The sequence below is a fragment of the Schistocerca gregaria genome, chromosome 5 (genome assembly GCF_023897955.1).
Source record: "Schistocerca gregaria isolate iqSchGreg1 chromosome 5, iqSchGreg1.2, whole genome shotgun sequence".
NCBI classification, from domain to species: Eukaryota; Metazoa; Arthropoda; class Insecta; order Orthoptera; family Acrididae; genus Schistocerca; species Schistocerca gregaria.
Window position 1 is genome coordinate 176,531,452 of NC_064924.1, and position 288,358 is coordinate 176,819,809.

The 288,358-nt window shown below is 43.1% G+C and overlaps 1 protein-coding gene across 1 annotated transcript; it reads right to left on the reverse strand.

The window, feature by feature from the left end:
- Positions 1–3,821: 3,821 nt before the first annotated feature.
- LOC126273274 (uncharacterized) lies at positions 3,822–177,842 on the reverse strand. The gene is made up of 3 exons (XM_049976817.1): positions 177,607–177,842; positions 24,721–24,951; positions 3,822–3,948 (listed from the first exon to the last, which is right to left on the reverse strand). The coding sequence occupies exons 1-3, from the start codon at positions 177,840–177,842 to the stop codon at positions 3,822–3,824; spliced, it is 594 nt and encodes a 197-aa protein (XP_049832774.1).
- Positions 177,843–288,358: the final 110,516 nt, after the last annotated feature.

Here is a 288,358-nt window from a genome sequence, read left to right on the forward strand (position 1 = left end):
GTTCAGAAGGATGTACGCAGGGTGTTAAAAGAAGAGTATTCTATATTTTAACAGGTAACAGTATGAACGAAAGCAAGACAAAATAATCCAGTAAACATGGGCTCAAAAATCTTGTTTATTTCTGCTACTGTGAAACTCGTCTCTTCTACAGAAATCTCTTCGCTACTGCCAACTAACTATAAAATGCAGTAAACAAGTGAGGACACATTCCTCATAGATTCCATGGATACGGAATGCAGTAAGCATCTGCTTTTGTTGTTGCCGTAAACTGTATTAACAATTCAAGGTAAGTGAGAGAACACATTGAGTATAATGGAACCAATTTGTGTTTTGATAATTTTGTAAAATGCTTTCATTCCGTCGTTTTTCTTTGTACCTATTGTAACGTCCCCTTAGAAAAATTAATGAATTACTGTGCTGATAAACAACTTATGTTATTTGATTTTCAAAGAGCTGAGCAAAACTGAACGTACTCAGAATTCACTAAAGTGACACACAATATTTTTAGCGCAACGCAATCTGACTTTTAATAATACCTACAAAGAATGGCCCTGACTGACAATAACCTATACCTTTCATGAATTCTTACCTCACAAAAATCCTCGTTACTGAACTGCTGCAATACAGCGAGCGCCAATACTGCCAGCACTAACTACTGATAGGCATAGTTTTCAAATAAAAGATTTTGATAGAGAACAAACAATGTATTTACCTTAATGGTGTTCAAAAATGAGTTCATGACATCCACTCTTACAAATTTAATGTCTCTGTCCAGATCATCCGCTCTCAAAACTCCGCCATCTCACTCTCCACATCCACCACTGCTGGCGGCTCACCTCCAACTGCGCAACGCTACGCGCTGTTAACATTCAGCTGCCCAACACTACAATAGCAAACAACAATGCTAACCAGCCACAAACTCCACACAGTACAGCCAGTGATTTTCATACTGAGCGCTACGTGGCGTTAACAATAAAAGAACCTAAACAGCCTACTTACACTATAAGCCTAAGGAAAACACCGTTACCTACATGGAGTTTCTCAGAGAGCGCGTGATTCAGTAAGCCACCATATGAAGCACATCCTTTAGAAGTGATTCACGATTGCAGGTCATATGTTACAGCAAGCGGATTACGTTGTAAGTTCCGCTGTTTTACAGTAACAGAATAAAGTATTCTCATTAGTTACCTCATTTGTTTACTCCAGTCAGTAAATCGATCGCAGCAGCAAAGGGATTGCTGTAGAAGGGATGTGTTTTACAACAGCGAAGAAGAACATGTGCTCATAGCCGTTAAGACACGCATTTTATAGTCCATGTTTACTGGACAGTTTTCTCTTGCTTTGATCCGTACTGGCACCTCTCTGAATATTTAGTACTTTTTCAACAGGGTGCGTCTTCTCATGTAAGGATCGATATACACAAGGAAAGAGTAGTTTCCTGTAAATGAATCTTTCACGTTATAAATTAAGTAGCAGAGAAACGAGGCAATAGCCAGGTAGCCATTTTGCCAATTTCCTATTAAACGAACACAAGAAATGAGCAGTGTTTGTAGTATAATATCACGGACAGTTTCTGTACGCTGGTTGCAGCTGCTTCGCGTCTACAACACAATTTTGTGCACATCTCTATGGCAACTCTTCTAAATAGCTGTATACATGACGACTGTTCTCGCCTATAGCAGCTTGCGCTCCGCAGTTGGAAGCTGTCAAAATCGCTGCCAGGAGCCGGGGATCTCCTGAAGCCGACTCGACTCTAAGAGTGTCTTAGTAGTAAAGAATAAATGCATGATGCGACATTTTATCACGCATCCCAGTGTTTACGACGTCATATCTCTTGAACTGTGAGTCAAAAAGTATTGGGAATAGAGGCAGTATCAAAGAAATGATAATTCTCATGCAAAATGCGGCATTTTTCACGCATCTCATTGTTTATGAAGTGTTTACTGTACAATGTGTGATGTCATGATATAGTTTTGTAGATTCATATATGGAATTTGTTGCGGATGTAGGTAGTAGCACAGAAGCAATAAACTGAAATGTCACACATGATGCAATAGTTTCTCACGCATCTCATTGTTTATGGCGTCATATCTCTGGACTATGATACGTAAGTGGTTTCTAGCCTCACAGCGATTGTTGACAGTGTGTAACAATTTTGGTTGAAATCGGTCCAGTGGTTTAGGAGAAGGTATGGAAGACACAAACACACACACACACACACACACATATATATATATATATATATATATATATATATAAATCGACGGAAAAAGAACCAGCAGTATTGTATTTGAAGTATTTGAATGTGACTACGATACTTCCTGCTGAAAAGTTTATTTATCCATTAAAGAGCTTTCAAAATCCATCATGATCACATCAGATGATGACAGTTACATCACATTACTTCTTAACAAATGTGCACACTATCGCGAAAGCTATGTTGTTGGCATGAAATCAAGGCGGATTAATATATGGAAGACACAAACACACACACACACACACACACACACACACACACACACACACATATATATGTGTGTATATAGGCTGGCTTTAATTTCTATTTGTGTCTTCCATATATTAATCCGCCTTGATTTCATGCCAACAACATAGCTTTCGCGATAGTGTGCACATTTGTTAAGAAGTAATGTGATGTAACTGTCATCATCTGATGTGATCATGATGGATTTTGAAAGCTCTTTAATGGATAAATAAACTTTTCAGCAGGAAGTATCGTAGTCACATTCAAATACTTCAAATACAATACTGCTGGTTCTTTTTCCGTCGATTTATATAGGGAGAAACAAATGTCAGCGCTTTCCGTGTTGAGTATGAGCGTATGTTATTTTCAAGAATTTTTTCTTCGACAGCTTCACGCGTGCGATGTGATTTCAGGAAAGAACGCGATACACCTGCACAGTAGTGGGCGCGTTGTGTTGAGTGAGGTCACCATTCTGATGCTTGGGATGTGGCACATGACCTCTGCAACTCACCAGATGTGCCCGCAGGTTCTCCCTGTTGAAGGGAATACGTCATCACAGATACTGTCAAAGCAGTTTTACTTTCCAGAGGCTTGCAAAGATTCTCCGCTAAAAAGGCGAGCCTGTGGAAGAATTAAGAGAGAGGGGTGTGCGGAGAACGAGGTAAACCCGCACCCGACACGTTTTATTTATGCGCCACATCAAGCGGCGCTGCCTCGCCGACAGAACGACCTGCAGTTTAAACGGAATTTTTTTTTTTAAATTCCGCCTGTATTATTTCAGTATTAATTATGGAGCTGGTGGTTCCGTTTTCCGCCTGGCAGTCAGCTGCGGCAGCGCGGCGCTGGCGGGCAGTTATAATTCGGCGAACATCCGGCCGCCTTGTGTCCGGAGTGATAGCTGCGACATCAGGGGCCGTCGGTTGTTGTGAGCGACGCGGGCGCTGAAGACGGCGGCGGCGGCGGCGGCGGCGGCGGCGCCGGTTCGTTTTTCCCGGATCACAATGATTTCGCTCTAATTAACTGGGCGAGCTCCCGCACTGGCTAATGAGACCGCGACGCCGGCGCGCTCGCGGTCGGCCCTCCCCCCCCCCCCCCCTCCCCCGGTAGCTGGTGCCTCGCAAACTCACTACCCTCCCATCCTCCCAACCCTCCCCCTCTATACTCTCCCCTCCCATAAACTCCCGCCCCCACGTGGCAGCACCGTGCGTCCTTGCGGCCCCCCGCGCCGGTCCCAACCCATGCCTCGCTGTCTCTTCCTCCCCCACCCCTACCTCTCACCTCCCACCTCTGTCTCTTTGCCGTACTCGATTCGTTACACAATAAATGCTACTGCTGGATGCTACAGCTGGTGCTCGGGCGACGTCCCTTCCACTCCACTCGTCTTCAGTACCGGCGTCGACGCCACGGTCCTCGTGTACCAGACCCGCTGCCGGCTTCCACTCGTGTAGCCGCACTTGGGTGTTCGCCTGCAAATCAGCAAAATGCGGTGCATCATTTCGTTGCATTGACTGACATGTCTACTGCGGACGTATCCGCTGTTTCGAAAGCACCCTTTAAACGTTTAATTATTTCTCAAAAAAGACCTGCTGCCTGTTATTACATAGCAGGCTGTACAGTGTGTGATTTTACATGTTATATCATACAAATTTAGTTTGATTACTAGTACTTTTTTTGCTGGCGAAAAATTTACAAACGAATATAAGAAATTAAAAACAACAAATACATATACAGGGTGGTCCATTAACGATGACCGGGGCAAATATCTCACAAAATAAGCGTCAAACGAAAAAATTACAAAGAACTAAATATGTCTAGCCTGAAGGGGTAAACCAAATGGCGCTATGGTTGGCCCGCTAGATGGCGCTGTAATAGCTCAATCGGATATCGACTGCGTTCTTTTAAATAGGAATCCCTATTTTTTATTACATATTCGTGTAGTACGCAAAGAAATAAAATTTTTTGGTTGAACCACTTTTTTCACTTTGTGAATGATGGCGCTTTAGTAGTCACAAACATATGGCTCACAATTTTAGACAAACAGTTAATAAGAGGTAGTTGTTTTAAATTAAAATACAGAACTTAGGGAAGTATGAACGTTTTATTTCGGTTCTTCCAATATGATACATGCACATTTGTGTAAATACCACATTAATGCAATAAATGATCAAAATGATGTCCGACAACCTCAATGCATTTGGCAATACGCGTAACGACATTCCTCTCAAAACCGAGTAGTTCGCCTTCCGTAATGTTCGCACATCCATTGACAATGCGCTTACGCATGTTGTCAGGCGTTGTCGGTGGATCACGATACCAAATATCCTTCAACTTTCCCCACAGAAAGAAATCCGGGTACGTCAGATCCAGTGAATGTGCGGGCCATAGTATACTGCTTCGATGACCAACCCACGTGTCATGAAATATGCTATTCAATACCGCTTCAACCGCATTCGAGATAAGTGCCAGACATCCGTCATGTTGGAAGTACATCGCCATTCTGTCATGCAGTGAAACATCTTGTAGTAACATCGGTAGAACATTACGCTAGAAATCAGCATACATCGCACTATTTAGATTGCCATCGATAAAATGGGGGCCAATTATCCCTCCTCCCATAATGCCGCACCATACATTAACTCGCCAAGGTCGCTGATGTTCTACTTGTCGCAGCCTTCGTGGATTTTCCGTTGCCCAATAGCGCATATTGTGCCGCTTTACGTTACCGCTGTTGGTGAATGACGATTCGTCGCTAAATAGAACGCATGCAAAATATCTGTCATCGTCCCGTAATTTCTCTTGTGCCCAGTGGCAGAAATGTACACGACGTTCAAAGTCGTCGCCATGCGACTACAAACGTACATGAACAATTCTGTTTTAACATTTTGCTGACTTAGATGATGATAATAAATGAGATACATAATTGTTTGTGGATGTATTTTAAATTAAAATTAAAAGTGTATTTAATGGAAGAAACAACAGATGGCAATTTGACTTAGATATGATGTTACAGTTTTTCCTTTTATACCTTCTGCTTGAATGGTTTCATCGCTTATATATATGTTGTCTTGGCGGTGGTAATAGTTAATTTAATGTATCGATTAGTTAGGCTATCTTTCCGAACCTTAGGTAACAGTAGAGACTGCCGGCCGGTGTGGCCGGGTGGTTCTAGGCGCTTCAGTCTGGTACCGCGCCACCGCTACGGTCGCAGGTTCGAATCCTGCCTCGGGCATGGATCTGTGTGACGTAGTCTAGCGGACTGATGACCTCAGATGTTAAGTCCCATAGTGTTCACAGCCATTTGAACCATTTGAACCTTATGAACTGTTGAGACTCGGAGTTGATTTAAAATGGCATAGTCAGCTGCATCAGGTGCTAGGACTCGGTAAAACGTCGAGATGTCTGTATGTTTATCTTGTCTTCACTTCTCATGTATGGTAGAGCATCCGATTCCGTGTGTCTGCTTGTGTCTGGGTCGTTTACTGTGTACTGTTAATGTGTCCAATGTGGAGCCTGTCTTATTCTAACGTATGGTCTCTCTTTTTTGTGTGCTCCATGTAGTGCTCGCGATACTTCTTCTGCGATGTTGTTTATAGGGTTCTAGTCATCTTGTCTATCTATTAATTGTCCAATGTTCCTGTTTTCTAAAGCCGGTCTCACGTGTACTGGGACATCGCAGATGAGCACTAAGTGTTCATAGGCACAGACATGAGTCTGTTTTAGGCCAAATCTGTGGAAATCCATAGTATACGGCCCATGGCCCGTAAGAAAGTGCACCACGCCGCGTGTTGGATGTGTGTACTTAAAATTCATCTGCTCTTGTACTCGTCTTCCCTTGTCAGTTGTGTCCCATTCTGTCTGACATGTATCAATTGTCCACTTGTTTAATTTCCAAATAAATGGTTCAAATGGGTCTGAGCACTATGGGACTTGACATCTGAGGTCATCAGTCTCCTAGAACTTAGAACTACATAAACCTAACTCACCTAGGAACATCACACATCCATGCCCGAGGCAGGATTCGAACCTGCGATCGTAGCGGTCGTGCGGTTCCAGACTGAAGCGCCTAGAACCGCTCGGCCACACAGGCTGGCTTTAATTTCTATTTGTCGGTTATGTCTTGTCCAGGTATTTCTCTTATTTTGTCTCGCCTTCCCCTCTTCAGCCAGTAGGCAGTTGTTCTTCGACGAATTGTAATATCTGTAGGGAAAACTCCCAGTACCGTGCACAGTGCCTTAACATCGTGCCCAAAGCCCCCGCGTTCCTGAGTACAACATTCCACTGTGCGCGCCTCAAATGGTTTTATGCGTAACTAAACATAATCGATGTGCCCAAGCACCAGCCACGAAACAAGTTATTGGCTCAAAGAGTGCTGTGTAAAATATCTTTATTATCTGGAGGCGTAGTCTGCACCTTATATTGTTCAGTCTTGCAAGTTTATGCGTGAGTTTTGTCGCTTTGTTAACTGTCAGTCTAGCACGTTCGTTGAAGTGTAAATGTTCGTCAATATAACTGCTCAGTGATCTTGTCATAGCTTTCCTTTTTATAGATATACTGTTTGACTTTATAATAAGATTTCTTTTTAGTGTGCCTCTTAGAAGATGGTAATCAGTTTTGTTTGTTGCTATTATGAGTTAGTTGTTCGTGTAACATTCAACAATGAAAGTGAGGAGCCGCGTGGCTTTACGATCTAATTGGGATCTTTAGAAGTTACGGGAACTTGCAGCCCGGTACTATTAACAGGCAACAACACTGTAACGTCCTAAAACAGCGTTGCCTTGATTTTTTTTGTTACCCGATAGGTCACAGAGAAATAATACTTCGGTTAGCTAGTGAGCATATATTTAATCACACAGGATGAACAACCTAATACTTGCACAGAAATATTACAGAAATGGAAACTCCTATTCACGCAAGGTTTTCGCGGAGTTCATTGGTTGTAAGGGCCTCGTATTGTCAGCCAATAAACGGATTGTGCTAAAACTTAGGAAGTGTATTTTTTGTGCAAACTTAACTTCTTAAATGGAACAATGCGTGTTGATATTGATAAACTGAAAGTATGGTCCATTAGAATGTCAGTGGTGTTTGTTGCAGAATTCTACTGTGAGTGGTTTCCGAGACAACGTGTTTTGAAAAGTTTGCACACCGACGCTTGTTTGTGCCTTTCAACCTGCGTCGTTGCTAGGTGCGATTTTCTTACGTTGTGCTTACGGTGTAGTAGTGGGTCCCTTGAGTTCACTGCGAGTTGTTAAGAAACTAGTGTGTCACAATCTAAGCACTAGGTCGTGATGGACGATAGCATTTACCAATGCAGAAAACGCCGACATGCTGATGGTACTCATGGTGGACGCGCACAAACGCTAAAAGACAGTCCCTATCATTACGTTCATTCCTTTGCTAAGCAGAAGACAGCAAACTACCGCAGACACTAGAAGTAATCTCAGCACGAACTGTACGATACTGTGTTAAATATTGGGGGAAGCAGATGCAGTGATACGTACTTGGTAAAACAGTATAGAATGCCTCTCCCCAATATGACAGAAAGCTTAGTACACCTGGCTCAGCGTGAGAATGATATTATTATAGGGTGTAGAAAAATTACCGCTACCAGTCATAGTAAAAGATTATTTATTCGTCACACGACAGGTTTCTGGCTTGTGCCCATCCTGAGGTGTTAATACATTCATGTACATGTTTATATTCCCGGAGATCAATAAAGGTGAAGTACTCTTCTTATAATTATGTTGTGTCGACAGTTTTTCCACTCAGTTGCACATTTGCTATCATTTTCAAGTATATGTTTCATTTTTTTAACTTAGCTGCACATTTCACTACTGTGTCGTGCACTCGTGATATACACTGTGTTTACATACAAACATGTAAATTAAAAAAACTGAAACATGGACGTGAAAGTAATAGCAAATGAGCAGCTGAGTGGACAAACTGTCAACACAGCATAATTATAATAAGGATTCATCATCTATATTGATCTCCAACAATATAAACATGTACATGAAAGTATAAACACCTGAGAATGGGCACAAGACCGAAACCGGTGGTGGGACGAATAAATAATCTTTTACTATGACTGGTAGCGGTAATTTTGGATAAAATTCACTTAATATTAAAACCTCACTAGTGTCAGAGTTGTTAAAACGTAATAGAAAAGACTGTTGAGCGTCGTAATTCCTTAACGCTGATAGCACAGACAGTTTTGAAAAAATAGTGCAGTAGGTCTACATGTTTTCTCCGCCATGGTAATAACGGCTACCGCTACCGAGAAATGAAATGAAAAATAACAGAAAATAATAAAGGTGGTTAAAAAGGAGGCAGTACAAGGCGAGTGAAACAACACATATTGCAGAATTACCGCAGGTAATCATCTACCGTTCGTACCCTTGGCGAAGTACTGAAATGTTAAGCATTGCATGTCCCGCCCTTGCTGTGTATTTTTAAAAAGGGGAAAACGGCCGCCCCTGGTCAATAAGGTAGCCACCAGAGACACTGAATAATGCAGGTCGAGCATCACAACGTTTTCATGTCTTCAACAGCTCGTTTCAAACTGTCCATTTGCAAAATAAATGATTACTGAGTAGCAGCCCACTTTTATACCCACGTTCCCGCCTGAATTTCATAGTGTCGTTAACCAGGCCTGAAATGGTACCAGTACATAATGTATGGATCCAAAGCAGGTGGAATTATCGGCCAGATCGTGCGCTACGTTTTGTCAAAAACTTAGATGACGCAGCATTAGTCAGGATTGCTGCAGTATTCATCACAGCTTCGTGATTATTCGTAATGTGGTTTCAGTCTCGGTCTATTACTGCAGTAACGTGTGCTAGAATAACCAGAGCTAAGATCGCTTCAGATTGTGGAACAGAAGATATAGGACTCTTTTAAGCCACTTGTTAGAAGTGCTTTCATGCTATCAGTGCATTGGCAAGAAGCATGAGATATTCGGTGTATTTGGAAAACACTGAGAGACCGCCTTTTATCGCACAGATGTAATTCGAACAGCCTGCTCTGTCAACGCACATTTCTACTGCAAGGAACATTAATATTCCCTGCTCTGTTTATATCCAACTGGACAGTTTTCCGACACATCTCCGTATCACTGGACTGCGATGAAACTTTCTGAAAGTTGATGTTTCGTCTTAGAATAAAGGGCGAAGCCATGCTACTGAAAAACGTATATCCAAAAATTGCTTCTGGTGTTCGGAATTCACTTCGATTTTCTCCTTTTCTCATAGTGAAGTTGCGCATAGAATGGTAAAATCTGTGCTCATCACAACCCTCCCAGATATCCACGATGGAACATGGATTCTCAGTAAATTCAGTTCTGAAAAGAAAACAATTGAGATCCACGGAGAACTCACTGTGACAGAAGAAAGTAACTCCATAAATGAATCATAGTGGCTCTACACTAGATTTAAACAAACTACATACACCTTACGTACCACAGACCACCACTGACCAAATCCTGGCCGACACTCAACACGTAAGAAAAATACGACACAGCATACATGTTACCAGGGATTTGTTTGATTATCAGACATATGACGCGTTTCATATTCATCTTTTAAGGCTTTTTCATTCCTGTTGAATGGACTGTAGTCCATTTTGCACTCCTTCAGTCACCTCTCCAGACGGAACTTTTCTAGCAATATGACACTCTTTTCTTGTGTTTCGTTCTTAATCTTTTCGTCAGGCCAACGTATAAAGTGGAATGAACTCAAGAATTTAAAATGTATATATTTAATATTTGTAGCCAGCTCTGTGCGACACGTATTTTGTTCTGTCAGTTAGTCAAAGTTCTCACGTGCTTATGATAATGGGTATTATACTACATTACTGGCCATTAAAATTGCCACACCACAAAGATGGCGTGCTACAGACGCGAAATTTAACGACAGGAAGAAGATGCTGTGATATGCAAATGGTTAGCTTTCCAGAGAATTCACACATGGTTGGCGCCATTAGCGACACCTACAACGTGCTGACATGAGGAAAGTTTCCAACCGATTTCTCATACATAAACAGCATGTGACCGGAGTTGCTTGGTGAAAAGTTGTGTAAGGAGGAGAAATGCGTATCATCACGTTTCCGACTTTGATAAAGGTCGGATTGTAGACTATCGCGATTGCGGTTTATCGTATCGCGACATTGCTGCTCACGTTGGTCGAGATCCAATGCCTGTTAGCAGAATATGGAATCGGTGGGTTCAGGAGGGTAATAGGGAGCGCCGTGCTGGATCCCAACGGCCTCGTATCACTAGCAGTCGAGATGACAGGCATCTTTCCCGCATGGCTGTAAAGGAACGTGCAGCCACGTTTCGATCCCTGAGTCAACATATGGGGACGTTTGGAAGACAACAACCATCTGCACGAACTGTTCGACGTCTTTTGCAGCAGTGTGGACTATCAGCTCGGACACCATGGCTAAGGTTGTCCTTGACGCTGCATCACAGACAGGAGCGCTAGCGATGCTATACTCATCGACGAACCTCGGTGCACGAATGGCGAAACGTAATTTTTTCGGATGAATCCAGGTTCTGTTTACAGTATCATGATGGTCGCGTCTGTGTTTGGCGACATTGCGGTTAACACACATTGGAAACGTGTATTCGTCATCGCCGTACTGGCGTATCACCCGGCGTGATGGTATGGGGTGCCATTGTTTACACGTCTCGGTCACCTCTTGTTCGCATTGACGGCACTTTGAACAGTGGACGTTATATTTCAGATGTGTTACGACCCGTGGCTTTACCCTTCATTCGATCCCTGAGAAACCCTAAATTTCAGCAGAATAATGCAAACCGTATGTCTCAGGTCCTGTACGGGCCTTTCTGGATACATAAAATGTTCGACTGGTGCCCTGGCCAGCACATTCTCAAGATCTCTCACCAATCGAAAACCTCTGGTCAATGGTGGCCGAGCAACTGGCTCGTCACAATGCGCCAGTCACTTCTCTTCATGAAATGTGGTATCGTGTTGAAGCTGCAGCTGTACCTGTACACGCCATCCAAGCTCTGTTTGACTCAATGGCCAGGCGTATTAAGGCCGTTATTACGGCCAGAGGTGGTTGTTCTGGGTACTGATTTCTCAGGATCTATGCACCCAAATTGCGTGAAAATGTAATCACATGTCAGTTCTAGTATAATATATTTGTCCAATGATTACCAGTTTATCATCTGCTTTTCTTCTTGGTGTAGCAATTTTAATGGCCAGTAGTGTAGAACAATAAACTTCCATAAGTGTTTTTTGCTAATGTAAATAAAATAATAATATTATCGAACACCAAAACTCACAACATTTTACCATGTCTGATAGTGTGTAGGAAATCTGTTGGCATTCAAACCAGCTTCCAGTTGTCGCGGGATGGATTAATACAGATACTGTATGGTTTCCAAAGGAATTCTGTGTCACACTTGGTGCAAAATAGTGGTGAGTTCAGGTAACAATGATGGACGTGGATAGCGATCATGCACCATTTTCTCCAAAGTAGGCAACAAAGGGTCAATAATATTGACATCTTGTGACTGTGGTGGCCAGGAGACTTGCGACAATTCAACCTCTTGCTCACAAAACTAGTCCTGGACAATTCGATCTGTGTGAAAGGGGGCCCTGTCGGTCGGACCACTGGAAGAAATATTGTACCAAGGGATGGACATGGTCATCAAAAATGGGCACATAATCCTTGGTAGTAATGCGTCCTTCAGGGTAATCATGGGACGCGTACATGACTGCCCAAATCATCACCGAACCGCCGTCATGTTTGACTCTTGAGGCATAAATTCGACCAAAGTTAAAACAGTTTGCAACGAGACTCGTCTGAGCAAATGACTTTCTCCCATTGGTCTACTGTCCACGTTTAACGGCTTTAGGAGCACGTTTCCCTGATACGGGGATCTGCATCACGCTGTTCGGTAGTAGTCATTTCTTTACGATGCTGCTTGGACGAAATGACACGGTTTCAAAGCGTACGTTAACAGGCATTGTAAGGTGGTTGCTCTTTTTGTAAGTGAACCACTAGTGTCAATCAGACCACCAAACCCTGATTAGTGAAACTGAGCCTTGTTATAATCAAATTCACAATACAATAATCATTAATGAACGCTGTGTCACTACGATAATGAAAGAAAGTTAAATAAGCACCTGACGTTTACTTACTTAGAGGAACTTCATAAAAGGCAGGCTTAGTATGAATAATAGAGAACCACTGAACACGAAAATACTCATAAGATCCTATCAGAACCCACAAAGTGTGACAGCCAAATACTTATAGCCGAACAGTGTGAAACGGGGATGGGGGCCCGGTATTTTAATCTCCATATTCAAAAACAAAGAGAGAATAACTGGTAGCAATTGGACCTAGAGCCAGCTGAATGATGTGGTTGTTCGTAAGATTTGAATGAGCATAAGCTTCCAGTTAAAATGAGCCACACAAGACAGCTCTATGTTCTTTAGTTTGTGCAATATAACGCCTTCCAGAAAATCAATGAACACGAAAATACTTATAAGATCCTATCAGAACCAATAGTGTGATAGCCAAATACTTATAGCCGAACAGTGTGCAACTGGGATGGGGGCCCGGTAATTTAATCTCAATATTCAAAAATAAAGAGAGAATAACTGGTAACAATTCGACCTAGAGCCAGCTGAATGATGTGGCTGTTCGTAAGATTTGAATGAGCTGCAGCTTCCAGTTAAAATGAGCCACATCAAGACACAACTCTACGTTCTTTAGTTTGTGAAATATAAGGCCTGCTTTCTCACGCATGCAGAAGAGCGGGGTACGTATTGTCATAAATAACGGAAATTATTTGACAAGAAGAGGCCACGACGTTCGGATCACGGATTTACTTCAAACCTTATATATTTTTAGTAGTCCGTTAGAACAACATAACGTACCAGTAGTAACGTGTACCATTTAGAATATTCTGAGACAATCAAAATAGCAGTTTTACGTGTCAGTGATGTAACGATACGAAGAGCACGGGATGGCTGCGATCATGGAGCTAGCGTTCAACCTGCGTCATCGGTGGATCACTGGATTTAGTCCCACTTATATATTTTTTTTCAAAATTTATATTTTATGCAACACAGATCAAGTTATTACTACATTTAAAACGTAATGTGATGAAAAAGCACGTATATTTGCATGAAATTTTATTCAATTTCCAGTGGTAGTTGGTTGTTTGCTGATTTTCACAACAAATATTATATTTATAGCTCTCGACACGTAAACGACCTAACGCATAAAGTTTCCCTGAAGGTGTATGCTTGTCATGATTTCCGAAATCCCACATAACTGTAATCTGGTATGACACCGAGAACTGCTTTTGCTCCTCGACGCTTTGATCCGCGGACGCAGGTTTCAAGGACGAGGGACAGGCTTGGGAATCCACAGTCAAAGATCGATAAATGACGGTGTAAATAACTTTCTTCATCAATACAGTCAGTTTCAATATACCAGAATATGAGCGTAGTATACACTCATAGGTTTCAGGATGATGATTTTTCATAACAACATAGAAAACATCAATTAAAATGGCATCTGCTAAATTTAATGAATGCAGTTTTCCCGTATGCACATGGTATCTTCTGAGTTTTTAAGAGAAACATTTTGAAAATTTCTCTTTCTTCCGACAGTTTGGATGCCAACCATGTGTAACGCAACAACCAACGAGAACTCGAGGCAGGTAAATAAAAAATAAGTCTTACCTCAGTGTAAGCATATAATTGCCTGACGCAATGCCAAAACATATACCTGACAAACGCAAGACGTGAAACCTGCGCCTCCATGCTCAAGTCGAGCATTTAGTTCCAGAGCCACACCAATGTGAATACTTAATTTGAATTGGGACTATCAGGTATGACAGAACGATAGGGGGTCCACGCTGCTCATGCGGGGCGGTACGTCGTCTGGTGTCTATCTGTGTAATATTTTCATCCAACTCTCTGCGACACGCATTTTGTTCTGTCAGCTATCCAACGTTGCCACTTGCTCATGATGACGGATTGTATAATAAATAAAATAATACAATAAACGTGCCTTCAGTACTTCTAGTAACGGAAAAAGAAAAAAATGGGACACCGAAACCATAACACATTACCATGCCTAATACGGTGTAGAAAACCTGTTGGAATTCAAAACACTTTCCAGTCGTCCCGGAATGGATAAATACAGGTCCTGTATGGTTTTTAAAAGAATCTTCTATCATTCTTGCTGCAATATAGCAGCAAAAGATTATTTGTGATGTCATTAGTCCAATGGATTGAATTTAACTATCGAATAACGCGTTTCTCTTGTCCAGTATTACTTTTTAGATGCAGCACACCTTTTATACTCGCAAGTATAGTTACGCATAGGTATTTAAAGTAAGGACGACATTTACTACTAAAATTCGTAGCATCTACAGCATACTATTCGTCACCACCCACTACCATTTTTGTGTTTGTTTTTAAACCCTATTTATGGTGTTTTTATGTTTCCATAGTGTTGCTGAATAGACTCAGTCGAGATGGTGCTGGAATTCTTGAATTCTGTCTATTCCACGTGGCCAGAATGGAAACGTGTAGTCCACAACCTGCGAAGAGACTTCAAAATGTAAAATACACATCATGATGGGAAGGCAAGTAACTTTTATTCAGTGCTGTATTGGACTTGAAAGTAAAACAGATAAGTGGAATTATTTTTCAACGTATTCGCCAAGTCTCTGTAGAAAACGGTCGGAGCTTCCTAGCAATAGCTCAGTTTCTCGACTCTGCTCGTCGGTAAGGAGCCTTTCGGGAACCACTATGTGAGCACCTACACAGTTCGACCATTGGACTGAAGGAATACATCAAGGCAACTCAGAGACTGGCTGCTAAATTTGTTACCTGTGGATTCGAACAACTCGTACCTGTTACGGACATGATTCGGGAACTCACATGGGAATCCCTGCTGTGAAGGCGACATCCTTTTCGGGAAACGCTATTGAGAAAATTTAAGGAACCGTTATTTGAAGTTGACTGCCTAACCATTCTACTGCCGCCAACATACTCTGCGCGTAAGAACCACGAAGATAAGACACGAGAAATTAGGGCTCATCGGAGGCATATAGACTGTTGTTTTTCCCTCGCCCTACTTACGACTGAAACAGGAAAGAAAATGCCTCGTAGTGGTACAGGGTACCCTCTGCCACGCACTGTAATGTGAATTGTGGAGTGTCTATGTAGACGTAAAAGTAGGTGTAGATCTCTTTCTCCTCAGCCGTTCCTGCAACCTGCTGGAAGATGGAAATCGCGTCTGGCAAGATCTGGACTTCCTGATCAGCGTCACAAATCTCTTTGCGGCCTTGGTCAAATTGTTGGCACCGCTTCACAATGAATCGACGCGACATTTCTTTCGGTCCATATATCGTCAGAATTTGAAGCTGAATCTCTACGCCATTTAGACGGTTTTACTACCAGACTCGTGCTGTCCCGCGTACTGCAGCTTTAGACAACGTTTCTAGTTGCGGAACCGTTTCAGTCGCACGCTGTGACGAACCTGTTATCCAATAGCGCAGCAGAATTCTCTCTTCAAGGAACCCGTAACATGTACTCTCATCCGACAAAGCGCCACTGTTGTTGGCCAATAGTCGTAGCGTGGGAATACATACGTACTTTACTTTCTGAAATCCCTACGTAACGCTTGGTAGATTGTAATTGTTTTGACGCCGACTTTAGGACTACCGAACTATCATCAGCAAATCGGTTTACCGATACAAACGTACTTCAGCTTATTTAGCCGTTATTGGTTGCAGTATTGTTCTCATTACCTGGATGATATTTCTGCAGAGGAGCCATCGTCATTTACCGCTACGAAGAATGTTTGGTAGAGGGACCCGTCAGATGTCGCCAAGTGAGTAATCGAAGACTGACACTGCAATTTTGATATAAGGCCCGCACGTCGCTCTGTATGTGTTTCGTGTACGCAGTTCGTTTTTAATCATTTATTTACGGCAAACTGAAAGACCTGTTACCTGATATTATGAAACAGTTTCTACGTGTGACTGTTTTCGTTTGTCATCTCTTCGTTGTTGTTTTTATATGTAATATTTGACACGGAATAAATACGTCTTTAAAATAACAATAATTAGAAGTTGAAATATAAACAAAATTTTGTTGTTTTAAAAAGAATGTAGAAAGTGGTAGAGTAGGGGAGAGATTTGTTAGTTCTATCATGAATTGTGACCGGCGGTGAATTCCTTGGATTTGTTTCCTCGAGCTGTTGACCACGAGTCACAGAAAACAAAAAAATAAATAATAGTTTGTAGTTAGTAGTTGGAGAATAGTGTTGATAATCCTATGCGTTAACATTAGGTATTCATTCATGTACAGCATCTTGGCTAGACAGCTGGCACCTCACACTACATTTACTCTAGTATCACAATTTGTCAATGAATTTCAGCACTTTAAGTCTGATTCATAATTCTATGTGTCTTTTTCACTGTTACCTCCCGTTTTCTCCTCCTCTTCCTCATCCTCTTCAGCGTCACTGTTGTCGCTGTCTCTATGGGTGCCGCTGTCAACCCTCTAGAGCTTGTTGTTAACGTTGCCATAGACTTGTGTGTTACGTCGTGTCCAGCGGTTTTGCTTTTGTGTCCACTGTTCTTGGATTAGTACTATACTTCTGTTTTGGTTCAGTTTAAGTATAGCGTTTGTCTATTGTATGCTCGTTCCAAGCAAAAGAAGAAAGTGTGTCATGGGGAACTTTCTTCCCAGCATGTGCATGTACGTGTCTGTCTTACACTGTTGGGATTAAGTGCATGGAATGACCTATATGTCCAGTTAAAAAATGAAGCATACAGCGGCTGGGATCGATGTGTTTCATTCTCAACCGATCCCTTATGTCACAGAGGTCGTCGTACAGTATAAGTCCCTTATCACTTACCTTACCATATATCCAAAAGCCAACTTTTAAGTGACGAGTCTTCTTCACCGGTACAAGAGTTACCGTGTGTATCTTATCTAGCCTCCCCATTTTCAACCAGTACCATTCAGCTCTATATTTGATCAGGATCTCTGTCGGGCATATTACGAGCACTACGAGCACTACACACAGTACATGCAGTTAGATGGTGTCGAAGCCGGCCGCGGTGGTCTCGCGGTTCTAGGCGCGCAGTCCGGAACCGTGCCACTGCTACGGTCGCAGGTTCGAATCCTGCCTCGGGCAGCGATGTGTGTGATGTCTTTAGGTTAGTTAGGTTTAAGTAGTTCTACGTTCTAGGGGACTAATGACCACAGCAGTTGAGTCCCATAGTGCTCAGAGCCATTTGAACCATTTTTGAACCAGGTGGTGTCGAAGGCTTCTAATAGGCTATGTATCACACTTCTCTGTCCTCGTCTGACTGACGCCTTTTTGGTGATCAGGTTCAGTCTTTGTGCCCACGTGCTAGATTCGAAGTTGTGTACTGATTCGAAGAGCGCAGAATGGTATGTCCGTATAAGTGCCAGAGATGGTTTGAGTTGTTTTGAATGTAACCTCACCTATTTACGTAGTATATTTTCTGTCTGTAGTACTAAAACCAACGATACCTATAGAGGGCAGCGTCCACCATGTTCGAAATGTGACACTCTCTCTTTGATATCCGGTGCTTTAACACTCGCTGTGGCACTCGGCGTACTCTGTAGCCTATCTTGTGAGAAAATCGTGAAAATAGCGGAAATTCGTGGATTTCGCAACTGTCTCAGTTAGTAACGTTTTTTGACCCGTGTATCTGCACGGACTCTCTAATAAATGAGTCCCAAAAGAGAATTATTTTGTACCATTGTGTGTGTTACTCAGTAATGTCAGACTCCATGTGTTGCAAAAGTGGAATTCAATGTTGATGTAATTAAAGACTTCTTGGGAATATGCCTTGTAGAAACTTTATAAACCGGTACAGTAGCTATCACGATATGTTCTCAGCGACGACTTCAGAGCACGCAGAATGCTTCGGCGAGTGGCACCCCGCAGGACAACAGAATTCCACATCTCCGTATTGGACTACTCTGATCACTGACATAATCATGATGTTTGACCGAAACATACACTGCACGCTATTAAATTGTGCAACGTCGGTAATAAATATTCAAAAACGATGATCAGCCCAAAACGGCATTACTTCCCATGACGGTCATCTATGCATGTAAAATCCGCATCCACCCCATTTTGTCTTTTACTATGTCTTCCATGCCTATGCCAGCATAGACTTCCATACTTCAAGGATTTAATGTCTCCTTCCAGATCCTGGAGCAATATGTGCTACGCCATACAGTCCACCCTCTCCCATTTGTATTCTGCACCACCTTACAAAGATCCCACACCTCCTCAAACATGTAGAACATTTTCGTCTCTCCGACACCTCAAATGAACATGCGTTTCTAAGTGATTTACTATTTTCTACTAGTAATTGCCTATTCCCTTCCTACGATTCTGGGTCAGAGCACTATGGGACTTAACGTCTGAGATCATCAGTCCCCTAGAACTTAGAACTACTTAAACCTAACTAACCTAAGACATCACACACACGAACCTGCGACCGTAACGGTCACGCGGTTCCAGACTGTAGCGCCTAGAACCGCTCGGCCACCACGGTCGGCTCTACGATTTTCTATTTCCATCTTGTGTATCTTTAATTATCTAACGAATTGAGTCTAAAAAAGTTGTATTCGCGCAGTGTGTTTCAATACAATTCTTCACTGAAGATGATGTCTATGGTATTCGTTCAAAAGACGCTGACGCAAAACATGATCGTGATGTGTCTGTTACCAGCTATTGTGGCGACTTCAGTACTCTTTCTCTAGACTGTGGCGACTAATCGCCGACCGAATCAACTTCATAATCTGCGAGTTCATTCCTCATCGTTTGTTCTGTTTCGTCATTGTTCCCTAAACTTGTTAATAATTGTTGATCCGCGCAATTTCCTGCAGTCTCACGTAAGCTACTGGCATTTGATGATCGCTCAAGGTAGTTTATCTCATCCTGTACTTAATCGTTATTTTGTAACACCCTCTGTTGTCTTGTGCTACGACCAATTTTTCATATTGTATTCTGTTGTACCAAACATGATGAAGCACTATTTCTTGGAAATTGCTATAATGGCCAAACAGACCAAATTATGTACCACTCACGCAAATACTCAACAATGAAAGAAAACCACACAGAATCTGCACAATTACGCCAACTGCTTACGCAACAACGTAATCGATAATCGTCACTCGACACCAAATTTCACAAATTGCCTGAAAAGAATTACAACATTAGTAAAATTAGCGAAGCCGTATTTTTGCTTTCGAGAAATCCAACACTGTCTTACTACCAACGACCTGTCCTGGCAGAAAGTCTGATATATGTAACCTCCCAGCTATATTTGTTTCTATCTGAAATTCAGCCCCACTGTACCTCTATAAAAGTCTACGTTTTACCAAAACTATGTCCCCACAAACTTATACTCGTGTGCTAATCTTTGACCAAACAGAACCTAATTTGAACTGAACTGCAACTGATCTGGACTGTCTTTAAATCAAATGCACAAATGAAGTAAGACAATTACCTGACCCTAATAAACATTTGCATTTACCTTGCGTCTTGAGAGTTGTTGCAGACTTTTCCAAAGCACAACAGGAAACAACAAGCAGGCAGTTGCTAAGTTGTTTCTAAATACATATTTAAACTGTTGCATGTGGTAAGGCATAATGACAAACAGTGGGATGAGGACAATAACTGCTCCTTTGAAATGAGATTTCAAGACAACGATTTTTGAATGAAGTATATATTCAGAAAGACAGAGTAAACCATCACCTGATCTTCACTCATAACTTAGGTCTGAGCAAAACTATGCTTTACAAAGTGAACAACGATTTAAAGTTGGACAATGTTATCAGAGAATATCTGTAAAACTCAAACAGATTACTAAATTAATATGTTAAATGGTTCAAATGGCTCTGAGCACTATGGGACTCAACTGCTGTGGTCATTAGTCCCCTAGAACTTAGAACTACTTAAACCTAACTAACCTAAGGACATCACACACATCCATGCCCGAGGCAGGATTCGAACCTGCGACCGTAGCAGTCGCACGGTTCCGGACTGCGCGCCTAGAACCGCGAGACCACCGCGGCCGGCACTAAATTAATATGTTAATGCATGACTCATGTAAGTAGGGTGGTCTTTCTCTCAGCTCTGAGCAAGTTAAGTAGCTAACAATAATCATTCCTAGCAGTGCAGTGCTGCAGTCTTACTTCAGACTTCTTCTCTTCAAAAATAATAACATTATTAAAAATGAATATCCTTTTCGCCTTCAATGTATATCTCTTATTCATCTTTACTGTCCTTTACAACCAGTCTTTCTTCAGCTAAGAGATACAATCACAAGTTCACAGTGCTATACTGAATACATCCATCACCTACCACACTTCAACTAAGAGTGTATCACACTGCTCAGAGGAAAAGACTCTCTGACATGATGCACATTGATGACATATAAAAATCAAAATGACATGACCACTTTCAAATATCAACCTAACAACCTAAGTCACATTCACCTACTTTTAAGGAAAGTGAGAAAAACAATATAAGTCCTACATAAATTATTAGAATAAGGCGAAACTTAAGATTGTCCACATCTCACACCTACATGCTAAATCGTTTGTACTGAAAAAATCTTTATATGCAGTGGATTTAGTTTTCCTGCAATAAGTGCATTCGATGTTAAAGATTTCAAAAAATACAAAAACAAATTATCTATTTTTATTTAGAATACAGTGTACTTTTCTTGTGTTTATTGCAGAGCTGTAATACAACATATCTGAATGCTTTCGCTAATTGATACAGTTTGCAGAAAGAAAAACAAGTACCTCAACAAAATAGTAGTTACTGTTTACAGTAGAGAAGTCCACCCAACGTCTCTTGCATATTTGCTGTAGGCCAAATTAATATTTCATTCGAGAAAGATGACACACTTTCACTGTTACGAACAAATAGTACACATTGTTTAATGTCTTTCATTTTCTTCACCCCAAAAGCACTTTCGCATCCTTGTAACGCTCTTCATCTGGCAAACGTGATTTCTTCCTTTGGTCAAATTTCAAGAAGTTACTGGTCTGAAGCCCATTAATGAAGTCCATTGCTTCCACAACTCCTGGCATTGATGATTTGTAACGGAAATGATGAAATTTTGAAATATTTAGTGGTACCTTGACAGCCCTTGAAATACCTCGTTTCGACATTCCAATTGAAGAGCAAGTCTTCTTATAAGTTGATGGCCACCACTTCTTGAACTCTACTATTTCATCTCCATCCACCAAATGCACGATGAAATTACAGTTTTCAGTTACTATAAGATCCATTAATTCATAGATTGTGTATATTCTTTCTATTTTTTGAGAGCTCTCTCCAATACCCCAAATACCCTATCACATGGCAGGAATGAGTGACTGCAGATGGGGTAAATATGTTCAATCTTTTCAAATCGGTCTAGCTCCACAAGAGCTAAATGCAGGTGGATCATTGTGTTGTGTTTGTTATGTCCTGAGCACATATCGGAAAACAGAAGTACGTTTTTCACATCTTGGGCTATATATTCGTTGAAGTAGCTTAGTAGGAAAGTACAAACGTCATTGGGCCTTTCTTCGCATTCCCCTGGTGATAGAGATTAAAAAACAAATGACCGTTTATGTAGATTACATATACAAAATACTGCAACAGTCAACTGGCGCAAGTAGAGCAACTCTTGCACCAGGACACGAGGAAGTTGAACATTTTGCATGTAGTGGAAACATAAAGCAGCAGTTCTAGGATTAGTCTCCGACTGCCTTTTTCCATCATGCAAAGCATCATAAAACTTCTTAGATATTCGGATATGGAGAATCTTTTCAGCTACTGCTGCTCGTTTTGCTACCTCTTTGCGTTTTTTTGACTTAATCTTTAACGTCAACTCGTAGCAAGTGCAGCAAGCGTCTAATTTAAGTCTTCCGAAAGCAAGTGAAAAGTTTTCGATAAAAATCTTATTATAGTATTCGTATTTCACTGGCGAGTTATGATGTTTGGCAATAAAAAGTTGGTGCATTTTTTTTCAGAGACAGTTCACGTCAAGGTAGTGCATAGTGCGGCTACCATAATGACTTTCCTCAATGGGGAATGATCTTATGTGAACTGTAATTTTGACAATTTCCACTGATGCCATAGCATTAACACTCTTACATTTCCCTCTTCCGTCTTCAGGTGTCTGCCCACAACACAGCAGTTTGCGAATTCTTTTAACTCTCACATCAGTTACTGCAGAAATACTTAGAAAAGCGTTCTACATACAACCAATCGTTTGTCTCCAACGAGGGCACAGTAGCTAAAAGATTTTTCACGCCTGCACCCCTTCTCACTTCTTGGGCGGTGACTTTTAACATTCCTAGCTGTGAACAGTTCTTGCAGGAAAAGGTCCTGGTCATTCTTGCATTCCATGTTCAGAAAATGCGCTAAAGCTTCTGTTATCTTCTGCAACAATACTAAAACAATTTCTTCGACACTTGCACCCTTCTCCTCTCACCTTTTTCGGAATTGCGTTGTGTCTATAACTCACATGTTCCTCTCCATGAATTATAGCTTCCTTCGTAATATTTCTCTGATATGCCGAAGAATGTTTCATCCTTTACTTCTCATAACTGCTGGTACACGTCACTTCATCCATTTCCACAAGAATACTGAAATCAAAAATGCCAGTTTCTTCCGTACAGTTGTGCTGCACTTTACTATAGTGCCAACAGTTGAGAAGAAAAATAACCGAACTCCGGGACTTCTGACGTTTTTGTACTCAGCTCAAATTTCCTACCTCTGTTTGAACGGCAACAAACGATGACTTTGGCTGTTTTCATACACAGTCTGGTGGAGCTACATGCAAAGTATACATTTTTGCCTTTAACTCGGTTTCCACCAAAACTGAACTTGCGAGGTGTTGTATATCGAAAAGTTAGTATAAACTTGACAACCGAATAAACCACGGAATAATGTAGATAGAGAAAACAAAGTATTGCTAGACGCGTGAAAGATCTCTTGCGCGTCGTTTGGTGATGATCGTGTGCTCAGCCGCCACTTTCGTCATGCTTGGCCTCCCAGGTCCCAAGACCTCAGTCCGTACGATTGTTGGCTTTGGGGTTACCTGAAGTCGCAAGTGTATCGTGATCAACCGACATCTCTAGAGATGCTGAAAGACAACATCCGACGCCAATGCCTCACCATAACTCCGGACATACTTTACAGTGCTGTTCACAACATTATTCCTCGACTACAGCTATTGTTGAGGAATGATTGTGGACATATTAAGCAATTCCTATGAAGAACATCATCTTTGCTTTGTCTTACTTTGTTATGCTAATTATTGCTATTCTGATCGGATGAAGCGCCATCTGTCGGACATTTTTGGAAATTTTGTATTTTTTTGGTTCTAATAAAACCCCATGTCATTCCAAGCATGTATGTCAATTTATACCTCTCTATCGACATTATTTCATTATTTCGTGATTTATTCAGTTTTCAGATTTATACTTTTTGATACCCGGTATATCATCATCATCATCATTTAAGACTGATTATGCCTTTTAGCGTTCAGTCGGCAGCATAGTCCCCCTTATAAAATTCCTCCATGATCCCCTATTCGGTGCTAACATTGGTGCCTCTTCTGATGTTAACCCTGTTACTTCAAAATCATTCTTAACCGGATTCAGGTACCTTCTCCTTGGTCTACCCCGACTCCTCCTACCCTCTACTGCTGAACCCATGAGTCTCTTTTGTAACCTTGCTTACCCCATGCGAGTAACATGACCCCACCATTGAAGCCTGTTCGCCCTGACTGCTACATCTATATTCACATATATATATATATATATATATATATATATATATATATATATATATATATATATGTGTGTGTGTGTGTGTGTGTGTGTGTGTGTGTGTGTGTGTGTGTGCGTGGGAGGGGGGTGTTTGTTCTTTCGACATGTCCAAAAGAAAAGACACCACATATAGGATAAATCCAGTAAGAATGCCCCAGCACTGCACAACTAACTGGTGACCAAGCGCAACCACAGGTTACATTCAACATATACTCGTAGATCTTATCAACTACTCGTGCAGTGCACTTATGTACCTTTGTCCTAGAACAGTAAAGGTGAAATGGCAGAAAAAATGTGAAAACCGTACAGAATCAATGCCGCTAATGTACAGAAACGGATAGGCTGTACAGAGACGGTTGCCAGGCAACCGGTGGCAGGGCGGACGCCGTCGGTCTTGGGTCCCCCACACTCCGCCGTGTCCAGCAGGGTAGCAGCAGCGGGAGGGGCGGCGGGGGCGTGGCCGGCGCCTCCCACACCCCAGACCCGGCGCGTGGGTCCGTGCTGGCCGGCGGGCCGCACAATTTATTCATTAAACTCGGCGTGCAGGGAGCGGTGCCCGTGTTTTGGGAGGGAAGGGCTCTGCAAAACGAAAAAAAAAAGGAGTACGGAAAATAGCAGCGGGACCGGCCGGCGTTCGCCGGGCAGATTAAGCATCGCACGAGCGGTGACCCCACGCTGGGCCTCTCCGCTCAAAAATCTGGACCGCCAGGTAGAGCAGCACCAATGCAAATCGCGCCAGTAATCTTGCGGGCGCGTTCATTGATGGCGCGTGGAGGACGGCGCGTAGGGGCGGTAAAAGCGCCTGCCATCGGCTTCCTTTCGAGCCTCTGTTAATCCCGCCGGTGCTGACGGGTAAGCTGCTTGTGATCGCGCGCCAGACACAGAGGGAAGTACATATTTGCAGGTTTATCCGCCGGATCGTTTCCCCCGTCCGCCGTGCCACCCGTTGCCTACTCCGCCGAGTCGCAAAATGCAGTCCGCCTCTTAATTCTTTAAAAGAGAGGTAATCGGTCCCGCGGATTGTCACGGCAACCGCTGCCGGCGACACTTTGACGCTCGAACAGGCAATTTTTGCTAATTAATCGCCGCGAACGCCGCCACCGCTGCCGCCAACTGATACGCGTGTGCACGAGCTCGCAGCTTGCTAATCGGATAAAATTACAAAAGCTCGAGCACCCACAGGCTTCCGCCGTTCGGCACGACACGAGTGGCGTTTGATGTCCCTCGCGTTGGTTCGTTTGCGCAATCTGAGTGGGACTGCAAATCTCTCTGGGTACGATCGACGTGCGTCTGTGCTAATTTCGAAAGTTATCTGCAGAATGCGCTCTCTTGATGAGTCGTTCAAAGAACTCCACATACTACCGACCGTTCTAGATTCTACGTTGCTTATTGGCTCAAAGTCATACCGCGGAAATACGAGGCTATTATCATGAGGTACTAAGGGCGCTACCCATTCCCTCCAATGAGAGAATCATTTATGACACTATCGAGTTCTCTGCTGATATGCAGCAAACAAAAAACGACATCTTGTTTCAATCTAACTCTAAGACGATTCTGCAGGATACGCTGCAGTATGCCCGAACAAAGGTACCTCAAAATCAAGGAAAGTGGGCTGATGAGATTTAACGCAGAATTGACGACCATAACAATAAAGATGGATTACTTAGCAAACCGAAAGCAAGTAAATTTCTGTTAACTAAAACTATAGCAGTAAATGTAAATGTCTGAACACGACAAAAATTACACGAACTGGAGACACACACACACACACACACACACACACACACACACACACACACACAGAAGTATATACACTCCATATTTAAAAAAGAAAGAAAAAAGGAGGAAAAAGAAAAAGAATTTCGCATTGCGATGGAACTATCCAAATGAGGCGGAAATCGGTAGATGTGATGTGCAAACGAATGATTACAATTTCAGAAGAATTGGATGGTTTACTCAAGAGGAAGATTACGGTATATTGACAATTTTTACATTATGGACCGTCTGACAGCAACTGAATGAAACACAGTTTTAGTGCCATACGCATTTCACCTTTATTCTCTGCAAGAAATCTTCACACCAACTAGAAACTTTGTGTAAGTCATCTTGTATCCTCACTAAGCTTCGACACCTTCCCGTACACCACAGCCTCATCAGGAAATACGCCCCTGGGGCACTTCTGACGTGCCCATTATCTCTGATGAACACTCTTCGTCGAGGACAATATTCCACTCACACATTTAGGAACCGATACTAAATACTCGTACCTTCGTTAACAGGATGCAGTGGGACACCATGTCAAATGCTTTCCGGAAATGTAGAAAGCGTCGAGTAGAGTTGGCGACATCACAGCAGTAACACGCGTTTTGCGTTCTCGATTTAAGCTGGTGATAAGCGGACGCATCTCTCTGGAATAAGTAACCAAAGATTGATATTTGAGGACTCTGTGTGAAGCGATTACAGAGATCGGAATTGTTTTATGTTGGAGAGATTTTGCTACTGTTGTGGGACGCTGTTAAGCTCCATTGTGAATGTTTAATTGGTCAATGGCGCAATAAACAAATTCAACAAAATAATGCGCATTCAATGTGTATATTTATCAATTTATAAAAGATTTGACAAACATTCTTCAGATATAACGTGACGTAGATCTATCGGAGGTGTTGTGTGGAATGATAGTGCGAGCCTGCATCTTTTCACGGTCAATATTCTTCGACAGAATATCTCAGAAGCAATAAACTTTTCGTCGATAAAAAAAGTTAGACACATCAATCCATACGCATCATGCAACATAGCACCTCGTTGTGCCGAACGATCTTCGTAACTAAATAGACATTTTATAGATTTGAGGTGGAGGTGTTTCCACGAGGAGTATCAGCGAGAAAGACGCTGCGGGATATGTATCTAGCTCCCCTGTAGTATTCAAAAACCAAAGAATTATATTCTTTAGTTTTTAAAAGACTGAAGCTAAAACTTAAATAAAGCTACTAGAAATCATAAAATCATAACAAAAAATACAATAAATAAATAAAAAGCAGTGAATTTCTTAAATAAATAAATAATTTAATTAAAATATAATAAATATATTGTGTGTGTGTTTCATGTACAATATAACTGGTGGAGTCCGGTCGTGTGAGCTGAGCAGTCCCGACAACCAGCACAGAACTTCACATCGCTGCAAGCTGGATACGGCAAGCACTCACAGCTCAATCTGGTCATTTAACCTGAATTGTCTCAATCTTTATAGTGTAATATAATTCTATATTTTCACTTCATTTCCGTATTTTCTTCAGAAGTACATATAGGTATTTTGTGTTTTCTAATGTTGTTACGGTCATAACTAGTTCACAATTTAAAATGGATTAACAGAAAGTATTAGATGTTCAGGAAATTGGTGAAAATACGAGTATAGAGGAGACAGCAGCTTCGTCTCAACATGAGACAAATCCTATGGCTCAAATCGTAGAACAACTAAGACTTTTGTCAGTGTCGGTAACGGTTCTAGGCGCTACAGTCTGGAACCGCGCGACCGCTACGGTCGCAGCTTCGAATCCTGCCTCAAGCATGGATGTGAGTGATGTCCTTAGGATAGTTAGGTTTAAGTAGTTCTAAGTTCTAGGGGACTGATGAACTCAGAAGTTAAGTCCCATAGTGCTCAGAGCCATTTGAACCAAGTATCGGTAACGACTATGTCAGCTATGGTACAAGAAGTAGCACAAAAGCAGGAAGACATGTCACAGAGGCAAATTGATATGTCATTTGCTATACAAACATTATCACAAAAGCAAGCAGACTTGTGTAAAAAGCAGACAGACATGTCAGCTGCAATTCAGGTGTTAGTTAGTCAGCAACAACAAATCTCAAATGAGATAACCGAGTTGCGAGATGCGCAAAAGCAGTTTCCTTTGGAAATCAAAAGGATTACCGAAGAAATTCAAAACACGAAATCTAAGCAGGAGGAAGTAGAAACCTCCGTAGTGGAATTAACAGAAACTGTGACTACCATAGTTTCTGGATGTGACCAATTGATACGAGAGAATTTCAGTAAACATCAACAGGATTTCTCAAATAAATTAGATGAATGGGAATCCGCTAAGGAAACCCAAGTGATGCTATGTGCAAATGCAAGTATAAAAGAAGCGGTAAGCAAATTTCCTACTGACCCTTACCAATTGCAGAAAATATTAAAACGTCATTAAAGAGGTAAAAAAACAATTAGGGGAGATTTTTAAACAATGGAAGGACGAAATAGTCCATTCTGTCGGAAATATGTCCAGAGATACGGAATAGACGTGAGGGTAGTAAAAGACTGTAGAAACGAGCTGCGTGAAGTAGAACGAACGCGGGGCTCAAGCCATGAGTCACGTTATGGTAACGGACATGCTTCGCCAGAGGGAAATATAAATTTTAACGGAATGCATAAAGAGCTCCAAGCTAATAATGTGTACGCTGCAATGATAATGGAGGAAATAGTGCTGAAACATGGCAGTTTCAGACGTTCTCACCTGACCGAAAATCCATAAACCCAGTGGTATCTATACGAGGATTTGGTGGAGTACTACCAAGGGCATGGACTGAAGCGCAAAATATCAGTTACGTTTCAGGACATATGCAAGGTGATGGTGCGATATGGGCCACGGATATGATGGATACACGCGAAACGTACTAGGAATTTGAGAAGGCGTTTCTTGCTATGTAGATCTGCTTAAACCTAACTAAGCTAGGGACATCACACACAGCTATGCCCGAGGCAGGATTCGAACCTGCGACCGTAGCAGCAGCGCGGTTCCGGACTGAAGCGCATAGAACCGCTCGGCCACAGAGATCGGCTAACAGCTGGTATTCTTTTTTTTTATTAGCTACTAGTTTCGACATTTCACTAATAGCATACGCAGCACCCTTACATTAGAACATCAGCAATTATACGATGTAGTATATGTTGGACTGCGCCACCCTTTAAGATACCACTAACTCGTAGGAGATATAATGAATGAACAGGCTCTAACAGCCCTACAATATGTAGGTCAAAAGCAATGTCGAGTAATGTAGCTTCTCGTAAAACAACAATAAGTTGTTCTGACAAGACCTTGCCTACACTCAACGACGTAACCTGTGTGACTGACACAATCGTCTGTACTAACACGACGTCACATAAGATTTGATATTCAGTTTCTCACACTACAAATTGCATTACAGCTCTCTACATCACTGTATACAAAAGGATGGACACAATAACGCTTTTCGTGGTATAATGGGGCCAGTGACAGCTATCTGGATATTAATTACAGCAACGCATCTAGCTATGAGGGTTCACTAGGTTCGAAACATACCCTCCCACCAAAGCTCGTATCAGTCAACAGAAAAAAAAAAACTAAATGCGAGAGTCTAAGGTGAGAAGGGATGATGAATTTACTTTACCAATTACAGAACCTATAGTGAAGCTGTTAATTTCCAAGAATAATTGTCTATCGAAGTCACGGGGTCCAAACTATACATATCGAACATGCGATAGTAAATCGATCATGCAACTCCGATGGCGGGCGTCGTGACCAGTTGTTTGTGATCGTCAGTTTTATCTGTTTCCCGTTTTTCCCGTAGTTGCTCTAAATTGCATACCTCCGCGAATTATTTGTGGGTTGCTAGGGAAACCCAGACGACTTATGTCGTTAGTGAGTGGGATGTCTGATGTTCTTGATGTTTCTTCAGCGGATTCTCTCACATGGAAAAATCTAATTCCATGTTTATCCGGCGTAGAAAATTGTTTGACATTTTGTCGCAAAAATGGAGTACTACCAAACGAGGGAAGAAAGGACTGTGTAGACTGTGGTGGTGCGAAGTGTGTAAAACTTCGTAGGAACAGTTTCGATGCTGAAATACAGTACAGTTTTATCGCGGACAGTGCGGAAAACGAACGAGTAAATTATCCATTCAGACCACCGTAATGGACTTTAACATGACTACAACACTGCCGACGAGTAAGCTAACTCGTTTCCTTTGCTACTGCAAGTATTTTTGTAGCGCTCTTCTTTTGCCATTGCTGTAGTGACCACCGTAAACATATTCATAACGCCCGCCACCAGAGATGCATGACCGATTTACGATCGCACGTTCGATATGTATCGTTTAGACTCCGCGACTTCGATAGGCAATCATTCTTGAAAATTACCGTGAAGCTGACTCTCTGTACTTTGACAACACAATTAAACACTTCCTCAACAACGTAGGTACCAGAAACGATAACTTATGTATATAACTGTTGAATATGTCGTATAGATTAATTGCTTCGTGTAGTTACTACTCTTTTCAAGCTTCAACGACCATTCGTACATACACTCAATCAGTGTCAATGTTTAAATTTTTACGTGAGTTGGAGGACACGTTCACAAGGCATAGATATTATTTAATGTTGTTTATATCTCATTGCCAATCGACGGTAACATCTGTAAGTAGCGCCTTGATACAATGTGCTTGACTGTATTGAAATTTTAACGCAATAAACAATTTCCTTAATCTCAACCTTTCAGTATGAAATGGGATGCATTTTCATTCACAATTAATCACTTTTCAATAAAATGTAATCTTAGTTTTCCTATCTAAATAAAGATTAATTATCCTTCCATCTGTTGCAAGGTATTACCTGAAAACTTTTAAAAGATATATTTAAGATAGTAGCCTGCTTTTAAATAATCTTTTGATTATTTTTTTGTAATACACTATGTCATCAAAAGTATCCGTCCATCGCCAAAAACATACGTTTTTCATATTGCGTGCGTTGTGCTGCCACCTATTGCCAGGATTTCATTAGACTTCGTGAGAGAGCAGAATGGGGCGCTCCGCTCTACTCACGTGGTCAGGTGATTGGGTGTCACTTGTGTCATACGTCTGTACGCGAGATTTCCACATTCCTCAAAATCCCTAGACTCACTGTTTCCAATATGATAGGGAACTGGAAACGTGAAGGGATACGTAGAGCACAAAAGCTTACAGGCCCACCTCGTCTGCTGACTGATAGTGACCGCCGACAGTTGGAGAGAGACGTAATGTGTAATAGGCCGACATCTATCCAGAACATCACACAGGAATTCCTGACTGCATTAGGATCCACTGCAAGTACTTAGACATTTAGGCGGGAGGTGAAAAAAACTTGTATTTCATGGTCGAGTGGCTGCTCATAAGCCACACATCACGCCGGTAAATGCCAAACGACGCCTCGCTTGGTGTAAGGAGCGTAAACATTGGACAATTGAACATTGGAAAAATGTTGTGTGGAGTGACGAATCATGGTACACAATGTGGAGATCCACTGGTAGGGTGTGGATCTGGTGAATGCCAGGTAATGTCACCTGCCAGCGTATGTAGTGCCTACAGTAAAATTCGGAGGCGGTGGTATTATATTGTGGTGATGTTTCTCATGGAGCGAGCTTGCACCCCTTGTTGTTCTGCGTGGTACTATCACAGCACAGGCCTACACTGATATTTTAGACACCCTCTTGCTTCCTACTATTGAAGAGCAATGCGGGGACGGCGATTGCATCTTTCAACACGATCGAGCACCTGTTAATAATGCACAGCCTGTGGCCGAGTGGTTAGACTACAGTAATGTGCCTGTAATGGACTGGCCTGCACGGATTCCTGACCTGAATCCCATAGAACTCCGAGTTCGTGCTAGGTCTCACCGACCGGCATCGATACCTCTCCACAGGGCAGCACTCCGTGAAGAATTGGCTGCCATTCCACAAGAAACCTTCCACGACATGATAGAACTTATGCATGCGAGGGTGGAAGCTGTCATCAATGCTAAGGGTGGGCCAAGACCATACTGAATTCTAGCATTACCGATTGAGTTGTCACGAACTTGTATGTCATTATCAGCGAGGTGTCCGAATACTTTTGATCACATAGTGTAGTTTAGGGTTAAAGGACATGTCAGGTACTGACTTTTTCAGCTTACAACAGTTAAATCTCTATTTCCCGGATTAATTGTTTACAGTGCAAGTCAGCGTTCTACTTTAGGAGTGTTGGTGCTCCATTCACAACTCCAATAATCGGAAATGTAATGAAAAAATAAAACACAAAATCTAAATGTCACCGTCACTTACCAAGTATATACTCTCTAAATATTTTTTGAAAGTTTGTGGTAAGGTCTTATGGGACGAAACTGATGAGGTCATCGGTCCCAAAGATTACACACTACTTAATACAACTTATGCAAAGGACAACACACACACCCATGCACGAAGGAGGACTCGAATCTACGACGGGGGGAGCCGCGTGGACCGTGACAACACGCTTTAAATAATCAAACAACACGCTTTAAATAATAAAACAAAACTCAGCCACTTTAGGCGTTGACTTCTTCGACCCGCTAATATTTAAAACTAAAAACCTAGCACTCGATGATCTCTTTTAGAGAGAATTTGCGTGTTCTCTAATAAATGGAACTTGATTTTTCGTTAGGCACAAGGCCAAAAGCTTTCAAATTCTCAAAAAATTTCCTATTGTTTCTCAATAAATAGTTATTGCGTAGGACGACCGTTCTCTTCAATGCAGACTACACATTCAGTGCATCGTAAGAGATTTCCCGAATTTCCTATATTACGACGGTCACGTTGTAGACACGCAGTAAATCCCAACCAAATATTGTTAAGTCACTATTTCTCAGTATTTACGCACACCTACGCAACCCCAGTAGCACAATACAACACTGATATCCCTTAGTGCATAGTTTAATCTTCGACTACAAAATAACTAAACGACTTCGCGTGAACACGTCTCTTCACGTACACCATCCAACGGAAAATCTCACAACAATACTGAAACACGGTTCGCTACCATCTCGTGATTATTAAGCAGCACGACGTACCAATAATCACTCTCAGGAGAAATTAATCGCACACTTCAATGAATCGAAGCTTTTGCTATACCTGGCGACTCTACACTCTACGAAAATCGGCGAAATAGTCATTTTCGACACAAGCCGATAATCTCCACGAAATATTTTGCCAAGCGATTTAGAACTGCTTAGAACACACTTGAGTTCTATCCCCATTGCAGACTAATTCAAGTGTCGTACGTGTAAGCCGATCTCGTCACACTCTTGAGATAATATCTCTCGAAGCTCACTACTCGAACAATACTCGGATACTACTACTGACATTCTAAATGGACAAACCAAGAACCATTCTCTGCGTAGAAACCTATTAAGCTAGTTCTATTTTTAACATTAACTGTTTATTCGGAGCAGACGCCGACAAACGTTCGCAGTCGCCAACAGCATCGTAGTTGTCTTTGCCGCACGCCGCGATTCAGCTCTCGGCTGGGAGTAACAAACTCGCCGACTTCATAGGATACAGCTTTTGTCGACCATCAGGTGTCACAAAGCTATCGAACTTTAACACAAAACTATAAGAAAACTATACAACTTAACAAACTCTTTATTCTCCTAGAACATAAAAAATCGATAGTTAGTTGAGACGATACAAACAACTGATGCGCTTTTTTCGCGTTGAAGACGATTAGGCGCATTACAATGTCTGGTGTATAACACAAGATAATAATACAGATACCAAGCAAGACCGGTAACACTCGCTACACTGTACAAAACGTAACGTAAACGGATATAAAGAGTTAAATGCACACACAAACCGCACTAGAGCAGAACATATTCGCATACTGGTTGGCATGAGTAAACTAATAAATTACACATAGAAGACGTCTAATAGAAACTACAAAAAATTTGAGATGTGACATAACCAATCTAATGAATGGAATTATCTTACATCAAAACGCGCAATAGTAGAAGGATACATTTTTTTAAATATACAGAATGTAAGACACATTCAAGTCATACAGGTTGAAGCAATCCTAAATCTAAAAAAAGAGCCTTCTTCACGTAAAACGTAACGTTGCAGCTTATGATGTATGTCGTTTTGCTTCGTCACCTATCACTCATGTATTGTGCGCTACTCGTGAAAATAACGGAAATAGCAGTCATATCATCAAATAAGACACAATACTCCTCATATTGTTATGTGAGTGTCATTGTAGTCTGATAGTATGCATATACCTTTCATATTCTTTTTTTGTTCGTATATGCCCCTCCCCCCAACATTCCTTTACCCTTTTCCTCCCCCACATCTCCGTTCTGTTAAGCGCATATTCTATCCCATAAGTTTCCACTTGGATCCAATTTCATCGTTGTTTCTACAAAAGATTTCATTGGTATGACACTTAGAAACAGCAACTGTAATCACACAGTCATCTTACAGCACTATATGCTGTTTCCCTCTCTGGCTGGTACCAAGTCTGTATCTTCTAGTTAGCCCAAGCTTAGTGTTTGTGCTCTATTTAGCTCAGATTACTCGATTTTAAAGTTATGCTTAGCGTATATTTATTAGTCTGATATAGTTATGAGATCCTCTACGCTAGTTCCTTGTATGTCTGCATCTCGTGGTCGTGCGGTAGCCTGCTCGCTTCCCGCGCCTGGGTTCCCGGCTACGATTCCCGGCGGGGTCAGGGATTTTCTCTGCCTCGTGATGACTGGGTGTTGTGTGCTGTCCTTAGGTTAGTTAGGTTTAAGTAGTTCTAAGTTATAGGGGACTGATGACCATAGATGAAAAGTCCCATAGTGCTCAGAACCATTTGAACCATTTTTAAGTTCATTGTATACTGTCCTTCTCATAATAATATGAGGTCTATTGGGTTTATCAGTGAATACATTTTCTTTGACAGTATGATTGCTCTTTCGGCTATTTTGATGAGTGGCTATAATACATGGGTGATAGATAGGTAACTAGCACCACGATATGCTTCTTATAATGTAACTTTACGTTTTACGTAATGAGGGATAGGTTTTTTAGAAGGAGGATTGTTTTTACCTGTATGACTTGAATACGTCTTACATTTCGTAATTTAAAAAGAAACCTGCATCCTTCTGCAAATATGTGTTTTGATTTATGATCTTTTCATCATGAATTTGATTGACTATGTCACATTTCACATATTTTGTGGTATACATTAGAATTCTCTTATATATAACGTGTTAGTTTATTCATGCCAAGCAATATGTGAATGCGTTCTGTATTAGTGTAGTTTGTGTGCACATTTAACTTTATATCCTTTTCGTTACGTTTTGTATAGCGTAGCGAGCGTTGCCGGTCTTGCTTTGTATCTGAATTATTGTCTTGGTTAATACACCAGACATACTCTACTTACTTTCTGATATGTGCCTGAGGACGGAACAAGTAAAGTGTCACGAAACTGGTACCTTAAATAAATTAGAACTGACTGAAATATGACTGTTGTGTGGTTTACTCCCTAAGCAATGAATGAGTTTCTGGTGCGTCCAATGTAGGGCACATTAAAGATTTACTGAAGACTGATGAATGTCAGGGTCCTAAATGTAATTGTAAGAAATATTCGCAGTTTGTATGTGCATACATGTGAAGGATAGAGTAGCATGGAGAGCTACATCAAACCAGTCTCAGGACTGAAGACAACAACAACAACAACAACAACAACATGTGAAGGGTGCAATCTTTAAAAATAAAAACGTTATAGCTGTATGCGATAGTTAAAATTTTCCGCTATGTCCTATCTTCAGTCGTATAGAACATATAATCTAGTGCAATAGGGTGAATCTCTTTGAAACATCCTTGATGCTCTCATTATGTACAGGAAGAGAACAAACATATCTAGACAATTGTACGGTAAAACTTTTTCTACGTCCAGAACTTTAATCTACTGCAACTATTAGCTTAATTGTTTCGTTATGGATAGTGACATCCCGGATTATGATGTCAGAAATTCGTCTTGTATGTGGTTGCCTGATACACTACGGTAGTTATGCTCTCTTGATTGACACTGTCTTGCCATTGTCAAGTGCTAACCCCAAGGCCTATATTACTGTGATCACTAAGCAATAATTGGCTCTTTTTGCCACATTATTGTGTTCCTGGACTCGCTATCGTAGAAATACAGCACTGCTGCAAGGTTTGTCACACGCCTGTCGAATGACATCCTTGTTTGTTGACTGGTTTCCAGTACATAGTTCCTCATGTTCTTAACTCAGCTGCTGGCTTTAACAATGATCCTAATATGTGTTCCAATCACCCTGCCATCATCAGTGCTTATTTTTCCGTTGGAATAGTCCATTGTAACTGAATTGCACCAGTTGAAATGAGAACGCAAAGCGCCTGTTACCACTGTGATGTTCCCATATCTACTCGACGCTTTCTAGATTTCCAGAAAGCAGTTGGCACGGCGTCCCACTGCATCCTGCTAACGAAGGTATCATCAGTTGGAGTAGGTTCCCAGATATGTGAGTGGCACGAAGACTTCTTAACTAATAGAATCCAGAATGCTGTCCTCGATGAAGAGCGTTCATCAGAGACAAGGGTATTGCCAGAAGTGCGCCAGGGAAGTGTTTTCTGATGCTGCTGTATTGTATGGGAAGGTATCGAAGTTGAGTGAGGATACATGATGACTTAGATAAAATTTGCAGTTGGTGTGACGAATGACAGCTCGATCTAAATGTAGAAAAATGTAAATTAATGCGTAGACTAGAAAAAACGAACACGTAATGTTTGGATACAGCATGTATGCTTTCCCGGCGTATACTGGGATAGCGTCATTAAAGAATCAATAGAAGTACGGGTCCACGAGAATCTTATGAACAGGGACGAAGGTTACCAACTGAGCGTGGCCTGGGATCCACAATTAGCCGCAATACGCCAGGAACGCACCAAGAACCGTCCAGCTCACGAGACGCGACCGGAATGCTCTGACGGAGAGACGAACGGCGCACCCGCTTCCCCCTCCATCCTGCCCGCCGGCTGCTCTGGACCTAACCTCCCGCGGCCAGGTGGTGGGGGGCACGCCGCAGGTATAAAGGGACCGGCATTCACAAAGTCTCGGCACTTCGCCAAAAGATTACGAGTATCTCACTCGTCGAAACGTCGCAGTTTGAAGACTCCGCCACCCGGCTGGAAGCCCGAGAACTCTTCGCCAAATGCACAAATTCCTTCCTCTGAGATATCGAGACCAGTAGCTTCAACCTTCTCAACTTTAGCATGTAAAATATTACCTTTACCTCCCTTTAACAATAAATCACCCACATCACATTACATAGCGAAATTCATCACCGGTCGTCTTCAGCAATATCTTCACATACTTCCGTTGATACGTCATAAAATTCGTCTCCAGCTGACAAGGTTACAGCTTCGTCGCCTTCGCAGATAACTTCATCTGCTTCCTCAGATACAGAATTATCTACATTATTTTCAGCTACATTGCTGTAATTGTTGGTACGTATTACTGCCTCTTCAGAATTTGTCATATATTCCAAATCCACCAAACTGAGATGCACTTCAGCCTGACCTCTTAATTTTCCATCAAACATACATTCATTCTGTTGTTCATTTCCCTTTCACAAAAGAAATTTTTCAACCACATATCATCATTGTCAAATTTCTCTACACATTTTATAAACTTTCTGCTCACTCTTTACGGTTGTGCTGCTCAAAATTAGTACCTATTTTATTTCTGTTTCTTATAAACTACATCTCCCACATTTGTGACATCTTTGCCGAATTTGCGTAGTACAAACAATGCTAATTTATTCCGTGCACTAGAAAGTCTTTGATTCACTGAGCACAAAAATTAAAATAATAAAATTATAATTAGATTTTTAATATCCGTCAGTTCTTCTTTATATCATGAAAATAAGGTTTGACATCGTCGTAATATTATTTTTCATCGGTGTAGCACTATAGGCTCCTGCCCCTCAAATCTTTGTTCCTGGTTTTAGTTTTCATCTTGAGAGTCCGAAATTAGAGAAGGGTGATGTACTTGCGGGCTATTGAATGGAGTGGTTAAGGGAAATTCTGACAAATCTGAATTGTGAGATGGGGGTATTAGGTGCAGAGAAGGGTTCATTACATACGGAGATAGGTTCGGTAGGGATAAGTGTAGTGTCTAGGAATGTTACGTACTCGGTTCTCTAGACAAACAATTCGTGTTAATAAATTCTATTAAAACAAGACAAGTAGAAATACTTAACTCTGAATCAGTCTTCTTCAGAATAGACAAACACAAGTAACACTTTTGGTCGTAACGACCGCTACTAACAAAAGTCTATCAACTGAATCGCAGTAACTGCTGTTATCTAACTGTGCTATGTAGAGAGTGCTAATGTAGAGCCTACGAAGCGTCGGCTAACGAAGTGGCTAACGTAGGAGCTGCTATCGAAGTGGGCCTTCACCACTAGGGCGCGGGGCTTATGTCGTCTTCACCTACGGCCCGCTGCTGTTGCGTTGTCGTAGCAGAAATAGTAAAAGCTGAGTTGAAGAAAAATAAACCAAACATAGACGGGATAGCTGAGTCAGAATTAGAAGCTATAATGGCAGATGTAGGCAAAATTTCTGAGGAGGTTGGCCCAGTTAACACCAGAATCGACACTGCAGAAAGAGATTTAGGGGACAGATTGGACAAAGTACAGGATAAACTGGGCAGCGAGGTAAAGAATTGTGTACTGAAGCAAGATATACTTGAGGCAGTTACCAAACAACAGTTTGTCTACTTTAGTGGTAGAGTTTGAAAAAGAGATGGTGAAAAATAGACTTCAGTTGGAAGCGGAGATTAATAACGAAATTTTGTAGACAGAGCAGTAGTTAAGACTTGAGAGCAGAATTAAATTCTTTAACAGTTTATCAGGTTACTACTGTGGTAGGTGTGCCATCGGTTAATTCATAAACGACAAAGTGTTTTGCAAATGATGGAAAATACCATCCCGTTGATTTTCTACCAATACTACAAATACTGAGAGACCTTAACGCGCGTAACGTTACACAGTACATTCAGACCTGTAGGAAACATTTCTGTAAGCTATTTACCTATCTCACAATTAAAGGATAGTTTTGTGTAACTAATATATAAGCATCCTGTGTAGTGCAGTATGTCATAAAGGAATGTAAGTAAGCAACCAGACTGACTTTGGTGTTGGATTACGATTTACTTCATATTCTGTTCTATACGTAAATATAGCAGTATTTAATTTTTGAACAAGGTTCTGAATATGGGCTTCCCATGATTGCTTACCATATACCTGGACACCATGGAATGTTGGTCGTTGAGACTCAACAATTATATTCCCATACCGTGTCAACAAAATTTCAGTTTTATTCAATTTGTGCGTTATAAACTGTAAAAACTAGTTCTTACTGTGATTTAGCAACGAATTATTTTCTAAAGGTCACGAACTTAAGCCTTGAATATTGTTTGTGTCGCAAGAAGCAATGCATACAGTATTTCAAAGAAAATATTCAAAAAATGACGGTTAATTTTACAGATTAACATTTGTGGAAGTTTACCATCTTTAGATACACACAGGTTAAACTTAATATTGTGCGTAATAAAATTCACAACCACAGGCGAGTGACTTACATAAGTCAAGAATACAACTGTGCCCAAAACAACTAATTACTACAGTTCTGGAACCGAAGTAGCACATTAAAAAATAAAATACTGAACAGTATGCTGCACATTAACATAGTTAATAAGAGATATGAAGTGCTACCCATTAAAATCGCAATTACTTGAAGGTGAGTTGCAACTAACGTGAGATTATTATTAAATCTTCTAAATGCTTGCATACGGAACTGAACAAAGGAAGTAAAAGTAAAAATCAATTACATTCTGTACACAGTGTGGTTATTAAAAGTCTAAAAACCTTGTAAGCGTTTTGGCTGGGTAGATTGTGCTGCAAAATAATAGTTAAGAAATCAATTAGATACGTTGTGCAATTTCCGAGCTAATTAGCGTTAAAGTTAGCTAATCAGGCTGTTGTGCGGGTTAATTCAAGCAGCCCGCCAGAGACTGCCACCAAATGTGTTCTTCGTTTGGAAGGAACAAGAACGCGATATAAAACTTAGACATGGGACGGTAGTAAGGATCGAACACGAGCCAAATGTTGGGTGGTCTCGTGCTCTATCATCTACATTATGCAAAGAACTGACATAAATTGTATCTGGAATTCTTTTAGATAAGCTAAATCATTATGGTTTGAGGGGGGCAGTGCACAAATGGTTTAATTCATACTTAACTTGAAGAATGCAGAAAGTTGAAATAAGTGGTTCATGTAATGTTAAAACAACAGCTGATTCCTCAAACTGGGGGGCTATCAGGTATGGGGCCCCACAGGGTTCGGTCTTAGGTCCTTTACTGTTCTTGATATACATTAATGACTTACCATTCCACATTGATGAAGATGCAAAGTTAGTTCTTTTTGTTGATGATACAAGTATAGTAATAACATCCAAAAACCAAGAACTAAGTGATGTAATTGTAAATGATGTTTTTCACAAAATTATTAAGTGGTACTCAGCAAACGGACTCTCTTTAAATACTGATAAAACACAGTATATACAGTTCTGTACAGTAAGTGGCACAACTCCAGTAATAAATATAGACTTTGAACAGACGTCTGTAGCTAAGGTAGAATTTTCAAAACTTTTAGGTGTGTCCATTGATGAGAGGTTAAACTGGAAGCAACACATTGATGGTCTGCTGAAACGTCTGAGTTCAGCTACGTATGATATTAGGGTTATTGCAAATTTTAGTGATATGAATCTCAGTAAATTAGCTTACTATGCCTACTTTCATTCACTGCTTTCGTATGGCATCATATTCTGGGGTAATTCATCGTTGAGTAGAAAAGTATTCATTGGTCAAAAACGTGTAATCAGTATAATTGCTGGAGCCCACCCACGGTCATCCTGCAGAGATCTATTTAAGGATCTAGGGATCCTCACAGTAGCCTCACAGTATATATATTCACTTATGAAATTTGTTGTTAATAATCCAACCCAGTTCAAAGTTAATAGCAGTGTGCATAGCTATAACACCAAGAGAAAGGATGATCTTCACTATGCAGGGTTAAATCTGACTTTGGCACAGAAAGGGGTAAATTATGCTGCCACAAAAGTCTTTGGTCGTCTACCAAACAGCATCAAAAGCCTGACAGATAGCCAACCAACATTTAAAAAGTAAATTAAAAGAACCTCTAGATGAAAACTCCTTCTACTCATTGGCTGAATTTTTAGATATATATTAAGGGAGGGAAAAAACAATTTAAACATCAGTGTCACGCAATATTTTGTGTAATGTAATATCTTGTACAGACATCTTTTATTAACCTGACACATTCCATATCATTACGAAGTGTCGTATTCATGATCTATGGTACAAGCATTAATCTAATCTAATCTGGCTTGCCATGTGAATCTGCGCGCGCAACTACCTCATTGGCTAGCTTCAATGCTTATTAGCTCGGAAACGGAGCAGTGCATCGTATTTTTTTCTTAACAGTTAACCAGCACAACCTATCCTGCACAGGCTTTTCAGATTGCTTCTGACCACCCCATGTAAGATAAGGTTGATGATGATGATGAAGTCCCATAATTCTTTGCAGAGCGAAAGGGGACGACGCGGGAGACCCGCGCCGCCTTACTAGGCAAGGTCCTGGTGGAGGTTGTTTGCCATTCCCTTCCTCCGACCGAAATTGGGTTACAGACTGAAAGTAGTTTGTGGAAAGGGCGTCATATGCCCCGTATAAAATAGAGCAAGTGTCGGAATTCATAGTATCAGGATAGTGGGCTATCGAGTCGGTGGACAACTGTTCTGCTATATTGGTGCTACGCTTCTCGGGTATGCAGCCGGATAATGCAGTCATCTTGGACACAATGTATCAGTAGACCAACTGGCCGCCATCTTCATTTGTGTGTACTGATGCAAAATCTCGCCGGAGTTGGGTTTCCAACAGAATCGGTGGCTCCAGCGAGAGAAACCTGCAGTGGCAGAAACTGTCTTAATGAGGAACATATAATATTGTATAATGAGACGCAAATGCTCGCTCCGGCCTCGCGCTAGTGGTAATGTGCTCTAAAGGAGAAGGGTTTCCTTAAACAACGACTGTCTTCATTTCGACCAGAGGATTCGTTTACTTAATGTTCTGCCAGCGATATATCGTTTTGTCTGACTTCGACCGATACATTACTAGTTCACCTTCGCTTGACGATATCAGTGCTGCTGCTCGCACTGCGGGCTCGTTGCGGTACATAGAGCAGTCGTCACTTGCTTTGGAAACGCACAAGGCAACATTTCCAAGCGTTAATAAACGACCTTGATTAAACTTGGCTGGTGTGTGTAGGGAGCAAAATAATGCAGTACACACTTTATTGTTTGTCCTCAATTTCACTTTCAAGGTGTGGAACACACCACTAAAGGTGAGTCGACATTTTTGGTTTGGGAGTAATTTCCTTGAAACTTTGAAACACACAAAAAATTCCCATATAATAGTTCATATGTAATTAAAGTTGTATTATCGAATTTCGTAGTAATATATTTTGCGTAATACTCCTAAAATAAGTAATTAATTTTGAAAAATTAAAAACCTTTTTCTACGACATACATCTTTCTTGCAACCCAAATTAAAGAAATTTTGAAGCTACATAAATGTATGTCTTTAAAGCTGGCTTGTGTAATGCCATTTTTGGAAAATAATCTCTCCGAGGATTTTCGACGTACATAAATAAATTAACTAAACGTTCATTACTAGTCTAGTTACTTGTTTTACTTATATTTGTTTTGTGTTTAAATTGTTGTTTTAAGTTTTATATTATTTTTTATTTTTCCATTTCGCATACATGCGGTATGTTAATGGGAAATAGTAATTAAGTAATTATGATAAAATATCATTATGATAATGGTACTCTGTAAATAAAAACATAACGTTTTATTACACCATAGACAAAAATCGAACGAAAGACAGAGAAAAAAGCTGGAACGGAAAGGGTAGTGTTTTGAAAAGAGGTTGTAATATTAACAACAATAAAAATTAATGTAATTGTTTCACTGAGCTAAACTTCGCGATGTTATATTACCAAGTGCGACACTAAAAGTATTACATGAGTTTTGCTATCTGAAGAGGAAAACAACGGACGAAGGCCGAAGTAAGTAGCGTACACAGGGAGAGGTAGGTAACACAGGCCGCCTGAAAATCATCCGGAATGAATAAATGCATCGAGCTGCGGCTTTTGCCAAGTTTAGAGTTATAAATATGGCCAATTTTTGGACGTTGATAATTAACTCATTATGACAAAACATCGTTGCAGTAATGCTACTCTACAAATAATAACATAACGTTTTATTACACCATGCTCATAAATGGAACGAAAGGGCAGCGAAAATAGCTTGAATCGAAAGGGCAATGTTTTTAAAAGAGGTTGTAATATTAACAGCAATAACAATTAATGTAATTCTTTCATTGAGTTAAACTTCGCGACGGTATATTACGAAGAGCGACGCTAAAAGTATTACATGAGTTTTGCTATCTGAACAGGAAAAGAACTGACGAAGGCCGAAGTAATTAGCGTATACAGGGATAGGCAGGTAACACAGGCCGCCTGAAATTCATCCGGAATGAATAAATACATCGAGCTGCGTCTTTTGCTAAGTTTAGAGTTACCAATGTGGCCAATTTTTGGACGTTAATAATTAACTCATTATGACAAAACATCGTTACAGTCATGATATTCGGCAAATAAAAACATAACGTTTTATTACACCATTCACATCAATGGAACGAAAGGGCAGCGAAAATAGCTTGAATGGTAAGGGCAGTGTTTTGAAAAGAGGTTGTAATATTAACAACAATAAAAATTAATGTAGTTGTTTCATTTAGTTATACTTCACGATGTTATATTACCAAGTGTCACACTAAAAGTATAACATGTGTTTTGCTATCTGAAGAGGAAAACAATGGACGAAGGCCGAAGTAAGTAGCGTATACAGGAAGAGGTAGGTAACACAGGGCGCCTGAAATTCATCCGGAATGAATAAATACATCGAGCTGCGGCTCATGCCAAGGTTAGAGTTATCGATATGTCCAATATTTGGACGGTAATAATTAACTCATTATGACAAAATATCGTTACAGTAATGACACTCTACAAATAAAAACATAACGTTTTATTACACCATGCACATAAATCGAACGAAAGGGCAGCGAAAATAGCTTGAACGGAAAGGGTAGTGTTTTGAAAAAAGGTTGTAATATTAACAACAATAAAAATTAATGTAATTGTTTCATTGAGTTAAACTTCGCGATGTTACATTACCAAGTGCGACACTAAAAGTATTACATGAGTTTTGCTATCTAAAGTGGAAAACAATGGACGACGGCCCAAGTAAATAACGTATATAGGGAGAGGTAGGTAACACAGGCCGCCTGAAATTCATCCGGAATGAATAAATGCCTGGAGCTGTGGCTTTTGCTAAGTTCAGCGTTACCAACGTGGCCAATTTTTGGACGTTAATAATTAACTCACTATGACAAAACATCGTTATAGTCATGTTATACGGCAAATAAAAGCATAACGTTTTATTACACCATGCACATAAATGGAACGAAAGGGGAGCGAAAATAGCTTGAACGGTAAGGGCAGTGTTTTGAAAAGATGTTGTAATATTAACAATAATAAAAATTAATGTAATTGTTTCATTGAGTTAAACTTCGCGATGTTATATTACCAAGTGCGACACTAAAATTACTACATGAGTTTTGCTATCTGAAGGGGAAAAAACGGACGAAGGCCGAAGTAAGTAGCGTATACACGGAAAGATAGGTAAGACAGGCCGCCTGAAAGTCATCCGGAATGAATAAATACATCGAGCTGCGGCTTTTGCCAAGTTTAGAATTATCAATATGGCCGATTTTTAGACGTTCTCAATTCAGTTTCATCTTTTATTGTCGCCGAAATACTATACTGACTTTGTGTTTAATTTCTTCTCCTAATGTAACCGTGTTATTTTTTCTGTGGTATTTGAGAGAAGCTCCCAAGAGAACTCCAGCAACATACAATGTATGGGATTTGATCAAATAATATTAAAATAATGGCGCTGAAAACCAATGTCCCGTCCTTAGGAGAAGAGATTTCACAAATATGTACTTTATTGTACCAAATGTAAACAAACACCTAACTCGGGTATGATTCTTGTGTTTACCTGAAGCCCATCATCTATATTCTTCTGTTGCAGCAATGGGATAACTTATTCATAAAGCTACTGGGACATTCGCAATGTGTACGACAGTCGAAAAAGTGATTATCGTTCGTGGCGAATGTCGCCAAACTATTAGAGTAGCTTTGCTGTTGCACGCTGAAGTGTGTCCAGATCGTACCAAGCCCTCGCTATCTGTCTTTTAAAGCATTAAGCACTGGGACGGCAAAAGTCATGGCATACCTCCTAATAACGTGTCGGACCTCCCTTTGCCCTGCGTTGTGCAATAACTCGACGTGGCGCGGATTCAAAAAGCCGTCACAAGTTCCCCGCAGATGTGCTGAGCCATGCTGCCTCTATTGCCTTGCATAACGGCGAAACTGTTGCCGGTGCAGCATTTTGTACACGGATTGAGCTCTCGATCACGTCCGAAAAATATTCAGTGTAATTCATGTCGGGCGATCTGGGTGACCAAATCATTCGCTCGGATTGTCCAGTATATTCTTCAAACCAATCGCGAATAATTGTGGCATGACAATGTTGTTTGGGAACATGAATTCCTGGAGTGGTTGCAAATGGTTTCCAAGTAGCCGTAGGCAACAACTCAGTCAATGACCGGTCTAGCTGGACCAAAGTACTCAATTCGTTCCATGTAAACACAGCCCACACCTTCATAGAGCCACCACCAGATTTCAGAGCTGCTTCTTGTCAGCTTGGGTCAATGACTTCTCCGGGATTGTGGCATACTCGAACCCTACCATTAGCTCTTACCACCATAAATCCAGACACATAGTGACCACGGCACGGTTTTACAGGCCACTAGGGTCCGAAGGTATCGTTACGAGCACAGGAGAGGCGCTGCAGGCGATGTCGTGCTGTTAGGAAAGGTACTTGCGTCGGTCGTCTGCTGCCACAGCCCATTGACGCCAAACGTTCGCCGCGCTGTTCTAACAGATACGTTCGTCGTACATGCCAGTTTGTTTTCTGCGGTTACTTCACGCTTTGTTGCTTGTCTGTTAGCACTGACAACTCTATGCGAATGCCACTGCTGTCGATAGTCAAGTGAAGGCCATCGGCCACTGCGTTGTCCGTGGTTAGATGTAATGCCTAAAATTTACTCCCGGCACACTCCTGACACTATGGATCTTGAAATATTGAATTGCCTAAAGTATTTGTATGGAGTGTAGCCATGTATGGAAGTGAAACATGGACGATAACTAGTTTGGGCAAGAAGTGAATAGAAGCTTTCGAAATGTGATACTACAGAAGAATGCTGAAGATTAGATGGGTAGATCATATAACTAATGACGAGGTATTGAACAGGATTGGGAAGAAAACAAGTTTGTGGCACAACTTGACTAGAAGAAGGGACCGGTTGGTAGGACATGTTCTGAGATATCAAGGGATCACCAATTTAGTATTGGAGGGCAGAGTGGAGGGTAAAAATCCTACATCTACATCTACATGACTACTCTGCAATTCACATTTAAGTGCTTGGCAGAGGGTTCATCGAACCACAATCATACTATCTCTCTATTATTCCACTCCCGAACAGCGAGCGGGAAAAACGAACACCTAAACCTTTCTGTTCGAGCTCTGGTTTCTCTTATTTTATTTTGATGATCATTCCTACCTATGTAGGTTGGGCTCAACAAAATATTTTCGCATTCGGAAGAGAAAGTTGGTGACTGAAATTTCGTAAAAAGGTCTCGCCGCGACGAAAAACGTCTATGCTGTAATGACTTCCATCCCAACTCGTGTATCATATCTGCCACACTCTCTCCCCTATAACGTGATAATACAAAACGAGCTGCCCTTTTTTGCACCCTTTCGATGTCCTCCGCCAATCCCACCTGGTAAGGACCCCGCACCGCGCAGCAATATTCTAACAAGAGGACGAACGAGTGTAGTGTAAGCTGTCTCTTTAGTGGATTTGTTGCATCTGCTAAGCGTCCTGCCAATGAAACGCAACCTTTGGCTCGCCTTCCCGACAATATTATCTATGTGGTCCTTCCAACTGAAGTTGTTCGTAATTTTAACACCCAGGTACTTAGTTGAATTGACAGCCTTGAGAATTGTACTATTTATCGAGTAATCGAATTCCAACGGATTTCTTTTGGAACTCATGTGGATCATCTCACACTTTTCGTTATTTAGCGTCAACTGCCACCTGACACACCATACAGCAATCTTTTCTAAATCGCTTTGCAACTGATACTGGTCTTCGGATGACCTTACTAGACGGTAAATTACAGCATCATCTGCGAACAATCTAAGAGAACTGCTCAGATTGTCACCCAGGTCATTTATATAGATCAGGAACAGCAGAGGTCCCAGGACGCTTCCCTGGGGAACACCTGATATCACTTCAGTTTTACTCGATGATTTGCCGTCTATTACTACGAACTGCGACCTTCCTGACAGGAAATCACGAATCCAGTCGCACAACTGAGACGATACCCCATAGCTCCGCAACTTGATTAGAAGTCGCTTGTGAGGAACGGTGTCAAAAGCTTTCCGGAAATCCAGAAATACGGAATCAACTTGAGATCCCCTGTCGATAGCGGCCATTACTTCGTGCAAATAAAGAGCTAGCTGCGTTGCACAAGAGCGATGTTTTCTGAAGCCATGCTGATTACGTGTCAATAGATCGTTCCCTTCTAGGTAATTCATAATGTTTGAATACAGTATATGCTCCAAAACCCTAATGCAGACCGACGTCAATGATATAGGTCTGTAGTTAAATGGATTACTCCTACTACCCTTCTTGAACACTGGTGCGACATGCGCAATTTTCCAATCTGTAGGTACAGATCTATCGGTGAGCGAGCGGTTGTTTATGAGTCCTAAGTAGGGAGCTATAGTATCAGCGTAATCTGGACCTAAAGACTTGCCCGTATCAAGCGATTTGAGTTGCTTCGCAACCCCTAAGAAACTCATGCTAGCAGATGTTCGTGTTTCAAATTCTGGAATATTCCATTCGTCTTCCCTGGTGAAGGAATTTCGGAAAACTGCGTTCAATAACTCCGCTTTAGCGGCACAGTCGTCGATAACAGTACCATCGGCACTGCGCAGCGAAGGTATTGACTGCGTCTTGCCGCTCGTGTACTTTACATACGACCAGAATTTCTTCGGATTTTCTACCAAATTTCGAGAAAATGTTTCGTTGTGGAAACTATTAAAGGCATCTCGCATCGAAGTACGTGCCAAATTACGCACGTCTGTAAGTTTTAGCCCATCTTCGGGATTTCGCGTTCTTCTGAACTTCGCATGCTTTTTCCGTTGCCTCTGCAACAGCGTTGGGACCTTTTTTGTGTACTTGTGTACTTGCCAATTTATGAGGTATGAATATCTCAATTGCTATTGCTACTATATCTTTGAATTTGAGCCACATCTCGTCTACATTCGCATAGTCAGTTCGGAAGGAATGGAAATTGTCTTTTGGGAAGGCTTCTAGTGACACTTTATCCGCTTTTTTAAATAAAACTATTTTGCGTTTGTTTCTGATGGATTTGGAAGAAATGGTATTGAGCCTAGCTACAACGACCTTGTGATCACTAATCCCTGTATCAGTCATGATGCTCTCTATCAGCTCTGGATTGTTTGTGGCTAAGAGGTCAAGTGTATTTTCGCAACCATTTACAATTCGCGTCGGTTCGTGGACTAACTGCTCGAAATAATTTTCGAAGTAAGCATTTAGGACAATCTCGGAAGACGTTTTCTGCCTACCACCGGTTTTGAACAAGTATTTTTACCAACATACCGAGGGTAGGTTGAAGTCCCCACCAACTATAACCGTATGAGTGGGGTATTTATTTGTTACGAGACTCAGACTTTCTCTGAACTGTTCCGCAACTGTATCATCGGAGTCTGGGGGGCGGTAGAAGGAGCCAATTATTAACTTAATTCGGCTGTTAAGTATAACCTCCTCCCATACCAATTCGCACGGAGTATCTACTTCGACTTCACTACAAGATAAACCACTACTGACAGACACAAACACTCCACCACCAATTCTGCCTAATCTATCTTTCCTGAACACCGTCTGAGACTTCGTAGAGGGAGACCAAGAGATGAATACACAAAACAGATTCAGAAGGATGTAGGTTGCAGTAGGTACTGTGACATGAAGAAGCTTGCACAGGATAGAGTAGTATGGAAAGCTGCATCAAACCAGTCTCAGGACTGAAGACCACAACAGCAACAACAACAACTTCCGAAATGGAATGCTCCATTCAATTAACTCCAACTACCATTCCGCCTTCAAAGTGTAATAATTATCGTCGTGCAGCCTCAATCACATCGCACAACTTTTCGCATAAATCACGTGAGTACAGGTGACAGCTCAGCCAATGCACGGCCCTTTTATACCTTGTGTAGACGCTACTATCGCCAACTGTATATGTGTATCTCGCTATCCCATGACCTTTGACACCCCATTCTAAATAGAAATTCTAAAAAGAGTGAGTATGGAGTACAAAATGCTTCAACGAAAAAGAAGAGCATATGACGAAAGAAATGAAACTAACATTTTACAGTGGTAACACACAAAGCAGAAGTGAGAGACGTCTTATAAGTACGAGAGGAATCAAGTAAATACGTGTTCTGTGAATACTAAATCCATAGCATTTCATCCTCTTCACATTTCGCTGCATCTACAGGTTCATGAAAACGACTTCCGAAATTGGTTACAGTCCTCCAAATGTTACGTACGAAAAGTGCGAAGGGACGCGTCATATCAAGGCAAAATTTTGTTTATGGACTAAGTATCTTGTACAAACTGTTCACTAACTGTCATTGGAAAAACCACACTGGTTCAAGGAAGTCGATGAAAAAGCGCCCTTCGTCTGTCGACGTCTTCTGAATTTTTTCCAAGACCTGCATCATTGGTCCCTGTTTAATTACTGAAAATTTAAATACACTCAAGTAGATGTGCTGCCGCCTCAGGTATTGAAAGACATCCCACTGGATATAAGGCAATCAGCGTGATACCAACATGACGGGTGTTCCACCCATTCTGCATATGTAATGATAGAACCACTTAACAGAACATTGCAAAACCACTGAAACTGTCGTTCAGCAAAAGCAAAACGGTCTGCAGACTCACCAAACTAAACAATAATTGTTACGTTTCTTCTGTGGCAAAAATTAAAGCGACAGGTCTATTAGGAAACAGCGATGATTCCCGAAGGCATGAAATGCGTTATAACACGGGTTTCTGCTGCCGTTAACTTCAAATTAAAATCTACGTTCGGTATTATTACCCAGAATCACTTTATAGGATTTGGGAGTGCTCACATTTTGAGCAGTTAGTATAACAGCTACGATGATAAACATAGGAACCGTTCTGATTTACGAGTCAGTGCACATTTGATATAATAGGGCAGACCTTTGTTGAACCCCTTCTTCTGACGGCAGGAGGAGTTTTGCGGCGCTGTTACCTTGACACTATTTGATAAAGACCCATACACGTTTTGTCGTTGAAGTTATCTTAGACGCTTCTTTCAAATACCACAGAAAAGAAGTATACATCTACACCTACATTGTCACCCTGCAATTCACACTTGAGTGGCTGGCAGAAGGTTCATCAGACCATTTTCATACCACTTCTCTACCGTTCCACTCTCGAATGTCTCGTGGGAAAATCTTTCCGCTGAAGATGTGATTTCTCTTATTTTATTATGATGATAATTTCTCCCTGCGTAGGTGGGCGTCACAAAATATTTTCATATTCGGAAGAGAAAGTTGGTGACTGAAATTTGGTAAATAGATCTCGCCGCAAAGAAAACCCTCTTTTCTTCAGTGACTGCCGCCCCAACTCCCGTATCATATCAGTGACACTCTAATCCCTATTGCACGATGGCACGGAACAAGCTGCCCTTCTTTGCACTTTTTCGATGTCCTCCATCAATCCTACCTGGTAAGGATCCCACACCGCGCAGTAGTATTCCAGCAGCGGACGGACAAGTGTCATGTAGGCTATATCTTTAGGGGATTTGTTGCATCTTCTAAGTGCTCTGCCGACAATGCGCAGTCTTTATTTCACCTTCCCCACAATGTTATCTTTGTGGTCTTTCCAATTGTAATTGCAATTCCTAGGTATTTAGTGGAACTGACAGCCCTTAGATTTGTGCGATTTATCGTATACCCAAAATTTATCGGATTTCTTTTAGTACCCATGTGGATGACCTCGCACTTTTCTTTGTTTAGAGCCAATTGCCACTTTTCGCACCATACAGAAATTCTCTCAAGATCATTTTGTAATTGGAACTGATCGTCTTATGATTTTACCAGACGGTAAATTACAACGTCATTTGCAAACAATCTAAGGCGGATGCTCATATTATCACCTAGATCATTTATGTAAATCAGGAACAGCAGAGGGCCTATGACACTACATTGCGGAACGCCAGATGTCACTTCTGTTCTACTCGATGACCTACCGTCTATCACTACGAACTGTGAACTCTCTGAGAGGAATTCACGAAGCCAGTCACATAACTGAAACGTAAATCCACATGCACGCAATTTGATCAATAGTTGCTTGTGAGGAACGGTATCAAAAGCCTTATGGAAATATAGGAATGTAGGATCTACCTGATATCTCTTGTCAACAGCACTCTTACTTCATAGGAATAAAGAGCTAGCTGTGTTGCACAAGAACGGTATTTTCTGAATCCGTGTTGGTTATGTATCAATAAGTCATTTTCTTTAAGGCGATTCATAATGTTCGAGTATAGTATATGCTCGAAAATCCTACAGCAAATTGATGTCAGTGATATGGGTCTGCAATTCAATGGGTTAGTCCTATTTCTTTTTTTGAATATTGGTGTGGCCTGTGCTACTTCCCAGTCTTTAGGAACAGATCTTTCGTCAAATGAGCAGTTGTATATGATTGCTAAGAAAGGCGATATTGTATATAGTTCCATTAGAAAGACTCAAAGTCTGTATCGCAAAACGGCGACTGTGGATGACAAAAATTACTTATGAACGTCAGGTAATTCGCCATATTGTCCGTTATAACTTGGCGAAAACCACATCTCGATATCTTTAGTTATTCTGGATATAGCTGGGGCACTGTCTTCGCTGCCTCATCCTCTATAATTAAGACTGGAAAAAGCAAGAGAAGCGTTTCTGCAAAAGGTAAACATGCTAACATCAGCCTACGTGTTAAAAAGTATTTTCTGGAGGTATTAGTTTGGAGTTAGCCTCATACGGAAATGAAACGTAAACAGTGCGCTGTGAGACAGGAGGAGGATACAAGCTTTTGAAATGTGGTGTTGGACGAGAATGCTGAAATTTTAGGAGGAGATCGAGTCACTTATTAAACGTACTGATGGTGGGGAGGGGGGGGGTTGAAATTTATGGTACAACTTGGTTAAAGGAAGAGACAGGTTGATATTGCTCTTACTGAGACATCGAGGAATAGTTGATGCGGTAGTGCAGATAAGAGTGCAATAAAATCTTCGCGGCTTTCTTGGTGCAGATCGCCGTGTGAAAGTGACGTATTGGAAACTTTTCTCTCTCTCTCTCTCTCAAATGGTGCGCTTCTTGTACAGTTATCTCACAGCAGTTGAAGAGAGGCTTGCATGATGGTTTTACGTAGCTGGTAACTGACGTCTACCGGGCATCGTCCACCTACACGACGCCGACTGTCTTATCGCTTCAAAGCCTCACTGACAAGTGGCGATGAGGGCCAAAGCCTTACCTAGTTTAACGAGATTGATCGACACTCGTATGCTTGAATGCCTCTTAAATAGTATTTACCTGTAAATCAGCAACTGAGAAGACACAGCCATCCTTGCGAAATCGAACACGTGCTTCTCCGTTAAAGTGTGCTCATCAGTCCAGATTTACTTACCTGCACGAGTCTTACGTCGCATACGTGTTCCGTGTGGCATAGGGAGATACAACAATGCGCTTGTCCGCTGTTAAGATTTCTCAAAGTTGTGAGGAATGTGTACGAAGTCCGGCGTTATCTTTCAAGCCGGCCAGGAGGTTCCATCATTTAGCAGGTGGTCTAACCATGGGCCTGATACCATTCATAGATAGAGCTCTGCCGAATCTTGAGGAGGCTGTACACACCTATGGTAGGAATGCAATCTTCTTTGTTGTTTCATTATTTTCTCTTTCTTTATCTTTGTCACTGCGTCTCTGTGCCCCCAGGTAAGTTTTGCTTTTGTGAAAAGGGAGAAGGAGAAGGAGAGGGGGTAACATTTGTAGATGTAGATGTAGTAAGTAGGAAGGTTAAAGTGGACGTAGGTTGCAGTACGAACAGGTTTTTCTGAGACTTCTACCTGTCACAAAATTTGTTGACTGACTTAATTTATTTCATTACGAGGCATAAATATCATCTGCAAGCTACAATGGCAGTACAAAACCATGTAACCAAGGTACATCTACATCTACATTTATACTCCGCAAGCCACCCACCGGTGTGTGGCGGAGGGCACTTTACATGCCACAGTCATTACCTCCCATTCCTGTTCCAGTCACGTATGGTTCGCGGAAAGAACGACAGTCTGAAAGCCTCCGTGAGCGCTCGAATCTCTCTAATTTTACATTCGTGATCTCCTAGGGAAGTATAAGTAGGGGGAAGCAATATATTTGATACCTCATCCAGAAACGCACCCTCTCGAAACCTGGCAAGCAAGTTACACCGCGATGCAGAGCGCCTCTCTATCAGAGTCTGCCACTTGAGTTTGCTAAACATCTCCGTAACGCTATCACGGTTACCAAATAACCTGTGACCAAACGCGCCCCTCTTCTTTGGATCTTCTCTATCTCCTCAGTCAACCCGATCTGGTACGGATCCCACACTGATGAGCAATACTCAAGTATAGGTCGAACGAATGTTTTGTAAGCCACCTCCTTTGTTGATGGACTACATTTTCTAAGGACTCTCCCAATGAATCTCAGCCTGGTAACCGCCTAACCAACAATTAATTTTATATGAACTTTCCACTTCAAATCGTTCCGCACGCATACTCCCAGATATTTTACAGAAGTAACTGCTATCAGTGTTTGTTCTGCTATCATATAATCATACAATAAGGGATCCTTGTTTCTATGTATTCGCAATACATTAAATTTTCTATGTTAAGGGTCAGTTACCACTCCCTGCACCAAGTGCCTATCCGCTGCAGATCTTCCTGCAATGTGCTACAATTTTCTAATGCTGCAACTTTTCTGTATACTACAGCACCATCCGCGAAAAACCGCATGGAACTTCCGACGCTATCTACTAGATCATTTATATGTATTGTGAAAAGCAATGGTCCCATAACACTCTCCTGTGGCGCGCCAGAGGTTACTTTAACTATCTGTAGACGTCTTTTCATTGATAACAACATTCTGTGTTCTGTTTTGCTAAAAACTCTTCAATCCAGCCACACAGCTGGTCTGATATCCCGTAGGCTCTTACTTTGTTTATCAGGCGACAGTGCGGAACTGTATCGAACGCCCTCCGTAAGTCAAGGAAAATATCATCTACCTGGGAGCCTGTATCTAATATTTTCTGGGTCTCATGAACAAATAAAGCGAATAGGGTCTCACACGATCGCTGTTTCATCAACATGTTGATTCCTACAGAGTAGATTCTGGGTTTCCAAAAACGACATGATACTCGAGCAAAAAACATGTTCTAAAATTCTACAACAGATCGACGTCAGAGATATAGGTCTATAGTTTTGCGCATCTGCTCGACGACCCTTCTTGAAGACTGGGACTACCCGTGCTCTTTTCCAATCATTTGGAACCTTCCGTTCCTTTAGAGACTTGCGGTACACGGCTGTTAGAAGGGGGGCAGCTTCTTTTGCGTACTCTGTGTAGATACGAATTAGTATCCCGTCAGGTCCAGTGGACTTTCCTCTGTTGAGTGATACCGGTTGCTTTTCTATTCCTTGGACACTTATTTCGATGTCAGCCATTTTTTCGTTTGTGCGAGGATTTAGAGAAGGAACTGCAGTGCGGTCTTCCTCTGTGAAACAGCTTTGGAAAAAGATGTTTAGTATTTTAGCTTTACGTGCGTCATCCTCTGTTTCAATTCCATCATCAACCCGGAGTGTCTGGATATGCTGTTTCGAGCCACTTACTGATTTAACGTAAGACCAGAGCTTCGTAGGATTTTCTGTCAAGTCAGTACATAGAATTTTACTTTCGAATTCACTGAACGCTTCACGCATAGCCCTCCTTAAGCTAACTTTGACATCGTTTAGCTTCTGTTTGAGAGGTTTTGGCTGCGCTTAAACGTGGAGTGAAGCTCTCTTTGCTTTCGCAGTAGCTCTATAACTTTGTTGTTGAACCACGGTGGGTTTTTCCCATCCCTCACAGTTTTACTCAGAACGTACCTGTCCAAAACGCATTTTAGGATTGCCTTGAACTTTTTCCATAACACTCAACATTGTCAATGTCGGAACAGAAATTTTTGTTTTGATCTGTTAGGTAGTCTGAAGTCTGCCTTCTATTACTCTTGCTAAACAGATAAACCTTCCTATCTTTTTTTATATTCCTATTAACTTCCACATTCAGGGATGCTGCAACGGGCTTATGATCACTGATTCCTTGTTCTGCACTTACAGAGTCGAAAAGTTCAGGTCTGTTTGTTATCAGTAGGTCCAAGATGTTATCTCCACTAGTCAGTTCTCTGTTTAATTGCTTGACGTAATTTTCGGATAGTGCACTCACAATTATTTCACTCGATGCTCTGTCCCTACCACCCGTCCTAAACATCTGAGTGTCCCAGTCTATATCTGGTAAATTGAATTCTCCACCTAAGACTGTAACATGATGAGAAAATTTATGTGAAATGTATTCCAATTTTTTTAAAATTGTACTGCCACTAATGCTGCTGAGTCGGGAGGTCGGTAAAAGGAGCCAATTATTAACCTAGCTCGGTTGTCGAGTGAACCTCCAGCCATAATAATTCACAGGAACTATCCACTTCTACTTCACTACAGGATAAACTACTACTAATAGCGACAAACACGCCACCACCGGTTGGATGCAATCTATCCTTTCTAAACACCGTATGTGCCTTTGTAAAAACTTCGGCAGAATTTATCTCTGGCTTCAGCCAGCTTTCTGAACCTATAACGATTTCAGCTTCGGTACTTTCTATCAGCGCTTGAAGTTCCGGTACTTTATCAATGCAGCTTCGACAGTTTACAATTACATTACCGATTGCTGCTTGGGCTCCGCGTGTCCTGACTTTGCCCCGCACCCTTTGAAGCTGTTACCCTTTCTGTACTTGCCCGAGGCCATCTAACCTAAAAAACCGCCCAGTCCACGCCACACAACCCCTGCTAGCCGTGTAGCCGCTTGTTGCGTGTAGTGGACTCCTGACCTATCCAGCAGAACCCGAAACCTTACTACCCTATGGTGCAAGTCGAGGAATCTGCAGCCCACACGGTCGCTGAACCGTCTCAGCCTCTGATTCAGACCCTCCACTCGGCTCTGTACCAAAGGTCCTAAGTCAGTCCTGTCGACGATGCTGCAGATGGTGAGCTCTGCTTTCATCCCGCTAGCGAGACTGGCAGTCTTCACCAAATCAGATGGCCACCAGAAGCCAGAGATGATTTCCTCCGATCCATAGCGACACACATCATTGGTGCCGACATGAGCGACCATCTGCAGATGCGTGCACCCTGTACCCTTCATGGCATCTGGAAGGACCGTTTCCACACCTGGATGACTCCCCCCGCTATGCACACGGAGTGCACGTTGGTTTTCTTCCCCTCTCTTGCTCCCATATCCCCGAGGGGCCCCATTACGCGCCTGACGTTGGAGCTCCCAACTACCAGTAAGCCCACCCTCTGCGACCGCCCGGATCTTGCAGACTGAGGGGCAACCTCTGGAACAGGGCAAGCAGCCAAGTCCGGCCGAAGATCAGTATCAGAGACAGAGGCTGAAACCGGTTCGTCAGACAGCTAGAGAGGCCTTCCGTTTAGCCCTCCGGAATGTGATGCCCATTGGCAACAGCCTCAAGCTGTGTGACCGATGCCAACACTGCCTGAAGCTGGGAGCGAAGGGATGCCAACTCAGCCTGCATCCGGACACAGCAGTTGCAGTCCCCACCCATGCTAAAAACTGTCGCGCAAAGAACGTCTGAACTAATCTACAGAGATCACAAACAATTCGACACAAAATTTAAACTGTTATTAAAATACACTCCTGGAAATTGAAATAAGAACACCGTGAATTCATTGTCCCAGGAAGGGAAACTTTATTGACACATTCCTGGGGTCAGATACATCACATGATCACACTGACAGAACCACAGGCACATAGACACAGGCAACAGAGCATCCACAGTGTCGGCACTAGTACAGTGTATATACACCTTTCGCAGCAATGCAGGCTGCTATTCTCCCATGGAGACGATCGTAGAGATGCTGGATGTAGTCTTGTGGAACGGCTTGCCATTCCATTTCCACCTGGCGCCTGAGTTGGACCAGCGTTCGTGCTGGACGTGCAGACCGCGTGAGACGACGCTTCATCCAGTCCCAAATATGCTCAATGGGGGACAGATCCGGAGATCTTGCTGGCCAGTGTAGTTGACTTACACCTTCTAGAGCACGTTGGGTGGCACGGGATGCATGCGGACGTGCATTGTCCTGTTGGAACAGCAAGTTCCCTTGCCGGTCTAGGAATGGTAGAACGATGGGTTCGATGACGGTTTGGATGTACCGTGCACTATTCAGTGTCCCCTCGACGATCACCAGAGGTGTACGGCCAGTGTAGGAGATCGCTCCCCACACCATGATGCCGGGTGTTGGCCCTGTGTGCCTCGGTCGTATGCAGTCCTGATTGTGGCGCTCACCTGCACGGCGCCAAACACGCATACGACCATCATTGGCACCAAGGCAGAAGCGACTCTCATCGCTGAAGACGACACGTCTCCATTCGTCCCTCCATTCACACCTGTCGCGACACCACTGGAGGCGGGCTGCACGATGTTGGGGCGTGAGCGGAAGACGGCCTAACGGTGTGCGGGACCGTAGCCCAGCTTCATGGAGATGGTTGCGAATGGTCCTCGCCGATACCCCAGGAGCAACAGTGTCCCTAATTTGCTGGGAAGTGGCGGTGCGATCCCCTACGGCACTGCGTAGGATCCTACGGTCTTGGCGTGCATCCGTGCGTCGCTGCGGTCCGGTCCCAGGTCGACGGGCACGTGCACCTTCCGTCGACCACTGGCGACAACATCGATGTACTGTGGAGACCTCACGCCCCACGTGTTGAGCAATTCGGCGGTACGTCCACCCGGCCTCCCACATGCCCACTATACGCCCTCGCTCAAAGTCCGTCAACTGCACATACGGTTCACGTCCACGCTGTCGCGGCATGCTACCAGTGTTAAAGACTGCGATGGAGCTCCGTATGCCACGGCAAACTTGCTGACACTGACGGCGGCGGTGAACAAATGCTGCGCAGCTAGCGCCATTCGACGGCCAACACCGCGATTCCTGGTGTGTCCGCTGTGCCGTGCGTGTGATCATTGCTTGTACAGCCCTCTCGCAGTGTCCGGAGCAAGTATGGTGGGTCTGACACACCGGTGTCAATGTGTTCTTTTTTCCATTTCCAGGAGTGTACAAGATTGCCTAGTAAATGCAGTAATGCTGCTACTTGCGCACTGCTGACACACTGCTCGGAGACGGAAGGAGACTACGCGATTTTACAGTATTAATGTACTAAAACGCTATGCTACAACTCTCAAATACTGTAATACGGCCTCAATTTATGAATTGGGTTAGGTTAGTGTTTAACGTCCCGTCGACAACGAGGCCATTAGAGACGGAGCGCAAACTCGGGTTAGTGAAGGATTGGGAAGGATATCGGCCGTGCCCTTTCAAAGGAAACATCCCGGCATTTGCCTGAAACGATTAGGGAAATCACGGAAAACCTAAATCAGGATGGCTGGAGAGGGAATTGAACCGTCGTCCTCCCGAATGCTAGTCAATTTGTGAATTACACAATGCAAGTATCGAAAACACGCAAAGAAATTAAGAATTATACTATGCGACAAGTAAGTGAGCTATGAGTATACGACTTGCTGCTGGCAGCTGCTTATCCAACAGCGGCAGGGGTACACATGAATATTAAAGTTGTTGTGTAAAGTCTTGGCATGTGCTGTGCTCGTCCTGAAAAGAAACAGAAATGAAGCTAATACGAGAGAATATTGCCTTCATTTGTTGGTCTGCTATACACATAAAGAATTTTAATTAATTTCTCACTTGCTTCTTATTAAATGGCTGTCTTATCGTGGAGTATTCAATTGCTTCCATTACTATGGCTTCTTGAATATTTTGAACCACTGTTCATAGACTTGTAAAGGACATTTGAAATATGACATTTGGAACGTGACATCAGTATCAGCTCTACTGTGCAATAGAAACACGATTTCGGTCAAAAGCAAAACTTGTTTCGGCTTTAACTATTGAAGTGTCGATACACTTGCAACGTCTCCTACACATCTTGCTGTCGCATCTCTGATGTTGGTCGACGATGTAATACTGCAATAAGAGAGACTGTGACAGTTTGATGTTAAAAATCACAATATTACAATAATTTTACAAATTATGTAGATACTGCTTTTGGCATTCTGATAACTGGATTGTAAGAAAAAAGAAAAAGAAAACATACCTCGCATGAATTAACGAAATGGGATGGAAATCGGTAGATACGATGTATTTGTACAGACAAATAAATGACTACAATTTCAGAAAAATTTACTGGTTTATTCACAAATTTAGCATGTCAGTAACGTATTAAACCAACTCTGGCGCCTATGCAAGCACTTATTCGGTTTGGCATTGATTGATTCCATGTTACTTCCTTAAGTTGTCAAAGGTGAGAGAAGTGATGCTAATATCTGTGTTTTTAAACATTTTGGCTGTTTTGTCTGAAATGGCCACTATAGATGGTTTAGTTATATACTTACGTTTTCGTATGTTACTGTGGGTGATGACTGTGCCAGTTTCCTGTGCTTTTTGTTGCGTATTGTGAAAGTCCATCTATTTCTCGTTCATGATGGCCATTGTTCTGTGCGATGGATTTGATAGTACTCATTTCTGTTTATTTGCAAGAATAGCATTCCAAAAATGCACAGAACTTTAATATCCGTGTGCACTTGTGTGAAATGTTTTTGTTTCGCCGCTGCAGTCTGTAGACGAAGTTTATACCTGGAAATGTGTTGCTTCATTAAATAGTTCATGTAAATCAACAGGTTTCGTGACTGCTAGCAGTCTCTGATAAACTTTTTCATATTTTTGAAACAGTCGCAGTTGGCTGACAGTCAATAGGGATTTAAATAATTAGGTTGCAGTAGTTGCGCAGTGATGAGGAGAAGGAGGCTTTCACATTAATGAGTAGCACGGAGAACTACATGAAACCAGTCTCCAAACCGAAGACCTCAATAACGTTACGTACAGCTGACGTCACCTCGAAGGTTTATTTACTTGGATAATAACTGCAAAAGCTGCCGTGAGAAGGTTTATTGACCTCCTATTGGTTCACTGTTAGTTTAGTGACTATAAAGTGACGCCGGAAGTGACAAATAACTGATCTAAAGAGGACGCAGAAAAAGTAGGCACAACTATATGACACAATTTTAAATACATTGTAAACAACAAAAGACATACTACTGGCCTTTTTAGACACAGAAGTCCCTAAATAAAAACAAATGTCCCCTATCCTCACTCTGATCATAGCGTATAAACGCTACCGTCAAAAACTGAAAAGTAGACTACAAGGTTGGGTTAATAAAGGGATTTTACTGTAACTTTTTTTTTAAACCTTCGTTAGATCAGTTGTTTGGCACCCCAGGATGCAACATTATACCAGATATAGAAGTATGAAACCGGAATATGGTTACAATAATCACATGTTTGTGTTTTAAAACTGAAAAACAATTTTTATTCAAAATTGTCTCGTCTGCTATTTATACTTTTCTCCCACCTCTCCGGCAGGGCCGGACGTGCTGGCCGAGCGGTTCTAGGCCCTTCAGTCCGGAACCACGTTGCTACTACGGTCGCAGGTTAGAATCCTGCCTCGGGCATGGATGTGTGATTTTCTCTGCCTCGTGATGGCTGGGTGTTGTGTAATGTCCTTAGGTTAGTTAGGTTTAAGTAGTTCTAAGTCTTGGGCACTGATGACCCCAGATGCTTAGAGCCATTTGAACCATTTTACACCGGCAGCTTATGAACGCCACGCCAGTGCTTCTTTTGAAGCGAGCGAGTCAGCGAGCTATTTTCGTACATGTTCATACGAACTGAAGCGTTGTTGAGCGAGACCGTATCTCAGTGATGCAAACAGATCGTAATCGGACAGACCCAAGTATAGAGAATAAGTCGCATGCCCTAGTGTTTCCCAGCTGAACGCCTGAATCGTTTCCTTTACCCGTTTTGCTGTGTGTGATGGGGCGTTATCGTGGAGGAATATGACGTTTTGCCTTTTTATGTTCCTGCCGTTTTTCACGTAATGCTCGATTTAAATAGACCGTTTGCTGTTGGTAGCGATCAGTGTTTACGGTTTCCTCAGGTTTTAGCAGCTCGTAGGAGATGACGCCCTTCTGATGCCACCAAACACAGAGCATTGTCTTCTTTTCAAAGTGATTTCGTCTTGCAGTGGATGTCAATAGTCTGCCTGGACTCATCCATGATTTACGGCGCTTAGGATTCTCAAAATATATCCACTTTTCATCGCCTGTGACCTTTGAATCAACTTACCCAGCCAGTTAAAGGGAGACCTGGAGACCTACACGGTGTGTCCCAGTTTCGTTAGGACTTCTTGTGTGAACTATCAAACTGTAATGCTACCGCATCACGAGCTGTGGCATTACGATCATTGAAGTATTAACAACAGCTGCGTAGAAGGACATCTTGGTCTCGCCTGTAACGAGACATGTCCGACACAAGTCAGAAAATGACGGTGGAGCACCGAGGCGGCATCAGTTGTTTTGAGCCCTCCATTGCGAGAATCATTTAATTAGGACAGAGTATCGAGAGGGATGTTCCTGGTCAGTCCTCCACGACAATGACCCAGTCACAAAGTGGAGATTGTGTTTTAGTTTTGGGCCAGCAAGTGGTTCACGGAAACCGCCGTATTCGCCGGATTTAACTTTTGCCCACCTCTGGTTGTTCCCTAATTGTAGTTGGCAATGAAAGGACACAATTACGATGTAGTTGAGGACACCAAAGAAAACAGCGCAGCGATATTAAACGAGAATCTAAAAAATGAAGGACAGTACCTGCTTCAAAACACTTTTAACACGATTTCAGCTGTTTGTTGATTCAGGGGGAGACTATCTTGAACACGAACAGTGATTCTGTGAACATAATTCATGAGTTTTATTTTTCATAGCCACAGTCCTAACGAAACTGGGTCACACTGTGTACAGTTTCGCGTGTACTCGGAATCTCGATGTGAGACGGAAAGATTTACTTTATTAGACATTATAGTGGGAAAGGAAGGGTAAGTAACATATAAAATTCCCTGTACTGACCGGAGTAACAACATCAAACGACCTTTACCTGCAGCACTCAATTACGAGCCAATAAAGTTACCGGGACAGTAAATCGTGAAGAGCCTATTATTAAGACTCTAGACTTGAGTGGTGTTAGGAAGAATGATGCAGGAAACGCGCTAAATCTGGTGTGAAATACACTACTGGCCATTAAAATTGCTACACCAAGAAGAAATGCAGATGATAAACGGGTATTCATTGGACAAATATACTTCTCTAGAACTGACATGTGATTACATTTTCACACAATTTTCGTGCATAGATCCTGAGAAATCAGTACCCAGAACAACCACCTCTGGCCGTAATAACGGCCTTGATACGCCTGGGCATTGAGTCAAACAGAGCTTGGATGGCGTGTACAGGTTCAGCTGCCTATGCAGCTTCAACATGATACCACAGTTCAACCAGAGTAGTGACTGGCGTATTGTGACGAGCCAGTTGATCGGCCACCATTGACCACACGTTTTCAGTTGGTGAGAGATCTAGAGAATGTGCTGGCCAGGACAGCAATTGAACATTTTCTGTATCCAGAAAGGCCCGTACAGGACCTGCAACATGCGCTCGTGCATTATCCTGCTGAGAAGTACGGTTTTGCAGGGATCGAATGAAGGGTAGAGCCACGGGTCGTAACACATCTGAAATGTAACGTCCACTGTTCAAAGTGCCGTCAATGCGAACAAGAGGTGACCGAGACGTGTAACCAATGGCACCCCATACCACACGCCCGGTGATACGCCAGTACGGCGGTGACAAATACACGCTTCCAATGCGCGTTCACCGTGATGTAGGCAACCACGGATGCGTCCATCATGATGCTGTAAACAGAACCTGGATTCATCCGATAAAATGACGTTTTGCCATTCGTGCACCCAGGCTCGTCCTTGAGTACACCATCGCAGGCGCTCCTGTCTGTGATGCAGCGTCAAGGGTAACAGCAGCCATGGTGTCCCAGCTCATAGTCCATGCTGCTGCAAACGTCGCCGAACTGTACGTGCAGATGGTTGTTGTCTTGCAAACGTCCCCATCTGTTGAGTCAGGGATCGAGACGTGGCTGCACGATCCGTTACAGGTGCCTATAATCTCGACTGCTAGTGACACGTGGCTGTTGGAATCCAGCACGGCGTTCCATATTACCCTCCTGAACCCACCGACTCCATATTTTGTTAACAGCCATTGGATCTCGACCAATGCGAGCAGCAATGTCGCGATACGATAAATCTCAATCGCGATAGGCTACAATCCGACCTTTATCAAAGTCGGAAACGTGATGGTACGCATTTTTCCTCCTTACACGAGGCATCACATCAACGTTTCACCTGGCAACGCCGGTCAACTGCTGTTCGTGTATGAGGGGAAAAAAAAGTGTGTGAAATCTTATGAGACTTAACTGCTAAGGTCATTAGTCCCTAAGCTTACACACTACCTAACCTAAATTATCCTAAGGGCAAACACACACACCCATGCCCGACGGAGGACTCGAACCTCTGCCGGGACGAGCCGTACAGCCCATGACTACAGCGCCGTGGACCGCTCATCTAATCCCGCGCGGCTGTGTATGACAAATCGGTTGGAAACTTTCCTCGTGTCAGCACGTTGTACGTGTCGCCACTGGTGCCATCCTTGTGTGAATGCTCTGAAAAGCTAATCATTTGCGTATCACAGGATCTTCTTCCTGTCTGTTAAATTTCGCGTCTGTAGCACGTCGTCTTCGTGGTGTAGCAATTTTAATGGCCAGTAGTGTAGCGCTGTCGAATTTTCTTTCTGTTCAGAGACGTGAGATAAACATTGAGGAGCAGTGCTACAGTCGAGTGGATCCGATTGCCGTCGCTGTGACCCATGTGCGCCGGCCTCCGCATTAACAGAGGTGCAGCCGCAGGCGGAACGCAGAGAACAACAGCATCTGTGCAGCAGGCTGGAGGGGTGCCGTGCGGAGGCGGGCGTCGAGAAGGTGCTCTGAGGCGCTGCGCGGCGCGGCCCGGGCGTCGAGCTTCAGCTCTCGCGGGAAATTACGCAGACGCGCCGGCCACTAAGGCGTCGCGACGCTGCCGTCGGCTCGCCCATTTGACCGACCCGGCGCCGGAACCTCTTCCATAATTACTTCTGTTGCTGCGCCCACGTCCGTCTGACGGCGGAACTCAGCCAGCCCTCCCCTCCCCCCCCCCCCCCCTGCCACCATCCCCTACCTACACTCACACGCACACACACGCGAACACACACACAAACACACACACACTGCTACTCACTGCACCCCCTCCCCTACACGTCCACGGCAGAGAGGCACAAGAAGACAGCTCTGTCGTCGCCAGAGGTGGTTTGTTCTGCGCTGCCTGGTATTGAAAAAGAAAGCGAGGAGATACGAATCCACAGGGAAATTAATCCCGGCTATTAAGACGTGTCGCCCGTTGTATTCAGCACGTCCATTCAGGTCTGCGAAGGAAACAGGCTGCGCAACGCGTTTTGCAGCGGAACTGGAGTGGCAAAAATGCCCGGCATTCAAATGGTGACGGCAGGCAAGCGAGTTGCGACAGGAATTGTGGCAATGTAACTACCTGCGTGATTGAGGGGCTCCAGTAAATGAAAGTAACACTTAGTTCGCTCTTAATGAGCATTGGTGACATAAGCTAAAACTACAGAATACACTTTAGGCATTCACCTTTAAAACAAGTAAATTCTTATACAGAAAGTACTTCTGCGACGTTGAGTTTCAGGTTTAAGAATAATCAGTAAAAGACTACAACGCTCTTATAAAATTTACTTACTTACTGTTGCGTACGACTCTGTTCACAATGATAAGGGAAGGTGGGTCATAGTGTGGTGCGGCAACTGTCGTCGTAGGAAATCTCTGTAGGAGCAGAAATCATTAGTAAACAAGTTTATACTTATATTTCTCCAAGTGTACAAAGACTCCTTGCAAATGGTTCAAATGGCTCTGGGCACTATGGGACTTAACTTCTGAGGTCGCCAGTCCCCTAGAACGTAGAACAACTTAAACCTAACCGAAGGTTATCACACACATCCATGCCTGAGGCAGGATTCGAACCTGCGACCGTAGCTGTCGCCCAATTCCAGACTGTAGCGCCTAGAACCGCTCGGCCATCCCGGCCGGCCACTCCTTACAAATATTGGAGCGAGAAGTAGAGTCCAGCTCTCAGTGTCAACAAGGATTTGGCTCTCTTAAGTGAAGCATAAACGACGGTGTTGGATCTGTGACTAGTGTGAGGTAGCAAAGTGGCTCCAAGTGCAATTGGGGCCGTGTGGCTGCCATTGACTGTCATATACCTCAATGGCAGAGGGCGCTGTGATTCCAGAGCAGCTGGAGATGTGGCTCAGTGGACATGTCGCATTGGGTCCGCTGACCCCTGTCACTGCTTTTCATGTCAGACAGTGACTTGCAATTCCGATATGAATTTATACATGTCGGTAGGGTGTTATCCATACGTGATACCACATTTACTTACTTTATGGCATCAGGCCCAGAGGACTATGTAAAGTCACAGTTAAGACTCTCCAACTACTTCTCTCTTTTTCTATCTGTCTCCAGTTCTCCAAGACTCCCAAATAAAGAATGCCTTTTTTACGCCATCTGTGTATCCATCTTCTCCAAGGTTTTCCCACTGGTCTGCGGCCTGATGGGAGCCGTCCATTGCTGTTTTGGACCATCTCGTTTCTCCCATTATCACTGCATGTACAAGATATTGGAGTCTTTTGCATTTCATCAGCCCAACGATGTTAGGCTACTTGTATTTTTCTTCTAGTTCTGTATTCCGGTGTCTTCTCCATTCTCCAGTAGTTGCGTCCCAGACTGGCCCATATATATTTTCTTGAGGACCTTTCTCTAAAAATCCAGCGCTCACTTAATGTCTTGCTTTCGTGTGCTCCAGGATCGACAAACCTAACATTAACACAACTGGTATTATTAATATTTTATATAATGTTAGTTTTAGTTGTTATGAAGTGTTTCTATATTTCAGTACTGTGTTCAGTAGCACTAGTATCTGTTTCCTATTTGGGATCTTGCCTTAATCTTTGTTTCAGTAGGTGTAGCTTCATTAAAACTCGTTCCAGGGTACATGAATTCTTTCAGATGTTTATGCCTGTTACAGTTCACAGACGTTGTGAACTATAAAACCTTTTTGCTGTTGTCAGCTACTGAAGGGCTTCGGTGTTAATTTGCAACCCGAATTTTTATATCATTGCTTCCAGTTTTTAGTTCTTCTTCAGCGCGCACTATTAGGGATATGTCATCTGCACAAGCTAGATAGGTAATATTTTCGTAGTTGATTTTAACATCCGAAAAGTTCTCTTTGCTGATCTCTGCATTACCTTTTCAAGTGCTATATTGGGGACAGATGATATCCTTCGCCTAGGCATAATCCTATATCCAGTTCGAACGTCTGTGTCATTCTACTGTCCTTCTTAAAACTTTGTGTTCTTGTCATGGGGGTAGCCTCGTCAGAGAGGTCCACCGCTTGAGTGTCTAGGGAGGTGGTTCCAGTGGTGGTTTCCCGTTGCCTTCCACTGATGATGATGAAATGATAATGAGGACAACACAACACCCAGTCCCTGCGCGGAGAAAATTTCCGACCCAGCCAGGAATCGAACCCCGCCCCTTGGGCGTAACAGAGCGCCGCGCTGAGCACTCAGCTATCGGGCGGTCTGCTTGTTTTAACCTTTGTGTTATTTAAGCATATCTCTACAAGTATCACGAATATCCTTGGCATGCCAAATTCTGTCAAGGCTTTAATCACACTCGGTATAGGATGCTATCATAAGCCACACTGAAGTCTACAAAGAAAAAATGTAATCCTCACCCGTATGATCTTCCTTTTTGGAAACCTCAAGAACTCCTGGACATAAATCTGATATTACGCACTCATGATCTTCTTGGCGTAAAGCTTTTAAATATAAATGCACTGGATGCTTATCACTCATTACACCCCACTGCAGCCGGGCGGTATGGCCGAGACGTTCTAGGCGCTACAGTCTGGGACCGCGCGACCGCTACGGTCGCAGATTCGAATCCTGTCTCGAGCTTGGGTGTGTGTGGTGTCCTTTCGTTAGTTGGGTTTAAATAGTTCTACGTTCTATGCGACAGATGACCTCAGAAGTTAAGTCCCATAGTGCTCAGAACCATTTGAACCATTCGTGAACACCCCACTGCAGCCATTTAATGCCCGAGCGCTACGTAGCAGTGGAGTGCCAAGTTTGCGTTCATAATATCGGCTAACAGCAAGCTACGGTGCTCCCGAGTGTATGAAGAGCATGAGCAGAAGACACTGTCACTCCGTTTTAGTCAAAGTTAACCCGGACCAAACGACTTACCTGTGCAACTCTGCACGAAGCTTCGCAAGTCTCCTCTAGGAGATACGTTCGTCCGGCTATCAGCTAAAGAGAAACTTTAGACTAAAAGGTCTTGAGCTGAAATGGATCTCGGAGGATATTAGAAGATTCCAGGGGTAGAGCTCACTTGATAAATCAATTAAAGTTTAATATAGCATGTTCGAAAAGGTTACAGTAAAGTCCACATTATTATTCAAACCGAAACTAGAAGCTTTACTCGATAACGTGAACCTGAAAACAGGTGAATGTTGAAATAGAAATCTATAAGTAGTCCTATGACCATAAATCAGTTGATAAGTCTAACTTCTCACTCTTAACAAAGAGAACATCACGTCTCAACAATATAAATGTTACCTTCTCTAATAGAGAGCACCAAGTCTCAACATACGTGTTCCGAACTCTTCATGCAGACCACCAAGTCTTCATGCACAGATTTGCTAAAACTCTCAGCAGACACCAAATGCTGCAATTTTTACAAGTGTTACATTACGTTTTCATAATAGGGATATATAATCTTACCCGAGACTGCAGGTGAGGACTCTCCTGTCTGATGAAGTCAATTCGGATGTTGGACATTAGTGACTTTGAATGCTGCTTGGGACCCGTTATCAGTGTACCTTTACAGACGTACCAGAACTCTGACAGTTGCAGCCTCGTGTTCTGTATTGGCCTCGAGTTGTCACTCCACCTCGTAGAAGATGTCATGCAGGAAGTTAGATGTTAACTCCCGGGTGAATGGCCATAATCAGTGCGATGAGATGTCGACATTCATGTCCGCCTGCTGGCTAAAGAAACCTGACTTGTTACTGTGCGGCCTCTGTTTCCTTATTAAAGCCTTTTAGTTACCAAATAGCGACAATCGTGTTCCAAGTGTACGCATTTTAGTTGAAGTATGCGACGATAAAGCAGTTTTTGTATCGACGATATCACTAAGTGGAAGATGTTATTAACCTTTAGAAGGATTTGGCTTCCTGGTATTTAATGGTTTTGTCTGCAAGTTTAACGACGTGGCAAGACTTCTGGACGTTGATATTGACTTCGAGAAGCGCAAGAACATCTTTCAAACGCTGGCTCTTCTTCATTGGCAGTTACGTGCACCAATATTTTCAGCGGTATGTCCAGTATGCGCACTACCGAAACAGCTGTATCAGTAACTGGTCAGATAACTCTGAACTTTAAGTGAAATACACTTTTGACATTAGTAACACGCTTTTTTGACTGTGTCAAAGTGAGCTGTTTGTAATCTGTAGCTACCGCCAGAGATCACTTAGATTTCAAGATTTGTATGTTGCGATTTGTAAGTGCAGTGTATATTAATGAAATGAATGCAGCATACCGTTGTTTAGTTACTAACATCGCTGTTGAACGTAGTTTTCTTTGTATTGAAAATCAGACTCTGTTAAAATGAAGTATATTTTCCGAGGTTGCCCCATTATTTAACGTGAGTGGATGCGAAATCGCTGACTTCATTTCATAACAATTCTTCCGTCGCTTACATTTATGTGAGACTGTTGTTGATATAATATTGAACGTATTTGTGCATACGGTTGACGTATTACTGAGAGGAAAGCGTAGCAAATTGGTAAACATTTCATACTTTTCACTCTAAACAGCCGTCTTATAGGAGTTCAAATACATTTTCTGATTCCATTTTTAAATGATGGCTTTCAAATTTGAAGCGTGTCATCCTTTCTCTGAAATTGCAAAAAATTCTCCGGAAAAATGATGTTTCTTCCAAATATAAAAACATGTTTCAAGATACAACATGGTCATACACCTAACAACGAAATTAAGTGTTGTAATCCTGAAAGGTCTGTCACTATATTATTCGGAAGCTTACGTGTTACATTACTAATCTACTACAAGCCAATAATCAGTACGTGAAACCAAATTAAGCAGAAGTTTTATCAAATACCAGTTGCAAGTTAAATACATTTTGAAGTAGAAGCTATTAGAAACTAATAGTTCCATTTGCAAGAGAGGCAAAACTGTTAAGACATTAAAAAACTCAGATCATTTGCAAGCATCCCATGTTGGAAAATAAAGGACCTTCTTCTCTTTCAAAGTACAAGATGGTACGTGACCGACGAAACATGACTCAAATGTTCACGTGTTGTACACTGTCATGTCACGTTAATGTGACCATCTGTAAAAACTTGAATAACCAAATTTTACAACTCGAACTACTGCGAGGCACGGAGCCACGCCGTCTCCATTGCTGTGGTCATTGTGCTAGGTTTCTCGGTTGAGGACCCGTTCCCCGAACAATCCGATGGAGGCGGTCCCACAGACTCACAATTGGGCTTAAATCTGGGGAGTCTCGTGGCCAGAGCAGTGCTTTTTGAACTATACACGTGCACTTGCAGCTGTGTGACATATTACATTGTCCTGCTCATAGATGCCATCGTGCTGTTGAAAACCAACCACATACGGGTGTGGATGTGTAGTTGCGTTGATCCACTCTCTCTTTCCAAGCATTAGTACCGACTTGCAGCGTCTGCTGGTTAACCGGATGTGGCATGTTACTTTTAAGGGGTGGCAGGATGCCCTTCCTGTCGCCACCTCGTACCCCTCCCAGTGAAGAATTAGCATACCCCAACTGTCTGCGTCTAGTGTAGTCCATGGAATAGTAAGAATGTGCCCATATGTCTGCGAGCCGTGTGACTGAGGTGCGGAACGTGGGGACCAGCCCGGTATTCACCTGCCGGCATGTGGAAAACTGCCTAAAAACCATATTCAGACAGGCTGGCACACCGGCCCTCGTCGTTAATCCGCCGGGCAGATTCGATCCGAGGCCGGCGCGCCTACCCAGATCCAGGAAGCAGCGCGTTAGCGCTCTCGGCTACCCTGGCGGGTACTTGTGTTGATCCACTGCGCCTTCCACTCAGTGAAGAGTTCATCCAGGGAATGCCTCCAATTCTGGACCCTTTCGACCACTGTTGCAGCATTTTTGGTTTTAGACGCTTCACGCGTTCACGCCAATAGCCGTTTGCCTTGTAGAACACGAAACGTGATACATCTGAAAAGGTCACCTGTCGCCGGTGAGTGGATGTCCAAATTCCAGCTTTTGTCATCGATGAACACCAGTCAGTACTGTCGCTTGAAGGCCTATAGGGAACAAAGTTCACTGAACGGTTGTTGAGGAGGCTGTTGGTAGTCACTTGGTTCATCTTGGCGGTCATTTGATCAATAGTTGCACGTTTACCTCCCCATACGCATCTCCGCAGGCATCGTTCACCCTTGTGAAGTATGGGCCATGGTGCAGCCTCTGCGCTTGTTTTGGGTAGTGCAATTTTGCCATACTTGGTATACATCAACCACGGCAGTATATGAACAGTTTACAAACTTTGTCATTTCGGAAATGCTTCCACGATCATATCATTTCCGCATTTCCACGTCTGCTCAACACCCTTTGTATACCCTCCATTGCTAGAGCTGCCACCTGCCGTACGTGAGTGGTTATTGCACTCTGACGTCGAATGTAAGCGATGGTCACATTATTCTGACTGGGCCGTGTATGTGACGTGTATGCGGGTCTGCCACTTGCATATTTCGGCCATCACACTTACACATATATTTCGTGGAGATTGTCTTTAAGTATAAGAGGCAAGGTACAGTGTACACTTAAGTCATCAGCAGCACCTAAGCATCCCGGAGGTGCCACACAGTGCTGCAGACGCTGCTTTAATTTGCATCAGCATGGTCACGTCCTCACTTGATACTGCCCATATATCCTTTCGCAGGCATGTACGAGGGTAATCCCAAAACCAAAGTATCATATTTTCTATACGTACATAGACCTGTTTATATCTACAATGGTTTACATCAGTTAACAGCTTGATTATTTAGCTATTTTTCGACATAATCACCATTTCTGTAGATGCATTTTTGTAGTCGCTGTGGCAGTTTTTGCATGCCCATGTCATACCAATTAGCCGCCAGCTCTGCGGCTTTGGAGAAGAAGCATGCCACCACTGGCGTCATTGTTGCTTGGTCTCAGGTGTAAAGTGTATGCACAGGTTCTGTCACAGAACGTTGTCCTGTTCGGCTGCAAGGCGGTGAAGATATGCGCGGGAAACATCAACTGGTTGCCGCATGTGGTCCTCAGTCAGCATGCGCGGCATCCATCTTGCGCACACCTTCCGGTAATTCAATGTTTCCGATAAAATTCTGTGAGCGGTGCTTCGGGAAACCTCAGGAACCATCATGCAGAGATCATCCAGAATGATCCGCCTATCTTCAGGCATGCTTTGCTAAACCTTCAACGCTGTCTCCTCAGAAATTGATGGTCTCACGCTCCTTTGTTCGACGTGAATTTCGGTCCGACCAGCTGCACCCTCTCTACACCACTTACGAAAATTTTTGACATCCATGCGCGATTCACCATACACTTCCGTCAGTTGGCGATTTATTTCAATCGCCGCAGTGTCCTTTTCGTTCAAAAACCGAATAACTGCGCGCAATTCGCACTTGGCGGTAACATGCAACTGAAGCTCCATTCTCAATGGATGGCAAGCCAAGACTGAGCGCCTCAGTGCGGCGTGCACATATTTACACACACCGCGTGAAGCACTCCTCGTAGCAGTGTGACCAACTGCCTCACAACAGAGTTCTGCACTTATAAAAAAAATAGGAGATCCTACTTTGGGGATTACCCTCGTACTTAGACAGGCGCTCTGCCCAGGAAAGGCCAGTACATTCCGAGCTCTGAGCAATCAACGGCCGCCTCAAGTCTCCGCTAGGACTCGCTGCTATAGATCCTGCCTGCCGTTGCCGCTCACGCTACCCGCCAAGTTGCCGCTATCGTCCTTGACCCACGGCCGACACCTTAGTCCGCCGCTCAGAGGGCACCGCTGCGCAGTATTCGTTACGAATGCGCACGAGCTCATCGCACCGTGGCGTCGTGTCGACAGCCTACGGGCCCCCAGCGTTGTAGGACCGTGTCGTTACTAGTAGACTCCCTACCAGCTCCGAAACTTGTAGGACCGTTTCCTCACACCCTCTTCTGCTCATCAGGAGACTGCTTACGGGCTCCCAGCCTCGTAGGGGTGTATTCTCATAAATCTTTTCTGCTGCACAAGACATTGCTGTTCTCGACTTGCGTAGACCTCCCGTCTCAGATGATGGTTCAAATGGTTCAAATGGCTCTGAGCACTATGGGACTCAACTGCTGTAGTCATTAGTCCCCTAGAACTTAGAACTACTTAAACCTAACTAACCTAAGGACATCACACACATCCATGCCCGAGGCTGGATTCGAACCTGCGACCGTGGCAGTCGCACGGTTCCGGACTGCGCGCCTAGAACCGCGAGCCCACCGCGGCCGGCCGTCTCGGATGATACATTTGCTGAAAGGTTCAAAGGAAACATGATCTAAATTTAAATACGTACCTGATTCATAGAATTATAGTTGGTCATGACTTCAATTTACCCTCGATACGTTGGCGAAAATACATGTTTAATTCCGGAGGTATGCATATAACATCGTCCGAAATTGTGCTAAACGCACTGTCTGAAAATTATTTCGAGCTGTTAGTTCATGAGGCCACTTAAATAGTAAACACTTGACCTCTTAGCTACATTATAATTCTGAGCTAATAAAGAGCATCAAACAGGCTACAGAGATCAGTGAACACAGGGTATACGTTGCGAGACTGAATATTGTAACTCCCGGATCCTCCAAAAATAAAGGACAAATATTCCTATTCAACAAAAAATTAACTTGGCACCTTCCTGAGAGACAATCTCCACCCCTTCCAAGTTAACAATGTAAGTGTAGACCAGATGTGGCTTGAATTCACAGACACAGTGTCGACAGCAACTGAGAGATTTAAAAACAAACAAATTAACAAACGACGGAGCTGATCCCCTTTGGTATACAAAACGGGTCAGAACACTGCTGCAGAAATAACGAAAAAAACCTGCCAAATTTAAACGAACGCAAAATCTCCATGATTGGTGAATTTCTTCTTTACAGAAACTCGAAATTTAGCTTGGAATTCAGTGCGAGATGCCTATTATAGTTTCCACAACGGAACTTTGTCTCGAAACCAGGCCAAAAAATCAAAGAGATTCTGGGCGTATGTAAAGTATACCAGCGGCAAGGTACAATCAATGCCTCCTCTGCGCAACAGCAATGGTGATACTACAGATAACAGCACTGCTAAGGCAGAGGTACTGAATGCAGTCTCCCGAAATTCCCTCGCCAAAGAAAAGAAGGTAAATATTCCAGAAATCGAATCAATAACCGCTGCCAATCCTCAGAGAAGTGAAGCAAACTTAAATCACTTACTAAAAGAATATCGTCCGGTCCAGACATCAATTAGACTCCTTTCAGAGTATACTGAGACAATAGCCCCATTGTAACAGTTATATATAACCGCCCGCTAGACGACAGGTCCGTCTCCTAACACTGGAAACTTGCAGAGGTCATGCCAGTATTCAAGAAAGGCAGCAGGAGTAATCCACTAAAGTACAGGCTATATCATTAACATCGATGTGCAGGAGGATTTTGGAACATATATTGTTTTCGAACGTTATGAATTACCTCGAGGAGAAGGTGTATTGACACACAGTCAACACGGCATTAGAAAACTTGTTCTTGTGAAACACCACTAGCTCTTTAATCATACGAAATGTGGAGTGTTATTGACAAGGGATTCCAAATCGACTTCGTATTTCTAGATTTCCAGAAGGCTTTTGACACTGTACCTCACCAACGCCTTGTGATGGAATTGGATGCCTATGGAATATCGTCTCAGTTATGTGACTAGATTCGTGATTAGCTGTCAGTGGGGTCACAGTTTGTAGTAATTGACGGAAAGTCTTGGAGTAAAACAGAAGTGATTTCTGGTGTTCCTCAAGGTCGAGTTATACGCTCTTTGCTGTTCCTTAGTTGTATAAACAATTTAGTAGAATATCTGAGCAGCCGTCTAATGGTTTGCAGATGATACTGACGTACATCATCTAGTAAATTCATTAGAAGATCAAAACGATTTTGAAAAGATATTTGTATGGTGCGAAAATTGGCAACTTGCCTCAAGAAGTAAAAAGTGTGAGGTCATTCACATGAGAGCTAAAAGGAATCCGATGAACTTCAATTACATGGTAAATTTGTCAAATCTGAAGGTCTTAAATTCAACTAAGTACCTAGGAATTACATTTACGAGCAGTTTAAATTGAAAAGAACACATAGAAAATGTTGTGGAGAATGCGAATCGAAGAGTGCGTTTTACTGGCAGAACACTTAGAAGATTCTACAGATCTCCTAAAGAGACTGCCTACACTACGCTTTCCGTCCTCTTTTGGAGTACCGCTACATGATGTGAGATCCTTAGCAGATAGATTAACGGAGTGCAGCGAGAAAAGTTCAAATAAGAGCAGAGCGTTTTGCATTATCCAGAAATAGTGGAGAAAGTGTCATACGAAATTTCAGTCATCAACTTTCTCGTATGAATGTGTAAGTATCTTGCTGATGCCAACCTGCATAGGGAGAAACGGTCGTCTTGGCAAAAATAAGGGAAATCAGAGCTCGCACGGAAATATGTAGGTGTTCTCTTATTCCGCGCACTGTTCGAGCCTGAAATAATAGGTGATTCGATGAATCCTCTGTCAGGCAGTTAACTGTATCCATGCAGATGTAGATTTTATCCCCAGGAGTTGTTAGCATTGAACGGTTGTATTAGTACAGTGTAAAGTATGGAACACTGTGCAGACGGTCGTCAATGCGATTTAAACAATGTGCAGTCAATGAATTCTTGACAGCAGAAGACGTCTCCCCAAAGGAGATTTACCAGGTAATGAATTCAGTTTGTGGTGATTGTGTTAATGTAGGTACTGTGCGTCGTTGGGCGAGTAAGTTTAAAGATGTTGAGGCGGGAACACCTGGCCTGCGTGAGAAACAAAGAACTGGACGTCCTGTGACAGCAACCACCGAGTTTCACAAGCAGAATGTTCGACGGACTGATTCAGGACGACCGTCTTATCAGTCAGAAACAGCAAGCACAATCGGTGTTTCACAATAACGTGCGGGTCACATAACTGCTTTGTTTGGCTACCGGAAGATATGTGCACGATAGGCACAAAGCGCAAGGACTTCAAATTTGTCAGGAGCTCCTCTCGCCCAACGACGCAAAGTACTCACATCAACAGAATCACTATAAACTGCTTTCATTCTCTGATGAATCTCCCTTGCGGTGACATATTCTGCTGTCAAGAATTCCATGACTGCACGTTGCTTAAAACGCATTGATGACCGTCTGTGCAGAGTTCCATACTTTACTTTGTAACAAGACGACCGTTCAATGCTAAGGCTACCCGCCAACTGGAGCTGTATAGAAGAGGCTTCGGTACAAGCCAGCATCTGCCTCATACCAATGCTGCCTACTGTTGAAGAGCTACGCAGCTGGAGGCATTACTTTTCTGTCAACCATCGTATTAGATTTGGCTCATGCATTAACAGCTATATTTCAACGAGCGCATTTCACAACGTCCAGCCACACCACTCAGCAAAGATATCACACTATTATTAGTTCTTAACAAAAAAAAAAAAATGGCTCTGAGCACTATGGGACTTAACATGTGAGGTCATCAGTCCACTAGAACTAAGAACTACTTAAACATAACTAACCTAAGGGCATTACACACATCCGAGTCAGCGTTCGAAACTGCGACCGTAGCAGTTGCGCGGTTCCAGACTGTGGCGCCTAGAACCGCTCGGCCACACCGGCCGGCATAGTTCAAACAAATTTATTCGGCAGAAACTTTCAATCTTTAACAACTTCTTCCATTCTATCAGACTGTCAACACTTTGAGACATGGGTGACTCGTTGATATTGTAATTATGTAATTCGTTCGTGACTGTAGTACTACAAAATGAATAAGGTTTCGTTGGCTGATAACGACTAACAGCAACAGAAGCTAAATATAATTCTTGTAAAACGTTTGTACAACGCTGCTGGACTTCCAAAGTTCTCCGAAATGTGTTCGGATTAACTCTGAAGAAGGTTTATCCTATAAGATGGGATAGTTTCTCAATCCGACGTGCGTCTCTGAAGTTACACAGAGTTTTGAGATTGAAAAATTTCGTAAGAGACACTGGGTTTGAGTACATAAAAAGAGTCGATGTATTGCAGTGCACTGGCAACTTTCTTATTGTGAAAATGTCAAGAGACGATAGGACGCCTTTTTTTGCCTTTTCTAAGCTTACTGAAATTATTGCAGTAATCTCTTAACCGACGATTCAAAAAGAAATGCTTTACCTGTATCATGTATTGATATTAATAACCGAGAGAAGATTACATAAACGATAGACGTACAACAGTCAATGAATTTTGACCACAATGTAAACAATTGCTTTTTTCTAACGTGAGTTGTGAGTTAAAGCTAACGTGGATTCACAAGGAAGTTATTTGTCAAATAGTCTTCCGTATATATTGGTCCACGGCGACCACAAATTTCTTCAGGAAAGTCGTTATCCTAAGTAGGCTGTTTTTATTTTTCAAATAAATACCTTATTTCATCATTTTCGCCGTTAGATAAGAGAGCGAAATTAGCTGGTTGGGAAAAATCGTGAAATAAAGTATTTATTTCAAACATAAAAACAACCTACGGTGGACTACGACTACACTGAAACCACGGCATGAAAGACACTTAACGTGTATCCACAGGACATGTGGCCTGTAATTGAAGAAGTGTCATAATGACCTCTCCATTGGCAAAAGATTCTGGAATGGTCCCTCGTACGGGTCTCCGGGAAGGGACTGCCAAGGAGGAGGTTCCCATGAGAAAAAGAGTATTACTGTGAACAGGTCAGTCACAGGGTTGTTCTTATCAGAATCGACTGCAAACACCGACAAAGATAGTTCAGGTATACATGCCGACGTCTCAAGCTGAAGATGAAGACCTAGAGGAAGACTACGAGGATATTGAAAGAGTAATACACTACGTAAAGGGAGATGAAAATTTAATAGTAATGGGAGACTGGAATCCAGTAGCAGGGAAAGAAGTAGAACAAAAAGTTACTAGAGAATATGGCCTTTCGACAAGGAATGAGAGAGGAGAAAGACAAATTGAATACTGTAACAAGGTTCATTGAATACTCTATTCAAGAATCATAACAGGAGGAGGTATTCTTGGAAAAGGCAGGGTGATACGGCAAGATTTCAGTTAGATTACATCACGGTCATAATGGATTGTAAGGGGTACCCAGGAGAGGATATAGAATCAGATCACAATATAGTAGTGAACAAGAGTAGGATTAAGTTTAAGGTATCAGTCAGGAAGAATGAATACTCAAAGAACTGGGATAAGGAAGTACTAAGGAATGCCGACCTGCCCGCGCAGTTAGCCGTGTGGTCTAACGCACCGCTTTCCAGGCAGGAAGGCGTGCCGGTCCACGCCACGAAGCCGCCCGACGGATTAGTGTCGTGGTCCGGTGTGCCGGCCAGCATGTGGATGGTTTTCGGCGGTTTTCCATCTGCTTCGCCGAATGCGGGCTGATTCCTCTTATTCCAACTCAGTTAAGCTATGTCGGCGATTGCTGCGCAAACACTTTCTCCACGTACGAGTACACCATAATTACTGTACCTCGCAAACATTCGGGTTACACTAATCTGGTGTGAGACGTCCCCGGGGAGGGGGAGAGAGGGGGGTGGGGTCTCCACTGGGGGCCGAATAACCCTGGGTTCGGTGTGGGGTGGCTGAGGAATGACTGGACTGCTGTCGCCTGATTTGGGGTTGTGTACCACGGCAGCTACGGCGCGGACGGAGCCTCTCTGTCGTTTCTAGGTCCCCAGTTCAATACCACATTCAACATACAATAAATGACAACATACGCTTGAAGTTCTCTAAGGCTACAGATACAGCAGCAAGAAATAGCTCTGTAAGCAGTACAGTTGAAAAAGAATGGACATCTCTTAAAAGGGCCATCATAGAGGTTGGGAGGTAAAACATAGGTACAAAAAAGGTAACTGCGAGGAAACCAAGGGCAACAGTAGAAAGACTTCAATTGATCGATGAAATGAGGAAGTAAAAAAATGTTCTGGGAAACTCAGGAGTACAGAAATACAAGGTGCTGAGGAATGAAATAAATAGGAAGTGCAGGGAAGCTAAGACGATATGGCTGCAAGAAAAATGTGAAGACATTGGAAAACAAATGATTGTCAGAAGGACAGACTCAGCATGCAGGAAAGTCAAAACAGGCTTCGGTGCCATTAAAAGCAGGGGTGATAACATTAAGAGTGCAACGGGAATTCCACTGTTAAATGCAGAGGAAAGGGGAAAATTTGTTCAAAACAGGAGTCGATTTAGAAGCGATAGGGGATCCAGTATTAGAATCAGAATTTAAAAGAGCTTTGGACGACTTAAGATGAAATAAGACAGAAGGGATAGATAAAATTCCATCAGAATTTCTAAAATCTTTGAGGGAAGTGTCAACAAAACGACTATTGACGTTGGTGTGTAGAATGTAGGAGTATCGTTACACACCATCTGACTTTCGAAAAAGTATCATCCACACAATTCCGAAGACGGCAAGAGCTGACAAGTGCGAGAATTATCGCACAATCAGGTTAACAGCTCATGCATCCAAGTTGAGACCTATAGTAATATACAGCAGAATAGAAAGAAAATTGAGAATGCGCTATATGACGTTCAGTTGGGCATTAGGAAAGGTAAAAGCACTAGAGAGGAAATTCTGAGGTTTCGTGTAATAATGAAAAGACTAAAGAAAAATCAAGTCATGTTCATAGTGTAGTGTCACGGAATAGTAAAGAGTTGGAAACGTGGAATATTGTTAAAGTTTTGTTGCCTATGCCGAGAGCCAGAGGCAGTGGGTTAGCCAAGAGGTAAGAAGATGGCACATATGTTGGAATGTGTCGTCACACAGGGGCAGTGACCTGGTTACACACAATAGGCGAGAGAGAATTGCTTAGCACGCGGGTTTGTGTTAGACAGAGACTTTCGTAGAGTGTAAGACAGAGTTATAGCGTCAGCTGTACTGCATTTCACAACTTCACGTAAGTATGCCGTAACAACACCTAACTCTGTCGCAAGAACACCTGAGGGACGAATACGACAGATGAATCAGCAATATAAGTGGAACGAATGAGTTCATTACAAACGAGCAAGACGTCAGGACGTCGCTCATGCTTCCTTTAAAAACGCCAGTTTTGATAGCAACAAGACACTCGCAGTTAGACTTGCAGTTAGATGTGTACTGGGTCGCTGCATAGCGCTCAGCTCGGTGATCGACATGTTAATTTTCATTAAGGAGATGTTGCACTGAGGGCTGCCCATCCAGCAGCAGACATGAGGGGACAGTACCAGCTCTGGTCCTCTCTGCTGCCACTGTCAATCATCAACCCAGGGTTAGCAGACATCGCGGCAGACTCGCCACCAATGCTGACCACATCAGTGAGCCATCGTCGAGATCGTGCGGGGCCTAGGCCCTGTGCATCTGTCATCACAACCGGGTGAGCCGACGACGCTGGTGGACTGCAGCCCATTCCGCTCGACCACCGCGGACGGGCCACCAGGAGGAGCAAGGTAGAAGATGGGGTGGGGTAGAGTACACTCTGCACTACGAGAACGCTTCTCGCACTGACAGCGCCGGGACTCCAACCCGGAGCCTCCTACTGTCTACCGCCAAGTCGGTCGACCAGCTGGGCGCCGCCAGCCACGCGCGGCCAAAGTAAGGGCATTCCACCAGCTACATCACACCACGCGGCGCTGCTCTAGCAAGACTGGTGTGGCCTGGAGCTGGTGTCATCGCTATGAGTCAGTGAGGACTCGGGTAAGGTCATTGTATCACCAAGCTCAGCAAGCCTGTATTACACGGGCCACATTTTACTCAACAGGAATAAAAGGTGTTATGAATTAATAATGTTTCTTTGGCGTTTCTGACGCGTCCACAGTCATTTCCTAGCATCTTGACAACTGGACAGGGCACCGCTTGGCTTCCAGTTCACTGTAGGCGACCGGGACCACCGGGGCGCCTACAATAGGACTTGTAGCCCTGGAAAAAGCGTTCAACAATGTAAAATGGTGCAAGATGTTCGAAATTCTGAAACAAATAGGGGTAAGCTACAGGGAGACACAGGTCATATACAATACGTACAACAGCCATGAGGGAATAATAAGAGAGGACGACAAGGAACGAAGTGCTCGTATTAAAAAGAGTGTAAGACAAGGATGTAGTCTTTTACCCCTGCTGTTTAATCTGTACATCAAGGAAGCAATGATGGAAATAAAAGAAATTTTCAGGAGTGGAATCAAAACTCAAGGTGAAAGAATATCAATGATACGATTCACTGACAACATTGCTATCTTGAGTGAAAGTGAAGAAGAATTACATGATCTGCTGAACGGAATGAACAGTCTAATGAGGACAGAGTATGGATTCAGAGTATGTCAAGGAAAGACGATGGTAATGAGAAGTAGTAGAAATGAGAACAGCGAGAAACTTAACGTCAGGATTGATGGTCATGAAGTAGATGAAGTTAAGGAATTGTGTTACCTAGACAGCTAATGATGGATGGAGCAAGGAGGACATCAAAAGCAGACCAACAATGACAAAAAGGGCATTCCTCACCAAGAGAAGTCTACTAATATCAAATATCAGCACTAATTTGAGGAAGAAATTCCTGAGAATGTACGTCTGGAGTAAGCATTCTATAGTAGAAAAGCATTGACGGTGGGAAAACTGGAATGGAAAAGAAATGAGGCATTTTAGATGTGGTGCTACAGACAAATGTTGACAATTAGATGGACTGATAAGGTAAGGAATGAGGAGGTTCCGCACAGAATCGGAGAGAAAGGAACATGTGGAAAACACTGATAAGGACAAGGGACAGGATGATAGGACATCTGCTAAGACATGAAGGAATAATTTGTATGGTACTAGAGGGAGCTGTAGAGGGCAAAAACTGTGAAGGAAGACAGAGATAGGAAAACATCCAGCAAATAACTGAGGACGTAGGTAACAAGTGCTGAGATGAAGAGGTTAGCACAGGAGAGGAATTCGTTGTGGGCCACATCAAACCAGTCAGAAGGAGATGACAAAATAACTGTCATTCATTGCCATGCAGAGTGATAGTGTTAAGGCAAGCTATGTTATGGCATATTTTGTTCTTGCAGGTTGCCTACATCAGGGGCAGGTATGCACTCAGGGGCAAACTTATTGTACTCCTTTGATTGAGAGGTCATTAACCTATTGTTCTTCCTTGATTGACAGGTCCTTAACCTACTGTTCTGCTAAAAGGATCCTCCCTTTTGATTGACAGGGACTTAACCTAATGTTCCCCACCCCCTCCCATTCCCCTCCACCCTCAGGTAACCTCCCCTCTCACTGCTGCTGGTAAACTTTCAGGTCTGAGTTATAGAATAGCCCTTCTCACTCTCATTTATTTGATTGACTATTTTATTAAAATGATCAATTAATTAAATACTCCCTCTCTGGTAAACCCCCTCCCCTCTCACCCTCCCTCGCAGAAATTTGTGTGAAAAAGACAATAGTTGGTCAGTCATTTGGAGGGAATTCGATTGCAGTGTATGGAATATTGTTTAAACAATTTAGACAATGTCTGGAATATTGTTATGGCAGTGTATGGGATATAGTTTATTGATTTAGTTAAGGAATTTGTGTAGAAATCGATTGCTGTGTATGGAATATTATTTAACAAAATAAATAAACTTTATTCCATACACTGCTGTAAGTAACTAAACAACATTCTATACATTGTCTGAACTGTTTAAACAATATCCCATACATTGCAATCGAATTCTCTTCAAATGGCCAATCACTGAGTCTTTTTCCTGCCAATTTCTGGGAGGGAGGGTGGGAGGGGAGTGGGTTTATCAGAGGGGAGAGATAAATAAAGTAGTCAGTCATATTGATAAGAGTAATAGGGGCTATCCAATAACTTAAACCTGAAAGTGTACATATAGCATCGAGGGTGGAGGTTTCCTGAGGGGGGAATGGAGTGAGAAGGGGTGGGGAAGCAATAGGTTAAAGTGTCTGTCAATCAAAACGAAGGATCCCTTTAGCAGAGCAATGGGTTAAGGACCTATCAATCAAAGGAGAACAGTAGGTTAATGTTTTGTCAATCGAAGGAGAACAATAGGTTCGCCCATGAGTGCATACCTGCCCCTGATGTAAGCAACCCGCACTAACAAAATGTGCCACAACATAGTTTGCCTTACTAATTGTGATGCTGCTCTGTCCTGTTGAAAACAGGCTTCTTGAACGTTTGGAAAGTTGTTCAATGCAGGTGTAACTAAAGTTCATAACATCTCCACGTAACAATTGGCATTGACAGTTGTGATGTTTGCCAGTTCATTTGCAAAAAAAATACGGTCTGATAATCCCATGTGATGAAACACCACACCATACTGTCACTTCACTAGCACGCACAGGGCGCTCAGGAACGTCATTAGGATTTGTGTTTGCCCTGTTACGGTAGATATGGTTATTCACATAACCTGTGAGACGAAAATGTGCCTCATCTGATATTCACGAACCCACGACCTGTTTAGAAATTCATTGTCATTGATTATTTTTGTTAATCATTTGTTGACAGAATCCTATTCGTAACCGGTAATCGTTGTCCTTCAATTTTTGCACCATCTGTAGTTTATACGGATGAAATTTTAAATCAAGATTAAGAATTCTGTGAACACTCTCCCGGGACAGTCCAATCAATGGTGCTTGCTTACGAATTGAACGTCATGGGCTCCTTAAGACTCTGTAAGACTCGCGTACAACGTCAATGTTCGCTGGAGAACACACACTTCTTGGTCGTCGAGTTGGTGTCCTCTTGAGGACAGATCCCGTCTCTTCAAACCTATTAATCCAACATTTTATCACGTGTCTTGACGGAACGGCATCGCGACGTCCTAAATTATAAAAACGTCGAGACTCCCTCTGCGCAGCTACCAAACTTTCATTATTCTTATAAAACATTTTTATGGCTAACGCACGCTGTTGTCCATTCCACTGATTCATGGTTACTAAGATGGCGGACTGTTTACTCGCTGTCACGAACCCGCAGTGCTGCCACCTGCCGATTGCTGTCATTACTCATTTCAAACATTCCCATTATTCTGTATTATTTGAAGTCTCCTGAGTGAGAACGTCAAGTTTCCGTCACTTCCGACAGTTAGCGCAGCTGCAGAACAGTTTCAAAATGGCGTCTACAGCTAATGTACGTTACAAGCAACTTGACGTCCTTGAATTTTCACTGCAGAAAACGAAACGGTGGGGAATATTCACAAAGGCTTGTGCAAAGTCTGTGGAGCATCTGCCGTCGACAGAAGTACAGTTAATCGCTGTGTACGGAGGGTGAGATCACCCGAAGGCGGTTTGGTGGATCTCCACGGTTTGTAGCGGTCGGAGAGACCATCCTTGGCTGTCGCACCTGACACACCTGACCTATCGCCGTCGGACTTCCATTTGTTTGTGCCATTAAAGGATGCTCGTGGAAGAGATTTAGAGGATGATGAGGAGGTGATACACACAGTGAAACACTGGATGAACCACCAGGACAAGGATTGGTGGGTTGGTTCAAATGCCTGTGAGCACTATGGGACTTAACATCTGTGGTCATCAGTCCCCTAGAACTTAGAACTACTTAAACCTAACTAACCTAAAGACATCACACACATCCATGCCCGTGGCAGGATTCGAACCTGCGACCGTAGCAGTCGCGCGGTTCCGGGCTCAAGCCCCTAGAACCGCTAGACCACCGCGGACGGCCAAGGATTGGTACCAACAGTGCATACACGCCCTTGTTTCGCAATGGAGGAAGGCCAATGAACGGGATGGAAATTACATGGAAAAATAGGGCCTGTAGACAAAACACCATTCTTACGTGTGTAATTCTCATTACGCTCAACAAACAACTGTCGAAGAAAAGAAATGTGGTGCAATACTTTCTAGGCAACCCTCATATTATTCGTAGTAATTGATAAATGTTTCTATTCATGTAGATGAATAATGTGTCGGATAAATATTTTAATTTATTATTCACAAATAACAAATAGCGATTTTTATCTGTATTCATTATAACTCACTCAAACAAATTTTGCCAATTTCTGGGGGTAGGCGAAGCACATAGCGTGCTCACACACTGCAGATTTGCAACCTATGTGTTAGTGAGTGTGTCACGTAATATCCTCGTGTCTGTGGACAATCGTGTGAAATCTCTGTGGCCATGGACAAGAGCTCACTCTTTCGTGTTATTAGGCGTGGTGCCATCGGTCACCTTTGGCAACTTCCGCCAACCTATGCGAAGTGTATTTGCACTCTTTCTAGCACATTGCAGGTGTGTGAACACTACACGTATGGGTCACGTTATTGCAGGTTATCGTTAGTAAGATCCATTGCAATGCACATTACATTGAGCACAAGAATTAAAGGTTCACTTTCTCGAAATATCGTAATTGTCTCCCATTGCCACTCATAAGTCTACAGTGTGGCTCAAAGGTGCCTACAGCTTTCCTCTGTAATGACAGAGATGCTTAGTAGCCGGCCGCGGTGGTCTCGTGGTTCTAGGCGCTCAGTCTGGAACCGCGGGACTGCTACGGTCGCAGGTTCGAATCCTGCCTCGGGCATGGATGTGTATGATGTCCTTAGGTTAGTTAGGTTTAAGTAGTTCTAAGTTCTAGGGGACTGATGACCACAGATGTTAAGTCCCATAGTGCTCAGAGCCCTTTGACCTTGCGACGTCACCTTCGGGCTCGACACTTGAAGCAACAAAGCGTCGACAGAAGCGGAAAAAAGGCCAGAACTCAGAAGTTCGTGTGAGTTTCAAACTGGGTTAAAAATGTTCCTTGGCACCAAATTTTACGATGATTCTGCCCAACGCCACCGTAGACGTGTCACACAATGCGAACGTCGTAACATCCCGCCTCATCCACATTTCTCCATTGTCTTTGACGCCTTTGCGATGGAGGTCAGAAAAGGGACGCCTAGCGCTGAAATCATGCGGTTTGCTTACGAGTGGCCGAGGAAAATATTTCAGACACACCGGTACTCGGAATCTACACAAAAACGTCTCAGGGGGCGACAGAAAGGACGTCAACGCAACCACCCCCTGCAGTGCCATGAACAACAGGAAGCCTTGTTGACCACCTTTGACGTCTCCCTGACGCTTGAACATTTCACTAAGGACATTGTGGGCTACCGACTCCACTGAACGTGAGGGTACTCCTTTGGAGTGCAGTGCGACAGCAATTTTTGCTATGGTGTACATATTGGAACGACTAGCGATAGTTCAAAAACATTCGACGAAATTTGAACTTCATCCTAAGCAGCTAAGGGTTCTCATGCTACTTCAGTGCTGCTATTTGACGCCCTCCCGTGGCGCAGATTTTTATACCTCTCAACAGATTGGGGGGGGGGGGGGTGCCACCGAAGTTATGGATTAGACTGAATTCTCGCTATTGCAGTTCATCGAATCGCGACATTACTGCTCGCGTTGGTCGAGATCCAATGACTGTTAGCAGAATATGAAATCGGTGGGTTCAGGAGGGTAATACGGAACACCGTGCTGGATTCCAACGGCCTCGTATCACTAGCAGTCGAGATGACAGGCATCTTATCCACATGGCTGTAAAAGATCGTGCTGCCACGTCTCGAACGCCGAGTCAACATATGGGGACGTTTGAAAGACAACAACCATCTGCACGAACAGTTCGACGACGTTTGCAGCAGGTTGGGCTATCAGCTCGGAGACCATGGCTGCGGTTATCCTTGACGCTGCATCACAGACAGGAGCGCCTGCGATGGTGTACTCAACGACGAACCTGGGTGCTCGAACGGCAAAACGTCATTTTTCGGATAAATCCAGGTTGTGTTTACAGCACCAAGATGGTCGCATCCTTGTTTGGCTACATCGTGGTGAACGCTCATTGGAAGCGCGTATTCGTCATCGCCATACTGGCGTATCAACCGGCGTGATGGTATGGTGTACCATTGGTAACACATCTCGGTCACCTCTTGTTCGCATTGACAGCACTTTGAACAGTGGACGTTACATTTCAGCAGGATAATGCACGACCACATGTTGCAGGTCCTGTATGGGCCTTCGTGGATACAGAAAATGTTCCCTGCTGCTATGGCCAGCACATTCACCAGATATCTCACAAATTGATAACGTCTGGTCAATGGTGGCCGAGCAACTGGCTCTTCACAATACGCCAGTCTCTACTCTTGATGAACAGTGGCATTGTGTTGAAGCTGCATGGGCAGCTTTACCTGTACACGACATCCAAGTTCCGTTTGACTCAATGCCCAAGCGTATCAAGGCCGTTACTATGGCCAGAGGTGGTTGTTCTGGGTACTGATTTCTCGGGAACTATGCATCCAACTTGGGTGAAAATGTAATCACATGTCAGTTCTACTGTAAGTAGGCTGTTTAGGTTTTTTTATTGGTAACGCCGCAGCCACGTAGCGCTCTGTATAAAAATCACTGGCTGTACCGTGTGCTGTCTGTGGCTGGTTTGCATTGTTGTCTGCCATTGTAGTGTTGGGCAGCGGCAGCTGGATGCTAACAGCGCGTAGCGTTGTGCAGTTGGAGGTGGGCCGCCAGCGGTGGTGGACGTGGGGAGAGAGATGGCGGAGTTTTGAAATTTGTAAGAATTGGTGTCATGAACTGATATATATATTATGACTATAAAGGTAAATACATTGTTTGTTCTCTATTAAAATCTTTCATTTGCTAACTGTGCCTATCAGTAGTTAGTGACTTCCGTAGTTTGAATCTTTTAGTTAGCTGGTAGTAGTGGCGCTCACTGTATTGCAGTAGGTTGAGTAACGAAGATTTTTGTGAGGTAAGTGATTTGTGAAACGTATAGGTTAATGTTAGTCAGGGCCATTCTCTTGTAGGGATTATTGAAAGTCAGATTGCGTTGCGCTAAAAACTATTGTGTGTCAGTTTAAGCACAGTCGTATGCAATTGTTCTAAGGGGACGTTTTATATGTCCACCCTTAGCCAAGGATACCTCACTGGAATCTTCTGATTTTTTCTAGTAGTTTGTGTAATTAATGTAGATTTTGTTTATTGCTAGTGCGTAATTGTAGAGAGAATCTCCTTTGTAGTTGTAGTTTTTCATTGTTGTACAGTACAACAGTTGTGGCATGCATGTAGAGTTGCACCAAGTATTTCGCAGCTGCCCTTGCAATTAACTAGATATTATTTTCAGTGCTACGTTAATGTGTTCTCTTATTTTTGCTCTTCAAATTGTGCTTTTCTGTGTTGTCATGTGAAATATTGTGACAATAATGGCGTGTGAAAAACGTAATACTAGGCTCCAAAGTAAACTGAGAAGTGACAGCGAAGGCGAAAGCAGTGTGTTAGCGGCACCGAGTAATGAATTAACTAATGTTCAAAGTAGTAATTTGGTAATTGTACATAGGGAAATGGAGCGGGCTGCAAACAATGGTGTAGACAGTGAAACAGTTAGTGAACAGGGAAGCATTATCGATCGATCGATCGGCAACAGCTCCCGTCAGGAATCCGAAATGATAGGACACAATCTAGCAAATACTGTACATTCAGGTTTTGCGTCCTCACCGTTTTCTCAAATAAGTCAAGACACATTTTTTGCTTGTCAAAATGTGAATGTTGCCGGTGCAAATGCACTGCCGAAAAGCATAGAGGAATAGATTCCAGACACTAATACATTATTATTGCAATTAATGCAACAAATGAAACAAAATCAGAGACAAACACAGCAACAGTTAGACACAATAGAACAAAATCAGAGACAAACACAGCAAAATCTTCGATAGTTAGACACAATGGAACAACACCAGAGACAAACACAGCAACAGTTGGACACAATGGAAAATAATCTTCAAAAGTTAGACACAATGGAACAAAATTTTCGGAAGTTAGACACCACACTTGAACAAACACGTAAAGATTTAACTACTGAGTTACATAACATTGAATCGAAATGTAAAAAAGTCTCTAATGACATAAAAACACAAATTTGTGAGCATTTTCAACATATTTTTTCGCGGCATGAAAATGCATTACTGAATCATGAAGCAGCCATAAAAGAACTGCAAATTATTGTTCATGAAAATCACGACACCTTCCAAGCTAAAAATTCACTCAGTTGCATCTACCGATTACGCAACTTGCATAAACTTAGGAAATCATTAAAGGACACAGTAGATTCGATTTCAACACAAATGGACACTCTGAAACTTGGTTCAGAAAAACACACTGAGGAAATGTGTTCACTATCGGAGAAAGTAGCCGAACTTTCGGATCAGTTCACTAATATATCTGCAAAGGTAGATGATGATCTGAATGACACAAGACCTGTAGCCATCATTGAAACAGAAGAGTATGAACAAATTAAGAAATTCAAACAAAATCAGAATCAAATTAATACGCAATACAAAAGAGAAATCCGGAAAGTACAAGATCAGTTGACGCAGGTAATACAAAAATTACATATTTCAGACGACACTCGCGCTCCAACACGGGAAGAGGAACTTAGAAATACGAAAAAAGCCACAAAATAATAAGACAGGGCATTTCGAAAATCACGAAAGAAACTGGCAAGGTGCACCGAATTTTGAGATGGTACCGCCGACAAGACGTAACAATGACCGATATGCTACTCGCCGACACGATGTTTTGACTATAAGCTGTTCATTACTGCACGTAAATTAAAAACATTTAAGAATTCTGGCAACGACATTCATTCACAAGCGTGGCTTCATCAATTCTCTCATTGTTTTCCTCCCAACTGGTCATTAGAGCACAGATTAGAATTTATCTGTGGCTACTTGGAGAATGAGCCAGCGGTAAGAATGCGATCGGTCCTTCACGATTGTCACAGTGAAGGAGAATTTTATCATGCCTTCCTCTCAGCATATTGGTCTCAAGCTACAAAAGACCGAGTAAAACATAGCATCATGATGATGAAACACTTTGAACTATCTGAATTTTCCAGTCTCGTAAAATATTTTGGAGACATGTTGCATAAGAATCAATATCTTTCAAACCCATATAGCCCTTCAGAACTCATCCGCATTTGCATAATGAAATTGCCTGAACATTTAAGGAATATTATTTTGGCAGGGCGTTACAAAGACGACATTGAAGCTTTTCAGGGACTCTTACAAGAATTAGAAATTGACACTGACAATCGCGGAACGCGAAAACAGGAACACAACAATTACAGGTCACATCCGTCGCAATTCCGCGATGAAAGAAATAATAACTGGACACGACAAGGCTATTCTCACAACACAAATCGTGACCAAAACAGTCACCACCCATATGACAACCACTGGCGGAGTAGTAATAATTACAGGGAAAGATCACCTCTCAGCAGTAGTGATCATCACAGAGACAATCAGAGAAACAGACAATATGGGAACCAAAATAATTATTACCCAGAGAGACAGAATAACTTAAGACGCAACGGTCTAGCGCGCAGTTACGATTCAGAGAGAAATTCTCCACCATGTGACCGACAAGAAAGAAACTATGGAATCTACCGACATGACGACAGACGATATGATCGTAACGACAGACCTGAATTGCAGCAGAACTGCTGGGATTCAAACAGAGCAGGGCCCTCTCGACAAGGTGAATTTGTAGAAGTTAGGTCTCCAAATCCCAATAACGACGCGTGCCAAAAAAGACACAATAGGCAATGACTCATAGTGCTGACAGCCACAAAACGTACGCATGAAAATGACGACTCAGCTGCCGTAGCTAGTAATTACGTTAAAATGGAAGACATTAGGGACATATTACTCCAGGAACACGACGTAAAACATAACAACATTGCATATCCTGTGATTCACATTACTGTAAATGACGTAAAATTTACGGCAGTACTTGACTCATGCAGTCCCATTTCAGTAATTAGTGAAACAGCTTTTAGCAAATGCAACAAATCGAACGATTGCCCCACACTTCCGTCACGCAAGATTAAATTACAGGGTGCAGTCATTGGAAAAAGTGTAGATGTACGCCAACAAACCAACTTAGAATTCTTTTGTCAAAGCCACAGCTTCTCTATGAACTTTCTTATTGTTCCATTGTTGTCGACAGAAATTATACTGGGAGTAGATTTTTTGAATGAATATAAAGCAACCTTAAACTTTCACGATGCTGAAATAAGTTTAGAGAAAGAAGGTAAGTCAATAGCTTTGAAATTTGAAGATTGGCTCTCAAACCATGACGAGGAAATTAATCGGCTTTACCTTCTGTTAGACAACAGTTCGGAATTTTCTACGGAACTAGACACTAACAGTCGCTCTGCAAGTACTGACAGGGATGATATCGACGGCACAATTGAAACTAATGAGTTAATTCAGAATAAAATTCAAACAATTGAGAATTGTAATGACACTGATAGGCAGGACCTTTTTGAGATTTTACAAGCACATTCGTGTATAATTGTTCAAAGAGGACGTTTCACATAGACCAGTCTTGTATAAATTTTTCTAAGGGGACGTTTCATAATTTTGGTTTAGTTGAAAAGACATTCTGGATTTGAAGTACTTTCTGTGAGATTAAAGATGACTTAGCATTTGGTTTCTTTGATAGCTACACGATTATATCACGACGCTACTAACATGTGACACGATTTACATTGATGCTTTTGCGGTGTATCTGTTTTATATCTGCACAGTATTTCTGTTTTATTGTGGAAAGTAAAACATGTTTTAGTAATAATTTTTGTGGTATAGCTACAATGAGACAGCCTTTATCGTAGCACAACAATACGTTACATTATAGTACTTTCTTGATCACGGTAAGGTACGTAATAACTACGATATATACGGAAAGCATTTCACTTTCGGTTATGATGAGGTAAGTACATTGACTTCAGCAGAACTTTGCTTACAGAGAACGATATCTACGACAGTTCCACAGAATTATCTTATAGCAAAACGCATATTGAGCACTACAGGGCACGCATTTGAGTGATTAATTTGGTACTTAAACCATTTATTTTTCAAGATTGTTGAATTACAAAGAAAGGTTTTCGTGATACATTTCATTCCATTGCTGTAATCTGTAACACCTGTGGGTATAATTGCATTAATCCTCAGGGGGGTACACGCCTTCTTTGTGTACCATGTGTGTGGCAAGCACAAGGAGCCCTAGCTAATATGGTATTTGCTTATACAACTTTACACATCGGTACCATATTTCTCTAACACATAAATTACACAGCTATCTGATTATTTAACTGAGAGAAACAAACATTTATTATACTACATCAGTGACAGATGTTTACGTAATTACACAGTTGGATAACTTCATACTTACGAAATTGTATTTTGTCTGTACTTTTTTTTTTCAGAACCATTGTGATACTATGAGAGCTTTGAATGATGTATTTGGTATGGGATCACGATTTTTAAAGTACGTTTGAGGTAGATGACACTTTTGACATGAGCAGAGTATTTTTAGGTTTTGAAATTATTGGAGGAAGCTACGCCGATTTTGAGAATTTGACTGAGGTGTTATGATGTTATTATTACGACGCGGAGGTGAATTATGCTGCTGAGGTATGTTTAAGCTGATGCTATATGAGTTATTTGGTTATGCTACATATCTATTATGATGAAATATTGAAGAAGTGTCGACGAATAAGGTAAGGAATAATGAGTAGTGGTTAGGGACTCTGGTTTGTGAAAAAGGATGTTGGAAACCGAGAATCGTACTTTAAGAGTTATGAAATGTGTGTACATGCGTGAATGTATTACAATGCCGACGAAAATTTTTTGGACACTGTTATATTTATAGGATTTTATTTTCTACACATTTGAAACGCAGATTCTCAACCTGTGAAAATATTTTTATATGAGACTGTCACTGTAGCGGAAACTGCTGTCGTAAATATTTTGGTATGAAAGGTAAGTGACCGTGACGTAATGCCTTGTGAGCGTCCAGGTGTGCCAGCCGCCTTAAGAAAAAGTCATTAGTGTGTGCCTTTCAGAGGCACAGGTGGAGAAAAAAAAGAGGCCATTATCCTCGCTATTGACATTCCTTTGTAGAAAGCACCGCTAATACGACACGCTCATTACTTGGAAACATTCTTACATCTGCACACCTGATTATGACAAGTGTCTTTCTGCGAGAGTTGAGAGAACTTCTACTGACTTATGAAATGCCACATAGCTACTGAATGATGTTTTTATTCTTTACTTTGCATAATTGCTTATTTCATTTGATATCTGTTTTCCAGCTGTGTTACAGCATTGGTTTTATAAAATAAAATTAAATGCATTTGCTAATGTGAAAACTTTCTGTCAACAGATCTATTAAATAATCATTTTATGATCCACGTTCTTCGGAAAAGGAGCACTTGGAAAGGAAAGAACTATAAGAAGGGATTAATAACAGTTAATGCATACTTAATTTTCTTTTCAATTACTTGGTAATATCTTTTGTAAAATTAGTTTTTTTTGTGCACCACTTTAATTATATAGACATTAAGATGTGAATATACATTTCCCTTATCTGCGTTGTTGTCTTTAGTGTACTATTTTTTCTGCTTGTGGGTTTGTCATGTTTAGGTATAAGTTATTACATTTATTGCTGCTTCCTATGCTTGCTTGCATTTTTTTGTCATTGCTGTTTGTGTTAATTGTTTTGTGCTGCTGCATTGCGTCGTCCCTTAGTTTAGCATCTGAGCTCAGTAGGTTTAAGTTAGCTTAAGAGGGGGTAGACTATATAAGAAACTAACTGTAATGAATTGGAAGAAAAGCATTGAGAAGCTATAAGAAAATGGTTTGGCCAAAAAAGTAGTGTACAGTGGAGGAAAACTATTTTTGAAAGAGGATGAGAACAGAATTCAGAAAGCATGCTTGGATAGGATTTTTTTTTGGCTGGAGCAAATATTGAAATAAGAGGGGCGATCTATGGAATGAAGTTTTGGGTTGGACTGCAGTACCAAATGTTACAGTGAAAACAAACCCTGTCCTTTCCTTTTGTGGTATCCCACTATGTGTTTGTGTACCCTTGTGTATTTGTTTTCTTCCTGTCTCTGTGTACTGTTTCATAGAATTTTTTTCTTCTAATACTAAGCTACATTCACTATGATGAGGAATACTGTTATCCTCAAATATAGTTTGCATTAATAACATGTTATTTACTTCGTAAAGATGTTTACACATTATTTATTCTGTTTTGTTCTAGTGCTCATGTGTGAAGTTGATGTTTCAAAAGTTATTCTGATCTTTTTTGTATGTACTGATGTCATAATTTTTGTAACACTGATGTATTTGTTATTTCGATTCTTTTGTAAAGCCCCTATTACTACAAATGTTATCTGTATTGTTATGTTCTTTAATGATGTATTTTGTACCTTTTTTGTTGTATTCTTATGTTATAAAATTGTAATTGACACCAGTTCATCAAATTAAGTAACTTATAAGTTACATTTCACTGCACACATTTCTGTAGGTTATAGTATATGGACTATATCTGAGTAGAAGGGACTGATAGTGTTTGCACGTGTGTTAATAATTCAGTAAGGGACTGGATAACAGCATTGCTGGTTCTAAGGACATTTCATAAACAATTTTTGTGAGTGCACAAGTGGTGGTTATCGACTTGCTATATTATCCGCAAGACTCTTCAATGGTGATTGTGCGCCTGCACAGTCAAACAGATAGCTGCTGGCCATCTCTACAAGGACTACAGTGGGTCTACACATTTGATGACCCACCAATGCCACTATTTCTACAAGGACTGCAATGGGTCTGCACCTCTGGTAGCCCACCAATACCGTAATCTCTAACAAGACTACAGTGGTCTGCTCTGTGATGACCTACCTACCAATATTGTTTAAAACTTCGACTGACTCTGCTGTGGGTTTGCTCTGTTGTGGCCCATTACCTGTCTGCATGTCAAGAGTCAGCACTGTCTTTCCGTTGAAAGGACAACACTACTTCTTCAAGACAGCATGGAAATCCACTACTTCCGTGTGCATTTTCTTGTACTACTCAGACTTTGGGAAAAACACTGCTATTTTACTTTGATGAATGATCAGGACTGTCTTTATGGACTGTGAGAAAATTTTAGCTTTTGACCAACATTGTTTCGATAAGTGTGTGCATTTCTTTTCTTTGTTATTGTAATTATGAAAACATTTTTCAAATCTGTATTGGCCACTGCCCAAAACAATTTCTAAATTTTTTGTGGGGAGCATGGGGGCTATGTAAGTAAGCTGTTTAGGTTCTTTTATTGGTAACGCCGCAGCCACGTAGCGCTCTGTATAAAAATCACTGGCTGTGCCGTGTGCTGTCTGTGGCTGGTTTGCATTGTTGTCTGCCATTGTAGTGTTGGGCAGCGGCAGCTGGATGCTAACAGCGCGTAGCGCTGCGCAGTTGGAGGTGAGCCGCCAGCGGTGGTGGACATGTGCAGAGAGATGGCGGAGTTTTGAAATTTGTAAGAATTTGTGTCATGAACTGATATATATATTATGACTATAAAGGTAAATACATTGTTTGTTCTCTATTAAAATCTTTCATTTGCTAACTGTGCCTATCAGTAGTTAGTGACTTCCGTAGTTTGAATCTTTTAGTTAGCTGGTAGTAGTGGCGCTCACTGTATTGCAGTAGGTTGAGTAACGAAGATTTTTGTGAGGTAAGTGATTTGTGAAACGTATAGGTTAATGTTAGTCAGGGCCATTCTCTTGTAGGGATGATTGAAAGTCAGATTGCGTTGCGCTAAAAACTATTGTGTGTCAGTTTAAGCACAGTCGTGTGCAATTGTTCTGTTGAATGAATACCCATTTATCATCTGCATTTCTTCTTGGTGTAGGAATTTTAATGGCCAGTAGTGAAGAAGCAAGATAGTCACAAATAGTTTTTCTCACATACCTCACAGATCCAGTATCTTCCATTCGAACACTGAAGGATCCCGTTTCTCGTAGGCATCCCAGTACAGATACAAAAGTACTGTGGCATGATTGCCATCAGCGCAGGAACCTCTCAGCTGGCATCGCTGTGCACATTTACCATCGAATTTAATGAACGCATACACGAGATGCATATCGGCCAACTCTTCATCAATAAAGCTATGCCTATGACTGTGAATTATTGTTAAGGCACAACCAACACTGCCGGAAAACAAAATCCTAGGCTGAACCGAGCTGTATTGTATGAAAATTTTAGGGCATCGAGGAATGGAGGGAATTACTGTTGCCAAGAGCAGGTACCGTGAGTGAAGACACAGAGCAGGTACCGTCAACATCTGCACTGTTACGCACTACTTTCAGTGCAATATAGATGCAAAGCTAAATGGAGCAAGATATCTTACAAAATGTAATAACTCTGTAACAAGCTGGGCGGCAGTTGCGGCCGAGCGGTTCTAGGTGCTACAGTCTGGAACCTCCCGACCGCTATGGTCGCAGGTTCGAATTATGTTTCGGGCATGGATGTGTGTGGTGTCCAATTGAACCGCTCTTGAATTTAATCTAGAGAGATGAACGTTCAGACGGGGTCGTTTCGTTTGCTGACGATCTGTTAGTTGTGATATCAGCTAACATTAGAAAAAAGTTGGAAAACAAGGCCAGTAGTATGCTACATGCACTACAACAATGGTGCAACCAACACAAATTATCCATAGAAGCACAAAAAACAGCGTACATAATACTTGAGGGTTCACTACAAAGACACCCGCCAGTTAAATAAACAGCACAAACATAAAACGCGAAGTAGTAACTAGGTATCTTCGGGTACAAACGACGAACGACATAACTTCAACGAACACATACGACTAATAACAAACAAAAGCCGAAACTATACTTCACAAACTGTTGTTGTTGTTGTTGATTTGATGCAGCTCTCCATGCTACGCTACCCTGTGCAAGCTTCTTCATCTCCCAGTAACTACTGCAACCTACATCCTTCTGAATCTACTTAGTGTATTCATCTCTTGGTCTCCATCTACGATTTTTACCCTCCACACCGTCCTCCAATATTAAATTTTTGATGGCTTGATGTCTCAGAACATGCCCTACCAACCGATCCCTTCTTCTAGTCAAGGTGTGCCACAAATTCGTCTTCTCCTTAATTGTATTCAATAATCCCTCATTAGTTATGTGATATACCCATTAATCTTCAGCATTCTTAAGTAGCAACACATTTCACCTGTCTCATACATCTTGCTCAACAGACAGTAAAATTTTGTAAGGACTGGCTCTCCCAAGGGTGTCAGAAGTTCTAATGGAATGTGGTCCACTCCCAGCGCCTTGTTTTGCCTCAGGTCTTTCAGTGCTCTGTCAAAACTCTTCACACAGTTCCAAATCTCCCATTTCATCTTCATCTACATCCTCTTCCATTTAAGTAATATTGTCCTCAAGTACATCGCTTTTCTATAGACCCTCTATATACTCCTTTCACATTTCTGCTTTCCCTTCCTTGCTTAGAACTGGGTTTCCATCTGAGCTCTTGATATTCATACAAGTGGTTCTCTTTTCTCCAAAGATCTCTTTAATTTTCCTGTAGGCAGTAACTAACTTACCCCTTGTGGGATAAGAATCTACATCCTTACATTTATTCTCTAACCATCCCTGCTTAGCCATTTTGCACTTCCTGTCGATCTCGTTTTTGAGACGTTTGTATCCCTTTTTGCCTGCTTCATTTCCTGCATTTTCATATTTTCTCCTTTCATCAGTTAAATTCAATATATCTTCTGTTACCCAAGGATTTCTACTAGCCCTCGTCTTTTTACCTACTTGATCCTCTTCTGCCTTCACTACTTCATCCCTCAAAGCTATTCGTTCTTCTTCTACTGTACTTCTTTCCCCATTCCTGTCAATTGTTCCCTCATTCTCTCCCTGAAGCTCTGTACAACATCTGGTTCAGTCAGTTTATCCAGGTCACATCTACTCAAATTTCCACCTTTTTGCAGTTTCTTCAGTTTTACTCTGCAGATCATAACCAATAGATTGTGGTCAGAGTCCACATCTGCCCCTGGAAATGTCTTACAATCTTAAACCTTGTTCCTAAATATCTGTCTTACCATTATGTAATCTATCTGAAACCTGTCAGTATCTCCAGGCTTCTTCCATGTATACAGGCGTCTTTCATGATTCTTGAACCAAGTGTTAGCTATGATTAAGCTGTGCTCTGTGCAAAATTCAACCAGGCGGCTTCCTCTTTAATTTCTTAGCCACAATCCATATTCACTTACTACGTTTCCTTGTCTCCCCTTTCCTACTACCGAATTCCAGTCACCCATGACTATTAAATTTTCGTCTCTCTTCACTGTCTGAATAATTTGTTTGATTTCATCATACATGTAATAATAATATGTAATAATATGAATGTAATATAAATCTTATATAAGGAAGCAAGCAAAATCAAACATTATAAATACACAACAGAAACAGGTCATGCACATTACGCAATTATACAAAATTATTGGGTCTACTGCTTAAAGAAGTTCTACATTTATTATGCAGAACCTTTTTAAAAGGTTAATACTGGGTTAGTGGTGGCCTGTTATTTCTCTTACACCGACATAGGAACAGTACATAACTTTATTAAATTACATTGAGACAGGATGTAGTTCCAAAGCCACGCAGAATTTATTTACTAATTAACCCAGTAGTAGCATTGGTAGTTGTTGTTATGTAACCTAACAAACATCAACTAACACAGCTCTCCAACAACACCGACATAGATTAGATCAACATGGACTGTGGCCGGCCGGAGTGGCCGAGCGGTTCTAGGCGCTACAGTCTAGAACCGCGCGACCTCTACGGTCGCAGGTTCGAATCCTGCCTCGGGCATGGATGTGTGTGATGTCCTTAGGTTAGTTAGGTTTAAGTAGTTCTAAGTTCTAGGTGACTGATGACCTCAGAAGTTAAGTCCCATTGTGCTCAGAGGCATTTTAGCCACATGGACTGTACAAAACAAGTTTTTCCAAAGAGGAATGTTCATGTGAATAATTACTGAAATGGGTAGTACCACATTGGGACGCTCGACTTGACGTTCAACACCAAGTCCCCTTTGCAAGATGGTGTGGGTGAAGGTGTACTTATATATCTACTCATTCCTGTCTTCTTTTGTTCTCTTTCTTAATTATACAATAAATTTATAATTTCGTGCTTCTAAACTCTTGCATTTTTCGTTAAAAAATAAGCGTAAATGAAAGATAAAGCCAAAGTGCAGACAACAGAATCCCACACAGCCCCATTCCAATTGGTGCTGCATAGGCAACAATTCCCATGGCTTAAGCTACATATCACATTGCTGCGAGGTGGTGGCCGTGGACACTGGCTAAGAGGCCTGTGTGGAGCACTACGGCCAGCATAAAGTAATAAGATGGCTGGCCCTGGAAGTCATAATGCAGCTTGAAAAAAAGAAAAAAAAAGAAAATTTTGAAACCATACAGACTGACAATGGTACAGCACACTAGTTATGCAGATAAGGTGCTCGTGATGAATTCTGTGCGAAAATGTTTCCTCAGATAGCGTAAGGCGACACATTCCTAAACACAATAACCTTCAGCGATGAGTCGACATTTCCTATCGATGGAATGGTGAAAAACCACAGCTGCAGAATATGAGGCAGCGAAAATCCACATGCAACACAGAACACGGTCGTGACAGCCCCACAGTTAATGTATTTTGTGCCCTTACCAAATTGAAAGTGTACGGATCCTTCTTCACAGGGAAAACTGTAATTGGTCTTGCGTATCTGGATATGCTTGAAAACTTTTTTATTCCACAGATCGATGAAGATGATCGCCCAGCAAGACGGTGCACCACGTTATGTCCTCACGGAAGTTGGAGGTTTCTTCGACAGTCGCTTTCCCAGTGGGTGAACTGTTCATGAAAAGCCAAACGCATGACCACCACGCTCCCCAGACATGACACCACAGGATTTCCGTCTCTGGCGTTTCATTAAAGGTCATATGTATGTTCCTGCTGCACCAAACAATTTAGCCTACTGGAAAACTAGAATCTACGTTTCCGTTGCAAAAGTTAGGCCCGATTTGTTGCAACGAGTCTGGAATGTTTGCCACATCACAAATGGTAGTCCCCTATATCAAAATAACACTTGACACTTTATGTAAAACTTCAGGTTCTACACTACATAATGACACATCTACCAATTCTGTAAAATATCTCAATAAATTTCTATATCATTCCGAGCTGTGAAAATCTTATTGACTCACCTTGTATAACTTCCGGCATATTCCATGGGTTTTGTGAAGGATTGTATCTTAATTATTAAATTTCCAAAATATCCGTGCAATAATTCGCCACATATATAAATTTGAAAACTTAATAAACCACGGAATAATGTAAATAGAGAGGTAAAAATTGACACACATGCTTGGAATGACATGGGGTTTTATTGGAACAAAAAAAAAAAAAAAAAGTGTTGCTAGACGCGCGAAAGACCTCTTGCCCGCGTCGTGTGGCATTGATCCTGTGCTCAGCCGCCACTTTCGTCATACTTGGCCTCCCAGGTCCTCAGACCTCAATCCGTGAAATTATTGGCTTTGGGGTTACCTGAAGTCAGAAGTGTATCGTGATCGAGCGACATCTCTAGGGATGCTCAAAGACAACATCCTACGCCAATGCCTCACCATAACTCCGAACATGCTTTACAGTGCTGTTCACAACATTATTCTTCGAGTACACCTATTGTTGAGGAATGATGGTAGATATATTAAGCATTTACTGTAAGAACATCATCTTTACTTTGTCTTACTTCGTTATGCTAATTATTGCTATTGTGATCAGATGAAGCGCCATCTGTCGGACATTTTTTGAATTTTTTTTGTTCTAATAAAACTCCATGTCATTCCAAGCATGGGTGTCAATTTGTACCTCTCTATCTACATTATTCCGTGATTTTTTTCAGTTTTCAAATTTATACTGACTTTTTGATCACCCGGTAGTTGCCCGACGCATAATGATTGCAACGAAATGGAACCAGAAACAAGAGTGGCCAGCAAATTTAACCGTATTATAACAAAGTCAAGAAATATACTCTTTGAAAATAACAGTTCAATCTACTGTCTACAAAATAAATTCATATGATGTTTCCGAGATGTTTCCCTTACTTGTAATTCGAATACCAGGATTATAGCTTACTCCTCAAACCAGATGCACCAGGAAACTCAAAACATCCTTTCTCCTCATCTAAACATAAATATTGACAAAACTGGAGAATGAAATGACGCAACCATTTGTTTGAGGCCTTAATTAGACAGGTTTGAACAGGTGGATAAATGAAAAATGAAGCGGTTGCAGTCATTAGGTGGGGTACCCATGTAAGTGCAACATGATAATACACCGTGTCCAGCGAAAGAGTCCCTCACTTCAAAATAAAAAATTTCGAATACTAGGCCCAACAGACAACTGCAACAAAAGGTATGTTTATTGTAAAAGCTGTAATAATTTTACACAAAAGCTTCGAAATAGTTCTGAAAGCTGTTAACAGATGGAGCTGTACGCTGTGCCTAATTAAACTCGTCCCCTGCAGGCACTCTTTGTAATCCTATTGCAATCTTTCCGAAATGTCCACCACTCGCTGTAACGAGGTGGCGTAATCGAACAATGAAATGTGCCATCATATCGTATAGTGTCTCAATGGAAATGGACTGAGATGCCATACAGCCGCCGATTACATCTCGCCCAGCTTGGCGGTTGATTCTGGTAGACAGTGTATTTCAATGTTCCCTACAAAAGGTACACACAAGGAGTCAGATAGGGGGAATATGGAGGACAATCCATCCCTGCTCCAGCAAATTTGCAATAATCGAACACAATGACACTATTCCTGAAGCATTCATCGAGAAAGTGAAACAACTGCTCGCTGCGATGTGGTCTGGCCCATTCTTCCATGAGGCACTCGGGGACTGGACGAGCCTGCAACACCAGCTCTCTAGCGACAGCTGTACAGCGACATGCGAACTAGTTTCCTGGTGAAGTACCAGGTTCTAGTTCTTGCTGCACCCTCTTATGCTTGAATATAATCACAAGTGGAATTAAGTTTCCACCCTTACTTATAGCACAAATAGTTGTAGGTTGACCTGTGGTGTCATCGCCAGACACCACACTTGCTAGGTGGTAGCCTTTAAATCGGCCGCGGTCCGTTAGTATACGTCGGACCCGCGTGTCGCCACTATCAGTGATTGCAGACCGAGCACAGCCACAAGGCAGGTCTAGTCGAGAGAGACTCCCTAGCACTCGCCCCAGTTGTACAGCCGAATTTTCTAGCGATGGATCATTGACTACATACACTCTCATTTGCCGAGACGACAGCTTAGCCTAGCCTTCAGCTAAGCCATTTGCTACGACCTAGCAAGGCGCCATATTCAGTTACTATTCTGAACAGATAATATTGTGAATCATGTACCGTCAAGAGCGACGTTCATCATTAATGGATTAAAGTTAAGTATCAAACTAGCTACGTCCGCTTTCTGATTTCTAATTCCTTGGCATGTTCCAGACCTCACGTCAGTATAGTTCTTCCCTCCTCACGCCAGACTGCGTGAGCTAAAACGCGTACATTCAGGCCTCCTCTAGTAACACGGTGTTGGCTCTTCTGCCAACACAACATGACCCTTCCTCCTTCGTTTGTGATAGACCCCATTTGGTGCTTGCCTTTTAGTGCGATGACTTTTTATTGTTATATCTCAACAGTTGTTAAGTCCAGATGTGTAGACATTGAACTCCGGCCGCTGTGGTCGAGCGGTTCTAGGCGCTTGAGCCCGGAACCGAGCTGCTGCTACGGTCGCAGGTTCGAATCCTGCATCGGGCGTGGATCTGTATGATGTCCTTAGGTTAGTTAGGTTTAAGTAGTTCTAAGTCTAGGCGACTGATCACTTCAGATTTTAAGTCCCAATGTGCTTAGAGCCATGTAGACATTGAACACGTATTCTCACCGGGTTTTCTCAAGGTGCTCGAAGAATTTATTTACATTCCGTCTATTATAGCCCTTTAGCTCTAGGTATTGGTCTTCCTTTTGTATGATGGAGAGCAAACTGAGGATTTCGTTTTGTTGTTGTTGTGGTCTTCTGTCCTGAGACTGGTTTGATGCAGCTCTCCATGCTACTCTATCTTGTGCAGGCTTCTTCATCTCCCAGTACCTACTGCAACCCACGTCCTTCTGAATTTGCTTAGTGTATTCATCTCTTGGTCTCCCTCAACGATTTTTACCCTCCACGCTGCCCTCCAGCACTAAATTGGTGATCTCTTGATGTCTCAGAAGATGTCCTACCAACCGATCCCTTCTTCTAGTCAAATTGTGCCAAAAATTCCTCTTCTACCCTATTCTATTCAATACCCCGTCATTAGTTATGTGATTTATTCACCTAATCTTCAGCATTCTCTTGTAACACCACATTTCGAAATCTTCTATTCTCTTCTTGTCTAAGCTATTTATCGTCCACGTTTCACTTCCATACAAATACCTACAGAAACGATTTCCTCGCACTAAATCTATACTCGATGTTAACAAATTTCTCTTCTTCAGAGACGCCTGCCTAGCCATTGCCAGTCTACATTTTATATCGTCTCTACTTCGACCATCATCAGTTATTTTGCTCCCCAAATCGCAAAACTCATTTACTACCTTAAGTGTCTCATTTTCTAATCTAATTCCCTCAGTATCACCCGATTTAATTCGACTACATTCCATTGTCCTCGTTTTGCTTTTGTCGATGTATAAATGAGTAAAACCACTTTTCATCGCCATTTACTTCTCTATTTTGAAAAAAAAGTTGTAACCTGTATATCTGTGCTGCGCTGAATGCTAGTTTACGAACATCTTTTACGCTAAATCCGAAAAACTCTCTTCAAGTAAGAGGAGGTGATCTGCGAGAACTTTTTCCATCTCACGCGTCAGAATACATTGTCTTCCTAATACCCTAGCTTCACTTAATAAAGTATTTTTACTGTCGGCATGTCTCTTTATCGTAGCTTTGGATTCTCCATATACTCGAGCATACTCATAAAGTCCATAAACACCGTTTCTGTACGCTGCCATGACGATCTTCGGCTCTCTTTTGTCCATATTCCGTACGTTTCCCTATTTGCCATTTTGAAAACCTACAAACGTTACCTCTGCCTGTTACTTATTGTACACGGTCCACTCACATTAAAGTGACCACCTTCTATGTTGACGTCAACGTGCAGTACCCATTACTGACGGCAGGTGGCAATACTAGCAATGGATTGTATATCCCGCGTGTCGTTGGGTGTGGGAGGGAGGCGGGGGCGGAAAACAGTGCACTCGTTGTGGTAAATGGGAAATGGAGCGATTTATCTGACGTCCAAAAGAGCATGATCATTGAGCTTTGGGTCAAGGGTGGAAGCATTATAGGTCTGTGAACTGTTCGCGTGCCGCTGTAGTTAAACTATACAATGCGTGACAAAATGGAGCTATCCAAAACCTACACCGAATCACCTATGTGTACAACTACATACACATCTACATATATACTCCGCTAGCCACCAAGCGGTGTGTGACGGAGGGCACAGTTCGTTCCAAAGTCATATCCCCCCCTCCCCCCTCCCTCTCTCTCTCCCTCTCTCTCTCTCTCTCTCTCTCTCTCTCTCTCTCTCTCTCTCTTCCACTCGCGGATCGCGCGATGTAAAAACGACTGTCTGAACGCCTCAGTACGAGCTCTCATTTCCCTTATCTTTGAATGATGATCATTGCGCGATATGAAAGTTAGTGTTAATAATATATGCTTGACATCCTCGGCGAAGATCGAATTTCGGAATTTAGTGATCAGTCCCTTCCGTCTAGCGCGTCGTCTGTCAGCAAGTGTGTCCCACTCAAACTGTCTACGAGATTTGTAACGCTCTCGCGATTGCTAAATGTACCAGTCACGAATCTTACCGCTCTTCCTTGTACCTTCTCAATCTCTTGAATGAGACCCAACAGGTCCCATACAGACAAACAATACTCTAAGACTGGACTGACTAAGGTATTGTAAGCAATTTCCTTTGTTGAAGGACTTCACGGCTTCAGGATTCTACCAATAAACCGCAATCTAGAGTTCGCCTTACCCATTACTTGTGTAATCTGATCGTTCCATTTGAGATCATTTCGGATAGTCACACCCAGATACTTGACGGATGTTACCGCTTCCAAAGACCGGGCATTTATTTTGTACTCGTACATTAATGGGGATTCTCACCTTGTTATACACAGTAGGCTACACTTATTAATATTGAGAGATATCTGCCAGTCATTACACCACGCATTTAATTTCTGCAAATCCTCATTGATTTGTTCACAGCTTTCGTGTGATACTACTTTCCTGCAGACTACACCATCATCGACAAACAGTCTAATGACAAAGTCAGTACCATCAACCAGATCTTTTATGTAAATCGTAAAAAGCAGCCGACCTATTACGCTGCCCTGGGGCACGCATGAAGTTACGCCTGTTTCTGTTGAAGTCACCCCATTCAGGAGGACATACTGCTCTCTGTCTGTTAGAAAACTTTCAATCCAACAGCATATGTCATCGGATAGACCGCAAGCGCGTACTTTTTGGAGCAAGCGACAGTGGGGAACTGATTCTAACACCTTTCGAAAGTCGAGAAATATGGCATCAACCTGGGAGCCGGTATCTAGAGCCTGTTGTATATCATGCACAAAGAGGGCAAAAGAAGAGAGGGGTGAACGAAGTAGGTGGAGGTGTGTACGGGCGAACAGACGAGCAACTGTTGAGCTCCTGACCGCCTACATGAAGCAAAGGACTACCAATAGCGTATCCTCAACGGCGGTTCAGCGAACGTTGCTGTGTATGGCCCTCTGCAGCAGGTGCCTTGTTCATACAGCCACGCTGACTGCTGTAGGTGGTCGACGAAGCCTGCAATTTTCACTCCAGTATCGCAACTCTATGTCCACTAAGTGGTGACAGGTTGGCTTTTCGGATGCATAACGCTTTATGCTCAGTCGGAGAGATGCAGGCGGCGTATAAGGCCCTGCAACAATCGTCATAAGGGTCCAGTCCGGAGGAGGGAGCGTTTTGATCTGGGAAGTGTTTTTGTGGCATTTCCTGTGTGATCTTTTCATTCTGGAAGGCACTACGGAACAACACAAGAACGCATATGTCCTTGGGGGCTGCGTCCACCCGTACATGCAGTCTGTATTTCCTCGGCACGATGGCATCTACCAGCAGCGTACGTGTGTGAGTCGAAGAACAACAGGATGAGTTTATTGAATCCCCAGATGTAAGCCAAATCGACAGTCTGTTGGACCACCTCAATCGGGCTGTTTGCATCATGGATTGTCAACTGAGAAGCAGATGTTCAGGCATTGCAGTCAGCAAGGCTCCAATCCTCGGTAACGTCCAGAATCTCATTGATTCTCCTCGTGCAAGTCCGCGCTGCGAAATAAGGTTATTCAGACTTTTGACAGTTGGCCATATTAACATGACTTGACCGTGTAAAGGTGCTCTGAATTATAAATGTGTATTAAAATTGACCGATCCAAATAAGAAAACACGTAGTGATTGAACTTCGGCTACTGGAACTCATATAGGGAAAGATATTGCCGCAGGAACACTCAAAAATTAAACTACAGTTTTTTGATGTCTGGTTATAAACTAACGAAAGGCTCTTCTGTACTATGCTGCAGATTATCTATATTCTAAGACAAAAGAAAGTAAAAGAAACGACACACCACGAAGGAATTATCCGAATGGGGAAAAAAGGAGCTGACGTGATATAAAGTGCAGAGAAACAAATAATTACAATTTCAGAAAAATTGGATGATTTATGCAAGAGAATGAGCCTCACAAATTGAGCGAATCAATAGTACGTTGGTCCTCCTGTAGCCCTTATGCAAGCAGTTATTCAACTTGTCACTGATTGATAGCGTAATTCAATGTCGTACTTAAGGATATCTGGCGAATTTTTGTCCGATTGCTTCATTAGATCGTCAGATTCCCGAGATGGCTGGAGGGCCCTGACCGTAGTTCTCCAAATGGGAGAAGATCCAGCGACGTTGCTGACCAAGCTGTAAGGGTTCGACGAGCACCAAGACGAGCATTAGAAACTCTCGCCACGTGCAGGCGGGCATTATCTTGCTGAAATGTAAGCCCAGGACGGCTTGTTTTGAAGGGCAACAAGCGGGCGGGGGGGGGGGGGGGGGGGTAGAACATCATCGATGAACCTCTGAGGTGTAAGGATGATGTGGATGCCAGCCAGAGGGATCCTTCTATGAACAGCAATGACACCCCAGACCATTACTCCTGGTTGTAGTGCAGTTTGGTGGACGCCAATCAGGTTGGTACCCGACCGCCGTCTGGGGCATCTTCAGACACGTCTTGGCTGTTCATCGATGCTCAGTTCGAAGTTGACTCACCTCTTAAGACAATAATACTCCAGTAATTTAAATTCCAAGCCGAAAACGTGTCTGGAATCCCATGACAAGTGGAGGGATACTACTGGCGCGCACCATGAGGCCTGACAGCCAGGAGTGAAGTGAGAAAATGAAACACATACAGCGGTCCTTAAGATGATATTTATTGTGTGGCTACCAGTTTCGGTGCTTCAGTGCACCATGTTCAGGCCTTACCTGACGCTAAGGAGGTTAACACCATCCGTATACACGATGCATCAGTGGCCAACATAACTGGCTTATGCTGACTACGTGTAACTGTGTTGTCTCTCAACTGTAGTCAGTGCCAAACTGTACTTTGGCCAGCAACGTCGCCGGATCTCTCTCCTATTGATGACGTATGGAGCGTCCCTCCAACAATCTGGGGATTCTGACGATCTAACTCACCAATTGGGCAGCAATTGGCACGATATTCCTTGGGACGGCCTCCCAGTATTCTGTCAGTCAGCACCAAGATGAATAACTGCTTGCGTAAGGGCCACAGATGGAGCAATAACTTTCTGCCTTGTTCAGTTTTAGAAGCTCTTTGTCTTGAATATATCACAGAATTTTCCTGTAATTACAATCACTTGTTTGTGTGTACACGTACATCAAATCTACCGATTTCTGTCCCGTTCAGATCATTTCTTCGTGGAGTGCATTTTTTCCCTTAGAGTGTATTTACTTACTCGTACTGCATGCTGAAGTTTATGATTTGTGGCACAAACACATAGGCCTATATCCAAAACGAAAATAATACAATAATGGCAACTACTCTAACTTCGGTGGCTACCAACAACAGACAGCTGGGCCATTCGACCTTGACAACATTTCTCACAGTAGAGACAACTTGAAGGTTTACGTCATCGAGGCAGAGTGCAATGAGAATGTGGTTCGACTTAGGCAACGGTCTAACTTTGGGAACTCTCTCCTACATCAGTTCCTTATGCCCATTTATATGCAGGACGTATGAGCTTGCACGATTACCCACGATGCACCATTTCTGCCGGCGCCTACCGTGTAGGCGAGGCTACTTGCATGATATTCACGCGTACGATCACTAGACAGCGTAACAGAATGGATCCTATTCTCACGCATATGTAGGTGCTTCGAGCATGCGCAGACAACCAAGTGGGAAGCACAGCTGACAAACGGCGCGAAGTTCTACGTGAATTGTGTACCTCGCTCCTGCTCAGCGAAACGTTATACAGCAGGTTGTTCGTCTCACAAAAAGTTAACGTGTGAAATATCTACAATTTTCGGTAAGTATTATTTGAAGTTTTAGCTCGGCTACACAGCTTATCAAAAGCTGCTGCTATTGTAAGCCATTTCTCTTCAGTTGTGGGAGCCTGTAAAAAAGTAGAAATGAAGTGAAAGTTCTCACTTCTTTTTTTATTCAGTAATAAAGGAAACAAATACCTTCAAATACGTATCACTCAAAGAGTTACCGATTTCACACCTTACATCTATTATCGGTTTTGACAGACTCGAAACTGAAATACGATGTGCAGACGACAAGCTCTTGTAAGATTCACCAGTCGCCAGAAATCGCAATGTAACTGTTAACCTGGAAAGGAATAAAATATGACAATTTTCAGCTAATATAGATGAACAAACAATAGTATGAAAAAATATAGGCACAAAATTAAAGTCATGCTTTTTGCTTGGCGAAAATGCCTCGCTCAGGCAAATATTGGGCTCGATGAGAGATGAGAGCTTGTCGGAACAAGCAGCATCCCCAAAATTTTAAACTGTAATGGATCCTCCAGCCTCAACTCCTTCATCATTAAGGAACAACAGCCGTTTTCCTGGTCCCTGGTTTGAAGCCACGGTCGAACGCAGCAGCTTCTATTTTCCTTGCTTCTTTCTTCAGATTTTTTTCTTTCCGTCCTCCTGAGCCATGTATTCTGGAAGTATTTAAACGTCTTTTATGACGAAGGTGTTTACACATGTGAGCGACTTATACACACATGAAAAAAGGTTTTGCATCACCTCGGTGCAGAGTGTTATGGAAACTGTAGAGAAAATTGGAATAAAGATCAACATAAACATCATTTCCGCCCTTTCTATTGCTCATGAAAAGCACACATTGCATGTTGTACCACCATACAGCGAGACCTTCAGAGGTGGTGGTCCAGATTGCTGTACACTGGTATCTTTAATACCGAGTAGCACGTCCTCTTGCATTGATGCAGGCCTGTATTCGTCGTGGCAAACCATCCGCCAGTTCATCAAGGCACTATTGGTCCAGATTGCTGTACTCCTCAACGGCAATTCGGTGTAGATCCGTCAAGAAGTTGGTGGGTCACGTCGTCCATAAACAGCCCTTTTCAATGTTTCCCAGGCACGTTCGATAGGATTCATGTCTGGAGGACACGCTGGCGATGTCGCTGTCCTGAAGGAAGCCATTCGCAAGATGTGAACAATGGGGGCACTAATTGTCGTCCATGAAGACGAATGTCCCTCGCCAATATGCTGCCGATATGGTTGCACTAACGGTCGGAGGATGGCATTCACTAATCATACAGCGGTTACTGCGCCTTCCGTGACCACAAGCGGCGTTAATCGGCCCCACGTAACGCCACACCAAAACATCAGGGAACCTCCATCTTGCTGCACTCCCTGGACAGCGTGTGTGAGGTGTTCAGCCTGACCGGAATCCCTCCAAACACGTCTCCGACGATTGTCTGGTTCAAGGCAATATATGACACTCACTAGTGAAGCGAAAGTGATACCAGTCCTAAGCGGTCCATTCGGCTTGCTGTTGGGCCCATCTGTACCGCACTGCATGGTTTCGTGGTTGCAAAGATGGACCTCGCCATGGACGTCGGGAGTGAAGTTGCGCATCATGCAGCCTATTACGCACAGTTTGAGTCGTAACACGACGTCCTGTGGCTGAACGAAAAGCATTACTCGACATGGTTACGTGTTGGCGTTGCTATCAGGGTTCCTGCGAGGCATAATACATATGTAGCGGCCATCCACCGCAGTAGTAGCCCTTGGGCGGCCTGAGCGAGGCGTGTCATCGACAGTTCCTGTCTCTCTGTATCTCCTCCATGTCCGAACAACATCGCCCTGGTTCACCCCGAGACGTCTGGACACTTGAATTGTTGCGAGGCCTCCCTGGCACAAAGTAACAATGCGTACGTGATCGAACCGTAGTATTGACCATATAGGCATGACTGAACTACAGACAACACGAACCGTGTACCTCCTTCCTGGTGGAATTACTGGAACTGATCGGCTGTCAGACACCCTCCGTCTAATACGCGCTGCCAATGCATGGTTGTTTATATCTTTGGGCGGGTTTGGTTCAAATGGCTCCGAGCACTATGGGACTTAATATCTGAGGTCATCTGTCCCCTAGAACTTAGCACTACTTAAACCTCACTAACCTAATGACATCACACACATCCATGCCCTAGGCAGGATTGAAACCTGCGACCGTATGGGCAGGTTTAGTGACGTCTCTGAACAGTCAAAGGGACTGTGTCTGTGATACAATATGCACAGTCAACATCTGTCTTCAGGAGTTCGGGGAACCGGGGTGATAGAAAACGTGTTTTGATATGCGTAGTTTTATATAAACTGCACCGGAAACAATTAAATGCAGCATCATTGTCACCGCCTAAAGCACAAAAACATGTAGGCTATTGCCCTTAGAAATAGACATAAAATACTTCAAAGTCTCGAAAGTGAACCAAAGTCGTCGATTCACGTTCTGGAAGTTGTCAACAAACACAGCAAAAATGTAAAGTAGACGACGTGACAGAAACGTGCCGTATAAACGCTATTTTGTGGTTGGACATTCTACCGCATGGAATTCTGCAGTAGAGAAAGACTTTCTTGTGGGAGCCGCTCGTCTAATTTAAAAGATTAGATTAGATCATATTTACTTTCAATCCAATTGATCGGTAGTGAGGAGGTCCTCAAGGATCTTGAACATGTTAGAAAAACAACAATACATGACAAATATTTACAACTCAAACAAATAAGCTAATGTACCATTGCACAGGTCCCAAGTGGTATGGTCGTCATTTTTTAATGAACGCTATATGAAAGAATCATTTTAAAAAATATTAATGCACTGAATTTAAAATAAAAAAGATTTTTTATTTATTTATAAGGTCATAAACGTGTAATACAATTACTAAATACTTATTTACAATGAACACATTACTGCACTGAACTGGTGTTGAAGTCTGCACGGAATTTGTGCAGAATTTGTATATATATATATATATATATATATATATATATATATATATATATATATATAAAAGTTCGTTCTACTAAGAAATTCATGTATGGAGTTGGAATTGGCCACCAATAAATCCTTTAGGCTTCTCGTAAACTGAATTTCATTGGTTGTTAAGCTTTTTATGGCTGCTGGCAAGTTAATGAAAATGTGTGTTCCTGAATAATTCACACCTCTTTGTACAAGACTACTTACTTTAAATCCTTGTGAAGATAATTCTTATTTCTAGTATTGATTCCATGAATTGAGCTGTTGGGTTGAAAAAGTGCTATATTTGTAACGAAAAATTTCATCAAGGAGTAAATATAATGGGAAGCAGTAGTTAGTATACCTAGTTCCCTAAACAGGCTTCTGCAGGATATTCTTGAGTTCACACCACATATAACTCTTACTGCACGTTTTAACGCCCGGAAAACTTTAGCTTGGCTTGATGAATTGCCCCAAAAAATAATCCCATATGACATTATGGAATGAAAGTGTCCGCCCCCGGTAGCTGAGTGGACAGCGCGAGAGACCGTCAATCCTAAGGGCCCTGGTTCGATTCGCGGCTGGGTCGGAGATTTTCTCCGCTCAGGGACTCGGTGTTGTGTTGTCCTTATCATCGTCATTTCATCTCCATCGACGCGCAAGTCGCCGAAGTGGCGTCAAATCGAAAGACTTGCACCAGGCGAACGGTCTACTCGACGGGAGGCCCTCGTCACACGACATTTCATTTCATGGAATGAAAGTAAGCATAGTATGCGTTTTAGACAGCAGTATTAAGGTAAAAGGTGGACTGTGTGTAATGCAATAGTTGTACTGAGTGCCGCGACTTCCGATGTTCCACCGCGTGACGTGAGACAGTTAACAAATAGCCGAATAGTGGAGAGGCGGCCGCGGCGGTAGCGGTGGCGGTGGTTGGCGGTGCCGCGCGGTAGCGGCTGCGGCGGCGGCGACGGCGGCGGCGGCGGCGGCGGCAGCGACTGGGGTCCGGCGAGGCGCGGCGCGGCGCCTCACGCGTCATTAGCGTGATTGGCCGGCGGAAGGCACAGTGGCGTGGCGGGGCCGGGGAACCTCATAAGGAGATGGACGGCGCTGCGGCGACAGTTTCTGGGAATAATTTTCCAAAGTGCACGGCGCGGCGCAGCCAGCGGTGCGGCCGCCCTGACGGACAGCGGTAGGCGCGGGCGACATTTCATATCGCGCAAATGGTCTTACGGCTAATGGATGGACGCCCCGGGCAGCCGCGCCTCGCCGCGCCGGCGAGGTGGCCGAGCGGCGGCGAGTCGTCCTCCAGCCTCCTGGATCCGATTAGAGCGCCGGCTACATCGCTGCCCCGGCCGTAAGCGGTCGCTAATTTTACCGCCGTCGTACGCAGCAGACACCCCCCGTCGTTGCTAGCACCTGCGGCGCGTACGTGAGCCCCTGTCGCCCCTACCTCTGCGTCTCCCCGTGGTAACTCGATAATGTAAATGAAGCAGTCGCGTTCAGTTTGAGTGGAATTCTTGGATCATATCGCAGAACTCCGGAACTAGCCCACTGTATTTACATCTAGTCTGAGCAAACGTACGCAAACACACCTAAGTAACGTGGAAATCACGAGAGTGGCGGACCTGTTAACGTACAGTGAGGTGTCAGAAGTCGTGAAATGGCTATGTCCACATATGCAGATCACAGTATTATCGCGAACACAAGATATAAAAGGGCAGTGGTTTGATGGAGCCGTCATTTGTACTCACAAAGGAACCTCCTCATCGCACCCCTCTCAGATTTAGTTATAAGTTGGCACACTTGATAGGCCTCGAAAAACTGAACACAGATCAATGGAGAAAATAGGAAGAAGTTGTATGGAACTATGAAAAAAATAAGCAAAATATACAAACTGAGTAGTCCATGCGCAAGATCGGCCACATCAAGGATAAGGTCACCACACGACCGCCGTGGTCCCGTGGTTAGCGTGAGCAGCTGCGGAACGAGAGGTCCTTGGTTCAAGTCTTTATTTTCGCAAAGTTATGACCTGTCGTTCGTTCATTGACGTCTCTGTTCCCTGTAATAAGTTTACTGTCTGTGTTTTGCCACCGCACCGCAAAATCGTGCGACTAGTAGACGAAGGGTCGTGCCTCTCCAATAGGAACAGTAAACATTTGATCGCAAAATCATAGGTCAACTGGTTCCTCCACAAGAAAACACGTCTAATATATTCTATATGACACTCGTGACGTCATGTGCGTCACATGACAGAAATATGTTGTCGACCCACCTTGCCTGTACATTTGGCGAATGGCTAAAAAGTTTCTTCTACCTTGCCCGATTTAGGTTTTCTTCTGCAAGTGATAATCACTCCCCAAAAAGTGATGAGAACATAAGAGTTTGTCACATAAACTGAAAATAAAAAATTAAACTTTACGCTTTTTTAAAAATCTCATTTTGTTCGTGTTCATTCCTTGTATCTGCTCGGGGTGGACGTCGCATGACACCCGTCTCACTTCGTCGTTGATCCATTAACTCAGTTCTTTTGTTACAGAGGGCAGCTAACCCTCTGACCGAACACGCTGAGTTACCGATCCGGCTACACTCGAGGGAAGATTTGAACCAACGACCTCTCGTCCGCAGCTGCTCACGCTAACCACGGGACCACGGCGCTACCGAGCTCACACTACCCTTGATGTTACCTATCTGGTGCATGGACTACTCAGTTTGTATATTTTGCTTATTTTTTTCATAGTTCCACACAACTTCTTCCTGCTTTCTCGATCGATCTGTGTTCAGTTTTTCAAGGCCTATCCACTGTACCAACTTATAACTAAATCTGACGGGGGTGCGATGGGAAGGTTCCCTTATCAGGTGATTCCTGTGAAAAGTTTCCGACGTGATTGTTGCCGCACGTCCGAATTAACACACACTGAATGCGGATTGGTAGTTGCAGCTAAAGCATGGGACATTCCATTTCGGAAATCGTTAGGGAATTCAAAATTCCGAGACCTACAGTGTCAAGTGTGTGGCGAGAATACCAAATGTTAGACATTATATGTAGCCACAGACAACACAGTGGCCGACGGCTTCAACAATAACAACCGAGAGCAGCGGCATTTTCATAGAGATGTCAGTGCTAACAGACACGCAACACTGCGTGAAACAACCGCAGAAATATGGGACGTACGAAGAACGTGTCCGTTATGGGATTGCGGTGAAGTCTGGCGTTAATGGGGTATGGCAGCGGACGACTGACGCGAGCGCCTCTGCTAACAGCACAACATTGCCTGCAACGCCTCTCTTTGCCTCATGACCATATCGGTGGTTGGACCCTAGATGACTCAAAAACCAAGGGCAGGTCAGATGAGACTCTATTTAGTTGGTAAGACCTGATGGTGGGGTACGAGTATGGCACGATACCAGGAAGCCATGAACTCAAGTTGTCAACAAGGCACTGTGAAAACTGATGGTAGCTCCATTTGGTGTGGGGTATGTTTAGATGGAATGGTCTTTGTCATCTGGACTTCATGTTCACAAACAACGAGGGAATTTTTATGAACGTCGAGGCACAATGTCACAGGGCCGCAACTGTACACGACTGGTTTGAGGAACATTCTGGATAATGCGAGCGAATGATTTGGCCACCCAACGACATGAACCCCATCGAACATTTATGGAACATAATTGAGAGGTCAGTTCGTGCACAAAATTCTGCACCCGAAACACCTTCCCAATAACGGATGGCTATAGAGGCTACACGGCTCAGCGTTTCTGCAGGGGGCCTCCAACGACTTGTCGAGTCCATGCCACGTCGAATTGCTGCACTATGCCGGGAAAAAGGACTTCCGACAAGATATTAGGAGGTATCCCATGACTTCTGCCACCTCATTGTAAAAGGAGCCGGGAAGTACTTTGTTATATGTAGAGAAGCATTAACAGCAGAATGAGATATCCAGGAGAGCTCAGTGACTTCGAACGAGGACCAATGAATCTAAATCTACCCAAATGGACTTTTGATGACGTGACTGTGAGTTGGAAACGCAAAATAACAGCCATTGCTAAACTAAGACCATTCAGACCTCGTGCACTGACGAACAGGGACTGTACAACATTGTGGAAAATGGCTGTAAAGGACTGACGATAACAGTGGTATGAAGCACTCGTGTATTTCAATATGCCACCATCAGTGCAGCTAATACAACAATTGTGCTTAAGAAGTTAAGAGGAATAGAGTACTGTGGTGGAGCAGCTCCTCATAGGGCACAAAGTTCTCTGATCAGTATTAAGCGACGCTTCGCGTGGAGTGATCTACAGTAAAGAATCGCGCTATACTCTGTGGCAATCTGATGGAGCGCTTTGGGTTTGATGAACGGCTGAAGAACGTTACCTGCGAATATGTGTAGTGTCTACAGTGAAGTGTGGTGTCACCGCCAGACACCACACTCGCTAGGTGGTAGCCTTTAAATCGGCCGTGGTCCGTTAGTATACGTCGGACCCGTGTGTCGCCACTATCAGTGACTGCAGACCGAGCGCCGCCATACGGCAGGTCTAGAGAGACTTCCTAGCACTCGCCCCAGTTGTACAGCCGACTTTGCTAGCGATGGTTCACTGACAAAATACGCTCTCATTTGCTGAAACGATACTTAGCACAGTCTTCAGCTACGTTATTTGCTACGACCTAGCAAGGCGCCATATGCAGTTACCATTGATATTGTGAATCATGTACTGTCACGAGCGACGTTCATGTTTAATGGATTAAAGTTAAGTATTCCACCAGCTACGTCCGTTTTTATCAATTCTAATTCCCTTGTCATGTTCCAGACCTCACGCCAGCCTGCGTGAGCTAAAACGCGTGCATTTCGGCTCCTCTAGTAACACGGTGTTGGCTCTCCTGCCAACCACAACATGAAGTAAGGAGAGTTTGATGTTAATGTACGGGAGGTGCTTTCCGTGGTTAGGTTGTGATCGCCTGATTGCACGTAAGAAAATTCTAAACGCTAAACTATATATGAAGACATTTTACAGCGTTGTGTACTGTGTAGAGTAGAGGAACAGCTCGGAGAGAGAGACCGTTTGTATCAGCATGACAATGCATCCTGCCATACAGCAGCATGTGTGAGGCAATGGTTTGTGGGCAAAAGCATTGCTGAAGCACCCCTACCTGCCCAGACTCCTAACCTGAACCTAGCAGAACAATCTGGGATGAGTTAGAACGACCACTTAGCTCCAGACCGCAGTGTTCAACATCACTACTGGCCCGTCCAAGTGCATGGCTTCGATAAAGTATGTGTGACAGTGTATTTGCTACCCTCTCGAATACGTCTTTACCTTGCTTGCCCAGATGGGGCAACCGACGTATGCCGATTGAATCGGAGCGGTCAGCCTCGGCGGGATAGTCGTGTACTGAAGGAAGTACAGATAGTGTGTCCGCTCAGGGTTTAGGACATATCGCGCACTTTTGTGGTAGAGAGGCAGGGCTCTACTTGGGGCCTTTGTTCTGGTGTTTTGTTGCAGTCGTGGTCTGGCTGTTAACTTCGAGAAGCAGCTTAAGAATGAAGTGAGCACTAGTGCTTAGACACTGAGATGCACACAGAAACTTTATGTTAAACCTTGGCCTTCTTGATCTCACCCGAGGTCTTCTGACTCGTCTGATGCATCCTGGCACGAATTCCTCTCCTGTGCCAACCTCTTCATCTCAGAGTAGCACTTGCAACCTATGTCCTCAATTATTTGCTTTATGTATTCAAGTCTCTGTCTTCCTTTACAGTTTTTCAACCTCCCGACTCAGCAGCATTAGTGGCAGAACAACTGAGAGAAAATTTGGAATACATTTCACATAAATTTTCTCAGCATGTTATAGTCTTAGGTGAAGATTTCAATTTACCAGATATAGACTGGGACACTCAGATGTTTAGCACGGGTGGTAGGGACAGAGCATCGAGTGACATTATACTGAGTGCACTATCCAAAAATTACCTCGAGCAATTAAACAGAGAACCGACTCGTGGACATAACATCTTGGACCTACTGATAACAAACAAACCTGAACTTTCGACTCTGTAAGTGCAGAACAGGGAATCAGTGATCATAAGGCCGTAGCAGCATCCCTGAATAAGGAAGTTAATAGGAATATAAAAAAAGGGAGGAAGGTTTACCTGTTTAGCAAGAGTAACAGAAGGCAGATTTCAGACTACCTAACAGATAAAAACGAAAATTTCTGTCCCGACATTGACAATGTTGAGTGTTTATGGAAAAAGTTTAAGGCAATCGTAAAATGCGTTCTGGACAGGTACGTTCTGAGTAAAACTGTGAGGGATGGGAAAAAACCCACCGTGGTTTAACAACACAGTTAGGAAACTACTGCGAAAGCAAAGAGAGCTTCACTCCAAGTTTAAGCGCAGCCAAAACCTCTCAGACAAACAGAAGCTAAACGATATCAAAGTTAGCGTAAGGAGGGCTATGCGTGAAGCGTTCAGTAAATTCAAAAGTAAAATTCTATGTACCGACTTGACAGATTTATCCTAGGAAATTCTGGTCTTACGTTAAATCAGTAAGTGGCTCGAAACAGCATATCCAGACACTCCGGGATGATGATGGCATTGAAACAGAGGATGACACGCGTAAAGCTGAAATACTAAACACCTTTTTCAAAGCTGTTTCACAGAGGAAGACCGCACTGCAGTTCCTTCTCTAAATCCTCGCACAAACGAAAAAATGGCTGACATCGAAATAAGTGTCCAAGGAATAGAAAAGCAACTGGAATCACTAAACATAGGAAAGTCCACTGGTCCTGACGGGATACCAATTCGATTCTACACAGATTACGCGAAAGAACTTGCCCCCTTTCTAACGGCCTTGTACCGCAAGTCTCTAGAGAAACGGAAGGTTCCAAATGATTGGAAAAGAGCACAGGTATTCCCAGTCTTCAAGAAGAGTCGTCGAGCAGATGCGCAAAACTATAGACCTATATCTCTGACGTAGATCTGTTGTAGAATTTTAGAACATGTTTTTTGCTCGAGTACCATGTCGTTTTTGGAAACCCAGAATCTACTCTGTAGGAATCAACATGGATTCCGGAAACAGCGATCATGTCAGACCCAATTCGCTTTATTTGTTCATGAGAACCAGAAAATATTAGATACAGACTCCCAGGCAGATGCTATTTTCCTTGACTTCCGGAAGCCGTTCGATACAGTTCCGCACTGTCGCCTGATAAACAAAGTAAGAGCCTACGGAATATCAGACCAGCTGTGTGGCTGGATTGAAGAGTTTTTAGCAAAACAGAACACAGCATGTTGTTATCAACGGAGAGACGTGTACAGACGTTAAAGTAACCTCTGGCGTGCCACAGGGGAGTGTTATGGGACCATTGCTTTTCACAATATATATAAATGACCTAGTAGATAGTGCCGGTAGTTCCATGCGGCTTTTCGCGGATGATGCTGTGGTATACAGAGAAGTTGCAGCATTAGAAAATTGTAGCGAAATGCAGGAAGATCTGCAGCGGATAGGCACTTGGTGTAGGGAGTGGCAACTGACCCTTAACATAGACAAATGTAATGTATTGCGAATACATGGAAAGAAGGATCCTTTATTGTATGATTATATGATAACGGAACAAACACTGGTAGCAGTTACTTCTGTAAAATATCTGGGAGTATGCGTGAGAAACAATTTGAAGTGGAATGATCATATAAAATTAATTGTTGGTAAGGCGGATACCAGGTTGGGATTCATTGGGACAGTCCTTTGAAAATGCAGTCCATCAACAAAGGAGGTGGCCTAAAAAACACTCGTTCGACCTATACTTGAGTATTACTCATCAGTGCGGGATCCGTGCCAGATCGGGTTGACGGAGGTGATAGAGAAGATCCAAAGAAGAGCGGCGCGTTTCGTCACAGGGTTATTTGGTAACCGTGATAGCGTTACGGAGATGTTTAGCAAATTCAAGTGGCAGACTCTGCAAGAGAGGTGCTCTGCATCGCGGTGTAGCTTTCTGCCCAGGTTTCGAGAGGGAGCCTTTCAGGATGAGGTATCGAATATATTGCTTCCCCCTACTTATACCTCCCGAGCAGACCACGAATGTAAAATTAGAGAGATTCGAGCACCCACGTAGGTTTTCAGACAGTCGTTCTTCCCGCGAACAATACGCGACTGAAACAGAAAAGGGAGGTAATGACAGTGACACATAAAGTGCCCTCCGCCACACACCGTTGGGTGGCTTGCGGAGTATAAATGTAGATGTAGATGTACAGCTCCCTCTAGTAACATCGAAGTCATTCCCTCATGTCTTAACGGATGTCCTATCATTCTGTCCCTTCTCCTTATCAGTGTTCTCCACATATTCCTTTCCCCAAGGACTCTGCGCAGAAGCTCCTCATTCCGTACCTTCTCAGTCCACCTAATTTTCAACATTCGTCTGTAGCACCACATCTCAAGTGCTTCGATTCTCTTCCATTCCGAGTTTCACCCAGTCCGTGTTTCTTTACCGGATAGTGCTGTACTCCAGACGTACATTCTCAGAAATTTCTTCTTCAAATTAAGGCCTATGTTTGATATTAGTAGACTTCTCTTAGTCAGGATTGCTCGTTTTGCCATTGCCAGTCTGATTTTGATCTCCTTCTTGTTCCGTCCGTCACTGGTCATTATACTGTCTAGATAGCAGAATTCCTTAACCTCATCTACTTCGTGGCCATCAATCCTGATGTTAAGATTCTCTCTGTCATCGTTTCTGCTACTTCTCATTACATACGTATTTCTTCGATTTACTCTCATTCCATACTCTGTACTCCTCAGACTGTTCATTCCGTTCAACAGATCATGTAATAATTCTTGACTTTCACTCAAGATAACATTGTCATCAGCGAATCGTTTCATTGATATCATTTCACCTTGAATTTTAATTCCACTACTGAACCTTTGTTTTATTTCCATCATTGCTTCGTCGATGTACAGATTGAACAGTAGGGGCGAAAGGCTACATCCTTGTCTTACACCCTTTTTAATATGAGCACTTCGTTCTTGGTCGTCCACTCTTATTATTCCCTCTTCTTATAGCTTACTCCTATTTTTCTCAGAATTTCGAACATCTAGCACCATTCTTTACTGTCGAACGCTTTTTCCGGGTCTTCAAATTCTAGGAACGTGTCCTGATTTCTCTTTAATCTTGCTTCCATTATCAACCTTAGCGTCAGAATTGTCTCCGTCGTGTCTTTGCGTTTCCTAAAGCCACCCTCGTTGTCATCTAGGACATCCTCAATTTTCCATTCTTCTGTATTTTACTCTTGTCAGCAACTTGGATGCATGAGCTGTTAATCTGATTGTGCAATAATTCTCAAAGTAGTCAGCTCTTGCAGTCTTCGGAATCGTGTGGATGATATTTTTCCGAAAGTCAGATGGTATGTCGCCAGACCCACAGAATCGTCACACCAACGTGAATATTCGTCTTGTTGCCACTTCCCTAATAATTTTAGAAATTCTGATGGAATGTTATCTATTCCTTCTTCCTTATTTCATCTTAAGTCCTCCAAAGTTCTTTTAAATTATGATTCTAATACTGTATCCCCTATCTCTTCTAAATCGTCTCTTATTTCCTCTTCTATCACATCAGACGAATCTTCCCCCTCACAGAGGGTTTCAATGTATTCTTTCCTGCCCGCCCCTTGCTCTGCATTTAACAGTCGAATTCCCGTTGCGCTCTTAATGTCACCACCCTTACTTTTAATGTCACCGAAGGTTGTTTAGACTTTCCTGTATACTGAGTCAGTTCTTCCGACTGTCATACCTTTTTCGATTTCCTCACATTTTTCATGTAGCCATTTCGTCTTAGCTTTCATGCGCTTCGTAATTGTTTCATTCCTCAGCGACCTGCACTTCTGTATTCCTTCGTTTCCCGAAACATTTTTGTACTTCCTCCTTTCATCCATCAACTGAAGTATTTGTGTTACTTCTCTATTTACTAGTGCTATTCGTTCTGGGTGATAACACATACTGGCATTCCTCTGAGTCGCATGATGACAGTTGAATAATGTGTTTCCTTTTTTCTTATTATCTCAGCCATAACTATCTTGCTTTACATGCTGCTCAATTTTATATGTTTCAAAGTTTCAGCCAAGTATAGTTGTGCATCAGCCATGTTTTTGGTGGCTAGATACGACCCGCGTTTAAATTGACGTTTCAACGGCCTAAACTCTGTTTCTAATTCTGTTTCTTTCTGTCTGTTGTAGTAATCCTTAACTTTTACCCTTTCTATTTGTTATTACCGTTCCAAGTCGCCAGTCGGCTGGCTTTGTCATCACCAAAGAATTAGCAGTATACCTTACTTATTGTTTTGAAACAAGAATGATTAAATAATACGGTTAGGTAAAGTTTTTAGTGCTGTTGTGTTTAACAATCTAACTGATGTTTGTAATAAAAGATGTTAATCATTTCAGATAGCAGAAGTTTGTACTTGTTACGAAATTCAGAAATTTCCTTTTACTTTCAAATAATTGATGCATATTTTCCTTTACTTTTAAATTGAGGAAATGGTCTTTCATGTTTGGAAAAATTAATTTTTTATTTGTCATTTAGTAGAAGAATAAGTTAGTAAAAACTTTGTGCCAATACCCTGATTAAAATTATCTCCGGCACCTTACTAATGCCCCTACCCCCACCCACCCCACCCCACTCCCAATCAGTTACCTTCAGTGTTTTTGGCTCTTGAGAATAAATGGGCTGTCATTCCTTCTTAGACAGGCCTCATTGAAGGTACCCCCACAGAGTTCAAGCCCTCATTAACGCCAAGAGTGAAAACACACTGCATTAATGTCCACTAATAGGAGCTGATAGAGAGCATCATGACTGATACAGGGATTAGTGATCACAAGGTCGTTGTAGCTAGGTTCAATACAGTTTCTTCCAAATCCATCAGAAACAAACGCAAAATAATTTTATTTAAAAAATTTCGTCCTCTGTTAGAATATTGCTGCGCGGTGTGGGATCCTTACCAGGTGGGATTGACGGAGGACACCGAAAGGGTGCAAAAAAGGGCAGCTCGTTTTGTATTATCACGTTATAGGGGAGAGAGTGTGGCAGATATGGTACACGAGTTGGGATGGAAGTCATTACAGCAAAGACGTTTTTCGTCGTGGCGAGACCTTTTTACGAAATTTCAGTCACCAACTTTCTCTTCCGAATGCGAAAATATTTTGTTGAGCCCAACCTACATAGGTAGGAATGATCATCAAAATAAAATAAGAGAAATCAGGGCTCGAACAGAAAGGTTTAGGTGTTCGTTTTTGCCGCTCGCTGTTCGGGAGTGGAATAGTAGAGAGATAGTATGATTGTGGTTCGATGAACCCTCTGCCAAGCACTTAAATGTGAATTGCAGAGTAGTCATGTAGATGTAGATGTAAATGTAGATGTAGAGACTGCATCCGTTTGGTCAGAGTGTGGGCATCTCCTTTTTTTTACTACCTTGTAATTCGTATTCACACCAAAGGAATAGAATATCGCTATACGTTACTCTGTACAAACTTTATTTTGCATAATACTGGCTGCTAAATTCTATATGAACACTTATTTGCTGTTTAAAATATTATTGTTAATGTATGCTGCTGGATTTCTTCCATTGTTAACAGATGGTGCGACTTGTTTCGTGTCCACTATGTGGAAACTTCGGCATGTGAGCCCCTTAGTCTGAAGCCACCTCTGTGGCTGTTTCTTCTTACATCCCTTAGCTGTAGTGACAAGTACCAGAAGTTACGACATAGTCGCAGAGTAAAACAGTGATCCATGATATCTAGGACGAATTTCTTTTATTTCGGCCAATGATCACAAAACTTTTGATCCGTAGACTACCGGTTTCAGTCAGCAATGACCATAAGTTTGGTGACCAATGGCGGAAATTAAAGAAATGTATTCTACTGACAAGTGTCATTGTTATGTCAGTTTCAATACTCGTAACTTTTGTGCTGTTTTAAACATAATTATAAGAAGCTGTTTTGTATGACAAGAGCATTTCGCTCATAAATCTGTCACCAAATGTGAATATATTCACCTCATGAATTTATTAACCGTAATAACCATATATTCTTGGTTTTTCTCTATGTTGATAGTTTTTGTAATATTTTCAGGTAATTGTTTTGGATTTTCTGATAAAGAAATCTCTAGTCGGTGTCGAAATCAGGTTAACTTAAAACTGGTTGGCAGTATTAATCAGATTATATCTCTGACATGACGTGTAGACATTTGGTGACTGATGAGTGTTCTGAATCTTGGATTATTATGTACCCCGTTCCAAATTTGTTGAAATGTATGAAACGAAAGATAAATGTGAACTCTGTGATAGTTTCTGTCGGATAAGAGGTATCTTTATTACGTTAAAGTTACGTGCTGCGCACATGTGACATCCTTTTCACTCAGTAACCGATAACACCTGTCGTGCATATATCTCTGCTCCGACTATACGGTGATGTTTATACTGCAATGGACCCACTTCATCCTGGTTCCTTCCTGCGTCTAGCTGCTATCTGTGGTCGTTACTCTGATTTGCTATTGTGAGCAAAGGCACTCGTTTATATTTTTCTACCAGGCTGTATTTAGCTGACGTTCGGGACACGTGTTCACGATTTGTGGCGAACTTGAATTACAGTTTGATTTTGTTGACTGTTTGCCACATTACTGGGTAGTGCGGTGGGGTGGTCTGCGTATGAAAGGTCGGGCTTTCTGTCTAATCTTTCCGTGTTGTATTAGAATAGTGTTTCACTCACGGTTAAAGTTAATTGTACTACACCTGTATGGCATATTATCTATTTAATGCTCACTAGCCTTCTTTAACCCAGTGGTGTTCTGGTAGTTTATTCGAATACTGTTTAAGATTTTTAGTACTTGTCAAACTTGTTTTTTTTAGTTAGTGTTTGTATTTTATCAGAACAGTATTTAATTCTGCTTATACGTGTGTGTTGCAGGACAGATTATAGGTTATTTATCGACTCCACCAGGCAAACATGGAGAGTAGCCTCACTGTATACTTTGGTTGGTCTTGTGGCATCCACCAAATCATTTTGTAATGAAAACTCCTGATAGATCTGTGAAAAAGGTATCTCTTTCGTTAATATGGCTACTCAGATGATTCTAGTAAATCCACATTACTTCTCTTTAAATGTTTTCCGAACTAACCGTCTGTGTAATAACTATCTTATGATTTGTTTGACGTTCCTGCCCGCTGGGCTTGACTGTTCCCTTCTGTATATTTGGTCACCTATTGCCATTATTTGCTTACTTGTAAGCTCCGAGTTTAAGCGTTTCCCTTGCTTTGGTGGTCTACACTCAAGATCCAAAGAAAATGTTTTTTTTTTTTTTTTCATCAGTCTACTGACTGGTTTGACGCGGCCCGCCACGAATTCCTTTCCTGTGCTAACCTCTTCATCTCAGAGTAGCACTTGCAACTTACGTCCTCAATTATTTGCTTGATGTATTCTAATCTCTGTCTTCCTCTACAGTTTTTGCCCTCTACAACTCCCTCTAGTACCATGGAAGTCATTCCCTCATGTCTTAGCAGATGTCCTATCATCCTGTCCCTTCTCCTTATCAGTGTTTTCCACATATTCCTTTCCTCTCCGATTCTGCGTAGAACCTCCTCATTCCTTACCTTATCAGTCCACCTAATTTTCAACATTCGTCTATAGCACCACATCTCAAATGCTTCGATTCTCTTCTGTTCCGGTTTTCCCACGGTCCATGTTTCACTACGATACAATGCTGTACTCCAGACGTACATCCTCAGAAGTTTCTTCCTCAAATTAAGGTCGGTATTTGATATTAGTAGACTTCTCTTGGCCAGAAATGCCTTTTTTGCTATAGCGAGTCTGCTTTTGATGTCCTTCTTGCTCCGTCCGCCATTGGTTATTTTACTGCCTAGGTAGCGGAATTCCTTAACTTCATTGACTTCGTGACCATCAATCCTGATGTTAAGTTTCTCGCTGTTCTCATTTCTACTACTTCTCATTACCTTCGTCTTTCTCCGATTTTCTCTCAAACCATGCTGTGTACTCATTAGACCTTTCATTCCGTTCAGCAGATAATTTAATTCTTCTTCACTTTCACTCAGGATAGCAATGTCATCAGCGAATCGTATCATTGATATCCTTTCACCATGTATTTTAATTCCGCTCCTGAACTTTTTATTTCCATCATTGATTCCTCGACGTACAGATTGAAGAGTAGGGTCGAAAGGCTACAGCCTTGTCTTACTCCCTTCTTAATACGACCACTTCGTTCTTGATCGTCCACTCTTATTATTCCCTCTTGGTTGCTGTACATATTGTATATGACCCGTCTCTCCCTGTAGCTTACCCCTACTTTTTTCAGAATCTCGAACAGCTTCCACCGTTTTATATTGTCGAACCCTTTTTCCAGGTCGACAAATCCTATGAACGTGTCTTGATTTTTCTTTAGCCTTGCCTCCATTATTAGCCGTAACGTCAGAATTGCCTCTCTCGTGCCTTTACTTTTCCTATAGCCAAACTGATCGTCACCTAGCACATTCTCAATTTTCTTTTCCATTCTTCTGAATATTATTCTTGTAAGCAGCTTCGATGCATGAGCTTTTAAGCTGATTGTGCGATAATTCTCGCACTTGTCAGCTCTTGCCGTCTTCGGAATTGTGTGGATGATGCTTTTTCGAAAGTCAGATGGTATGTCGCCAGACTCATATATTTTACACACCTACGTGAATAGTCGTTTTGTTGCCACTTCCCCTAATGATTTTAGAAATTCTGATGGAATGTTATCTATCCCTTCTGCCTTATTTGACCGTAAGTCCTCCAAAGCTGTTTTAAATTCCGATTCTAATACTGGATCCCCTATCTCTTCTAAATCGACTCCTGTTTCTTCTTCTACCACATCAGACAAATTTTCACTCTCATAGAGGCTTTCAATGTATTCTTTCCACCTATCTGCTTTCTCCTCTGCATTTAACAGTGGAATTCCCGTTGCACTTTTAATGTTACCACCGTTGCTTTTAATGTCACCAAAGGTTGTTTTGACTTTCCTGTTTGCTGAGTCTGTCCTTCCGACAATCATATCTTTTTCGATGTCTTCACATTTTTCCTGCAGCCATTTCGTCTTAGCTTCCCTGCACTTCCTATTTATTTCATTCCTCAGCGACTTGTATTTCTGTATTCCTGATTTTCCCGGAACGTGTTTGTACTTCCTCCTTTCAGCAATCAACTGAAGTATTTCTTCTGTTACCCATGGTTTCTTCGCAGCTACCTTCTTTGTACCTATGTTTTCCTTCCCAACTTCTGTGATGGCCCTTTTTAGAAATGTCCATTCCTCTTCAACTGTGCTGCCTACTGCGCTATTCCTTATTGCTGTATCTATAGCGTTAGAGAACTTCAAATGTATCTCGTCATTCCTTAGAACTTCCATATCCCACTTCTTAGCGTATTGATTCTTCCTGACTAATGTCTTCAACTTCAGCCTAATCTTCATCACTACTATATTGTGATCTGAGTCTATATCTGCTCCTGGGTACGCCTTACAATCCAGTATCTGATTTCGGAATCTCTGTCTGACCATGATGTAATCTAATTGAAATCTTCCTGTATCTCTGGCCTTTTCCAAGTATATCTCCTCCTCTTGTGATTCTTGAATAGGGTATTCGCTATTACTAGCCGAAACTTGTTACAGAACTCAATTAGTCTTTATCCTCTTTCATTCCTTGTCCCAAGCCCATACTCTTCTGTAACCTTTTCTTCTACTCCATCCCCTACAACTGCATTACAATCTCCCATGACTATTAGATTTTCGTCCCCCTTTACATACTGCATTACCCTTTCAATATCCTCATACACTTTGTCTATCTGTTCATTTTCAGCTTGCGACGTCGGCATGTATACCTGAATTATCGTTGTCGGTGTTGGTCTGCTGTCGATTCTGGTTAGAACAACCCGGTCACTGAACTGTTCACAGTAACACACCCTCTGCCCTACCTTCCTATTCATAACGAATCCTACACCTGTTATACCATTTTCTGCTGCTGTTGATATTACCCGATACTCATCTGACCAGAAATCCTTGTCTTCCTTCCACTTCACTTCACTGACCCCTACTATATGTTGATTGAGCCTTTGCATTTCCCTTTTCAGATTTTCTAGTTTCCCTACCACGTTTAAGCTTCTGACATTCCACGCCCTGACTCGTAGAACATTATCCTTTCGTTGATTACTCAATCTTTTTCTCTTGGTAACCTCCCCCTTGGCAGTCCCCTCCCGAAGATCCGAATGGGGGACTATTACGGAATCTTTTGCCAATGGAGAGATCATCATGACACTTCTTCAACTACAGGCCACATGTCCTGTGGATACACGTTACGTGTCTTTAATGCAGTGGTTTCCATTGCCTTCTGCATCCTCATGTCGTTGATCATTGCTGATTCTTCCGCCTTTAGGGGCAATTTCCCACCCCTAGGACAAGAGAGTGCCCTGTACCTCTATCCGCTTCTCCGCCCTCTTTGACAAGGCCGTTGGCACAATGAGGCTGACTTCTTATGCCGGAAGTCTTCGGCCGCCAATGCTGATTATTTATCAAAATTTAGGCAGTGGCGGAGATCGAACCCGAGACCGAAGACGTTTTGATCATGAACCAAAGACGCTACCTCTAGACCACGGGTCTGCCTAAGAAACTGGTACACCTGCCTAATATCGTGTAGGGCCCCCGCGAGCACGCAGAAGCGCCGCAACACGACGTGACATGGACTCTACTAATGTCTGTATTAGTGCTGGAGGTAACTGACACCATGAATCCTGCAGGGCAGTCCATAGATCCGTACGAGTACTAGGGGCTGGAGATCTCTTCTGAACAGCACTTTGCAAGGCATCCCAGACGTGCTCAATAGAGTTCATGTCTGGGGAGTCTGGTGGGCAGCGGAAGTGTTCAAACTCAGAAGAGTGTTCCTGGATCCACTCTGTAGAATTTCGGCACGTGTGGAGTGTCGCATTATCGTGCTGGAATTCCCCATGTCCGTCGGAATGTACAATGGACATAAAAGGATTCAGGTGATCAGACAGAATGCTTACGTACGTGTCACCTTTCAGAGTTGTATCTACACGTATCAATAGTTCTCTTTCACTCCAACTGCACAGGCCCCACACCATTACAGAGCCTCCAGCCCCTTGAACAGTCCCCTGCTGACATGCAGCGTCCATGGATTCATGAGGTTGTCTCCATACTTATAACCGTCCATCCACTCGATACAACTGCAAATGAGACTCGTCCGACCAGGCAACATGTCTCTAGTCATCAACAGTCAAATGTCGATGTTGGCCTGTTTACATATCTCTGTATTTGAATACGCATGCCTATACTAGCTTCTTTGGTGCTTCAGTGCATATTTCATTGTATATTTTCCTCATGATTTAATGGAGCTGATTTCCTCCAAACCACGCTTAAGTTAATGTAAGCGCCATGTGGAGTGGCCCCGTGATTAAAGGCGCCATGTCACCGATTGCGCGGCCCCTCCCGCTAGTTTTTCGTGTCTTCCCTCGGACAAGGTTGTGTGTGCTATTCTTAGCATAAGCTAGTTTAAGTAGTGTGTCAGTCTAGGGACCGATGACCGCAACAGATGGTCCCTTAGGAATTCACACACATTTGAACATTTTTTTAAAAAAGCAACATTATCTAGAGACTGCCTTTAGTATAACATCAACGTAGTGTTTTGGTCGGCCATTGTGCCGTAAATATCATTGTGTTTATAATGCCGATAACCTGCATATCCGTGGAGGTGTGTACAGACGTAAGCTTAAGAGCCCTCAAAACAATCCTAATAGATTTCTTGTACTTTAACCAAATTTCATGTAAGTCCTACATCACGCTCACCAAGTGTAAAGCTTGTTTGCATGACTGCCGTCGTGTAATTCTGTTATTCTGTATTTGTCTTTGATGCTATTTAGATGGTGTGTAGTAAAATACTGCTCGCTTAATCCCCGCCGGTGTTGCAGTAAACTACTCTTTACGTCCGAGGCTTTGTGTTCCTTAATGAAATTTGTATGCAAAATCTGAGTGCTTGAAATTTTTTTGGATTCGTCGTGGTAGGCATTTGTCACTGGGTCTTCAGTCATGTGTGCAATTGCTAATTGTTCGAGAAGTAGGTTGTGTAGGAGCAACAGGGAGGGAAGTGCCCCCACCATCAAGGGGGCAGGTGGAGTCTGATGGCTGTGAGAGCAAACTGTACACAGCAAAATGGAAGACGGTAGAGCCGTTGTCGTAGCGGGGTTGTAGGTTGTCGTATGATCAGGATGTAAACTATCATATTTTCTCTTAGCCTCAGTGTTGGTCAGTAGTTCCAGGGTCTTGTATTCCATTAGTTTTCTTTCTTTCTAGAGAATCCTGCAGTCTGGCAAGCAAGGCGAATAGTCCTCTGCACAGCTGACACAGATGGAAGGCGGGGTACATGGAGTATTGGGATGTGAAGGACGTCTACAATCTCGACAGGCGACACTGAATGTACAGCGGGAAGACATATGGCCAAACTTCCAGCTCTTACAGTACTGCACTGGGGGACGTCACAGTGGTAGACCATCACCTTCACCTTCTTGGGTAATGTGTCACCCTCAAAGGCCAAGATGAAGGCACCAGTGGCAACGTGATTATCCCTAGGATTCTGGTGGACACGCCATACGAAATGGACATCTCTCCACTCTAAATTGGCGCGCAGTTCATCGTCAGGCTGCAAAAGAAGGTACCTGTAAAATATGATACCCTGGACCATATTTAAGTTCTTATGGGGCGTGATGGAAATAGAAACATCCCTCTGCTTGTCACAGGTGAGTAGTGCCCGTCTCGTACACACGAGGCACTGGGGTGAATAAGCTTCGCTCCAATCCTAAGTCTGGCATTCCTCCCATGGCGCAGCCAGTGTGGTGTGGGGGTGGGGGGAGGGCGATTAGGGGTCATATTTCTTAGCACTGAAGTTACACCTTGACCACTGAGAGACTGCTGGTGTTTGACTGCCAGCAAGAGATGACGTAGTACATTTCATGGAGTGTGATCCGCCCTGATGCCACCCACTCCAACCAGGGACCCTCTCCACAGGCGCCAGCCAGCCACAGCAAAGGCCACCTGGCAGGATGGCCATTGCTGAGAGTCCCGATGCCCTAGCGTGACAGGCATCTACGCTTTTACATAAGTGGGCAGTTAGCGGCGTAGGCATCAGCAGAGTAATCTCTGTGTGGTCAGGGGGCTACAACCAACAGTGTGCATGGCGGCCGCACCACAACGGACTGGCTACCGTGCTGGGCATCACACGCAAACGAGCTAAGAAGTCTATTATCCTCGACAGCGCAGAGAGCGATGCTGCACGGAGGATAGAGGGAAACGCACCCAGGAGGGTGACCTCGCTCAACAGCTGTAGAAGGAGCGGAAGTACAGGATGCGAGAGATCTCAGGGCGTGATTGACACTATGCACCCTGGCTCGCTGTTCTGGAAAGATTTTGAAAAACGGAGGTCATACTCTACAGGGAACCATAAGATAAAGGCCGAAATGTGTGAGGCTCCTTTTAGTCGCCTCTTACGACAGGCAGGAATACCTTGAGTCTATTCTAACCCCTGGACCCGCAGGGGGAACATTGAGTGGATTTGGATTTCAGGCAGGTTGACGAAAGCAATCGTTTGAATTTACTTTATTAATAGAATGTCTATCTGTTACCTTCCTCGCTTTACGGTGACGCACTCATGCCGAATTGCCGAATCTGAAATCAATGAGAACGTTCTAGCCCTAAAAATGTGACCTTTACTGAATAAAAAAAAAAAAAATCGGAAATGTGACTGATCTGACGACTTGCGGGGCACAAAAGTTTTAGCGACTTGTTTGTTACTGATCTGTTTCCATATCAGACTTCGAGCAATTCTAACATGTGGCTTTGTGTTTTGGAGACAGAATTCAAAATGGCTAACTAAATTCCATAGTGACAATCATCTTCAAGCTTCACTCAGCACTTAAGACAATTAACTTTCCTTAGGGACAATATTCAAACTAACTTTGGTTCCGCAAACAATAAGAAGATCATAATCAAATGGCAAACCAGCAAGGGTGACTCTCATAAAAGTGGGGGATTAAATAATCAATCATACTGCGAGGAAGGGTGGTAGAAGTTGATCATGACCTTAAAAATTTAGTTGTGTAGCTAATGGTTATAACAATAAAGAGACGACCACCCATCCACACGTTAGTTTTATTATCAATAGACTAGCTCACATAGGTCAGTGGGAAAGTACTAAAGTCCGCATCTCGTGGTCGTGCGGTAGCGTTCTCGCTTCCCGCCCCCGGGTTCCCAGGTTCGATTCCCGGCGGGGCCAGGGATTTTCTCTGCCTCGTGATGTCCTTAGGTTAGTTAGGTTTAAGTAGTTCTTAGTTCTAGGGGACTGATGACCATAGATATTAAGTCCCATAGTGCTCAGAGCCATTTTTTTTTTTTGAAAGTGCTAAAGGCTACCAGGGAGGAGATCGTTTCTCGGGGGGCAAAGTACTATAAATGTAGCAAAACTCTTCATAAAATATTCAGATTACGAAGTCAGCATTCATTGCACTTGGAAGATCGAGTTCTGTCTAGTGGAAGTGTTCGTAACTCGATAAGCACAAGTTCGTCTCCACGCTGCGCTCAGCTCTGCACAAAGAGAGCAACTAGATTGTAACAGACATTACGTTACTGGAAACAGGCAACGTCACATCCCTGATAGAATTACTATGATAAGAATTCACTGAAAGCGAGGGAGTCAAGGATGATAAACGGACACACGTGATGCTAGAAACAATGGAAGCTTCCAAGATTATTGTACTATTAAGTTTATTCTCCAATTAAGAGCTTCGTTTAGATTACACTCCTGTAAATGCAACACCATTGAATGATGAATGCAGGGCACGATGCGGGAAAATTATCACAAGTAAACACGAAGGCACCGCATGGACTGTTGCCGCCAACGTGCAAAGCCTGAACACACCCGATCTAACGCTTCTCACACGTTAATTAGTCTTCACGCCAAATATTATGAAGTGGTACGCAATTTAATAAATAACAAAACATGAGAGTGCAAATACAATTATGTCTAGCCAAAGTTAGCTTACTGAACGCACCTTAACATGTTGTTGCCAAGGAACTAGCATACATACCCACCACACTCTGCATCTAAACTCCCTCTAAAAATTGGCTTTTGCCTTACATTTACGACCTGCACTTGTCTACCCTGAGAGGAAGTGAAAAGCCGCGAAGGTGTTCCTTTCACTGGATGCTTTCTTTCCGGACGAGCAGAAAGATCTACAAAAGCACTTCGAGAGATTAAAAAAATACTCTTCCACGCTTTCAATTCAACGGACCAAGGCGGAAAGGAAACTAGCAATGGACACAGGGAAGAGGCTGGTGGCTTCAAGTAAAAATACGAGGGTCACTCCAAAAGAAATGCACGCCATTTTTTTAAACTCCATATTTTATTTTACATGTTGGAAAGTTTTACAGTGTGTAGATACATCCTTCGGGAACAATATTTTCATTTCTCCACTTAATTTCCATCTCTCTCACCTGCCTTACGCCATCTTGGAACCAGCGCCTGTATACACGCACGGTAAAATTCTGGACCAACCTTTTGGAGCCACTGTTTGGCAGTGTGCACAAGGGAGTCATCATCTTCAAACCTTGTTCCACGGAGAGAGTCTTTGAGTTTCCCAAAAGTTGATAGTCACATGGAGCCAGGTCAGGACAGTAAGGCGGATGTTTCAGTGTTGTCCATCCGAGATATGTGGCTGTGCTTTGTCGTACAAAAGCAAAACATCCTGCTTTTGCCGATGTGGTTGAACACGACTCCGTCGAGATTGAATTTTTCTTCAGTATCGTCACATATGCATCAGATTTTATGGTGGTTCCACTTGGCATCATGTGCACAAGCAAGAGTCCTTCGGAATCGAAAAACACCGTAGCCATAACTCTTCCAGCAGAAGATGTGGTTTTGAATTTTTTTGCGTTAATTTGCATAATACCACTCCATTGACTGCCTCTTCGTCTCCGGTGGTCCAAAACTTCGCTGCAATTTGTTTTTCTTGTTTCTTTGTGAGCCACTGTCAACATCCTGGAAACCTACCTGGCACAAACCTTTTTTTAACACCAGCACTTTCAGTATTCTGCAAACACTTCCTTCTCCTATCATAACGTAGCGTGACAATTCGTTCACAGTGATGCGTCTATTAGCAGGCACCAATTCGTTAACATTCTACATATTGTCTGGAGAGTGTGCAGTACGAGGCCTGCCGCTGCGAGGACAGTCCTCAAAATTGTAGTGCCCGCTTCCATCACGTAACCTGCTCTCCCACCGACTAACTGTACTGCGATCGACAGCAGAATCTCCATACACCTTTTTCAACCTCTTGTGGATGTTTGCCACTGCCTCGTTTCCACAGCACAGGAATTCTATGACAGCACGTTGCTTCTAACGAGCAGCCATCTTGAAGACGTGCTCTGATGGCGCCACTCACGGGAAAAGGTTGAACTAAATTTGAAAACAAGCGGGAAGGATGTATATACACGCTGTAAAACTTTTACACATGCAAAATATTTTTACAAAAATAGTGTGCATTTCGTTGAAGTGACGCTCGTAAAATAAAGTGACAATCCAACTGTGTCCTTCCCCTAATCACATATGTTTGAGACATTTGACATTAGAATATTGTTTTTATTTTAATTCAAATGTGGCCGGGGGATTATGCACTCCTGGAAATTGAAATAAGAACACCGTGAATTCATTGTCCCAGGAAGGGGAAACTTTATTGACACATTCCTGGGGTCAGATACATCACATGGTCACACTGACAGAACCACAGGCACATAGACACAGACAACAGAGCATGCACAATGTTGGCACTAGTACAGTGTATATCCACCTTTCGCAGCAATGCAGGCTGCTATTCTCCCATGGAGACGATCGTAGAGATGCTGGATGTAGTCCTGTGGAACGGCTTGCCATGCCATTTCCACTTGGCGCCTCAGTTGGACCAGCGTTCGTGCTGGACTTGCAGACCGCGTGAGAGGGGTACGGCCAGTGTAGGAGATCGCTCCCCACACCATGATGCCGGGTGTTGGCCCTGTGTGCCTTGGTCGTATGCAGTCCTGATTGTGGCACTCACCTGCACGGCGCCAAACACGCATACGACCATCATTGGCACCAAGGCAGAAGCGACTCTCATCACTGAAGACGACACGTCTCCATTCGTCCCTCCATTCACGCCTGTCGCGACACCACTGGAGGCGGGCTGCACGATGTTGGGGCGTGAGCGGAAGACGGCCTAACGGTGTGCGGGACCGTAGCCCAGCTTCATGGAGACGGTTGCGAATGGTCCTCGCCGATACCCCAGGAGCAACAGTGTCCCTAATTTGCTGGGAAGTGGCGGTGCGGGCCCCTACGGCACTGCGTAGGATCCTACGGTCTTGGCGTGCATCCGTGCGTCACTGCGGTCCGGTCCCATGTCGACGGGCACGTGCACCTTCCGCCGACCACTGGCGACAACATCGATGTACTGTGGAGACCTCACGCCCCACGTGTTGAGCAATTCGGCGGTACGTCTACCCGGCCTCCCGCATGCCCACTGTACGCCCTCGCTCAAAGTCCGTCAACTGCACATACGGTTCACGTCCACGCTGTCGCGGCATGCTACCAGTGTTAAAGACTGCGATGGAGCTCCGTATGCCACGGCAAACTGGCTGACACTGACGGCGGCGGTGCACAAATGCTGCGCAGTTAGCGCCATTTGACGGCCAACACCGCGGTTCCTGGTGTGTCCGCTGTGCTGTGCGTGTGATCATTGCTTGTACAGCCCTCTCGCAGTGTCCGGAGCAAGTATGGTGGGTCTGACACACCGGAGTCAATGTGCTCTTTTTTCCATTTCCAGGAGTGTATAAACAACTAACTGTTGTTATAGGCTTTATTACTCCTACACATGAAGGAAATAATCCACTGACGTAAGCAATTATGAAGTTAACTAATAAGCAAGCTCCTTGGAATTAAAGTATTTCGTGACTGTCAAGATTCTCATTAAAATTCAGTTGAGTTAATACCGTTCGTTGTTATCTATTCGGAGAAAATACAGATCGTCTTTACTGTCCTCAATACTCTTTATTAGGCTCGCTCCTGTATGACGTTGAAAATTCAATAGTCCATGACGAAAACAGTATGACAGTAATTAATGGCGCTCAACGTTCTCGTTATGTACGAGCAGCTGCACATCTCCTCCGTCGCCTCTAAATTACTGGTAGTATTTAAGACTTTTTTAAAAGCTTCGCAAACTGATCCAGTGCACTCCAGTTATCATTCAGACCGACGATGCGTAGCCAGACAGCATATCACTACAATCATTGGTAAAAACACCTGGCGATGTTTCTTAAGAACGTGATGCAGATTCGTTAGCAAACATCATGAACCAGATGCCTGAAGATCCTACAGAATCCTTGTACGTATGTTCACTCCTGAAAATGCACTGTTTGTAAAATGAAACATGTTTAAATATCTTTTCAAGACAGCAGTTTCTCCTTAAGCAAAACAACAGTCTCTTCTCTACAGCACTTGAAACACATTCATCACAACCGCACAACAAAATAAAATTATACAAAACTTTCTGGGACTTCTTGCCGCGTCAGTTCCGGGTAAAACCTCGTGTTTTCGACGATTTCCACCATCGTCATCGTCAGAAGCTACTGACTGTCTAAATCACTGCTCTGGTGGCCTTTTATAGGCCGAAGAGGCTTCTGGTTGGTCGGTAGCTACGTCATGCTATCGTAAATTGTGTCAACGTCTGCGCTGTTGGCGCCAGCGCCGTAGCGTAAAGATTGCGGCGAATATCTACGGCTCTTCTCTGCATCGAGAGCTCGCTTCAGTGCACCGCTAAGACTATATCCGCTATCACGATTGAAGGTTTCGTCAGGCATTCTAATTCCGACAACCTCTTTAATTATAGAATCTCAGTATGTGGGAGCCTGGGACTAAACGGTTGCTTCGTCAAACAGTACTTTATGTTTGTTTGTGAGGTTATGCTCAACACCTGCGGATATCTCCAGCTAGCGATTTTTATTGCGTCGTTGATATTCTGCACAACGGTCTAGAACGGCGCGGATGCGCTAACCGATGTAATTGCCTCAGCATTTACATGGAATGTTGTAAATTCCAGGGGTCCTGAGGCCGAGATGGCGGATGGGTTAACCGATGTAATTGCTTCAGCATTTACATGGAATGTTGTAAATTCCAGGGGTCCTGAGGCCGAGACTGTCCTCATCAGGGCGCAGCATCTTTATCTTCTTGGGAGATCAGAAAATAGATCTGATACCTCACCTTACGAGGACTCCGCCAATTTTGCTGAGTGTAGCGCCTGAGAAGGGAAGAAATGCCATCGATGGCTTATCACATGAATATTGTACATTCTCACGTTTCCTTTCTTGGTGGATGCTGACTTGATATCACGTGACCCATAGTCATTTTTGCTGAACACATACTTCAGATGACTGATTTCGGAATTCAAGCGCCGTCACGAAAGACTTCGTTATTATAAAATAAAATTGCCCTTAACTGCAGACAGCAATGAACTACAATTCTGTTCAGGATTTGTACAATTCTATTCTGGATCGCATACCGTAACAGTGTGTTATCTATCTCCGCTTAATGCTTTAGATTTAGGGTAGTGCTCGTTTCAGAACAATTCCTGTAGCCCTGACGTCATTTTGACGTCACGTGGAGTATCGGCGATCGCATGATCGATTATCGACTTTGTGGCAAGGAAAAATATGAATATTATTGCTCCTCGATTTACTTTCAGCGTTTAAACCACTACTCTTAGGTTCTAGCCTAACCACACACTCGAAAATCGCCATATATTTGGAAATAAAGAGCCAAATATTAGTGAAAAGGCAGAATACGAATTTTATTACTGCTAGTTTCAGTCGCAGCAATTAAAGCTGCTTCATTAGTTCTTGCCTACCAGCAAACTCGCAAGGCGGCACATATTCGGAAATTAATGAGCCAAAATGTGTGAGAAGAATATTGATTTTATTGTTGCTCCTTTCAGTCGCAGCAATTTAGACTGTCTCTTAGTTTCTCCTTGACCGCATACCCGGAAATCGCTAAATATTTATTTCATCCTTCGTTCTCAGATCAGACTGAATCTAATTGACATCCGTACATAAGTAACAGAACGTGTTAGCCACGCTGTGATGGGGAAAAAAACCTGCACGTTAGGGGATGGAAACCAACAGCTTTCGACTCCAGAAGCCACGACCTTATTCACTACCATGCGAAGTTTAACTCTGGTCGTAGATACCCTGTTCTATCTTGAAGGCTTATATAGTTTATGATTTAGTAAGTACCATTTGATGGTGATGTGTTAGTGATAAATTACCAATACTCCATTACATTGAAACGGCAAATTGCTAGTTAAGTGTGTTTCATTTTTAAACATTAAATTATCGATGAGAATAACTCACTCCTACAAGAGCACTTTTGTATGAACGCTTTAATGGTCAATAAATCATTTCATAACATTTTACTGTGGCAATAATCATAATAAATCATTCTAAAAATGACGTGTTTTTGTAAATCTGCGGTACAAGCGCGTGAAATCTTGTGGGAGGCAAGTATCAAATGCTAACGAAAGTCGATAGCCGATCATGCGCTCGTTGATATAGTATGCGACGTCAAAATGACGCCCTGTTAGCGGGAATTACTGTGAAACGAGCGTTACCCTTAGATTTACAGTAGCTCTCCAAAGAGCAACTACAGTCCAAAGAGATCCTCTCGCAGGTGGAATGTGGTACAAACGCGTATTTGAGATTTTATCTTTTAAAGAATTTGTAAGTTGATGGGTCGATCAAACATTCATGTTCGCAATCAGAAATTAAGTATCCATTATAAGGCGCTTAACGAGCGTCACACTGAAGAAGCTTGGCGAAGATTATTGATAGGTATTGTTTGGTGTCAAGCATATTGTAAGTAGTGGAGAGAACTCAGGAAGAGCATCTCCTCATTCGGAAGCGATTGTTAGGTCGCTGAAGTATATTCCTGATTTCGTCAATACCGGTTTCTGAAATTTTTTAACTAGACTTTAGCCTAATAATTGACCTCTGCCTTCTAGTACCTACTAGTTCAGATATTTTTTGCAGTTCCGTGGTGTTCCCCACGAGTGCAGCAAACCTGCCATCATGCTTTCGCTCGCTGCATGCGTCAGTATCGCCTTATAGTCCTATTTGGGTTCCACACGCTTCAGCTTTATTGTATGTAGGACAAGGGGACCCGCGCGGCACTCCCCGTGGTTTATAGTTCCAAATAATGAGAGTATTTGGAATAAGTATAGCTGTTGCGATAAGAGTTGCCGCGGGAATGAAAAATAAAAAAAAGCCCTTAATCTGCATTTCTATGCTGGTGATTCTGAACAAAATTCTTAGAGAGCAATACAATACCACAGTGTAAACGGTATTTCGCGTAAGAATGTAACCTTCGTGTAGGTTTTGTTTTCCGTTTTCTTCGAGGGATTTAAAAATGTTAATTAATTTATTTATCCTTGTAAAGGGTACAAACAGTCGTCTGTGTGTAAAGGCGAGATTTGTTCAATAAAATCCAGTTCCTCGAAGTGTTTACTCTGCGTCTTGTTTACAGTGATCGCAAGTGCAATACTAACAGGCAACTGTTTTCTTGTCAACTGAAAACCCGTGCCTGGATCAGATGGTGTTAAAAGTGTACCCATGGTATTACAACAATTTTCCCGGTGTCAGTCAGCTGAGCATTAATTGTAAGTAGTTGTTAATAATGTCACTAATTGGAATAAGTATAGTCGTTGGAATAAGGGCAATTAATGACAATGTCAAAAATCTTTGTGGTTGGGAAAGAATACTCGTTTAGAAAAATCAGCTTCTTTGACGGGCAGAGATAATGGACTACCGCATAAGTCACAGTTATTATCTGTGACAATGTTGTATACAAAGCACATTTTAACGAATAAAATGTTATTTGTTATATGATAATACGAAAAAGGAGCCTCTTATCCGTGATTAATAATTTATCTTCGGAACATATAGGTATGAAGCTGGGTGTCGGTTTTGCTTATGATACTTGAAAGTCTCTTTTATGCTAAAATTTTCCGCAAATAGTAAGTTTTAGCACAAAATCGTTGCGCAGTGTCCGAAGCTTATTAAAAAATCATTCTAACGGTACTTCATTCACTCCTTAACGATTACTATAAGTTTGAAGAAAAGATGTTGACTTGAGAAATAATGTATTTGATGGTTTGTGAGCAGTCTATTTTGAAATCGGTCGTGCGGTTCTAGTCACTGCAGTTTGGAACCGCGAGACCGCTAAGGTCACAGGTTCGAATGCTGCCTCTGGCATGGATGTGTGTGATGTCCTTAGGTTAGTTAGGTTTAACTAGTTCTACGTTCTAGGGGACTAATGACCTCAGATCTTAAGTCCCATAGTGCTCAGAGCCACTTGAACCATTTATTTTGAAATCTGTATTTCCCATCATACCAATGAACCTGTACTACGAATGACTGTGTGATCATTCCCTTTCATATTTCCACGAATTGCTACATTCAGGTACGTGATTGAGTTGACTGATTTGAAAGACATTTCAAGAAATCTTGCCCCCACCTCGTACTTTCATGGAGATCTGACGATACTTATATAGTATTTTTCTGATAGCATTCATACTACATTATATACAACTACAACCTATTGAAGCCAACACAGAGAAGGAAGCCAACAGTAGTGGCTTATGCGAACCAACTGCGAGTGGAACAAGGAAGAGGGAAGAGAGGGTGGATTGGGGAATGACATTACCGTACGACGCCTCACAGCTGCAAGAGGCCTGCGGGCTGTTAACGTAGCAAAAGTTGCCAAGCTTGAGGGTGTGTTGTAGTTTGTCCGATGTACTGCATTCACACAGTATTCAACAACCAGTGTGCAGCAAACACTTACTTCTACAGTTGATGTCAGCAAGCTGTCAACTTTCCTACAAGTGATTATTTAGTTGGTAAAGGCACAGAATGCTACCTCAAATGGTGTGAGTCTTTACATTGTCCTAGCTGCTACGAAGAGAACAAACCACGCCACAATATGAGAAATGGTGAGCCATCCTTGCTACCACATACTGTCCTGGTCATTCTACCAAAAAGGTTATCAGGGTTTCTGGAGCCAGCCTGTCGCCCTTCTCACACCCTTCTCACACAGTCCGCGAGATGTCATGCCAGGAGAATTTATTGTCCCAGACTGTCAAATTAATTAGTCGTGTTATGACTTCTTGCTGAGTGTGAAAGATTTTCTCTAAAGTCGTGGCGAACAGAATTTTTTGACATTGTATTGGGTGCTTATTAAAAAATGGGAAGTACAGGGGAAAGGGTACAGGACTTAAAAAGAGTACAAGTGTTTCAATGTACGTAACATTAATTTCTTTTATTTCCTTAGTAACAGACACTTTGTAACACCACAATCGATTGTGAGTAGTCGGTACAGTGCAACTACACTACTGGAAATGGAAAAAAGAACACATTGACACCGGTGTGTCAGACCCACCATACTTGCTCCGGATACTGCGAGAGGGCTGTACAAGCAATGATCATACGCACAGCACAGCGGACACACCAGGAACCGCGGTGTTGGCCGTCGAATGGCGCTAGCTGCGCAGCATTTGTGCTCCGCCGCCGTCAATGTCAACCAGTTTGCCGGGCATACGGAGCTCCATCGCAGTCTTTAACACTGGTAGCATGCCGCGACAGCGTGGACGTGAACCGTATGTGCAGTTGACGGACTTTGAGCGAGGGCGTATAGTGGGCATGCGGGAGGCCGGGTGGACGTACCGCCGAATTGCTCAACACGTGGGGCGTGAGGTCTCCACAGTACATCGATGTTGTCGCCAGTGGTCGGCGGAAGGTGCACGTGCCCGTCGACCTGGGATCGGACCGTAGCGACGCACGGATGCACGCCAAGACCGTAGGATCCTATGCAGTGCCATAGGGGACCGCACCGCCACTTCCCAGCAAATTAGGGACACTGTTGCTCCTGGGGTATCAGCGAGGACCATTCGCAACCGTCTCCATGAAGCTGGGCTACGGTCCCGCACACCGTTAGGCCGTCTTCCGCTCACGCCCCAACATCGTGCAGCCCGCCTCCAGTGGTGTCGCGACAAGCGTGAATGGAGGGACGAATAGAGACGTGTCGTATTCAGCGATGAGAGTCGCTTCTGCCTTGGTGCCAATGATGGTCGTATGCGTGTTTGGCGCCGTGCAGGTGAGCGCCACAATCAGGACTGTATACGACCGAGGCACACAGGGCCAACACCCGGCATCACGGTGTGGGGAGCGATCTCCTACACTGGCAGTACACCTCTGGTGATCGTCGAGGGGACACTGAATAGTGCACGGTACATCCAAACCGTCATCGAACCGATCGTTCTACCATTCCTAGACCGGCAAGGGAACTTGCTGTTCCAACAGGACAATGCACGTCCGCATGTATCCCGTGCCACCCAACGAGCTCTAGAAGGTGTAAGTCAACTACCCTGGCCAGCAAGATCTCCGGATCTGTCGCCCATTGTGCATGTTTGGTACTGGATGAAGCGTCGTCTCACGCGGTCTGCACGTCCAGCACGAACGCTGGTCCAACTGAGGCGCCAGGTGGAAATGGCATGGCAAGGCGTTCTACAGGACTACATCCAGCATCTCTAGGATCGTCTCCATGGGAGAATAGTAGCCTGCATTGCTGCGAAAAGTGGATATACACTGTACTAGTGCCGACATTGTGCATGCTCTGTTGCCTGTGTCTATGTGCCTGTGGTTCTGTCAGTGTGATCATGTGATGTATCTGACCCCAGGAATGTGTCAATAAAGTTTCCCCTTCCTGGGACAATGAATTCACGGTGTTCTTATTTCAATTTCCAGGAGTGTATATTTAAGAGGTGTTTACTCGTTACTAGTTAAGTTCTTTGCATCATTGGAGGGAGGTAGTATTTTATGATGTATTAATTGTGTAACGTAATTATGGAATTTTACTAAATATGTTTGTGTATGTATGAAAAATTGCAATGTAAGGACTGGTTCATACTTAGGAAGTTTGTATTGTATTATGTAAAATATATAGTGATTCCTCTCCGCTGCAGAAGTGGTTTGGCGCCCAAAGAAAAGGTGGAAGTGGCGGCCAGGCTGAGCCGGAAGCGAGAGAGCACAATAGGCAGTCAGGGACCAGCAGTTGTGGAGTCAACAACGCAAGTGCCCAGTTAGGCGTTCGGTATCCTCGTCCACGATGGAACGGCCTCGGCTGTGGTTACTGCTATAAAAGGGTGCTCTCGCATTGAGAATGGCTCTAAAATTAATATTTACGTCGCCAAGAAGAAATGAAATAAGAGCAATCATCCGCCAGATGAGAGACCATGTAGCCGCCACCCGCTCGCCACCGCTATTGCGCCACTGCTCCAACAACTTCAGGGGGTTAGAACTGTATGTCAGTATGAACCAGTGTGTTTGTGTGTGTTTTATTTTGCAATAGAAATTTTGCAAAAACTGATGTTTGAACCATGAAATTTTCCCCTTCAATCAACTATCAGGGTCCTTTTCTCAAAGTATTTAAGTCCGAGTATCCTGTTTGTGAAAGACTGATATTAATGAACTTTATTTTACGATGAATTTTATTTTACGATGAATTTATGAAAAACTCCAATTTACTTTTAATAGCTTCTAATTTACAAGTGTCATTGTTCAGTGTGCATGAACATTAAGATTGTCAGTGAATTTGCTTCACGAGTAATATAAGAGGCACACAATACTCTTCAGATGAAACGTTTTTAATTTACTTCGAAATATTTCAATAGGAAAATGCCAAATGGTTAGTACTAATGAATCTAAATGTGATTGGTTAAAATCAATTGCTTCACAAGTGATGAAAGAGACAGCAAAATTTTGAAACCTTTTCAATATTTGCTTTAATCTGAACTTACTCACCAATCCAGATAAAAATATTGCTAGTGTATATTGTTTTCAAGCTTTGAGGGCTAAATGATTTAAGTGGGGTTGTAGTTCAATATTTATTATAATGCGAGGGTTTTCTGTAAAGTGTGCTTATTTGTGGATAAAGAAGTGGTCAATTTGTAGGTTTCCACTATAATATTTAATAACAGAATATGTCAAACTGAGAGTAGGTTTCTGTGAATGAGCCTGAACCAATGACAAAGTGAAATGCTTATGAAATGTGAGTATTGTGAATTTTATTGCATTTGTGATATGTATAAGTGTGTCAACCTAAACTGAACTCTGGTCAGATGCTAGTTAGTATCGTTTTGGTCTTTGAGAAAGTTTTTTGTGCTGAATTATTTAAAAACTGAAGTAGTGATTGTACTCACTAGGGATAAGGTCTCTATTTTGTTTCTGTGAATGCTGTTGTTGTTGTAGTCTTCAGCCCAGAGATTAGTGTGATACAGCTCTCCATGCTACTCTATCCTGTGCAAGCTTCTTCATGTCCTAGTACCTACTGCAACCTACATCCTTCTGAGTCTGCTTAGTGTATTCATCTCTTGGTCTCCCACTACAATTTTTACCCTCCACGCTCCCCTCGAATACTAAATTGGTGATCCCTTGATGTCTCAGAACATGTCCTACCAACCGATCCCTTCTTCTAGTCAAGTTGAGCCATAAATTTCTCTTCTCCTCAGTTTTATTCAATACCTCCTCATTAGTTATGTGATCTACCCATCTATGTCTTCTTGTTGAAACTATTTATCATCCATGTTACACTTCCATACAAGGCTACACTCCATACAAATACTTTCATTGCTGACACTTAAATCTATACTCGATGTTAACAAATTTCTCTTCTTCAGAAACGCTTTCCTTGCCATTGCCAGCCTACATTTTATATCGTCTCTACTTCGACCATCATCAGTTATTTTGCTCCCCAAATGGCAAAACTCATTTACTACTTTAACTGTGAATGCTAGTCTTTGCAGTTGAGTGCTACTGTTACCCACTGTGTAGTTTTGTCTGTCATTGCAGCTGTTCATTTCACTTTTCTGAGAAAGGATCTATGAAAGTCACTTTTCCAAGAGTGTAAGCAAATCCGTTGGAAATAATTTTTTCACATTATTATGCCTAATTAGGCTGGCGACCGTTTCATTATTTATATTAAATCTGTTACTGTAACTTCTTACTAAATTTTTGTCTTTCTGTTGTATACCAACTGCCACTCTTACGAATTTCATGTTCGATACCCTCTTTCAGTTAGGTAACACACAGTTAAATTAAAAAATCATCCCAGTGTGTAACAAAATACTGTGCATGTTTTAAACCATATTTGGTAATTATTAATCCGCAGTAGTGTTATAACTTCTTTGTTATTACGTGATTACTTCGTTTCTGCCTTTTGAGTTCTAATTTTCAGCCTGGTTCTACAGCTATTTTTCTTTGCAAATGTTGTTTGTTTTGATTAGAGTTAAGTCAAAGCCTTCTTATGTTTATCTTCGTTGCCATGATATTAATAAAGAAAGAAATCCTTTTGTTGTTGGGAACCCAATCAGTAGTGAGAGGTTGCGCTATCGTTCTTATTGGACTAGCGTTTAGTGTATACTCAACATTCCTTCACCACCAGGAACCGAATCTACTATTTCCTAGAGGAGCGCCACGGTACGAGCGTGTGTTAGCGACCTGAGCTGGAGCGCGACGTGTTTTGTCTGACTTCCAGTCACTGGGGGACTCCTGCTGGGCCTCATTCTTATTCGACTAGTGTGTACTGTACATTTCTGGCCAAAATGTACTCTGAGCAGCACATGACGGACGTACACCTGAATTATGGACTTGCAACTTGCAATGCGTCTGAAGGCAGTCGTTTCTATGCTGAATGATTTTCTCATAAACGTTCATCGAACGATAACACCATTCTAGGAATATAAGAACGTATTGTGGAGACAGGGTCTTTTAAGAAGAGGTTGCGCAAGATCAAACAGTGTTAGAACACCTGATTTACTTCATCAAATTAATGACGGTAGCAGCAGCAGTACCAAATAAATAGCAGAAACGAAGAATGCGAGTCACGTGACAGTTTAGAATGGGGTACGAGAGAAACATCTTCAGAGAGTGCAAGGTCTTACTGAAACAGATTTTCAATACATAAATTTTTTTTGTACTTTGTTACTGGAAATGTGTACTCAGCACCAACACTTTCTGTCCACCATTCTATTCACTGATGAAGCAAAGTTTAGCAGCAACAGAGTGGAGAATTAGAACAGCACTCGTGTATAGGAGGATCAAAATATTTTGGAGTTTTGGAAATAATGTCATCAAGAACAGATTATTATTAATGTATGGGCTGACATAATTGGACGCAGATTAAGTGGGCCTTTCATTTTCCATGGAACACTACCTGGAGCATCATACAGTGAATTTTTAATGTAACATTTCAATGTTTTGCTGGAAAACGTTCATCCATTCGTATGTCAGAACACGTGGCTCATGCACGATTGCTCTCCAAGCAAAATCATTCTAAATCTGCGTTTCCCAAGCAAATGGATATGTCTTGAGGCAGCAGAATCTTTTCCTGCTCGATCATCTGATCTATCAGTGCATTAGTTTTTAAATATTTGGAGTATTTAAAGGAGGTATTGTAGTCAACATTATTATGAACGCTGACATTCGTCGCCAGCGCGTTCAAGAAGAATTTAGAAGACTCAGCAAACACTTGAAATATGGTAGCGGATAAGACTATCCATGATTGCTTGCGTTGGAACTAATGATAGACTTTTGAGCATTAAATGTAGCCATAGAAGACATTTGAAGAGAAAAGGAAATAGCAGTAGAACTGAGTTGAAAATATAAAACCAAAAGGCAGAAACGAAGGTAACATTTGACGGCAAAAAATTAAGAAAATAAAAGAGTCATATGCATATGTGAACTTCTTTGCTAGTTTTTAACTCCTCTATGCATTTCAGAGAGGCTTCCCTACACATTAGTTGACACCCTCTATGTTTTCAGTTACTGGTCCTCGTGTAACACGCGAGATAATAAACACAAATTTTGTATCCATAATTGACAATTCTAACGTACGGCCTTTATTATCCGCATCATAGTCCGATACTAACTAAAATTTTTCACAGTACTATTAAAGCAACATAATTATAAGCAGAAAAATGGAGATCTGTGATAAATAGTTTCAGAAAGGATAAAATACGGTTAACATAGCAGAAGAAAAATAGTGACATTTGTAGTTCCGTAGCAGTTATACAGTGACAGAAACACCTACATCGCTCTGTCACTGGGTACAAACCATTTAAAATCTGACGGGACATGACACCTTCGAAGTTGGACACAAGTCAGGATGTAGGATGGCATAAGTAGCGTTGTATGACGTATGCAGAGGATGATGCCCAGTAATACCTCCACATCCATTCGTGCAATACACTTTACTTAGTGAATCTTCCTTTGACTCATTTAGGACAGATTGTACAAATGTCGTTGACTGGAAGAAAATTTTGATCTTAATTCAGAAAAAGAATCCAGTTCGATAATTCGTTGTATTTTATACAACTGAATTTGGATCAACTGAACGAGATTCACAGATCAACTGAATTAACATGTGACATCCTTGGAAAACCCGTTACATCAGCTAACGACATGATTGAGTTTTGATCTCAGATTTCAACATATATAGTCGATATTCAGTATTTATTCTTAAATGTTTCATAGTGTACAGAAGGAGAAAAATAAGAGGAAGAAACTTCTCAGATATCTGTAAGAAACTTCTCGACAGCCAAAAGTACAGAAATAGATATCAATAAATAAGAGAAAGAAACAATATAGTTCTCAACTATCAAAGCCCTTGAACATGGAAGACCGCTCAATTAAAGCGATCCATAACGCTAGGAAAGCCGCGTGCATTGTATGCAGGAGGTCTGGTTTCAAAATGCAGTGCTGCCATTAATTATTTTTATAACCAATATCGTAAAGAGTAAATCGTTATTTTGCTCCCCAAATAGCAAAACTCCTTTACTACTTTACGTGTCTCATTTCCTAGTCGAATTCCCTCAGCATCACCTGACTAATTCGACTACATTCCATTATCCTCGTTTTGCTTTTGTTGATGTTCTTCCTATATCCTCCTTTCAAGACACTGTACATTCCGTTCAACTGTTCTTCCAAGTCTTTTGCGGTCTCTGACAGAATTACATTTTATTTATTCTCCATGGATTTTAATACCTACTCCGAATTTATATTTTGTTTCCTTTACTGCTTGCTCAATATACAGATTGAATAAGATCGGGGAGAGGCTACAACCTTGTCTCACTCCCTTCCCAACCACTGCTTCCCTTTCATGTCACTCGACTCTTATAACTGCCATCTTCTTTCAGTACAAATTGTAAATAGCCATTTGCTCCCTGTATTTTACCCCTGCAACCTTCAGAATTTGAAAGCGAGTATTCCAGTTAACATTGTAAAAAGCTTTCTCTAAGTCTACGAATGCTAGAAACGTAGGTTTGCCTTTTCCTTAATCAATTTCTGCCTAAGACTGTTAATGCCTGGCGTTCCCGGCAGGTGGCATGCGCAAATGAGTTATTCCAAAAGCCATCATGGAGTCATATAACGGTGCAGAGCGTGCCCGCTGTTGTTTGTGGTTTCATGAATCCAAATCCGCGACTACAGTTCAGAGACGATTCACTACTAAATATCGTAAACTACTACCTCAAAGACAAACTGTTCTTAATTGTTACAATCATTTCACCGAAACCAGCTGCCTCACGTAGGACGGTGGATCAGGATCGACCAGCAGTCTCTGACGCAGCAGTTGAACAAGTTTGGCAGTCTTACATTCGTAGTACGGCAAAATCAATGAGACGTGCCAGCTTAGAACTGAATATGCCTAGCGTAAGAGTGTAACGCCCCACAACTTTACCATCGTGAACTTGTTGCCTTGTATGGTGTCAGGCAAATCCAACACCTTCCATGAAAACCCTGACATGATAAGCAAATCTGGCAGTATGTCACATAGCAGCGAATAAATCCTGTCATTAAATTAACCAAAGTAATACGATCAACGAGTGAGCAAATGGAATACCACAGACTAACACAAGAATGCCTAAATGCATGTCATACTTTCCCACCGTGATACAGATGCAGTTCCGAGGGAAGAAACGAGGACAGAAGCCGAGAGCAGAACCGTGTTAAGCTAGAAGGCCATACGATAAGGACGGACATACAGCCAACCACCAGGACCACCCCCATCCCATGTTAAAAGATAGAGCCTTCCAGAAGAACAGTATAGATCTTACGATAACACTAAAAGGGCCACACCAGCTGCAAGTTTTAGCGTGAGACTTTTTCGCTTCTCTGTTACGTTGCAAACGTTAAAAACATTGCCCCACCACGAAAAGTATAACGTTTCTCACTGGATAGACAGAATTTTTGTAGGCGGAGCTTATGGTTAACATTGAGACTCTGATTGGCCAGGTGAAAACACAGCCAGATAGATTTTTTTAAACCAACTTCGGTAAATTGTAGTAAGGAGTAGTTAGGAGAGAGTTGCTTCCGAGACGGCGAGGTGCGTGGAGCTGTGCTGCCCGCCGCGCCCTGACTAATACCGACAAGGTAATGAACGCACGCGATGCCGCATAACACCGCATAAAGCTTCACTCAGAACTGCAGAAGTCTCATCTGTTACACCCCCTTTTTGCGTAATACTAGTGTCGATCGTCAATTGAAGCTCATGGTGTTGACATTTGCCACTTGAAGTAAAAATCTGAAACGTGATGATTTTTCTTTTATATAGTTATTGAGAAGCCACATCAGCCACTGTAATTTACGACAAGTTAAATAAGTAATTAAAGATAATTGAGGGTCACTGTAGACCATTTTGATAGTTTTCTCTTTTGTGAAACTTAAATTAAACCTAGATTATAGATGTGATATAGCATAGGTCATCCTTCGGTCCATTGTAGAACTTGGAAACCCATTCGTTCACATTTTTGTTGAACGCAGTTGGTTTTTATCACCCAGTTTTAAAATATTTCCTTTCATCAATAGTGCCATTTATAAACAATGTTTTGTGAATAGAAAAAATTTCCAGTGATAAATGTAACTGCTTTTCCGACGTTATTTTACCAGCTAACTAAAAATAGGAAAGCCTTGAACTCCTTCCACTAAATTTAGTTAGTATTAAGATTCTTTTACAGGGAGTGCAGTGGAGCTGACGCTGAAATCATTAAGTATTTCATTATAATATCGCTAGTCTCACTGAACTCTTATGTACTCTACATGTCATGTGTGGTCTGGCGTCTCCTTACCAGCAACATGTCCCAGGTTCAAACTAGTCAATTCCCTACAAAACACGCTCAGAGCGTCGTTGCGCGAAAGTGGTAGGGAGACACTACTTAGCACAAACAGACACCACGCCGAATGTTAGAGCCTATCTCTGTAGGAAAGTACCAGTTTGTATTGGGCGTGGTGGACCAATATCCTGGCCATAATGATCACCACCTTACCCCAGTGGACGTACATGTATGGGGTTACATTAAAGACAGAGTGTTTCTTCCTCCGCTTCCTGGAAACGTCGACGAGCTCCGACGACGGATAACACAATCAGTTGCCATCATACAACAAGATTTGCTTCATTGGATTTGGCAGGAAACTGCTTACAGATGGGACATTTCTCGTGTTACAAAAGGTAGCCACACTGAAAAATTTTCAAATAATACTTGAAAATATACTGCTTTCATTTCTGTATCAAACGTTTCTCACATTTTGCACAATTAAATATTACTTTTTTATAACTAATATATAAACATCCTATGGGGCCCTAAAATTTAAAGTGAACTTCGATCCACGATTTAACAAACATTGCCAGAGGCGAAAGCAGTGATAAGTGAAAAAAAAATTTCAAAATCTGACCTGGAATCGCACCACAGGATTTTGGAACCATAGTCGTTCACATAATAATGGAGCCTGCGAGACATATCATCATTTCGAAATTAGTCAATACACGTAACTGTAATCATTGACATACATATGTTTATTATTTCTAGTCATTAAGGCACGTGCTACAGTCATGGCAGTTGAAACATATATTCGAGAGTTAAGAACTTAATAAGGTTTGTGTAGTTACTGTTATCAAAGCCTAGAGAGCGTTCTTGCAAGAAATGTATGTTCACTCATTATTGGCTGCTGTTTAGCTGCACGTGTTTAACTGTCCACTGCAAATAGTTCAATTTTTCCTTTTTTACTCTGCCGCTAAGTGTCTACGAAATGCCTTTTCTTCTCTTTGGTTGTGATTCACTCCCCAAGAATTCTCATGAGACCGCTCTCTTGTTACATTTATGATATTCTCTTTCAGCTAAGCACACAGATCGAAAATAAATATCAAACTTGTGGAGTGTGGGAGTGTTAGTAGCTTATTTACTATTTACTTGTTTTCAGCATGAAATTACGCAAAACAACATCCATTCGTTTGCAGTGTCACTAGGTTGTGAACTGGTAACTGCTATTGTACTTGGCTTGATCCACGAAATTCTTGGCATAAAAATATGAAATTGATGTTTATACGATGCAGAGTTTTGAGTTCAGCTTTACCTGTTTCCATCTTTTGTGCTTTCTGTGCATTTTTGTGGTGGAGGGGCGGGGGAGCGTGGGAGTTGGGAACAAATAGTTAGGAATAAATCACGGTAGTGAAGGAAACGCAGACGAATTTGAAATAATATATCATGTAAAATTAAAACTACCTAAGCTGCACCTGAATACCTGTCTTGTACTAATAGCATAGTAAAGGCAAATATTTATCGAACTTGTGTTTTCAGCCAATCGTGATTAACGTTCTCTGTTTATATTGGTACGCTTTTCAATGCTTCCTGCAGTAAGAATGAATCTACACTTTTTTCAGAGTATACCATTATGGAAAAATATTCAAATTCGTCGGACAGAACAAGTGTTAAGGAATTTCGAAGGTTTACCGAAATAATTCAGTCCGCTTTGTTATCGAAACTTGAATAATACTATTTATTAATATGCGATGATAACACGAACAGGAAAAATTACTTTTCGCAGGACACTCCTCTTCTGCAGGATACGTTCTTTGCGACTTCAATGACGTTTATACATGTCACAACATTTGGTTTCGTTTATAATCAAATTTTGGAATAACCATCATCGACTGCATGATAACCTTTTCATACAATACGATTATTACAGAATATCGTTGTCAGATACTCCTATAGCAGCATTAAGCAATATCTTGGGAAAAATGGATTGACGTAAACGACTGTCTGCTTCATTGCAATTTGACAGTGCGTGTTTATTTTATAATATTAAGCCGAGTAGAATATCTGATGTCGCCCTGGGCTGTGCTCGACACAAAATACGCCACAAATTACCATTCGTAATGTACTCCAATAATCATACTGATAAACGGATTGTGTGAAGGACAATCAATAGTCCCGAACCGAGGGAAAGTCAAATATGCCCTGAGGCAGTCCTCTAGTCGAAGTCACTGGGTGCCCCTGTGTACTCCTCTACATATCCCTTCTCTCTCTCCGTAAACAATACAAGTTTTAAGTACAGTCTCACAAAGATTTTGCTTAGTATTCTGTTGCACTTAACAGTTAAAATCTATAGCTGAGGCATTCGTCGTCCGCTACGCAAACCGCAGTCTTTTACTAATGATGCCCGCCGTGCCTCGTTAAGCCACTTGTTACAGGCGCTGCTGGGAACATCGAAGCTGTTTCACAGAACGAGGAGAGGGCTGCAGCTCCGACAATTAGTAACATATATAAGACGGGTTAGTAAACGAGTCCCTCTAAATATACACTCCTGGAAATGGAAAAAAGAACACATTGACACCGGTGTGTCAGACCCACCATACTTGCTCCTGACACTGCGAGAGGGCTGTACAAGCAATGATCACACGCACGGCACAGCGGACACATCAGGAACCGCGGTGTTGGTCGTCGAATGGCGCTAGCTGCGCAGCATTTGTGCACCGCCGCCGTCAGTGTCAGCCAGTTTGCCGTGGCATACGGAGCTCCATCGCAGTCTTTAACACTGGTAGCATGCCGCGACAGCGTGGACGTGAACCGTATGTGCAGTTGACGGACTTTGAGCGAGGGCGTATAGTGGGCATGCGGGAGGCCGGGTGGACGTACCGCCGAATTGCTCAACACGTGGGGCGTGAGGTCTTCACAGTACATCGATGTTGTCGCCAGTGGTCGGCGGAAGGTGCACGTGCATGTATCCCGTGCCCGTCGACATGGGACCGGACCGCAGCGACGCACGGATGCACGCCAAGACCGTAGGATCCTACGCAGTGCCGCAGGGGACCGCACCGCCACTTCCCAGCAAATTAGGGACACTGTTGCTCCTGGGGTATCGGCGAGGACCATTCGCAACCGTCTCCATGAAGTTGGGCTACGGTCCCGCACACCGTTAGGCCGTCTTACGCTCACGCCCCAACATCGTGCAGCCCGCCTCCAGTGGTGTCGCGACAGGCGTGAATGGAGGGACGAATGGAGACGTGTCGTCTTCAGCGATGAGAGTCGCTTCTGCCTTGGTGCCAATGATGGTCGTATGCGTGTTTGGCGCCGTGCAGGTGAGCGCCACAATCAGGACTGCATACGACCGAGGCACACAGGGCCAACACCCGGCATCATGGTGTGGGGAGCGATCTCCTACACTGGCCGTACACTTCTGGTGATCGTCGAGGGGACACTGAATAGTGCACGGTACATCCAAACCGTCATCGAACCCATCGTTCTACCATTCCTAGACCGGCAAGGGAACTTGCTGTTCCAACAGGACAATGCACGTCCGCATGTATCCCGTGCCACCCAACGTGCTCTAGAAGGTGTAAGTCAACTACCCTGGCCAGCAAGATCTCCGGATCTGTCCCCCATTGAGCATGTTTGGGATTGGATGAAGCGTCGTCTCACGCGGTCTGCACGTCCAGCACGAACGCTGGACCAACTGAGGCGCCAGATGGAAATGGCATGGCAAGCCTTTCCACAGGACTACATCCAGCATCTGTACGGTCGTCTCCATGGGAGAATAGCAGCCTGCATTGCTGCGAAAGGTGGATATACACTGTACTAGTGCTGACATTGTGCATGCTCTGTTGCCTGTGTCTATGTGCCTGTGGTTCTGTCAGTGTGATCATGTGATGTATCTGACCCCAGGAATGTGTCAATAAAGTTTCTCCTTCCTGGGACAATGAATTCACGGTATTCTTATTTCAATTTCCAGGAGTGTAGAAATAAATTTGTTAACTGACTTTAAATTTTAGTCGCCGTCTGTGGACAGATCATAGCGCTGTTCAGTTTTTCATATATGTTCATAACAGCCACTCATACAGTTGCTAATGACATCCTGTATGCCAAATAAACGGCAACAAATACACAGAAAATATGCCGGACATATTGAAATAGGAGGTAAAAACCATGCTGTGACTTAAAATAAATAAGATATAATGAAACTATTCACAAAATACTATACTTGGAACGAAACAGTTCACACGTAATAATGTTTATAACGATGCTTTTCTCTGCATGTTTTAGAATAAAGAAAAACCCACTGATGATGGTGATATTGTCACTAAAGCTACTGTAGTTTGGGAAAGAGAACAGAATTAATGAAAATGAAAGTGTTTTGATAAAGGCATGTCCAAAATCCCATGTTATTGTTTTTATGCAAACACGGACTAATGGAAGATTTTCAAAATAAAACGATTGGCCAGAGTCTTTCAAATTCATTCACGTTCATAAGACTATATCTTCTACACGAATGAAGATAAATTTTGAATTAATTTTAACTAATTGAAAGGACTACAAAGTTTTTTTAAACTGAACTATCTAATTTTAGAAGGGTACATGTATCACATATGTGCACAATGTTGAGGTTCATTTAATAATTTTTCATTTACCTTCCACAAATTTTCAGTTTGGCCTTCATTGAACACACAACAAATACCCAAACTATTGTCAAATTCATTACGAAAGTTTGTAACCATGTATGGTGTCAAACCTTTTGCTGCAGTTGATGGTTGGTTTGTTCGGGTGGAAGGGGCCTAACAGTGAGGTTATCGGTCCCATAGGATTAGGAAATGATGATTATGATGTCAGCTCTTCTCAACATGATGCTACACAGTTGGCGAAACCCTTGTCATTGTGAAATCCAGCTCTCAATTTAAAAGTTTATACGTTGTTCTAACTACAAATGATTTTCTATGAAAACTGAATATATAACAGTAGAGTCCATGTCTCATACCTCTTGCTGGCAAAATGTACCTCCACCTCGTATCTAAAACTGGGCCTTCGCTTCGTTCACAGCTTTCAAAGCTCCCCAGGAACTTTAAAATTCTTCGTTAGTTTTATCGAAACACAAGAATCAACATTACATTACTTGAATCCAAACTGACACTTTTTTATTCAATAACACCGAAAACGTATTCGTCTCGATACTTCAATTACTCGAGATAATACAGAAGTAATTGCTAGGTAACGGAGTGCGACACTTCAGGCAACATAGTATTGTTGTTAAGACGGCCTGAGACCGTCTTTAAACGGCAGAACTGCTAGTAACTAAACAGCTCTTTACTGTCTAGCAACGTCGATAGCAATACTTAGACGAAGGCTGCAGTAAAACTGTAAATAATTTAAGTGTATGTACGACGAAATAAAAATGTTTTGCGACTAAAAGATATCTCATAGTATCTAAATGATGAAAATTCTCGAATCTATATAAATGATAATGCAGTTGTTCCTTTGTTCAAAACCGTGTATCTCCGAAAGTTCGTGACCGACTGCTTTGAAAATATTGACGTAACGCTGAATTCTAATACAGGCGCGTTCTGAAGTATCTATACATATATAACTATTCCAATTCAATGTTGTATCAAAACTTTAAGGCATTCATTCAAATCTTTCGGAGATTGGCGGTTAGGAACATTTAATAGTACAAACGTAGATGTCTGTTCTTTCAGAATCTCAAATCTCCGAAAGACCTTGATGGCCTGCTTTGAAATTTTGAGACAAAATTTCGTTCAAATAATAACGTGGTTTTATACAGTATACATACTGGAACGCCTGATATGTATGTACTAAAAGTGGAAACGTTATAAAAATGTAAATGTTGGTTTGTTCAAAAGCGTTAATCTAGGAAAGTTGTAGATCGATTATTTTGACATTTTGAGGCAACATTAAATTCTAAGACAGGTGTGTTTTTGGATTCGTTATTCTTAATATACACGCCTGGCGATGGCCGGAGCACAGAGTTGTTTGTTGAATATGTCACACGTCTCGGACACACGAGGACAAGCTGTGAATTTCCAGTGTCTTGAAACTCCTGGTGCAAGTATCGAATGCTGTCAGCTCTAGGATGTGCAATACCTTTTCGTCGAAAATCGGGCCTCAGAGCTGTAACGACTCAACTAGTTGCATCTGATAATCGGCTGTACCTTGCTCTTTGCACGCAGATTGTTTACTTAATGTACGGGAGTACAACTCGAACATTAGCTCCACTAAAACGCGTAATTCCTTCCATCACTATACGCTAATCATGTTTTCCTGTCGTAGTGGGCATAAATAACACCAAATCTGAGAGCATATTATGAGGCAAAAAGGAAAGTTCCACGCTCAGTCAGATAGGATATCAGCTTACAAAATCTGCATTACAAATAATGGGATACAAATTTACAATAATATTCCACATAACACAAAAATTATTTCATCACTCTCAAATTATACTAAAACCTTGAAGGATTTCTATTCAGTAGCAGGTTTTTCAGAATATGACAAACACAAAACTTGGAACTTGGCAATCAAGCAGATTATGGTGGCCTTGAAGCATTTCCAGATGCTAACATATTGGCTTGGAAGACGTGGAGTATTGCTAAGACTACAGGAATTTTGGCTAAACAGCCATATGCTACTCTTGTTCCAAGCATGCCATTTGTTTTAACTACGAGAAGGAAGAAAAAGTTAAATGCAGATGAGTACCTTTTTATATGGGCGAAAGTTGGTAATGGTAATCGTAAAATAAAAATCAACGGAGATTATATGATTTATTACAGAGAATAAACTTAGTTCTCTCCTTTCCTTATCTCTTTTCCTTGGAACTATTAGAAGTAGCGCAAGCTCTCTCGTTGATAAAACAAAATAATATATTTACTGCCATTTTACTGTTGCATTTTCTGTTCTTCATGGAAGTGTGTACATGTGCATGTGCTTGTGTGTGTGTCTGTGTATGTGTTTGTGTGTATGTATGTGCGTGTGTCTACATGTGTGACTGCATACGCAATCATAAACAATATTATACAGGAAGTCTTTATCCCAAAATCTACAATTTTGTTAGACAAATAAGTACGTAATGAATTGCAAGAGACTAAGGCAGTGCCGTAGAAAGCAGTTTTGTAGTTCACTGGCCCATGACCCCTATCATGTTTAAGAAACCGAACTGAATCACAACGTAGAGAGTGCGCTGTTATATTTATGTAACACCGAATATTAGTAACACCGAATATTACAGACTATAGTCCTATTAAGCTGGTAAAAAGATGTCAGAACCATTTAGAAAACGCTAAGTTGGAACAAATATGTTAGGAACTAGTAAGACGCGAACCAAACTTTGTGACTCAGTGCCTTTACCTACTACTCTACGCTGAACTTGTGTGATGTGGAATCAAGCCTTTTATTCGGATTTGTTTCCGTCAGAAACAGCGTGTTTCACGGCCGTATTAATGAGATCCAAGATAGGAAGAAAAGCAGCATCGGTCGTAAATTTTTAACCTGTTTATTGCAGATTGATTTCAGCTGTTGCATACCTATATTCAGTGCAATTATACCTAGTCATGATAATACGTTGTAAATAAAATCGGATATGGGTCCACATTATCGTTATTGATAACAAAAAGTTAAGCTTATCACATCAGTTTAAATTATTGTTATCTGTAAAAGCATTGCGGTACCATGTGTGATTTTATTTACGATGAATCATCATAATTTTGATATCACTGCACTGAAAATACCTGAAATCGATCCGCAACAAACAGATTAAAAATATATGACCGTCGATACGCTTCATTCTATCTTGGCTCTCAAACCTAATATGTTATGGTCTGTCTGAAGGTTTAATTACCAATATGTTATGAACTGACTCTTCATTATAATAAATCATACGAAGAAAAACGATTTTTATTTTATTTTATTTTTAAATCTCAAGTGCCTTCAAAGGATATACTTTCGTTTCACACAAGTTGCGAGGCGTGTTTTTTAAGTAAGTACCGTTTTGAAATAAAAAAAAGACGTGCTAAGATATCTCAATAATTTTATTTTGACATAAAAGCCTGTACCTTAATCTACTTTTCTACATAATTTCCGTCAATATTGAGGCACTTGTCATAACGTTGTACCAGTTTTTGAATACCGTCCTCATAGAAGCCTGCCGCCTGACTTGTTAACCACTGCATCACCACTGTTGTAAGTAGGCTGTTTAGGTTTTTTTTATTGGTAACGCCGCCGCCACGTAGCGCTCTGTATGAAAATCACTGGCTGTGCCGTGTGCAGTCTGTGCCTGGTTTGCATTGTTCTCTGCCATTGTAGTGTTCGGCAGCGGCAGCTGGATGCTAACAGCGCGTAGCGTTGCGCAGTTGGAGGGGAGCCGCCAGCAGTGGTGGACGTGGGGAGAGAGATGGCGGAGTTTTGAAATTTGTAAGACTGGATATCATGAACTGCTATATATATTATGACTAGTGAGGTAAATACATTGTTTGTTCTCTATTAAAATCTTTCATTGTTGTACAGTAAAACAGTTGTGGCATGCATGTAGAGTTGCACCAAGTGTTTCGCAGCTGCGCTTGCAATTAACTAGATATTATTTGCTATGTTAATGTGTTCTCTTATTTTTGCTCTTCAAATTGTATTTTTCTGTCTTGTCGTGTTAAATATTGTGACAATAATGGCGTGCGAAAGACGTAATACTAGGCTCCAAAGTAAACTGAGAAATGACAGTGAAGACGAAAGCAGTGTGTTAGCGCCGCCATGTAATGAATTAACTAATGTTCAAAGTAGTAATCTGGTAATAGTGCATAGGGAAATGGAGCGGGCTGCAAATAATGTTGTAGGCAGTGAAACAAGTAGTGAACAGGGAACAATTATCGATCGATCAGTCGGCAACAGCTCGCCTCAGGAATCCGAAATGACAGAACACAATATTGTAAATACTGTAGATTTAGGTTGTGGGTCCTCACCGTTTTCTCAAATGAGTCAAGACACATTTTCTGCCTGTCAAAATGTAAATGTTGCCGGTGAAAATGCACTGCCAAAAAGCATAGAAAAACAGATTCCAGACACTAATACACTATTATTGCAATTAATGCTACAAATGGAACAAAATCAGAGACAAACACAGCAAAAGCTTCAAAAGTTAGACACAATGGAACGTCCCCTTTGAAAAATTATACAAGACTGTGCTTAAACTGACACACAACAATTTTTAGCGCAACGCAATCTGACTTTCAAAAATCCCTACAAAAGAATGGCCCTGACTAACATTTACCTATACGTTTCACATATCACTTACCTCACAAAAATCTCGGTTACTCGAACTACTGCAATACAGCGAGCACCACTGCTGCCAGCTAAATAAAAGATTCAAACTACTGAAGGCACTAACTACTGATAGGGATAGTTAGCAAATGAAAGATTTTAATAGAGAACAAACAATGTATTTACCTTAATAGTCATAATATATATAGCAGTTCATGATATCCAGTCTTACAAATTTCAAAACTCCGCCATCTCTCTCCCCACGTCCACCACTGCTGGCGGCTCACCTCCCACTGCGCAACGCTACGCGCTGTTAGCATCCAGCTGCCGCTGCCCAACACTACAATGGCAGACAACAATGCAAACCAGCCACAGACTGCACACAGCACAGCCAGTGATTTTTATACAGAGCGCTACGTGGCGGCGGCGTTACCAATAAAAAAACCTAAACAGTCTACTTACACTGTTTTGACTGCGTCATCGTCTTGAAGACGCTAACCGCCCAGGAGTTCCTTCAAGTGCAGGAAGAGATGGTAGTCACTGGGCGCAAGGTCGGGGCTGTACGGAGGATGATCTAGAGTTTCCCATCGAAAAGATGTGATGAGATCTTTGGTCTGATTCGTGACATGCGGACAGGCATTCTCTTGCAGCAAAACGATGCCCTTGCTCAACTTCCATGGACTGTTGATTTGATTCTGGTGTGACGTAGGCTACCCATGTTCCATCGCCCGTAACAATTTGGCTGAAGAAATCGTGACCGTCGTTGTGGTACCGCTCAAGGAAAGTCAATGCACTGTCTAAACGTTGGATGTTGTGCACATCTGTCAACATTTTCGGTACCCAACGTGCGCACAATTTTCGGTAATTCAAGTGCTCGGTCACAATGCCATACAAAATACAACGAGAAACATTAGGAAAGTCATCACGCAAGGAGGAAATCGTTATTGTCCATTTCGTGCACCAAACTTTCATTAACAACCGAAGGACGCCCACTCCGTTGTTCATCATGCACATTTGTGCGGCTATCTTTAAATGTTCTCACTCCCATCACTCATAATGTTTTCTCCGTAAATTGCACAGATCTCACGATGAATATCCATCGCTTTTAGGCCCTTAGCACTAAGAAATCTTATAACAGCCCGTACTTCACAGTCGGCGGGACTCACGATTGTTGGAGGCATCTTAAACACTCAGTATACAACATAAAGAAGGAAGAATCAGACTGTAATGTCGTCAGTGCGTAGATCAAGATACAGGTTTTCATGCAAAAATAAAATTATTGAGACATCTTAGAATGTCTTTTTTTAATTTCAAAACAGTACTTACTTAAGAAAACACTCTTCGTATAATAGCAAAGCAACCAAATACGAAAATTCATTAACCACTAATACGACGATTTCCGTCCATTTATTACAGCCAAGCATACCAATAAGGAAGCAATGGATCCTCAATGTGCTCAGACTTTGACACTGCGTATATTCATGCGACGTAAGGCATAGAACTCACGAGATATGGGCTTCAGCTGAGAACAACTAAATCCAGTATGACTTCTAACAAGTTCTGCCTGCGACGTAGGACGTTATCTTGCATCTCATTATTCACGTTCCTTTCAACGAAACCAAAATCTGACGTGTCTTATTCAGTCTTTCACGCTACGGAACGGCGTGGATCGAAAACTTCGACTCTGTGACGTCATAGAACAGGACCAGTTTCTCGTCCAAGACCGCATTCTCGTCGCGTGTGAGGTTGGCTTTACAAGCAACCACACGAACCAGCAGCTTACATCTATCGCCAACGTAGGCTTTCAGTTTCAATCCGTACGTTAAAATTTACTTCAAGTGTCTATCTTATTTCGTGTTGAGGGATTAGTCTTGTGAAATTGAAGGAATCTTTTTGTACATACTGTGTATGATCTGTGTCTGCATGCTTTACCGATAACTCGCATACATTTTAACCGGGATGTCGTTTATAACAGACACAGAAATAACAAAATAGGGAAGTGTCTGAAGCATGAGCGGCCTCACAAATGTGTGTCCAAAAGTGGGTGAGGTTCTGAAAGTGCTATTATTTATTTAACTGATTGCTGGAGTTTCAGAACGAGTAGTACCTCAAGAAATAAATTTGACTCGAAGTAAATAGAGCTTATTGTATCTTAAACAATTGAGAGTTATCCAGTCAATACTTTTCCTACTGTTATGCCTTAAAGATAAGTAGTGGTATTAGTATGAGTAGCAGTAAAACGAAGATCGCCATAGCGAGACCAGAGAATGGTTCCATTGAAAAGTGGTCACCACACTCCTTAAGGCATTGACCCCACTGGGAGAGGAGACGATCAGTTCCTGTTTCACAGAACGCTGTCGGCCACTGACGAATCCATAATAGCATCCACTCCTGCACTTCATCGTCCGGCTCAAACTGACACCAACTCATGTCTTTCTTCAGGTCGCCAAAGATGAGGAAATCACACGGTGGAAGATGCGGGCTGTACGGAAGAACTTGCAGTGTTTTCTAATCAGACTGTTGATGTGTAGACATTGTCCGACTGGCAGTGTGGTGACAGGCGTTGTGCAACAGGATGATTCCGACCGACAGCATTCCGACAGGCCTAGGGCAATCGGCTAAGCCAGCAGTGAAAACATCTCACATCCCCCCTCCAAAGAAATCCAAAGCTGTTTACACACGTTGCGATAGGGTCATGATGACCTCCTTCATCGACAGCAGGGGCCCTCTGCTCGTCGAGTTCCTAGAGCCTGGAACCACAATGAGAAGTGCTGTGAAGATACCTAGCAGAAACTGTGACGCGACGTGAGGTCAAAACACCCGAGATGCTGTCGAACGAAAGCATCTTGTTGCACGGTAACGCCCGCCCCCACAATGCCTTTCGGACGAAGGCTTTGCTTCAGCGATTTGATTGGGAAACACTGCAGCATCCTTAGTGCAGACCGGATTTTTTACCGTTTTATTTTCACATCTGTGGCGACCTGAAGAAAGTCATGCATGAACTTCTGCTTAAGTCGGGCAGTGAAATACAAGAATGGGTGCAGTTGTGGATCTGCCACTGTCCGACCGCGTTCTACGAAACAAGAATCGATCGTTTCGTCTTCCAGTAGGATAAATGTCTTAAAATACATGGTGATTACTTTTGATTGGAACCATCCCACGGTCCCGTTGTCGTGGGTATTCTGTTTTCATTTGACTGTCCCTTATATACCCAAAGTGCATATTTTTATATTATTAATATGAATATAGATGGAGCCAACCACCGAAACCAGCCGTGAAATTGGTATGTAGAACCATCTGTTAATTCAAATGGTTCAAATGGCTCTGAGCACTATGGGACTCAACTTCTGAGGTCATTAGTCCCCTAGAACTTAGAACTAGTTCAACCTAACTAACCTAAGGTCATCAGACACATCCATGCCCGAGGCAGGATTCGAACCTGCGACCGTAGCAGTCGCGCGGTTCCGGACTGAGCGCCTAGAACCGCTAGACCACCGCGGCCGGCATCATCTGTTATTTGCCTAGGACTGAAAGAATATGGTTCTAGACTAGGTTAGAAGGCCCCGGGAAAGTACAAGCTGGGCTGCAATCTCAAAGGGTGCATGGCAAATACAGGACGTGCTTGGATCAAGGAACACTCGGAATTGTAGTTGTAAATTGCTGGAGTTGTGCTGGGAAAGTCCCTGAGCTACAAGCGCTAGTAGAAGGCACAGAAGCTAAAATCGTTATAGGTACAGAAAGCTGGCAAAAGCCTGAAATAAGTTCTGCAGAAATTTTACGCAGTCTCAGATGGTGTTCAGGAAAGATAGATAGGCAAAATTGGTGGTGGAGTGTTTGTGTCTGTCAGTAGTGGTTTATCTTGTAGTGAAGTCGAAGTAGATACTTAGTGCGAATTGGTATGGGTGGAGATTATACTTAACAGCCGAACTATGTTAATAATTGGCTCCTTCCACCGATCCTCAGACTCCGATGATATAGTTACTGAACAGTTCAGAGAAAATTTGAGTCTCGTAACAAATAAATACCCCACTCATTCGGTTATAGTTGGTGGGGATTTCAACCTTCCCTCGATATGTTGGCAAACCAACTTGTTCAAAACCGGTGGTAGGCAGAAAACATCTTCCGAGATTGTCCTAAATACTTTCTCCGAAAATTATTTCTAGCAGTTAGTCCACGAACACACGCGAATTGTAAATGGTTGCGAAAATCCAGAGCTAATAGAGAGCATCATGATTGATATAGGGATTAGTGATCACAAGGTCGTTGTAGCTAGGCTCAATACCGTTTCTTCCAAATCCACCAGAAAAAAACGCAATATAATTTTATTTTAAAAAGCGGATAAAGTGTCACTAGAGTCCTTCCTAAGAGACAATCTCCATTCCTTCCGAACTAACTCTGCAAATGTAGACGAGATGTGGCTCAAATTCAAAGAGGTAGTAGCAACAGCAATTGAGATTCATACCTCATAAATTGGTTACAGATGGAACTGATCTCCCATGGTACACAAAACAGGTCCGAACGCTGTTGCAGAGGCAACAGAAAAAGCATGCGAAGTTCAAAAGAACGCGAAATCCCGAAGATTGGCTAAAATTTACAGACGCGCGAAAATTGGCACGGACTTCAATGCGAGATGCCTTTAATAGGTTCCACAACGAAACGTTGTCTCGAAATCTGGTAGAAAATCCGAAGAAATTCTGGTCGTATGTAAAGCACACAAGCGGCAAGACGCAGTCAATACCTTCGCTGCGCAGTGCCGATGGTACTATTACCGACGACTGAACCGCTAAAGCGGAGTTATTGAACGCAGTTTTCCGAAATTCCTTCACCAGGTAAGACGAATGGAATATTCCAGAATTTGAAACACGAACAGCTGCTAGCATGAGTTTCTTAGAAGTACACACCTTAGGGGTTGCGAAGCAACTCAAATCGTTTGATACGGGCAAGTCTTCAGGTCCAAATTGTATACCGATTAGGTTCCTTTCCGATTACGCTGATACAATAGCTCCCTACTTAGCAATCATATACAACCGCTCTATCACCGATAGATCTGTACCTACAGATTGGAAAATTTCGCAGGTCGCACCAGTGTTTTACAAGGGTAGTAGCAGTAATCCATCGAACTACAGACCTATATCATTGACGTCGGTTTGCAGTAGGGTTTTGGAGCATATACTGTATTCAAACATTATGAATCACCTCGAAGGGAACGATCTATTGATACGTAATCAGCATGGTTTCAGAAAACATCGTTCTTGTGCAACGCAGCTAGCTCTTTATTCGCACGAATTAATGGCCGCTATCGACAGGGGATCTCAGGTTGATTCCGTATTTCTGGATTTCAGGAAAGCTTTTGACACCGTTCCTCACAAGCGACTTCTAATCAAGCCGCGGGCCTATGGGGTACCGTCTCAGTTGTGCGACTGGAATCGTGATTTCCTGTCAGGAAGGTCGCAGCTCGTAGTAATAGACGGCAAATCATCGAGTAAAACTGAAGTGATATCATGTGTTCCTCAGAGAAGTGTCCTGGGACCTCTGCTGTTCCTGATCTATATAAATGACCTGTGTGACAATCTGAGCAGTTCTCTTAGGTTGTTTGCAGATGATGATGTAATTTACCGTCTAGTAAGGTCATCCAAAGACCAGTATCAGTTACAAAGCGATTTAGAAAAGATTGCTGTATGGTGTGTCAGGTGGCAGTTGACGCTAAATAACGAAAAGTGTGAGGTGATCCACATGAGTTCCAAAAATTCTCAAGGCTGTCAATTCAACTAAGTACCTGGGTGTTAAAATTACGAACAACTTCAGTTGGAAAGACCACATTGATAATATTGTGGGGAAGGCGAGCCAAAGGTTGCGTTTGATTGGCAGGACACTTATAAGGTGCAACAAATCCTCTAAAGAGACAGCTTACACTGCACTCGCTCGCCCTCTGTTAGAATATTGCTGCGCGGTGTGGGATCCTTACCAGGTGTGATTGACAGTTCACATCGAAAGGATGCAAAAAAGGGCAGCTCGTTTTGTATTATCACGTAGTAGGGGAGAGAGTGTGGCAGATATGATACGCAAGTTGGGATGGAAGTCATTAAAGCAAAGACGTTTTTCGTCGTGGCGAGATCTATTTGCGATATTTCAGTCACCAACTTTCTCTTCCGAATGCAAAAATATTTTGTTGAGCCCAACCTACATAGGTAGCAATGAACATCAAAATAAAATAAGAGAAATCAGTGCTCGAACAGAAAGGTTTAGGTGTTCGTTTTTCCCGCGCGCTGTTCGGGAGTGGAATGGTAGAGAGATAGTATGATTGTGGTTCGATGAACCCTCAACCAAGCACTTAAATGTGAATTGCAGAGTAGTCATGTAGATGTAGAAGTAGATGTAGTCTCCTGTTCTGGTACATTGTTATGTAGCCATGGCCACTGTACATTAGAACTCATAACCCTGTTTGGATGCCTCAGTGTGTTGCTACCATTACGATTTAAGAACCATATACTTTAAGATGTTTTCCACACTTCTTCAACCTTGATATTTCACTATTTTTTCTTTCTTCAAACGTAAAAATTTTTGTTTCTACTGTAGGTCCACAGATGAAATGTACATCAATACCTTTACAAGACTCTGGCAAAATCTCTCTATGGTGAAAAAGCTGGATAAAGTCTCAGGAAGCCTTCGCGGGTCAAATGAAAACCTACTGTTGAAATTATGATGTTTAAGAAGATAAGGTGCTGTTGTTGTGGGAAATGGAGACGGTTATTTAGGAGGCATAGTCCAGCAATATATGTATTGGATTGGGTGTTGGAACTGCCCCTTTCTGTAGCTCTTTAAGAACCGTACAAGGTAACGATACAGAAAGGATCAGTGATATTCTCTAAAAGTTCACATCGTTCAAAATTGGAAGACAGGGCCGAAACCGCAGCCACGACAAGAAAGTGGTATAATTTCGCGAAAGTTTGGCAATGAAACAACGAAATGAGTGGTACAGCCGTAGTGGTTCCAGTCGCATTCAGTAATGATAAATCTACGGTCGAGTAGAAATAGAGACCATCACTGTTAAAAATAATGGAGAGACCAGGAAGTAATAATAAGTATATCCCAGATAACATGAGTGGGTAAGTGCACCCTTTACCCCCACTCCCACCCCCACCCCCTCCCCGATGGGATGCCAGTTATACCTGAAAGAAACGATTTTGGGTTGCTCTGGTTCTTTTCGTCTCCAGTTTATCCTGAAGATTAAAACCGCTCAAAATAACCGCTCCGAGAAACACCCGATTTTTAGTTTTTAATTGCTGTTACTTCCAGTAATAAATACTGAGTTCGAACAGAGATTTAAACATTGTAATGAATGTGGTGATGGAGTAGGAAACGATAGCCAACATGGGATTGAGGCTGAACAGAACTCCAGCAGATATTGCGAAGATAAGAAGGACGGACGTAGCGATAGCGGTAGTGAAGGGAGCCATTTGACGACTTCACTGTATGGTTACGTTTTCAACCAGAAGCAACCACAAAATTAAACATTCAGTTATTATAACAAATTTAGCACGTCAACAGAAATGTAGACGTAACAGTCAAGTTTACATTCAATTCTGAAAAACTTTTGTTATGCCTCCTCCCATTTTTAATCTTTTAAATCAAATGGAGCATTGTATTTCACGCTGGCCGGTGTGCCCGTGCGGTTCTAGGCGCTTCAGTCAGGAACCGCGTGACCGCTACGGTAGCAGGTTCGAATCCTGCCTCGGGCATGGATGTGTGTGATGTCCTTAGGTTAGTTAGCTTTAAGTAGTTCTAAGTTCTAGGGGACTGATGACCACAGATGTTGGGTCCCATAGTGCTCAGAGCCATTTGAACCATTGTACTTCACTGTTATCCCACTTCGCAAATGGGCACCGAGAAACTACGAGATACATTAGATGCTGATATGTCTTGCACACTATACGTACACATGTACCATCTAATAGGCCACACCAGACGGTAACAGATACATCACTGTCTCTGGAATGCTGGACCGTTTCTTACGAGTATACTATGTGTGTGTTGCCAGTTTGTAACTATGGGCGCTGTTATTAAAACGGTACTGATCGTTTTTCCCAATTTATGTAATAGTCTGATATTTCAAAACAATGGGAATATTGCGAATAAACATCACTCGTTTTATAAAAAGAAGTTTTATTTAGAAACAAAAACAATTTAGCAATGCTACTATGACAAATTGATATGCCAGTTTTTTATCCGGTTATTAGTAAAAATATGAAAAAGAGCCTGTTATAACCGACATCAAAAAATATTGGGTGATCAAAAAGTCAGTATAAATTTGAAAACTGAATAAATCACGGAATAATGTAGATAGAGAGGTACAAATTGACACACATGTTTGGAATGACATGGGGTTTTATTAGAACCAAAAAATATATGTCCGGCAGATGGCGCTTCATCTGATCAGAATAACAGTAATTAGCATAACAATGTAAGACAAAGCAAAGATGATGTTCTTTAGAGGAACTGCTCAATATGTCTGCCATCATTCCTCAACATTAGCTGTAGTCGAGGAATAATGTTGTGAACAACAGTGTAAAGCATGTCCGGAGTTATGGTGAGGCATTGGCGTCGGATGTTGTCTTTCAGCGACCCTAGAGATGTCGGTTGATCGCGATACACTTGCGACTGCAGGTAACCCCAAAGCCAAACATGGCACGGACTGAGGTCTGGGGACCTGGGAGACCAAGCATGGTGAAAGTGGCAGCTGAGCACACGATCATCACCAAAAGACGCGCGCAAGAGATCTTTCACGCGCCATCTGTCAGACATTTTCTGAACTTTTTTTTTGTTCTAATAAAACCCCATGACATTCTGTTGTGTACATAGTTCCGCGTAGTCAGCGCGTACACAACTTTCCCACAGAGTGCGCCCCGCTAAGCACAACAGCGCAGGCGCAGCGCTCGTCCGTCTCCGCACTACGAGATGGCGCTGCCATAGAGAGGAACCAAATTCTGCTTCCGCCGATCCGCGTATTAATATGTAATGCAGTCAATGAGATTGCTGCTAACGTAGAACTTTTTCTCCTCACGGATCACACTCGCGCAGTGATATATGAACGCGCGAGGTATTATAACGAGCGTACAGACCTCCGATTAGTCAGTCTGCATTTGTCTGCACCAGTCTGCACCAGTATGCATTAGTCTGTACCAGTCTGTACTAGTTCTGCATTTGTCTGTACCAGTCTATAGTCAAGTTTCAGTGTGCGCCTAAAAAGATTACCATATTCCGGTACATAGCCATGAAGATAAATGTATAGACACTTTTGGTCAAGTATCATAGATATATGTGAGAATAAGATTAACGCACCAATACCAAAGGAACATCAGATTGTCAATTGTATTTAGCATCCAGAACCAAGTTAAATAATTTTTATGCTAGTATTTATTTTAATAAATGTGTGTGAAAATTAATCATGTTCTGTTTAAAGTTGGTCACCGTCAATATGCTACTCTAAAAGTGCAAGTGGCATTTCTATCGTCCGACCTAACGGCAGAAGATAAACACACCACTATAAGACCACGAGAGATATTGCTGACACTCGCCTACTTCGTTAGAGCGACAAGTCTAATAATCTGATGGTGTGTGTACTGATGGTCTTACAGTACGCACACCACACATTCCAAGCACGTGTGTCAATTTTCACCTCTCTATCTACATTATTCCGTCGTTTATTAAGATTTCAAATTTATACTGAGTTTTGGTCACCCTATACTTAAAATACCGGTATCTGTTCTTTTACACGGTACCTTTTTCCCATGCCTACTCCCCGGCCCCTTTGTAGGCGCTAATGGTCTGTAACGTCAGCTTACTGTTGCTTTACCCGCGCAATAAAGTTCATCACGATAAAAAAAGAAAAAAAACTGTTATTTCTGTTTGAATTTGATTCTGCTTTGAAACAGCGATAAAATTTCGGGTTTCCAGTCGTGTTTCAAACAGTAAACGTCTCAGGTTATGCAGCAGTGTGTCGGGACGCGCCGGGAGCGCAAAACAAACGCTCCCGACATTAAAGACAACACACGCCATCGGCAGCAGCAGCAGCAGCAGGGTGTGTTAGCGCTGCCCGGGCCACGGCCGGGCTACAGCAGACTGCCGGCCGGCAGAGACGCGTTGTTGCCGGGGAGCCCGCACGGTACGTGTTGCGCTTTGTAGCGGCGGCCCCGCGGCGGCAGCGGCGGACTCATATTTCGCAGCGGCGGACAGCGCCCGTCCGCGCTCGCTGCTGACTGACTGCTGACTGAGGCTGTCTGCAGCCGGCTGACTGATGCCCGACCGGCCGCTCGATAATTGGCTGATTTATTGATTGGCTGTCCGCGGGGCGCGCTGACGCTCCTCCTGCTCACTGATTAATGTCGCGATTGACTCAGCTGATACCTAATTGACTTTCCGCTACCTGTCAGCGCTCTGCTAAGATACGGGCTAAACGCTGCCGCTGCTTCTGCTATTGCTGCTGAAGCCATCAACTCGATACGCAGCCCCGGGAAGGTTTGCTGCTTTGTGCATCTGAAATTTTCAAAACGCTGTTCTGTCATCAAACATATGCTGTAATTTACCGTCTAATAAGGTCATCCAAAGACCAGTATCAGTTGCAAAGCGATTTAGAAAATATTGCTGTATGGTGTGGCAGGTGGTAGTTGACGCTAAATAACGAAAAGTGTGAGGTGATCCACATGAGTTCCAAAAGAAATCCGTTGGAGTTCCATTACTCGATAAATAGTACAATTCTCAAGGCTGTCAATTCAACTAAGTACCTGGGTGTTAAAATCACGAACAACTTCAGTTGGACAGACCACATAGATAATATTGTGGGGAAGGCGTGCCAAAGGTTGCTTTTCATTGGCAGGACACTTAGAGGGTGTAACAAATCCACTAAAGAGACAGTTTGCACTACACTCGTTCGCCCTCTGTTAGAATATTGCTGCGCGGTGTGGGATCCTTACCAGGTGGGACTGACGGAGGACATAGAAAGGGTGCAAAAAAGGACAGCTCGTTTTGTATTATCACGTAATAGGGGAGAGAGTTTGGCAGATGTAATACTCGAGTTGGGGTGGAAGTCATTAAAGCAAAGACGTTTTTCGTCGCAGCGAGATCTATTTGCGAAATTTCAGTCACCAACTTTCTCTTCCGAATGCGAAAATATTTTGTTGAGCCCAATCTACATAGGTAGGAATGATCATCAAAATAAAATAAGAGAAATCAGAGCTCTAAAAGAAAGGCTTAGGTGTTCGTTTTTCCCGCGCGCTGTTCGGGAGTGGAATGGTAGAGAGATAGTACGATTTTGGTTCGATAAACCCTCAACCAAGCAGTTGAATGTGAAATGCAGAGTAATCATGTAGGTGTAGATGTAGAAATGCATATCGTGCGTGTCTCTGAGATTCCCTTCATAAACTGGCAGCCACTTCAGAAAAGTTCAGTAAAATTTTCGTGTAATTGCAACTTGATGACTGAAAAATCTTCGTCGAAACAATTTTTTAATACAGTTGTGCAGTAGCAATTCCTGCCCACCATCTCTCACATAACATAAAACTACTTAAATTTGAAACTTCCTTCCAGATTAAAACGGTGTGTCGGACCGAGACTCGAACTCGGGACCTCTGCTTTTCGTGGGCAAATGCTCTACCAACTTGTTTTTTTTAAACTCTCATTTTGTTCACTTTTGTTCATTGCATCTGCTCGGGGCGGACGTCGTAAGACATTCGTTTTTACGTTCGTTGTTGATCGATTAGCTCAGTTTTTTTATTACAAAGGGCTGCTAACCCTCTGACCGAACACGCTGAGCTACCGTGCCGGCGTCCAACTGAGCTACCCAAACACGACTCACGCCCCGTCCTCACAGCTTTGGTAGAGCACTTGCCCGCGAAAGGCAAAGGTCCCGAGTTCGAGTCTCGGTCCAGCACACCGTTTAAATCTGCAAGGAAGTTTCATATCAGCGAATACTCCTCGGTAGATTGAAAATTTCACCCTAGAAACATCCCCCAGGTTGTGACTAAGCCATGTCTCCGAAGTATCCTTTCTTCCAGGAGTGCTAGTTCTGCAACGTTCGCAGGAGAGCTTCTGTGAAGTTTGGAAGGTAGGAAACGAGATACTGGCGGAATTAAAGTTCTGAGGACGGGATGTGAGTCGTGCTTGGGTAGTTGTGTTGGTGAAGCACTTGCGTGCGAAAGGCAAAGGTCCCGAGTTCGAGTTTCGGTCCGTGACACCGTTTTAATCTGCTAGGAAGTTTTATATCAGTGCACACTCCGCTGTAGAGTGAAAATTTCGTACTTAAATTTATCCATCTTATACGGACGTTACTTTAAAGCTGCGGCTGTACTGTAGGTTGGTTACTTGATTTCGGGAAGGGGACCAAACATCGAGGTCATCGGTCCCATCGGATTAGAGAACGATGGGGAAGGATCGATTCCGCCATTTGCCTAAAGTGATTTAGGGAAATCATGGAAAACCTAAATGAGGATGGCTGGACGCGGGATTCAATCGTCGTCCTCCCGCATGCGAGTCCAGTGAGCTAACCATTGTGCCACCTCTCTGTGTGTACTGTTAGATTTTTATGAAGTATTTGTAATATATACTCCTACATTCAATTGTTACTATTACTTTATCAGCGCGACGCGTTTCGGCATCATGATGGCACATTAATTGCAATTACAGTTATTTTTACATTGTAATAAACATGAAGTGAATTTAGTTTCCTTTGCTGTGCGTGCCAGTGAGGTTACGTATTGAAAACGACAGGAAGATAAATATGTCATAGTGTCTACGTACACACTTTAATACGTTCGTATTCCTAAACAAACGTCTTTTCGACAAATGATCTCACTGGCAAACACATCAAAGAAAACTATCCTCCCTTCATTTACAATGTTAAAGAAACTGATGATGGCAGCATACTGCCGAAACGTGTCTTGTTGTAAAATATTAGTAACAAGTGACTGTTGTGGTATGTACTACTTCATAAAAACGGAAATTTTTCTATGGGGTTGAAGGAGTTGTGAGAGAGAAAATTTTTATGTTGTTTTCTAATTTAGCTTTCACTCGGCAAGCGACGAAAACCTGTGGCAACAGAACTGTGCACTTCACAGAAATCGATACTGGTTGCAAAATTTAAGAATTAAAAATGTATACGTACTCGTTTACCTTCAGTAAAGAGAAAAGTTTATCATGTATTTAGTCATTTTTCCAGCTTCAGTCTGTAGTTTTATCACATATAAACATTTCAATTGATGTACAGCTAGCTTACTTAATCCTCTTGGCCATCTTCCAGCAACATTACAGAAGCAAATATAATGTAATGGTCCATTTGTGTGGACTATGTCATGTTCCACACATCATTCCACGGACATTTAAGAATAAAGTGAGATGCTCATCCACACTCATCTTGTACACATCTGTTTAAAGAGTTAGGTAATTTGACTGCTTCTTCATAGTATGTTTATACTCCTCACGAAATATCTTGTAAATAACCCAGTATAGTGGCAGAAGGACAGTGATGTATGTAACTAAAATATCAAAGGTAAAATGTCTTTCCTTATTCTATGTTCACGTTGTGTTTATCACAAATACAGGTAAAGAATTCTGTCACCAAAATTATTAATCGCTTGCTCAATTTTATAAAACGAGTAGCAGGCAGAAAAGTTCAAGGCAACTTAAAATGTTTCTTCCTTACAACTCCTATAGTTCTGTTAAAAAAGAAAAAAATAACAATAGAGTAACTGTATTCTTCATCACTAATAAGTTAGGACACATGATAGTCCACAATATAAAAAAAGATAATCAAAAATTCAAAAACAGTGGGGCGTATAAAGTATAATACACAGGTGTCTTTTCTTAGCTACTATGTTGGGAAGACATGCACAAATTTCAAAACCTATCTCCAAGAACACATGAATACTTTCAGACTCAACGACGATGAAAAACCATTACACGGAGTATCCTGGAAACAAAACGCATTATCGTACAAAGCACTATCAATTTGGTAGAACTACACCGCGAAGCCCATGGTAAGACCCTAAATCTGTTGCAAAAACTGGAAATCTATCCTCACAAAATCAAAAAACCTCAATCCATGTTAAATGAGTATACAGATTTCGCTATCCACAGCAATTTTAGTAATTTTAAATGCTTATATTAAACTTGATCCATACAAATGTCACTTTATTTAAAACTTAGGTCTCTGAAATTACATGAAAAACTTCATCTTCGGTTTCTTCATTTAAAACTGCATCTGTAAAGTGTATTTAAATGTATAAACAAATGTGTGCCTTGAGTGACTTGATGTGTGATTACAGGATGGATAAACCGTCTGCTGGCACTATAACGTTTTCTTTTATTTTTCGATACGTTTTTCACTGTTTTTGACTGTTTCTCATCACATTGTCCGTCACTCGGTCCGTTAAATACAAAATCTGACATATAACTTTCTCATAACACGAATATGCATTGCGCATCACCTCACTCAACAGTAAAAGTAAATAACGTATTAAGACGATTTGTCAAAATGCATCGTGTGATTTAAGAAAACACGAAAAAATATTAACTGAAGGCGTTATATTTCATACTACCTGTTTAAAAACCATCTGCGTTTGTAATAAAAAGATTACAGTATGTAAAGATGATCAGGATCTGAGAAACTTAAAATATCTGTTGCTAATTTTCAACAAGTATTTTTAAATAATGAAGTGGTTTCTTTTTTCCGTAATTCCTTACAGCTAATTCTTCTTCTTTTACTGTTCAACCCTGAGGCTGGTTTGCAGCAGAGCACCGTTCCTCTCTTCTTCGTTTCCAGTTATATATTCAATCTAACGTCATTCATGATCTGCTACATGTATGATATCCCTGGTCTCCCCCACCGATTCCTTCTCTCAATAGCTCTTTCTACTATTGTTTCAATTATGCTGTTGTGTCGTAGGATGTGCCCTACAAGTTTGTCTCTTCTTGTTTGGATGTGCCCTCACAGAGATCTGGTTTCCTGTACTCTTCTAATCACCTCATTATTTATTACTTTGTCTCTCCAGCTCATCTTCATCAACCTTCTATAGCACCACATCTCCAGAGCCTCTAGCCGTCTTCTCTCTTCTCTTCCCTTGTCCAACTTTTACATCCGTAAAGCGCCACACTCCAAACGAAAGCTTTCATGATACGTGTCCTTATTTTCAGACTGATGTTCTTGCTGATGAGTAACTTCCTCCTCCGATTAAATGCATTTACTACGAACTGATTTTATATCGTCGATCTTGTACGGCTGACCAAACACTTCCTTCCCAACTGGCCATATGGTTTTAATTTTATCCTGTGAATTAGCTATTCTATTTGCGTATCACATATTCTTTGCCTTCTTAATTACATTTTTAAGCACCTTACAGTACTGTTTTTAATGTCCCACTAGTCAGCCATCCAGCCTGCCTTTTACTGCTAGTACCCCGTTTAGAAAGTTCTAATGGAAAGCAGCTCTCCTAGCGCATGAAAAATGCATTAAAGAGAACATTACATTTGTCACCTATGTTATAGGCACTGTAAACATCCTGCCACTCTTGTTCCTTGACGGAGTTTAAAAAAAATCTCTATTGCTGTTGGATTAACTTTCCTACATAGTTTGTAATTGTACGTGACAATTGCTGTACAAAAGCCTTTTAGTGTTAAAATTTGTGCATCATGGTCTGAAAGGCCATTCACCGCTTTACTAAAGAATTCCTATCTAGTAATGAAGAATGAGTAAAGATATTGTCTGTGGCTGTGCTACTGTTCCCCTGCACCCTAGCTGGAAAAAACACAGTCTGCATCAGATCATACGAATATAGGAGATCTACCAACATCCTTTCTCTTGCAGCATCATATACAAGATTTATATTGAAGTCACCACATATAACTAATTTCTGGTACTTCTTATAAATCCAATCAAGAACCCTCTCTAGCTTGAGCAGAAATGCTCTAAAGTCATAGTTAGGGGACCTATAAACAACAACAATTAGAAGTTTAGTTTCACTAAATTAAACTGCCCCTGCAGAACATTCAAATGTCTGTTCAGCGCAGTGCCGTGATACGTCTATGGACTCAAATGGAGTACTGTTTTTTACGTACATAGCCACTCCCCCACCCAGGAAGGAACTCCTTGAAAAACAGCCAGCTAATCAATATCATGGTAATGGGAGCCTATGAATTTTCAAATTATTTAAGTGGTGCCCCGATACTCCAACAATTTCAGAGTCAACATCTATAAGCAGTTCACGAAAAAAATGTTCAAATGTGTGTGAAATCTTATAGGACTTAACTGCTAAGGTCATCAGTCCCTAAGCTTACACACTACTTAACCTAAATTATTCTAAGGACAAATACACACACCCATGCCCGAGGGAGGACTCGAACCTCCGCCGGGACCAGCCGCACAGCCCTTGACTGCAGCGCCCTAGACCGCTCGGCTAATCCCACGGTCGGCAAGCAGTTCATGAACTTTATCTCTAATACCTCTTATATTTTGATGAAATATACTAATTCCTGCTCTTCTTGGAAACATGACGTCCCATGAAGATGATTCCTTAGTTAGAGGGACTTCCTTTAACCAGTTATACCTATCAGCTGACTTCAAACTGAAAAAGGTGCAGCCCTAAGTTGATCCTTGACAGTGATCACGAAATATCTGGCGCTCGAGGGCGCTTTTATCCTTGTCAGGACTGGTGACTATATTGAACACGAACAATAGTTAGTAACCCTCCAACCTCTCACAGAGAGTTGCAGCTCTAACCATTTACGTACCCAACGACTTTACACTGACATCCGACAGTATGTCACTCGGTTTTTGTTTTGTTTATTTATTTATTCTTTTTTGTAGGCAGTGTACTTTATTTTTGCTGCATTCCGAAAACCGGAATGACCCCATTTCAACGGGAAAACTCGCTTACGCTTACATACATCGATGTCAAATATAGTACCGAGCGGGAGATGCAGATGAGAAGTATTAATAAAATGAAAATCAGCAGGCTAATCAGGTTTATATTATTATGACGTTTTTCCAGTTAATAAAGAAGACACTTCGTAGCCGAGAATTGTAAGCCCCCAACTCTGAATGAACGTGAAGCTTAAAAGCGATAGGACTTGCACAATATTTACAAATTCTTGGACAATTGTCGTGGAGCCAGTCAAATATTAGTTCCATGATAGAAGTTTATAACCTCGGCAATACTTCTTTCATTGCCTAATCGAACAGGTAAAGTAGAAAGACTATATCTGAAATTAAACAAGTTGTCTCCTAAAGCCGAGCAGAGTGGCCGAGCGGTTCTAGGCACTACAGTCCAGAACGGCACGGCCGCTACAGTCAGAGGTTCGAATCCTGCCCCGGGCATCGATGTGTGTAATGTCCTTAGGTTAGTTAGGTTTAAGTAGTTCTAAGTTCTAGAAGACTGATGACCTCAGATGTTAAGTCCCATAGTGCTCAGAGCCATTTGAACCAATACTTCTTTCACTGCCTAATCGAGCACGTAAAGTAGAAAGACTACTTTTGAAACTAAACGCATTGCCTGATAAACTTGTAATGTAATATAATAATCAGTAGCTCGTACCTGAGGATGAAAGAGTATTCCAGAAATGCCTCAAGTTATTTTCTGTGGTAATGAAACTGTATGAATCAGAGTGTGTGTGCTAGTTAAGTCAAATAAAAAGGACCATTTACTTCTGTATCGGTATTTCACGCTTCGAGTGGCTTGAATTGAAGTGAAGCGGCGAAAGAATCGACTGCTGGGCGGCGACCGCTCTTCTGTAGACTCGCAGGAACGCCATCACTCGTCAGCCCTGTCTGAGTGCCCAATTATAAAGTAAACCTCCAATCTTAAACAATTACTTCGCGACTGTCGGCCGCTTCGCTCAAAACAAAGGAATCCGCGTGCAGTCGCATTATTTAAATTGCAGCCGGTCGCATCGACAGCCTGTCCAAAGTAGTGTCGGTGGAGCGAAATGCGAAAGAGAGGGCGGCGGGGGCCGACGATATAGACACGGAGGAAGACAGACAGGGCGGACGGGGGGGGGGGGGGGGTAGGTTAGGTGGGGGGGGGGGGGGTGGCGCTGGCGCTCGAGTCCGCATCGGAGAGGGCGAGAAGAGAGTCTTTGAGAGGTGCAGAATGTTTAAATAATTGATACGCTGGAGCGCGCCACTTAACATAATGGAAGCCCCATTACCGACATGAAGCCATTAGAGTCTATTAAAAGCCTCGCCGGCGGAAACGTCTTGCAGTTTCTTTCAGGCGGCGGCGGCGGCGGCGGCGGCGCTGTATGCAGCAGGCGGCTCGCAGGGCTGCCTGGCGCCCCGCGGGCCATCAGAGTAATAAGTTGGGCCTGGCTGGGCCCCGCCTGGGCGCGCGTCCCATTAGCAGGGCCCGATGCTTCAAAGCTAACCAGACTAAACTCCGCCGGCCGCATTTACAAATGACGCCGCACGCGCCCGCTGAACTTGCCGCTGCCTGCGGATTCCACACGTCCGCGTCTCGCCGCGGCCGGCGTCTTGGCGCCGGTAACTCTGCTCGGGCACGCGCCTTTCAGCCGACCCGGCCAGCTGCTTGCACCCCGGGCGTCGGCGGTCGGTCGCCGCACGCGCCTTTGACGTTCACGATCACCCGACCCTACTACATTCATCCTCCCTCTGCTCTGCTGCCCACCCTCACGCTCCCGCGGAAGTCATCCCACCTTAACGCCTGAAAAGGGTGATTTTATCTGCGTTTGAGCTTGAGTTTTGTTTGCTGGACTTCTACATCTACGTATATATTCCGCAAGTCACTGCAAGATGCATGGCGGAGGGTACCCTGCACTCCAACTAGTAATTTCCTTTCCTGTTTCATTCGCAAGTAGAGCGGGGTAAAAAGAATGTATACAGGGTGGTCCAGTGATAGTGTCCGGGCCAAATATCTCCCGAAATACGTTGTATACAGGGCTGCCACCAGCATATTTCGGTCATCACGTTTACATACAGGATGGTCCATTGATAGTGACCTGACCAAATACGTCACGAACTAATCATCAAACGAAAAAACTACAAGGAACTAAACTCATCTAGCTTGAAGGAGGAAACCAGATGGTGTTATGGTTGGCCTGCTAGATGGCGCTGCCATAGGTCAAACGGATATCAACAGCGTTTTTTTTTTTTTTAAATAGGAACCCCTTTTTTTATTACATATTCGTGTAATACGTAAAGAAATATGACAGTTTTAGTTGGAACACTTCTTTCGCTTTGTGATAGATGGCTCTGTAATAGTCACAAACGTATAAGTACGTGGTATCACGTAACATTTCGCCAGTGCGGACGGTATTTGCTTCGTGATACATTACCCGTGTTAAAATGGACCGTTTACCAATTGCCGAAAAGGTCGATATCGTGTTGATGTATGGCTATTGTGATCAAAATGCCAAACGGGCCTGTGCTATGTATGCTGCTCGGTATCCTGGACGGCATCATCCAAGTTTCCGGACCGTTCGCCGGATAGTTACGTTATTCAAGCAACAAGGAAGCGTTGAGCCACATGTGCAACGTCAACCACGACCTGCAACAAATGACGATGCCCAAGTAGGTGTTTCAGCTGCTGTCGCGGCTAATCCGCACATCAGGAGCAGACAAATTGCGCGAGAAACGGGAATCTCAAAAACGTCGGTGTTGAGAATGCTTCAGCAGCATCGATTGCACCCGTACCATATTTCTATGCACCACCAATTGCATGGCTACTACTTTGAACGTCGTGTACGGTTCTGCCACTGGGCACAAGAGAAATACGGGACGATGACAGATTTTTTTGCACGCGTTCTATTTAGCGACGAAGCGTCATTCACAAACAGCGGTAACTAAACCGGCATAAATTGCACTATTGGGCAACGGAGAATCCACGATGGCTGCGACAAGTGGAACATCAGCGACCTTGGCGGGTTAATGTATGGTGTGGCATTATGGGAGGAAGGATAATTGGTCCCCATTTTATCGGTGGCAATCTAAATGATGCAATGTATGCTGATTTCCTACGTCATGTCCTACCAATGTTACTGCAAGATGTTTCACTGCATGACAGAATGGCGATGTACTTCCAACATGATGGATGTCCGGCACGTATCTCGCGTGCGGTTGAAGCGGTATTTTATAGTATATTTCATGACAGGTGGATTGGTCGTCGAAGCACTATACCATGACCCGCATGTTCGCCGGATCTGACGTCCCCGGATTTCTTTCAGTAGGGAAAATCGAAGGATATTTCCTATCGTGATCCACCGACAACGTCTGACAACATGCGTCAGCGCATTGTCAATGTATGTGCGAACATTACGGAAGGCGAACTACTCGCTGTTGAGAGTAATGTCTTTATATCGCCAAACGTTTTGCGGTTGACGGACATCATCATGAGCATTTAATCCATTAATGTGGTATTTACAGGTAATTACGCTGTGACAGCATTTGTTCTCAGAAATGATAAGTTCATAAAGGTAGATGTATCACATTGGAACAACCGAAATAAAATATTCAAACGTACCGGCGTTCTGTATTTTAATTTAAAAATACCTACCTGTTACCAACTGATGCTGAATATTACAGCGCAATCTATTACAAAGCGAAACATTCATATTTATTTACGTACCGTACTACAAGAATATGTAATAAAAATGGGGGTTCCTTTTAAAACAATACGATACTGCGTGAAGAGTTTGACAGAGCACTGAAAGACCTGAGGCGAAACAAGGCCCCGGGAGTAGACAACATTCGTTCAGAACTTCTGACGGCCTTGGGAGAGCCAGTCCTGACAAAACTCTACCATCTAGTGAGCAAGATGTATGAGACAGGCAAAATACATACTTCAAGAAGAATATATTAATTCCAATCCCAAAGAAAGCAGGTGTTGACAGATGTGAAAATTACCGTACTATCAGTTCAATAAGCCACAGCTGCAAAATACTAACACGAATTCTTTACAGACGAATGGAAAAACTAGTAGAAGCCGACCTCGGGGAAGATCAGTTTGGATTCCGTAGAAATACTGGAACACGAGAGTCAATACTGACCTTACGACTTATCTTAGAAGAAAGATTAATGAAAGGCAAACCTACGTTTCTAACATTTGTAGACTTAGAGAAAGTTTTTGACAATGTTGACTGGAATATTCTCTTTCAAATTCTAAAGGTGGCACGGATAAAATACAGGGAGCAAAAAGCTATTTACAATTTGTACAGAAACCAGATGGCAGTTATAAGAGTCGAGGGACATGAAAGGGAAGCAGTGGTTGGCAAGGGAGTAAGACAGGGTTGTAGCCTCTCCCCGATGTTATTCAATCTGTATATTGAGCAAGTAGTAAAAAAAAACAAAAGAAAAATTCGGAGTAGGTATTAAAATCCATGGAGAAGAAATAAAAACTTTGAGGTTCGCCGATGACATTGTAATTCTGTCAGAGACAGCAAAGGACTTGGAAGAGCAATTGAATGGAATGGACAGTCTCTTGAAAGGAGGATATAAGATGAACATTAACAAAAGCAAAACGAGGATAATGGAATGTGGTCGAATGAAGTCATATGATGCTGAGGAAATTAGATTAGGAAATGAGACACTTAAAGTAGTAAATGGGTTTTGCTATTTGGGGAGCAAAGTAACTGTCGATGGTCGAAGTAGAGAGGATATAATATGTAGAATGGCAATGGCAAGGACAGCGTTTCTGAAGAAGATAAATTTGTTAACATCGAGTATAAATTTAAGTGTCAGGAAGTCGTTCCTGAAAGTATTTGTATGGAGTGTAGCCATGTATGGAAGTGAAACGTGGACGATAAATAGTTTGGACAAGAAGAGAATAGAAGCTTTCGAAATGTTGTGCTACAGAAGAATGCTGAAGATTAGATGGGTAGATCACATAACTAATGAGGAAGTATTGAATAGGATTGGGGAGAAGAGAAGTTTGTGGCACAACTTGACCAGAAGAAGGGATCGGTTGGTAGGACATGTTCTGAGGCATCAAGGGATCACCAATTTAGTATTAGAGGGGAGCATGGAGGGTAAAAATCGTAGAGGGAGACCAAGAGATGAATACACTAAGCAGATTCAGAAGGATGTAGGTTGCAGTAGGTACTGGGAGATGAAGAAGCTTGCACAGGATAGAGTAGCATGGAGAGCTGCATTAAACCAATCTCAAGACCGAAGACCACAACAACAACATTAAAAAAAACCGCTGTTGATACCCGTTTGACCTATGACAGCGCCATCTAGTGGGCCAACCACAGCGCTATCTGGTTCGCCCCTTCAAGCTATACAAGTTTCGTTCTTTGTAGTTTTTCCGTTAGACGCTTATTTCGTGAGATTTTTGGCCCGGTCACGATCAATGGACCACCCTGTATATATATGCCCCCTGTCGTGGTCTCTGAAAATTAAAAAAAAATTAAATTAACGGTCAGATAAAAAAAAACATCACTATAGGCATGGTGTTAGTGCCTTGCCTTGTCAAAGTACATGACAGCGAACGGAACATTTGGATAGATGTGTGCGTGAATTCCTAAGGGACGAATCTGCTGAGGTCATCGGTCCCTAGACATACACACTACTCAAAAAGTAACTTATGCTAAGGACCACACACACCCATGCCCGAGGGAGGACTCCAACCTCCGGTGGAAGGTGCCGCGCAATTCATGAGATGGCGCTTCTAAGCTTGCGGCAACTTCGAGCGGCTTTATATTGTAGGCCATTCGTCGTTTAGGAAACGAGCCAGACATACAGACACTTGTCAAGACGCCAAGACAATGAGAGGACAAGGTCAATCGAGACGCGCATAATGTACGACAGCAGCATTAATCTAACATTAAGGCACTCACATGCACATGGAATTCTGCGAAAGAGAGTGTCCAGCCAGGCAGTACTGCATCAATGAAAGTGACGGTAAACTTCTTATTGGATCAAAACAGGCAGTAGTAATGTCACACGCGAAGAGTTCCTTCGAGCCATGTGCAACCAGATAAATTATGACGGTTATAAAATGGACCGTTATCAGCAGAGAAAAGCTTCACTAATGAGTAGCAGTACGCAGAGTCAACATGCGGAACGGTGACGCCATGGCAGCACAGACGATGACTTGGTTTCTTCAGCCACAAGAACCCGGTGGAAAGACTCTAGGGACGAGTGACAACTGCGAGATAAGTAGTTATTGTGCATTTCTTGGAATAACAATGAACAGTGAATTCCTGTCTCTCTCTCTCTCTCAACGAGTAACTTTTCAGGTTTTCACTAAATGACAGGCCCAAGGTATAACTAACGCCTTGTGTCATGACCTGCAAAGCCAAGTGGCCGTACAGTAGTACTGAAACAGGCCCATGGGGCCAGTAATTAGCATAACGCAAAACTGAGGTTACTAGATTCAGAAGCAGCGGCTCCGGTCTCGTAAACTTACAAACGGCAGGGATGCGGTGTGCTGACCACATGCCACTCAATATCCGCATCTAGTGACGCCTGTGGACTGAGGATGACTCGGGGGCCGGTCGGTACGTTTGGGATTTCATCACCTGTTCGGGCGGAGCTTAGTTTAATTGTAATGTGTTTAAGAGCACTCGTCTCTGATTCATTTTGATAGTTCACTGACTGTATTGTAAAGGTAGTAGGTCCGACACCTCACCTACTGTTGTTCTCTATAATATCACTCGTATATAACAACTCAATAAAACTGTTACATCAGAGAAATAACTTACAACTTCAACGGAATCTGTCTGCAACAATACTGTTTCATACTCGACAACACTGACATTACGAAGCTCCCAATCAACAAAGGAGATTTTTCCCCCTTCATCTCCGTTGTAAAGGTTGCTTCAGAAAAGCACCCCGATGACGCCAACGTCCTGATTGCACCAGACAGGTAACACCAACACTGTACAGGTGAAAGGCACCACCTCTGCCCGGGAGCGACACGCCGTATGGGCCCTAAATTTGTTTCAGCTTATCTTCGTGGCCCTTACGCGGAATGTATATTGGCGGCAGTAAATTCGTTCTGCAGTTAGCTTCAAATGCCTTTTCTCTAGATTTCCTCAATAGCGTTCCTCGAAAAGAATGACCCCTCCCTGACAGTATTCCCATTTGAGTTCCCAAAGCATCTGCAGAACACTTGCGTGTTGTTCGAAACTACCAGTAACAAATCTAGCAGTCCGCCTCTGAACTGCCTCGAAGTCTACAATTAATCTGACCTGATGCGGATCCCAAATACTCGAGCGGTACTCAACTATATGTACTAGCCTTCTACATAAGGTGTCCTTTAAAGATGAAGCACACTTTTCCTAATATTCGCCCAAGAAATCACAGTCGAACATTCGCCTTCCCTACCACAGTACTCACATGCTCGTTCCATTTCATTTCGCTTTGCGGTTTCTTTTTCCTATTCATCCGCATTAACTTACATTTTTCTGCATTTAGAGCTACCTGCCATTCATTACATTAACTAGAAATTTTGTCTAAGTTATCTTGTATCCGCCTACAGTCACTCTTCGTGACACCTTCCCGTACACCACAGCGTCATCAACAAACAATCACGGCTTGCTGCCTACCCTGTCCGCAAGATCATTTGTGTATGTAGAGAATAATAACCGTCCCATCACGCTTCCCCGTGCCACTCCTAACAATAACTTTGTCTCTAACGAACACCTGCCGTCGGGGCTCTATTAGTTAAGAAATCTTCGAGCCATTCACATATCTGGGAATTTATTCCATATGCTCGTACCTTCGCTAACAGTCTGCAGTGCGGCACTGTGTCAAACGTTTTCAGGAAATCTAGAAATATCGAATCCACCTGTTAACCTTCATCCACAGTTCGCAGGATGTCACGTGAGATAAGGGAAAGCTGAGTTTCGGCACGAACTGTGCTCATTCGTAGACATAAGCTTGCTGCTGTAAGGAAAATTTATTATAGTCAGACTGAGGATATTTTCAAGGATTCTGCAGCGAAGCTATGTTAAGGATATTGGTGTGTAATTTTGCGGGTACGTTCTTCTACTGGCAAGCAGGAAGGACCATGCCGTTTACCCCGCATTATGAATGACCTCATGGTGGCTGGGGGTTGCCTTTTCAGATGACAGCATAAGCCGAAGCAACCACTGTAAGCAGGTATTAGATGGAAACCCAACTACTGTCAGGGCTGCCGATGGTAGAAGCCTGACTCCCGTTTTCACACAGCGATACGCAATTTGTGTGATGTGGGTCCACGACTGCATTCACTGAGATAGTTAACGTGGCTTATTGAACATCTGCCCTCTGGACAGTGTTGCAGTGTTGCTTGAGGAGAAATCATAGCAAAACGTAGTAACTTTGTCTAGCACTGAGAACTCGCCATCTGGGAACAGTATGCGAAGAGCAGAGTAAAGGCAGAGTGAAGGCCTGTTTCCCTGCCAGAGTTTTGTGTGAGGTGGACAATTTTTGGCCTAAAAAGTTGTAAGAGTCCTCCTCGTTGGCAGACGGAAGCAAATAGCAGAGTAATGGAAGAGAAGACGCCAATTTTCGAGAACTGTTTATTTGTAGGTGACCATACTGGCCAAAACGTCCAACTGACTGGAGAGTGGCAGAGAAATTCCGATTTGTTTAAGAACTGCAAGCCCAAGGATGTAATTATAATTTAATATTGCAAACCTTCTGCATGAAATGGAGAGTGTTCACTTGATATCAAATATATAACTGGTTAGTGCTTTTTGGAGCTGTTCTACTTGGTGCACGAGTGTTGCAGAGACTGCCAGTGAAGAAAATCATCTTAGTTTTCGATAGAGAGAACGCTTCTGCTCAAGGCATTGTTGACAGCAGACTTAAATTCTGTGGTATCGTTCTGAGATCGTGGTGCCACACCAAAGTCGATAACACGAATTAATGCCACAGACGTCAGCGAGTGCTCGATGCAATCTGCAACAGCCTATGGAGGCACTCCAGAAGACCATACTTCCCTTTCAGCGTAGCAACGCCCTCATACTGAGATCAGTATGGCGTCGATCAAGCACGAGCTCAGCCCCAATTTGTGACCTCATCTGGAGAAGTACACATCATTATACCTCAAGAGAAAATTTTGTTACTTGCCGCATCAACTAATGCATTCATAGTCTATGGCAGCTGTAAATTATCCAGTATTCCTGCGGCAAATAAGTGCATCAAAGTTAAGCAAATCTTTTATTCATTAATATAATAAATAGAACTAACATTTCATGAGTATGAGTTCCTATGTGCCATGTCATCGAGTAATCAAAGAACCCACAGATATTGCAAGGCGGAAGTAGTGTCGTCTGGTCACAGCAGATTCGAGGTAGGAAGGAGAAGGCTTGACTTAGAGCCTTCAGCTGCTGTCTCACAGTCCGTGGCAGATCTTGGTGCCCACTTAGCTTTCCGCATCAGAGAGCTGAATATGGTGAGAGATAACAGCACTGGTGAGCAGGGTCCTCGATCAGTGTACTTGTCGGCATGCTGTTAAGACCAGCCACATTTCAGAATCCCATACTTTCGTGACTGTCTGCAGATCTGGGGGCGGAGGAGGAAGGTGGAGGAATGTGGTATCGTCCATAGTGCGGTGCCACATCATAGTTAGCTGGAAATGTTAGTTAGATGTGCAGTTCTTTCATCTTTTTAGGCATATACTGGCAATCACTGTGCCATTATCACGGACTTACCTTCTCACAATCATGTTTAGATTAGATTCTTGGTCCATCCAGCTGAATTATCCAGTCTTTGCCGAGGTACTCACTCGTTAGATCTATATTGGTCTGTGTTATTTTTTTTAATTTTGCTGAACTAATCGTATAGTAATTGGCTATTCACGTATGTCAATAGATATCTCATTAATAATGAGAGATCAGTGTGGAACACGGTTTCATTTAATAGTTAGATGAACATCCCGTTTTTTTAACTTTTGTGAAGTACGGCACCCATCTCTCACGTTTGCTAAAGCCACCCTTTCCTGTTAGTTACATTTGTATGACACCCTCTTCACTGAATGCGTGTGAGCGCGAGGGGAGCTCTCTGACTATCGAACAGTCCAACCAATGCACCCCAGCCACACCCTCACAGTGAGTTAATTGTTTCTAATCAAATATTTCCCCAGAGAATAGAAAGAGGTAACCAGAAGGAACTTTCTTGTACTACTTTCCCAATTAGTCGTGCTATCTGTCAGGCAGTTCATATGCACTGATCGTCATTAAAATCGCCACAATAGGAACTATATTAAATAAGGGAATTATGCCTCTTGTGTGTATGAAATATAACAGCAATAACACACGATAAGTTTCTGGGTGATTTGAAGGTGTACAGGGTACAAAATTAGTTACACAGAGCTGTCACAGCTACCAGTAACAACAGGGCTCACCGATAGGTCATATCGTCGAAATGAGCTTAGATGAGAGATACAGTTACGTCATTTCAAGCTGCTTCAGCTCTGTGCTATAGTCCGTGCAGTGGTTGCATATCAGACTCTCACCAACCCATGACCAGATGTTTGCAATGTGTGAGAAACCTGGAGAAAGTGTAAGCCAGGCCTAAAGTCGAAATCCTGTGTGCAGGCAGGTCATCACAGCAAAGGGCAACATGCAGTCGTGCATTATATGGTAGAAAAGTAACGTCACGGAGACCCTGAAGTTAGGATACAGCCTTAACACACCATAAATACGTTTTGGATCAAATTGAAGGACGGGATAGTGTGTCCGCAACCGATTATATCGAGGTAGGTTCGGAAGTGCTTATTTAGTGTTTTATGGATGTGCACAGCGTATACCACATAACAACGACGTAGCTCATAGTAATTGTTGAAAGCGAATACCGCCACTCGCAATGAATGCATTGTAATGGTGTATGAAGTTCTGCTGAACTCTCTCAAAGTTCCGTGATGGAAAGGAAATTTATGGTAAGGTCTTATGGGACCGAACTGCTGAGGTCATCGGTCCCTAAGCTTACACAGTACTTAATCTAACTTAAACTAACTTACGCTATGGACAACACACACACCAATGCCCGAGGGAGGACTCGAACCTCCGGCGCGAGGAGCCGAGCGAACCGTTTCAAAGCGCCCAAGACAACGCGGCTATCCCGCGCGGCGTTCCGTGATGTCTGGTGTACCAGCAGACAGGCGGCTTGGATCCTATCAAGCAGGTCTTGTTTGGTTTCTGTGGAGGTTTCATACACTAACATTTTCCCATAACCCCAGTGGAAAAAGTGAGAGATGTGAGTTCAGGCGATGGCTCTGGCCGTGGAGCAGTGACTCCCATACCAATCCACTAATGAGGATACGTGATTCTCAGATGCTCACAGACATTAAAATCAAAGCGAGATGGTGCACTCTCTTGCTGAAACCACATTGCTTCGCAAAAAAAAAAAAAAAAAAAAAAAAAAATGTCCTCACTCCACACATGGCCATTGTGGCTATTGAAAACACCATCTCGGTCGAATGAGGGCTCATCCGTGAACAATTCAAACTATATGAAGTTCAGCGCTACAGTGGATGATTTATTGGCAGATGAGAGCGTGTGGCTCAAATTCTGTTGGTCCCAATGCTTCCACATGTTCTTTATGCAAATGGTTCCACCAGTATCGTCCACACTGTATCTTTCCAAATGTATTTCATAGGCAACGGGTGTTTAGTAATGGGTGGTTGGCCACACGATACAACACAATCTCCTCAAAGTCTGGTGTCTGACACCTAGTGGGAAAGCGTTCTCTGTACATTGGTGCTACTTTATGGGCACTACGTTCTGTGACACCATACATCGCAAGCATGTCTGTTCACTCTCTTGACAAGCAACGTTCATTCTTCGACTACGTACACGGTGACACACCTCACCATGAACACACCACTAGCTATATGACAACATAGATAGTGGTGTGCGTGCATCACCGGTTAAGATACAAGTTGCATGCATGTGGCTGTCAGTTTGAGCTAAGTTGTGTACAGTATGTCTGTTTGATGGTCAGTGACGTACGCTATATACGACTATCACTGCCTGTCCCAGTGTACTACAGAAACCTGTGATCTTTGCTAGAGGATGGCAGAACTGCATGCGTTATTGCAATACAAGCATTGAGACAGGTGGTCGTCGTTTTGAACAATTACTATGAGCTACATTACAGTTCTGTGGTGCACTCTGTGTATATCCATAACTGAACAAGTATGTATCTCTGACCATTGGTTCCCTAACTCAATATATTATACATGGTGTACATAGGGACTGGGAACACTTCCAATTATTTATAGCCCAAGAATAAAACATTGTACAGATATAGTTATGTCATTTTGAAGAGAAACCCTGGAAGTTTTCTTTTTCGTGTGTACGGCACAGTATAGTTTGGTAATTTACCGATAGTCAGCGCTAGTTGCAAGCATGGCGAGTTCAGGTGCGGAGTGGGCTTTCTGTGTGTTTGGAGTTCGAAAAAAAAAACTGTGCTACAGCTGTTCAACGGATGTTTAGAACCAAGTACGGCAAGAAGCCACCAACAAGGAGGGCCATTTATCACTGGCACAACAAATTCCTTACGATGGACTGATTGTGTCCGCAAAGAGAAGCGGACGTCCCTGTGTGGGTGACTTGAACGTGGAGTGAGTACGAGAGACATTCATAAAGAGTCTAAAGAAATCGGTGCGTCATGCATCCCGTGAACTCGAAATGGCTCCGATGACAGTGTGGAAAGTCCAGCGGCAGAAGCTGTCTATGAAACCATTCAGATTGAAGCTAGAGCAGAAGCTCAGTGACGACGACAAAGACAACCGTTTTGAGTTTTGTTCGCAGTGCCACAATTGAATGGGAATGGGAATGGCATTGTTGAGCACTTAGTTTTTAGCGACGAAGCCACTTTTGACACTAACGGGAATGTGAACAGGCATAATAGTCGAATGTGGGGTGCAGAGTATCCACAACGAATGCACTGAATTTCAGCGTGATTCCCGAAAAGTAAATGTTTTATGTGCCTTGTCGCCTCCAAAATTGTACGCGCCATTCTTCTTGGCCGAGAGTAGTCTCACTGGATATTCCTACTTGAACATGTTGCAGCAATGGCTGATGCCTCAAATAAAATCGGACTCTCCGTTGGTCCTTCAGCAGGATGGAGCTCCACCCCATTTTCATCGTGAAATTTGTGGGTATCTGAACATGGGCCTGCCGCATCGATGGATCGGCCGTGCTACAGAAGGAGACAGCTGTTTTATAAAATTGCCTCCCCGACAACCCGATCTCACTCCGTGTGACTTTATATTCTGTGAGGACACAGTAAAGATCTGGTGTACGTACAGCCTCTACCACGTGATGTAGTAGAGCTCCGGCAGAGGATACGGGAAGCGACTGCCACAGTCGATAATGACATGCTGGGACGGGTATGGCCATAACTGAGTTACCGTGTTGACGTTTGCTAGGTCAGTCATGGTTCGCAAATCGAATGTTTGTAAAGAAACTTTAAGAGTTTCTGTTCAAAATGCAATATGTATGACATCTGTACACTGTTTATTACTTGTGCAATAAATAATTGAAAAGGTTCCCGGACTTTATGTACATCCTGTATTGTGGACTCACCATCACGCATTTCAATTTGATCCCAAAGGATTGAGACATACTGTATAATGGATGCTGTCGAAATTACTCTCTATGGAAACAAATGGTGATCGTGTTGTGTATCCGACAGCATCCCATACCATCATGCTAGAGTACTGACCTGTGTGGAGTGGCATGTGCTGCTTGACAGTGCTTGTTTCCCTCCTCAGATGCTCTACACACGAATTTGTCCATTCAGGTTCTTTAAGTACAACTGACACTCCTCTGAGAAGATGACTTGGTGTCACTCCTGACGCCAATGTTGACGCTGGGTTCACCACTGTCGGCTTGCGTTTCTCTGATTGTCATCAAGGGAATCCTTAACAATGGTCTCTATCTCACAATGGTGCTACAGCAATCGTCGCCTAATGCTCTGAGTACTTATCTTGCTTCAAACTAGCCGTCTTCCCGACTGAAGGTGCGTAACACACAGAGAGGTGATGTACGTAATGGGATAGCTATACGCACATATACAAACAGATGGCGGTACTATCGCGTACACAAGGTGTAAAACGACAGTGCATTGGCGGAGCTGTCATTGGCAACACAGGTGACTTATTTGAAAAAGTCTCCGACGTTATGGTCACACGACAAGAATCAACAAGGTTTGTACCTGGCATGGTAGTTGGAGCTAGCTATTTCAGTATTCCAAGATTCAGTGTCAAGAGAATAGCAAATATCAGGTATTTCCTCTCTCCACGGACGAATGAGTGGCCGACGGCGTTCACTTAACGACCGAGAGCGGAGGTGTCGGTGCTAACAAATAAGTAACAGTGCGTGAAATAACCACAGAAATCAATGTGCGACGTACGTTGGACGTATTCGTTAGGACACTGCCCTGAAATCGGTATTGATGGGCTATGGCAGCAGAAAACCGACGTGAGAGCCCCTGCTAAAAGCACGAAATTTCTTTTAACAAGTTTCCTGTGGACGTTACCATGTTTGCTGGAGCTTAGACGGATGGCAAACCGTGGCCTGGTTACATGAGCCGCGACTTCACTTAATAAGAGCTATGGAAGGGTTCTAGCGTGGCGTTGACCCCACAAAACCATGGGCACAGACTGTCAACAAGAAACTGTGCAAGCTGGTGGGGGCGTCATAATGGTATGAACTGTGTTCACGTTGAGTAGACTGGGTCACAGACTGGAAAAGGTTACACTATGAAATCAAAGGTATTGGAGCACCTGGCTGTAAACTACTTAAAAGTTCGTAGCGTCCTCCATCGGTAATGCTGGAATTCAGTATGGTGTTGGCCCACCCTTAACCTTGATGACAGCTTCCACTCTCGCAGGTACACGTTCAATCAGGTGCTGGGAGGTTTCTTGGGGAATGGCAGCACATTCCTCCGGAGGGCTGCACTGAGGAGATTTATCGATGTCGGCCGGTGAATCCTGGCACGGAGTCGGCGTTCCAAAACATCCCAAAGATGTTATACAGTATTCAGGTCAGGACTCTATGCAGGTCAGTCCATTACAGGGATCTTATTGTCGTCTAACCATTCCACCACAGGCCGTGGATTATGAACAGGTACTCGATCGTGTTGATGAAAGATACAATCGCCGTCCCCGAATTGCTCCTCAATAGTGGGAAGCAAGAAGGTGCTTAAAAACATCAGTGTAGGCTTGTGCTGTGATAGTGTGTCGCAAAACAACACGGGGTGCAAGCCCCCTCCATGAGACACACGACGACACCATAACACCACCGCCTTCGAATTTTACTGTTGGCACTACACACATTGACAGATCACTTTCACCGTGCATTCGCCATACCCCACGCCACATTGTGTACCGTGATCCGTCACTCCACACAACGCTTTTCCACTATTCAATCGTCCAACGTTTTCGCTTCTTACGCCAAACGAGGCGTCGTTTGGCATTTACCGGCGTGATGTGTGGCTTATGAGCAGCCGCTCGACCATGAAATCTTAGTTTTCTCACCTCCCACCCAATTCTCATAGTACTTTCAGTGTACCCTGATGTAGTCTGGAATTCCTGTGTGATGATTTGGATAGCTGTTTGCCTATTACACATTACGACCCTCTTCAACTGTCTCTGTCAGTCAACAGACGAGATTGGCCTATACGCTTTTGTGCTGTATGTGTCCCTACACGTTTCCACTACACTATCACTTCAGAAACAGTAGATCTAAGGATGTTTAGGAGTGTGGAAATCTCGCGCACAGACGTATGACACAAGTGACACCCAATCAGCTGACCACGTTCGAAGCCCGTGAGATCGACGGAGCGCACCATTCTGCTCTCTCACAATGCCTAATGACCTAATGACTACTGAGGTCGCTGATATGTAGTACTTCGCAGTAAGTGGTAGCACAACGCACCTAATATGAAAAACCTATGTTTTGGGGGGTGTCCGGATACTTTTGATCACATAGTGTATGTTCGGCTACATGGTGACCATTTGAAGCAATTATGGACTTAACGTTCACAAAGAGTGATGGTACTTTTATGGATGACTACGCCGTATCACCAGGCCACAACTGATCGCGATTGGTTTGCATAACATTATGGACAATGTGATCGAATGATTTGGCCAGCCACATCGCCCGATATGAACCCCATCGAACATTCATGGTGCGTAATTGAGCGGTCGGATGGTGCGCAAAATCCTGCACCGGCAACACTTTCCCTGTTACGGGCGGCTATACAGGCAGTATTGTTCAATATTTCTGGAGGGAACTTCCAACGACTTGTCGTTGAGTCCATGTCAGATAGCGCTGCTGCACTACGGCGGGCAAAAGAAGGTCCGACACGATACTACGGGGTATCTAATGACTTTTGTCACCTGAGTGTATGGGCCGAGGGAAAACTACTTTCATCTACACGTGCATCCAAGTACATAATCCACAAGACACCGAGTGGTGCATGGCGGAGGGTACCTGGTACCACTAGCAGTCATTCCTTTTCCTGTTCCACTCGCAAACAGAGCGAGGGAAGAAAGACTATCTGCATGCCTCCACGTGAATCCTAATTACCCTCATCTTACCTTCGTGGTTCATATGTCAAACGGATGTTGGTGGCGTTAGCATTGCCCTTTAACCAATTTCAAACGCCCGTTCTCTAAATTTTCTCAACAGCGTTTCACGAAAAGAATTTCGTCTTGCATCTAAAGATTTACAGCTGATTTTACGAAGCTCATCCTTAATACTCTTGTGTTGATCGAACCTGCCGATAACAAATGTAAAAGCTCGCCTCTGAATCTCTTCGATGTCTTCTTTTAACCCGACGAGGTGGGGATCCGAAGCACTGGAACAGTACACACGAATGGGACACACTATTGTTTTATAAGCGGTATCCTTTGCAGGTGAGTTACACTTTACTAAAAGTCTACCAGTAAACCGAAGTCGCTCATTCACCTTCCCTGCTACCAATGCCGACCTGGGTGGGCGAGCGGTTGTAGTCGCTACAGTCCGGAACAGTGCGACTGGTACGGTCGCAGGTTCGAATCCTACCTCGGGCATGGATGTGTGTGATGTCCTTAGGTTAGTTAGGTTAAATAGTTCTAAGTTCTAGGGGACTGATGACTTCAGCACTTAAGTCCCATAGCGCTCAGAGACATTTTTTGAACCTGCTACCATTCTTACGAGCTTCTCCCATTTCATATTGCTTTGCAGAGTCTTTATATTAATAGACCTAATTTTGTTAAGCAGCACAGTATGATAACAGTATTGTAACATTACCTGATTGTTGTAACATTTCGTGATTGTTTTTCATACTTATCTGCATTAACCTAATTTTCTATAGTTTTAGAGCAAGCTGCCATTTATAACAGCGACTACAAGCTTTTTTGTAAGTCATCTGGCATAATCCTACAGTCACTCAACGACGATAGATTCTACACCTATATCCATACTCCGCAAGCCACCTGATGGTGTGTGGTGGAAGATACCTTGAGTACCTCTATGGGTTCTCCCTTCTATTCCATTCTCGTATTGTTGGTGGAAAGAAAGATTGTCAGTATGCCTCTGTGTGGGCTCTAATCTCTCTGAATTTATGCTCATGGTCTCCTCGCGAGATATACGTAGGATGGAGCAATATAGTGCTTGACTCCTCGGAGAAGGTATGTTCTCGAAACTTTAACAAAAGCCCGTACCGAGCTACTGAGCGTCTCTCTTGCAGAGTCTTCCACTGGAGTTTATCTATCATCTCCGTAAAACTTTCACTATTACTAAATGATCCTGTAACGAAGCGCGCTGCTCTCTGTTGGATCTTCTCTATCTCCTCTATCAACCCTATGTGGTACGGATCCCACACCGGTGAGCAGTATTCAAGCAGTGGGTGAACAAGTGTACTATAACCTACAGATTCCCGTACACCACACAGCGTCATCAGGAAATAGCCATAAACTGGAGCTCCGCCTGTGCTTCTGATTATAATATATGAGGGACGATCACAAAGTTTCCGTTAGAAGGCCACATTAAACCCTTGGGCACATGTCGGCTCTTCTAATATATCCGGAGTCGCTCGGCATTGCATATGCGCTGTAGCAACTCCCGCAAACGTAAACTTTTTGATCACCCCTTATATGTAGTCAACAAGAGTGATCCTGTTACATTTCACTGGAGCACTCCTGACCCTATCCTAGCCTCTGATGAATACTTACAGCCGCGCACCAGGTAATGGAACCTACACTCCTGGAAATGGAAAAAAGAACACATTGACACCGGTGTGTCAGACCCACCATACTTGCTCCGGACACTGCGAGAGGGCTGTACAAGCAATGATCACACGCACGGCACAGCGGACACACCAGGAACCGCGGTGTTGGCCGTCGAATGGCGCAAGCTGCACAGCATTTGTGCACCGCCGCCGTCAGTGTCAGCCAGTTTGCCGTGGCATACGGAGCTCCATCGCAGTCTTTAACACTGGTAGCATGCCGCGACAGCGTGGACGTGAACCGTATGTGCAGTTGACGGACTTTGAGCGAGGGCGTATAGTGGGCATGCGGGAGGCCGGGTGGACGTACCGCCGAATTGCTCAACACGTGGGGCGTGAGGTCTCCACAGTACATCGATGTTGTCGCCAGTGGTCGGCGGAAGGTGCACGTGCCCGTCGACCTGGGACCGGACCGCAGCGACGCACGGATGCACGCCAAGACCGTAGGATCCTACGCAGTGCCGTAGGGGACCGCACCACCACTTCCCAGCAAATTAGGGACACTGTTGCTCCTGGGGTATCGGCGAGGACCATTCTTAACCGTCTCCATGAAGCTGGGCTACGGTCCCGCACACCGTTAGGCCGTCTTCCGCTCACGCCCCAACATCGTGCAGCCCGCCTCCAGTGGTGTCGCGACAGGCGTGAATGGAGGGACGAATGGAGACGTGTCGTCTTCAGCGATGAGAGTCGCTTCTGCCTTGGTGCCAATGATGGTCGTATGCGTGTTTGGCGCCGTGCAGGTGAGCGCCACAATCAGGACTGCATACGACCGAGGCACACAGGGCCAACACCCGGCATCATGGTGTGTGGAGCGATCTCCTACACTGGCCGAACACCTCTGGTGATCGTCGAGGGGACACTGAATAGTGCACGGTACATCCAAACCGTCATCGAACCCATCGTTCTACCATTCCTAGACCGGCAAGGGAACTTGCTGTTCCAACAGGACAATGCACGTCCGCATGTATCCCGTGCCACCCAACGTGCTCTAGAAGGTGTAAGTTAACTACCCTGGCCAGCAAGATCTCCGGATCTGTCCCCCATTGAGCATGTTTGAGACTGGATGAAGCGTCGTCTCACGCGGTCTGCACGTCCAGCACGAACGCTGGTCTAACTGAGGCGCCAGGTGGAAATGGCATGGCAAGCCGTTCCACAGGACTACATCCAGCATCTCTACGATCGTCTGCATGGGAGAATAGCAGCCTGCATTGCTGCGAAAGTTGGATATACACTTTACTAGTGCCGACATTGTGCATGCTCTGTTGCCTGTGTCTATGTGCCTGTGGTTCTGTCAGTGTGATCATGTGATGTATCTGACCCCAGGAATGTGTCAATAAAGTTTCCCCTTCCTGGGACAACGAATTCACGGTGTTCTTATTTCAATTTCCAGAAGTGTATTACTTACGAAGTCTTCTAGCCATTCACATGTCCGGGAACCTAATCGGTATGCTCGAATCTTCCTTAACAGCCTGTAGCGTAGCAATATGAAACCTTACTGTTGGTCTTCATTCATGGTGCGCATGACATCGCATGGTAAAAAGACAAGGTGAGTTTCGCACAAGGATATTTTCTACATCAGTGTGGATCTGTGAACAGAAGATTTTCCCTCGCAAGGAAATATATTATATTCGGATTCAGAAAATGTTCAAGAATTCTGCAACAAACAGATGTCAAGCAAATTCGTCTGTAATTTTGCCCCTCCGTTCTTTTACCCCGCTTATATACACTGATGGCGCAAAACATTATTACCACTGGTCACTGCGAGGTTTTATGCTGCCTGGCGGCGCTGGGACTAGTGAATATGTAAAAGAAATATAATGGTTTAATTGGCTCTAGGCACTATGGGACTTAACATCTGAGGTCAGCCGCGCGGAGTGGCCGCTCGTTTAGAGGCGCCACGTCACTGGATGGGCGGCCCCTCCCTCAGCAGGTTCGAGTCCTGCCTCGGGCATGGGTGTGTGTGTGTATTGTTCTTAGCATAGGTTATTTTAAGTTAGTTTTAAGTAGTGTGGAAGTCTAGGGACTCTGATGACCTCTGCAGCTTGGCCCCTTAAGAACTCACTGAGAATTTTGGACATCTGAGGTCATCAGTCACCTACACTTACAACTACTGAAACCTAAGTAACCTAAGGACATCACATAGCCGGCCGCGGTGGTCAAGCGGTTCTAGGCGCGCAGTCTGGAACCGCGCGAGTGCTACGGTCGCAGGTTCGAATCCTGACTCGGGCATGGATGTGTGTGATGTCCTTATGTTAGTTAGGTTTAAGTAGTTCTAAGTTCTAGGGGACTGATGTCCACAGATATTAAGTCCCATAGTGCTCAGAGCCACTTTTTTTTGACATCACATACATCCATGCCCAAGGCAGGATTCGAATCTGCGACCGTAGCAGCAGCAGCCCGGTTCCGGATAAGAAAAGTATATGAGCGGAGCAGTGATGAATGGAGAACCATTCTAGCGACAATAACCCGCTGACTTAAGCAAGTTTGACAGAACGTCAGGCTGTCATGGCCCAGTGCCCGGGAGCGAGTGTCTCCGAAACGGCGAAGCTGATCGGCTGTTCGCGTGCTGCCGTCGTGAGCATCTATGGAAGGTGGTTGAAGAATGCTGAAACCACGAGTACGAGTCCAGAAGTTGGACGTTCGTACCTCATCACAGTACATCTACATCTACATCTACATGACTACTCTGCAATTCACATTTAAGTGCTTGGCAGAGGGTTCATCGAACCACAATCATACTATCTCTCTACTATTCCACTCCCGAGCAGCGAGCGGGAAAAACGAACACCTAAACCTTTCTGTTCGAGCTCTGATTTCTCTTATTTTATTCTGATGAACATTCCTACCTATGTAGGTTGGGCTCAACAAAATTCGGAAGAGAAAGTTGGTGACTGAAATTTCGTAAAAAGGTCTCGCCGCGACGAAAAACGTCTTTGCTGTAATGACTTCCATCCCAACTCGTGTATCATATCTGCCACACTCTCTCCCCTATAACGTGATAATACAAAACGAGCTGCCCTTTTTTGCACCCTTTCGATGTCCTCCGTCAATCCCACCTGGTAAGGATTCCACACCGCGCAGCAATATTCTAACAGAGGACGAACGAGTGTAGTGTAAGCTGTCTCTTTAGTGGACTTGTTGCATCTTCTAAGTGTCCTGCCAATGAAACGCAACCTTTGGCTCGCCTTCCCCACAATATTATCTATGTGGTCTTTCCAACTGAAGTTGTTCGTGATTTTAACACCCAGGTACTTAGTTGAAATGACAGCCTTGAGAATTGTACTATTTATCGAGTAATCGAACTCCAGCGGATTTCTTTTGGAACTCATGTGGATTACCTCACACTTTTCGTTATTTAGCGTCAACTGCCACCTGCCACACCATAGAGCAATATTTTCTAAATCGCTTTGAACTGATACTGGTCTTCGGATGACCTTACTAGACGGTAAATTACAGCATCATCTGCGAACAGTCTAAGAGAACTGCTCAGATTGTCACCCAGGTCATTTATATAGATCAGCAACAGTAGAGATCCCAGGACGCTTCCCTAGGGAACACCTGATATCACTTCAGTTTTACTCGATGATTTTCCGTCTATTACTACGAACTGCGACCTTCCTGACAGGAAATCACGAATCCACTCGCACAACTGAGACGATACCCCATAGCTCCGCAGCTTGATTAGAAGTCGCTTATGAGGAACGGTGTCAAAAGCTTTCCGGATATCTAGAAATACGGAATCAAAATGAGATCCCCTGTCGATAGCGGCCATTACTTCGTGCGAATAAAATGTTTTCTGAAGCCATGCTTATTACGTGTCAATAGATCGTTCCCTTCGAGGTGATTCATAATGTTTGAATACAGTATATGCTCCAAAACCCTACTACAAACCGACGTCAATGATATAGGTCTGTAGTTAAATGGATTATTCCTACTACCCTTCTTGAACACTGGTGCGACTTGCGCAATTTTCTAATCTGTAGGTACAGATCTATCGGTGAGCGAGCGGTTATATATGAGTGCTAAGTAGGGAGCTATAGTATCAGCGTAATCTGAAAGGAACCTAATCGGTATACAATCTGGACCTGAAGACTTGCCCGTATCAAGCGATTTGAGTTGCTTCGCAACCCCTAAGAAACTCATGCTAGCAGATGTTCGTGTTTCAAATTCTGGAATATTCCATTCGTCTTCCCTGGTGAAGGAATTTCGGAAAACTGCGTTCAATAACTCCGCTTTAGCGGCACAGTCGTCGATAACAGTACCATCGGCACTGCGCAGCGAAGGTATTGACTGCGTCTTGCCGCTTGTGTACTTTACATACGACCAGAATTTCTTCGGATTTTCTACCTAATTTCGAGACAATGTTTCGTTGTGGAACCTATTAAAGTCATCTCGCATCGAAGTACGCGCCAAATTTCGCGCGTCTGTAAATTTTAGCCCATCTTCGGACCTTTTTTTGTGTACCACGGGGGATCCGTTCCATCTCTAACCAATTTATGAGGTATGAATATCTCAATTGCTGTTGCTACTATATCTTTGAATTTGAGCCACATCTCGTCTACATTCGCATAGTCAGTTCGGAAGGAATGGAAATTGTCTTTTGGGAAGGCTTCTAGTGACACTTTATCCGCTTTTTTAAATAAAATTATTTTGCGTTTGTTTCTGATGGATTTGGAAGAAATGGTATTGAGCCTAGCTACAACGACCTTGTGATCACTAATCCCTGTATCAGTCATGATGCTTTCTATCAGCTCTGGATTGTTTGTGGCCAAGAGGTCAAGTGTGTTTTCGCAACCATTTACAATTCGCGTCGGTTCGTGGACTAACTGCTCGAAATAATTTTCGAAGTAAGCATTTAGGACAATCTCGGAAGACGTTTTCTGCCTACCACCGGTTTTGAACAAGTATTTTTGCCAACATACCGAGGGTAGGTTGAAGTCCCCACCAACTATAACCGTATGAGTGGGGTATTTATTTGTTACGAGACTCAGACTTTCTCTGAACTGTTCCGCAACTGTATCATCGGAGTCTGGGGGTCGGTAGAAGGAGCCAATTATTAACTTAATTCGGCTGTTAAGTATAACCTCCTCCCATACCAATTCGCACGGAGTATCTACTTCGACTTCACTACAAGATAAACCACTACTGACAGACACAAACACTCCACCACCAATTCTGCCTAATCTATCTTTCCTGAACACCGTCTGAGACTTCGTAAAAATTTCTGCAGAGCTTATTTCAGGCTTTAGCCAGCTTTCTGTACCTATAACGATATCAGCTTCTGTGCTTTCTATTAGCGCTTGAGGCTCAGGGACTTTTCCAGCCGGCCGCTGTGGTCTCGCGGTTCTAGGCGCGCAGTCTGGAACCATGCGACTGCTACGGCCGCAGGTTCGAATCCTGCCTCGGGCATGGACGTGTGTGCTGTCCTTAGGTTAGTTAGGTTTAAGTAGTTCTAAGTTCTAGGGGACTGATAACCACAGCAGTTGACTCCCATAGTGCTCAGAGCCATTTGAACCATTTTTTTGACTTTTCCAGCGCAACTACAACAATTTACAACTATAATTCCGACTGTTCCTTGATCCAAGCACGTCCTGTAATTTCCAAGCATTGACATTGCAGCCCATCCCGCACTTTCCCGAGGCCTTCTAACCTAAAAAACCGCCCAGTCCACGCCACACAGCCTCCGCTACCCGTGTAGCCGCCAGCTGAGTGAAGTGAACTCCTGACCTATTCAGCGGAACCCGGAACCCCACCACCCTATGGCGCAAGTCAAGGAATTTGCCCACATTATAAAGCAGGATAGGCGGTGATCTGTGGCAGATCTGGTGACAGAGTACAGTGTTGGCGCAGGCTCAAGTGTTTTGGAGCACACCGTAGAGCGTGCGGTGTTGAACATTGTGTTCCCCAACAGAAGACCTCAATGTTCCCACGTTGACCCAACAACATCGTCAATTATGATCACAGTGAGCACGGGATCGTCAACACTGGAGCAGGAATCAGTGAAATCTTATAATCTCGTCACATGAATCCCATTTACTGTTAAACCAGATCGATGGTCGTGTCCAGGAACGCCGTCATCTAAGCGAACGGCTGATTGAAACATGTAGTGCGCCACGGACGCAGGCCGATGGGAGCAGTATTATGTTGTGGGGGACATTCAACTGGGCTCCCATGGGACCTGTGGTAATAAACGAAAGCGTCATGGCAGCTGAGGACTATGTGGACGTCACTAGGGACCACGGGTAACCCCTTACACTTGACGTCTTCCTCAAAAGCGACCACATCTTCCAGGAGGATAACTGCCCGTGTAACAAGGCCAGAATCGTGCTGCAATGGTTTGAGGAGTGTGATAATGAACTTACATTGAAGTCTTGGACACTAGATTCGGCTTATCGAATCCGATGAAACCCAGCTGGGACGCTATCGGAAACCAGCTCCGCGCCCACCAACCAACCGTCCATAAATTACGGGAAGTGTGTGGCCTTTGCGTAGCCATCCGGTGCCACAGACCTCTGGAAAGCCTCTGGAGGTTCTTGTCGAATCCATGGCACGCAGAATTATTATTGAACTGTGTTCCAGAAGTAGACCAACACGCTTTTTAGTACTCGCAGGTGGTTGTTGTTCAAAATGTGTGTGAATTCTTATGGGATTTAACTGCTAAGGTCATCAGTCCCTAAGCTTACACCCTACTTAACCTAAATTATCCTAAGGACAAGAACACAAACTCATGCCCGAGGGAGGACTCGAACCTCCACCGGGATCAGGGGCACATACCATGACTGAAGCGCCTCAGACCGCTCGGCTAATCCTGCGTGGCGCTTGCAGGTGGCCATAATGTTGTGGCTCCTCAACCAACAGTGGTCAATGCTGCTTTTTTCCAGTTTCTAGCAATTTTGCACTGTAAGAGAGATTCACGATAAATGCAGCCTAAGTAAGGGGTCAATGTCACAGATGCTCTCCTTAAAAGTGAATTGCGGCTTATTTGACTAGTTCAGTTGCTTCTGTACGTCAGTTATGCTATTTCTATACCTCGTCTTCGATGTGGGATTCTGTGCGACGGTCAAACGACGGTATTACTGTAAGATCTTACTGCATGAATGATTTCTCAAACGAGAAATATAAAATTTCTATAACTTCCTCTTTCCCTTTGCTGTCTTCTGTCACCACATCAGACTGGTCAACTAGTGAGTCTATAGAAACCTTCAACCTGCTTATTGGTTTTAAGTAGAACCATGATTTTCTCAGATTCTCCATGAACTAAGGAAAGCTGGTGGAAGTTGTGTGCTTCGCTCATCGATCTTTTTACAGACACACGGACTACTTGTAACTTTTGCCAATTCAGTTTACGAGTTCTTTAGTGAACAGACAGGAGATAGTTGTATGGGCCGTTAAGATCCTGAGCCCATCGATACCGTATTCACGTAGAGTATTATGGGATCCTGGTCAAGGACAACCGAAGCAACGTGGAGTGGTGAACTGCAGCATCATTATTCTACGCTCACCGCGCTGCCAGTTTTTATGTTTGTCTCCCACCCCCCATGAACCATGGACCTAGCCGTTGGGGGGAAGGCTAGAGTGACTCAACGACACAGATAGCCATGCCATAGCTGCAACCACAACGGAGGGGTATCTGTTGAGAGGCCACACAAACGTGTGGTTCCTGAAGAGGAGCAGCAGCCTTTTCAGTAGTTGCAGGGGCAACAGTCTGGATGATTGACTGATCTGGCCTTATAACGTTAACCAAAATGGCCTTGCTGTTCTGGTACCTCGAACGGCTGAAAGCAATGGGAAACTACAGCCGTAATTTTTCCCGAGGAATGCAGCTTTATTGTGTGATTAAATGACGATGGCGTCCTCTTGGTTAAAACATTCCGCAGGTAAAATAGTCCCCCATTCGGATCTCCGGGCGGCGACAACTCACGAGGACGTCGTTATCAGGAGAAAGAAAACTGGCATTCTACGGATCGGAGAGTGGAATGTCAGATCCCTTAATCGGGCAAGTAGGTTAGAAAATTTAAAAAGAGAAATGGATAGATTAAACTTAAATATAGTGGGAATTAGTGAAATTCGGTGGCAGGAGGAGTAAGATTTTTGGTCACGTGAATACAGGGTTATAAATACAAAATCAAATAGGGGTAATGCTGGAGTAGGTTTAATAATGAATAAAAAAGGAGTACAGGTAAGCTACTACAAACAGCATAGTGAACGCATTATTGTGGCCAAGATAGACACGAAGCCCATGCCAACTACAGTAGTACAAATTTATACGTCAACTAGCTGTGCAGATGACGAAGAAAGTGATGAAATGTATGATGAGATACAAGAAATTATTCAGGTAGTGAAGGGAGACGAAAACTTAATAGTCGTGGGTGACTGGAGTAGGAAAAGGGAGAGAAGGAAACATAGTAGGTGAATATGGATTGGGGCTAAGAAATGAAAGAGGAAGCCGCCTGGTATAATTTTGCGCAGAGCATAACTTAATCATAGCTGACACTTGTTTCAAGAATCATAAAAGAAGGTTGTATACATGGAAGAACCCTGGAGATACTAAAAGGTGTCAGATACACTCCTGGAAATTGAAATAAGAACACCGTGAATTCATTGTCCCAGGAAGGGGAAACTGTATTGACACATTCCTGGGGTCAGATACATCACATGATCACACTGACAGAACCACAGGCACATAGACACAGGCAACAGAGCATGCACAATGTCGGCACTAGTACAGTGTATATCCACATTTCTCAGCAATGCAGGCTGCTATTCTCCCATGGAGACGATCGTAGAGATGCTGGATGTAGTCCTGTGGAACGGCTTGCCATGCTATTTCCACCTGGCGCCTCAGTTGGACCAGCGTTCGTGCTGGACGTGCAGACCGCGTGAGACGACGCTTCATCCAGTCCCAAACATGCTCAATGGGGGACAGATCCGGAGATCTTGCTGGCAAGGGTAGTTGACTTACACCTTCTAGAGCACGTTGGGTGGCACGGCATACATGCGGACGTGCATTGTCCTGTTGGAACAGCAAGTTCCCTTGCCGGTCTAGGAATGGTAGAACGATGGGTTCGATGACGGTTTGGATGTACCGTGCACTATTCAGTGTCCCCACGACGATCACCAGAGGTGTACGGCCAGTGTAGGAGATCGCTCCACACACCATGATGCCGGGTGTTGGCCCTGTGTGCCTCGGTCGTATGCAGTCCTGATTGGCGCCAAACACGCATACGACCATCATTGGCACCAAGGCAGAAGCGACTCTCATCGCTGAAGACGACACGTCTCCATTCGTCCCTCTATTCACGCCTGTCGCGACACCACTGGAGGCGGGCTGCACGATGTTGGGGCGTGAGCGGAAGACGGCCTAACGGTGTGCGGGACCGTAGCCCAGCTTCATGGAGACGGTTAAGAATGGTCCTCGCCGATACCCCAGGAGCAACAGTGTCCCTAATTTGGTGGGAAGTTGCGGTGCGTTCCCCTACGGCACTGCGTAGGATCCTACGTTCTTGGCGTGCATCCGTGCGCCGCTGCGGTCCGGTCCCAGGTCTACGGGCACGTGCACCTTCCGCCGACCACTGGGGACAACATCGATGTACTGTGGAGACCTCACGCCCCACGTGTTGAGCAATTCGGCCGTACGTCCACCCGGCCTCCCGCATGCCCACTATACGCCCTCGCTCAAAGTCCGTCAACTGCACATACGGTTCACGTCCACGCTGTCGCGGCATGCTACCAGTGTTAAAGACTGCGATGGAGCTCCGTATGCCACGGCAAACTGGCTGACACTGACGGCGGCGGTGCACAAATGCTGCGCAGCTAGCGCCATTCGACGGCCAACACCGCGGTTCCTGGTGTGTCCGCTGTGCCGTGTGTGTGATCATTGCTTGTACAGCCCTCTCGCAGTGTCCGGAGCAAGTACGGTGGGTCTGACACACCGGTGTCAATGTGTTCCTTTTTCCATTTCCAGGAGTGTAGATTACATAATGGTAAGACAGAGATGTAGGAACCAGGTTTTAAATTGCAAGACATTTCCAGGGGCAGTTGTGGACTCTGACCACTATCTATTGGTTATGATGGTGGTGGTAGTTAGTGTTTAACGTCCCGTCGACAACGAGGTCATTAGAGACGGAGCGCAAGCTCGGGTTATGGAAGGATTGGGAAGGAAATCGGCCGTGCCCTTTCAAAGGAACCATCCCGGCATTTGCCTGAAACGATTTAGGGAAATCACGGAAAACCTAAATCAGGATGGCCGGAGACGGGACTGAACCGTCGTCCTCCCGAATGCGAGTCCAGTGTGCTAAATACTGCGCCACATCGCTCGGTATTGATTATAAACTGTAGATTAAAACTGAATAACCTGCGAAAAGTTGGGAATTTAAGGAGATGGGACCTGGATAACGTGAAAGAACCAGAGGTTGTACAGAGTTTCAGAGCATAAGGGAACAATTGATAGGAATGGGGGCAAGAAATATAGTAGAAGAAGAATGGGTAGCTTTGAGGGATGAAATAGTGAAGGCAGCAGAGGATCAAATAGGTAAAAAGACGAGGGCTAGTAGAAAACCTTGGGTAACAGAAGAAATATTGCACTTAATTGATGAAAGGAGAAAATATAAAAATGCAGTAAATGAAGCAGACAAAAAGGAATAATAACGTCTCAAAAATGAGATTTCTAGGAAGTGCCAAATGGCTAAGCAGGGATGGCTAGAGGACAAATGTAAGGATGTAGAGGCTTATCTCATTAGAGGTAAGATAGATACTGCCTACAGGAAAATTAAAGAGACCTTTGGGGAAAAAGAGAACCACTAGCATGAACATCAAGAGCTCAGATGGAAACCCAGTTATAAGGAAAGAATGGAAAGTAGAAATGTGGAAGGAGTATATAGACGTTCTATACAAGGGCTATGTACTTGAGGAGAACATTATGGAATTGGAAGACGATGTAGATGAAGATGAAATGGGAGATATGATACTGCGTGAAGAGTTTGGCAGAGCACTGAAAGACCGTCGAAACAAGACCCCTGGAGTAGACAACATTCCATTACAACTGACAGCCTTGGGAGAACCAGTCCTGGCAAACCTCTACCATCTGGAGAGCAAGATGTATGAGACAGGCGAAATACCCTCAGACTTCAAGAATAATATAATAATTCCCATCCCAAAGAAAGCAGGTGTTGACAGATGTGAAAATTACCGAACTATCAGTTTAATAAGTCACAGCTGCAAAATAATAACGCGAATTCTTTACAGACGAATGGAAAAACTGATAGAAGCCGACCTCGTGGAAGATCAGTTTGGATTCCGTAGGAATGTCGGAACACGTGAGGCAATACTGACCTTAAGACTTATCTTAGAAGAAAGATTAAGGAAAGGCAAACCTACATTTCTAGCATTTGTAGACTTAGAGAAAGCTTTTGACAATATTGATTGGAATACTCTCTTTCAAATTCTAAAGGTGGCAGGGGTAAAATACAGGGAGCTAAAGGCTATTTACAAATTTTACAGAAACCAGATGGTAGCTACAAGAGTCGAGGGGTGTGAATGGGAAGCAGTGGTTGGGAAGGGAGTGAGACAGGGTTGTAGCCTATCCCCGATGTTACTCAATCTGTACATTGAACAAGTAATAAAGGAAACGAAAGAACAGTTCGGAGTAGGTAATAAAATCCATGGAGAAGAAATAAAAAGTTTGAGGTTCGCCGATGACATCGTAATTCTGTCAGAGACAGCAAAGGACTTGGGAGAGCAGTTGAACGGAATAGACAGTGTCTTGAAAATAGGGTATCAGATGAACATCAATAAAAGCAAAACGAGGATAATGGAATGTAGTCGAATTAAGTCGGGTGATGCTGAGGGAATTAGATTAGGAAATGATACACTTAAAGTAGTAAAGGAGTTTTGCTATTTGGGGAGCAAAATAACTGATGATGGTCGAAGTAGAGAGGATATAAAATGTAGAATGGCAATGGCAAGGAAAACTTTTCTGAAGAGGAAAAATTTGTGAACATCGAGAATAGATTTAAATGTCAGGAAGTCGTTTCTGAAAGTATTTGTATGGAGTGTAGCCATGTATGGAAATGAAATGTGTACGATAAATACTTTAGACAAGAAGAGAATAGAAGCTTTCGAAATGTGGTGCTACAGAAGAATGCTGAAGATTAGATGGTTAGATCACACAACTAATGAGGAGGTATTGAAGAGAATTGGGGAGAAGTGGTGCTTGTGGCACAACTTGACTAGAAGAAGGGATCGGTTGGTAGGACATGTTCTGAGACATCGAGGGCAGCGTGGAGGGTAAAAATCGTAGAGGGAGACCAAGAGATGAATACACTAAGCAGATTGAGAAGGATGTAGGCTGCAGTAGGTACTGGGAGATGAAGAATCTTGCACAGGATAGAGTAGCATGGAGAGCTGCATCAAACCAGTCTCAGGACTGATGACCACAACAACAACGACATGCTGCTCTCATGATGTTGGAATTTTAATGGCGGATAGATAAACAGCCCGATAATGTCATAACAGAGTAAAGGAAGACGAATACAGGAAATTTTTCGAAATTACCGTAAGTCGGATTGCAATATTATGGGTCTACAACCGCGAAACGACAGTCAGTGACGATCTCCTTTGAAGTCCTCATGCAAACCTTTTTGGGTTTTTGTAGCAGTTTGATTTTGTCCGCCCTAGCTGTTGTTTTGTTGTACTGTGGTTTACGTGCGAATGCGACAGAAATCTCTACTAATCTTGGAACTTGTAAATGACATCACATTGCATGTCGAGGGAGGTTGATGAGATGACAAGAACGGTTGAAACGTAATCATATAGAATTTTCGTTACAGAACTTCAAATGAGTTTAAAATTAGAACGTTTGTAGCCTGCTAATAATTTAAAATTCGCCCACGAATAATGAACAAGGAATTGGTTTTCCTACTGTTTATGTAACGCAAAAAAAAGAAAATGGTTCAAATGGCTCTGAGCACTATGGGACTTAACTTCCGAGGTCATCAGTCGCTTAGAACTTAGAACTACTTAAACCTAACTAACCTAAGGACATCACACACATCCATGCCCGAGGCAGGATTCGAACCTGCGACCTTAGCGGTCGCGCGGTTCCAGACAGTAGCGCCTAGAACCTCTCGGCCACTGCCGCCGGCTTTATGTAATGCAATCCATAGTTCAAAAAAGCAGACTCACCCCTAAAAACATACATTGTGAAACTGTTCTCTTGTTTAAAACAGTCAGACAAGACATTAGTGGCTTTAAAACACAAATAGCACGTGCTGAAATAAAATTAAGAGTGCTGTATTGGGAGCTGACCGAGGACATTGTACCATCAGGTAGTGTTGAGGTCCCTCTCACGGTCGTTAGTATACCCACATTAGGTCATTACTTTGCAAGAAAACCTCTTGGAACGCTGCCTCCAGCAACAAACCTTTCGTCGTTTCAAATTCGTCAAAGATAATATTTGCCACTTTCCTCAAGGACATATTCTCCGTACAGAACGGCGCAGGTATTTCGCACTCCTACCACGACCAATCGCTAACAGCATTTTACTCTGACGGAAACACATCGCAGCACCAAGGAGGAGTTGTGCTACATAAAAGAAAGTGGGTGGGCGTGTTTCTGCATCTGAAGGGCGATGTACACTCAAAATTTCATGCAAGTCGCCAAAGACTGCCGCCAGTAGAGCCACTATGAAGAGTAAAACCAGGTTTGCCTTAAATATCCGCAGTAGAGGTCGTGAGCGTTTGTTACCCTTGACATTGGGCGTGGTGAGTTGATGTTAGTCAAGAATGTCTTTAAGGCGACAAAACGGTATTATCAGCAGCTCACTGAGATTGAATGATGCTCGTAATGGTGCTGCAAGAAGTTGGATGTTCCTTATGTGATACTGCAGAAAGACATGGCAGGTATGTAGCCACTGTGCGTTATTGCTGGCAGTGGTGGTTACAAGATTGTATAGTCACGAGAAGTACGGGCTCCAGAAGGCTACGTGGCACTATAGAGAAGGACGATCATCGTGTTTGGCGTATGGCTCTGGCACATCTGACTGCATCTGTAGCAGCAGTGACACAACGAAATGTTACAAATTGCTTACTTCAAGGATAGCTCCGAGCCAGATGCCCTGTTACGTGCATTCTACTGATCTGAAACCACCGCCGTTTGTGACTTCAGTGGTGCCAAGCGACAGCTCATTGGAGGGCAGGGTGGATGTCTGTTGTGTTTACTGCTGAAAGCTACTGCTTCGGTGCCATTGATGGCCGTGTGTTGGTTAGAAGGAGGGCAGCTGCGGGCCATCAAGCAGCCTACCTGCATACTAGATACACAGGACCTACACCTGGAGTTATGGTCCGGCGTGTGACTTCGTATGACGGCAGGAGTTCACTCGTGGTTATACCATGCACCGTGACTATATAACTGTCTGCCAATCTGGTGAGTCGACCTGTAGTCATTCATGACAGCATTCCAGAGGGTGTTTTCCACCAGGATAACACTCGTCTATACATCGCTGTAATCCAACATACTCTACACTGTCGACACGTTGTCTTTGCCTTCTTGATCACCCAATCTGTCTCCGGTCGAGCATATATGGGACATCATCGGATGACAACTCCAGCGTCATCCATAAAAAGCATTAACCGTTCCTCCAACCGGAACAGACATGGAGCTCCACAGCACAAACTTACACTAGGCACTTGTACGACATAATGCATGTACCCTTACATGCTTGTATTCAACATTGTAGCGGTTGCATCGGTTGTTAATGTACCAGCATTTCACACCTGCAATGGCTTATCTCACGCTTACATTAATTTGCGATCTTGCAATGTTAAACATTTTAACATGTTACATAGACAAATTTATTTTCTAAATTTCAATACTCTCCATTACCTAGTTTTTGTTGTTGCTATTTTTTACCCTGTCAGTGTATATGCTTGCATAAAAAAATATTTATTCCATAAGCCCGGTTCCCAGAACTCCTGAAGACTGACGTTGACTGTGGATATTGTACCACAGACACAGTCACTTTGACTGCTCAGAGATGTCACTAAACCCGACCAAAGATGGAAAACAACCATGCATGAGCATCACTTATTAGGCGGAGGGGGTTCGATAGCCAATCAGTTCCCGCCATTTCACCAGGAACGAGTTACACGGCTCGTGTTGTCTGTAGGTCAACAATGCCTAGACTGTCAATAACGCGGTTCGATCGCGTCCGCATTGTTACTCTATGTCAGGAAGGGCTCTCAACAATAGAAGTGTCCAGGTGTCTCGGAGTGAACCAAAGCGATATTGTTCCGGCATGGAGGAGATATAGAGAGATACGAACTGTCGATGATATGCCTCGCTGAGACCGCCCAAGGCGGCAGTGGATGACCACTACCTAGGAATTATGGCTCAGAGGAACAATGACAGCAACGCCACCATTTTGATAATACTTTCCGTAAGGTAACAGGATGTCGTGTTACTATTCAAACAGTGCGAAATAGGCTGCTAGATGCACAACTTCACTCCCGACGTCCATGGCGAGCTCCATCTTTGCAACCACGACACCACCACGCATCACGGTACAGATGGGCCCAACAACATGCCGAATGGAGTGTTCAGGATTGGTACATGTTCTCCTCACCGATGAGTGACGCATAGACCTTTAACCAGATAACCGCCAGAGACGTGTTTGGAGGCAACCCGGTCAGGCTTAACGCCTTAGACACACTGTCGAGGGGGTGCAGCAAGGTGTAGATTTCCTAGTGTTTTGGGGTGGCATTAAGTGGGGCCGACTTACACCGCTGGTGGTCATGGAAGACGCTGTAACGGCTGTACGATACGTGAATGCCCTCCTCTGACCGATAGTGCAACCATATTGGCAGCGTATTGGCGAGGCATTCGTTTTCATGGAACACAATTCGCGACCTCCTCGTGCACATCTTGTGAATGCGTTCCTTCAGGATAACGACTTCGCTCGACTAGAGTGGTTAGCATGTTCTCCAGACATGAACATGCCTGGGATAAATTGAAAAGGGTTGTTTTTTGACGACGTGACCCACCAACCGCTCTGAGGGATCTACGCTGAATCGCCGTTGAGGAATGGTACAATCTGGATCAACAGTGCCTTGATGAACTTGTGGATAGTATGACACACAAATACAAGCTTGCATCAGTGCTGGAGGACGTGCTGTGTGTTCAGCAATCTTGACCACCACTTCTGAAGGTCTCGCTGTATGGTGGTACAACATACAATTTGTGGTCTTCATGAGCAATGAAAAGGGCGGAAATGGTGTTTTTGTTTATCTCTATTCCAATGTTCTGTAGAGGTTCCGGAACTTACGGAACCGAGGTCATGCAATTTTTTTTTTATGTGTGCGTGTTTCTATGGTAACCCCTCAGTGCTGCTGCAGTTGAAAGTGGTACTAACTTTTAGAACGTCACACATAGAAGTTGGCGACAACGCTACTAGATGTCACATCCCGGTACAGAGCATAGTGTTAGTTAAGAATCATATTACAAGGCGAAAAAAATACGGTTTCAGGTTGCATCTAATTTTTAATATTTGTGTGTTCAACAAATGCTTTTATTGCCTGATAAAAGAAGTGAGTCAGCCAGAAGAGATGGTGGTCGGATGTCAGCGTAACTCCGTTCAAGTATACAAAGCCGGTTGCTATGTTAATGATTAGAGCTGCAATTCTTTGTGCAAAGTAGAACGGCCCCTATAATGAATTATCGTTATTCGCATTTACTGTTGTTACAGGGCTGGTAAGTCGTATAATGGGAGTGAATAGCGTCAGATGTTCAGTGGTCACTGTGAAGGGCTTAGAAATGTCATGTGCTAGTGTGAGGCAGCATTATCAGTGCCTAGCAGAGTTTCAAAGCGGCCTCGTTGGGAATTCCCTTTTGGCCGGTTGGTAGAATATGCAACATCAAATTTGTTGGTCATTCAGATCAGCCAGTGGGCTCGATTTTGTGACTGCATAACAACATGAGGTCACTCACACGCGATGTAAAGGTTCTCGTCAACCACGTCTGATGACAAGAAGGGTCGATCGCCATTATGTGCATCAAGCACATCGTAACCCCTTTATATCCTCGCCTGCCATCAGAGAACAAGTAATGGACTTGTGGAGCATCTGTGTCATCCCGCACCATTGGTCGGAGACTAGCAGCAGCCGGACGCGTGAATTACCGTCCCACATGTATGCAGCCGTTAACATCTCAGCACATATGGCACGTCAGAATTTGTGCCGTGCCCTGTCGATGAAAGGTGGCGCACTTCATTCATTCATGAAATGAGGTTCTGCACTACTCCAGATGACCAATTTCGGCTTGTATATGCGGCGACCTGGGGAGAGGTTCGATTCTTCCAGTATTTTGGGAAGGCACAGCGATGTTAACCCTGGCGTCTAGAAGTGGGAAACCATAAAGTACAGCTTCACTTCTAAATAGGCTGTTTAGTTTTCTTATTGGTAACGCCACGTAAGGCTCTGTATGAAACATCACTGGCTGTGCTGCGTGCAGTCTGTGGCTAGTTTGCATTGTTGTCTGCCATTGTAGTGTTGGGCAGCTGGATGTGACCAGCGAGTATCGTTATGCAGTTCGAGGTGAGCCGCCAGCATTGGTGGATGTGGGGAGAGAGATGGCGGAGTTTTGAAATTTGTAAGACTGGATGTCATGAACTGCTATATACATTATGACTTTTGAACACTATTCAGGTAAATACATTGTTTGTTCTCTATCAAAATCTTTCATTTGCTAACTATGCCTATCAGTAGTTAGAGCCTTCAGTAGTTTGAATCTTTTATTTAGCTGGCAGTAGTGGCGCTCGCTGTATTGAAGTAGTTCGAGTAACAAAGATTTTTGTGAGGTAAGTGATTTGTGAAAGGTATAGGTTAAGTCAGATTGCGTTGCGCTAAAAAATATTGTGTGTCAGTTTAAACACAGTCATGTATAATTTTTCTAAGGGGACGTTTCATATGTCGACCCTTAGCCGAGGATACCTCACTGGAATCTTCTGATTTTTTCTTGTAGTTTGTGTAATTAGTGTAGATTTTGTTTATTGCTAGCGCGTAATTGTAGTGAGAATATCCTTTGTAGTTCCAGTCTTTCATTGTTGTACGGTAAAACAGGTGTGGCACGCACGTAAATTTGCACCAAGTATTTCGCAGCTGCGCTTGCTTTTAACTAGATATTATTTTCAGTGCTATGTTAATGTGTTCTGTTATTTTTGCTCTTCAAATTGTGTTTTTCTGTTTTGTCGTGTGAAATATTGTCGTGTGAAAAACGTAATACTAGGCACCAAAGTAAACTGAGAAATGACAGTGAAGACGAAAGCAATGTGTTAGCGCCACCATGTAATGAATAAACTAATGTTCAAAGTAGTAATTTGGTAATTATGCATAGGGAAATGTAGCGGGCTGCAAATAATGGTGTAGGCAGTGAAACAGTTAGTGAACAGGGAAGCATTATCGATCGATCGGTCGGCAACAGCTCGCCTCAGGAATCCGAAATGACAGGACACAATCTTGCAAATACTCACCGTTTTCTCAAATAAATAAAGACACATTTTCTGCTTTTCAAAACGCGAATATTGCCGGTTCAAATGCACTGCCGAATAGCACTGAGGAACATGTTTCAGACACCAGTGCACTGTTATTACAGTTAATGCTACAAATGGGACAAAGGCTACAAAAGTTAGACACCACGCTTGAACAAAATCAGAAACAAATGGGACAAAATCTTCAAAAGTTAGACACAATGGAACAACACCAGAGACAAACACAGCAACAGTTAGACACAATGGAACAAAATCATAAAAAGTTAGACACAATGGAACAAAATCTTCAAAAGTTACACACAATGGAACAAAATCTTCGGAAATTAGACACCACACTTGAACAAACACGTGAAGATTTAACTACTGAGTTACACAACATTGAATCGAAATATCAAAAAGTCTGTAATGACGTAAAAACACAAATTTGTGAGCATTTCCAACCTATTTTTTCGCGTCATGGGAATGCATTACAGAATCACGAAGCAGCCATAAAAGAACTGCAAACTATTGTTCATGAAAATTACGATACCTTGCCAGCTAAATTTGACTCAGTTGCATCTACCGATACGCTTACGCAACTTGCAAAAACTCAGGAAAACTTAAAGGACACAGTAGATACGATTTCAACACAAATGGACACTCTGAAACTTGGTTCAGAAAAATACACAGAAGAAATAATTTCACTATCGGATAAAGTAGCCGAACTTTCCGATCAGTTCACTTACTTATCAACAAAGGTAAAAGGCTGATCTGAATGACACAAGACCTGTAGCCTTCACGGACACTGAAGAGTATGAACAAATTAGAAAATTCAAAGAAAATCAAAATCAAATCTATACACAGTACAAAAGAGATATCCGTGAAGTCCAAAATCAGTTGGCACATGTAATACAAGAATTACATATTTCAGAGGACACTCGCGCTCCAGTACGGGAAGAGGGACATAGAAATACACAACAACCACAAAATAATAACACAGGACACATCGGAAATTATGAAAGAAATTGGCAAGGCGCATTGAATTTTGAGATGGAACCGCCGAAACGACGGAACAATGAGCGCTGTGCGACTCGACGATACGATGATTTTGACTATAAGCTGTTCATTACTACACGTAAATTTAAAACATTTAAGAATTCTGTCAACGACATTCATCCACGAGCATGGCTTCATCAATTCTCTCATTGTTTTCCTCTCAACTGGTCATTGCAACACAGATTGGAATTTATGTGTGGCTACTTAGAGAGTGAACCAGCTGTAAGAATGCGATCGGTCATTCACGGTTGTCACAGTGAAGGAGAATTTTATCATGCCTTCCTCTCAGCATATTGGTCTCAAGCTACACAAGACCGAGTAAAACATATCATCATAATGATGAAAGATTTCGAACAATCTGAATTCGCCAGTCTTGTGAAATATTTTGAAAACATGTTGCACAAGAATCAGTACCTGTCAAACCCATACAGCCCCTCAGAACTGATTCGCATTTGCTTAATCAAATTACCTGAGGATTTACGACATATTTTTTGGTAGGACGTTGCAAAGACGACATTGAAGCTTTTCAAGGACTCTCACAAAAATTACAAATTGACACTTAAAATCGCGGAACGCGAAAACAGGAACACAACAATTACAGGTCCCATCCGTCGCAATTCCGCGATGAAAGGAATAATAACTGGACACGACAAGGCTCTTCTTACAACGCAAATCATGACAACCGTTGGCAGAGTAGTAATAATTACAGAGAAAGATCGCATTTCGGTAGTAATGAATATGACATAGGTTATCGCAGAAACCGACAATATGGTAACCAAAACAATTATTATCATGGGAGACAGAATAACTTCAGACGCAACAGTTCAGAGCGCAGTTACGGTTCAGGGAGACATTCTAGACCATGTGACCAACAAGCAGGAAATTACGGGAACTACCGTTATGACGACAGACGATGTAATCGTAACAACAGACCAGAATTCCATCAGAACTGGTGAGCTTCAAACAGGGCAGGGAGTTCTCGCCAATGTGAATTTGTACAAGTTAGGCCTTGAAATCCTAATAACGACACGAGCCAACAAATAAACAGACAATGACTCACACCGCAGGCAGCCAAGAGCGCCGGCTGGCTCCCAGAAAAATAACGTAGACGCTAACCTTGAGAAAAAATTTAGCATTCCTTACTGACGTATACCACATGATAACTGCGTTGAAGTTGAAACTCTGCGTACTAGGAAGAGTAACGGTTTACACCACATTTCACATATAAAATCGTTCATTGAGAGATAATCTGCTTTTTAATTTAGACTTTACTATAAAATATTTCACTTTACAGCACTAATACTCTTTGTCACACTTAGAAACTGTTAACATGTAACTATGTTTTAAAATAAACTATCCAATCTATAACCTAGGGAACATATTTAGACAGTATTTACGAGTGCATTGTTATAGTGAACAGACGACACAGTGTTATTGTGTGTGTACATTCTTGCTTGTTAGTTGCACGATTACGTAACGACTATAAGGCTGACATACTTAGAACATGTAACGGTACTGATAATGAGATTTTAATGCAACATTTTGGTTTACTTGAAAATACATTCTAGATTTAAAGTACTTTCTGAGAGATACCAGATGACACAGTGGTTAGTTTATTTGACAGCTACACGATTATATCACGACGCTACAAGTATGTGACACAATTTACATTATTGCTTTTGCGGTGTATCTGATTCATGTCTGCACAGTTTTTCTGTATTATTCTGGAAAGTAAAACATGTTTTAGTAGTAACTTTTGTGGTAAAGCTACAATGAGATAGCCTTTTTCGTAGCACAACAATACGTTACATTATAGTACTTTCTTGATCACGGTAAGGTACGTAATAACTACGATATCTATACTCAAAGCATTTCACTTTCGTTTATGATGAGATAAGTACATTGACTTCAGCAGAACTTTGCTTACAGAGGACGATAACTACGACACTTCCACAGAATTATCTTACAGCAAGACACACATTTAGCGCTACATGACACGCATTTGAGAGATTAATTTTGTACTTCAACCATTTATTTTTCAAGATTCTTTATTTACAAAGAAAGTTTTCCATGATATATTTCATTCCATTGCTGTAATCTGTAATACCTGAGGGTAAAATGACATTAATCCTCAGGGGGGTTCAAGCCTACTTTGTGGACCATGTGTTTGGCAAGCACAAGGAGCCCTAGCTAATATGGTATTTGTTTATACAGCTTTACACATCGGAACCATATTTCTCTAACACATAAATTAGACAGCTATCTGATCATTTAATTGAAAGAGACGCACATTTACTTTACTACATCAGTGACAGATGTTTACGTAATTACACCGTTGGATAACTTCACACTTACCAAATAGTACTTTGTCTGTTCTTTGTGAACTGTTCATATTTTTTCGGAACCATTGTGATATTATGAGAGCCTTGAATGATGTATTTAGTATGGGATCATGATTTTTAAAGTACATTTGAGGTAGATGACACTATTGAAATGAGCAGAGAATTCTTTTTGGGTTTTGAAATTATTGCAGAAAGCTACGGCGACTTTGAGATTTGACTGAGGTGTTATGATGTTATTATTACGATGACTATGTGTATTATGCTGTTGAGGTATGTTTATGATCAATAAGCAGATGCTATATGAGGAATTTGATTATGCTATGTATTTATTATGATGAAATATTGAAGAAGTGTCAACGAATATGTATATGTGTAATAAGGTAAGGAATAATGAGTAGTGGTTAGGGACTCTGGTTTGTGAAAAAGGATGTTGGAAACCAAGAATCGTACTTTAAGAGTTATGAAATGTATGTAAAGGCGTGAATGTACCACAATGCCGGCGAAAATGTTTGGACACTGTTATATTTATAGGATTTTGTTTCTACACATTTGTAACGCAAATTCTCAACCTGTGAAATTTTTTTATATGAGAGTGCCACTGTAGCGGAAACTGCTGTCGTAAATATTTCAGTAAGAAAGGTAAGTGACCTTGACGTAATGCGTTTTGGCCGCCCAGCTGAGAGATAGTCGTCTGACAAAAGAAAGCCATTAGGTGGAGAAAAAGAGGCCATTATCCTCGCTATTGACATTCCTTTGTAGAAAGAATCGCAAATACGACACGCTCATTACTTAGAAAGATACTTACATCTGTACACCTGATTATGACAAGCGTCTTTCTACGAGAGTCGAGAGAATTTCTACTAACTTATGAAATGTCACATGACTATTGGATGATATTTTTATGCTTTGCTTTTCATAGTTGCTTATTTCATTTGATATCTGGTTTCCAACTGTGTTGCATCATTGGTTTTATAAACTAAAATTAAATGCATTTTTTAATGTGAACACTTTCTGTCAACAGATCTATTAAATAATTATTTTATGATCCACATTATTTGAAAAAGGATCTCTTGGAATGGAAAGAACAACAAGAAGGGACTAATAACAGTAACTGCATATATAATTTTCTTTTCAAGTACTTGGTAATTTTTTGCAGAATATTTTTTCGTGGTGCGCCACTTTTATTACATAGACATTATGATGTAAATATGCATTTCCCTTATCTACATTGTTGTCTATAGTGTACTATTTTTTCTGCTTGAGCTATGTCATGTTTAAATATAAGTTATAGCATGTGCTGCTGCTGTTTTCCAGGCATAGTGTTACTGAATTTGACTTTTTATTACTCTGTTAAGCCAGTTCTACTACGGATTTATTTTTCTTGTTTGCCGCACATTGCCTTATATTAGTTGTAATATTGCAATTGCTTTGATAAGTCTATAACGCTGCTTGCTTTGCCAATTTGCATTTTTTGTCATTGCTGTTTGTGTTAATTGTTTTGCACTGCTGCAGTGCATCGTCACTTTGTTTATGCATCTGAGCTCAGTAGATTTAAGTTAGCTGAAGGTGGGCTATATAAGAGAACGAGTTGTTATGAGTTGGAAGAAATGTATTGAGAAGCTATAAGAAAAATGGTTTGGCCAAAAAAGTATTTTGAAAAAGGATATGAACAAAAAAAATAGGTTTTAAAGACAACAAGTTTATGTAGGGTTTTCTTGGAAATAAATGATGAGGTAAGATAATGGAAAATAAGTAATGAGGTAAGAAATATGTGAACATATAAATACAGAAAGCATGCCTGGATAGGATGTTTTGGTGGAAACAGATGTTGAAATAAGAAGAAAGATCTATGGAATGAAGTTTTGGGTTGGACTGCAGTACCAGATGTCACACAGAAAACAAGCTCTGCCCTTTCCTCTTGTGTTATCCCACTATGTATTTGTGTACCCTTGGGTATTTGTGTTCTTCCTGTCTTTATGTGTTTTCTGATGAGAGTTACGTTGTAGAATTTTTCTGATAATATGTTATTTACTTTGTAAATATGTTTAGACATTATTTGTTCTGTTTTGTTTTAATGCTCATGTGTGAAGTTGATGTTTCAAAAGTTATTCTGATCTTTTATGTATTTACTTATGTCATAATTCCTGTAACACTGATGTATACTTTTATTTCTATTCTTTTGTAAAGCCTGTTTTACTACAAATGTTATCTGTATTGTTATGTTCTTTAATGGTGTATTTTGTACCTTTATTATTGTATTCTTATGTTATAAAATTGTAATTGACAACAGTTCATCAAATTAAGTAACTTGTAAGTTACATTTCACTGCACACGTTTCTGTTGGTCATAGTATATGGACAATATGTGAGTAGTAGGGGCTGATAGTGTTTGCACGTGTGTTAATAATTCAGCAAGGGACTGGTTAACAGCATTGCTGGTTCTAAAGACAATTAAAAAAATACTTTGTGAGTGCACAAATGGTGGTTTATGGACTTGCTGTATTTTCCGCAAGACTCTTCGATGGTGATCGTGCACCTGCACATTCGCAGCAGTTGGCTGCTGGCCATCTCTACAAGGACTACAGTGGGTCTACACCTTTGATGACTCATCAGTACCATTATTTCCACAAGGACTGCGGTGGGTCTGCACCTCTGGTGGTCCACCAATAACATATTCTCTACAAGGACAACAGTGGGTCTGCATCTTTGATGACCCACCAATACCATTATTTCTACAAGGACTACAGTGGGTCTACATCTTTGATGACTCACCAATACCATTATTTCTACAGGGACTGCAGTGGGTCTGCATCACTGGTGGCCCACCAATACCATAATCTGTACTAGGACTACAGTGAGTCAGCTCTCTGATGACCTACCTACCATTATTCTTCAAAACTTCGACTGACTCAGCTGTGGGTTTGCTCTGTTGTGGCCCATTACCTGTCTGCATGTCAAGAGTCAGCATTGTCTGTCCGTTGGAAGGACGACACTACTTCTTCAAGACTGCATTGAAATCCACTACTTCCATGTGCATTGTCTTTTACTGCTCAGACTCTGAGAAAACAAACGGCAGATTTACTGTTATGAATAATCAGGACTGCCTTTATGGACTATGAGAAAATTTTAGATTTTGACCAACATTGTATTAATAAGTGTGCACATTTGATATCTTTCTTACTGTAATTATGAAAAAAATTTTCAAATCTGTATTGGCCAGTGCCCAAAACAATTTGTAAAATTTTTTGTGGGGAGCAGGGGGGGCTATGTAAGTAGGCTGTTTAGGTTTTCTTATTGGTAACGCACGTAGCGCTCTGTAGTTAGTGCCTTCAGTAGTTTGTATCTTTTATTTAGCTGGCAGTAGTGGCGCTCGCTGTATTGCAGTAGTATGAGTAACGAAGATTTTTGTGAGGTAAGTGATTTGTGAAAGGTATAGGATAATGTTAGTCAGGGCCATTCTTTGTAGGGATTTTTGAAAGTCAGATTGCGTTGCGCTAAAAAATATTGTGTGTCAGTTTAAACACATCCATGTATAATTTTTCTAAGGGACGTTTCACACTTCACAGCAGGTAGTGACTGAGGAACTGTTACAATACAATGGTACGTGCAATGATAATTAAATGGAAACTCTAGCTGCAAAAAGGCGTTGATATACTTCATTGGGGACATGTTGAAAATTTGTTCCCCGACCGGGACTCGAACCCGCGATCTCCTGCTTACATGACAGACGCTCTGTCCTTCTTTTTAATCTCATTTTCTTCGTTTTTGTTCTTTTTTAATCTGATAGGAGCGGACGTCGTAAGACACCCATTTGAGTTCGTTGTTGATCTATTAACTCAGTTTTTTATTACGGAGGGCAGCTAACCCTCTGACCGAACACGCTGAGCTACCATGCCGGCTCCATTTGAGCAACCGAGGGCACAGAGCATAATGCACCTGCACGGACTTATCCCTTGCACGCTCCAAGTGTGACCCACATTCCCAACACATGTCCACACCACTACATTCATAGTGCGCCTAATAGACCTTTGTCGATCATACTCATTACTCGTGGCAGATTAATCTACCAAGTCCCGTAAGATTTTGGGCATAGCGTGTTCGTTTGCACAAGAAGATCAATGGCCGGGAAGTCATATTTTAACTATATATGAAGGTAGTATCTGTTCCCGAAAGAACAGTTACCATTGATGACCATGCAGCTTTCGTTAGAATGAAATTATAATTAAATGGACATCCTAGCTTCAAACAGGCGTTAATATACTTCATTGGGAACTTGTTGAAAATGTGTGCCCCGACCCGGAACTGATACTACCTTCATATATAGTTAAAATATGGCTACCCGGCCATTGACCTTCTTGTGCAAACGCACACGCTAAACCCAAACTCTTACGGGACTTGGTAGATTAATCTGCCACTAGTAATGAGTATGATGGGCAAACATCTATCAGGCGCACTAAGAATGTAGTGGTGTGGACATGTTGGGAATGTGGGTCTCACGGAGAGCCTGCAAGGGATAAGTCCCTGCAGGCGAAGTATACTCTGTGCCCTCGGTGACTCAGATGGATAGAGTGTCTACCATGTAAACAGGAGATCCCGGGTTCGAGTCGCGGTCGGAGCTCACATTGAAGTATATCAACGACTGTTTGCAGCTAGGGTGTCCATTTAATTATCATTTCATTCTAACGAATGCTGGATGGTCATCAACGGTAACTGTTCTTTCGGGAACAGATACTACCTTCATATAAAATGGTACGTCACAGACATCCTGCGTCCACACGTACTAGCGCCATTGTGACAGTACGCTTACTCCATTGTTCAACCCACAAGCGCCAGAACGTAGACGAAGAACGGAAAACCAGAGAAGGCGGTGAGGGAACGTCAGTCAATAACCGGCTGACGAGGACCGCCAGGGGCGACATCTTCGAGAACTGAATATAAGCACCGCTCCTGCCAGCCTCGCGAGCTCAGATCGGCTCAGTGTACTGACATTAGAGGAACGTATTTGCGGACCATGCTGCAAGAAGCAGCTTGTGATCCTTATCAGTTACTTATCTGGACTTTGTCTATAGCGAAGACTATTACTGTTTGCATGTCAGTTGTGACACCGATGTAGCTTCAAAGTTAAGTTTTGTTAATTTGCTTTATAAGAATAAAACTACTAATGTTATTTGTTTGAGTTGTTGTACAGCATTTTGAGAACGCAGTATCGCTTAGGAACCCTATGAGCGACGAGTGACCAAGATCCAACAGTGCACATGATACGCAACTTTCTGGACTCTATACATAATCTTGAGGTACTCTCATGGTTAGTCTGTTTCCCATGATGTCCCCAATAGAACAAGTGTGGGACCAGCTCAGATGTCAACTTTGTCCTATTGCCAGGGATCTGTTACAACAGATGTGAATAAGCTTGCCTATGGAGGGGGTGTGAGGTCGTTAGGACAATGTTTATAACCGAGCCATCCATGCATTCAGACCAGAGTGAGTGTGACGTTGCACTGCTAATTGGGCTCATACTGCCAAGTTGTTTGTAAATCGGGCTCCATTTTGAAACCACTCCAATAACATTACGTACCCGGTAACATTATACAGGGTAGTCCATTGACAGTGACTGGGTCAAATACCTCACGAAAGAAGCATCAAACAAGAAAGCTACAAAGAACAAAACTCGTCTATCTTGAAGGGGGAAACCAGATGGCGCTATGGTTGACCCACTAGATGGCGCTGCCATAGGTCAAACAGATATCAGCTGCGTTTTTTTAAAAATAGGAACCCCATTTTTCATTACATATTCGTGTACTACGTAAGGAAATCTGAATGTTTTAGTTGTACCACTTTTTCGCTTTGTGATAGATGGTGCTGTAATAGTCACAAACGTATAAGTACGTGGTATCACGTAACATTACGCCGGTGCGATCGGTATTTGCTACGTTTTATATTACCCGTGTTAAAATGCGCCGTTTACCAATTGCGGAATAGGTCTATATCGTGTTGATGTATGGCTATTGTGATCAAAATGCCCAATGGGCGTATGCTACGTATGCTGCTCGGTGTCCTGGACGACATCATCCAAGTGTCCGGACCGTTCGCCGCATAGTTACTTTATATAAGGAAACAGGAAGTGTTCGGCCACATGTGAAACGTCAACCACGACCTGCGACAAATGATGATTCCCAAGTAGGTGTTTTAGCTGCTGTCGCGGCTGATCCGCACATCAGTAGCAGGCAAATTGCGAGAGAATGGGAAATCTCAAAAACGTCGGTGTTGAGAATGCTACATCAACATCGACTGCACCCGTACTATATTTCTATGCACCAGGAATTGCATGGCGACGACTTTCAACGTCGTGTACAGTTCTGCCACTGGGCACAAGAGAAATTACGCGACGATTACAGATTTTTTTGCACGCGTTCTATTTAGCGACGAATCGTCTTTCACCAACAGCGGTAACGTAAACCAGCATAATATACTCTATTGGGCAACGGAAAATGCACGATGGCTGCGGCAAGTGGAACTTCAGCGACCTTGGCGGGTTAATGTATGGTGCGGCATTACGGGAGGAAGGATAATTGGCCCCCATTTTATCGATGGCAGTCTAAATGGTGCAATGTATGCTGATTTCCTACGTAATGTTCTACCGATGTTACTACAAGATGACAGAATGGCGATGTACTTCCAACATGATGGATGTCCGGCACATAGCTCGCGTGCGGCTGAAGCGGTATTGGATAGCATATTTCATGACAGGTCGATTGGTCGTCGCCGGCCGGCCAAGCGGGTCTAAGCGCTTCAGTCTGGAACCGCGTGACCGCTACGGTCGCAGGTTCGAATGCTGCCTCGGGCACGGATGTGTGTGATGTTCTTAGGTTAGTCAGGTTTAAGCAGTTCTAAGTTCTAGGGGACTGATGACCACAGATAATAAGTCCCATGGTGCTCAGAGTCATTTGAACCATTTTTGATTGGTCGTCGAAACACCATACCATGACCCGCACGGTCACTGGATCTGACGTCCCCGGATTTCTTTCTGTGGGGAAAGTTGAAGGATAGTTGCTACCGTGATCCAGCGACCAAAGCCTGACAACATGCGTCAGCGCATTGTCAATGCATGTTCGAACATTACGGAAGGCGAACTGCTCGCTGTTGAGAGGAATGTCGTTACACGTATTGCCAAATGCATTCAGGTTGACGTACATCATTTTGAGCATTTATTGCATTAATGTGACATGTACAGGTAATCATGCTGTAACAGCATGCGTTCTCAGAAATGATAAGTTCACAAAGGTACATGTATCACATTGGAACAACCGGAATCAAATGTTCAAACGTACCTACGTTCTCTATTTTAATTTAAAAAGCCTACCCGTTACCAACTGTTCGCCTAAAATTGTGAGCCAAATATTTGTTACTATTACAGTGCTATCTATCACAAAGCGAAAAAAGTGGTCCAACTACAACGTACTACACGAATATGTAATAAAAATGGGGGTTCCTATTTAAAAAAAAAAAAAAAAAAAACAGTTGATTTCCGTTTGACCTGTGGCAGTGCCATCTAGCGGGTCAACCATAGTGCCATCTGGTTTCCCCTTCAAGATAGACGAGTTTCGTTTTTTGTAGTTTTTTCGTTTTACGCTTATTTCGTGAGATATTTCCCTCGGTCAGAATCAATGGTTACAGTACGCTTGTTCGCCCAATGCTTGAATACTGCTCAGCAGTGTGGGATCCGCACCAGGTAGGGTTGATAAGAGAGAGAGAAGATCCAACGGAGAGCAGCGCGCTTCGTTACAGGATCATTTAGTAATTGCGAAAGCGTTACGGAGATGATAGATAAACTCCAGTGGAAGACTCTGCAGGAGAGACGCTCAGTAGCTCGGTACGGGCTTTTGTTAAAGTTTCGGCAACATACCTTCACCGAAGAGTCAAGCAGTATATTGCTCCCTCCTACGTATATCTCGCGAAGAGACCATGAGGATAAAATCAGAGAGATTAGAGCCCACACAGAAGCATACCGACAATCCTTCTTTCCACGTACAATACGAGACTGGAATAGAAGGGAGAACCGATAGAGGTACTCAGGGTACCCTCCTCCACACACCGTCAGGTGGCTTGCGGAGTATGGATGTAGATGTAGATGTAGATGTAGAATGGACCAACCTGTATACCCTCTCAACCAGTTAAGTCTCATTCTGTTTATTCCTCCCTTTACGGTTGCTTCATTTTTTTTTTGCGGTTTGATTTACGTATGGGGGACCGTGAGATAATCCACAGTTTCGCAGCAGCCTGTTCGATACCTTAAAATGTGTCCATTCCCGACTAGAGTAAGAGATGGTCAGACGGGAGTGGCTTGCGACTAATCCAACCTGGTCTGGGGATAGGCTTCTGTTGAGGAATAATAAGGAGAAAGCAGAGCGAAAGTAAGGGAGAGAGAGTGAGGGGAAGGCTCTGAGGGACGGAGGAGCGTAAGGGGAAGCAGCGTTTGAGGGGGGGGGGGGGGTTGGGGGTGCGGCTGGTGGCGACTGCACGCCAGGATGGAGCACTTTACCTGATGACCTGCACCTTTCAATGGCGCAGCATCTCGGGAACAGGGCGTGCTTAACTGTGCCAGCGACGCAGCCAGACCCGGCCCATGCCTTCATTCACTTCCTCCTCTTCCGCCGCTCCCCCCCCCCCCCCCCCACCCTCTCTCTCTCTGCCTCTCCACTCAGCACTCAGCATCTGTTTAGACCTTCTCTCTCTCCTCCTGTCTCGCCTCCCCTTACCTCTCCTTCTTCCTCTCTCTCTCACTCTCTCTGTCTTTTCGCCGTGCGCAGACGCTAAGTATAATTAAATGAATACACTCTGGGGGAATTCCAAAACATAGCTTAATTAGCCTTCTAATTTAGCCTTTACCCGGCATCAAGTTATGCGCTACACTAGTACGGAGTTGGCGAGAGGAAGAAAGTTTCTTTTTGCACTTGCTGGCTGCTTACAAAGAAAAGGGATTAATCGGCTGCTGGAGGTGGAGCGCGCGGGCGTTGGGAGACAAGGTGGTTAAAAAGGGAGACGCTAAATTTAGCGGTATGGCCTGTGTGTGGCTCGTCGGGGCGACCGGTTTGGCAACGCGAGACGTCTTGCTGTTCGCGGCTGGTGCCAAGGGGAGACACATGATCGGGCCAGCTGTCAACTAAGGGGGACGATTGCTTGTGATTTGCAAGAGATGTCACCATTTTTCAAAGGCAATTGCGGGGCCGTAATTCAGAAAACTTTTATCGCTATTGCAGGCGAAGTTAAAAAGTAAACAAAGGATCGAATTTTTTGTTCTGCCTTCTAACGAAAACCATAACACCATACTGACATCAAGTCTTGCTTTTAAGAAGACGTCCTCCCTCCTCCTATGATGAGGTTTGAATGAGTATACCCTCTGAAAGTCTTTTCACAGACGTCGAGCCTCCCACGTTAGCTACAAGCGCTCTTAAGACACAAAAATTGGTGTGATGACTGGCAGCACTTTTTAAATGTAGTTAAATGCAACAACTGAGGCAATCATTGACTGTAAATGTTTATGTTCGGCTACTTGCTACGACCATTTGCAGCGATTTACAGACTTCACGTTCCCAAACAACCGTATAATGTCACCGGGGCACAGCTGTTCGCGACTGGTTTGAACAACATGCTGAACAGTTCCAGAGGAAATCTGGCCGCCCTCATCGCCCGACATGAATCCCACTGAACATTTATAGGACATAATCGAGAGGCCAATTCATACAAAACGTCCTGCACCTGCAATACTTTCGCAGTTAAGGACGGCTATAGAGACAGCATGGCTCAATATATCTGCTAGGGACATCCAACGATTTGTTGAGCCTATGCTACGTCGACTTGCAGCACTACACCAGGCTAAAGGATGTCCGATACGAGGTATCCCATGACTTTTATCACTTCAGTTTCTACGGTGTTGGTATGATGCTATCATGTCCCTCATGCCAGATAGCTGTCTGTAGTGCATTCATGGCAGAACGAATGGTAACGAGATGGACTCAGAACAGCAGTTTGGTGAAAAGGATAAGGACTACATCAGGTGACCAGGCTAACGTTCTGTGAATGACTGCTATGAGTAGACTGATGACAACGGCTGAAATCTGGGCATAGTTTACAGGCCGATTTTCATGGCTCAACACTAGAAACAGATTCTTCGGAAGAGGGTTGAAATCTAGAGTTGTCGTACGTCTCTCTCTCTGTCTCTGCTGATACAAACCAGAGACAAAATAGACCTGTATTGTGTAGAGTCAGAGTTAACTTGTACATTGAATGGTAATATCTGGTGTTCAGCGATGAGTCGTGCTTTTGTTTCTGGCTTCAGGTCGACGCCAACGTGTTCGTGCGCTACCTAGTCAAATATCACAGGAAGCAGCGATTCTCGAAACCGATACAACTCATGCTAGTATCATGGTGTGGGGAGTTAATTGGTTATGACAACAGGACTGACCTGAGGGTGAATATTCACCAGTATAGCGTCAAAATGGTAAAGCCTGGCCGGCCGCGGTGGTCTCGCGGTTCTAGGCGCGCAGTCCGGAACCGTGCGACTGCTACGGTCGCAGGTTCGAATCCTGCCTCGGGCATGGATGTGTGTGATGTCCTTAGGTTAGTTAGGTTGAACTAGTTCTAAGTTCTAGGGGACTGATGACCACAGCAGTTGAGTCCCATAGTGCTCAGAGCCATTTGAACCATTTTTTGGTAAAGCCTGTTGTCATACCTTTGGTGGCAAGGACAGTAAATAGCGTGTTCCTTTGGAATAATATGATAACCCATAGAACAGTTCACACAACAGATGTCTTGAGGAACGAACGGGTTCTTGACTGGCCTGTCAAGTCCCCTGATTTGTAACTCCCAGAGAATGTCTAGTATGGAAAGACACAGACTTTCATACCATCCTCCAGCCAGCAATCAAATGACACGGACAGTGATACTGTTATGGCAAGTAATTCTTTTTCAAGTTGAGATACTGAGGCTCTTTCTTCCATGCCACAAGGATTACGAAAGTGCGTTAACGCCCGTTAGGGTCACACCTGATACTGATGATGGGCGTAAGCTACGAATGAAGTAAAGTTTAAAATATAAAATTTCTCGCTTGAACCCATGCACCAAGTGAAGAACATACGTTTAGATATTTTCATTCAGTAACAAACTCTCCGTCGGAAGAGGCCTTGTAAGGCCTAACGGTACCGACAGGCCGCCGTGTCATCATCTGCCCACAGGTGCCACTGGATGCGTATATGGAGGGGCATGTGGTCAGCACACCGCTCTCCTGGCCGTATGTCAGTTTACGAGACTGGAGCCGCTACTTCTCAAAGTAGTTCCTCAGTTTGCTTCGCATGGGCTGAGTGCACCCCGCTTGCCAACAGCGCTCAGCAGACCGGATGGTCACCCATCCTAGTGCTAGCCCAGCCCGACAGCACTTAACTTCGGTGATCTGACGAGAACCGGTGTTACCACTTCGGCAAGGCCGGTGGCACTTTCAGTAACAACTCTTTCTAAAATTGGTACTCAAATAACAGAAACATGTAAACTGTACAGGAACTTCGAATTGTGCCACGACTGAAATTGCTCGCAGTTTAAAGTAGAAAATCGTGAAATTCTGGGTCAGTTTCATCCTTAGATGCAGCTCACCACACTCGGATTTTTTTTCCTTATTGCTTTTTCTCCTTTCCTTACTTCTTATAGAAAAACTTGTTTCCTTAAGTCCCCTCAGTCCCTCCTAACGTTGTCACTCAACTTTTTCCTAACAGGGCCAATAATTCTTTTCCCAGCTGGAGATTTATTTCTTATGATTTTCGTAATCTTCCGTTCACCATCCTTTCTATGTACCCCACTCATTAATGGACTCCACTTTAGATCGTTTTGTAATACTTTCTCTTCTCTATCTTTCTGTACTTTCCCTCAAATTCTTCCCACAACTTTCATTTCTGTGGTTTCCAAAAGCCTTTCTATTTCTGGTGTTTCCGGTTTTTCTCAGCTGTGTACGTCGTAATTGGCCACACTATTTTTTGTACATTTTTGTCCTTGTATCTTTTCTGTGTGCTTGTTTTTCCTAACAGTATCGTTTATATGAATGCATGGTTTCTGTTCTTTCGGATATGTCCAGAAGAACCACGCATTTATATAACTGATTCGCCTGGATAGGAAATGGATCCACATCCTTCAGTGTGGGTGCACGTGTAATATCCGACCTCCTACAGGAATCGCAGAGTAGCGAGCATGGGGCAAATGGATAGGGACGGCGGTTAGATGGCGCTCGGTGGAAATGTGGATCGGCCTTGAGGCGTGCAGAGATAGTCCCCACTGTTGCTATAACACAGTGTACCAGATGTCGCAGTGGTTAACGTACTTTCCTAGTAATTAGAAGATACAGGGTCCGAGTCCTGGGCTGGTACACATTTTCACTCGTCGCCGCTGATTCCGCGTAACGTCTCGATGCAGCTGACATCAGTAACCCCTTCTCTGTCCTCTCCTTTCTGCCTCCTCCACCTTCAGTTTACATATAATAGTATCATTTAAACGCCCTGTCACTTTGTTTGCTATCGCTAATTGTTCCCTAACTTCATTGTCGATGTTTCCTATGCTGAAATGTTCAATACCCATTTATTTAAGTATCATTACTTGTCGTAGAAATTCCAGTTTGCATCTAATTATTTCCACAGATATGGTTATAATTTTTTTAAAATTTATATGACTATATCTAGTATATTTTTATTTATTTGTCCCACATTCTATAACCAGTGACAGCTCAAATTAAATTAAAAAGTAGCCTGCTCAAAGAGTCGTCTTGTCTATTACTACTATCAACTGCTGTGTAGTTCGTTAACCTGTAACCAAATTTCTTCCCGATGTAACTATTGCAAAAAAATTCTTCAATTATGTTTATAAAGTTGGAAGGAATCCACCGATTGTAGAGCAGGTTTAACACATCTTTTAACTGAATCCTATCGAAAGCCTTTCTTAAATCAATAAAACCAAGATAAGCTTGTCTGTTGTATTCAACGGACTTCTCTACGACGTCTCTAATAATGAAAACTGCATCTTCGGATGACCTACCAAATCTAAAACGATACTGCTCCTCTGCAGGGGTTTTAATGCTTTTTATTTTACTTGCTATTACTTCGGTTATGAGTTTAAGAACTGATAAATTTATAGCTCTGTAATTGGATGGGCTTTCCTATCTCCTGTTTCTTACATGACAACTACAGTACTAGCTCTCCATTCAGTTGGAATTTTAGAACCAATTATAACACTATTAACCAACTTGGTTGATTTTTCAGGTAGTGGATATACTCCATACGTCAGTGATTCATTGGAAATCCAGTCTTACCCTGGAGACTTCCTATTCCTAACAGACTTACAGTTTCTTCTACCTCTTCATGTGAAACAGATACATCATCGTTTACTTCTATACTGATCTCTGACCTCTCTTATTTTTTCCCTTTACACAACTCCTTAAATATTTAGCCCATCACTCCTTATTAATGTTGTTCACTTTCCAAATTTCATTTAATTCTTTCCTCCGCTATCGTATCATTCTGCAAATTCGTTAATGCAGAACATAGAAGTCATGTTCTAAACTTTGTAAAAAGATTTCCCAGTGTTCCAAATTAAGATGATTCACTAGCGACTTCATGCCATTACGAGTTCTCTTGTAATCCACATAAGACTCGTGTTTTGAGTGTTTCAATATTAGAAACAGTCATACCTCTTTTTTTTTACACATTTCTTTAACGTCTTTGGGAAGACATGGTTCTCTGTTTGTTTTCTTTCTTGGATGGTTGATTTGGGTTGGGGCCTCCAACAGGGAGGTCATCGATCCCATCGGATTAGGGAAGGATGGGGTAGGAAGTCAGCAGTGTCCTTTCAAAGGATCCAGGAACCATCATGGCATTTTCCTGAAGCGATTTAGGGAAATCACAGAAATCCTCAATCATGATGGCTGGATGCGGGTTTGAACCATCACCATCACGAATGCGAGCCCAGTGTGATAACCACTGCGCGACATCGTTCTGGTTCTTTTTTTACTCTCTTTCTCTGTAACCTGTGTCCCTTTTGCTTCTTCAGATGGTGCTTCAAAACTTTCTTTGATTTTCATCCACCCCTTAACTAACTTACCCTCTGCATTAATGAGATTCTCTTTTATTTTCTCTGCTAATCGATTGTGATATAGAAGTTCTGTAAATAGATTCATTCCATAATGATTCTACATTAAATTTTTTGGTTCTTTAGCAATCTTGTTCCTTCCCACATGCTGTCTGATTTTTGCCATGTGTAAGCTTTGAAAGCTCACTTGGTTGACAAAGTTTAAAGGGCTAACATCTAGCAGTGACTGAGCATGGATGTTCTTGCTTGTAGATTTATGACATTTTGTTTTGTGAAAAGTGTATTTATACTGCTTATAATTAATAAATGATAAAAGTAAACTGATCAAGTGGAATTAGAGATAGTGTTCTAAGAATTATCTTGAAACAGTGTGACATAGTGTGCTGCATTTTCTTCATATTAAGTACTGAGAACGTATAAATTATACACTGAGGAGAAAAAGTCGTGGGATACCTCTTAATATGCCCAGAATAGCACAGCAACTCAACATGACACGGACTCAACAAGTCGTTGTTAAGTCCCCTGCAGAAATATTGAGCCATGCTCCCTCTGTAGCTGTTTATAATTGCAAAAGTGTTGCCAGTGCAGGACTTTTTGCACGATCTGACCTATTGGCTATGTTCCATAAATGTTAGATGGGATACATGTCAGGTGATAATGGGTGGCCAAATCATTTGCTCGGTTTGTCCACACCAGCTACGAACAATTGTGGCCCCTTGACATGGAGCATTGTCATCCATAAAAATTCCACTGTTCTTTGGGAAAATGAAGTCCATAAATGGCTGTTCAGTTGGACCAGAGGACAGCCCACACCATTATGGAGCCACCGCGAGCTTGCTCAATGCCTTGTTGACAGATTGGGTCTATAGCTTGGTGGGGTCTGCGCCACACTTGAACCCTACCATCAGCTCTTACTGGACTCATCTGACCAGGCCACCGTTTTGCTGTCGTCTACGATCCAGCCGATATGGTTTAGAGCCTAGGAGAGGCACTGCAAGCGATGTCGTGTTATTAGCAAAGGCACTCGCGTCGGTCGTCCGCTGCCTTAGCCCATTAACACCCAGTTTCGCCGTACTGTCCTAACAGATACGTTCTACTGTTATTTCACGTAGTGTTGCTTATGTATTAGCACTGACAGTTCTATGGAAACGCCACTGCTCTCGGTCGTTACGTGGAGGCCATCAGCTACAGTGTTGTCCGTGGTGAGAGGTAATACGTGAAATATTATTCTCAGCATGCTGTTGACACTGTAGGTCTCGGAATATTAAATCCCCTTACGAATTTTAATGTGCTATGCGTCCATCTCCAACTACCATTCCACGTTGAAAGTTCGTTAACTGCCGCCGTGCGACGATCAACACGTTGGAAATATTTTCAGATGCGGCACCTGAGTACAAATGACGGCTCTGTAAATGCACTGCCGTTTTATATCTTATGTACCTGATACCACAGACATCTGTAAATCACAAAATTTTGGACATGGCTGCACGTTAAAAAACCGTGAATAGTTACAATTGAGAGAAAACACCCATCGGTCACTATTTTTAACGAATTAACCGGGTTTCAACACTGCTAGGAGTGTCTTCCTCAGAATTTAAATCAAAGAGTGGTCTGTAACATGGTCACATAATTATGACTAAAAACGTATGATACAGAGTATAAGTACAAAATCATCGTGAAAGACTGGCGGTACTTATATGTCATTTATAAAATAATAAATGTGCCAAAATAGCATTAGTCACAAAAATATTTAAGATAAAAAATTGTAATGGCGAGCCACTAAGGGCTCCTCGTTACTTACGCGATTACACGTTGCAAACGGACTCATCTGTAAATGTGCATATTGCTGCGCATGACTTTTGTCACCTTAGTGTAATACGACAATTAAAAAATTGATTCCTGTAATAAAGTATGAAGACACCTGTTGTTTGTTCTACAAAAAAACAACAAAGTGTGTGGTATTGCTAACTACACCAGAATTTTTCCCGTCCCAGTGATGTTGTACAACCAAAGTCTACTGATAGCGTCCAGAATCCTGTGCAACGTGATTTCCATCGTTTAAGTAAACATGTTCAATGATCTTCTACGCTGATTGTCATCCAGTCCTTAGCAATATCTTTTTCTCGTGTTTCTAAGTACTATATATTAACGTGGAAGATAACACACAAACTTAATAAAAAAAAGAAAGCCTGGGTGAATATTCCACATGAAATTAATCTTTTATACGTAAAGCACCATTCACGTATATAACTATTATGTTTGGGATCTCCTCATGAACACTTGGATCGATGTCAAGCAAATTAGATACAAATACACTATGCTTCACCATGCTGTGATTACAATATCATAGCTCGTATGCGAGCGGATTTAGTAGAAAAAACGTGTTTTCTGAGCCCTCTGCCATATAGGCTGTTCAGTGTGACAGGTGTGTAGTTTGGACACAGTATCCTTCGGATTTACTGACATGCTTTGCAGGGCAACTTGCACATCTAAGGCAAGAAATGTCTCAGACATGTAGGCTGTCCTGCAAGGCAAACATGTTGTGTTGAATTAGGATGGATAGGAAGTGAGGTGGGAAGAGGGGATGAATAGGCAGTTGAGGGGATGGGAAGAATGGACAAAGACAAGGAAGGAGCAGATGAATGGAGAGAGTGGACTGGAAAGGAATGGCCAGAATTGGGGGCAGAAGGGTTAAAAAGCAGAGAGGGGACAGGAAATTGATAGGGAGAGGGAGAATGAGGAGACTGATTAGGAGGGCGGTTGGAGGGAGGAACAGAAAGAAGAGGTGAAGAGTTGGGCAGGGTGAGAGTGGCAGGATGGAAGAGATAGGGACTTGGGGCCAGAGGAGATGAATAAGATGGTGTAGGGGAGAGGAGGTGTAGGATGAGGGTGTCAGGGGGAGGTGGATAGAATTATGGTGCAGAGAATTATGGGCAGAGTAATTGGGAAATGAGAATATGTGCAGTTAAAGAGTGAGAATAGAAGGACATGGATGGGGAGAGGGGCAGCAGGAGTTTGAGAGTTACAGATGAGACAGAAGAAGGTGAACAGACGTAATGGGGTAGGAAGGGAAAGGTGGAGAGAATGAGAGGAGGAGATGGGCAGAGATGATGAAAGGAAAAAGCAGCCAGAAATAAGGGACGAGAGAAAAAATGATCAGGGAGGGCGGTGAGCAGGAGATGGGAAGAAATGGGGTGAATAGGAGATGAGTAGTGAATATGGTGAAGAGGAATGGATTGGCAATCAGAGGCTCGTAATGTTAGCAAATAAATAGATTGTAATAATACTTAAAAAGAAGTGTACTTTTTTGCAAAAATGCACTTTTTAAATGGAATAATGCCTATTGACATTAACAAACTAAATTTGTGTGAATATTTGCCATATCGGCACTTATAGGTCGTTTCTGGTGCAGTGGTTAGCGGCGAGAGAGGAGGTTGTTGACTGGAGTGGGGCAAGCAGAATAGTGGGGGGTACGGCGTGGCTGCCGGGCCGAGGGAATTTGCCGGGAACAAATGGTGTTCTTGGAGCCCTCGTCAAAAACAGTGTTACTGCAGGAGTACCAGTGCTTGATGGGAAAACGTGATAACAACATTTTTATCCATATAAATTCGTACGAAACCGAAATTTGAGTTATGGTGTGATTGTATTGTGCCTGTGCTAAGAGTTTACTGAAGAAGTCTCTTGGAACTGTTCACTGCTGGAGACCAGGTGCTGAATTTAATAGTGGTGAGTCCTTGCAATGAGTCAGTGGTGTTTTAAAAAGGAACTCTAAACACATCCTTAGTGTTTTTCTAATAGTTTTCCTAGGAGTTTGACGCTGTTGACCTCACTACAGGTGCTGGCGTTTTATTTGTTATTTCCAATGTGTAACATGTACCTGTTGTAGGTTAATGAAGCCCGTGTCTAACTCCTGTGTATATGATGGCACGGTCCACGTAACGTTACTTCTGTAAAAGGAAAACACGCTATATACACGTTCTATCCAACTGAATTACTCGACAGAATAGCGGCAGCGGTTTTGGTGTGCTGCAAAACAAGGGAACGTCATTTTGTATACATTATTCATTGTAGATTTCTGCATTTCTGTAAAGCGTGTTCATCTACGTGGTTCTGTCTTGGATCGAAGGCCTGTGGGTTTCGTGATTATAGTTTGTTCGATAAAGGTATTAAATCAGGATGACTGTATTATGTACTTATAAATGTAATAATTTTCGATTTTGTATTTGTTGTTTTAAAATAATCTTCTCTCAACATTCAGGAGCTCCGGTCCGGAACCGCGCGACTGTAAGGTCGCAGGTTCGAATGCTGTCTAGGGGCATGGATGTCTGTGACGTCCTTGGGTTAGTTAGGTTTAAGTATTTCTAAGTTCTAGGGGACTGGTGACCTCAGATGTTGAGTCCCATAGTGCTCAGAGCCATTTGAACATCCTGTTGTTTTTTATAATCAGAAAATATATTAGGGAAATTAAAGATTTGAAAACTACTTTTTTGATGAGATTTTTCTGCAGTGATTCCGTTTTTAGTAGTTTTAGCCTGTTAGTCATTCTTACTTTAACTTACAGTCATTCAGGAGGAGGGAGGAGGAGATAAGTGTTTAACGTCCCCATTAGAGACGTTGCTCAAGCTGCGTTAAGAGAAGGATGGAGAAAGAAACCAGAAGTGAAATTCTCGGCGTAACTATCCCTGTATTTGCCTTAAGATATTTATGGAAATCACTGAAATGCAATCATTACGTTGCACTAAGTGTCCTATTTATACTTGAGATTACTATTGTGCAGTTTGATAAATAAATTTGACCTTGTGTTATACAATTAGTCAAACGACTCCACGCGCAATTATTTTGGCCCCTAACTGCATTCTTCAATAAAAAATGCGAACGGTGTTTATTGCAGGACTCTCGTGCGAGTCGTTTACGAGATGTCGTATTTTGAAAATTTCCCACAACGGCACATGTTTGTGCCATTCAACATGCGTAGTTACTAGGTACGATGTTATGTTGCTTACAATTTGCTTGTGTGTACCTTGAGTGCATTAAGACTTGCTACACAGTTATTATGTGACAGTCAAAGCTTTTAGGTCGTGAGTGGATTATGGGATTTACGAATACAGAAAAAGCCAACAACCTCTTGGTTCATGGAGAGCGTAGGAAGAAAGAGTTCCTTTTTGTATGGTGCGTAGGCAAGATATGCCATAGACGACTACCATTTCGCCAGTTATTTATGAACCGAAAGTGGCAGTGTAACACCTACACAACGTAACAGAAGGAACCAAGTGACGATAGAAGAAGGGGAAATTAATGTTCAGGCAGCTGTTGCAGTTGAACTGCACATTAACTTCTCGCAACCGCACGAGAAAGTGGCATGAGTTAGGCTAGAGTCCTTGGCATTCTCCATCGACATTGGTAGCACCCGCATCACATCCCTCTCCATCAAGAACTTCATGGAAACGATTATCAAAATCGTGCTAACTTCTGTACAGGGACATTAAGAGATGATTCTTCGGATGTATCACGTTTCTTGTTTAGTAATGAAGCCACATTTTCCTGCCGTGGCCAGGTAAGACTCCGAAACATGCGCTGGTGATCTGTTGACAATCCCCGTTGGCTTCGCCAAGTAGAGCGTCAGCGTCCATGGAGTATAAACGTGTGGTGTGTAATAGTGAACCGTCAGCTCATAGACTCGTTTTTCTTAGACAGAACACAGTGCGCGCATAAGTATCGCAGCTTCTAACAGACCATCTTTCATGGAAGCTAGAAGGTGTTCCTCTACGCACTAGCAGGAACCTATGGTACCAACTTGCTTGTCCGGACCATAGTACACGAAGTACTACAGCAGAATTTTTTCCAAATCGTTGGACTGGACGCAGAAGACATGTACCTTGGCCGGCCCATTCCCCGTATTTGACATCTCTAGTCGTTTTTCTGCAGTGGAAGCTGAAAGATGCTGCCTGCAAGGACATATCAAGTACACCAGATGATATGCAATGACAGATTACCGAGCCTGCTCGGACATATCCTCTGAAATATTAGCACATGTACAGCAGTCGTTCCATACCAGACCGGAAGTGGAATCCGTTGCTGCCGGTTATCATTTTGAACACAACATGTAATTGTCAGTTGTCTCGTAACTGAACAGAATCCACACAACTATTGTATGCACTTGTGTTGTTCTTTGGCTCAAATGGCTCTGAACACTATGAGACCTATCATCTGAAATCATCAATCCCCTAGAACTTAGAACTACTTTAACCTAACTAACCTAAGGACATCACATACACCCATGCCCGACGCAGGATTCGAACCTGCAACCGTAGCGGTCGCGCGGTTCCAGACAGTAGCGTCTAGAACCGCTCTGCCACCCCAGCCGGCTGTTGTTCTTTAGTTTCTGCTACGACAGATATTGCTCCTCTAGAGACGATATATCGTAAACGACTCACACTAGAATACTGCAACAAACACCACTGACATTCTAATTTACCCTACTTCTAGTTTGTTAATGTTGAAAGAAGAACATTGGTCTGCTTCCACAATTTTCTTTCACATTCTGACACCAACCCATGACTGACTGTATTTTAAGGTGGTACTAGATATTATGGAGAAGAAATGGGCGCTTTTGTCAATATTAATTTTTCTTATTGCACGTCCCAACCTGTTTCCCAGGTGTTTTCAATTTTTTTTATTTCTCATTTCAATTTGTTGGAAAAATTGCAGCCTGAGTGTATTGGGTTGATTGTAATTAACAATATTTGTGTGATAAGTCTCGTCTGCTACTTGGAGGAGGTGGCTGCCATAACACCGCAACTGCAAATTCCAGTTGTTGCCAACTTTGCCATCCACCCCTGGGTGGGCTTCAAAGGTGAGTGCGGAAGAGCAGATGCAAGGTGCTACGGTTGGCTAGCCTCACGAAGTGCAGCTCTCCTCTCCACTAACATGAAGGGAGGGAAGGTCTTCGTGGCGTGCCATGCAGGGCATTCTCGAGCCGACGACGAAAGGTTATGGTTTGAATATGGTCCGTTTGCTTGGTGCCGAATGGTTGATAGAGTACTGAGATATGTAAGGTAGTGCTAGGAACCAATCCCTTTTTCTTTCACAGGAATTATTTTTTAACTGTGTGTAGTAAAATTATTTTGGATAACTAGTTTTAATTATATAAACTATACTGGTTGATAAGGGGCTTTTTTCATGGAATGGGCATAGGTTCAGAAGTGTATGGAGAAATAAGGGGTAAATTATTAGCAGGATCTGTAGCATTAAGTTGAGATTAGGCTTAGGCGGTTTTGCTTCTTTGATCTGTGAGCACGAATAACAAATAGTTAATTAACTGTGTGGGAGACCTCGTGCCCTTCAGCCGTACCGCGACTGACTTGCTTGCGTGATCGTAACATAATTCTAAAATCAATTCTTCCGTAATATTATGCTACAGCTCGTGTGTTGTCGCCTAATACGCGGGGACGGGAAAGGTGGTGAGTAGAAACATAGAACTGAACTCAAGCCACATCTACATCTACATGACTTCTCTGCAATTCACATTTAAGTGCTTGGCAGAGGGTTCATCGAACCACAATCATACTATCTCTCTACCACTCCACTCCCGAACAGCGCGCGGGAAAAACGAAAATGGACATTGTACGAGCCAGTCTGAAGTGTCGTTCCCGACGTCTGAAAGATACAATAGGCTCTGTGCGTGTGTGAGTTAATGAAATCATGCGTGTGAAAACTGGTTAGCCGGGGTGTCAATTAAGGCGAGTCTCACAGAAAGTAGAGCCTGTCCTATTTCGCACTAAGTTCGTGCGAAAGAGGAGCCCTGACCTTATTGGCTAATACTTAAGAAACCTGTATCCGGTGAATGTGGTTCATCTTACCTAAAGTACTATTGCCTGCACTATTCTGCTTCAGATGAGTAAGTAAACTGTTCTTGTGAGGTGCTTGTAAATATCATTGTGTTTAGAGCTGTATTTTATCATGTCGTTAGCAATGTTTGAAAGTGTGGGGGCAAGTAAGTCCATGAAGTACGAAGTGAGTGAGAGTGTCGATGGGATACAAAAAAGCATGTTAGGACGAGGACACTATCCAAAGAAACCAATTCCGTGCACTCTTGGTTTAATTAGGACACCAATTAAAGTATTTTCCTGTACCATTTCGCTGTTAGTTAAAAAGTAAATATTTGAGTATTAAATTTCTGTTATTTAATGAATAAAATTTCTAGTAGTCACACAGTTTGGTGTAATACAAACCAGAATAATAGTGAGATTTAACGTCCATATTTATCTCCTCCTTAACGTAGACTGAGCCCGGGTTTTGTGCGGAGTACTGTATATTTTGGATGAATAAATGGAGCATGACTGCATTTCAAGAACTAGATATAAGAGCGGCCCATAGTGCATGAGCATCAGAGAATTATTAAATAATCCATTTCCGTTGAGCAATTGTTCAAATAAAGGATCAGTGCTTATTAACAGTTATAGTCTCTTTTTACTGGTAACAAGGTCTGTGCACGGACATCATCAGTTACAAGTATCTGCATCTCCTATCTAGGGGGCCGGCTCCTAGAAACAATAAAATAGGTGGCTGCAATTTATAGGAAGTCATCAAGCTAAACCAAATAGGTGGTCACCTTTCAGTGTGACTAAGCATTGTTTCATTTAAAAAACTGGATATTTGCATAAAAATTACATTTTATATGTATTATTACAATCTGTTCACTGGCTAACAGTACGAGCCCCTGACTACCAGTCCATTCTGTGAAAACCGCACCTCAATAGCGCATCCTATTTCAGCAAAATTTGCGGTGATAGTTTTAGAAGATTCTGCCAGTACACCCCAAATACGCTGTAGAGTGATTGGCAGAGGGCGGTTGTTGTTATCTTCACACTGAAACCTCATTTGAGGCAGCCGTCCACACTAATCAAGCTTGTGCAAATCTCTTCGTCTCTGGATAACTACTGCACTTCACATCCGATTTAACCTTGTTATTATAGTCGTGCCTTGGTGTCGCGCTGCAGTTTTAAGCTCCGCTCTTGCCTGTATTACCAAACTGACGATTCGTTGATGCCTCGGAATATGTCCTATCAACTGATCCCCTCTTGTAGTCAGATTGTGCCATAAATTTCTTTTTTCCCCAGTTCAGTCCAGTACCTTCTCAATAGTTTCGCAAGCATACAAGTTTAGCAAAGTCGAATGGGAAATCATTCCAGTGAAGATAGGGAGACAAAATGCAGAAGTCTGCCGACATAAGAGACTTTGACAGAGAGCAGATTGTTATGGTTCTGCCCCTGTGAAGGAGCATAATGGGAATGGCAAAGCCGGTCGGCTGTTGATGTGCTACTGTCGTGAACGTCTGTGGAAAGTCTATGAGGAATTATGAGACCACAAGTAGGTGACAAGGTGTTGGACACTTAGATCTCATACCATAAGTTGGATGCCAGAGGCTCACCCCTTCTGTAAAGCAGGATAGACAGATATTACAATGAGTATGGTATCATCGGCATCGAGTGTATCACCTAGTGAAGTGCTCACCTAGTGAAGTGGTCTTCACTAATCCTGTGCTGCTCAAAACGTACTACACGATGGACGTATGTTGGTGGAGGCAGCATTATGCTATAGAGGACGTTAAACTGGGCTTCCATGGGACCTGGGGTACGAATCGAAGGCACCTCGACAGCTATGCTATGGACTATGAGTACAATAATGCGAACCATCTCCATCCACTCAGGTGACCTACAGTGATGGCTACTACCAGAGGAGTAACTAGCAGTGTCAGAAGACCACCATCATGCTTCAGTTGTTTGAGGAGCATAATCGTGATCGCACGTTGATTTCTTCGTCACCAAATGCACCAGGCTTGAACCCAATGGAACACATTTGTCACGCTGTAGGACACCAGATCCAGGCCCATAAACCAAAGGCCCATAACTTAAAACTGCTTTACCTGTGTGTCTCGTACATCTGGTGCCACATATCTCTAAAAACATTAGAAACTTACCAATGACTTGTCGAATCCATGCACGCAGAATCGTTGTTGTTATCATTTCAGAGGTCCACCAACCCACTACTACGCAAGTATTACTAATATTTCAGCTCGTAAAAGCACACAGAAGGACAAAAAATACCGGAAAACTGTCAGAAGAGCATGACTCAACTTAATTGCAGATGCTATTCGAGCCTGCAGGTTGCCCTGTTGTATGTGATCAAGAATGGAACCTGTGCAGTGTCTTCAGTAGGTTAGAAGTGTCAATCACGGTCAAACGACTGTTCTACGTAGTTATGAGTGCGTTATGTTGGAGCTAAGTGAAGCCCTAACCAAGATAGTGGAAGCACGTGTAGTTTCAAGAGGCACCGTTTCGAAGATTTATGAAGATTACAGGAAAGCGGAGAACATGACCCTCCAAGTCACAACGAGGACGAAAGTGTGTGTTGAGTCATCGTAACGGGTGGTCATTGAAGAGCATTCTGACGGAAAATAAGAGGACGACCCCTCCAGAGCTCACTGCAGAACTGAATGGCGCCCTCGCAAACGCCGTCTGCACCAAAACAACACTAGAAGAGCTCCATCAGGTAGAAATCAAAGGCGAACAGCAACTCTGGAACCATAAAGCTATGATGCAAATGTCCGTAACATGTAAATGTTATGCTAAAGCCACAAAACATGGACTACACGGCATGGGAGAAAGTCATTTGATCGAATGAGCCATTATTCACATTGTTTGCAACTTCTCGCCGAGTCTACATCCCAAGACAGAAACCTGGCGGGGCGGCTCCCCCCGTCGTAGGTTCGAGTCCTCGCACGGGCATCGGTGTGTGTTATGTCCTTAGCGTAAGTCAGTTTAAATTACACTCCTGGAAATTCAAATAAGAACACCGTGAATTCATTGTCCCAGGAAGGGGAAACTTTATTGACACATTCCTGGGGTCAGATACATCACATGATCACACTGACAGAACCACAGGCACATAGACACAGGCAACAGAGCATGCACAATGTCGGCACTAGTACAGTGCATATCCACCTTTCGCAGCAATGCAGGCTGATATTCTCCCATGGAGACGATAGTAGAGATGCTAGATGTAGTCCTGTGGAACGGCTTGCCATGCCATTTCCACCTGGCGCCTCAGTTGGACCAGCGTTCATGCTGGACGTGCAGACCGCGTGAGACGACGCTTCATCCAGTCCCAAACATGCTCAATGGGGGACAGATCCGGGGATCTTCCTGGCCAGGGTAGTTGACTTACACCTTCTAGAGCACGTTGGGTGGCACGGGATACATGCGGACGTGCATTGTCCTGTTGGAACAGCGAGTTCCCTTGCCGGTCTAGGAATGGTAGAACGATGGATTCGATGACGGTTTGGATGTACCGTGCACTATTCAGTGTCCCCTCGACGATCACCAGAGGTGTACGGCCAGTGTAGGAGATCGCTCCCCACACCATGATGCCGGGTGTTGGCCCTGTGTGCCTCGGTCGTATGCAGTCCTGATTGTGGCGCTCACCTGCACGGCGCCAAACACGCATACGACCATCATTGGCACCAAGGCAGAAGCGACTCTCATCGCTGAAGACGATACGTCTCCATTCGTCCCTCCATTCACGCCTGTCACGACACCACTGGAGGCGGGCTGCACGATATTGGGGCGTGAGCGGAAGACGGCCTAACGGTGTCCGGGACCGTAGCCCAGCTTCATGGAGACGGTTGCGAATGGTCCTCGCCGATACCCCAGGAGCAACAGTGTCCCTAATTTGCTGGGAAGTGGCGGTGCGGTCCCCTACGGCACTGCGTAGGATCCTACAGTATGGCGTGCATCCGTGCATCCGTGCATCGCTGCGGTCCGGTCCCAGGTCGACGGGCACGTGTACCTTCCGCCGACCACTGGCGACAACATCGATGTACTGTGGAGACCTCACGCCCCACGTGTTGAGCAATTCGGCGGTACGTCCAACCGGCCTCCCGCATGCCCACTATACGCCCTCGCTCAAAGTCCGTCAACTGCACATACAGTTCACGTCCACGCTGTCGCGGCATGCTACCAGTGTTAAAGACTGCGATGGAGCTCAGTATGCCACGGCAAACTAGCTGATACCGACGGCGCGATGCACAAATGCTGCGCAGCTAGCGCCATTCGACAGCCAACACCGCGGTTCCTGGTGTGTCCGCTGTGCCGTGCGTGTGATCATTGCTTGTACAGCCCTCTCGCAGTGTCCGGAGCAAGTATGGTGGGTCTGACACACCGGTGTCAATGTGTTCTTTTTTCCATTTCCAGGAGTGTATATCGTAGGGTCAAACCAATCGTCATCTAATTGATCTTCAGTTCTTTTTCTGTTCTTTTGTGTATTATTCTGATCAGAAACTTGGAAACATTAGCTTTTTAGCGGATTGTGAGATGGTTCTCATGTTTATATGGCTCTGCTATGTTCGAGATTGTGTGTCAAATATTCTTCAACAAGACAGATGGCATGTGTCCAATGTCGTAGATTCTACACACCAACTTGTTTTTTAGTCTTCACTTTTCTCCATGATTTGTGAAATTCAGAAGGAATGTTATCCACCCTACACGCCTCATGTGATATCAAGTCTTCCAAAGCGCTGTCACACTCTGGCTCTAACACTGTACCCACTAGGCCTTCCAAACTATTTCCCATTTCTTTTTCTGTAACGCCAGTAGACTGTTTCTCTCCTCACAGAGAAAATTAGATTACTTTTCCCCCTGTCGGCGCTCTCCGCTCAGCCTTTAACAGCGGAATTGTCATTGCTCTGTGATGCCACCATTGCTTTCAATTTCACTAAAGGTCTAATGTAGTTCGTTAAACCGTCAGTTTTCGAATTATTGTCCTTCTGCTAGTTCTGAGACGCATAGAACTTCCGTACCAGATGATCGATTGCTTGATGTATTACAGTTACAGTCTTTGCCTAGTCGAAGGCATGTTTCTAGAATGTACACTGGTATGCAAGACGTGAGGACGAAAAACATAACTCGATGAAACTTGTACCTTACATAGAAACAACTAAGGCATAGTGGGGAAGGTAGTGACACTTTTAAGGGGGACGCTCACGAAATCGACCAAAAATGTCAGTTTTCGATATTTTTTTTATTTGTTAGTACAACTCATGGATAATAAGTTCTCAAAGTTTCATGATAAAATCGTATTCGAAGTGCCTGAAAATTAATTAAAAGCATGGCGCACCCTCCCTGCCAAGCCCACGTTCTGAATCAGCACTTCAATACCAGCTCAGTGAACAACTATTCTGTGTATTACTTGCAACCAAACGTGTGCGGGATTTATGTAGAAGGCCTTGATACATACTCTTTGGTTTTATACACTCCTGGAAATGGAAAAAAGAACACATTGACACCGGTGTGTCAGACCCACCATACTTGCTCCGGACACTGCGAGAGGGCTGTACAAGCAATGATCACACTCACGGCACAGCGGACACATCAGGAACCGCGGTGTTGGCCGTTGAATAGCGCTAGCTGCGCAGCATTTGTGCACCGCCGCCGTCAGTGTCAGCCAGTTTGCCGTGGCATACGGAGCTCCATCGCAGTCTTTAACACTGGTAGCATGCCGCGACAGCGTGGACGTGAACCGTATGTGCACTTGACGGACTTTGAGCGAGGGCGTATAGTGGGCATGCGGGAGGCCGGGTGGACGTACCGCCGAATTGCTCAACACGTGGGGCGTGAGGTCTCCACAGTACATCGATGTTGTCGCCAGTGGTCGGCGGAAGGTGCACGTGCCCGTCGACCTGGGACCGGACCGCAGCGACGCACGGATGCACGCCAAGACCGTAGGATCCTACGCAGTGCCGTAGGGGACCGCACCGCCACTTCCCAGCAAATTAGGGACACTGTTGCTCCTGGGGTATCGGCGAGGACCATTCGCAACCGTCTCCATGAAGCTGGGCTACGGTCCCGCACACCGTTAGGCCGTCTTCCGCTCACGCCCCAGCATCGTGCAGCCCGCCTCCAGTGGTGTCGCGACAGGCGTGAATGGAGGGTCGAATGGAGACGTGTCGTCTTCAGCGATGAGAGTCGCTTCTGCCTTGGTGCCAATGATGGTCGTATGCGTGTTTGGCGCCGTGCAGGTGAGCGCCACAATCAGGACTGCATACGACCGAGGCACACAGGGCCAACACCCGGCATCATGGTGTGGGGAGCGATCTCCTACACTGGCCGTACACCTCTGGTGATCGTCGAGGGGACACTGAATAGTGCGCGGTACATCCAAACCGTCATCGAACCCATTGTTCTACCATTCCTAGACCGGCAAGGGAACTTGCTGTTCCAACAGGACAATGCACGTCCGCATGTATCCCGTGCCACCCAACGTGCTCTAGAAGGTGTAAGTCAACTACCCTGGCGAGCAAGATCTCCGGATCTGTCCCCCATTGAGCATGTTTGGGACTGGATGAAGCGTCGTCTCACGCGGTCTGCACGTCCAGCACGAACGCTGGTCCAACTGAGACGCCAGGTGGAAATGGCATGGCAAGCCGTTCCACAGGACTACATCCAGCATCTCTACGATAGTCTCCATGGGAGAATAGCAGCCTGAATTGCTGCGAAAGGTGGATGAACACTGTACTAGTGCCGACATTGTGCATGCTCTGTTGCCTGTGTCTATGTGCCTGTGGTTCTGTCAGTGTGATCATGTGATGTATCTGACCCCAGGAATGTGTCAATAAAGTTTCCCCTTCCTGGGACAATGAATTCACGGTGTTCTTATTTCAATTTCCAGGAGTGTATGTCATGTTTGGCCTATCCTGCACTTCTCATTAGGTTGTTCATGGCAAAAGCCAAAATCCAAATGAGTCTCTAAATTCACTCATATGGAAACGATGACCTAAAAATACATTTGCATCTGATAGAGTTGACAGAATTGCAACTTATAATGCAGTTATTGTATTTAATGATGGGATCGTTGGGAGGATGAAGGTATTAGAAACAATGGGCTTAAAATTAGGAAATTTTAATCAAAACATCCTGAGAAAAATAGATTTACAGCGCGTCTCTGCAGCTGAAAAGTCAGTTGAAGACCTGGTAAAGGAAAGAATACGGCAACAAGAAACCAGAAGAGAAGCCTTGAAGAAAAAAAAAGAAGGACCAGAGTACAAATGTGGTGACTTCTGAAGACGTGACATCTGGAAAAAAGTTCAGTTGAACTTTAAAATGCGTTTCCTGAAAAGTTTGTTTTTTAAAGTTTATGTACATTTTCCTCAGATTCTGTGAGATGCTAGAATTATGAAATTTTGTACACATATTTCTGTAAACCATGTAAACGTTGTCTCAAGAGCAAATTTTGAAATTCTGATTGCAAGCTGAGATATGGGGCAAAGTTCTTGAAATTTTGCATGCATTTAAAATTGTTCTTGTTCAATTATAATTAAAAATTATGAAAATTCTCCTATTTTACCTAATCTAAAAACCTCATGAGAGAAGCCTACAACATATAAAAAGATGACACATATAATTTTTTGTAGAATTCTCTTGAATACTTTCTGAGAAAAAAGAGCATACATTATTTTTTTTAAATACAACTTCAAATTTAATTCAATTAAAAGCTGAATACACATAATCAATGGGTTTTATATGTAAATGTGTTACTTTCATGTAAAGCGTGGTACAAAATTTCATTCACATATCTCCAAAATTGTGGATTTGGTGCATTTTTGGAATAGTGTGTGTTTTTCATCAAGGACCCCCCTTAAATCAAACACTAAAATTAAACTAAAATCAGAGCGATTTGAGATGGTCCCCTGGACATTACAAAAGGCGGGACATGGGTTTAATAGGGTTTGTGATGACCAGAGAGGCCAATGCATGCTTTGCAATGTCTGTCCATGCTAGTACAAAGCTATTAAAGGAGATTTTGTGGCAGAGTGTTAGAGTCCTTCACCAGCGCTGTTGACAAGAACTGGATGGCCATTGGTTCATGTGAACGTGTCGCAACACATCTCCCCAGTTCATTTCATATGTGCTCAATGGGATGTAAATAGGGGAGTGTGGAACAGACAGACCAGTCTCTTCGCCGAATATCCTCTTGTTGCGAGAGCTTCTGCACCTGTGCTGTCCAATGCACTCATAAATGCTGTCCGTAGCCTCATATGGCGAGAGGTAGGAAGACGTGATGCTCCCAGGAATATTGTCGAATATGGTAGTGTTTGTTGTTTAGGTGTTATAATTGTTGGGAGGCACATTGTTGCATGGGTGCACTGCTCTCCTAATCAGCGAACACATTATCTTCACTTGTCAGCGTTTTTGTGACACTGTACTCCTTCCCAAGTTCGGCTTTTCAGGGGTGCATTCTGCCGTCCCTTCATTTTTATCTACCAAAATGCGCGAACGCTTTGAACAGTGTACGTCTTGAAACTAAAGTGTGTTCGGTGAATGGACTGGCCTCCCGTCCTCACCACTTAAATTTCATAGATCAGGTATGGTACGCGTTAGGAAGTCGTTTTTCAGCACATATGGGGACGACTAGCTTGATTGTGAGCTCCGAAGATGGTGAGACAATGTAATTCCTATTCTGTTGTCCATTGGGAGTTACGCCTGGTGATTCTGTTTGAGACGGTATATCTTCATACTCGCTCGTGTTGCTAGGGATGGCTGGTGAGGTAGCTTTCTTTCAGGTTGTTTTCTCATGAATGGCCATTCTCGTGCAGCAAGCTACAAGAAGTATGTCGAGACTGAGACATGCGTTTTGTAGCTTGGCATAGAATCTGTGGGCAGCATTTTCTGATCTTTTAAAGTAAGCTCCACATCTCTTCAAACTTAGCTCCCGTTGTTAAAAATGGTGGATAGCTGTCGATGCACATGGAACAGTTTCGGTTTTTCATTCGTTTATCCATACGATAGGTGCATTGGTTTCGTCACACACTCGTTAATTTAAATGTGTTGAGGATATGGCGATGAGACTTTTCTTTCTGTTGAGTATGTCATACACCGTGACATTTTATTCCATGTGCTCGATCCTCATGAGTCAAGTGTAATGTTTCATGTGTTCCTGCTTTTGAAATGAATCTCAGTGATCAGGAATTTAACTAAAATTTCTATGGTTTATATTCCTCCCCAGTCACTTACTGATATACTGGTCCGCCACTGGTAGCTGAGTGGTCAGCGGGACAGAATGTCAAAACTAAGGGCCCGGGTTCGATTTCCAACTGGGTCGGAGATTTTCTCCGCTAGGGTAGTGGGTTTTGTGTTGTTATCATCATCATCATTTCATCCCCACCTACGCGCAAGACGCCGAAGTGGCGTCAAATCGAAAGTCTTGCACCCGGCGAACGGTCTACCTGACGGGAGGCCCTAGTCACAAGACATTTTAATGATATACTTGTTAAAAATCGATTTCATACATGTTTGTGTTTTTCACTTAGTTTGAGTTCGAACATTACTGATAAAAGCGGCCTTCGGCCAAAATATTAATCAGTGCGAAGCAGACTGCAATTAGTGGAATCCTTTTCCAATTTCTTTATATGCCATTACGTCTCAAAATGCAGCTACTGCTGCCTTGATTACGCGATTACTTGCTGTTCACCCGGTTAGTATAAGAGGCGTTCAATAAGTAATGCAACACACTTTTTATGAAAGCAGTATCCGAATACATCACATTATTCCCTGTTATTTTGGCTAGAAAACCATACTTTTTTTTTCAACATAATATCCGTTCAATGCGACTACCTTGCTCCACCTTACCGATAGGGCCTATAGGCTTTCATGGTACCATTCTACAGGTCGACAACTGAGCCAACTTCTAGCTTCCCGCAGAGTACATTATTCATTGAGTCAGGCAGGTGGAAGTCGGAAGGTGAGAGATCTGGGCTGTGGGGTGGATGAACAAGAACAGCTAAGGGCAGTTTTGTGAACTCCTCTCGGGTGTACAGCCTTGTGTGAGGCTTTGCATTGTTATGGCGAAGGGAAAGTTCGTTTGTACTTTTTTGTCGATGAACAATCTGAAATTGGAACTTCAGTTTCCTGAGATTAACACAGTACACTTCCAATTTGATAGTTGCACCATGAGGGCGGACATCATACAGCATAATTCCTTCCCCCTAGACCCGTGGAGGATACGGCATTGTCATTTTTCTTTGGAGGAGAGGTGGTTTGGCTCCACTCAATCGACTACCAATTTGTTTCCGAGTCGAAGTGATGAACTCATGTTTCATCGCCTGTGACGATTCTTGACAAAAAGTTATGACGATTGGCCTCTTAACTCGCAAGCATTTCCTCACAGATGGGACTTTGTTGCTCTTCAAGATCTTCTGTTAGGCTGCGAGGAACATAGCGGGATGCACCTTTGAGTACCCCAACTCATGGACGCGTGTGTCACCACTACCAACAGAGAAGTCCTGCCGTGTAGCGGGGTGTTTGGTTGTGATCAGTGGAGCACCTTGAATGAGAGTGTCCGCATGTTCCAACATTGCAGGAGTCACAGCTGTGTGCCGCCAGCCATCACGTGCGATATCGTATACGACTTTGGTGCGATGTGACAGGTGCCTCACCTAACGACTCACCGTGCTTTTGTTCGCTGCCAGGTCTCCGTAGACATTCTGCAAACGCCAGGTTTCCGTAGGCATGCTGCAAACACCTATGAATATCTGCGACGCTCTGGTTTCCCCCCAAAAACTACTCGCTGACATATTTCTACTTGGAACGCACCTCCATTACAGACGCCATTCTTAAGGGTACGCAGAGTGCCGTCATCTATCGGAATGTAATGAAACGATAGGGGGCCGAATCAGCAATATTCGGTGCCGCACCACAACAAATTCTGCATTTTTTAAGCGAAATCGATCGAGAAAAAATGTTCTGCAATACTTGTTGCACGCCCCTAGTGTATTACATGTTTAGTGTGAGCCGGTGTGAGGATTTCAGACTGGGGCTCTCATCCTCATCGCACTTCGTCTGCTTACAAGGAGCCGGCCGGTGTGGCCGAGCGGTTCTAGGCGCTTCAGTGTGGAACCGCGCTACAGCTACTGTCGCAGGTTCGAATCCTGCCGCGGGCATGGTTGTGTGTGATGTCCTTAGGTTTAAGTAGTTCTACTTTCTAGGGGACTGATGACCTCCGCTGTCAAGTCCCATAGTGCTCAGAGCCATTTGAACCATTTTTCTGCTTACAAGGAGGATCAATAACACGCTCACCGAATCTGGATATGAAACTTCTTGAATTAAATGTAGTCTTAAATCTGTTCAAAAGGTCATACGTGCCCCCAATTCTTCCCGTTGTGTATTGTAAGTACTTATCTGCTAATCTTGAATACCATTATAAAAAGTGATCAGATAGCGTTATAAATCCCTTTTTGGGTCAGGATTTTGTAGAAAAGGAAGTTATACTTCCTTACTGGCATCACATGTTCTCTTGTGCTCAGTTCAATTACAAAAAACGTAAGACGCTTACAAGGTTCTGTTCACTTTTCTACCTGCTAAAGCAGACCTTAGGACTACCATTTCTTCTTCTGTTTCTTCAAATCTTTCCTGCAACAGTTTATCCTTTGCTTGACTCCACTTCTTATTTATTGATTTCTTATGTTAGTTATATTCCTGTATTTCTGTCTTTTCTTGGCGTTCTTATTCTTCCTTCAATAGTTGACCATTGAAGTATTTTCCTGTTACCTGTGGATTTTGCGCAGCGATGTTCCTCTTGAACATCTTCAAATGCATTTTTTGGTGATATCCATTCCTCTTCAACTGACCTACCTACTGTGATATTCATTATCACAGTATACAGAGATTCAAAAATCTCTAACGCACACCATCATTCTCTAGTGCTTCAGTGCCCCACTTCCTTACACATTGATTCTTCCTGACAGTCCTCTTAAACTCTAGCAAACTCTTCATCACTACCAAATTCTGACCTGAGTCTGCCTGCTCTTGGCTGAGTCTGTCTCCTCTCGAGTACCTACACTACTGGCCATTAAAATTGCTACACAAAGAAGAAATGCAGATGACAAACGGGTATACATTGGAGAAATATATTATACTAGAACTGACATGTGATTACATTTTCACGCAGTTTGGGTGCAAAGATCCTGAGAAATCAGTACCCAGAACAACCACCTCTGGCCGTAATAACGGCCTTGATACGCCTGGGCATTGACCCAAAAAGAGCTTGGATGGCGTGTACAGGTACAGCTGCCCATGCAGCTTGAACACGATACCACAGTTCATCAAGAGTAGTGACTGGCGTATTGTGACGAGCCCGTGGCCCGGCCACCATTGAGCAGACGTTTTCAATTGTTAAGAGATCTGGAGAATGTGCTGGCCAGGGCAGCAGTCGAACATTTTCTGTATCCAGATAGGCCCGTACAAGACCTGCAACATGCGGTCGTGCATTATCCTGCTGAAATGTAGGGTTTCGCAGGGATCGAATGAAGGGTAGAGCCACGGGTCGCAACACATCTGAAATGAAACGTTCACTGTTCAAAGTGCCGTCAATGCGAACTAGAAATGACCGAGACGTGTACCCAGTGGCACCCCATACCATCACGCCGGGTGATACACTAGTATGGCGATGACGAATACACGCTTCCATTGTGCGTTCACCACAATGTCGCCAAACACGGATGCGACCATCACGATGCTGTAAACAGAACCTGGATTCATCTGAAAAAAGTGACGTTTTGCCATTCGTGCACCCAGGTTCATCGGTGAGTACACTATTGCAGGCGCTCCTGTCTGTGATGCAGCGTCAAGGGTAACCGCAGCTACGGTCTCCGAGCTGATAGTCCATGCTGCTGCAAACTCCGTCGAACTGTTCGTGCAGATGGTTGTTGTCTTGCAAACGTCCCCATCTGTTGACTCAGGGATCGAGACGTGGCTGCACGATCCGTTACAGCCATGCGGATAAGATGCCAGTCACGTCGATTGCTAGTGATACGAGGCCGTTGGGATGCAGCACGACGTTCCGTATTATCCTCCTGAACCCACCGATTCCATATTCTGCTAACAGTCATTGGATGTCGACCAACGCGAGCAGCAGTGTCGCGATACGATAAACCGCAATCGCGATAGGTTACAATCCAACCCTTATCAAAGTCGGAAACGTGATGGTACCCATTTCTCCCCCTTACACGAGGCATCGCAACAACGTTTCACCAGGCAACGCCGGTCAACTGCTGTTTGTGTATGAGAAATCGGTTGGAAACGTCCCTCATGTCAGCACGTTGTAGGTGTCGCCACCGGCGCCAACCTTGGGTGAATGCTCTGAAAAGCACGTCATCTTCATGGTGTAGCAATTTTAATAGACGGTAGTGTATTATAGTCTGATGTCTGATTTCAGAATCTCTATCTTTCGATGATATAATCCAGCTGATAGAGAGTACTCCTGTCTCCAGACCTCTTCAAAATAAGTGTCCTCATCCTATCATCTTTAACAGTGTATTTGCTATTACTACATGTAACCTGTTGCAGAACTTACGGATTCTCGTTCCTCTCTCATTCCCATAATCGAGTCCGAATTCCTTCTTCGACGCCTCTCCCCAACACAGCGTTTCAGTCCCCCCGGTTCATTGTCCCAGTACACCCTCTATATCTCTTGACCTTCTGCATGTGGCGTCTGTATATCTTAACAACTGTTATGATGTTTGTTTTCTGTTGATTCTGAAGAGAATTATTCTAGCCTTGAACTGTTCACAGTAAGTAACTCGCTTCCCTACCTTCTTAGTCAAAACAAATATTACCCTCATTATACCGTTACACTAGTTGCACTGCTGTTAATTTTACCTTAACTTAGCCTGACCACAAATCATTTTCTCTGCATTTCGCTTCACTGTCTCCTGTTACATCTATGATGAGATTCTGCATTCCTTCTTCACATTTTGTACCGCAGTCAGACTTCCGGTAAGCCACACTCCACTCGTAGAACATCACTGTTCCACTGATTATTCCGGTTTTTTTTTCTTTTTGGTCATCTCTTCATAGGTAATGCCTCCCAGACGTCCATGGGTGACCGATACGAAGTTTTTTGACAAACTCATTATTGTAATTTTTCAGATAGGTCACATTTCCTATGTATACACATTATGTGTCTTTAATTCAATGGTTTCCACTGTCTTGAGCGTGATCGTGCCGTATATCACTGCTGAGTCTTGCACCTTTAAGGGTAGATTCCCATCACAGGAGTAAGATGGTACCCCAACCCTCTGTCCGCCTCTCAGTGCTCATTGACAAGACCGTTGATAGAATGAGGTTGGCACCTAGTAGCGGGCCATCATTCACGATAATTTTATTCAAAATTCAGGCAGTGGCTATGATCGAAACCACGGTTAGTACAAAGTAGGAAATAGTCACACAGCATACGCTTTCAGAAACACAACGCAACGGAAAGAGAGGGCCTGCATATCTAATATGGGCAATTCCGTGAGAATAGTCCTTGCAAGGCCCAACGGTACCGACCGGCCGCCGTGTCATCCTCAACACACAGCCGTCACAGGATGTGGATATGGAGGGGCATGTGGTCAGCACACCGCTCTCTTGGCCGTATGTCAGTCTACGAGACCGGAGCCGCTGCCTCCTCAATCAGGTAGCTCCTCAGTTTGCCTCACAAGAGCTGAGTGCACCCCTCTTGCCAACAGCTCTCGGCAGACCGGATGGTCACCCATCCGAGTTTTAGGCCAGCCCGACGGCGCTTAACTTCGATTGTCTGACGGGAACCGGTGTTATCAATGCGGCAAGGCCATTGGCTTAATATGTGTAAGCAGCACCCAAACGAAATTTTGTCGTGAAAACAACAGATTACTTGGAGCATGAGTTAGCGTTTCACTAACAGCGTCCAGCTGAGCAATTGGACTTACCTTTAGTGCGTGAACAAATTCAGAATTAAGAAAATAGTTGGTTAGCAGAATGATCAACCGCATTTCTAACTTTCATCGTACATTACATTTCATAAGATAAGGGACTAAGTACAACACGACGTTTTATGGCAGAAGTCAGCAAATCAGCGCACAATCACCTATCTTTTATCAGCACACGAAACCTAATTTGCATGAACAGAAATTCTACATATTATTGTTTATAAATCTCAGTGTTCGCTCTGCAGTTGACTGGCGTTTTGTCAGAGCGACTGTTGCTTGTATTTAACTCGCGTAACAACACAAGATGGCGGCCCATTAGTGTGAGGTATTCTAACAGATCAAATAGGAAAATTGATATGGCTGTGTAAATGAATTCATTACACGTGAGTTTAAAGAGGAATATAGTGACTTTAAAGGAAGCAGAAAAACTTTACAACCCATCATAAATATTGCATGCTATATTCCTCTTTTAAAACAAGGGCAACATTATTTCGGATAATCAATACTGATTCCTTGAAAAACTAATCTTACGCTCCACTGACTAAAGCAGTCATTCATGCAATAACCATCTTATGTATTTAATGATAGCAACTTTCAGCACGTATTACACTGTATGAAAATAAGTGATCGAACACATACGTACGTGCAAACGTAACAGAAAATACAGCACAAAGTCTCTCTTCGTCTATACTACACCAATTCCAGACCAGCAGCGCCCACGAATAAAAAAACGAGGAGCTCTTTTCCAAACGAGAGCAGGCTTTATGTTCCAACCCAGGTACGAACACCTGATCGAGAGCAAACCGACGAGCCAAAGACACAAGTATCACGCAGTGATTGAGGAGAGAGGTTACTGAAGTCCTCGCGTCCATATACCGAATCTGATTAGAGTAAGATCTGATAGAATACAGCAAACATAGGTTCCGCGGTAACCAAAAGGACAAAACATAATGTGAGAAAATTAAAAGTGCAGAGCAACAGGCACCTTTCAGTTGTTCATCCACAAAATATCCTATGACTTCCCTAGTTAGGATATTACTACTTTCGTGTATGTTTTCACAATAAAGCCTCATCAACATCAGAAGCTAAATGAGTCTCATTTCTCAATCCAAAAACCTATAAGAACACGAACTTTTTACCGTCATTACTGATACAATTCGCTTCTCAGTTCAACAAAAACTCTGGGTACGGATATGGGGGGAGGAGGGGGAGGGCATGTGGTCAGCACACTGCAATCCGACTTTGATAAAGGTTGGATTGTAACCTATCGCGATTGCGGTTTATCGTATCGCAACACTGCTGCTCGCGTTGGTCGACATCCAATGACTGTTAGCAGAATATGGAATCGGTGGGTTCAGGAGGATAATACGGAACGCCGTGCTGCATCCCAACAGCCTCGTATCACTAGCAGTCGAGGGGACTGGCATCTTATCCGCATGGCTGTAACGGATCGTGTCAGTTTACGACACCGGAGCCGCTGCTTCTCGATCAAATAGCTCCTCAGTTTGCCTCGCAAGGGCTGAGTGCACCCCGCTTGCCAACAGCGCTCGGCAGATCGGAAGGTCACCCATGCAAGTGGTAGCCCATCCCGACAGTCTTAACTTCGGTGATCTGACGAGAACCGGTGCTACAACTGCGGCATGGCCATTGGCATTCAACAAAAACTTACCACGTCCATTTAAAACCACTGAACATTGCATTCTGCTACTAAATGATCATACCTACTTTGACTGACAAGCAGTAGTGACATTTCTTATAATTACTTCTACGAGGGAAATTCAGTAAGTAATGCAACACTTCTTTTCTCGGCCAATTTCAACAACAGATGGCGCTGCAAGTGATGTGAAAGATATAGAAGACAACGCAGTCTGTGGGTGCGCCATTCTGTACGTCGTCTTTCTGCTGTAAACGTGTGCTGTTCACAACGTGCAAGTGTGCAGTGGACAACATGGTTTATTCCTTAGAACAGAGGATTTTTCTGGTGTTGGAATTCCACCGCCTAGAACACAGTGTTGTTGCAACCAGACGAAGTTTTCAACAGAGGTTTAATGTAACCAAAGGACCGAAAAGCGATACAATAAAGGATCTGTGTGAAAAATTTCAACAGACTGGGAACGTGACGGATGAACGTGCTGGAAAGGTAGGGCGACTGCGTGTGGCAACCACAGAGGGCAACGCGCAGCTAGTGCAGCAGGTGATCCAACAGCGGCCTCGGGTTTCCGTTCGCCGTGTTGCAGCTGCGGTCCAAATGACGCTAACGTCCACGTATCGTCTCATGCGCCAGAGTTTACACCTCTATCCACACAAAATTCAAATGCGGCAACCCCTCAGCGCCGCTACCATTGCTGCACGAGAGACATTGGCTAACGATATAGTGCACAGGATTGATGACGGCGATATGCATGTGGCCAGCATTTGGTTTACTGACGAAGCTTATTTTTACCTGGACGGCTTCGTCAATAAACAGAACTGGCGCATATGGGGAACCGAAAAGCCCCATGTTGCAGTCCCATCGTCCCTGCATCCTCAAAAAGTACTGGTCTGGGCCGCCATTTCTTCGAAAGGAATCATTGGCCCATTTTTCAGATACGAAACGATTACTGCATCACGCTATCTGGACATTCTTCGTGAATTTGTGGCGGTACAAACTGCCTTAGACGACATTGCGAACACCTCGTGGTTTATGCAAGTTGGTGCCCGGCCACATCGCACGGCTGACATCTTTAATTTCCTGAATGAATATTTCGATGATCGTGTGATTGCTTTGGGCTATCCGAAACATACAGGAGGCGGCGTGGATTGGCCTCCCTATTCGCCAGACATGAACCCCTGTGACTTCTTTCTGTGGGGACACTTGAAAGACCAGGTGTACCGCCAGAATCCAGAAACAATTGAACACCTGAAGCAGTACATCTCATCTGCATGTGAAGCCATTCCGCCAGACACGTTGTCAAAGGTTTCGGGTAATTTCATTCAGAGACTACGCCATATTATTGTTACGCATGGTGGATATGTGGAAAATATCGTACTATAGAGTTTCCTGACCGCAGTGCCATCTGTTGTTCACAATTGTAACTACTGTAATTTCGAAAGTTTGTCTGCCTGAAAATGTACTGTTGTCCCAAGCATATTGCAACAAACGGTGTATTTCTATCGCTGCTCGTTTAGTTTGTATTGCCGTTTCAAATATACCGGTCATTTTTGAAACACCCTGTATATCCATTCCCGAAGCGGGATTTGAACCTGCGACCATAGCAGCTGCGTAGTTCCGGACTGAAGCGCCTAGAACCGCTCTGTCACAGCGGCAGGCCAAGTTCCAATCTTTGACGTCGTACTACGTAGGCTTGAAAATGGCGTTTGTAACAGAGGTGCGTTCCAAGAAAAGAGACATCGTCGCAGAATGGCTACAGAGACCTGGTAATGAACAAAAGCACTGTGACTCCTTAGGCGAGTCGTCTGTCAACATCGCAACAAGGTCGCGCATAGCTGTCCCATATCCCACGTGCCCGGCCGACCGCACATAGATGTGACTCTTGCAGTGTTGAGACTTGCGAACTCTCTCATCTAGAATGATGGACGGATACAATCAAATACCTCGCTACACAACTCAAGGTCTCAGTTCATAGTGCTGACTCAATCGTCCACCAGTGTGGAGTATTCAAACATGTGTGCCCACTAGGATCCTTGCCGTCTAATAGAAAACCATGAACAGTAAAGAAGGACTATCTGTGACGAGTTGCGTGCAAGTTATGATGCTGATCGTGACAACTTTTGGTAGAACAGTCGGAAAGTAAACGGCAATTCATGGAGTGGCGCCTCATCACCTCTCCCCGGAAGAAAAAAGTTCAAAGCCGCATCCTCAGCCGCAGGAATGACGTGGAGGGTAATGCTGCAGCAAGACGTTCGCTCCGACATCGACCAGTTCAGTGGTACCATGTAGGCATATAGCCCTTCCCAGTGAGGTGGCATTAGACCATCGCACTGAACAGAAATAATGTAGAAATATAGGGTTTTGTAGAGAAAAGTGCGGGGAAAAATATAATGTATTAGAATCCTGAGTAAAACCAACCTACTTTCTTAAAAATGTGTTGCTTCACTTATTGAACGCACCTTGTAATTACTGTGGTACGTGTTTTTACACTGAAGAGCGAAAGAAATTGCTACACGTGCCTTATACGGTGTAAGGCCCACGCGAGCAGGCAGAAGTGCAGCAACACATCGTGGCAAGGACTCGACTTATGTCTGAAGTAGTTCTGGAGGGAACTGACGCCACTAATACTGCAAGGCTGTCCGTAAATCCGTCAGAGTACGAAGTCGTGAAGATCTCTCATGTACAGGACGCTGCAAGGCATCCCAGATAGGATCAAAAATGTTCATGTCTGGGGTGTTTGGTGGCCAGCGGAGGTGTTGGAACGAGAAGAGTACTCCTGGAGCCACTCTGCAGCAATTCTGGACTTAAGGGGTGTCGCATTGTTCTGCTGAAAGTTATCGAAGTCCGTCGGAATGCACCATGGATATTAATGCAAGCCACGCGGGATAGCCGCTCGGTCTTGGGCGCCTTGCCACGGTAGGCGCGGTTCCACCCGTCGGAGGTTCGAGTTCTCCATCGGGCATGAGTGTGTGTGTTGTCCTTAGCGTCAGTTAGTTTAAATTAGATTAAGTGGTGTGTAAGCCTAGGGACCGATGACCTCAGCAGTTTGGCCCCATAGGAACTTACCAAAAATTTCCAATTTCCAGGAAAGGATGCAGGTGATCAGACAGGATATTCCGTACGTGTCGCTCTTCAGAGTCCTATCTAGAACTGAGTCTCATATCACTCCAATTACACACGCCCTCCCAACCTTCACCAGCTTGAACAGCCCCTACTGACATGCATGCTCAATGGATTTATTAGGTTGTCTCCATACCTGTACACGTCCATCGGCTGGATACCATTTGCAACGAGACTCATACGACAAGACAACATGTTTCCAGTGATCAACAGTCCAATGTCGGTGTTGAAGGGCCCAGGCGAGGCATAAAGCTTTCTGTCGTGCTGTCTTCAAGTATACACGAGTGGGTCTTTGGCCCCGAAAGACCGTATGGATGACCTTTCGTTGAATGGTTCGCACGCTGACACTTGTTGATGGTACAGCATGGAAATCTGCAGCAATTTGCGGAAGGGTTGCACTTCTGTGACGTTGAACTGTTTTCTTCAGTCGTCGTTGGTCCCGTTCTTGCAGGACCTTTTTCCGGCCTCAGCGATGTCGCAGATTTGATGTACCACATTCATGATATTCACGGAACACTCGTGAAATGGTCGTACGGGATAATTCCCATTTCATCACTACCCCGGAGATGCTATTTCTTATCTCTCGTGCGCCGACTATAACATCACATTCTAACTCACTTAAAGCCTGATAACCTACCATTGTAGCCGCAGTAAAGATGTAACAAGTAAGCCCGACAGTTGCTGTCTTATATCTGCCGGCCGGTGTGACTGAGCGGTTCTAGGCGCTTCAGTCTGGAACCGCGCGACCGCTACGGCCGCAGGTTCGAATCCTGCCTCGGGCATAGATGTGTGTGATGTCCTTAGGATAATTAGGTTTAAGTAGTTCTAAGTTCTAGGTGACTTATGACGTTAGGTGTTAAGTCCCATAGTGCTCAGAGCCATTTGAACCATTTTACAAATCTCTGTAATTGAATACGTTTGTCTATACCAGTTTCTTTGGCACTTGAGTGTATAAAAGTATAAAACGCTATTAACACTTTTAGTTTTACAATCAGTGATGTATTTGCTGTTAAAAATCGTTTTGTAATAAAATTTGATTTTTGTAGCTTTTATTATCCCACACTTCTACTTCCTGATCTGGATTGGTTCAAATTCTGAAAGCGTATTCGTGTAAGCATTCCAATGTTTTCATTGCAGACTAATTTTATATGTGCTTGTCTGTGTTTTTAGTTAAAGTACAAGCCACATGTAAGTGAAGCAGACATTAAAGCGATTCCCTAATGTACACGTGTCCACTGCCAGTCCTTTCCATTAAATGGCCACGAAAACGCTGGGTCCACCGATTTTCAGAATCAAATCACTCGTTACACGTTGATGGCACACACGTCAGCTCTGTTCATTATGGTATTTGGATAATACATGCAACGCGGTCGCTGCTAATCCTTACCGCGAAATGGCCATTAATACGCTGGATACAACTATTTCCAGTAACAAACTATTCGGTGTTTCTTGACCGCACACACATCATTTGTATTCCTCATTGTATAACACACAAAACTTTTACTTTTTCAATTAAAACTGTAATTTGGGCTAATTTCAGAACAAATTGTACAGTTGTGGACAAAACGAGTGAGACTCCTCGCCTTTTCGTTATGCTGATCCGCACAGCTTTAGAGTCTGCTACACAGCATAACTGGCAAGGCGACGAAGTGCTACCAACATACTATGCACAGGCGTGAAATTGAAGAACTATCCGAACTTTGTCAGACTGATTTCAGTCATGTGTAATGCTGATTAGTGTGTTAAATACAACACGTAAATATAAGACATAAATGAAAGAAGAAACGCTAATTACTACGAACGGTACTAGTAAAAATGAAATTCAGCTTATCGAGGTAACATAGCTGCTTTAGTAAGACAAAGTACCCCATAGCGTTACGAATTAGCAAAATATTATGTGCATTCGGCCCCGAAACGGTCTGTGTCAACGTTCAGACCAGTCATAATGGATTATCGTTGCTTGACTACCGCAAAAGTGTGCAAATTTAGCAATGCGTGAAGATTCATAACGAAATTGAGTTAAAAATCACACTTAAGTCAATTCAATTATTGACAGAAGCCAAAAGTAGGCAGTAACAAGTATAAAATTCTACAAGGGTTTCATATGGACATCCACAGGCAGCCGGTATAGAATAAAACTAGCAATAAAACGTATTGGGGCGCGATAATTTCTTAAAATTTCGTTACTGACGGTCTACTTACCTCCATCGAGATTAGAACCGAAAACAAACCAGACCTCCTGTAAGTAGGCTGTTTAGGTTTTTTTATTGGTAACGCCGCAGCCACGTAGCGCTCTGTATAAAAATCACTGGCTGTGCCGTGTGCAGTCTGTGGCTGGTTTGCATTGTTGTCTGCCATTGTAGTGTTGGGCAGCGGCAGCTGGATGCTAACAGCGCGTAGCGTTGCAGTTGGAGGTGAGCCGCCAGCAGTGGTGGACGTGGGGAGAGAGATGGCGGAGTTTTGAAATTTGTAAGAATTGTTGTCATGAACAGATATATATATTATGACTATTAAGGTAAATACATTGTTTGTACTCTATTAAAATCTTTCATTCGCTAACTATGCCTATCAGTAGTTAGTGCCTTCAGTAGTTGAATCTTTTATTTAGCTGGCAGTAGTGGTGCTCGCTGTATTGCAGTAGTTCGAGTAACGAAGATTTTTGGTGAGGTAAGTGATTTGTGAAAGGTATGGGTTAATGTTAGTCAGGGCCATTCTTTTGTAGGGATTATTGAAAGTCAGATTGCGTTGCGCTAAAACTATTGTGTGTCAGTTTAAGCACAGTCGTGTACAATTTTTCTAAGGGGACGTTTCACTCCCTTGCGGTAACAAACACCTTTCACTACGCTAGCAGACAACTCAGGCAAGCAGCCCTCTATTACTACCCCAGACATGAATAAGCTGGCAATTTCGCAAATAAAATGGAAAAAATGATATGCTGTTTCTGTTGCGTAGAGCTTTGTGGACTGAAAAATATGAATTTTCTACCTTATTGTCACCGCTCATGTGACAATCATTCGGGGTGTTTATCGAAATAACGAAATATTGTTATTAGCGAGTAAATTTAGTAGGATAATTCTGCACCACCCCAGGAAATAAAGGGCCACATAGCTGCCAAAGGTATTCTACAATGTTTCGCATTCTGCATTAGACTCGCCACAGCCAGAAAACGCTCATTACCCAAAGTGTTTCTTAAGTTAGCTAGCAATGGGAATGCTCGCACTTCTAAAACGCGGTTGCATTCATACCGGGATCTGAATTACCACGTGTATAGGCAAATGGATTTTACTTGCATTCATGTTAACGTGATTTGGATCGAAAGCTTAGGTACGATTAATATGCTGATGTATCTACTGCAACTAGAACATTTAGAATAACGAGTAGGGGGAATTATTTATGTGGTTCTCATCTTCAGTAACGGTCGTAGCTATTTTTGTTGTTAGGATTACGTCACCTAAATCGGTAAAAATGGAACCCTACTGTTTTCACTTTCTTGACCGTCTATCTGTCTACCCAAACCTTAAACCCTGTTTACCTCAAGTACGGGGAGACATAATTAACGGAAATATGTCGCACTTCCTGTGGTATACGGTCCCTTGGTGGTGTAAAAAAGTGAGCTTCTTTTATTTATATCTTATATTTACGTGTTGTATTTAACGCACTAATCAGCTTTACACATGACTGAAATCAGTCTGACAAAGTTCGGATAGTTCTTCAATTTCACGCCTGTGCATAGTATGTTGATAGCACTTCGTCGCCTTGCCAGTTATGCTGTGTAGCACACTTTAAAGCTGTGCGTATCAGCATAACGAAAACGCGAGGGGTCTCGTTCGTTTTGTCCACGACTCTACATATTCGTTATATTTTACATATTTTTTTTTCAAATTGTTGTTCGTTAATAATAAATATAATATTCCACTGACTGAGTGATGAATATACAAATCTCAGTGCCGAATGAACCTATTTACTAGACTTCGTACACTAGCTCATTGGTCAAAGAATGAGGAACAATTTCTCAATGGTTGTATTTGAAGGAATCTAGAGTATAACAACTCTGGACTTCAAGAAGAACACGGCAAGTGCCATAACCCCACTTGCCTGAAATTTTGCTCAGTGGAAGAGCAGTCGAAATCAGCGAACATGTGTCTCAGCTTAGTCGTAGATACTCGACCGTTTCTGAGAAAATGTCGGTACAGGTTTCAACGTAATTTAGACGACCTTTAGCGCCGAAACTCTACGCCGAAATGGAGGCACAGTGGCAAGCCTCCAGACTTCCCTCATTTGCGCTCTGTGTTGAAGACCGATTATACCTCTGGCGTGCCACAGGGGAGTGTTATGGGACCATTTCTTTTCACAATATATATAAATGACCTAGTAGATAGTGTCGAAAGTTCCATGCGGCTTTACACGATGATGCTGTAGTATATAGAGAAGTTGCAGCATTAGGAAATTGTAGGGAAATGCAGGAAGATCTACAGCGGATAGGCACTTGGTGCAGGGAGTGGCAACTGACCCTTAACATACGCAAATGTAATGTATTACGAATATATAGAAAGAAGGATCCTTTATTGTATGATTATACGTATGATATCGGAACAAACACTGCTAGCAGATACTTCTGCAAGATATCTGGGAGTATGCGTACGGAACGATTTGAAGTGGAATGAGCATATAAAATAAATTGTTGGTAAGGCGGGTGCCAGGTTGAGATTCATTGAGAGAGTCCTTAGAAAATGCAGTCCATCAACAAAGGAGGTGGCTTATAAAACACTCGTTCGACCTATACTTGAGTGTTGCTCATCAGTGTGGGATCCGGACCAGGTCGGGTTGACAGAGGAGATGGAGAAGATCCAAAGAAGAGCGGCGCGTTTCGTCACAGGGTTATTTGGTAAGCGTGATAGCGTTGCGGAGATGTTTAGCAAACTCAAGTGGCAGACTCTGCAAGAGAAGCGCTCTGAATCGCGGTGTAGCTTACTGTCCAGGTTTCGAGAGGGTGCGTTTCTGGATGAGGTATCGAATATATTACTTCCCTCTACTTATACCTCCCGAGGAGAACACGAATGTAACATTAGAGAGATTCGAGCGCGCACGGAGGCTTTCAGACAGTCGTTCTTCCCGCGAACAATACGCGACTGGAATGGGAAAGAGAGGTAATGACAGTGGCACGTAGAGTACCCTCCACCACACACAGTTGGTGGCTTGCGGAGTATAAATGTAGATGTAAGTGTAGATGGTTTCTATTCACTGTATTATATTTTATTTTTTCATTTATCTACTCATGTATGTAGAAGGGTTCCACATTAATGTTCCTTATCCAAGTAGGGGATACGAGGGCGTTTTAGTACCTGCAAAATTACAACTGGGTTTCATAGTAAGTGTTATACATGTGTTATATTTGCGTGTATTGTGTCTCCGGTATTGTCAAATATGGGGTGTCTAGTTCTCCTTTGTACTCGCTTCAACAAAACAATTAAATCAAATACGTCGGATTAATGAGTTTTATTACAAGAAGTAAATGACAATACTAACTTTGACAATTACAGAGATGTGTCGCAAGCACACATGTTTTTGTTGTTGTCATCAGTCCAGAGACTGGATTGATGCAGCTCTCTATGCTACTGTATCCTATGCAAGATTCTTTATCTCCAGGACCTACTGCAACCTACATCCTTCTGAATCTGTTTAGTGTATTCATCTTTTGGTATTCCTCCCCGATTTTTACACTCCACGCAGCCCTCCAATACTAAATTAGTGATACCCAGATGCCTCACAATATGCCCTACCAACCGATCCCTTCTTCTAGTCAAGTTGAGCCACAAATTTCTCTTCTCCCCATTTCTGTTCAATACCTCCTCATTCTTTAGGTGATCTATCCTTCAAATCTTCAGCATTCTTCTGTAGCACCACATTTCGAAAGCTTCTATTCTCTTCATGTCTAAAGTATTTATCGTCTACATTCCACTTCCACACATGGCTACATTCCATACAAACACTTTCAGAAAAGAGTTCCTTACAAATCTATACTCGATGTTAACAAATTTTCTCATCTCCAGAAACGCTTTTCTTGCCATTGCCAATCTACATTTTATATCTTCTCTAGTTCTGCCATCATCAGTTATTTTGCTCCCCAAATAGCAATACTGATTTAGTACTTTAAGCGTCTCATTTCCTAATCTAATTTCTTCAGCATCATCCGATTTAATTCGACTACATTCCATTATCCTCGTTTTAATTTTGTTGATGTTCATCTTATATCTTCTTTTTAAGTCACTTTCCATTCCGTTCAACTGCTCTTCCAAGTCGTTTGCTGTCTCTGACAGAATTACAATGTCATCGACGAACCTCAAAGTTATTATCTCTTCTCCATGGATTTTAATTCTGACTCCGAATTTTCTTTTGTTTCCAGTACTACTTGCTCAATATGCAGATTGAATAACATTGGGGAGAGGCTACAACCCTATCACACTATCTTCCCAACCACTGCTTCCATTTTATGCCTCTCGCCTCTTATAACTGCCTTCTGGTTTCTGCACAAATTGTAAATAGCCTTACGCTCCATGTATTTTACCCCTGCCATCTCCAGAATTTGAAAGAGAGTATTGCAGCCAACACTGTCGAAAGCGTTTTCAAGTCTACGATTGCTATGGTTCAAATGTCTCTGAGCACTATGGGATTTAACATCTCAGGTCATCTGACCCCTAGAACTTAGAACTACTTAAACCTAACTAACCTAAGGACATCACACACATCCATGCCCGAGGCAGGATTCGAACCTGCGAATGTAGCTGTCGCGCGATTCCTGACTGAAGCGCCTAGAACCGCTCGGCCACCAGCGGCCGCCTACAAATGCTAGAAACGTAGTTTTTCCTTTCCTTAATCTATTCTCTAAGATAAGTTGTAGGGTCAGTATTACCTTACGTGTTCCAACATTTCTACGGAATCCTAACTGGTTTTTCCCGAGATCAACTTCTACCAGTATTTCCAACCGTCTGTAAAGAATTCGTGTTAGTATTTTCCAGCCGTGGCCTATTAACCATACAAAATAATGAATTTTCTTCGGTGTAAGCAATTCCAAGTCTGTGCTGCATAGAGTGTTCAAAGCGCAGTAACTAAAGTTCACTCTGTTGGACAAGTGCCTAATCTTGAAGCTGCTATTCAGCCGGGCCGCGACCAGTCGGGTGCAGCGCTTATGTGCTCTTCACATAGGAGCCGCTGCTGTTGCGTTGTCATCCTGGAGGGAAGTCCGGTCAGAGTGTGATTGGCTGACTTTTTCTTACAGCCTTTCCTTCTCTGTCGTTTCCGACTGGCGCCCTGGCTCTTGACTTGACGCCGTAACATTGTTTTTGGCATTTTTAGGGGCCACAGTCTTTTTAAATTGCCATATTATTATATTTCATTCTTATATCAATTCTTACATTAACTCTTATATTTTGTTCTTGTGTTTATTCTTCAGGAAGATGTGATGTATTCTCCGAACATGGTGCTCAAGAGCTTGAAGCTGCGGCGCTAGCCATTCCGCCAGTGATTCATATGAACTGAAAGACACATATACTACCCCGAAAACTTTGACCGTCGTTTTCTCAGAAACGGTAGAGTGTACAAGGAAAGTCGATACACATGTTCGCTTCGCTTATTTTAACCTCTCCGCCAAGTCCCAACTTTATGGGAAATCGATTTATGGCGCTTGTCGTGTCCTCTTCGTTATTAATGGTGTTTTCATTTCATCTAAAAACGTAAAATTTTGGCATCCAAGTTGCTATTTGGCTCCCTCGTTCCTCTAAAACCTATACAGCAGATGTGGTGAAATCCTAGGTAAAGCATACTTTGCTGGTCTTCTGATACCAGTGGACTCATCTAGAAGTCGTAATCAGAGTTAACCTGTACACTTAACAGTGAAATTCGAAGAAGATTCTACTTTCAAAGACAGTCGAAAAAATTATCTCATTCTCATCGGTTAGAAACATGCAACGCAATTTTAAATTTAGAGTCAGAAAACTGCTACTGCGTTCATCGCGATATTTCATAGCAAGGAATTATTAACAGTCTGGTGTGCTTCAGGCAACATGAAAACTAGATGAAAGAAGTAGATGTCGTTGAGTTCTGACTCAGATATTCTTGGGTGACTGGGAGAGTTTCGTGAAATCGGTATCACAGTGTGCTTGGTCAAATCAACAGTGAATTAGAATGAAGATCACATTTGCCCAGTTTTCTCGGTAACTGCTTGTAGGGGAGAACTGGTTAATCGTATTCATAACTGCGTTTAGCTGAGAGTATTATTCATACGCACGACATTCTAAAGTCTAATGCCCATGCACTGAGGTGGCAAAAGTCATGGGATAGCGATATGCACATAACACAGATGGAGATGGCGGTAGTATGAAAGGGCACAGTGTTATGGATGAGGCGGAACTATGGGCCTCATTGAAAAAGGGTGACCCGGCTGAGTCATGCAATTTGACTCTTAGTCTGATCACGAGGTGTGGCCATTAATTGCACGCGTTGATCACGTAGGCTGACAAGAGCATCAATGAACTATACTTGACGGGATGTATCTGGAACATCTTAGGTGATTAGAAAGTTAATAGACAGGAATACTTAGCTTTAATTCAGCATCAGCGGTGAACGTCGATCTTGACTTTCTACAATAATATTTACAAGTGCAGTTATAGAATGAACTGCGAATACTGCTTTACAATTCTGATTGCTTCACACATATAGATCAATTGTCAATGCATAAACTGTATGTGGCGCCTGGCTAGGGTCGTGGCCACTGACTTAGCTGAAAGACATGCTAACTAGCGTCTCTCCACATGATATCTCTGAAGCTATAACGAGTGAACTTTTCCCATTAAAGTCGGCTGCAGAACTGTCCAGTGCACTAGATTGTCTCGTAAGACCAGCAGAGTGACGACGCTCGGTCTGCTAGCGTCTACAGTGGCGACTCGCGGGTCCGATGTGTACTGACGGACCGCGGCCGATCTGAAGCCTACAACCTAGCAAGTGTGGTGGCTTGCGGTGACACCACACAGAGCATTGGCCGAGTTCTCATTTATAGCTCAGGTGACGCTTGTGGAAAAGTCTCCGACTTGATTATGGTCGCGCTATGGGAATTAAAAGGCTTTGAACGCGGTATAGAAGTTGGTGGGGCATTTCATTTCGGAAATCGTAAGCGATTTCAGTATTTCGATATCCACAGAGCCAAGAGTGTGCTAAGAATAGAAAATTTCCGGCATCACCTCTCACCACGGACAATGCAGTGGCCAACGACTTCCGCTTAACGACCGAAGGCAGAATTGTCACTGCTAAAAGACAAGCAACACTATGTGGAATAACCACAGAAATCAATGCGCGACGTACGACACGAACATATCCGTTATTACACTGCGACGAAATTTGCAGTTAGTGGCCTATGGCAGCAGACGATAGATTCTAGTGTCCTTACCAACAAAAACTACATCGCCTGCAGCGCCTCCTCTCCTGGACTCCTGACCACATCAGTTTGGATCCTATATGACTGGAAAACCATGACTTCGTCAGTTGGTAAGCGCTGATGGTAGAGTTCGATTGTATCGCGGACCCCACGAAGCCACTTACCCAAGTTCTCAACAAGGTACTGTGAAGCTGGTGGCAACTCCATGATAGTGTGGGCAGTGTTTACTGGAATGGACCGGATCCTCTGGTCAAACTTAACCAGTTGATTGGAACTGGTTGTATTCGGTTACTTGGAGGCCATTTGCAGCCTTTCATGGACTTTATGTTCCCAAACAACGATGGAATCTTTGTGGATGACAGTGCACCATGTCGCCGGGCCACAATTGTTCGAGATTGGTTTGAAGAACATTCTGGAAAATTCTAGCAAATAATTTGCCACAAATTTCGGTCGACATGAATGCCGTTAAACACTTACGTTATATAATCTAGAGGTTAGTCCGTGCACGAAATCATTCACTGGAAACACTTTTACAATTAAGGACGGCTGTAGAGACAGCATTGGTTCAGGGTTAGTTCTGTTAACCGATCCCTTATTTTACTCGAGTTGTACCACACAGCTATTTCCTGTCCTGTTCTATTCAGTACCTCATCATTAACTGTTGGATGTCCCTATCTATTCTTCACATTCTTTCGTGGCACTACATTCCAAAACTTTCCTTCTCGTCTCAACTCTTTACCATGGAGGCGAACAGACTACTACCTTCCATAAAAGCTTTACTAAAATTTAAATTTATACTCTACCAGTTTAGAGCGCACCCAGCTAGACTGTGAATTCTACACTTTTTTATATTCTTGTCTCTTAATCGAATTTTTACATTGTTCAAAATCTGTAACACCTTCCAAACTTTTCACACTAATTAAGACCACAGAAGCATCGTTATTACCGAATGTAATTCTGACTAAACAGTGATCGTGGTAGCTGGAGTCAATGGTCTTTGTTAAGTGTGTTTTCTGCGTTCCTGTGGTGATATTCCCATAGAAATAAAGTCATCCCCTAACACATATTTTTTCATATGTAACCGAAAATGAAATATCATTTTTCATATATTTAGCTTAAATTTTTTTTTATGTAACGAAATATTTTCAAATGGTTCAAATGGCTCTAAGCACTATGGGACTTAACATCTGGGGTCATCAGTCCTCTAGGCTTACAACTACTTAAACCTAACTAACCTAAGGACATCACATACATCCATGCCCGAGGCAGAATTCGAACCTGCGACCGTAGTAGCAGCGTGGTTCTGGACTGAAGCGCCTAGAACCGCACGGCCACAACGGACGGCGAAATATTTTCATAATAATTTTCACCCCCCATTTCGCCATCTTATGGACTGAGTTTCAAAAAATAGTGAAACGTTTAGCTTTGCAGATTGTTTCATAATGAAATAAATTCATAAAGTTTTCATTCTCTGTTTCACTCAATTAGGGGAACTGAATTTCTAAAAACACCGAAACACGTATTGTTCTTCTATTTCCAACCGAGAAGTCAACTAGCAGATTTCATAAATATAGCTTTAAAAATGCTTTAGTGTTTATTTAACACTGATTTATTTTTCAAAAACTGTTACACACTATTTTACCCCCTTAGTTGATGAACTTCCCAAAAAGTTTTTTATTTGTGACTGGGAAACCAGATGCCAATTTTTGTAGTTTTAGCTACCACATTACCTTAATAGCCACTCTAAAACGCCTTTGATCCGCTATTTCACACCTCCAGGGGTGAAACTACGAAAATCCCTTATTGGACGACCCTACAGTATAAGATCAATACCCTCATCCAACTTTCAAGTTTCTATTCTTATAAGTTTGGGCTGGGCGATGATGAGTCAGTCATGAGGTTGCCTTTTGTGTACACAGATGTTAACTAATTTCTCTTCTCCTGAATGCTTTTGCTCCTACGGCCGGTCTCCATTTTACATCGTCTCTAACTGTGCCATCGTCTGTCATTTTCCTGCCCAAACAGCAAACGTCGTGCACTACTTTTAGCGTCTGACACATTAATCTAATTATCTCAGCATGTGACGCCCTCCATTTTCGCCCAAGTGATGTATCAAGTACTGTGTCGCGCCTGTGTGGATTACAATATTATCGGCAAAAGATAAAATTTTTATTTTTTCTGAAGTTTAATTCTGGTTCCGAATTTGTTTTTTGTTCCTTTTACTATTTTCTCAATGTGTGACATGGAGAATAGGATGCAATTGTTTCATACTCCCTTCTCAATCACTGTCTTTCTTTCATTTCCTACTCCTGCATATGCAGTCTGTTTTCTGTTCGGGTTGTAGATCGTCTTTTGCTCTCTGGGTTTTATCGCTAATAAGTTCATAAATTCAGAACTTGTATTCTGGTCATCATTTTTAAATCTTATTTTCCACTTCTAAGTACGAGTTTCCTTATATTCTATATCGTAGAGTGAGTACTGACTCACGTGTTCCCATATTTCTCCGCAACCTAAACTAATTTCGACCAAATGTTCCGTTCTTATGTAAATAGGAAAGCATACAAATAGAAATCTAACTCATACTATCGATAATGTATTATTTATTTATTTAAATGTATTGTTGAGCTTGCGCTGGGTCAATGTGTATGACTGTGTGTAGGTTCGTGTTACTGTCAGATACATTTTTAACTTCTCAGAAACAGTGTAGGTCACTTACTAACTAGCCCTCGGAAGATAATCAATGAGAGAAACCCAGTTGCGCCCCTGTAAGCTTTGGCCTTAATCTATCTAGACAAATTCGATTTTACCTCTTTGCATCCACACTCTCCTCTGACTGCAGTATCACGGCGAGTGGCGGACTGATTATTGTTCCATGACAGCATGTCGATGGACAAAATTAGCTGCCTTGCTTTAAAATGTTTGCCGGCCGCGGTGGTCTAGCGGTTCTAGGCGCTCAGTGTGGAACCTCGCTACTGCTACGGTCACAGGTTCGAATCCTGCCTCGGGCATGGATGTGTGTGATGTCCTTAGGTTAGTTAGGTTTAAGTAGTTCTAAGTTCTAGGGGACTGATGACCACAGATGTTAAGTCCCATTGTGCTCAGAGCCATTTGAACCATTTTAAAATGTTTGTTTTGGCATATGCGTTTGGTCATTATTCAATATAGGCAGCACTCATCTTGCACAAAGCTTTCCCGTCATCAATTACTCATGTAAAATAGCGTGTAATTTTTGTGCTGGCATCAGCTGTTTCATATGCTATAAACCCCCTGATTGACCTATAACATATAGGATGTTCGATAATTCCCGTTACAAACTTCATGCATTTGAACTTATTCGATGTTGTCATAGATACAAAGTTAATTGTGTAGTTCACTTTTAAAAACCAACGTTAGTGTCAAGCGCACATTTTTCCTTACACATCTTCACCAAATTTTGGTATAATACCATGAGCCTTAGGCCTACCTTAACTACGATTTTATAGCACCACAGTGTGTTAGATTACACTTTTGTTGCAACAGACATAATGTGGAACCGAGTTCCCAGCTCCTCAGCTTAACATCCCTCCACTCTCTTTTGATCGAGCCTAACGTATAGAATGAATTTCTTGCCACAGGAATAATTCAACAATGTCTATTTGATCGTCCAGAGATCGCGGTGCCACACAAAGGCGGCAACGCAGATACATACCATAGACATTAGCGAGGGCTAGCTGCAATCCGCTACAATTAATGGGCCCTCGCAGTGATGTCAATACAGCGTCGAGCATGCAAGAGCTCAGCTCCAGTTCGTGACATCATCTGAAGCAGTCAGCGCCATTGTGCAGCACCAACGTGTTGTCAAAGTTGTCCGTGATAGGTTAAGAAGGTACATCCCGAAAATGGTTGTGAAAAATTTCAACAACAGACACTCCCATGAGAGGGCGTCGTGTCACAACAGTGGCAGCCGAGTCCGCGGGTGTTGTGACAGCCAGAAGAGCATGGTTTGGCAGTTGCAGGCCCGCCAGGCTGAACGAGCTTTGCGGCGTTCGATATTTATTAGTCACATAACGACACAAAGTAACGCCAATGTAAGCAAACATTCTTGTGAAAACCGTTAAAACTACATAAAAAATAAGATAAGCGGAAACAATTTACGTCAAAATTCATGTGCCGTATGTCGGTATAACCCTACATTTATAGTTTATACGTATTTCCGAATATCAGAAATACTTGAGATAACTCATGACAGCGCGAGCCTATAAGTGTTGGCGGCCATTTTCGCTCATAACACTTAGATTTCGGTGGGTAGTTGGAGCGGAGGTCGTGTTTGGACAGGTAGTACGTGCTACTGGAATTCGGCCCGTGTGTAAAAGAAATGTGGTCGATGTATTGTTCCGAGAGCTGTAAAAGTTTTACCTATGACGATCGCTAGGAACTCTGAAATAATGTTTGTTTGTTTGTTTGTAACTTAGGAGAAATTCACGTCGTGTGAATAGCTTGCTGGGACTCGTTAATCATTTCGCGAGTCCCCATCGAAAAGAGTTTGAAAACATTGTTGAGTGTTTAGTCTCTGAATAATACTGGGTTAGGCGACTACTTCTAAATATACTTGAACTGTTCTGCAGGTAACTTCGATGACTATCTGCAATTAAAAATATCGTTACTTCCCAATCACAAAACTTCAGCTTAGATGTGTGCTGAATCACTTTAAATAATATTTGTGGCTTTTCTTAAGCTAAAGTGAATATGCGATGGTATTCGACCTACTTGGATTCTCGCACTGACGAATGTCACTTTAATAATAAACTATATTGAGTAGTGTTCGTTTCTTCTGGAATAGTTTCAGCTCTGTGAAAAGGGAAAAGTGAATATAATTCACCGCAAATGCCTGCTTGCAAATTTGATAAACTATTGACTGCTTCAATTTATGGTTGGTCGGCCCATGCGCAATGGTTAAAAAAAGAAGCACTCCGTCTTCCGGCCACAATTGGCCCATCGGGATCGTCCGACCGCCATGTCATCCTCAGCTGAGGATGCAGATAGGAGGGACGAGTGGTTAGCACACCGCTCTCCCAGTCGTTATGATGGTTTTCGTTTACCGGAGCCGCAGCTATTCCGTCGAGTAGCTCCTCAGTGGTCATCAAGAAGCTGACTGCAACCCTACACAAGGCATGGCGGCCCGAATGGTCACCCATCCACGTGCTGGCCACGCGCGACAGCGCTTAACTTCTGTGATCTGACGGGAACCGGTGTATCCACTGCGGCAAGGCCGTTGCTGTCGACATTGATTAAGCCAATGCTTTAAAATCCGACCATGCACTGTGCAGCCCTATGACCAGTTTTCTTGCTTTAACTAACTTTTTATTCGTGCTGAAGCTCGTGAGAACTCACAAGTCGGACTTTGGTAGATACTGCGGTTAGTGACTTCATCATCAATCACTCACTTTTTCATCAAGCATGCAGCAAGAAACAAAGAACATTCGTAAAACAAACTTCCCTCCCCCACCCCCACCCTCAAATATTACCTCTGATTACGTCGCATACGGTTGGTCTCATCCAGAATCACGCAAATATTTTTTGTTCCTCTAATGTTACCAGTAATTGCGTCGCAAGATATAAAGACTGCATCAGTGTTACAGCGTTTAGTGCTGTTACCAGCCTGAGGTGGGGAGGAGGAAGCGGGGGTTGCGTAGGGGCGTGAAGTGCATCAGATTTAAATGGATCACTGTGAAGGACACGGTTATACTGCGAGCTCGTATGATACAGCGTTACCAGCACCTGACAGACTACGCAAGAGATCTCACTGTGGGTGACAGCAGATATATCATAACCCCTTCATATCTGCGCCTGCCATCTTACATGAAGTGGTAAACACCGTACAGCATATCTTGTCATTCGACACGATTGGTCCCTGACCGGTAGCAGCCCGACTACGGAGTAGCCACGCCAGTCATAGGCTGCCGTGACAGTGAAGCGTGGGCTTCTGGCTGCTGATGACGGACGTCAAACTGCGTTCAGCGACGAATCGTGGTTCAGCACTGCTCGATGAGTATCTTTGACCCCCACGGCGAGAACCTGGGAAGAGGCCACATTCTTCTAGTATTCTAGAGACGCACAGCCGTGTTACTCCTGGTATCATGTAGCTGGGAGCCAGCGGATATCCTTGCAGGTTACCGCTGGTGGTGACTGAGGGAAACTGACGAAACAACAATACCTCGCGGACAGCTTGGGACCTCAGGTACTTCTGATGTCAAAATATCATGGGGCCATTTTTTAACAGGACAATGCTGTTCCACTTCCGGCACGTGTCTCTATGAACTGTGGAGGGTAAGATCCCGAAATCTGTCCCTAATAGAGCCTGTGAGTGGCCAGCTCTGAAATCAACTCAGCCCAAGTGCCAGTATCCGGGATATAAAGGACACATTTTAACAGCTGAGGGCCAGCACGCCTCAGAAGAGTAAACGACTTTATTCCAGCCTTTCAGCCGAATCAGCGTATCGATACAGGTCACAGAGGTTAAATTCTCACACTGATAAGTGGGCTCCCACTACAAAGTTCTTTGTTAATGTGACTCAAATTTTTAATGACAGAAGAAACGTCACATACCGCCTCAACCCGTAAGGCTTCATCTTGTTTCCTCCTCCCCTTTTGGTTGCTTCACTTTTTCAGAGTATCTTTACCTTGTCCCCGCCAGAGAATCTGGCATCACAACACGAATACTTTAAAAGTCTGCAAACGATAGCCTTCCAGAGAATAAGTGAATAAGTCACTTACGTCTCCGCATAAAACGACCTACCGTAACAAAACAATTTCTCATGAAAGTGAACGCAGTCTACCTACATGTCCGAGAAGTTTCCAGCATCCTTCAGAAAATATTGCAAATTTCAAAGACTGCCTGAGGACTATAATTCGGCAGAAGAGGGTCATACAATGAAACCAATGCACAACACGGAAGGACGAAAGTGACTTTCGCAGGGTGTGTCAGTGCTAAGTAACGTAGCTCGATGAAACTTAGACCATAAACAGAAATAACTGCTACACTATAACACAAAAGGTAATTATAAGAAATATGGTGTAACACGAAAGGACAGTAATTACACTGAAGGCACCGAGACTTATGAAAGCGGGGCATGGAGTGAGCGATATCCACGGACAGCAATGCATAATGTGCAACGAGCTACCGCGCAGGCCATATCTGCTAAGGAGCTCTTGTGGTAGAGCTTACCATCCCTCCATCAGCGAGGTTGAAATCTGCTGGATGGTCGCTGGTGCATGTGTACGTGCTGGAACACGTCCCCGCAACGCATCCCACACGTGTTCGAAGGGGCTTAAGTTGGGCGAACGAGCAGGCTGTTCGCCGTATATCCTCTCGTTCCAAGAGATGCTCGACCTGCGCAGTTCGATGCGTTCGGGCATTGTCAGCTATACAAATGAAGTCAGGGTGGAGTGTGCCCCTGAGAAGACGCACGTGGAGGAGCAGTACAGTGTCGCAGTAACGTTTGAAATCCCTGGGCTAGCAGGACAGAGCGGATGCGGTTATGTTTGTGGAAAGCGGCCAAAATAAGTTACTGTCAGTTGCACTCAACATATAAACTTTATTTCTTAAAACACACAATCACACAAGCAAGAATCAAAACTCTCAAGGTTTTAGCGAACGACCTCCTTTGATTTAATTTAGATCGGCTGAAGACCACATCGAGAATCCAAGGAAAAAGGCCTAAGCAAGGAATTGAGGTATAGAAGTTCTTCTGGAGGTTTCACTTCTTTAGAAAAATTTTTTATCTTCAATATAAACAGTCTGAAAGCCTTAGCTTGAATTTTTCCCATACAAGTTGGCTAAAGGCCCCACATTAATCAAGAAAAATGCCACGGCTTAAGGCCAAGACAAAAATTTTCAAAGTTTAATCCAAATAGGCTGAAAACTCGGCTGAAGGCCGCATATCAACAAAACAATTTAACAGCTTAAGGCCTAGGAAGAGAGCTTTCAATTTGAAAAGGCTGAAGGACTTATCTTAAAATATTTCGTTTAAAACTCGGCTGAAGGGCTCATACTAAAGAATAACTATCTTATGACTTAAGGGCAAGACAAGGATTTTGAATTTTTAATTTAAGAGAGATTAAAACTCTGCTGAAAGCCACACACCATGCAGAAAACAATTTTACAGCTTAAAGTCTAAAGGGAAGAGCTTCTAAATTTCAACTCAAATAGGCTGAAGGCTTTATCCTAATATGCTTCACATAACTCTCGGCTGAAGGCCATATACGAAACCCAAACAATATCACCGCTTAAAGCCGAGACAAAGAAATTATCAATTTTTAATTTCAGTTGGGAAATTCTGCTAAAGGCCACATAAAAACTAGAAAATATTTATTACATCTTAAGGCCTAGACAAAATTTTTTAACTTTTGATTTGAAAAGGCTGAAAACTCGGCTGAAGGCCACATACCAACTTGAAACCAATGTACGGCTTAAGGCCTAGGCACAATGAATTTTCAATTTTAATTTTGAAACTCTGAAACTAAGCTGAAGGCCACATACCAGACAAGAAACTTTTTTTTTTTTTTTTACGGCTTAAGGCCTGGGAAGAAAAGCGTTGCAATTTTGATAAGCTAAAACTCGGCTCAAGGCCACGTAGAGTACTTAAGACTAAAAAGGAAAGCATTATGTAAAACACAAGGAGCGGCGCTCAGATGGTTCCAAGGATCGGCCTGGGTAGGTAACAACATTAACGCACATTTAGGTGAGATAGGCAGCCAGACCGACAACCTCTTAAACATCCACTTAGAAAAACTGTACATGACTGTGCTTAAACTGGTACACAATAATTTTCGCGCAACGCAATCTGACTTTCAAAAATCCCTACAAAGAATGGCCCTGACTAACATTAACCTATTCGTTTCACAAATCACTTGTTGTTGTTGTTGTGCTCTTCAGTCGTGAGACTGGTTTGATGCACCTCTCCATGCTACTCTATCTTGTGCAAGCTTCTTCATCTCCCAATACCTACTGCAACCTACATCCTTCTGAATCTCCTTAGTGTAGTCATCTCTTGGTCTCCCTCTACGATTTTTACCCTCCACGCTGCTCTCCAATACTAATTTGGTGATCCCTTGATGCCTCAGAACATGTCCTACCAACCGATCCCTTCTTCTAGTCAAGTTGTGCCACAAACTTCTCTTCTCCCCAATCCTATTCAATACTTCCTCATTAGTTATGTGATCTACCCATCTAATCTTCAGAATTCTTCTGTAGCACCACATTTCGAAAGCTTCTATTCTCTTCTTGTCCAAACTATTTATCGTCCATGTTTCACTTCCATACATGGCTACACTCCAAACAAATACTTTCAGAAATGACTTCCTGACACTTAAATCTATACTCGATGATAACAAATTTCTCTTCTTCAGAAACGCTTTCCTTTCCATTGCCAGTCTACATTTTATATCGTCTCTACTTCGACCATCATCAGTTATTTTGCTCCCCAAATATCAAAACTCCTTTACTACTTTAAGTGTCTCATTTCCTAATCTAATACCCTCAGCATTACCCGACTTAATTCGACTACATTCCATTATCCTCCTTTTGCATTTGTTGATGTTCATCTTATATCCTCCTTTCAAGGGACTATCCATTCCGTTCAACTGCACTTCCAAGTCCTTTGCTGTCGCAGACAGAATTACGATGTCATCGGCGAACCTCAACATTTTTATTTCTTCTCCCTGGATTTTAATACCTACTCCGAATTTTTCTTTTGTTTCCTTCACTGCTTGCTCAATATACAGATTGAATAACATCGGGGAGCGGCTACAACCCTGTCTCACTCCCTTCCCAACCACTGCTTCCCTTTCATGTCCCTCGACTCTTATAACTGCCATCTGGTTTCTGTACAAATTGTAAATAGCCTTTAGCTCCCTGTATTTTACCCCTGCTACCTTCGGAATCCCACCCCCCCCCCCTCCCCCATGAACCATGGACCTTGCCGTTGGTGGGGAGGCTTGCGTGCCTCAGCGATACAGATGGCCGTACCGTAGGTGCAACCACAACGGAGGGGTATCTGTTGAGAGGCCAGACAAACGTGTGGTTCCTGAAGAGGGGCAGCAGCCTTTTCAGTAGTTGCAGGGGCAACAGTCTGGATGATTGACTGATCTGGCCTTGCAACATTAACGAAAACGGCCTTGCTGTGCTGGTACTGCGAACGGCTGAAAGCAAGGGGAAACTACAGCCGTAATTTTTCTCGAGGACATGCAGCTTTACTGTATGATTAAATGATGATGGCATCCTCTTGGGTAAAATATTCCGCAGGTAAAATAGTCCCCCATTCGGATCTCCGGGCGGGGACTACTCAGGAGTATGTCGTTATCAGGAGAAAGAAAACTGGCGTTCTACGGATCGGAGCGTGGAATGTCAGATCCCTTAATCGGGCAGGTAGGTTAGAAAATTTAAAAAGGGAAATGGATAGGTTAAAGTTAGATATAGTTGGAATTAGTGAAGTTCGGTGGCAGGAGGAACAAGACTTCTGGTCAGGTGACTACAGGTTTATAAACAAAAAATCAAATAGGGGTAGTGCAGGAGTAGGTTTAATAATGAATAGGAAAATAGGAATGTGGGTAAGCTACTACAAACAGCATAGTGAACGCATTATTGTGGCCAAGATAGATACGAAGCCCACACCTACTACAGTAGTACAAGTTTATATGCCAACTAGCTCTGCAGATGATGAAGAAATTGAAGAAATGTACGATGAAATAAAAGAAATTATTCAGATAGTGAAGGGAGACGAAAATTTAATAGTAATGGGTGACTGGAATTCGAGTGTAGGAAAAGGGAGAGAAGGAAACATAGTAGGTGAATATGGATTGGGGCTGAGAAATGAAAGAGGAAGCCGCCTAGTAGAATTTTGCACAGAGCACAACTTAATCATAGGTAACACTTGGTTCAAGAATCATGAAAGAAGGTTGTATACGTGGAAGAACCCTGGAGATACTAAAAGGTATCAGATAGATTATATAATGGTAAGACAGAGATTTAGGAACCAGGTTTTAAGTTGTAAGACATTTCCAGGGGCAGATGTGGACCCTGACCACAATCTATTGGTTATGACCTGTAGATTAAAACTGTAGAAACTGCAAAAATGTGGGAAATTTAGGAGATGGGACCTGGATAAACTGAAAGAACCAGAGGTTGTACAGAGTTTCAGGGAGAGCATAAGGGAACAATTGACAGGAATAGAGGAAAGAAATACAGTAGAAGAAGAATGGGTAGCTCTGAGGGATGAAGTAGGGAAGGCAGCAGAGGATAAAGTAGGTAAGAAGACGAGGGCTGCTAGAAATCCTTGGGTAACAGAAGAAATTTTGAATTTAATTGATGAAAGGAGAAAATATAAAAATGCAGTAAATGAAGCAGGCAAAAAGGAATACAAACGTCTCAAAAATGAGATCGACAGGAAGTGCGAAATGGCTAAACAGGGATGGCTAGAGGACAAATGTAAGGATGTAGAAGCTTATCTCAGTAGGGGTAAGATAGATACTGCCTACAGGAAAATTAAAGAGACCTTTGGAGAGAAGAGAACCACGTGTATGAATATCAAGAGCTCAGATGGCAACCCAGTTCTAAGCAAAGAAGGGAAGGCAGAAAGGTGGAAGGAGTATATAGAAGGTTTATACAAGGGCGATGTACTTGAGGACAATATTATGGAAATGGAAGAGGATGTAGATGAAGACGAAATGGGAGATACGATACTGCGTGAAGAGTTTGACAGAGCACTGAAAGACCTGAGTCGAAACAAGGCCCTCGGAGTAGACAACATTCCATTGGAACTACTGACGGCCTTGGGAGAGCCAGTCCTGACGAAACTGTACCATCTGGTGAGCAAGATGTATGAAACAGGCGAAATACCCTCAGACTTCAAGAAGAATATAACAATTCCAATCCCAAAAAAGCAGGTGCTGACAGATGTGAAAATTACCGAACTATCAGTTTAATAAGTCACAGCTGCAAAATACTAACGCGAATTCCTTACAGACGAATGGAAAAACTGGTAGATGCGGACCTCGGGGAGAATCAGTTTGGATTCCGTCGAAATGTTGCAACACGTGAGGCAATACTGACCTAACGACTTATCTTAGAAGAAAGATTAAGAAAAGGCAAACCTACGTTTCTAGCATTTGTAGACTTAGAGAAAGCTTTTGACAATGTCGACTGGAATAATCTTTTTCAAATTATAAAGGTGGCAGGGATAAAATACAGGGAGCGAAAGGCTATTTACAATTTGTACAGAAACCAGATGGCAGTCATAAGAGTCGAGGGGCATGAAAGGGAAGCAGTGGTTGGGATAGGAGTGAGACAGGGTTGTAGCCTCTCCCCGATGTTATTCAATCTGTATATTGAGCAAGCAGTAAAGGAAACAAAAGAAAAATTTGGAGTAGGTATTAAAATTCATGGAGACGAAGTAAAAACTTTGAGGTTCGCCGATGACATTGTGATTCTGTCAGAGACGGCAAAGGACTTGGAGGAGCAGTTGAACGGAATGGACAGTGTCTTGAAAGGAGGATATAAGATGAACATCAACAAAAGCAAAACGAGGATAATGAAATGTAGTCAAATTAAATCGGGTGATGCTGAAGGAATTAGATTAGGAAATGAGACACTTAAAGTAGTAAAGGAGTTTTGCTATTTAGGAAGTAAAATAACTGATGATGGTCGAAGTAGAGAGGATATAAAATGTAGACTGGCAATAGCAAGGAAAGCGTTTCTGAAGAAGAGAAATTTGTTAACATCGAATATAAATTTATGTATCAGGAAGTCGTTTCTGAAAATATTTGTTTGGAGTGTAGCCATGTATGGAAGTGAAACATGGACGATAACTAGTTTGGACAAGAAGAGAATAGAAGCTTTCGAAATGTGGTGCTACAGAAGAATACCGAAGATAAGGTGGATAGATCACGTAACTAATGAGGAGGTATTGAACAGGATTGGGGAGAAGAGAAGTTTGTGGCACAACGTGACTAGAAGAAGGGATCGGTTGGCAGGACATGTTTTGAGGCATCAAGGGATCACAAATTTAGCATTGGAGGGCAGTGTGGAGGGTAAAAATCGTAGAGGGAGACCGAGAGATGAGTACACTAAGCAGATTCAGAAGGATGTAGGTTGCAGTAGGTACTGGGAGATGAAGCAGCTTGCACAGGATAGAGTAGCATGGAGAGCTGCATCAAACAAGTCTCAGGACTGAAGACAACAACAAAAACAACACCTTCAGAATTTGAAAGAGGGTATTCCAGTCAACATTGTCAAAAGCTTTCTCTAAGTCTACAAATGCTAGAAACGTAGGTTTGCCCTTCCTTATTCTAGCTTCTAAGGTAAGTCGTAGGGACAGTATTGCCTCATGTGTTCCAACATTTCTACGGAATCCAAACTGATCTTCCCCGAGGTCGGCCTCTACTAGTTTTTCCATTCGTCTGTAAAAAATTCGCGTTAGTATTTTGAAGCCGTGACTTATTAAACTGATAGTTCGGTAATTTTCACATCTGTCAACACCTGTTCTCTTTGGTATTGGAATTATTATATTCTTCTTGAAGTCTGAGGGTATTTCGCCTGTCTCATACATTTTGCTCACCAGATGGTAGAGTTTTGTCAGGACTGGCTCTCCCAAGGCCGTCAGTAGTTCCAATGGAATGTTGTCAACTCCAGTGGCCTTGTTTCGACTCAGGTCTTTCAGTGCTCTGTCAAACTCTTCACGCAGTATCGTATCTCCCATTTCATCTTCATCTACATCCTCTTCCATTTCCATAATATTGTCCTCAAGTACATCGCCCTTGTATAGACCCTCTATATACTCCTTCCACCTTTCTGCTTTCCCTTCTTTGCTTAGAACTGGGTTTCCATCTGAGCTCTTGATGTTCATACCAGTGGTTCTCTTATCTCCAAAGGTCTCTTTAATTTTCCTGTAGGCAGTATCTACCTTACCCCTAGTGAGATAAGCCTCTACATCCGTACATTTGTCCTCTAGCCATCCCTGCTTAGCTATTTTGCACTTTCTGTCGATCTCATTTTTGAGACGTCTGTATTCCTTTTTGCCTGCTTCATTTACTGCTTTTTTATATTTTCTCCTTTCATCAATTAAATTCAATATTTCTTCTGTTACATAAGGATTTCTACTAGCCCTCGTCTTTTTGCCTACCCTACCTGATCCTCTGCTGCCTTCACTACTTCATCCCTCAAAGCTACCCATTCTTCTTCAACCGTATTTCTTTCCCCCAGTCCTGTCAATTGCTCCCTTATGCTCTCCCTGAAACTCTGTACAACCTCTGGTTCTTTTAGTTTATCCAGGTCCCATATCCTTAAATTCCCACCTTTTTGCAGTTTCTTTAGTTTTAATCTACAGGTCATAACCAATAGATTGTGGTCAGAGTCCACATCTGCCCCAGGAAATGTCCTACAATTTAAAACCTGGTTCCTAAATCTCTGTCTTACCATTATCTGAAACCTGTCAGTATCTCCAGGCTTCTTCCATGTATACAGCCTTCTTTTATGATTCTTGAACCAAGTGTTAGCTATGATAAAGTGGTGCTCTGTGCAAAATTCTACCAGACGGCTTCCCCTTTCATTTCATTGCCCCATTCCATATTCACCTACTACGTTTCCTTCTCTCCCTTTTCCAACTACCGAGTTCCTATCACCCATGACTATTAAATTTTTGTCCCCCTTCACTATCTGAATAATTTCTTTTATTTGATCATACATTTCTTGAATTTCTTCGTCATCTGCACAGCTATTTGGCCTATAAACTTGTACTACTGTAGTAGGTGTGGGCTTAGTATTTATCTTGGCCACAATAATGCGTTCACTATGCTGTTTGTAGTAGCTTACCCGCATTCCTATTTTCCTATTCATTATTAAACCTACTCCTGCATTACCACTATTTGATTTTGTGTTTATAAACCTGTAGTCACCTGACCAAAAGCCATGTTCCTCCTGCCACCGAACTTCACTAATTCCCACTATATCTAACTTTAACCTATCCATTTCCCTTTTTAAATTTTCTAACCTACCTGCCCGATTAAGGGATCTGACATTCCACGCTCCGATTCGTAGAATGCCAGTTTTCTTTCTTCTGATAACTACATCCTCTTGAGTAGTCCCCGCCCGGAGATCCGGATGGGGGACTATTTTACCTCCGGAATATTTTACCCAAGAGGACGCCATCAAAAATTTAATCATACAGTAAAGCTGCATGCCCTCGGGAAAAATTACGGCTGTAGTTTCCCCTTGCTTTCAGCCGTTCGCAGTACCAGCACAGCAAGGCCGTTTTGGTTATTGTTACAAGGCCAGATCAGTCAATCATCCAGACTGTTGCCCCTGCAACTACTGAAAAGGCTGCTGCCCCTCTTCAGGAACCACACGTTTGTCTGGCCTCTCAACAGATACCCCTCCGCTGTGGTTGCACCTACGGTACGGCTATCTGTATCGCCGAGGCACGCAAGCCTCCCCACCAACGGCAAGGTCCATGGTTCATTGGGGGGACAAATCACTTACCTCACAAAAATCTTCGTTACTCCAACTACTGCAATACAGCGAGCACCACTACTGCCAGCTAAATAAAAGATTCAAACTACGAAAGGCACTAACTACTGATAGTTAGCAAATGAAAGATTGTAATAGAGAACAAACTATGTATTTACCTTAATAGTCATAATATATATATCAGTTCATGACATCCATTCTTACAAATTTCAAAACTCCGCCATCTCTCTCCCCACATTCACCACTGCTGGCGGCTCACCTCCAACTGCGCAACGCTACACATTGTTCACATCCATCTGCCCAACGCTACAAAGGCGAGTATTACAACAGTGCCAACCAGCCACAGACTGCACACAGCACAGCCAGTTCAAATTGTTCAAATGGTTCTGAGCACTATGGGACTCAACTGCTGTGGTCCTCAGTCCCCTAGAACATAGAACTACTTAAACCTAACTAACCTAAGGACATCACACACATCCATGCCCGAGGCAGGATTCGAACCTGCGACCGTAGCAATCGCACGGCTCCGGACTGCACGCCTAGAACCGCGAGACCGCCACGGCCGGCGCACAGCCAGTGATTTTTCATACAGAGCGCCATGTGGCGTTACCAATAAAAAAACCTAAACAGCCTACTTACACTCTTAATTGGAAGGGATCCCAACCGAAATCAAGCCGATGAACCAACCAGCAAGATGAGTTCTGCTTCAGCCAACCAGCAAAACGACCACAAGATTTTAGCTGACTTCTATGCACACACGTTGTTGCACGCGGGAATCTCCCAGAAAGTGACAACCAGAATCAAACGAAGAGATGTGATAGCAGTTGAGGCTCGATAATTGGTTAAGTGAGCACACAACTTTATTGTCCAAGATCGGTGGGCGACGAACTTCGTAACCCTCGCAAGAAGCGCCTCACAACTCCAACCGCGCAAGCACGCTGCCAGCGGCTCCGAACTGACGACGCGCCACGGAGACTTTCTCACTGCTATTACCCAACCGACCGACAGCCACACACAACACACCCAGAAAATATGCATGTGCATTGAAGTCGGCTAGAATTGCAGCCGTCTTCCTGTGTGGTGTTTAACTTAAGTTAATTAGTAGATAGTACAGCAGTACTAGTATCGATACACGCCTCTGCTGACACTTACGGAGGGAAGACAGCAACGTTATGGTGGTAACTAAAGAAGAAATAAGACACCACTGGACTGCAACCAACGATAAAAAGCAAGGCATGCCGCGAGCCAGCCACGGCTCAACGTTGACTGGCGAGCATGCTGTCTTCTAAGATTAGGAGATCAGCACGCCCATGCAATATTATACCTCCCACACCCTTGCAATATTATGCCTCCCCTCAATATAATACCTGAAAGACCAAAACAGTCATGTTTGATAATGCTGCTGAGTGCACTACGTGTTTTTACCACTCGCCATAAGAGGTCCATCGAGAATTTTCGAATAGGATCAGTTCGGTTGTCTAGGTGGTATGATGGTGAGAGACAAAGTTGAATGGGTGTACTGACATCCAAATCATTGATCGCGGTTCACTCACCGGCCGACGTTATTTTGACACTGAAGTCCTTCCCCACGTGCATATTTCAAGGGATGCATTCCGACCTGACTTCATTTTTATGAATTGCAATGAGCGACAGCATCGAAAGGCGCCGGTGAAAGAGCTCTTGGGGCGATATAATATTAGGCAAATGGATTGGCCTGCCCGTTGCCTCTACTTAAGCCAGATCGCAGTTCGTAGTAATAGACAGCAAATCATCGAGTAAAACTGAAGTGATATCAGGTGTTCCCCAGGGAAGCGTCCTGGGACCTCTACTGTTCCTGATCTATATAAATGACCTGGGTGACAATCTGAGCAGTTCTCTTAGACTGTTCGCAGATGATACTGTAATTTACCGTCTAGTAAGGTCATCCGAAGACCAGTATCAGTTGCAAAGCGATTTAGAAAAGATTGCTTTATGGTGTGTCAGGTGGCAGTTGACGCTAAATAACGAAAAGTGTGAGATGATCCACATGAGTTCCAAAAGAAATCCGTTGGAATTCGATTACTCGATAAATAGTACAATTCTCAAGGCTGTCAATTCAACTAAGTACCTGGGTGTTAAAATTACGAACAACTTCAGTTGGAAGGACCACATAGATAATATTGTCGGGAAGGCGAGCCAAAGGTTGCGTTTCATTGGCAGCACACTTAGAAGATGCAACAAGTCCACTAAAGAGACAGCTTACACTACACTCGTTCGTCCTCTGTTAGAATATTGCTGCGCGGTGTGGGATCCTTACCAGGTGGGATTGACGGAGGACATCGAAAGGGTGCAAAAAAGGGCTGCTCGTTTTGTATTATCACGTTATAGGGGAGAGAGTGTGGCAGATATGATACACGAGTTGGGATGGAAGTCATTACAGCATAGACGTTTTTCGTCGCGGCGAGACCTTTTTACGAAATTTCAGTCACCAACTTTCTCTTCCGAATGCGAAAATATTTTGTTGAGCCCAACCTACATAGGTAGGAATTATCATCAAAATAAAATAATAGAAATCAGAGCTCGAACAGAAAGGTTTAGGTGTTCGTTTTTCCCGCTCGCTGTTCGGGAGTGGAATAGTAGAGAGATAGTATGATTGTGGTTCGATGAACCCTCTGCCAAGCACTTAAATGTGAATTGCGGAGTAGTCATGTAGATGTAGATGTAGATCTGTCACGTGTCTGATGCATTGTGGAGGCGTATTGCAGAACGTCCGCATGCACGAACGACCATACAGCAATTGTCAATCGCGTTGGTAGAGGAATGTTCAAAAAATGTTCAAATGTGTGTGAATTCCTAAGGGACCAAACTGCTGAGGTCATCGGTCCCTACACTTACGCACTACTTAAACTAACTAATGCTAAGAACAACATTCACGCCCATACCCGAGGGAGAATTCGAATCTCCGACAGGAGGGTCCACGCAATCAGTGACATGGTACCTCTAACCGTGCGGCCACTCTGCGCGGCGTAGAGGAATGGAACGCTCCACCATGAAAAATCTACATGGAAACCACAAAGGTCGCTATTTCTGAATGTTTCCCACTTGGTAGAGGCCGTAAATCACAAAAATATATGAGACTCAAGAAAGACCATAACACTTACACTACACGATCAAAAGCATTAGGGTATCCCTATATAATGAGGAATTCTCCTCTAGATACCACGAGGGATACAGGCCAGTATAAAAGGAGGCGAGGTGGGTTCTATAGTCCATGGAGAAGTAGTAAAAACAGAATGGGTGGGGGAGGGGCAGAGCTCTGTCACTTCCAACTTGGATTGGCTATTGGTTGGCCATTGGATACCATCTGAGTAACAGATAGATCAGGGACATTTTAACCCTTCTAAAGTTGCCCAATTCGGCTGCTGACGTTGCGATTGCGAACTATAATCGCGAAGGAACTGCCATGATGATGATGATGGTGATGACGAGGTCCCATGCTTCTTCACAGATCGTAGAGGACGATGCGGGAGACGTGCACCACCGTACTGGGCAAGGTCCTAGCGGAGGTGGTTTGCCATTGCCTTCGTCCGACAGTAATGGGGATGAATGATGATGATGAGGACGACACAACAACACCCAGTCATCTCGAGGCAGGTGAAAATCCCTGACTAGCATGGAACCTCGTTTCATTGCTGTCCGTCGTAATCAATCACCCTATTAAGAAGTTGACAAGCTTTTGTAATGAATAGGCAACCAACATATTTCGTTAGAACTTTAGTGTTTGAAAAATGGTTCAAATGGCTCTGAGCACTATGGGACAACTTCCAATGTCATCAGTCCCCTAGAACTTAGAACTACTTAAACCTAACTAACCTAAGGACATCACACACATCCTGCCCGAGGCAGGAATCGAACCTGCTACAGTAGCGGTCGTGCAGTTCCAGACTGTAGCACATAGAACCGCTCGGCTACCACGGCCAGCTTTTGTATCATATCTTACTGTCTCATTGCGAATATTTTTTCAGTTCCCTTCTGCACTATACTATAGTAGTTCTTTCTATGTCTGGTCTATGTTTCATCCACCTACGTTACTTCCAGCAAAAATTAAGCTACTGGCCATTAAAACTGCAACACCAAGAAGAAATGCAGATGATAAACGGGTGTTCATTGGACAAATATATTACATTAGAACTGACATGTGATTACTTTTTCACGAAATTTGGGTGCATAGATACTAAGAAATGAGTACCCAGAACAACTACCTCTGACCGTGATAATGGCCTTGATGCGCCTGGTCATTGAGTCAAACAGAGCTTGGATGGCGTGTACAGGTACAGTTGCCCATGCAGCTTCAACATAAGACCATAGTTCATCACGAGTAGTGACTAGCGTATAGTGACGAGCCAGTTGCTAGGCCACCATTGACCAGACGTTTTCAAATGGTGCGAGATCTGCAGAATGTGCTGGCCAGGGCAGCAGTCGAACATTTTCTGTATCCAGAAAGGCCCGTGCAGCACTTGCAACATGCTGTCGTGCATAATCCAGGTGAAATGTAGGGTTTCGCACGGATCGAATGAAGAGTAGAGCCACGGGTCGTAACACATCTTAAATGTAACGTCCGATGTTCAAAGTGCCGTCAATGCGAACAAGAGGTGACCGAGACGTGTAACCAATTCCACCCCATACAATCACGCCAGATGATACGCCAGTGTGGCGATGACGAATACACGCTTCCAATGTGCGTTCACCGCGATGTTGCCAAACACGGATACGACCATCATGGTGCTGTAAACAGAACCTGGATTCATCTGAAAAAAGTGACGTTTTGCCATTCGTGCACCCAGGTTCATCGGTGAGTACACTATTGCAGGCGCTCCTGTCTGTGATGCAGCGTCAAGGGTAACCGCAGCTACGGTCTCCGAGCTGATAGTCCATGCTGCTGCAAACTTCGTCGAACTGTTCGCGCAGATGGTTGTTGTCTTGCAAACGTCCCAATCTGTTGACTCAGGGATCGAGACGTGACTGTACGATCCATTACAGCCATGCGGATAAGATGCCTGTCATCTCGACTGCTAGTGATACGAGGCCCGTGGGATCCAGCACGGCGTTCCGTATTACCCTCCTTAACCCACAAGTTCCATATTCTGCTAACAGTCTTTGGATCTGGACCAACGCGAGCAGCAATGTCGCGATACGATGAACCGCAATCGCGATAGGCTACAATCCGACCTTTATCAAACGTGTTAGTACGCAT

Bases quoted from the DNA above. Each gene is read 5' to 3' on its own strand.
- LOC126273274 (XM_049976817.1), bottom strand. From the start codon at position 177,842: ATGCGGCCGGCGGAGTTTAGTCTGGTTAGCTTTGAAGCATCGGGCCCT. The intron at 24,952-177,606 runs GTCGGTAATGGG...TTCGTTTTGCAG, and splicing joins ATAGACTCTAATGGCTTCAT to AGCCCTTCCCTCCCAAAACA. The intron at 3,949-24,720 runs GTACAGCCTATC...GCTGATTTGCAG, and splicing joins GTTGCCTGGCAACCGTCTCT to GCGAACACCCAAGTGCGGCT.